We start from the raw sequence: 241,840 nt of genomic DNA on the forward strand, positions 1-241,840 counted from the left end.
GGCGGGCAGATTCCATTCATTTGCCTTTAGCAGAATTTATCAAAATGTTGCTCCCGTTGTGACCTGAATTTTTTCAAGTGAAAATCAAAGCCATAGCCAGGCAGTGTGGCACCTATGGCCAAGTGAAAAAATGCACCGTCAGCATGTACATGACACCACAAACTGGGAAATGTAAAGCTTTTTTTTTTTTTTTTTAAATTTAAAGCGTAACGCTATTATTCATAATCTATAAGTACAGAAAAGTGTGATCCTTACCTCAGCAGAGATGTGATCCTTAATCTTCACCCAACTGATTAGTATTCTCTAGCTTGTTAGGCAGCAAGGCTGAGAGAGGAGTGTGTGCCTTTAAACCATAAAGATGTCATCCACAAACAAACTCTCAACAATTAGAACATAAACGAGCACACCTTAGAAACAGAAACATGCACACAAAAACTGTACTGAAATTTGCATGCAATGCCACACCAAAGAAATAGAACTAGAAATATATTTCTTCCTGTATTGTACAAAATACAAAAATATCATGAGATGCACATTCCCAAAGTTGACATATTCATACCTGGGAACTTTTGATTTTCAGTCACCCTGAGACTGTAGTGGACTGGGGGAGCCCTTCCTCATTCTGATTTTTTTTTTTTTTTTTTACATTTGGTTGTCTTTTTCTAATCAGGGCCAGTGCAAAGGTATTAGGCACCGGAAATGAATCTTACAGCTTTGTGCCCGGCTTTCCTCCCCACCACAGCCCTCTGTACACACAATTTAAAATTATGCATTTTATAATAAAGACTTTACATGAAAAGGACACTCAAAGTACAGTCTTTTAATGTAAAACAAACAATCACAGACAGTACTGGTTAATATCACACAAAAGAAACCTTATGCAAAAACACTTATCGGACATGCAACAGCTAAAAATTAGACTAGGTCACAGAACATTTTGTTAAGCCAGAAATTACATGGTTCGATCATATTTATACTCTTTTAAAACGTTTTGAAAAATTTACTTGTAAAGATTTTACTTTTGATGTTCCTCAGATCTCGCAGTTCAATGTAAAATGTAATATGTGGTTTGTACCTGTAAACCGGGGTGAAGGTCCGATAGCTATACCTCGGTATAGAAAAACGCTTAAATAAACAAACAAACAAACAAACAAATAAATAAATAAATAAAAATATCACAATAGAGTGCTGTGGTGTCAACCAGAAAACCCTGCATAAAAGCTAAAAGGACACTTGGAACACATTAGGTGTGGGCATGTTAGATGTGGGCTTGGTCATCAGAAAGCCATGAGCAAATTAAATTTCAATTACAATATAATGAACCTCCTATTCTGGAAGGTCAACCGGACCCTGTGTCCGCTTGGCCAATGTAATGAAGGCGCCAGGCCACTCAGGGAACTGCAGCCCCCGGGGTCCGTGCCGCAGCGGGGGTGTTGTGTGTGTGTGGAGGAGCCGGGGGAGGTCAGCCGGCGGGCATCCCGGTCCCTTAGAGGAAAAATAAGTAAGTCCGAGGGGGGGGGGCAGGGGAGGAGTGAGCTGGGGCTGGTGAGGTGTGGGCTGTAAAAGCCCACGATTCGCCAGTCTCAGTAATTTAAATCTGTGTTGTCCTCTTCTTATTGGCCCAGAGGGTGACGTCACGGCCCTGGGGAGGGGTTATCTCACTGTTGCGCCGTCAGATCTTGGCAGTGTCTGGTGTCACAGCAACAGTACGGTCGTTTGCTCGTGCGGGTGTGAGAACGTGAGAAGCCTCTCTGGGGGGTGGACAGGCGGAAGAGGAGCCGCCTTGATAGTAGAGGAGCTGTTTCTGTTGATTCGGTGGTGTGCTGCATCGGAGGGCTTGAATGGAGTCGGAGGAGGCGGCCTGCGGGCCTGTGGAGCTGGAGACGAGAGCGGCCGTGTTCGAGGTGCTGGGAGCGGTGCGGTGGAGCGGTCGGCTGTGGCGGTGAGTTTCTGCTGCTGCGTCACTTCAGCTCCACCCTCCTCTTGATTTGGGTTGCTGCCGCAGTAGGGGCTGGTTCAGCGGGGGCTGGGGGACGTTCTTCTTCTGTGGCTGCGGCGCCAGGTCTGACTCTGGAAGCCCATGGGGTGGGGAGAGCTGGGGCAGTACGTGGGGCTTCGATCCATATCGCGTTCTCGTGGGGGAGGGTTAGCCAGGGGAGCTATGCTGGGAGTTGCAGCGATTGGTGGGGTATTCTCACCCTTTACTGAGACGTCTGGAAGCTTGGATGGGAGTTCCAGCGCACAGGTTAGTGGCAGCAGTGCCTACAGAGCCAGTGACTACAATGGGACAAGGTGGCAGGTCCTGCTTCGGGTTGGTTCAGCTCAGACAGCCAGAGCAGACTGATGGAGTCGGGACTTGTATAGCTTTGGAGGCCTGTGGCCTGATTGGATGGGGTCGCCCAGCTGCCCCTGCTATGTGGCGGGATGGGGGGCATCCGGCTCAGTGGGTGACTCTGCTACTGAGTGGGGGGGGCAGCTTGGGGGCGGCCCCCGGGCAATTGGTGTGGGTTTTCTGAGTCTCTAGGCCTCCGTGGCATCCGGTAGGGGACGGCTGAGTTCTCAACACCCAACAGGGAGATCTCCGTCGGTGGGTGCAGGCATCGCGGGGGACCCCCAAGATGGGTGGCCATGGGACTGGAGGGCCATGGCCCTTCTGCGGGCGTCTCTGGCGCAGGGGATGGCAATTGGCGCATAGCAGGGTCCTGGCGTGGGGGTGCACCTGTGGCCACACATGCGGACCTGAAGGAGTTGGGGCTTTGCTGCAGGTTTGGTGCCTCCTTCTGCGGTTGCCTTTGTTCCTTCTCAGGAAGTTCCGGTTGCGGGACCTGAGGATGAGCCCAGCACATCCAGGCACGAAGACTGGCGTAATGGCCCAGCTTCTGTGGAACAGCAATCCCAGGATACCCGAGTTAGCAATACGGGTCCATCTCGGGTGGATCCGTCCCTTATGGGGGAGTTGGTTTGCATTCCCGGTGGTGGCTCCTATGAGGAGCCTAATTTCTAGCGTGTGCTCATTGAGAGGGACGCCACAGCTGGGGGAGGGCCGCCTGACCACGGGGCGGAAGAGGCAGGTAATCAGGATATGGCACCCATTGAGGTCAAGAAAAAGGAAAAAAAATCCAGGCATAAGAAGAGGCGGGCCAGATCAAGTTCTTTGTCCTCATCTTCTTCATCATCTTCGTCTTCTTCCTCATCTGACTCTGAGGTATCGTCGGTGGCCGAGTCCAAGGTCCGGAATCCCAATTGGGTTACCCCTGCATTGGTCGCCTTTTCGGAACTCTGGGAGGAGGTACTGCAGTCTCTTCGTAAGAAGATTTGCCAGAACCAGGGGTCACGATTTGAAGCTCCAGGGAGGAAGACTCAGAACCAATGTCAGGAAGTATTTCTTCACGGAGAGGGTGGTGGATGCCTGGAATGCCCTTCCGGAGGAAGTGGTGAAGACCAGAACTGTGAAAGACTTCAAAGGGGCGTGGGATAAACACTGTGGATCCATAAAGTCTACAGGACGTAAATGAATGTGGGGAAAAAAAAAAAGATTTGCATTCACAAAAAAGCAGGGAGTAGCTTGCTTTTTATGGCAGTTACTACCCCAAATCAAATAAGCCTGATACTTCACTTTCAATGCGTATCCAGCATAGCTCTCTGCTTCAACGGCAGGGGAGAAAGTCTGATACTTTAAGCATATCCAGCATAGCTCTCTGCTTCAACGGCAGGGGAGAAAGTCGGACACTTCAAGCATATCCAGCATAGCTCTCTGCTTCAACGGCAGGGGAGAATGTCTGATACTTCAAGCATATCCAGCATAGCTCTCTGCTTCAACGGCAAGGGAGAATGTCAGACACTTCAAGCATATCCAGCATAGCTCTCTGCTTCAACGGCAGGGGAGAAAGTCTGATACTTCAAGCATAGCTTGCTTTTTATGGCATTTACTACCCCAAATCAAATAAGCCTGATACTTCACTTTCAATGCATATCCAGCATAGCTCTCTGCTTCAACGGCAGGGGAGAAAGTCTGATACTTCAAGCATATCCAGCATAGCTCTCTGCTTCAACGGCAGGGGAGAATGTCTGATACTTCAAGCATATCCAGCATAGCTCTCTGCTTCAACGGCAGGGGAGAAAGTCTGATACTTCAAGCATATCCAGCATAGCTCTCTGCTTCAACGGCAGGGGAGAATGTCTGATACTTCAAGCATATCCAGCATAGCTCTCTGCTTCAACGGCAGGGGAGAATGTCAGACACTTCAAGCATATCCAGCATAGCTCTCTGCTTCAACGGCAGGGGAGAATGTCTGATACTTCAAGCATATCCAGCATAGCTCTCTGCTTCCAACGGCAGGGGAGAATGTCGGACACTTCAAGCATATCCAGCATAGCTCTCTGCTTCAACGGCAGGGGAGAATGTCTGATACTTCAAGCATATCCAGCATAGCTCTCTGCTTCAACGGCAGGGGAGAAAGTCTGATACTTCAAGCATATCCAGCATAGCTCTCTGCTTCAACGGCAGGGGAAAAAGTCTGATACTTCAAGCATATCCAGCATAGCTCTCTGCTTCAACGGCAGGGGAGAAAGTCTTCAAGCATATCCAGCATAGCTCTCTCCTTCAACGGCAGGGGGAATGAAGAAAAGTAGATCTATATACAGACAACCAACAAGGATTGAATTACATAGTCTGGGTAAACAAATAAGCATGGGTGTAGCTTGCTTATTGTGGTGGTTACTACCCCTAACTAATTAAGCTAGATATTTCATTTAGATGCAGCTCCAACACTGCTCTCTACATTAATGGTGGGGGTGGAAGGGTAATAGAACCAAAAGGTTACTAAGAGCCAAGAGAAACAGATAAGTATGAAAAAAAAAAGTTGAAACTTGCTGGGCAGACTGGATGGGCCGTTTGGTCTTCTTCTGCCGTCATTTCTATGTTTCTATGTTTTTGAAACAGGTGAGTTTTTAATGCTTTCTTGAAATCTCGTGTATGATATAAGACGGATAGAATCAGGCAAAGAGTTCCAAAGGAACGGAGCTGCTACAGAAAAGGCTCTTTTTCGAGTTAACTCTAATCTTGCAGTTCGAGCAGATGGTAAATCTAGCACATTTTTTGTAAGGGATCTGAGATGTCTTACCGGTTTGTATATCCTAAGAGTTGTGCATAGCCATGTAGATGCAGGGTTATGTATTAGAGAATGAATAATTGAGAAGATTTCATAAAGTAATCTAAATTTTACAGGAAGCCAATGAAATGAATACAGAATAGGAGAAACATGATCTCTAAGGGATGCACCTGAAAGATCGCGAGCAGCAGAATTTCAGTGGGTGAATAGAGTGCATTGCAATAGTCCAACCCTGAGAAAATCAGGCCTGTAAGACAGTATGAAAATCTTGAGTGAACAGTAATGGACGTAGTCTTTTTAGAAGATGCAGTTTAAAGATATGGCAATAAAGCAAGGAAACTGTTGGCTTCTATGGTCAAAGGTGCTAAACCTAAAAGCTACATTTTGAAAATGTAAAACAAGTTAGGTTTTCATAGATTTTTTTTTCCATATCTTTATTCAATTTTTTAAACAAACAGATGTATAACATTCTCAGGTATAAAGCCAGCAATAACCATATATTCCCCATATCAGAAATTCCTCCCCAAAGAACAGACACATCAAAGTCCCGCTACCCACTCCTGGATACGGGAGTGTCAATACAAGCACAATATACATCCTCCTCCCATTGTCCCCCAGCTCAATACAAACTGACCATTTAATCAGCTTCACAAAATCAGTCTAAATAAAAGGAAACACTTCACTCATATTGAGCATCTTAATGTTTGGGGTTCTCAAACAGGCTCAGGATGACTCAGAGACTGCTTGTCTGCTGCAGATCTTGGAGAATCTGGCTTGCACCTCCCTAGGCATCTGAGTTACGAATGGCCTCCAGATAGATGGAAATCTTTTCTTACATTTACCCCCTAAGCCCAAGCACCATGACTTATATTCCATTAAAAGTAAATCGACCATTTCTGCACGCCAAAAGGTTATTGTGGGTGAATCTCCCTCCACCCATCTGCTTAGTATGCAGCGCTGGGCAACACATAGGTCCCTCACAAGCAAGGCCCTTGCAAGTTTAGTGCCAGAGATATCTTCAGGCAATATCCCCAATATGCATAGAGTTGCCCATGCAGAGAAACCTATTTGTAGCTTGTCCCCATAAAATGTCCTGATCTCTGCCCAGAACTGTTGAATAGCCGGACATTCCCATAGGCCATGACTAAGAGTCGCCCTGGATTCTGGGCATCTATGGCAAATCGGACGGGGTATTAAGTGCATTTGATAGGCCCGATATGGGGAGACTACAGTTCTGTGAATGATATGCATGTGTTGTTCCCAAAGTAAGATAGAGGATACATTACTCTTAATCAAAACCAGACTATCTTGTAAGTTTTCGCCATCTATTGTGCACCCCCAGTCTGTCACCCAGACCGAAGCTAGTGTGGTTAATGTACAATAAGATGTAACAGAGTGGAGAAATGTGTAGAGATTGGCTAATGTCTGTTTCTCTTTTTGATAGAGCACCAGCAGTCTCTGAAGCAGACCGGAGGTAAATGGCCTCCATGCAATCTGAATATGTTTGGAGATAAAGCTATGAAGTTGGAGATATGCTAGAAAATCTTGGGCCTGAAAATGAAAGTTCTCCTGGCAATATTGAAAGGAAAACATGTTACTGGAGTGATCAATGAATTTGAAGAATCAAATTTGGGAGGCGAAATCCCATTGGGATAAGAGTTTCATAGACTCTCCCGCCAGAAACCTTGGATTGCCACAAATTGGGAGCCATGGGGTAGGCTTTCACAGCAATTTCAGCAGTTTCCGCAGTTTGCGCCAACCATATTGCATGTATTGGACCAGAATATTACTGGCGAGACTGCACGGGAATTCCCCCTTGTTCGCATGCACCAAGAAGCTCAGTCCAAACGGATATACCGCCACAGCCTCCTCATCTACATCTGCAAATCTGCTGGTGCTCGCCAGACAGTCTCCTAGAGCCCTCAAGGAGCAGGCTAAGTTATAGTAGCGAAAGTTTGGGAACCCCCAATCCCCTGCCTCCTTTGGCATCATTAGTTTTTTGATTGATACCTGTGCCTTGTGCTCCCTCCAAACAAATTTAGCGCTAATATGTATAGATGTCTTTGATGGAAAAAATTATTGGTAGCATCTGTAGTGGGCATAGTAATTTGGGAAGAAGCATCATCTTAAGTAATGTAATCCTACCCATGAGAGATAGTGGAAAATTCATCCAGCTTTGTGTGTGGGTTTTGAACTCCTGTATAATGCAGGGAATATTAACCTGGTACCACTTACTGGGATCCCTGTGTACATAAACTCCTAGATACTTGAATTGCTCTGCCTCCCAACATGGCGGGGGTATGTCCCAAGAAGTTCGCAAATGCCCCAATATATCAAGTGCTACTATTTTTTCGAGGTTTAATTTAAGCCCAGAAAAGGTCTCATACTCTCTGAAAAGACCCAAAATATCTGGAAGCAGCCTCTTAGCATCCGGTACAAAAAGCAAAACATCATCTGCAAAAAGAAAAGAGGCTAATAAGGGGACTCCCCGATAGGTCACATACTCCTGGAGCATAGTATCTATGGCTCCAGGACTAAAATAAACAAAAAAGGGGATGGGGAAATCCCTGTCTTGTCCCCCAAGTGTTATGCCCGTTGGTCCAGATGGCTGCAACTGCATGTACTTACTTCCTGCACCGCTGTCCTGCCCTCCCCGGGTCTGCTCGCGGCACAGGCCAGTCTCCCCTGCCACGTTTCCCGGGACTCCTCGTGGCGGCCTGGATGCCGCCGCCGCCCACGTCAACTTCGGGCCTTCCTAGGCGCGCGTGTCACCGGCCCTTCTTTGAAGCCTCTTCGGCGGGAACCTCGGGGGCGTCCCTGGTGGATGTTGTCATCAGACCTGTGTATTTAAGCTCCACCTTCACCCCCAGCTAGCCAACTTGGCAACAAGTTCCATATGTCTCGACAACTCCTGCTTTGTGTTCCTGTGGCTACGCTATCGGGCTCTTGGACTTAGACCCTATCTGGTAACTGCTCCTCAGGGGCCAGTGTGCGCTCCTACGGGGACTTGTTCTCCTGGCCTACCCGCTCCTCGGGCTGGCTCTGCGCATCCTGGGACCTATCCTGTAAGGCCTCCCGCTCCTTGGGACTATCCCTGGAACATCTCTGCAACTCGTGAGTTCTACCTTAGAGCTTCCCTGCTCCTCGGGGTTGTGCCTGTGTTCTGTACTAGACTGTCTATGCCTCCCCACTTCTCAGGGCCGTGCCTACGTGTTACTCAAGAGACTGTCAGAGCTTCCCTGCTCCTCGGGGTAGTTCTCTCGTGTTTCACTGTGACTGTCAGCGCCTCCCCGCTCCTCGGGGTCTCGTGTATGTGGTACACTGAGACTGCCGGCACTCCGTCGTTCTCCGGGACTGTGCATACGTCACCAGTAGAGACCTGGCTCGAGCTTCTCTGCTCTGTGGGTTGGCCTATGTCATTATATCAACACCCTCTACACTGTGCAGCTCTGCCCCTCGGGGCTGCCTCTCCAGAATACCTCCTGCACAGCCAGTCTCCCACTCTGCAGTCTGCCTGGCGCCTTCCCCTTCGGGGTCTCAACCCAGGTATTGCCTCCAGCCTGCCTCCCTACTAGGGTACTCTCTTGGCTCCTCGGGACCTCTCCATAGCCTAGCCGCAATACAAGCAGATTGCTGTCAACAACGACGTTCCTTAGGAGAAAGTCTACTCCTACCCATTTGCATGGGTTCCTCCTCCACAGGTTCGGCGGTATGATCACTCTAGGAGAGGACAAACGTCAAGCTCGAGTCAGCATTAGCGCAGACTTCCGGGATGCTCTGGACTCTCGAGAGCGTTCTTGTAGTCGACGGTTGATACACCCAGTAAGGTCAATCAGAGAATCCAAGGAGGAGAGCAATTCGTGAGCCACCAACTCATCCTTAATTCGAGGACTCAACCCTTCGAGGAAATGGAACATAGACAGTCAGAGTCCCAATGCAATTCCAAAGCGAGAGTTCGGAATTCAATGACATAGTCCATTAAAGGGCGAAAGACTTGCTGAAGATGAAGAAGAGATGACCCGGAAATGGCTCGCCGACCAAGTCTTCAAAGATGGACTGAAACAGGGCCAGGAACCCTGGAAGGTCTGCTTGCTCCCAGAGCGGTGAACCCCAGGCCAAGGCCTTGCCTTCCAGAAGGGCCAGGATGTATGTGGTCTTGGTGATCACGTCTGGGAAATAAGCGGGTTGCAAGCAGAAATGCATATTGCATTGATTCAGGAAACCCCGGCACATGAGAGGGTTCCCTGAGAAGCGTGGAGGTGCCGGCAAGGGCACAGTCAGCCGAGGAGCCGGCGTAGAGGTAGAGGTATTGAGCTTGATAGACAAGGTATTGGCAGTCACAGTAGCATCTAGACGAGAGCTCAGGTTGTCTTTGGCAGCGGCCAAAGACTCCCAAGAATTTTTATTGTTCGCTGATCCTTTGTGCCATGCCAGGAATGGCCTGGAGGGCCGAGACCTCTGCTGGGTCCATGGACTTCGCAATCTGTTATGATTTGTGGGTATGTGGACTGTTGGCCCGAGATGTGTTGCCACCTGTGAATCCCACAGGTCCCCACCATCAGGAGGCGAGGTTAGGCACAGCGGGGAACTCTAGGTGAAGCTATGGAGAGGTCCCGAGGAGCCAGGAGAGTACCCTAGTAGGGAGGCAGGCTGGCGGCAATACCTGGGCTGAGACCCCGAAGGGGAAGGCGCCAGGCAGACTGCAGAGCGGGAGACTGGCTGTGCAGGAGGTATTCTGGAGAGGCAGCCCCGAGGGGCAGAGCTGCACAGTGTAGAGGGTGTTGATATAATGACATAGGCCAACCCACGGAGCAGGGAAGCTCGAGCCAGGTCTCTATTGGTGACGTATGCACAGTCCCGGAGAACGGCATGCCATTGCCTCGTGTCCAGTCTGTCCGGGAAACTCCTGGGCCTAGGTTCTGCAGATCGACTTCTCCTAGGCCTGACTTCACCTTCTCCTCCACTGACCATTCCCGTATCAATCAGGATGAACAACCAGGAATTCCACACCTTAGCTTTGGTAGACTCCGGGGCCGGGGGGGGGGGACTTCATTTTGAAGCAACTCACAGAACATCTGCGGATTCCCACCATTCACTCTCTGGTTCCCTTGCTACTCTAATCAATTCATAGGGAACCTCTTCCTGGTGATTTTACCCACACTACAGCTCCCATCCAGCTACGCACCGGAACCTTGCACGTGGAGACCATCTCGTTCCACATCTTAGACAAGGCCATCCATCCGGTAGTATTGGAACTACTCTGGCTTCAGCAGCACACTCCACAGTTCGACTACAGCTCTCTCGTTGAGGCTCTGCTTGTTATAAGAACTGTCTGGAACCCGTCTCGCATTACCTTGCATGACAACCGCGCCCTCTCTTCCCAGCCTTCTGCCGCAATATGCATCCTTCTCTGATGCGTTCTCTAAGAAGGCCGTGGACACCTTACCACCTCATCGCTCTTACGACTGCCCGATAAATTTACTACCTAATACTGAGCCTCCACGAGGTAGGATCTACCCTCTCTCGCAGATGGAGACCAAAGCCATATCAGAATACATCTGTAAAAACCTGGCCAAAGGTTCATCCAGCCCTCCAAGTCTCTGGCAGGAGCAGGGATTTTCTTCATAGGGAAAAAAGATGGCTCCCTGCACCCCTGCATCGACTACCGAGGCCTAAACAAAATTACCCTCAAGGATCATTACCCACTGCCACTCATCTCTGAGCTTTTCAATAGGCTTCAAGGAGCAAAGATTTTTTCAAAATTAGACCTCCACGGAGCCTATAATCTGGTTCGGATCCGCGAGGGCGACAAGTGGAAAACTGCCTTCAACATACGACGGCCACTTTGAATACCTTTTGATACCGTTCGGCTTGAGCAACGCATCCACGATATTTCAAAACCAGATGAACGAAGTTTTCAGAGATATGCTATACCAGTGCGTAGTCGTATATCTTGATGATATTCTAATCTTCTCGCAAGACTTTGAAAGCCATCGCCGGGACATCTCTCAAGTTCTTCAGCGGTTGCGAGATAATCAACTTTTCGCCAAGCTTGAGAAGTGCTCATTTGAACAAGAGACTGTCCCTTTCCTGGGTAATGTGGTATCTAGCCAGGGGTTTAGAATAAACCCTCAGAAATTGAAGAGGGACCATGGATATAAGGATAGATGGAGCCTGCTTAATTTTATCATTTAAAAAGGTGTTTAACTGAGTAGGATCAAAGAAAACATATTTGACCCCACTGTATTTAACAACACATTTACAGGGGAAATATAGCCAAAAAGCAGCTCCCAAACTCACAACATGTTATGACTGTTGCTGCCCGACGTCTCCACTCCGCCCACCTTACCTTTTTTACGACTCCTCCCACGGTTGATGGACATCTGGCTGCCACGGTGTCTGCCTGCCATCCTCTCCGAGGTCTCCGGTCCGTCTTGGGCGCTGCATCCCGCCATGTTGTCTAGGTACTATAGGGCGTGTGCCCCTGAGGTTCTTTGGTGCGAACCTCAGGGGCGTCCCCCTGTGATGACGTCACGCATCCTGGATACAAAAGCCTACACTTTTTGCTAGCTAATCGAGTTAGCAAGGAACTCCTTACGGATGGGATTTGCTCTACGTACCTAGCTACTCTGCTTCTCCAACCTTTGGACTTTATCCTAACGGGGTATCCGGTCCTCGGGATCATCTCTCATTTCTTTCAGGTCGCTATCAGGAACCGGTACTCGCTCCTCGAGGGCCCATGTTCCCTGACTCGCTGTCTGAACCTATCGCTTCTGCTTGGAAGAAACTGCTGCCTACATCATCAGTGAGTTACCAATTTTATTTCCTCAGAGCTGTTCCCTGGAACCAGGTACTCGCTCCTCAAGGGCCTGCATCTATTCCAGCTTCTGTGTCACCTTCCGGGAGAAACCGCTGTGTGAGTAACCGCTGTGTGAGTACCAGAACTCTGTGTATGCTCCACTGTATTCACTATCTCAGTTTTCTCCACTACAACACAGCCATAGAGGGAATCACTGTTCCAGTATACTGAAGAACCCTAAGCCCAGCTGGCCTTCATCTCTACTCACTACTGCCACCTCTGGTGGCTTCTCAACTCTGTCTAATAAAAGATATAATTCTGTGTTGTGTGTCCCAAAGCTGAGCTTGACCTGTGGCCCCTCATGGGACTTCCCCCTGTGGGCGTGGTCAGCTGCCATAGTGTCCAAGGGTCCACTCAAAACCTTACAAACAATAACAGATTGCTAACTCCATGAATCCGGCACAGCTCAATGCCCTGCAGTCCATTCCGGGCCTGGCCCTGCGCATTGCTGAAGAGCAAGACGCATTGGAGAAACTCACTTCAGCGTTCCAACAGCTGCATGCACAGAAGCCCCAAGGCACTACTTCCAGTAATGAAGGTAAGTTACCTGAAGTAAATGTAAAGACTACTGTACCGCTGGCTGCTGCAGTTCATTTCTCAGGAGAGATTCAGAGAACCAGGAGCTTTCTAAACCAGTGCTGCATGCATTTTGCATTATAGCCTTCTCACTTCCCCACAGCTTTTGCCAAGACTACTTACATTCTATCTTATCTTGATAGAAGGGCCTTGTCTTGGGCCTCAACACTGTGGGAACGCCAGGATCCTATTTTGCAGGATATTGACAGATGTTTGGACTTATTTAAATCCGTTTTTGGCGATCCCGCCTGAGTGACCGTTGACGGTTCTGCTCTGGTGGACCTGAAGCAAGGCAACCGACCACTGGCTGATTTTGCGATAGCGTTCAAGACTCTTGCTACAGAACTCTGCTGGGACCATAAGTGCCTGAAGACCCTCTTCTTCAGAGGCCTGGATACTCGCTTGAAAGACGAGCTGGCTGCTCGTGAAACCCCTGACTCGCTAGATGAACTAGTGGCTTTGGCTACTAGAATCGACCACCGGCTTCGTGCTAAGGTTAAAGAACTCCGGCCTAATAAAGGACCAGGTCAGAAGGAGGCTAGTGCTAAACCTGCACCTTGGATGGTTCCAGTAATTCCTGTTGCCAGTGGAGATGAACCGATGTAACTTAGTCGCAGTCATTTGACTTCTAAAGAGAGAAGACTTCGGAAGAGGCATGGTCTGTGTAGGTATTGTGGACAGGCTGGTCACGATGTCCCAACATGCCCAATTCGTCCGGGAAATGGACGGGCCTAAGTCCTGCAGGAGGACTGTTCTTTGACCTTACTACGCCCTCTCCTCCACTCTCTTTCCCAGTCTCCTTGATCTGTGGATCGTCTAAGTTTCAAACTCTTGCCCTGGTGGATTTAGGGGCACGAGGCATCTTTATTCTTCGACGCCTAGTGGAACATTTGAGGATTCCCCTCGTCACTTTGAAGGTTCCACTACTATCTTCCATCCATGGGGAGCCCTTACCGGGTGACGTGACTTGCCAAACCGAACTGGTAACTCTTTGCATCGGAGCTCTCCATACAGAGTCAATTCCCTTCTTTGTGTTAGAGAAGGCCATGCACCCTATCGTCCTGGGGTTACCCTGGTTGCAGTCACACCAACCCCAATTCGACTGGGCTTCCTTGAAACTCTCCCTCTGGGGTCCAGGTTGTCATGGAAAGTGCCTTAAGGAGATTGCTCCTGTCATCTGCATGCCTACAACTCCAGCGATGCCGGGACTGCCGCCTCAATACGCATCTTTTAGTGATGTGTTTTCCAAAGAAGCTGCTGACATTCTTCCTCTGCATAGGTCCTATGACTGTGCCATAAGACTGAAACCCAATACTGAACCTCCTAAAGGACGTGTCTATCCACTCTCAGTGATTGAGAACAACGCTATTGTTGCGACCGTCGCTGCTCGATGTCCTCACTCCGCCTTCTTTACCTCTGTGGCGACTCCCTCTGGGTCTGATGGATGGCTGGCTGCTGCGGCGTCTCCATGCTGCCTCCCTCCGGCGTCCCCGGACCGGTTCGACGCTGCAACTCCGCCATCTTGTCCTGATGCCTAGGGCACACGTGCGCATGCGTCCCGACTCTTGTACCAGCAAGGGCGCGAACCTCAGGGGAGTCCCCCTGAGATGACGTCATCTGCTTCCAATATTTAAAGGTCTTTGAAAATGCTAACAAACTGAGTTAGCAAGGATAAGGATATGGATTCGGATTCGTACTCGCTTCAGCTATCCAAGTTACTCTGCCTCCTCGAACTTACCAGAGATACCCGCTCATCGGGGGCCTTGCTCTTTTCTTTATTTTCAGATTACAGATAGAAACCGGTACTTGCTCCTCAAGGACCCATGTTCCTGGACACTCTGAAGATTCTCTACTGCCTGGAAGCTGTCTGTTGAGAGCAGCCTCGAAAGACCTTGCATTCTGTTGAGAGCGGCCTCAAAAGGCCTTGCATTCTGTTGTGAAGGGGGTGTTTAGTGTGCCCTTGGGCCTCAGCCCGAGCCCAGACCTTCAGGGCCAAGCCGAGGGTTGACGGCATGCTGCAGCATGGCTGAACATGATCTTACCCTCTGCCAGGCCTGCAAGCTCCCAGAGCCAACAACATGAGATGTTGGTAGGGGAACGGTCCTCCGACTGTTCCGAGCCCTTTCGGACCTGCCGCTTGATCGGCATTGGAGCAGCAGGCCTGGCCTGAGGATGAGGGCAGACGGAGGCCTTGACACATAGACAGGACTATGACTGATGCAACAGCATCACTGACGAAGACACTTGGGCTGATGCAGACGGCATCACTGGCATGACGAGGAACTTGACTTCCAAACCGGGCAAGACACAAGGCAGGAGGACAATGGCACTGTCTCTCAGGGCGCCCTACACAGCCCACCTTCACGGGCGGACCCAATGGGCTAGTCGCGGACCACCCTGTCCCACTGCGCGCCCTACACAGCCCTTGGAGGCTGGTCACAGACCACAAGGAGAGTGGGACAAGCGCGGGGTAAGTCCAGGCAAAGAGGAACTCCAATGACGAAGCCGGTGTTATCCAAAGCTTCCCCCATGGCTGGCGGGAACAGAGGCTCAGGAGCACAGGGACCGGAGTCCACTGCCGGCATCTCCAAGACGAAGCCGCGTCACCGGGAGATCCAGGGCCGGCAGTACGAAAGGCTCAAGAGCACCAGACGAAGACACAGGGAAGGACATCCTGGCAGGCGGACACATTGGGATATGGAAGATCATGGCGGAACATCAGGACATGATCAGGGACCTCAGGCAAGACATCAAGACATGAAGACGTAGTACGAAGGCAGACGAGATGAGGAGCTCCATGAAGAACAGAAGACCTTACAAGGCTCTGGCAGGCAGGAGCCTCCAGAGGAAGTCACCATGATGCAAGGCGAAGAACAGACTGACGAAGCAGCCCTTTATAGGGCTAGAGCAGGAAGTCGGTGGGGCCAGCACACTTCCTGTGCTTGGCCCTTTAAATCTGGCAGAGAAGTGCGGGCCAGCGCCTAAGGAGCAGGAAATAGGGGCTGTGCAGGACCATGGCCAGTGGCCTGCACAGCGTCTGTGCGTCAGACGCAGGCAGAGCCTGAGGAGCAGGCCCTGACGTCGGCAGCGACTCCAGCCGCTGCGGGGAGCCCCGGGGGCGGCTCCAGCTGCCTGATGGCACTGGGGCTTGCGGCCTAGCGCCGCGAAGATGGAGGAAGCGTCGGGGGCGGTTCCAGCCCCACAGGAAGGCCATGGCTCCGAGCGCAGAGCAGAGGACACTCCAGGGCGGCCTCTGGGCCGCGAGGCGCAAGCAAGACCGCGGCTTCAGCCGCGCCGAAGGCCCGACAACAGCGTCCTGCCGCGTCGGGTGAAGAAGCAGCGTGGGGAAGTAAGTCTGCTCGCGGGGAAACCCGCGGGCAGCACGGTTCATGACACTGTCACTGCTACAAACAATTGAGTTACCATCGCTCTCTCAGAGCTTTCCCTGGAACCAGGTACTTGCTCCTCGAGGGCCTAATCCTTTCCAGCTCCTGAGCTTACTTGAGACCTTACGTGAGTTTTGTCATCTAGTTCTGTTCATGAACTCTGCCTACTCACTTTCTACAGTTTCTCAACAGCTCAGCCATCCTGGGATCGTTGTTCCAGTACCTGAGGGACTACAGCCCTACCAGGCATATCAGCTCACTACTACCACCTCTGGTGGTTTCTAATAACCTGTTTAATAAAAGAACTAATGTGTGTCTGTCTCCATTCGCTAGCCTAGCTGGTGGTCCCTCTCTGGGTATCTTCCCGGGGGCATAGTCATCTGCCATCGGCCCAGGGAGCCACCCACAACTATATCAGATTCATTACAGATTGCTACTCCTTAGCAAGATGATATTTCTGACTCCTCCCTCTCCAGGAGCCCGCTATGCAGAGCTTTCTCTACAGATTGCTCCTCCTATCTGACTTCTCCTCCCATCAAGCATCAGATTTCCAACAGATTGCTAACACCGCAGTCTAACCCACAACAGATTGCTAACTCCCTAGCAAAACCTCAACAGCTATGTCTGAATACATCGAGGAGAATTTACAGAAGGGGTTTATTAGACCATCGAAGTCTCCAGCCGGCGCAGGCTTCTTCTCCAGCCGGCGTAGGCTTCTTCTTTGTGGGGAAGAAGGATGGTACCTTACGTCCTTGTATCGACTACCAAGGTCTGAACGAGATCACGATTAAAGACCGCTATCCCTGAGCTGTTTGACCGGCTTCAGGGGGCCAAAATATTCTCAAAACTTGACCTGAAGGGGACCTACAACTTAGTTCGCATTCGCAGTGGCGACGAATGGAAAAACAACCTTCAACACTCGAGACAGCCATTTTGAGTATTTAGTAATGCCCTTCAGCCTGTGCAACGCATCCGCTGTATTTCAGAACATGATGAACGACATCTTGTGGGACCTGTTGTACAAGAGTGTTGTGGTATACTTGGACGATATCCTGATATTTTCTCAGGATTTGCCCACTCATCTAGAAGATGTCAAGCAAGTACTTCGCCGACTCCCTGAACACTGGCTCTACTATCCAAGTGCGAATTTCATAAAGACTCCATGCCTTTTCTAGGTCTGAAATTTCATTTTCTAATTATTTAAGAACCCTGGAGTGTATACCATCTTGTCCTGGTGATTTACTACTCTTCAATTTGACAATCTTGCCTATTATATCTTCCAGGTTCACCATGATTTGGGTCAGTTCATCTGAATTATCACCCTTGAAAACAGTCTACAGAATGGGTATCTCCCCAACATCCTCCTCGGTAAACACCGAAGCAAAGAATTAATTTAGTCTTTCCACGATGGCCTTATCTTCCCTAAATGCCCCATTAACCCCTCAATCATCTAATGGTCCAACCATCTCCCTCTTAGGCTTCCTGTTTTGGATATATTTTAAAAAGTTTTATTATGAATTTTTGCCTCTACAGCCAACTTCTTTTCAAATTCTCTCTTAGCCTGTCTTATCAATGTATTACATTTAACTTGCCAATGCTTATGTTTTTTCCTATTTTCTTCAGATGGATCCTTCTTCCAATTTTTGAAAGAAGTTCTTTTGGCTAAATAGCTTCTTTCACCTCGCTTTTTTACTATGCCAGCAATCATTTGGCCTTCCTTCCACCTTTCTTAATGCGTGGAATACATCTGGACTGTGCTTCTAAGATGGTATTTTTAAACAATGTCCACATCTATTGTGCTTTTCTAACTATTTTCCTCATTTTCTCAATGTTTCCCTTTGTAAAGTTTAGTGCAAGAGCTATAGATTTACTTATTGCCCGCCTTCCAAATCTAAAATAGATCTAAAATAGCTCCCTCTCTAGTCGGTTCCTGAACCAATTGCTCCATGAAGCAATCATTTATTCTATCCAGGAACTTTACCTCTCTAGCATGCCTGATGTTACATTGACCCAATATCGGGGTAATTGAAGTTTCCTATTATTATTACTGCATTGCCAAATTGGTTAGCTTCTCTAATTTCCTTAGTATTTCATCATTTTGACCAGATGGATGGTAGCATACTCCTATTGCTAAACTTTTCCCTAACATATATGGGATTTCTACCCATCAAGATTCTACTGTGCACTTGGGGGTAGATTTGAAAACCCCGGCGCGCGTAAATCTCATGGTTTACCTGTGTCACCGGGCCTTAAGTGTGATGGGCCAATTTTCAAACAGGCCCGGCCACGCGCTTAAACCCTGGGACGCTTGTAAGTGCTGGGGCATTATTTATTTATTTATTTACGTTCTTTTAATATACCGATGCTCAAGACTAGGTCTTATCGTACCAGTTTACAATAAACAAGGGGGAAACCAGTTAACATAGGAAGCGAAAAAGTTACATTAAAACAGGGGGATCGAACATGGCTGTTGGAAGAAAGGATAGGTTAACAATTTCTATTCTAAACTTATAGAAGAGTCTATCGGCAAGGAGCGGTAGCTTCGCTGTTAAACTTAAATACATATTTACATAATGGAGATTCTTTTGCAATGTTAGTATACAAGAGCGATTCTAGAATAGCGGATACTTGATGCAGCTGTGAGAGGACATCCACCGGGGGTGGAGGTCCTTGTGGGTACCATGGGTACCGGGGTGGTCCGGGAGGTGGGGCGGGGATAGAGGCTCCCAGTACAGCGGCCATTTGCCGCTGTGCTGGGGATCGCGCGCCGGCACCCTGCTCCTGCTTCTTTGCAGGAGCAAAAGTAAAATATAAAAACTGGAGTAGCTAGGATAGGGATGGGGGGAGGATAGGATAGGGGAAGGGAAGTTAGGGTACGGGGTTGGGAAGTTCCCTCCCAGTCCACTCCTTAATTGGAGCGAACTGGGAGGGAACTGGGAAAGGCCCCAATGCGTCGCTGTGCGTATGTGCAAGATTATACCACCCCCCCCCCCCCTTGCTAGATGTTATCACTGTACATGGATAACATTCATTACTGAATGTGGAGTTGGTTTCTGAAAAATGCTTATCAGTGGAACACTTAGAATTTTTCTCATACTAATTATCTTTCGCTTTAAACAAAGATCAATGAAGGCAAACAGGCAGCAGCACATAGTCACAAGAGACAGATGGGAGATGTTTGAGGGAAGGAAAGAAAGAGAGGGGAGATGTTTTGGTGGGGAAAGGAAGAGAGAGGGGAAATGCTTTAGGGAAGGGGAAAGACAAAGGGGAAATGCTGTGGGAAAGGGGAAGAAAAGGGAGATGCTATGGGGGAAGACAGAGAGGGGAGATGTTGCATGACGGGGGAGAGAGAGGAGAGATGTTATTGGGGGAAGATGAAGGGGGTTGGGGAGAGAGTGAGAAGATGTGGGAGAGAGAGAGAGCGGGGAGATGAGATGGGGGAGGAGAGACTGCAGCCTCTGTTAGTGCAACTCTAGTTGCATGGCCAGCCAGCTAGCTAATGGGAGTTGAGAGAGGCTGGGAGGGGGAGTGCTCAAGAAGAGGATGAGGTTCAGAGTGAGAAAAAGTGAGGAAAAAAGAAAAAGGGCAGAAGACAAGTAGGCGGATGTTAGAGATTATAAGAGGAGGTGGAAGAGTGAGAGATTAAGATCTAAGTTGGGCAAGATGGGGAGAAGTGGTGTGGAACAACAGAAAAATAATGGTAGAAAAGAGCAATTATTTTGTATCAGTGGACTATTACTGCTCTTAAAAAAAAAATAAAATGATTAAGGAGATAAGAATATTGGCAAGAGAGGTGGCTCCCAGTTCGCTCTTTTTGTTTTGTTTTTTAGCTTTACCATGGCAGCAGCAAGAGCGGGCCAAATGTGAGACTTTCCATACAGACCAATGACACAGTGGAGGTGGTGTCAATGGGCCACCATGACCAAAGTGAAGACGATGATAGCAGACCCACACTGGCTGAAGAACAGCAGGCAACAAGCCAATGGCAGAGAGGAAGAGGCAGTGGTGTAATTGTAAACTGGCACTAGTCTGGTGGCCCCGGAGCAGTACTGTGCACTACCTTGCAGAAGACCTAGTTGCATTCCTGGACCAGCATTCTCTATTCCAGGGCTGATCAGGGCGTTCCAGACATTGCACAATGGCCAGACTCAGGGACCATGTTAGTCAAATTCTGAAGGGAGCTAAGGGTTGTCACTGTGATGACTGGTCTGATTGGAGAGGGAATATGTGAGATCTGCTATTATTGCAAACATTTTAGACGTGATCGCAACATTTGATATGATTTCTCATACAATTTTACCACAACAGTTGCATACCATTGGGATATGGGGAACAGTTTACAAATGGTTTTAATCATATCTAAATGATAGAAAACGACAGGATTATTTTCATGACTCCGTGTCTGGTCAAGGTATTATCTCATCTGGAGTTTCAGAGGGATCATTTCTCTCTGTGCGACCTTTGTGTTTTTTACTGGATAAGTTATCTATTAACTTTAGATTTTACACAGATTTTCCATGTTACAATGATTTGTTAGGTGTGCTGTACAATACTGAGGAATGTTTTAAGATTATGAATGAAAGTTTACTAATTATTTGATTTTAAATTTTAACACGATAGAAGTCGTTTATTTTGCTAGGCATGGAAGGATTCCTGATGATTTGCATTCTCATTCTTTATCTGTGATCGGTAATTCTGTTTGTTTTCTAATATGGTTCGTAACCATGGCTTTGTATTTGATTCACAGCTCTCGTTTAGATCCCAGATACAATCAGTACTGAAATCTGGTTACTTTAAATTGATATTATTACAGCACTTAAAGTATATTTTCAACTTTTCTGACTTTAAAACAATTGTCCAGGTATTTATTTTGTCAACAACTGACTATTGCAATTCTTTGTATTGTAGACTTCCTGTATCCCATCTTAGGGACCTGCAGGTTTTTCAAAACTCTGTAGCTCACCTGATTACAGGAGCAAAACTGCAGGAGCATGTAACACTGTTATTTTGTCAATTATATTGGCTGCTGTTAGAGCAGCGAATCAAATTCAAAGTCTTGGTTCTAGTGTTTAAATCTTTAAAAATAAAGGGACCTTCATACCTTGCTGAATGTTTAGTCCAACGGCAATCAAAACACTTATTACAATGATCTGGTACTATATTACTTTAAATCCCTTCAGTTAAGGATGCCCATCTATGCAAAACCAGATGCTATGCTTTTTTTTTATTACTGGACCTAGTTTGATTAATGATCTTGCATCCATTCAAAAACAGTTGAAAACCTTTCTATTTAAAGAAGCTTTTCCAGAATGTACTGTTTAGGGTCCCTTTCACCAATCTATTTTATAACCCCATGGTTGAGCTGCTTGATTTTATTTCTGATATTTTCCTGTATTGTCTTATATTTTATTGTTTGATTTGTTTTATTGTGTGTATTGATTTGTATGTTTTATTATGATGTATTTTATGTTCATTTTATAGTTTGATGAAGGAAGTGGACCCTTGTAGCTGCAGTGTGATTGGCACAACCTAGTGAACAAGCTTGCTAGGCCCACACCGGAGTCTGGTGGAGAAACCGGCTGGAGCTTCACCTATACCATCCACCTCTCCCACAGGTTGAGCCCATGGGATTTGGCAGATAGCAGGATTTAGATGGGTCCCTAGAGCTAGGCAGAACAAGAGTATGATTTGAGCAAAGGTCATGCCAGGCAGCAGACAGCAGAACAGATAGTCAGGGGCCAGGTCAGGGTCAGAATACAGGAATTAGTCCAAGATAAACAAGAGAGACAAGACAGGCAGGACCAACAGCACAAGCAAGGAAGGAATAAGCAAGACTGAGAACAAGAGTGGATGGGAAGGAACATGACACAGAACAGAGCACAGAAGAGTTGAGGACCAGCAAGGGAGTAAGACAAGTGACAAGGAACAGGTACAAGGCACAAGGAATGGGTGGAACAAGGGTAGCAACACACATGGGACACATGGCCACCAGGAGACCTGTTGCTGAAGTGCTGCAGTGGTGTCGTGAGAAGCCTGATACAGCCGGGATCAGTGACATCATCGGGAAGTGCTGCTTAGAGGATTCCCGCTACTGGATGCATAAGTTGCACACCTAAGCGAAAAGCTGGAGTGGCGGCTGGGTTTTGGCAGTGCTCTGCTGTGCTGCTAATGGTAATCATGGTGTTCTTGATAGATAGTACAATAGGTTTGCTATAAGTGGACTAGAAATATTATAAATAAATAATCCCCTGGGTGGATAGTTCTGGATAGGGGCCAAGGAGCATACACCTTAGTTCAGATATTAAATGGTTGGTTCTCATAAAGATGTCAATTCACTCTGAGTGTCCAGAATTCCCTGTGGGAGAAAGATTAACTTGCAGGCCCTTTTTGTTGCATAACCATCAGAACTGCCCTGTTAATCCCTTGTAAACAGTGTGATGATCTCATTAAGGTAGCAGCAATAATCACGCTGGCAGCTAGATGGTTTCCAACTCAAATTTACCGATAGTTAATAAGATGGAATGAAAGGTTCTTTACAGTTCCTTGATGTTAAAGTCCAATTGATTTACAATCAGAATTCTTAATACATTTGTGATCTTCTACTTCCAGCAAACAACTTCAATTTGATCAGCCAATTTCTTTAGCAATTTTATTCCTCCAGTCCAATCAGTAAATGTATCTGTTGCTTCTCCTTATTGTGGAATGGTTAGAATTTAGTCCCAAAATACTTAATAAAATGAAAAGTCCCAGTTCTCCTACTTCTCTGGTAGTCTTCCTCCTTACCGCCTGAATTACGCATTGAGACCTCTACTCCTAAATTTAAAAAAAACCTCAAAACTTGGCTGTTCCTACAAGCGTATCCCCTCTCCACCCCTCCCTTGCAGAACAATCGCCAACAACAAGCGAGCAACAAGTCGAGTTGCTGACCTTGTACCCCCCTTCTGAATAGAATTAAGAATGCTATAAATATTCGGTACTTTGTAGTTATTTATTATTTATTTATTTATAGATTTTTCTATACCGGGGTACGTAAATAACATCACCTCGGTTTACATTCAAACAGTAATTCAGCATTGCGCTTTACAATATAACATGGTAACTAAACGAAAAACAATACAGTATATAACTTTATATTAATAGAATATCAGCAATATATGAGAGATTGTGGCAGTTAGGAAGAGTAGTTGAGGATTCAGATCATTGATAGTAGGCTTTTTTAAATAGCCAGGTTTTAAGGTTTTGTTTAAATTTTTTGTGACAGAGTTCCTGGCGTAATTCAGAGGGCATGGTGTTCCATATTGTTGATCCAGCAATGATGAAAGATCGTTCTTTTGTACTAGAGAGTTTAGTCAGATTGGGTGCTGGGATATTTAGTTTGGCTAAATTCTGGAATCTCGTTGGGCGGGAAGACGTTTTGAATTGTAGTTGATCTGTAAACCAGAGCATTTCTCTGTTTTGAATGGCTTTGTGTATCAGCGACATAGATTTATAAATTATCCTGTAAGCCACAGGTAGCCAGTGCAAAGACTGAAGAGCTGGAGTGATGTGATCATGGCGGCTTGTGTCGGTGATAATGCGGGCAGCTGCATTTTGCAGCATTTGCAAAGGTTGAATGGTGGCTTTGGGTAGACCCAGTAACAGAGCATTGCAGTAATCAATCTTTGATAAAATAGTTGCTTGTAAAACTGTGCGGAAATCATATTGGTATAATAGAGATTTAATCCTTTTAAGCGTAAATAGCTTAAAGAAACCATTTTTTACCGTATCCGCGATGAATTTTTTAAACGTGAGATTGCTGTCAATGATGATACCAAGGCTGCGTACTTGTTGTGAAATAGTGGAGTTGTTTTGAGCAATATCAGAGTTGATCAGTATTGTATTTTTTGGAGGTGAAATTATGATAAGTTCAGTTTTATTGGTATTTATAGCCAATTGGTTGTCTGTGAGGATTGTTTTAATTTCTAATAAAGCTACCTTCCAGGTACTCAGTGCATTTGTGATTGTGCTGGTTATAGGTATGAGTATTTGAACATCATGGGGCGGATTTTAAAAGGAGCGCGAATAGCCTACTTTTGTTTGCGCTCCAGGCGCAAACAAAAGTACGCTGGATTTTAGTAGATACGCGCGGAGCCGCGCGTATCTGCTAAAAACCTGGATCGTTTCCTCCGAGGCCGCTCCGAAATCGGAGCGGCCTCGGAGGGAACTTTCCTTTGCCCTCCCCTCACCTTCCCCTCCCTTCCCCTACCTAACCCACCCGCCCGGCCCTGTCTAAACCCCCCCTTACCTTTGTTGGAGGATTTACGCCTCCCAGAGGGAGGCGTAAATCCCCGCGCGTCAGCGGGCCTCCTGCGCGCCGGGACGCGACCTGGGGGCGGGTCCGGAGGGCGCGGCCACGCCCCCCGGGCCGTAGCCACGCCCCCGGGCCTGCCCCCGGAACGCTCCCGACACGCCCCGAAAACGCCGCGTGGTTCGGGCCCGCCCCCCGACACGCCCCCTCCGAAAACCCAGGGACTTACGCGAGTCCCGGGGCTCTGCGCGCGCCGGTAGGCCTATGTAAAATAGGCTTACCGGCGCGCAGGGCCTTGCTCGCCTAAATCCGCCCGGTTTTGGGCGGATTTAGGCGAGCAGGGCTCTGAAAATCCGCCCCTTTGTATAGCCGGCGCGCGCCGAGCCGCGCAGCCTACCCCCGTTCCCTCCGAGGCCGCTCCGAAATCGGAGCGGCCTCGGAGGGAACTTTCCTTTGCCCTCCCCTCACCTTCCCCTCCCTTCCCCTACCTAACCCACCCGCCCGGCCCTGTCTAAACCCCCCCTTACCTTTGTTGGAGGATTTACGCCTCCCAGAGGGAGGCGTAAATCCCCGCGCGTCAGCGGGCCTCCTGCGCGCCGGGACGCGACCTGGGGGCGGGTCCGGAGGGCGCGGCCACGCCCCCCCGGGCCGTAGCCACGCCCCCGAGCCTGCCCCCGGAACGCTCCCGACACGCCCCGAAAACGCCGCGTGGTTCGGGCCCGCCCCCCCGACACGCCCCCCTCCGAAACCCAGGGACTTACGCGAGTCCCGGGCTCTGCGCGCGCCGGTAGGCCTATGTAAAATAGGCTTACCGGCGCGCAGGGCCTTGCTCGCCTAAATCCGCCCGGTTTTGGGCGGATTTAGGCGAGCAGGGCTCTGAAATCCGCCCCTTTGTATAGCCGGCGCGCGCCGAGCCGCGCAGCCTACCCCCGTTCCCTCCGAGGCCGCTCCGAAATCGGAGCGGCCTCGGAGGGAACTTTCCTTGCCCTCCCCTCACCTTCCCCTCCCTTCCCCTACCTAACCCACCCGCCCGGCCCTGTCTAAACCCCCCCCTTACCTTTGTCGGGGGATTTACGCCTCCCGGAGGGAGGCGTAAATCCCCGCGCGCCAGCGGGCCTCTTGCGCGCCGGGCCGCGACCTGGGGGCGGGTACGGAGGGCGCGGCCACGCCCCCGGACCGCCCCGGGCCGTAGCCACGCCCCGTACCCGCCCCCCAAAACGCTGCCGACACGCCCCTGAAACGCCGCGATGACCGGGCCCGCCCCCCGACACGCCCCCCTCGGAGAACCCCGGGACTTATGCGAGTCCCGGGGCTCTGCGCGCGCCGGTAGGCCTATGTAAAATAGGCTTCCCGGCGCGCAGGGCCCTGCCCGCCTAAATCCGCCCGGTTTTGGGCGGATTTAGGCGAGCAGGGCTCTGAAAATCCGCCCCCATCTGCGTAGATGAAGTGTTGAAGACCCAATTTAGAGAGTAGCCGGCATAGCGGTGTAAGGTAAACATTGAACAATGTGGAGGAGAGAGAAGATCCTTGGGGGACTCCTTGAGAGAGGTTTCTTGGCTTGGATTCACTTCGTCCACATCTAACGCTGTATGTTCTATTGCTCAGGAATGACTGAAACCATAGTAAAGCCGATCCCGAGATACCTATTTCAGATAGACAGGTAATAAGAGTGTTGTGGTTTACCGTGTCGAAAGCAGCTGATATATCAAGAAGGGCGATGAGGTATGATTTGCCAGCATCTAAAGCTTTTAGTAGCACCTCAGAAAGTGATATCAAAAGTGTTTCCGTGCTGTGGTACTTTCTGAACCCATATTGAGATGGAAAGAGTATTTGATGATCATCTAAATAATCAGTTAGTTGTTTGTTGATGACTCTTTCCATAATCTTTGAGAGGAAGGGAAGGTTTGATACTGGACGAAAGTTTGCTGGATCAGATGAATCTAGGTTAGATTTTTTTATCATTGGAGTAATGATAGCATGTTTAAGTATAGAAGGAAACTATGCCTGTGGTGATGGTTTTGTTAAGAATCTTTGCAATAGGTTTGCTATTGTAGAACGTATTGTAAGAAGAGTCTTAGAAGGTAAGATGTCGGTGGGGTGGAAAGCTGGTTTTCATTTTCTTTAGAATTGACTCAACTTCAATACCAGTAGTAATCTCAAGATTAGATAGCTTTGTTTCAAATTTATCTTGAGTGGCTGATGTAGCTTGGTTGGTGTGTAAAGGAGCAGGAAATGAATTAAATCGCGTTAAAATAGAATGTATTTTGTTATAAAAGAATGTAGCTAGTTCCTCACATTTTGAATCATCAATTGTTGTTTAGATTGTTGTGAGTTGGAGCAGTAACAAGGCTTTTGACATATTGGAAAAGTGCTTGAGGGTTGAATTGATATTGATGAATTCTGGAAGCATAAAAATCTTTTTTGTTTTGTCGGTGGCTTAGCGATATTTGTGTAGTAATGATTTGAATTTAATAAAGTCGTGGAATTTTGGTTTCTGCGCCATTCTTTTTCTGACTTACGTAGCTCCATTTTCATAGCTTTAGTTCGGGAGTATACCAAGGTTTTTTTCCTTATTATTTTTTCGGAATTGATTTCCTTGGATTGAATAGGACAGAGTTTCTCTGCTATGTTACTAGTAATTTTAAACCAAGAAGAGGTAGCTGTTTCAGCGTCTGTGAGATCTAAATTTTTGAGATCTTCTGATATCACATTATTAATTTCATCTGTTTGACCTTGTTTTCGGAAGTAGATGATTTTTTTGCTGTGAACATTAGATGGTAATTGTTTTATTGTACAGCAGGTGTCAATCCGAAAGTGGTCCAACCAAGGAATGGGAGTGCAGAGGGGAGGTTTTGTATCAATATGGGAGTTAGTAAACATGACATCAAGGGTATGACCAGCTTTATGAGTCGGGTTAGTCACAGCTTGTTGAAAGCCTAGAGCATTAAGAGAGGTCAGTAAAGTTTCACAGGCTGGGGTTAGAGGGATGCGATCAAAGTGTAGGTTCAAATCCCCCAGAATAATTGTTGGGAGGTGAATATCAAGGTTTTTGATAATAAATTCAGTTAGTAGAGATGGGTTATTCTCAAGTATGCTGGGGGGGAGTAGATCAGGCAAATTTGAAGATCCTTAGATTTGAAAAGGCCAGTCTCCATTTTGGAGGAAGGGGAAGTAGTTTGAACTGTAAGGTTAAAATTTCTTTTTGGCAGCCAGGAGAATACCTCCACCTTTCTTTTTGATCCTTGGAATGGAGAAAACATTGTAAGTGTCAGTGGGAAGTTGATTTATTATGGCTGTGTCAGTGTCTTTTAGCCATGATTCAGTGATCGCACATATGTCTGGCTTTTCATCTGTGAGGATATCGTTTAGTAGGGTGATCTTTTTTGGAAGAGATTGTGTATTTAATAGAAGGATGGAGAAAGTTATTAGACCTAACATTTGAGTGATAGGTGCTACCATAATAGGTGTTAATGTTCTGGTTAATGAGGAGTGTTGGAGAAATCTAGCCGGTTTATAATTCACGTTGAAGTGTTTGATAGTGGGAATGTGGCGAGATAACATTTCTGATTGGTGCATTATTTAATGGTACTGAGTGAATAGGCGAGAAGTAGGGGCAAGCTCTTTTATTGCTGTAGGTCCAGAAATTGAAAGACTTTAGACGAGCAGGAAGTCTTTGATAGCAGCGTGGTCAGATAAGGAAAGCCACTGAAGAAAGGAGGAGAAGAATAAATAGTAGTCCTGAAGTTAGTCAGTAGGTTAGGGATTTGGGTCAAAGTGAAGCTTGCTGGAGTGTGTCTGTGGTTGAGAGAGGTCCGAGAGAAGCTTGCTGGAGTGTGTCTGTGGATGAAAGAGGTCCGAGTGAAGCTTGCTGGAGTGTGTCTGTGGTTGAGAGAGGTCCGAGAGAAGCTTGCTGGAGTGTGTCTGTGGTTGAGAGAGGTCCGAGTGAAGCTTGCTGGAGTGTGTCTGTGGTTGAGAGAGGTCCGAGAGAAGCTTGCTGGAGTGTGTCTGTGGTTGAGAGAGGTCCGAGTGAAGCTTGCTGGAGTGTGTCTGTGGTTGAGAGAGGTCCGAGAGAAGCTTGCTGGAGTGTGTCTGTGGTTGAGAGAGGTCCGAGTGAAGCTTGCTGGAGTGTGTCTGTGGTTGAGAGAGGTCCGAGAGAAGCTTGCTGGAGTGTGTCTGTGGATGAAAGAGGTCCGAGTGAAGCTTGCTGGAGTGTGTCTGTGGTTGAGAGAGGTCCGAGAGAAGCTTGCTGGAGTGTGTCTGTGGTTGAGAGTTATTTTATTATATATTCTGTAAACTGCAGTTATTTTATGATAGCTCTATTTAGTTATATTTTCTCAATTGTTGCTGCTCTCCAGTCTTAACAATAGTTACTGTTAATGTAAATGCATATAATACGCCTATTTTAGTTACTGTGTCTTTAACTATTTATTTTCAACTGTTACTTGTAAGGGCCCTGCCCAAAGTTTTTGTTTGATGTAAACCGATACGATGTGTGAACGGCTATCGGTATAGAAGAGACGTTAAATAAATAAGTAAATAAATAAATAAATAAATTCTCCCATCTTCTCTTTCTCTCGGTTAGTACCAGGTTGGCACTGTGTTGCTCCTCATCTCCCAAGTTTTGCTCACCTGGGTCAGTAGTGAAAATTCTTAAATAACCTTCTCAACTCCTTCTCTCTGATAATGGATATGAATTAATTCGTCCTAGATGACCCAGCTGCTCTTCAGTTCTTTCTAGGCAAAAGACACTGCTTCCTCTAGATGACAAAGAATATAGTCCCTGGCCTTAGGGCATTCAGTGAGCACAAAAAATAAAAAAAAAATCTTACCAATTGGGGAAATCAAACAAGAGGCAGGAAGGGTGGGAACTCTCTCTGAAGAGAGAGCGGTTTTAAGCGGTGTACCGCAGGGATCGGTGTTGGGACCGGTCCTTTTCAATATCTTTGTGAGCGACATTGCAGAAGGGATAGAAGGTAAGGTATGTCTTTTTGCGGATGACACTAAGATCTGCAACAGAGTAGACACGCCAGAAGGAGTGGAGAGAATGAGACGGGATTTAAGGAAGATGGAAGAGTGGTTGAAGATATGGCAGCTGACATTCAATGCCAAGAAGTGCAGAGTCATGCATATGGGGAGTGGAAATCCGAATGAACTGTATTCGATGGGGGGGAGAAAGGCTGATGTGCACGGAGCAGGAGAGAGACCTTGGGGTGATGGTGTCTAATGATCTGAAGTCAGCGAAACAATGTGACAAGGCGATAGCTAAAGCCAGAAGAATGCTGGGCTGCATAGAGAGAGGAATAACCGTATCTCCGAAGAGACAGAGACAAGATGGAGGCGGTCCAGAGAAGGGCGACCAAAAAGGTGGAAGGTCTTCATCAAATGACTTATGAGGAGAGATTGAAGAATCTAAATATGTACACCCTGGAGGAAAGGAGGAGCAGAGGTGATATGATACAGACTTTCAGATACTTGAAAGGTTTTAATGATCCAAAGACAATGACAAACCTTTTCCGTAGGAAAAAAATCAGCAGAACCAGGGGTCACGATTTAAAGCTCCAGGGAGGAAGATTCAGAACCAATGTCAGGAAGTATTTCTTCACGGAGAGGGTGGTGGATGCCTGGAATGCCCTTCCGGAGGAAGTGGTGAAGACCAGAACTGTGAAGGACTTCAAAGGGGCGTGGGATAAACACTGTGGATCCATAAAATCAAGAGGCCGTCAATAAAGAGTGGGTGTCTCGCCAGAATGACGGCTACTGTCTGGAGATAATACCCTTATTCAATAAACATACACATGGTTACTGTGACTCCAACATCGCTCTAAGCTAACAACAGCAAGAGGAAATGTGGAAAAAAGGATTCGCACTCACAAAGCGGGGAGTAGCTGGCTTGTTACGGCGGTTACTACCCCAAACCAAATAAGCCTGATACTTCACTTTCAATGCATATCCAGCATAGCTCTCTGCTTCAACGGCAGGGGAGAAGAAAAACTGATACTTCACGCATATCCAGCATAGCTCTCTGCTTCAACGGCAGGGGAGAAGAAAAACTGATACTTCACGCATATCCAGCATAGCTCCCTGCTTCAACGGCAGGGGAGAATAAAAAACTGATACTTCACGCATATCCAGCATAGCTCTCTGCTTCAACGGCAGGGGAGAAGAAAAACTGATACTTCACGCATATCCAGCATAGCTCTCTGCTTCAACGGCAGGGGAGAAGAAAAACTGATACTTCACGCATATCCAGCATAGCTCCCTGCTTCAACGGCAGGGGAGAAGAAAAACTGATACTTCACGCATATCCAGCATAGCTCTCTGCTTCAACGGCAGGGGAGAAGAAAAAAGGATTCGCACTCACAAAGCGGGGAGTAGCTGGCTTGTTACGGCGGTTACTACCCCAAACCAAATAAGCCTGATACTTCACTTTCAAGGCATTTCCAGCATAGCTCTCTGCTTTAACGGCAGGGGAGAAGAAAAACTGATACTTCACGCATATCCAGCATAGCTCTCTGCTTCAACGGCAGGGGAGAAGAAAAACTGATACTTCACGCATATCCAGCATAGCTCTTTGCTTCAACGGCAGGGGAGAAGAAAAACTGATACTACACGCATATCCAGCATAGCTCCCTGCTTCAACGGCAGGGGAGAAGAAAAACAACCAATAAGGGCTGAATAACATATTCTGGGTAAAACAAATAAGCATGGGTGTAGCTTGCTTATTGCGGCGGTTACTACCCCTATTACCCCTAACTAATCAAGCTAGATATTTCACTTGGATGCAGCTCCATCACTGCGCTCTACATTAATGGTGGGGGTGGAAGGGAAATAGAACCAAAGAGCTAAGAGAAACAGATGTATGAGAAAAAATGTGTGAAGCTTGCTGGGCAGACTGGATGGGCCGTTTGGTCTTCTTCTGCCGTCATTTCTATGTTTCTATAAAACTTCCTTATCAGTCAACAAAAGGTCTCTAAACTTCGACATAAATAAGGCTAAGGCACTCTGACTCTAATTCTTTACCCAGGCCTCTCCACAAGAAATAATCAGAAGTGAGGACAGCACAAACAGGCTGTTCCTGATAGGGGCACCTAAGAAAATCCAATCTAAGGGCCTCATTTATGTCATAGAACACACTACACAGATTTGTAAAAGCAAAAACTTTGTTTACTAAATATGGTAAAATATAGTAGAAAATCAGCAGACAAATAATATCACACAGTATCACTGCAATATTGTATAAAGCAGTAAAAATCAAACAGCGTTACAATAATAAAAGATAAAGATTAAGATATATACGAAAAAGATAAAAATGTATACAAAGAAGATATCTCCCTCAATAGTCTCCCTATTGCAAGTCAACGTATCTGTGAAAACCAGGAGACAAAGCAGTCCTGAGACTTACCCAGAAGAGATGGCTAAGGCACTCTTTCTTTGTGACGGTCTAAAGACACCACAATTGCCATTTCCTTACATTCTCATTTTCTGGCTCTAGTTCAGGTTTTGCAAAGCAAATTGGTCTAATTAGAACTCATACTTTGACAAGATTATGGTTCAGCTATGGCTTGTTAGAAACATCCTGTGCCTGATTCCCAAAAATTTAAGCACTAGTCTTATCAGGTAGAAAAACAGATGTCTCCTTATCTCAGCTTGTTACTACTAGGCAGACTAGAGAAGAAAGAAAAACAATATGCAGCAGTATAGTGTTTAAAAATGTCTTAACAATCCTTATGCTAAGCTGTACACTATATATATCGATCCACATTTATTAGTTTATTGGTGATTGCTTTGTTCTGCTATTAACCCCACCTTTGCTTCACAAAGTCTTATGGAAAACTAAAAAATAACTTGTTAAAATAACTTCCAACACCCATAGACACAGAATGGGAGAAAAGCCTTAGTAAATCAGGTCCTAAGAATCCACACCCTGAGATGGTGGCAAGGGTTTATAAACTGCTAGAGCACCCCATCGGAATCCCACAGCTTCTGCTAACTACATCACTTTGCACCTCTTCAAAAGTATTGACTACAACCTTCTAGTAGTGAAAGCTTTAGCTTCACTATATATAAACTGGAGAGGGGGCACCAAAGCAAAAAGGAGCTGCTCCACCTGGAAGCCATCCGATTTCTGGTTTGTATTTTTTTGTCATTCCTTTATGATATTTTTTTTAGATTTTTGTATTTTCATAAGGCAGTTTATATAAAATATCCCAAAGAACAGCTCAAATAAAACATTAATAAGAAATTATAATATCAGATAGTGAGAATTCCAGGTCAGACAGATTCAGATCATCATAGATTCCAGATCCGGTCCTCCATTGCAGTTTCTGATTTGTTATTCTTAATGAGTTCCCAAAAACAGCAAAATTAGATTTGTAATCCAGTGAGATTAAAGCAGGTCAGCAAACCTCAAGATTTGTAGTAAAGTGGAACTAAAGCTGGTCCCTGACTTGTTTCTCCTATCTTGGATATCCCACAGTTATCTGCTATCTCTACAGATCCACCTTAAGGAGGAAGCATCCCTGCCCCCCCCCCACCCCCCAACAAGGCTTCTGCTGGGAGCTTTATCACTTGTTCTGCTGTTTTCCCAGCAGATCCTTAGCAGCAAGGCCTTTTCCCGGGGTGTTGCTAGAAACCTAAAAAATCTGTGGCACAGGCCCATAAGCTCTCCCCTTCCCTCTCTCCCTTGAGATTTTGATGATTAACTCATCATGATCAACGACTTCCCCCACACCTTCCCCAGAACAATTTTGTAAAAACACATAATTGGACATCACACTTTTAAATATTCTCTTTTAAATTATTGCAATTCTATATCCCCATGCAACTGTCATTAGAGAATCAACCTGTTTGACCTGTGACAAGGAAACTACCCACTTAGATTGATCCTGGCAGAGGTCCCATGGCTCTCTCCTCATCCACCTCTTAGCTCCGTCCATATGGACACACCTGCTCACAAAGCAGGAGGCACCGCTATAATGATTTTGGCACCATCCTCGCAAAGTGTTGGGCATGTATGTCAGTGGCATCTCTAGACAGTAGGACCTTCTATGCAACAAAGAAACCCCTGGACAATTCATCCATCTAGTAAAATACCACTAAAATTATTCAAGAGTATCACTCAACAAATTTCTTCTTTTGGATGCGGGGTCTATTCAGGATGGGGCAGAATCCCACTATAAACCTGCACCTCAGGCTCTACAATACCATGCATTCACAGAAGTTCCCTCAACAAAAAATATAAGAATTGCCAGAACTAGGATACTTCCGTTACCACTCACCACAGAAAAATGCTATTCAAACTCTGGTGTTGCCGTGCTGTAACAGCAAACATTAAAACACCTCTGTAATAATTGCAAAACCCTGCAATAAATATAGCAAACCTTCAGTAGCATGGCTCATTAACTGCCAGACTCAAAAGGGTAACTACCCTACCCATGAGAAGCTGATAGTACAAATACTACACCAGGCCCTAAAACACCAATATTTATTTTATTTATTTAATAATATTTATGAACCGCTTTCCATTTAAAACAAATTGCTCAAAGTGATGGACATGCACATATAATAATATAATATTAACATGATAGAACATGGACGAGCTGCCTGGCGACTTGGCCTCGCCATGCCGACATGACCCCCGGCGGAGGGTAGGCCCGCCGCCGCGAAGTTGTTCCGTAGGGTACCCGAAGGGGAGAGGGAGGAACCGCTTCGCCTGAACAGCGGACAAGCCGGCCAGCGAGGGCCATGAAGTTCTTGATGTCCACCATAGGGGCCGCCGGTGGGAATACCTCCTTTCTTGGGAGGGTTGTGGCCCCGAAGAAAACTTGTGGGAACCAGCTCAAAACATCCTGGATAAAACCCTCCTCCTGCAATTTCACTGGGCCCATCCGGGCAAACCCAGACCTCCAAGGGGGGGGGGGGGGGGGGTACTGTTACGCGTGTCGTCCGTGGCAGACCTGCGGCGCGGCCCCCTCACCTCTCTCCAGTGATTCCAGTGCCTGGTCCCTCGTCTCTGGCGGCGGTAGGCCGCTGGCTCCGTCCTTGGGCCACCCCTGGTGCCTCCGGCTCAGCTACAGACCCTGGTATCTCCAGTCCAGCTACCATTCCTGCTGCTCCACGTCGGGCCTCTCCACGTGGCCCGCGGAGAGACACTGCTACTCAGTGCCGCACCCCTCCCTGAAACTTAAGTAGGGCCCGTGGTGGGAACCGCACTGCGGCCCCGGATGATGACGTCAGCAGAGCACTGGTATATAAGCCCAGGCTCCGCTCCCTAGCTTTGCCTTTGCAACAAGTCTCCTCGCTGGTCGAGTACTCGTTGCCTCCTGAGAGATTCTTCTCGTTCCTGTGTTCCTGATCCTCGCTGACTCCTGTTCCTGGTTTCCTCGTTCCTGTGTTCCTGTTCTCCAACCTACCCTCGGATTGCCTTCTTGGATCTCGACCTTTGCTTTGCCTGACCACACCGTTGACTCTCTCCAAGCCCGGACCTCTGATTTGCCTGACCACGCCGTTGCCTCTCTCCGGACCCAGATCTCTGCATTGTCTGACTACTCTGTTGCCTCTCTCCAGACCCGGACTTCTGCTTCGCCTGACTACTCCGTTGCCTCTCTCCAGACCCAGACCTCTGCATCGCCTGACTACTTCGTTGCCTCTCTCCAGACCCAGACCTCTGCATCGCCTGACTACTTCGTTGCCTCTCTCCAGACCCAGACCTCTGCATCGCCTGACTACTCCGTTGCCTCTCTCCAGATCCAGACCTCTGCATCGCCTAACTACTACGTTGCCTCTCTCCAGACCCAGACCTCTGCTTTGCTGACTACGTTTTACTATCTCCATGCCCAGACCTCAGCCTTGCTTGCCACCACTTTCAGACTGCTGCCAGCCCTGACTCAAGCTTGCTCTACGATGCCTCTTCAGCCTACATCCTGGACTTGGCCTATTCAGGCTTCGGCCTGCTCTTGCTTGGGCGCCCCCTGTCTGACTTTGTTCCTTTGGTGCCCAGGTCTTCGGGACTCTACCTCGTCCAGTACAAGACTGTACCATACCTTTGCTGCTGTCTCTGGGCTGACCTCGATCCCTCCATGGATGATGACATATGGAGGCCCACCTAAGTCCAGCTGGCCCCGGCACCCAAAGGCTCAACCTGCGGGGAACGAGGGCTGGTATTAGTGAAGCACCAGCCGGCCTCCGTCCATCAGCCCACTTTGCCTGCCGACGGTGGGGACCCATAGGACCCTTCCTACGGGTTGCGTCAACCCCACCTCGGCCCAAGGGTCCACCTCTGGCGCAACAACCAACCCCCTTCCATCCAGAATATTGATCTTAAACTCAGTTAATACACCACCTATTAGGAAAACAGAACAAGTCAGGCTGCTATAGATCTCTACACAGAAACTACATACTAGCAAAATATCTCACCTCTGTCACATATAGAACAGACAGACCCTTGCCAAATTGCCAAATACAGAATACTAGAAACATACAGACAAAAAATTAACTGGAAATCACAACAAGCCAGACTCTCTCTGTGTTGTTTTTGTGGCATAATGTGAACTCTTGGTCGAAGTGGTGATGACTCCGCCCATGGGGAGGAGCCCCGTGAGGAACCACAACGATAAGCTAGACTCAATACCAAGCGGACACAGAGGAAAGGAAGCTTTATTATACTGCTGTGATGAAGATGACTTGTCCAAGGAAAGGACGATGCTGTAGTCCAGCGATATCACAGTAATGCTGCAGATAATCTCAGTAGTAATATAGTTGATGATCTCACCCAAATGTAGCGAAGGTCCGGTAGTGTTCCGCAGCGTGGGATAGGCCGTGAACCTGAAGGGTGGAGTGAGGAGAGCTTGGAGCAAAGTAGTACTCACAGAGTAGCAGTGAAGAGAAGAATCCATGGTCTAAGGTGCAGGGTACCCACAGCAGGATAGGCCCTCGAGGAGCGAGGGTATCTCATATAAAGGGTACCTGTAATAAAGCAGATAAGACCCCCGAGGAGCGAGTGTCCTGATGGTTAGATAGAATACCCTGAAGGGCGAGTAGAAGTGAGAGGCCCCCGAGGAGCGGGTACCCAGAGCTTCTGTAGGCAGCGTAATACCCCGGAGGGTAGTGAGAAATCCAAGCAAGCAGCTTTGAAGCGGTCAGAGTAGCAAAACCGAAGTCCTTGCTAACTCATTGAATTGAAGTGGAGCAGAGGTTTAAATACCCGGTGGTACTGATGTCATGCGGTGGGGCCGCCGCCGAGGTTCCCAGCACGATGTGTTTAAGAACGTAGTCAGTATGCGCGCGCGCCCTAGGAGGCCTCAGGAAGAAGCATGGCAGACGGGGATGCCCATGCTGGCTCGGAGACGCCAAGGGGTTCGGCAAACAGCAGCAGAGGTAGCCATTCTTCTGAAGGAGGAGGAGAAAGGTAAAAGAGAGGTGAGGCAGAGGGGTCGCAGCCGTCTGCGACTGATGGATGCAACAGTACCCCCCTTCAAAGGGCCCCCTCCAGGACCTCTTCCTGGTGGTCTTGGTTTTCGAGGGTGTGCAAGATAAAATTGACGTACCATGTCTTTGTCCATGATGTTGGCTAGAGGCTCCCATGAGTTTTCTTCTGGTCTATAACCTTCCCAGGAGATGAGGTATTCCCATGTCTTGCCTCTCTTATGGACATCCAAGATGTCATCCACAGCATACTCAATGTCGTCCTCAGTGTCCAGATTAGTGAGTTCTGGGGTCTTCTTGGAGAACTCCGAGAGCATCAAGGGTTTTAGTAGAGAGACATGGAAGGCGTTATGCATTCTCATTGATGGAGGTAATTTCAAACTGTACATCAGATTTCCCAAGCGCCGAAGGATGGCAAAGAGTCCTACATATCGAGGTGCAAAACGAGCTGATGGCAGTTTAAGGCGGAGGAACTTGGTACTCAGCCACACTTTGTCTCCAGGCTAAAACTGAGGCACTACTCGATGGTGAGCATCGTAGATCTTTTTTGCTTTCAGTCCTGCTTTAAAGGAGCAGATCCTTCGTTTGTTTCCAAATCTGAGATAACTCCGCTGCAGTGGCCTGTGCTGCAGGAGAAGCCACTGATAAGGGAATTGGCAGAGGAGGAAGTGGTTGTCATCCATAGACAAATTGAAAAGGAGAAGACCCCGTAGATGTAGCAGGATGAGAGTTGATAGCAAATTCTGCCCAAGGTAGCGGTTCCGCCCAGTCACTGTGTCTCGAGTTAATGTAGGACCATAGAAATTGTTTAAGCTTTCTGTTCATTCTTTCAGTCTGACCATTAGACTGAGGGTGGTAAGCAGAGGTCAAGTCCAAGGAGATGTCAAACTTTTGGCATAGGGCTCTCCAGAACTTAGCAGTGAATTTTATTTATTTATTTATTTATTTATTAAAGGCTTTTATATACCGACTTTCTTGATACAAATCAAATCAACTCGGTTTACATCGAACAAGCAGTAACTACAACCAACCAATAACAAGAGACAATTTGAAGGAGTATAAAGTTACATTATAACAAGGATGCGTTAACTTGGAGTAGGAAATAAGAAGGGGAACGAAGATAGAGTATAATATACAAGGGAGTATATGAGGGAGGCAAAGGAGGCCGTCCCATCATGATAACTTGTAAGCGTCCTTATGATAACTTAAATACATGATTAGTGCTTTTTTATTTACATGATTGCTGGGACAATTCTAAGTCAGGCTGGTTGGACTAGTGGCGGGGAAGTAACTCCTCGGTCGGAAAGTATATGCTTAGGCATTCATGAAATTGGAAGATATGTTTTGATTAAGAACTCTCGCTAGACCACTCCACGGCAGATGGTAATCCGTGGCTACAAAATGGTTCCATTTTGGAGAGGCCCCGAATCAACGGGGGGTGAACCCAAATGGGAATTGTTTCCCTTATAGAGTGGTAAATCTACCACAAAATCGGTTGCTCTAATGTGGTCAGGGGTCATCTGGCGCAGGTAGGGGGTTGTAACAGCCCCAAGGAATGTCCGGCTGGCTGTTTTTTGCTTGGTGCACGCAGGCGCAGGAACCCACAATAAGCTTGTAACATCCGTCTTCATTCATTGTTGGCCACCAGTATACCACTGTAAACAATGCAAGATACAAACTCTGTCCAGGATGGCTGGCCAGACGGGAATCATACGCCCACTTCAACAGTTTCTTCCTTTGGTTTCTAGCCACAACCGTCTTCCCAGCAGATACAACATGAGTGCTGCAAGAACCACCCTCTCGGGATCAATAATGTGATGAGGTTTGTCAGGCACATCCTGAGATGAGAAGGATCGTGACAGAGCATCAGCCCGGGTGTTCGTCTCTCCCAGAAAGTATTTCAAAAGGAAATCGAATCTGTTAAAGAATAGTGACCATCTTGCTTGATGGTGATTGAGTCGTTGCACATGTCTGAGGTACTCCAAGTTTTTGTGATCAGTGTATACTACTATCTGATATTGTGCACCTTCCAGCCAGGGACGCCACTCCTCAAAGGCCAGCTTAATTGCGAGTAACTCTTCATCTCCAATTCCGTAATTTCTTTTGGCAGGTGAGAACCGCCTCGAAAAAAAGGAGTAGGGATGGAGCACATTGGATTCGCTGTACTGGCTCAAAACCACTCCCATGCTGACATCTGATGCGTCGACCTCGACGATGAACGGGTGATGCAGATCTGGATGGCAAAGGCACACCTTTTTTTGAAAAGGCCGATATTGCTTCAGGCCGATATTGCTTCAAGAGACCAGTTGGCAAGGTTGGTTCCTTTTCTGGTCATTGCAGTGAGAGGGACTGTCAATGATGAATAGTTCTTGATAAAGGAACGGTAGTAGTTCGTGAAGCCCAAGAAGCAGCGTAGTGCCTTCAGGCCTGTAGGTTGGGGCCAGTCTCGGATGCTTTCTAACTTCTTGGGTTCCATCTGAAACCCGTTCTTATAAACAATGCATCCCAGAAAGGGTACAGACTCCTTGTGGAACTTGCACTTCTCTAATTTCACGTACAAGTGGTACTCCCGCAGGCACCTTAAAACCTTCTTGACGTCCTCTTGATGTGTTTGTAGATCTTGGGAGAAGATCAGGATGTAATCAAGGTAAACTACTACACATTAATATAGTAAGTCCCGTAAGATGTCGTTCATCATATTTTGGAAAACTGCAGGTGCATTACTTAATCCGAAGGGCATGACGAGATATTCGAAGCGTCCATCGCGGGTGTTAAAAGCTGTTTCCATTCGTCACCCTCACGAATACACACCAAGTTGTAAGCCCTTTGAGATCCAATTTAGAAAATATCTTGGCTCCCTGGAGCCTGTCGAATAGTTCAGAAATTTAAGGGCAGGGAATACCGGTCGTTGATGGTGATCTCATTCAGACCCCTATAGTCGATGCAGGGACGTAAAGTGCCATTTTTTTTTCCACAAAAAAGAATCCTGCCCCAGCCGGGGATTTTGGAAGGTCTGATAATACTTTTTGAAGATTTTCTTGTATATAGGCGGACACAGTGTTGCGTCCGTCGGTCTTCGACGGCTTTGCCCGCCTACCTCTCTCTACTCTCGGCACCTCCCACTCACCTTGGGACTGATGGCCGCCGCAGCTTCTGCTTGCCGTTCTCTCCGGCGTCCCCAGAGCGGCTTTGGTGCTGCCTCCCGCCATTCTCCTTCAAGTTACCTCTAGGGCGCGTGTGCGCACGCCGCCCTCATCTTTTATCTCTACATTGGCGTGAACCTCAGGGGCATCCCCCTGTTCTGACGTCACGACTTCCAGGTATATCTGCCTACAGTATTTTGCTAATCATTGAGTTAGCAATAGGATTCTTATGGATGGGATTCGCTCTCCGTTCCTAAGCTACACTGCCTCTCCAGCGCTATCTGGAACTCTTACTCTTCAGGGGCCTCTCTGCTTCTTTCAGGTGCTATCAGGAAACCGGTACTCGCTCCTCGAGGGCCATGTTCCCTGTGTCGTTGCCTTGCAACCTCTACCCTTCTACTTGGAAGACCTATCTTACAGTTACCATCAGTGAGTACAGAGACTATCTCTCTCCACAGTACTGCTTCACTGGAATCAGATACTCGCTTCTCGAGGGCCTGCTCTCTGCTCCAGTGCCAGACCTCTCGCCTAGTGGAATCTCTGTTACTGCTAAGTGAGTATAACGCTACCGAGTCTTTCTGCTCTAAGGGAATAGGTTACTCGCTCCTCGAGGGCCTGCTCTCCGTGTCTCGGGAGCTTCTCCTATTTCTACATTGGGACTCTGACTGTTAATCTTATGTGTTCTCATAAACTCTCAGTCTCTTTCCACTACAGCACTGCCTTGCAGAGGATCCGCTGTTCCAGTGTTCTGTGTGAGATGCGCCTAGCCGGGCTCTACAACCACTACTTACTACTGCCACCCTCTGTGGTCACTTAAACTGTCTATAAAAGATTCAAATCTGTGTTCGTCCTATCTGGAGTCTAGCCTGACACCCGTGGTCCCTCATGGGACTGCTCCCCGTGGGCGTGGTCAGCTGCCACAGTGTCCAAGGATCCACCCAAACACCATTAACCATAACACATAGCCTTAGTCTCTACTGCGGAAACAGCATAGACTCTTCCTTTTGGAGGCTCAGAATGGGGTTTCTGTTATGTTTTGTAGGGTTTGGGTGGACCCTTGGACACTGTGGCAGCTGACCATGCCCATGGGGGGAAGTCCATGAGGGGCCACAGGTCAGGCTCAGCTCTGGACACACAAACACAGATTATATCTTTTATTAGACAGTTTATGAAGCCACCAGAGGTGGCAGTAGTGAGTAGAAGATGGAGCCCGGCTGGGCTAGTATTCCTCAGGGCGCTGGAACAGCGGCTTCTCCGGTAGCAGTGCTGTAGGAAGAACTGAGAAAATGAGTACACTGAGAATTACACAGAGTCCCCAGTATGGAGAAGCCCCGAGATAGGGAGAGCTGGCCCTCGAGGAGTGAGTACCAGATCCCTGGGCACAGAGACTCATTGGAAAGTACTCACGCAGCAGTTCTCCATAGAAGGTGGCACTGGTGTTGGAACGGAGGCAGGGCCCTCGAGGAGTGAGTACCTGGTTCCAGAGAAACAACTCTGAGGAGTAGATGGTAGTAGTCCCCACAGATGGTGTCTGTAGCAAATTCTTCCAAGTAGAAGAGAAGATGGACACAGGGCAGCGAGTCAGGGAACATGGGCCCTCGAGGAGCGAGTACCCAGTTCCTGATAGCGACCTGAAAGAAGCAGAGAGGCCCTCGAGGAGCAGGTACCCCCGTAAACTGCAAAGAGTCCAAATAGAAGTTGGAGGCAGAGTAGCTGGGTACGGAGAGCGAATCCCATCCGTAGGAAATCCCTTGATAACTCAGAGTGCTAGCAATAAACAACAGGTTTAAATATCCGGGCAGTGTGACGTCATCACAGGGGGACGCCCCTGAGGTTCACGCCATAGAGGAAATAAGAATGAGGGCCGCGCGGCGAGTGCGCCCTAAGGTACCTGAGGAGCATGACCTGAGGCAGCGCCCAAGCCAGTCCGGGGACGCCGGAGAGGGTGGCAGGCAGACGCCGTGGCAGCCAGTCATCCACAGGGAGCAGGAGGAATCGCAGAAAAAGAAAGGTAGTCGGAGTGAAGCCATAGGGCAAGTGACAATTGAAACAGTACCCCCTTCAAAGGGCGGTCTCCTCTGCAGGTACCATGTTTTGTTTTCCAAGGATACAAGAGATGGAACTGACGGAGCATCTCTTTGTCAAGGATATTTGCCAGAGGCTCCCAAGAAAGAAGGTATTCCCAAGTCACGGAGAGCGAATCCCATCCGTAAGGAGTTCCTTGCTAACTCGATTAGCTAGCAAAACGTGTAGACTTTTGTATCCGGGATGCGTGACGTCATCACAGGGGGATGCCCCTGAGGTTCGCACCAAAGAGAGAATAAGAAGCAGGGCTGCGCGGCGCATGCCAACCCTAAGGTACCTGGACAACATGGGATGCAGCGCCCACAAGCCAGACCGGGGACGCCAGAAGATGCCACAGCAGCCAGACGTCCATCAACCACGGGAGGAGTCGCAAAAAGGTAAGGTGGGCGGAGTGGAGACGTCTGGCAGCAACAGTCGTAACAGTACCCCCCTTCAAAGGGCAGTCTCCTCTGCGGGTACAAGATTTTGGCTTCAAAGGATGCACGAGATGAAATTGATGGAGCATCTCTTTATCAAGGATGTTAGCCTGAGGCTCCCAAGAGTTTTCTTCAGGGCCGAAATCTTACCAAGAAAGAAGGTATTCAAATGTTTTGCCTCGTCTTTGGACATCAAGAATGGCTTCGACCTTGTATTCTAGGTCATCTTCTGCATTGGGAGATGGTTCCTGAGACTTGGAAGAGAACTCACTGAGAATGAGTGGTTTCAGAAGTGAAACTTGAAATGCGTTGTGGATGTTCAATCCAGGTGGTAGCTTCAGACTGTAAGTGATGTTGCCAAGACATCGGAGGATTGGAAATGGTCCAACGTAGCGAGGAGCAAATCGAGTGGAGGGTAACTTCAGTCTAAGGTGTTTAGTGGAAAGCCAGACTTTGTCTCCAGGTTCAAAGATAAGTGCTTTGGAAAGGTGAGCGTCATAACATCTTTTGGCTCGATCACTCGCTTTGAGTAGCATTTCTTTCGTCTGAGTCCATAATTGATGGATATCATCAGCAGTAGATTGAGCTGCTGGGGACGTCACTGAGAGCTTCAGTGGAAGTGGCAGTGGTGGTAAACATCCATATACCACTTCAAAAGTTGTTGATCCAGTGGATGTTGCTGGAAGAGAATTAATGGCGAATTCAGCCCATGGTAACAGTTCGGCCAGGTTATTCCGACGGCAACTCATATAGGCCCGAATGAACTGTTTCAGGGTCCTATTCATCCGTTCAGTTTGGCCATTTGATTGAGAATGATAAGCTGATGTATAGTCTAGAGAGATGTCGAAGAGTTTGCACAAGGCCTTCCAGAATTTTGCCGTGAATTGTGATCCTTGATCAGATACTATGTGCTTCGGTAGGCCGTGAAGGCGAAAGATGTGGGTTATGAAGAGCTTCGCAAGCTCCAAGGCTGAAGGTAAGCCAGGCAGCGTCACGAAATGGGCCATCTTGCTGAAACGGTCGACTGTGACCCGGATGGTATTCATACCTCCAGAGGGGGGAAGATCAACTACAAAGTCAGTAGTGATATGCGTCCAGGACTGCTCTGGAGCTGGAAGCGGTTGCAGCAATCCCCACGGTTGGCCAGAAGTAGGTTTGTGCTTGGCACAGTTGGCACAAGATGCTACGTAGGAGAAAGTATCTTCCTTGATAGTTGGCCACCAAATATACTTCTGGAGCTTCAGCAGGGTACGGCGTAGACCAGGATGGCCAGCCCACTTGGAATTATGAGCCCAATAGAGCACTTTCTTCCTGAGATGTTTAGGCACGATGATTTTATCAGTGGGCACAGAATGGGTAGCACCCAAGATGACTTTCTTCGGATCGATTATGTGCTGAGGTTCTTCTGGCACATCCTCTGAGAGAAAGGAGCATGACAGAGCATGAGCGCTGGTATTCTTGTCTCCGGGGCGATATTTGAGCACAAAGTCAAAACGGTTAAAAAATAAGGACCAGCTGGCTTGTCTATGGTTAAGACGTTGCGCATAGTGGAGTTACTCTAGATTATTATGATCCGTAAATACGGTAATTTGATGTTGAGCGCCTTCGAGCCAAGGCCGCCATTCCTCGAATGCCAACTTAATAGCCAGGAGCTCTTTATCTCCGATCCCATAGTTCTTCTCTGCCGGAGAGAAACGTCGCGAGAAGAAAGAGCAGGGACATATTGGCTCAATACAGCCTCCACACCGACGTCAGAGGATGAATGGCTTGTTGGGGTCTGGATGACACAGGCATGGTTCGGTGGAAAAGGCAATCTTTAAATTCTTGAACGCGGAAATGGCCTCCGCAGACCATTTAGAAGCGTTGGCTTCCTTCCGGGTCATTGCAGTTAAGGGCACAGTTAAAGAAGAGTAATTCTTTATAAAGCTTCTATAATAATTGGTGAACCCCAAAAATCATCTCAGGGCCTTCAGGCTGGTAAGTTGGGACTGATTTTTAATACTCTCGAGTTTTTGGGGAATCCATCTGGAAGCCTTCTTTAGACACAATGTAGCCAAGAAAAGGCTCAGAGTCCTTATGGAATTCGCACTTGGATAGCTTGGCGTATAGCCGATGTTCTTGTAGTCCTCGTAGTACTTGTTTGATGTCCTCTAGATGGGTAGTCAAGTCCTGAGAAAATATCAGGATATCATCTAGGTATACCACGACACTCTTGTACAACAGGTCCCGCAAGATGTCGTTCATCATGTTCTGGAACACGGCAGGTGCGTTGCACAGACCGAAAGGCATTACTAAGTACTCAAAATGACCATCTCGAGTGTTGAAGACTGTTTTCCATTCATCGCCACTGCGAATGCAAACTAAGTTGTAGGCCCCCTTCAAGTCAAGTTTTGAGAATATTTTGGCACCTTGAAGCCGGTCGAACAGCTCTGAGATTAAAGGCAGGGGATATCGGTCTTTGATCATGATCTCATTCAGATCTCGACAGTCGATACAAGGACGCAAGGTACAGTCCTTCTTCCCCACGAAGACGAAACCCGTGCCGGCTGGAGACTTTGATAGTCTAATGAATCCCTTCTGTAAATTCTCCTCGATGTACTCGGGCATAGCCTTGTTTTCTATGGCAGAGAGAGGATTGACACGTCCTTTAGAAGTTTCAGTGTTAGATTTCAGCCTTATGGCACAGTCATTCGATCTGTGTGGAGGAAGGATGTCAGCAACTTCATTGGAGAACACATCACTGAATGATGCGTATTGAGGTGGCAGTTCTGGCATCACTGGAGTCATAGGCATGCAGAAGACAGGAGAAACCTCCTTGAGGCACTTGCCATGACAACCTGGGCCCCAGCGGGAGAGTTCCAAGGAAGCCCAGTTGAATCGGGGTTGGTGTGACTGCAACCAGGGTAACCCCAGAACGATAGGGTGCATAGCCTTCTCCAGCACAAAGAAGGAAATTGATTCCCTATGGAGGGCTCTGGTGCGAAGGGTTACCGGTCCGGTACACCGGGTCACGTCACCTGGCAAAGGCTCTCCATGGATGGAGGATAAGAGCAGTGGAACTTCCAAAGTGATGAGGGGAATCCTCAAGTGTTCCACTAGGCATCGAAGTATAAAGTTGCCTGCTGCCCCTGAATCCACCAGTTTGAACTTCGAACAGTCCGCAGATCAGGGAGACTGGGAGAGAGAGCGGAGGAGAGGTCGTGGTAAGGCCTAAGAACAGTCCTCCCAGGACTTAGGCCTGTCCATTTCCCGGATGAATTAGGCATGTTGGAATTTCGTGACCAGTCTGTCCACAGTACATACACAGGCCATGCCTCTTCCGAAGTCTTCTCTCTTTTGAAGTCAGGTGACTGTGACCAAGTTGCATCGGTTCTTCTCCACTGGTGACAGGTATTGCTGGGACTGTCTAGAGTGCAGGTTTAGCATGAACCTCCTTCTGAACCGGTCTAGTGGCAGCCTTGAGCTCTTTCACCTTATCACGGAGCCGGTGGTCAATTCTAGTAGCCAAAGCCACTAGTTCATCCAGCGAATCAGGTGTCTCACAAGCGGCCAGCTCATCTTTCAAGTGAGTATCCAAACCTCTGAAGAAGAGGGTTTTCAGGCATTTGGAATCCCAGCATAGTTCCATAGCAAGAGTCTTAAACTCTATTGCAAAATCAGCCAGTGGTCGGTTGCCTTGCTTCAGTTCCACCAGGGTAGAACCAGCAACAGTTAATCGAGCAGGATCGTCAAAGACGGACTTAAACAAATCCAGAAATCTATCAATATCCTGCAAAATTGGATCCTTACGTTTCCACAGCAAGGCCCTTCCATCAAGATAAGATAGAATGTACGTAGTCTTGGCGTATGCCGTGGGGAAATGAGAAGGCTGTAATGCAAAATGCATGCAGCACTGATTTAGGAAACCTCTAATTCTTTGAATCTCTCCAGCAAAATGAACTGGAGCAGCCAGAGGTACAATTGTCTTTATAGTTACTTCAGGTAACTGACTTTCAATACTGGAAGTAGCGCCTTGATTCTTCTGTGCGTGTAGCTGATGGAACCCAGAAGTGAGTTTCTCCAATGCGTCTTGTTGTTCAGCAATGCGCAAGGCCAGGCCCAGAATGGCCTGCAGAGCATTGAGCTGTGCCGGATCCATGGAGTTATCAATCTGTTATGTTTTGTAGGATTTGGGTGGACCCTTGGACACTGTGGCAGCTTACCACGCCCACGGGGGAAGTACCGTGAGGGGCCACAGGTCAGGCTCAGCTCTGGACACACAAACACAGATTATATATTTTATTAGGCCGTATTGCGAAGCCACCAGAGGTGAGTAGAAGATGGAGCTCGGCTAGGCTAGTATTCCTCAGGGCACTGGAACAGCGGCTTCTCCGGTAGCAGTGCTGCAGGAAGAAGAACTGAGAAAATCAGTACACTGAGACATACAAAGAGTCCCAGTATGGAATAGCCCCGAGATAGAGAGAACTGGCCCTCGAGGAGCGAGTACCAGATCCCTGGGCGCAGAGACTCGTTGGCAAGTACTCACGCAGCAGTTCTCTGTAGAAGATGGCACTGGTGCTGGAACAGAGGCAGGCCCTCGAGGAGCAAGTACCTGGTTACAGGGAAAGAGCTCTGAGGAGTAGATGGTAGTAGTACTCACAGATGGTGTCTGTAGCGAATTCATCCAAGTAGAAGAGGAGATGGACACAGGCAGCGAGTCAGGGAACATGGGCCCTCGAGGAGCGAGTACCAGTTCCTGATAGCGACCTGAAAGAAGCAGAGAGGCCCTCGAGGAGCAGGTACCCCGTAAACTGCAAAGAGTCCAAATAGAAGTTGGAGGCAGATTAGCTGGGTATGGAGAGCGAATCTCATCCGTAGGAAATCCCTTGCTAACTCAGAGGCTAGCAATAAACAACAGGCTTAAATATCCAGGCAGGGTGACGTCATCACAGGGGGACACCCCTGAGGTTCGCGCCATAGAGGAAATAAGAATGAGAGCCGCGCGGCGAACGCGCCCTAAGGTACCTGAGGAGCATGGCGGGAGGCAGCACCCAAGCCGGTCCGGAGAGGGCGGCAGGCAGACGCCATGGCAGCCAGTCGTCCACAGGGAGCAGGAGGAGTCGCAGAAAAAGAAAGGTAGGCGGACTGAAGCCGTCGGGCAGCAACGGTTGCAACAGTTTCAGGTTTATAGCTCAGTCAAAAACTCTGTGAGGTGGAAGTACATCTGCTGCTTGTTTAGAAAAGACATCCTGGAAGGAGGCGTCTTGTGGAGGTAGGCCTGGTAAAGATGGTGTAGTGGGCATGCATATCTTTGGAGAGACTTCTGCGAGACACCGGCCATGACAGCCAGGTCCCCACCTGGATAATTCCAGCATTGCCCAGTTAAACTGTGGCATATGATCCTGTAGCCAGGGCAGTCCGAGAACCACCGGATGCATGGCCTTTTCCAATACCAGGAAAGAGATGGTTTCAGAGTGCAAAGCTCCAGTGCGCAGGCCAATGGCCTGTTTAGTCAGCAAAACCTCTCCAGGAAGTGGCTCTCCATGGATTGAAGATAATAGCAATGGCGTAGTTATTTGTGTGGTAGGAATCAGTAGATGTTCCACTAAGCTTTTTAAGATGAAATTTCCTCCGGCCCCTGAGTCCACAAGGGCAAGGGTCTGAAACTCAAGCCTTCCGCAGATAAGTGAGACTGGTAGAGACAATGGAGGAACTGGAATGGTGAGGCCTAGGAGGAGTCCTCCTGCGGATCCTAGGCCTGCATGTTTTCCGGACAGATGGGACAAGTTTGGACGGCGTGGCCCAATTGGCCACAGTACATGCATAACCCCATGCGTTTGCGGAAGTGTCTCTCTTTAGAAGTTAAATGACTTTGTCCTAATTGCATAGGCTCGTCTTCTTCTATGGAAGCAGACGGTAGACTCGAGGCAATTGGCATAGGTTTAGGACGGTTGGCTCCAAGGATGGGCTTACAAGGATTCTTAGCCTCTTGAGTTCGGTCTCGAATACGGCGGTCAATTCTCCCAGCCAGTTCCATGAGAGACTCAAGGGTATCAGGCAGATCACGAGCCACCAGTTCATCCTTTAAACGGGAGTTAAGACCCTCCATAAAGATAGCAAGTAAGCATCCTATGTCCCAGTGTAGTTCGGATGCTAAAGTCTTGAATTCAATCACACATCTGTTAGCGGCTTATTACCTTGCTGGAGACGAAGCAGAGCGGATCCAGCGATGGTATGGCGAGCCGGGTCGTCGAAGACAGACTTGAAAAGTTTCAGAAATCCTGATAGGTCATTCTGGATAGGATCTTCACGTTCCCACAACAGTGAAGCCTAAGCCAGGGCTCTTCCTTCAAGTAAAGATAGGATATAGGTGGTCTTGGATGCTTCTGTAGGAAAGAGGGTAGGTTACAGTGAAAAAATGCATACTGCATTGGTTGACAAATCCTCTACACATCCTTGCTTCTCCCGTGAAGCGGGTAGGCGTGGATAACGGTACGGTAGTTTTGATATTCACCACCGGAGACAGTAATTCTTTCACTGGAGTTGCCGAGGTGTTCAGTTGTGCATGTAAGTGATTGAAGGTGGCAGCCAGGCTTTCCAGAGACTTTTGTTGCTCGGTGATCCGCTGGGCTAGGCCAGGAATGACCTGCTAGGCTGCGAGCTGAGCCGAGTCCATGGAGTTAGCAATCGGTTGTGTTTGTGGCATAATGTGGACTCTTGGTCGAAGTGGCGATGACTCCGCCCACAGGGAGGAGCCCCGTGAGGAATCACAATGATAGGCTAGACTCAATACCAAGCAGACACAGAGGAAAGGAAGCTTTATTATACTGCTGTGATGAAGATGACTTGTCCAAGGAAAGGACGATGATGTAGTCCAGCGATATCACAGTAATGCTCCAGATAGTCTCAGTAGTAATGTAGTTATGATCTCACCCAAATGTAGCGAAGGTCCGGTAGTGTTCCACAGTGCAGGATAGGCCGTGAACTGAAGGGTGGCGTGAGGAGAGCTTGGAGCGAAGTAGTACTCACAGGGTAGCAGTGAAGAGAAGAACCCGTGGTCCGAGGTGCAGGGTACCCAGAGCAGTATAGGCCCTTTAGGAGCGAGTACCTAGGAGCACCGAGAGTACCTGGAATAAAGCAGACAAGACCCCCGAGGAGCAGGTGTCCTGATGGTTAGGTAGAATACTCCAAAGGGCGAGTAGAAAGAGAGGCCCCCCGAGGAGCGGGTACCCAGAGCTTCTATAGGCAGCGTAATACCCTGGAGGGTTAGTGAGGAATCCAAGCAAGCATCTTAGAAGCTGTCAGAGTAGCAAAACCGAAGACCTTGCTAACTCGTTGAATTGGAGTGGAGCAGAGGTTTAAATACCCGGAGGTACTGATATCATGCGGTGGGGCAAGCCCCCGAGGTTCCCGCCATGACATGTTTAAGAGGCCTCCTAGGGCATGCGCATGCGTGCCCTAGGAGGCCTCAGGAAGAAGCATGGCAGATGGGGACGCCCATGCTGGCTCGGAAACGCCAAGGGGTTCGGCAAGCAGCAGTGGAGGCAGCCATTCTTCCGAAGGAGGAGGAGAAAGGTAAAAGAGAGGTGAGGCAGAGCGGTCACAGCCGTCTGCAACCGACGGACGCAATACTATGCAGTGCAATAATGGAGAAAAAGAAACATCATTATTTCTAGTTGTACATCAAACGTAATAAAATATACCAATAAAACCTTACCAATAAAAAGAAAATGACAAATCAGCTGATGAATAGAACAACAACCAATAATTAAAAATGCATACAAAAATGTTTTAAAAATTACCAAACACCAATAAAATATTTCAAAACAGCTGACACATCACATTCAATAATTTAAACTAATAAGGATAAACAAAATTCCCCTGCTCTCCCTATCTGGGAACTTTAGATTTCCAGTCATCCTGAGATTGTCGTAGACTTGAGGGAGGCATACAGACTTTAACCTCTCTCTCTCTCATACGCATATTCTTTCACACATATAGGCTCTTTCTCTCAAACTCACACAGGGAGTCTCACACACACAGGAACTCTTCACTCTCTCACACACACAGGGAGTCTCACACACACAGGAAGTCTTCATTCTCTCACACACACATACACAGACACTCTCTCTCTCACACACACACATACACAGGCACTCTCATATACAGATACAGAGGTACTCACCCATTCAGGCACAGGCTCTCTCATTCACCCACTCAGGCACAGGCACTCTCAGTCTCACACACAGGCACTTTCTGGATTTCTCCCTCTTCTTCGGTCACCGGCTTGAGGAAACGCTGGCGGCCCCATAGCGCCTCCTCCTTGACCGCCAACTGCAGCTAAATGCCAGCTGTCCCACGAGTCCTCTTCTGCTCTGCCTGCGGCTAGAGATTTGGGACACCAAAGATGAGACTTGAGTCATGAGCCCCATATGCCCAGTACTAATGACGCCCTTGGCTTTCTCTGTCATGTCCTCTCCTTCACCGTATGCTGGTTTCCAATCTAAATAGCTTTACTTTTCTTTGTTTTCTGTAATTCATGCCAGGTGTATTAGGCACCTGTCACTAGTTAAGTCAGTCCTAATGATTCCAGAAGGAGTCTACGTTTTCTTTTTCTCTTTCAGTTCAGTATCTCAAATTATAGATACTGAAGCAGTATTTGAACATCAACAGGGGCAGGGCCATCTATCGCGGACTCTGCCCCCTACTAGTTTAAATACGCCAATCTGCATGGAGAGCTGCTGAAGTGAGACAGCATAGAGGAAGAAAGGGAGAGAGAGGCAGAAGGGATAAGACAGGAGGGAAGGCATACACATAAGGGGACACAGGATAGGGAGAGAGTATCATAGTAACGATGGCAGAAAAAGACCAGATGGTCCATCCAGACTGCCCAGTAAGTTTCTTATGGTAGTAACTGCCACTCTGTGCAGGAATTATCCCCGAGCCTCATGTTAAGGGTAGTAATATTTACAATCAAAACCAAGCAGCTGTCAAAACCTTAATAAAATTACTGCTAGCAACATTTTTATATGGTGAGCAGCCTTCTTGATAATTCAGACAATGCTACTTGAACGTGCTTTGCTTATGGATTTGGCCATAGAAGCAGTCCTGTGCTTTATCCCTACCTTCTGAGTACCCAGGACTGTAAAAGCTGAGGCTCAGCATTGGCTGTCATCTGAATCCAAATACCCTTTTTCTCCCCGACGAAATGGAGAGCGATGTTACAAGTGTGTCGAAAGCATCAAGGCTAATTGGTTAAGGATAGAAATACCAATGCCTTCTGATAAGGGTAGTAACAGCTTCTCCATGAAGGTTATCCCCACGAACTCTTTTCATCATTTCCAACCTCTAGTCGTAGGGATTATTCCATGCGTTTTTTGAATTTGTTTACCGTTTTCGTTCTCACCACTTCTTCCAGGAAAGCATTCCAGGCATCTACTACCCTCTCTGTGAAGAAATATTTCCTGATGTTCCTGAGTTGTCCTCCCTGGACTTTCATATCATCACCTCTAGTTTTACAATTTCCTTTCCAAAGGAAAAGGTTCTAAGTCTGTGCACAATTAAAAACTTTCAAGTATCTGAAGGTCTGTATCATATCTCCACTGCACCTCCTCTCTACCTGGAAATACATAATCAGATCGTTCAGCCTCTCCTCATAAGTCTTCTGATACAGATCCCAAACCATTTTGGTCGCCCTTCTCTGGCCCACCCCGGTCCTGTCTCTATGCATTTTTAAGATATGGTCTCCAGAACTGAACACAATACTCCAGATGAGGTCTAAGAGAGAAGAGAGACACGAAGGTACATAGGAAGAGGGGAGAGACAGAGGGAGGCATGATGGGAAGGGGAAGTGGGAAAAAGTGGAGAGGGAAAGGGGCTATGATTGCTATCTGTGTGATTATGGTTGAAATATTTTCTTAAATATTAAAAAAAAAAAATGTATGGGGCAGCTGGAGGCAAAGGGGATGTAGTGGGCGGGACGGGGCTCAGCGGGGTAGAGCGTGTGCTGAAAATACACCTCTAGCTCTGATTAAAGGACTGCCAACTAAAATGTATTACAATTTTATAGGGTAAGGGCTACACCATTGGAATGGGGTCCTCCTAGTCTCCCAACCTACAAAGGTTTACTAATTTTTAATAATTTACCTATCGGATCACTGAACTTCATTTATTTATGTACAGTAGTTGCAAAATAATTGAAAAAAACGACAAAAATGTCTGCCGCGGTACATTGCCGCCATGGACAACAGGTCACGTGGTCGGATCAGGTGGTCTGGTGCCTGAAATTCATCTCTCTGCCGCTACACATACACATAGTGCAAAGCGAAGCACAGACACAACGGTCTTAAACGGGTATAGCTGAGACCATATGCCAACTGTTTACTATATATTTTTTAACTTTTAAAATTTTAATCAGGAAGTTTTACACAAAAGCGTTCCTACGAATTGCCCTAATAAAACACAAGCAATAAATAAATACAATATTTGCACGATTTCCAGGAATACCCAGTAGCTTCAGCTCTGGTTTTGCTAGCCTTGCAGATTTGTAATTATTAATAATTTGCTTTAAGGAGAAAAAAACGAAAAGGTCATAGATCCAATAGGGCAACTAAACCAGCAAACTGACATCCTGCAGCTTTCCTGTATATCCAAGGTTCCCCCTTAAGCAGATAGGATCTTCCCAGCATGCACTGGGAGGAGGCAGCATATAGTATCAGTGGGGGAGATTTGGGCGTTTTCTGCAGAAAGGTGATTCTCCTTTCTTGCAGTTTGTAATCTCCAGTTTCAGGTCTGTCCCCTTCCCGTTGCAGAGTGGGGATAGGAGGGACTTTATTTCATACTCGCAATCAGCTTAGCCTCTTTCTGTCTTAATTCAGCTCTCAAAGCATCTGACCAAGATAAAGGAGATCTTTATGCAGAAATCTATCCAGCAGCTGGAGAGGGAAAACAGGGGGTAAATGTCTGCTCTGGTTTCTGATCAGGTAAGAAAATCATCTTTCTCATCTTGTATACAGGACACCACTACTTAAAAGAAAACTTTCCCCTGTGCGGCTCTTCCAACCTTCCCTCTTCACAGCACAGTACAAAGCTCTTTCCATAGTTTGGAACATTTTTCAGTTCTAGTCACCCTGAGATCAGCACAGATTAGTAGAATGGAAAGGGGCATGCAGACTGTCTCTGGCCCAGCAGAGACACACACACACATACACATAAATGTATTTATTGCAGTTTATAACTACTCCAGACTGGTGTGTGAAGTGGGTTACAGTACAATAGCTACAAATAATTATAAAATATAAAACCATATAGTAAACTATTATTATAAAACATAAGAAATGCCATACTGGGTCAGACCAAACATCCATAAAGTCCAGTATTCTGTAACCAGTAATGACCAAGCTAGATTACAAGTACTTGGCAGGCTCCCAAATAATAGATAGATCCCATGCTGCTTATACTCAGGGATAAACAGTGGCTTTTCCCAACCTGGTTAATAACATTTTATGGACTTTTCCTCCTTTAACTTGTCCATTTCTTTTAAACCCACCTACACTAACTACTCACAGTACTGAATGTAATTCACTTAGAAGTGCCTGAAAGGTGGAATATAAATCAAATAAATACCTGATTTTACTGCATCCTTCAGTAAAGAATTCCAGAGCTTAGTTGTGTGAGTGGAAAAATATTTTATCTGATTTGTTTTAAATGTAATACTTAGTAAATTCAGAGAGTGTCCCCTAATCTATTGTCTTTTTTGAATGAGTAAACTGATTTACATTTACCTATTTTCTTCCACTCATGATTTTATAAATCTCTATAATATCTCCCCTCAGCCGTCTCTTGAAGTTGAAGAGTGCTAACCTCTTTAGACTTTTCTCATAGGGGTGCTGCTCCATCGGGGCGGATTGGCCTATCAGGGCTTCGGGTATGCTCCAATGAGCTGGTCCACCAATCACATGGTTCGTGTTTGTCGCAGTGGCCCCATGCCTGAGGAGCTTTTTATTTCAGTTCCCCAAGGATCTCCTCATGTTTCGGTTGCACGCAGCAACGGAAAGGAGATTCCATGGGCCTGCTCTCTTTCTCTCCTCCACCACTGTCTCAGCAGGAGCCTCCCCTTATTTTCAGGCATCACATGACGATGCAGTGGTAAAGTGGGGCTGCATGGGTCTGTTTTCGTTAATTCTCTCCCTCACCACCACTATAGCAACAGAAAGTACTCCTGTTGCCTCCCTCACACCTGCCCTGTTTCAACTGGTCTGGTCTCTCCTCTCTTCTGCCAGCTACGGAACACAGAAACTTCTGAGCGCTACCTCACCCGCAGATTGAGCACCTTCCCACTGCTCTCAGGCGTGACTGCCCTCATGCTGGCCTACTACAAAAAAAACAAACCAATTAATAGCCCCCCTCCTCCCCAGCATCCAGGCCTTCCAACTTGCCCCTACCCATGAGGATCACTACATGCTGGAATAGCTACATGGAGCCTACTCATAGTCTATTCTTTTGGGGCCCAGAGGGGGAGAAGAGTGAGAGAGTGGGAGTGAGTCACTGAGTATGTGTGAGAGCATGAGCATCTGTGAGTGCATGTCTGCCAGTGAACATATGTGAGAGTGCATGTTAGTCAGTATGCATGTGTCAGTGAGCATGTATGTCAGCACATGTGTAAATGCATGTGAGTCAGTGACAGTGTGTCTGTGAGGGGGCATATGAGAATGAACATGTGTGTGTATATAAGAGAGTCTGTATGCATCCCTACACATAAGTGATCCACAACAATTTCAGTGTGGTTGGAATCAAATGTTCCCAGGTATAAAGACCATAGGATTTTTTATCCTTATTAGTTAAAATTATCAGGTGTTATTAGACATGTCTGCTGTTCCAAAATATTTTCTTTGTGTTTGGGGAAATTTTTACACATTTTTTGTTTTTAATTATGGAATGTTCCATTTGTAAACTGTTTTGAAATATTTATTCTTTGTATTAGTATGGTTTTACTATTATGATTGAATTTTTTTATTTTTTTTTTATTTTCATATTCTATGAAAAATTATGCTTATTCTGGTTTTCCATTGTTGCACTGCATACAGAATCTGGCTTGTTGTGGTTTGCTGATGATGATCCATTTCCTCGGTCTGAGGGGAGTGGGACCAATACTGGTGTCCCCTCTTTTTTAGTAGATCCACAAGCCGACTCCTCAGGGGATACTCGCTCTCAGGATGTCGGCACATCCTGACCTTTGGACCCATCCTCCTTTTCCTGGGTGGAATTTTTCCAGGGATTACTGACATTTCTACAGGGGCAGACTTCTGAATCGACTATACCTATTGGTTTAAGTCCATGCACTCAGAGTTCTTCTGTTCCTGCCACCACGGTTTAAGCTACATGGTGCAGCGCAGCCTGACAAGGCTCGAATGCAGGTGGATCAAGATTACACCAATAATTATGGTGGCAGTTCTCCTGTTGAGGAAAGGGAAATTCCCTCAAATTTGGAGCCACATAGAGTTCTTCTCTGTTTCTTTTATAGAGATGAGTTGCTGAACTTGATCTCCCAGACTAGGAAGACCCTTGGAGTGACTGGGAATGATTCCTCGGGGGTACAGAAGAAAAACCCCAATTTGTTTAGCCTATGCAAGGCCTCATGTTTTTCCCCCTCTTGAATGCGATTCAAGAGTTGATTGATCTGGAATGGAGCACGCCAGAGGCATCCTTTAAAGGAGGGCGGCCTTGGTGGTTTTATACCCCTTGGATCCGCAGGCCAGAGAGCAGTTGCTTTTCCTAAGATGGATGCTTTGGTGTGTTCTTTCATGAAATGAACCTCCATCTCAGTAGAGGGAGGTGCAACTCTTAAAGATGCTCTGGATAGGAGAATTGAGGCTATCCTAAAGCAAGCCTTTGAGGCAGTAGCGATGAGCTTACAAATTGCTTCTTGTTGTGCCCAGGTAGCTCGAGCTACATTGCATCTTTCTCAAAACTATGGCAGCGCCACTTCAGATAACGGACCTATGGTAGAACCGGGGGCTGCTTTCTTAGCTGATGTGGGCTGTAACCTGGTTCACCCACCTGCCGGAGGAGTTGCTTCTGTTATAATGGCTAGACGACAACTGTGGCTGCGTGACTAGTCAGCAAATACTATCTCAAAAGTCCAATCTTACCAAGCTGCCCTTCAAGGGTTTTCTTTTGTTTGGCAGTAAGTTGAGAAAATGGCAAATAAATGGGGGGGAAAGGTCCCTCATCTGTCAGAGAACAAGAAGCCTGTTTCCTGGACTTTTTGGTCAAGTGGCCACTCTTGAGACTCCCTATAAGGCCAAAAACGCTGGTAAAATTCTTCCCAGAGATCCCGACCCTTCCGACGATCTCAGTCTTTTTGTCTCTAAAGGCCTGGAAAGGATGCATGCTCTGGAAGTGGATCCCCTAGATCTTCTCAATGAAGATTTGCGGGTTTACCTGTTGGTGCAGGATTAGGTGGGCACCTATCTTACTTTTATCACAAGTGGGCCCAGATTACTTTGGATCAATGGGTCCTTAAAGTGGTTCTGGACTGATATATTCTAGAACAGTGGTTCTCAATTGGTGTGTCGCGACACACCAGTGTGTCGCCAAGCACCAGCAGGTGTGTCGCGGCTCCCGGTGTTCCACTGCCCCGCTTGTGCTTCCCTTCTCCCTAGGGATGGGGATGAAGAATGGAGAGATGCTGCGCGCCACTGCTGGAGGCCAGGCCGGCGGGGCCAAAGAATGAAGAGATGCTGCGCGTTGCTGGTGGCAGCTGAAGAACGGAGAGACCCTGCGCTCCGCCACTAGCGGGGCCGAACAACTAAGAGAAGCTGTGCACCGCTGCCAGCGGCTGAAGAGCAGAGAGACCCTGCGCACCGTGGGAGGCGGCTGCAGAGACGTTGCGTACCGCTGGAGGTCAGGCCAGAGGCATCTGAGAAGCAGAGGCCAGGATTATTGGGCCAAACAATGAGAAGAGGCTCCATGTGAGCTTGTGTGTGTGTGTCTGGTAGAATGGGTGCCTGGGTGCATGAGTGAGAGCTTGTGTGTGTGTGTGTTAGAATGGGTGCATGAGTGAGAGCTTGTGTGTGTTAGAATGGGTGCATGAGTGAGAGCTTGTGTGTGTGTGTGTGTTAGAATGGGTGCATGAGTGAGAGCTTGTGTGTGTATGTGTGGTAGAATGGGTGCATGAGTGAGAGCTTGTGTGTGTATGTGTGGTAGAATGGGTGCATGAGTGAGAGCTTGTGTGTGTATGTGTGGTAGAATGGGTGCATGAGTGAGAGCTTGTGTGTGTATGTGTGGTAGAATGGGTGCATGAGTGAGAGCTTGTGTGTGTATGTGTGGTAGAATGGGTGCATGAGTGAGAGCTTGTGTGTGTATGTGTGGTAGAATGGGTGCATGAGTGAGAGCTTGTGTGTGTATGTGTGGTAGAATGGGTGCATGAGTGAGAGCTTGTGTGTATGTGTGGTAGAATGGGTGCATGAGTGAGAGCTTGTGTGTGTGTGTGTAGTAGAATGGGTGCATGAGTGAGAGCTCGTGTGTGTGTGTAGTAGAATGGGTGCATGAGTGAGAGCTCGTGTGTGTGTGTAGTAGAATGGGTGCATGAGTGAGAGCTCGTGTGTGTGTGTAGTAGAATGGGTGCATGAGTGAGAGCTCGTGTGTGTGTGTGGTAGAATGGGTGCATGAGTGAGAGCTCGTGTGTGTGTGTAGTAGAATGGGTGCATGAGTGAGAGCTCGTGTGTGTGTGTAGTAGAATGGGTGCATGAGTGAGAGCTCGTGTGTGTGTGTAGTAGAATGGGTGCATGAGTGAGAGCTCGTGTGTGGTGTAGTAGAATGGGTGCATGAGTGAGAGCTCGTGTGTGTGTGTAGTAGAATGGGTGCATGAGTGAGAGCTCGTGTGTGTGTGTAGTAGAATGGGTGCATGAGTGAGAGCTCGTGTGTGTGTGTAGTAGAATGGGTGCATGAGTGAGAGCTCGTGTGTGTGTGTAGTAGAATGGGTGCATGAGTGAGAGCTCGTGTGTGTGTGTAGTAGAATGGGTGCATGAGTGAGAGCTCGTGTGTGTGTGTGTAGTAGAATGGGTGCATGAGTGAGAGCTCGTGTGTGTGTGTGTAGTAGAATGGGTGCATGAGTGAGAGCTCGTGTGTGTGTGTGTAGTAGAATGGGTGCATGAGTGAGAGCTCGTGTGTGTGTGTGTAGTAGAATGGGTGCATGAGTGAGAGCTCGTGTGTGTGTGTGTAGTAGAATGGGTGCATGAGTGAGAGCTCGTGTGTGTGTGTGTAGTAGAATGGGTGCATGAGTGAGAGCTCGTGTGTGTGTGTGTGTAGTAGAATGGGTGCATGAGTGAGAGCTCGTGTGTGTGTGTGTAGTAGAATGGGTGCATGAGTGAGAGCTCGTGTGTGTGTGTAGTAGAATGGGTGCATGAGTGAGAGCTCGTGTGTGTGTGTAGTAGAATGGGTGCATGAGTGAGAGCTCGTGTGTGTGTGTAGTAGAATGGGTGCATGAGTGAGAGCTCGTGTGTGTGTGTGGTAGAATGGGTGCATGAGTGAGAGCTCGTGTGTGTGTGTAGTAGAATGGGTGCATGAGTGAGAGCTCGTGTGTGTGTGTAGTAGAATGGGTGCATGAGTGAGAGCTCGTGTGTGTGTGTAGTAGAATGGGTGCATGAGTGAGAGCTCGTGTGTGTGTGGTAGAATGGGTGCATGAGTGAGAGCTCGTGTGTGTGTGGTAGAATGGGTGCATGAGTGAGAGCTCGTGTGTGTGTGTGTGTGTGTGTGTGGTAGAATGGGTGCATGAGTGAGAGCTTGTGTGTGTGTGTGGTAGAATGGGTGCATGAGTGAGAGCTTGTGTGTGTGTGTGGTAGAATGGGTGCATGAGTGAGAGCTTGTGTGTGTGTGTGGTAGAATGGGTGCATGAGTGAGAGCTTGTGTGTGTGTGTGGTAGAATGGGTGCATGAGTGAGAGCTTGTGTGTGTGTGTGTGTGTGGTAGAATGGGTGCATGAGTGAGAGCTTGTGTGTGTGTGTGTAGTAGAATGGGTGCTTGAGTGAGAGCTCGTGTGTGTGTGGTAGATTGGGTGCATGAGTGAGAGCTCGTGTGTGTGTGTGTGTGGTAGAATGGGTGCATGAGTGAGAGCTCGTGTGTGTGTGGTAGAATGGGTGCATGAGTGAGAGCTTATGTGTGTGTGTGTGTGTGTGGTAGAATGGGTGCATGAGTGAGAGCTTGTGTGTGTGTGTGGTAGAATGGGTGCATGAGTGAGAGCTCGTGTGTGTGTGTGTGTGGAAGAATGGGTGCATGAGTGAGAGCTCGTGTGTGTGTGTGTGTGTGGTAGAATGGGTGCATGAGTGAGAGCTTGTGTGTGTGTGTGTGTGTGGTAGAATGGGTGCATGAGTGAGAGCTTGTGTGTGTGTGTGGTAGAATGGGTGCATGAGTGAGAGCTTGTGTGTGTGTGTGGTAGAATGGGTGCATGAGTGAGAGCTTGTGTGTGTGTGTGGTAGAATGGGTGCATGAGTGAGAGCTTGTGTGTGTGTGTGTGTGTGTGTGGTAGAATGGGTGCATGAGTGAGAGCTTGTGTGTGTGTGTGTGGTAGAATGGGTGCATGAGTGAGAGCTTGTGTGTGTGTGTGTAGTAGAATGGGTGCATGAGTGAGAGCTCGTGTGTGTGTGGTAGATTGGGTGCATGAGTGAGAGCTCGTGTGTGTGTGTGTGTGGTAGAATGGGTGCATGAATGAGAGCTCGTGTGTGTGTGTGTGTGGTAGAATGGGTGCATGAATGAGAGCTCGTGTGTGTGTGGTAGAATGGGTGCATGAGTGAGAGCTTGTGTGTGTGTGTGTGTGGTAGAATGGGTGCATGAGTGAGAGCTTGTGTGTGTGTGTGTGTGGTAGAATGGGTGCATGAGTGAGAGCTTGTGTGTGTGTGTGGTAGAATGGGTGCATGAGTGAGAGCTTGTGTGTGTGTGTGGTAGAATGGGTGCATGAGTGAGAGCTTGTGTGTGTGTGTGTGTGTGGTAGAATGGGTGCATGAGTGAGAGCTCGTGTGTGTGTGTGTGTGGTAGAATGGGTGCATGAGTGAGAGCTTGTGTGTGTGTGTGTGTGTGTGTGTGGTAGAATGGGTGCATGAGTGAGAGCTTGTGTGTGTGTGTGTGTGTGTGTGGTAGAATGGGTGCATGAGTGAGAGCTTGTGTGTGTGTGTGTGTGTGGTAGAATGGGTGCATGAGTGAGAGCTTGTGTGTGTGTGTGGGAGCTGGAGAGACGTTGCGCACCCCTGGAGGTCAGGCCAGAGGCATCTGAGAAGCAGAGGCCAGGTTTATTGGGCCAAACAATGAGAAGAGTCTCCTTGTGAGCTTGTGTGCCCGTGGTAGAATGGGTGCCTGGGTGCATGAGTGAGAGCTTGTGTGCCTGAGGTAGAATGGGTGACTGGGTGCATGAGTGAGAGCTTGTGTGCCTGTAGTAGAATGGGTGCCTCGCAGTAGAATCCAAGATGGCGGCATGTTAGGAGCTGGTGCTGAGGTGCTCCTGTTTTTCCTCGTGAAAGAATTGCTTTAAATTTCTAAATATGTCACCTAAGAGGAAAGGTAAAGTCAGGGTTTACCCCTCGACACCCCCACCGCTATCGGTACTTCAACAGGAGATTACCCGGTTCCTTACCTCCACAACCACAGAAGTTCCAGGAGTTGAGGAGCCCTTGGAGCGGGGCTCTCAGAGAGAGGAAACAAGGAACGGGGCTGGTGTTCCAACCCGACGAGCTGAAAGTGGGAACTCCTTCCGGGTTGCAGGCAGAGACACCAGCGCTGACAGCAGCCTTTCAAGCTTTTTCTACTAACTTGGTCGCCCCTGGAGAAGTGAGTATCAGCGCGGAAACTTCTGAGTGCGGGCAGGGAGAAGGGGCTGCGGGGGTAAGTCCTGTGGATATTTTCCTGCCTTTACCGCAAGAAACTGCCCCAATTCTAAAACCCCTGAAAATTCCAGACCGCCCCGAGACTGTGACTATGGTTGCTCTGTGGGACTTGATGGTGGGGGTTGCAGCTGCAGTTAACCAATTGAGCGAAAAAGTGGAGTTGTTGGCATCTCAAGGCTCCCAAAACTCGTTTGAATTGCAGAAAAAACTTGATCAAGTTTCAAAAAAAGTTGTAAAACTGGAGGAAAAGGAGCAAGAAAATCTTAAGTTTAAGGCTGCAGTGATTAAAGACAGTCAACTTATTGCAAGGAGAGTGGAAAAATTAGAAAATGCCTCTAGACATCTAAATATAAGAATATTAAATTTTCCTCAAGTTCTGGGTGAAAACCCATATATTTCTTTAAAGAGATTTATGAAGGAAGTTCTTTGTTTTGAGGAAGAAAATTTACCTGCTATAAATAAATGTTTCTTTTTGCCTAAAGTAATTTCGACAGAAAATAGAGCAAATATTCAAGAGAATTTAACTGAATTTTTAGAAAATTCAGCAACAGAAGTAATTGATAGGGCTATGTTACTAGTTTCATTAATATCATTGTTGGATGTGCAATCAATAATGAAAAATTACTTTAGGAAGTTTCCTACTGTTTTCTATAATGAAAATGTTAAAATATTTCCTGATTTGTTTCCTATCACCCAGGAAAGGCGTAGGGAATTTTTAACCCTTCGCCAACAAGCTATTACTTTAGGGTATACTTTTAAATTTAAAATTTCCCTGCAAATGTTTTTAAAAAAGGGAAGCGAGGTCAATATATTTTTCACTTTTCAGCAATTAAAAAGTTTTTTCTTACAAATAAAACCCCCCTTACATCTACCCCCACTAATATGTAAAGAGAAGTGGTTGTTAACTAAAAAAATGTATTTCTTTTAGTTAACTCTCTATAATATTGGATCTGAGAAACTTGTGTAAAGTTTATGTATATTGATTTACAAATAAGATGGATGGAAGCTTAATATTATTTCTTGTATGCTTTAATCAACCTAATAAATGAAGCTTGACCGACGTGACGCAAATGCGCAGTAGAGAGCAGCTCTACTGCGCATGCGTGAGAGCACGTCGGTCAGAGGGGAGCCCAGCGGACGGCTGTCTTGGAAGCGGCGAGGAGGAGCAGCGGCGGCAGCATAGAAGGTCTCGGGGGGGGGGGGGGGGTGTCTCTCTCTCTCGCGCGCGGGGAGAAGCGGCGGCACAGATATAGAAATGGGAGGTCGCCGGGAGTCTCTCTCTCTCGTGCGCCTCATCACCGAGCCCGGTGGAGCGGCGCGCGCAAGAGAGAGACCCCCCGGAAACCTCCAATGGAGGAGCAGCGGCGGCGGTTAAGTGTCAGGCGGACCAGAGAGAAGAGGGAGTGGAGGAGGGCTGAGAGAGAGGAACAGGGTTGTGGAGGAAGGGGGAGGGGAAGGAAGAGGATGTAAGTGGGGAGGGTAAAGTTGTGGAATACAGAAAAAGGGAGTGGAGGAGGGCTGAGGGAGAGGGAATGGGTTGTGGAGGAGGTGGGAGGGATAGGGAAGATGAGAAGGGATGGAAGGAAGAGGATGTGAGTAAGTGGGAAGGGTAAAGTGGAGTAGAGAAAAAGAGGGAGTGGAGGAGGGCTGAGGGAGAAAGGGAAGGTGAGTGGGGAAGGAAAAGGGAAGCGGATCATCTCAGGAAGGTTGTTTCCCTGGAGATACTGGATTGATTCGTACTCATGATAGATGCTAGCCTTCTGACAGGAGTTGATGGTGCAAGGTTGCTGGAATGCAGAAGAGCGGCAGTGGAACATCAACTAGTTCGAAGCACGGATGGTTCAGTTAGTGTGCTTGTGGTTCGCTGAGTGTCTAGAGGCTTGGGCAGTCGTCAGGGTGGAACCAAGAGTCAACAGGTTTCGAAGGAGAAAATGCGCTCATGGTGTAGGTGGAGAAACATCATCTAGGCATATCCGCTTCTCACATTGCCAGAAAGGACAGTATCAGAGCCAAGTTCCTCAGCAGGAGAAACTTGGACCCAGGAGAATGGGAGCATGGAAGTCGAAGCTTTTCAGCTGCTTGTGAACCACTGGCGCCTACTGGACCTAGACCTGTTGGCGGCCTTCATCAATGCAAAGGTTCCATGCTTTTTCAGTCACAGACGAGACCCGAAAGCGTTGGGCATTGACGCTCTTATTTGGAAGTGGCCACATGGCACCCTGCTGTATGTGTTTCCGCCTTGGTTTCTGATAGGCAGGATTGTCCAGAAGATTTCAAATCAATACAACACAGCCCTTATAGTGGCTCTGGATTGGGCTCGGAGGCAGTGGTGTGCCGATCTCCAGAGATGCTGGTGGGTAGTCCCCTCAGGCTACCATCTCGGAAGGATCTGTTGTAACAGAGGCGCATTCTACATGAGGATCTGGGTCGATTTTTGTCTTATGGTTTGGCCATTGAAAGGGCTCTGTTGTTGAAGCGGGGTTATTCGCCTGCTATGATTTCCCCTTTACTGCAGGCCAGGAAATTTTCTTCGTTTCTAGCCTATATTAGAGTTTGGAAAAGTTTTGAGGCCTAGTGTTCTGAACGAAGTTCTCATCCTCTAAGGGTGGATATTCCCTTTGATTTTGGAATTTTTACAGGATGACTTGTGTAAGGGCTTGGCTCTTAACACCTTGAAAGTTCAAGTTGCAGCTCTTGCTTGTAATAGGGGAAAAATCAATGGAGGGCCTTTTGTCTTCCCATCCTTGAAGGGAGTTAAGCATCTTGGCCTCCCCTTACAGCTTCCAGTACTTCTGTGAGACCTTAATTTGGTCCTGGAATTCTTGGCAGGTCTGACCTTTTGGCCGCTGTGGGCTCTTCCTTGAGACTGCTTACCTTGAAGTAGGTTTTTCTGGTAGCAATCTGTTTGGCACATCGGGTATCTGAATTGCAGACTTTCTTGCCAGGAGCCCTTTCTGCGGATGACTCTGGGAGTGGTACAGATTTGGACTGTGCCTTCTTTTTTGCCAAAAGAGATTTTGAAGTTTCATATGAATCAGTCCATTTCCCTGCCCATCTTGGACAGGGACAGAGATGAAAGTGAGTACCATCTTTTGCATTCCTTGGATGTCAGTGGTTATTTACTGCAGTACTTCTCTATCCCCAGACCTAAAAAAAGAGGGGGTGGAATAATGTTAATCACAAAAAAAGAATTAAGACTAACTCAACAAGCCTTCAAATCTACGACTAAATTAGAAATCGGATTATTCAAATCCTCCCAACTCCAAATCTGCCTTATTTACGCCCCCCCAGGGCTCCTAGAAGCCGACCCCTCTCCACTCATCGAAATTATAGCCAAACATATCGACTCCATCTCACCCGCTATCATTTTAGGAGATTTCAACATCCATGTTGATTCTCCCTCCCCATCTTCCAATTGCGAAGCCCTACTTTCCTCCTTCCAGGCTATGGGATTCAATCAAATCATAAATAATCCCACCCACAAGGCAGGCCACACGCTTGACCTGATATTCACTAATGAAACCATCTCGCCCATCTCCCCACCTTCCTGCTCCCCCATCCCCTGGTCAGACCACTCGTTGATAATTACAAAACTAGCCATTAATCAAAAACAGACCCCTATTGCTTCCAAATCCTCCATCCAATTCAGGAAACCTTGTTCAATGGACACACTCAACAACAGCCTTGCCAAAGACCTTTCCAAACTGGACTTCACAGATGCTGATACCGCAATTAATTCCTGGCAAACAATCACACACGCAGTAGCAAACTCAATTTGCCCATTATCCTCAAAAATTATCAACCCAGCACGCTCGAACAAAAAACCCTGGTTCTCTACGGAATTAAGAAAACTCAAACAAGACCTACAACACAAGGAACTACGCTGGCGGAAAGACCCCACCCCCACATCATTGGCTTCTTACAACACAGCAATGAGCTTCTACAGAACATCGATCACCCGCACCAAACGAGATTTTTATGCCAAAAAAATACACGGTTTCTTATACGACCCGAAAATGCTCTTCTCATATGTGGCAGCCCTCACCACTCCCACTTCCCCTACCTTCTCAGAAGAAGAAGCCCAAAACAAATCTACAGAGTTGGCGATTTTCTTTGACAACAAAGTCAAAAACCTACTTGGCCCACTGGCAACTTCCAACAAATCATCAATAGCCTTACAACCCCCCAGCCAAACTCCTAGCCAAAATCCATCCTCTACTATTCTTAAACAGACGCTAGTATCTCTTGAACCTACATCATCCCTGGAAATAGAATCGATTATCAAGAAAATGAAACCCTCGTCTCACCCTCTGGACCAAATACCAACTAAACTTCTCCTCACCATTCCTAACACCATTGCCAGATCTCTGGCAGACATAAATTGTTCCCTCAATCAAGGATCTGTCCCTGACTCCTTAAAAATTGCTTCCCTGAAACCCTTACTAAAAAAACCCAATCTGGACCCAGCCAACCCAGCAAATTTCCGCCCCATCGCAAACCTACCTTTTATAGCTAAAATAATGGAAAAACTTGTCAACTTCCGTCTCACCGACTACTTGGACTCCCACAATATCTTATACCCTTCTCAATTCGGTTTCAGGAAACGCCTAAACACAGAATCCCTCCTTCTTTCTTTAACGGACACCATCCTGATGGGCCTTGACAAGGGACATTCTTACCTCCTAGCCCTACTCGATATTTCTGCGGCGTTTGACACGGTAAATCACGACATCCTCATCAGCCGTCTAATGGAAATAGGCATCTTGACTTCAGGACTGTACTCCAAGCAATCCTGTTCTCTAAGGTCGATTATTGTAACTCGATCCTGCAAGGTCTACCAGCTGATACATTAAAACCTCTGCAACTACTCCAAAACGCAGCTGCAAGGATTTTGACCAACACTAAGCGCAGAGATCACATCACGCCCATTCTAAAAGACCTACATTGGCTTCCAGTTAATTTTAGAATTGTTCACAAATCCCTCACCATTATTCATAAAAACATCCACCACCAGACTCCACTAGACCTACTACACCCTCTCAAATTACACTCTTCAGCTAGACCTTTGAGAGATGCCTATAAGGGATCCCTTCATGTTCCCTCAATCAAATTGGTACAAAGATTAACAATCAGGGACCGGGCTTTTTTCAACAGCAGGCCCCACCATTTGGAATACACTACCCCCAGACCTCCGACAGGAAACCTGCCTCATAAATTTTAAAGGAAAGGCTCTACCGAAAAGCCAAGACTTGGCTTTTCGGTAGAGCCTTTCCTGTCTCCTAGACTATATTCTACTAAGATATTATTCAATCAGCTGTGCTTCAATAACTAGCAGAATGTCATATAATCACGTTATATTGCTAGAGTTATTCTCCTGAGGTTGGCTTCAAGCCCCTTCTCTCTGTTATATCTCTCTACTTTGATTATCTGTCTCTTCATTTCCAATTCCAAGTCATTCACCCTTGTTATAATGTAACTTTTACCTTCTGCTCCCAATCTGTCTCCTCTTTTGAGGTTTGACTAGTTACTGTTAATGTACTATCGTTCTATGTAAACCGAGTTGATTTGATCTGTATCAAGAAAATCGGTTTATAAAATCCCTAAATAAATAAATAAATAAATAAATCTCTGGCTCCGCACTGCTCTGGTTTAAATCCTTTCTGAACAACAGGCACTACAAAGTTAAAATAAACGACAAAGAATCCCACCCCGTCCCATCAAAACAAGGAGTACCACAGGGCTCTTCTCTGTCCCCTACCCTGTTTAACATATACCTACTTCCTTTATGCCAGCTGCTCAATAACCTCAACCTCACCCATTTTATATACGCAGACGATGTGCAAATCATAATCCCCATCTCGGACCCCATCTCCTCTACTCTAAATTTCTGGAACGACTGCCTACATGCCATCAACCAGCTTCTCTCGAGTCTCAACCTGGTCCTAAATACGTCCAAAACGGAACTCCTGGTTATCTCCCCTAGCGATAACCACCCCTTCACTAATAACACAATAACCCCATTAGTAAGCCATGTCAGAGACCTTGGGGCCACCCTTGACTCCAGAATGAATTTCAAAAAATTCATTAACGCTACAACTAAAGAATGTTTCTTCAAGCTACAGGTCCTGAAGCATCTAAGACCGCTCTTACACTTCCAGGATTTCCGTTCTGTGCTTCAAGCAATACTGTTTTCAAAGATTGACTATTGCAACGCTATTCTACTCGGTCTCCCCGCCTCTTCGACCAAACCTCTACAGATGCTGCAAAACGCAGCGGCCAGGATCCTTACAAACACACGGCGCAAGGACCACATCACACCTATCCTAAAAATTTTACATTGGCTTCCTATTCAACATAGAATACTGTTCAAAGCTCTCACTATCATCCACAAATCGGTCTACCAACAATCCTCTCTCCAACTCACCTTCCCTCTGGAACTACATACATCATCAAGACCAATAAGAACTGCCTACAAAAGTAAGCTCAAGGCCCCTCCCAACAAATCATCAGTTCACAACTCCATCCACAAGCGAGCATTTTCGACAGCAGGTCCGCTACATTGGAATTCGCTTCCTCAAGACTTACGCCAGGAACAATGCCATTTAACCTTCAGAAAAAAACTTAAAACCTGGCTGTTCACACAAGCCTACCGCTGAAGGATTCCATTTTAACCAACTCTCTCTCACGCTCCAACCCACCCTTTTCCCTCACCCCCCCGCCACTCCTCCCATTTGACATACCATGTATATTTCCATGTATATATTCCCATATATATATATATATTTCCATGTATATTTCCGCTGATTATAATCCATGTTTCTGTATTACTAATTATTGTTTTTATGTTAATTTATAGTTTGTAATTTTGTTAACTTATTGTTTGATTACTTAATTCTGTCCTATCTTCCGACATCCATGTTTTTACTCTCCCTGTTTTAATGTAACTTCTCATTTCCACCTATACGTTAATTGGTTTTCCCCTTGTTCTAATGTAAACCGGTACGATAAGACCTGGTCTTGAGTGTCGGTATAGTAAAAGAAGTTAAATAAATAAATAAATAAAAATAAGTACTTGGAGCTGACTAAATCCATTCAGAAGTCTGATCACCTGTTTCTGCTCCATGGTGGTGGTAAACAGGGAGCTCTGGTGATGGGGGCAACGATAGTCCATTGGGTTAAGGAAGTCATTACGGACACCTATGTAGATGCTGAGGTTGCTTTGCCAAAACAAATTAGACCGTATTTCACGAGGGCTCAGGTGGTATCATGGGCAGAACTGCGTTTGTTGTCGCCTACCGAGATTTGCCGAGCAGCAACGTGGTCATCTTTGCACACCTTTTCCAAGCATTACCACTTGGATGTTTGGGCTAGGCGCCGTCTTCGCATGGGTTGTTTTGACTGGACCACTGGCAGCCTCCTGCCCTTTTCAGGATTAATTTTGGTACATAGCATTGGTGGGGATTGACCTGCCAGAATGCAGAGGAAAGAGAAATTACCACTTACCTGATAATTTCCTTTCCTTTAATGAGGACAGGTGAATTCCAGGCATGCCCTAGGCTGCCGATTGTTGAAATTATGGTTAGCCTTTTCAGGGCATTAGATTGGCCACCCTCCAGCAATAATAGATGATTTTAATAATAGGTTACAAATTTCTGGTCCATTTTTCATTTTTTAGTTTTTTCAAAACTCTGGGGTGTATATCATCTGGTCCAGATGATTTGCTATTCTTTAGTTTATTAATTTGCCTATTACATCTTCCTGGGTCACTGATACTCCACATCATCACTATTAAATAATGTTTTCCTAGCGTGTAGACAAATGGACTCAGGACAGTGGGTTATGCTCCCCTGCTAGCAGATGGAGATGGAGCAAACTGACGTCTCCAGTGACCCCCAGCCTGCCAGTATTCTCCATCTCCAGCAGATGGTGGATGGTGGACGTACATCTCCCTTTTGGAATTGCTTCGGGGTTTCTGGAAGGAGAAATTTGACTTAAGAAAAAGAAAGCCCTGCTCTCCTGCTGAGATACCAAAAGGTCCCTCCCTCAGTTGAGAATTCCTGAGATGATTTCTGTGGTCCCTCAAAGGTGTGCCTTGGTCTGGTAGCTGGGTTTCCCAGTGTGGACTTAGCTGCTCATTCAGCTGAAAGACAGCGGGTGCAGGAGGCCGAGTGTGGCGGTGATAGCAGATGCACTCTCCCCCCGCAGCCGGAGAGTATCTCTGTACTCAGCCAGTAAGCGCTGAGCTCAAGTAAGGTTTAAAAAAAAAATACAAAAGGTTTACCTTCAGAGATAGAGGGGTTTTTAGGACTTCCTTCAGTCTCTGTGCTCGACGCGCCGTCCTGACATTCGTTCCCGCTCCGGTTGGGGAACTGGGCAGCCTGGCAGGTTGAGCAGTAGGCCATGGTGGCGTTTTCGCGTGCTCCTATGTGTGCTTTGCTGCCCTCTACAGGCCGTCGGTGTGCATTCGGCTTTGGGCGTGCCTTTTGCGCACACAACATTTGAACTGTTTTAAATATTTAACTTGGCGCACAAGTTGTGCGTGTGCCTTGCTGCGCTAAATTTTTGTGCGCATAAATTTTAGAGCGCGAGCCACTGTGGCACCAGTAATAAACAAGCCTAAGTGTCTTTCTCTTTCTGTCATATTAGGGCTTCTCAGCCTCTCTTCTAACATGGGTCAATACTGTTCCAGCACTCAGGGAGAGTTGTCTTCCTCGGATTTTACTAAGCCTAGCTCCTCCCATTCTGATGATGGGTTGGTTACAGCTTTGGCAGGAGGGATGCCAGACCTTTGTTCTCCCTTGTCTGGCTCTTCCGCAGGAGAGGTCAGTTCTGTGGGCCTGCTCCAGTTCCTTCTGGGCTGGGTCTGGATCCAGCTGCTTTTTCTTGGGTGGACTTTTTTCAAGGTTTACAAGCTTTTCTTCAGGTGCAGTCCTCTGCATCATCCAATCCTGTCAGGTTGGATCCTCAGCAGGTGGCTCCTCCCTCTTTCAGTCCTATGCTAAAGCATAGGAGCTTGCCTTGACTCCCTGTGGGTGTTCCCAACAGGAACCCGGAATGCACTGATAATGATGTTTTTTTCCCACTAATGGATGCCATTGAGGAATTGATTGATTTTGAATGGGACGCCCCAGAGGCAAATTTGAAAAGGGATCGGACCATGGAAGGCCTATATCCACTGGATCCGGCTGTGAGAGAGTGTTTGCATTTTCTCAGAGTGGATGCTCTGGTATGTGCTGTCTCTAAGTGGATGACTATCCCCATGGAGGGAGGAGTGGCCCTGAAGGATATCCGTGATAGGATTATTGAGGCTATCCTTAAGCAAGTCTTTGAGGCAGTGGTGATGACTTTACAGTTCACATCCTGTTGCACCCTAGTGGCATGATCTTGTCTGCTTCTCTCTCAGGATGTTGATTCTGGAGGAAATTCCAGAGCGGTTATGGAGCCTGCTGCAGGCGGTGATTTGGTCCGTACTTCGGCCAGAGAAGTGGCTTCAGTAAGAGCGGCCAGGCGTCAACTCTGGTTGCAAAATTGTTCAGCTGACGCAACCTCCAAAGCTAATCTTACAAAGATGTCCTTTATAGGCTTATTCTTGTTTGGGAGTGAGTTGGAGAAACTGGCCTGTAAATTGGGTGAATCTCCGGTTCCTTGATTGCCAGAGGATAAGAAGCAATTATAGCGCCCTTTTGGCTTGAGAGGTCATCCCCGGGGTTCCAAGCAGTTTCGTCCCTAAAGAGGTTCAGTCTTTCAGAGGACTCGGCCTTTCGGTAGGTCTCAGTCTTTTCGGTCCAGACAGCCCAAGAGAGGAGCAGGCTCAGGTGGCGGACCTTCCTGAGCTTCCCACCCAATGAAGGTTTGCCAACCCACCTTTGGGAACAAGAGAGAGAGCATCACCTCTCTCTTTTATCAGAGGTGGGTCGTGAACACATCGGACCAGTAACGCCTCGGGCAGAGAATTCCAGAGCTTTGGACCCGCTATTGAGAAAACTCTATCTCTTATTTGTGTCAGATGTGTGCATCATATTATGGGATTAGACAATGGTCCTTTATTTTGAGATCTTAGTGTTCGCTGAAGATTGTAAGGTTGTAGAATCACTCCTATTAAGCCTTTGTTATTGGAGTAGATGATGTTGAATATTATTGTTAATACTTTATAGTAGATTCTGGCTTGTACTGGTAATCAGTGTAGTGATTTATTAGCGAGAGAATAATGTGATTATATTTCCTAGATCCTAATATTAGTCTTGCTGCAGCATTTTGTAGTGATTTTAAGTGACTTGCTGGAAGACCTAGTAGTAAGGAGTTACAGTAGTCAAGGTTTGAGAAGATTAGAGTTTGCAATACAGTATGGAAGTCTGCAAAGGTTAATAATGGTTTCAGTCAATGTAGTATATGCAACTTGATGTAACCTGCTTCAGTTAATTTACTGATATGCATTTTCATTGTGAGCTTCTCATCTAGCTGTACCCCTAAATCCCGTACTTGATTTGAGAAATTAATTTGACAATTACCCAGGTCAAGGGCTGGTGGTTTAACTGTTGATGTGTTTCTACTCAGCCAAATGATTTCAGTCTTTTAAGGGTTTAATATCAGTTTAAGTTGCGATAGTTTGTTTTATTGCTTTCATATAAGTACATAAGAAATTGCCATGCTGGGTCAGACCAAGGGTCCATCAAGCCCAGCATCCTGTTTCCAACAGAGGCCAAACCTGGCAAGTACCCAAACACCAAAAAGATCCCATGCTACTGATGCCAGTAATAGCAGAGGCCATTCCCTAAGTCAACTTTATTAATAGCAGTAGAGAGTATTGAAGCTGTGTTATCAAATGATCTGGAGAGTGGGATGTAAAACTGTAAGACGTCAGGATCCAAGAAGAAAGTTATTCCTAGATTCATCAGTAATTTACACAGTGGGAGCATGTAAATATTGAATAGTATTGCTGAGAGGGCTGAGCCATGAGGGACCCCTGTATCATATTGGAAAGTGTCAGATAAATGGTTGCCTAGTTTGACTTGGAATATTCTGTTACATATAAATATAGTGAACCATCTAAGATCCATGCCGTTGATCCTTATGTTTTTCATCTGATGGCATAACAGGTTATGGTCCACAGTGTCAAAGGCAGCTGTTAAGTCAGTCAGCACAAGGCAATAAGATTAATCTGCATCAAGCCCTCGTAAAACTGAGTCCATTAATGAAAGGAGTAATGTCTCAGCTGAGTGATGTTTCCTAAATTCAAATTGATTTAGGTAGAGTATATTTTGATCTGTCAGGTGATTTACCGGTTGGAATAACACTGCTTTCTCAAGAACGTTTGCTAGAAACGGAAAGTTGGATATTGGCTGATAGTTGTCCCAATCGTCAATTCTACCAGTCTTTTGTGTAGGGTGCTCAGCCAGGGGCTAATATGTTGGGGTATAAGTATTTCGGGCTTGCACTTTAGGTGCACACAAATCTTTGTTGGGCTCCTATGTGCATGTGCTTATGGTGCAAGCGCCTTCAGCATCGCCTCTACAGTGAACTGGTTGGTGGGTGGGCGGGCTGCTGATGTGGCGCCAACTTGCTCCGTCGATTCCTGCTCCTTCGTTCCAGCTCATTAGAGAAACAGCAGAACCCAGGCCCCAGAGAAAGCAGAGCAGATTATATTGGAGTTGCTTATCCAAAACAAGAGCAGTTACATGGCCTTAATTTTCATGCAGTTTCCTGGTAAAATTGAAAGGCCATGAGAGAGGATGGGAAGGGGTGAAGAAACAAGAGGCAAATGCCTATCAGCACCACTGCTTCTGCATGTGTTTACTTATATTTATGAGAGAAGATCACACCCAGCCTCAGCCCCATGCCCTTCCACTCTGCTTCCCTTTTTCTAGCCTGCAACCCCATAGTTCCACTTCCTTTTTATCTTCAAATTAATCCCTAGTCTCTGCCTCCAGACGGTAACGGGTGCAGCTTGTCCAACAGGCACGGAGGAAGAGTGGCTTCAGGGTAATAGCCTTCCCTAAGGTCACTTTCCCTAAGTGTACCCAGGGCTGGGTTAGGGAACCCTCCTGGGATGATGGTCCTCCTTAGGGATGATCTTCCCTTCCTCAGGACAATCAGGGGTTCTTGAGTCTCCCTGGTATTTCCGATGAACTAAGAAAGAACTGTCTTCTCCGGGAAAAAAGAAAATAAGAACAGAAGGAGAGCAGTGGGTCAAGAAAGTAGGCCCTAACTGCACACCTGGCCTGAATCACCTCAGGAGGTTCGTTGGAAGGTATGGATATGGGGGAAAGTATTCTAAGTGTGGAACCCGACGTGTGCTAAGTGTTCTAGGCTCAGTGGTGTGGAGAAGGGAACCATGGTTGCGGAGAAACATGGGACCAACATTTCTGAACAGCACAGCTTGACCGCAGCAGAGATTTCAGTGATTTTTTAGCCAGGAGACACAGGGGAGAGGCGTTCAAGGCATTTGTTGGAATCGGTGGCAAGACCCACTAAGATACAGCAATAGCTTCAATCCCTGCAGGAGGAGGAAATGCAATTATCCTCAGAATTTATTTTGACGATACACAAGGCATACTATCAAATGCAGGACAGGCACTCTCAGGGAGTAAGCCAGTAGGTTGGGTCCTAGGAGAAGGGACCCTGCCGGAAAAAGACATAGGGTTCCTTCATCATTGGAGGATTGGATGGCGAAAGGAATAGAGGGGTCCTAAGAGGAGAAGGTAGTGTCCTTCAAATAAATCTCCTTGGAGAAGACGAAGGAGTTCCTAGTGGGGTGTTGGCAGACTTGGCAGTACAATTGTTCAGACTAGAGGAACTAGGGAATCTGATGGCCAAGGTCTCACAGATATTAAGTTTGATTGAAAAATAGCCTAAGGAGCCCATCCTGAAAAGAAACCCCATTCTTAAGGGAATTAAGAAGCCAATCAGAGCCTTCACAATCCGCTCGGCAAATTAGGATATGTTGGTGGCAGAGTGGGAGGTATCAGAATCAAGGCTAACTTGTGTTGGAATTAAACAGAAAGCTCATGGTGGAGCTTCGTAGCTGTAACAGGAAGCGGCAATCCAGACTGGCCAGTCGGCCCTGCAGGATACAGTGCCGACTGGCCTAGCGAGAACAATTTCCAAGATTTTTCCTGGCACTGAAGTCAAGCTCACCGGTCTGTAGTTTCCCAGATCCCCTCTGGAGCCCTTTTTAAATATAGGGGTTATATTGGCCGTCTTCCAATCTTCAGGTACATCGGATGATTTTAATCATAAGTTACAAATGTTTACTAATAGGTCAGAAATTTCATTTTTTAGTTCTTTCAGAACCCTGGGGTATATACCATCTGGTCCAGATGATTTTACTACTCTTCAGTTTGTCAGTCAGGCCTACCACATCTTCAGGTTCACCGTGATTTGGTTCATTTGGGAAGTAAATACTGTATAGTCCTGGGAAATTTAACTGGCTTATAACTGTGTTAATAAAACTTCATCGTGTTTGAAGAGAGAAACTGGAAAGTTTTAAGTGTGGTATGAACAATATCTGGAATAAAGGTGTTTTCACCCAAGTGGCTGGATTTGAGCAGTGTGTCAGAAGAATGTCAGTGGGTTGTGCAGGACCTAGGCAGCACCTGTGACAGGATGTCACATTCATGTAAAGTCATTCAGATTTCTTTTGTGTATTTTATGTTTGTTGGTCAATGATTTGCAAGGGGATTACAGTTAATCTTTTTATTAGGTCAGGGTTACTCCCTTCCTTTTCTAAATCCCTAATTAACTCATGTGACTGTATGCCTGGGGTGGTTGGGAGGGTACAAACACAATCTAGGGCTTTTATTGTAAATGTGCAACACATAGACAATCTAAAGACTAGGGCTTTCAAGTATTCTAATACACAGGAAATCAAATAATTTAACCCACATTCACTCTCCCGACACAATTTTCCAAATAGCAAAACTTAAAAATTTGAGTTCATCCAGCAGCAGAGGCAGCTCCTTCTCTCAGTTGGCCCTCAGGATTGACACACAAACAAACAAAAAATCAACTCAGTCATAATACCCAACCAAGCGCTATAGACTCTTTATCAAAAGCATCTCCATTAAGACTCAACCTGGAACAAAAATATCTAAAAAGGTGAGTACATTAAAATATATAAACTCAAATAATACTCTGAAGTTATAACTCAGGAGTCTACAGCACTGAACAGGTATGTCTTCACTGCTTTATGAAAGTGAAGAAGGTCAGTCCAAATCCTGATATCCCTGGGAAGATCATGCCAGTATTTCGGGCCTGCACAGATAAACTCCCTGTTCCTAGAACTCTGAAGTTTGACTGACTTTACTGAAGGAATCTTTTGTCAGACAATTTCACACACAATCGTGCACATATTCTTTCTCAATCTCAGACATGCACACATACATACACTCTTTCTCACAGACTCCCCAGCACACACTTCCTGATGTCCTGCCAGACCAGTCTGTACTAGTGGGATTATCCTTTGGCCAGCAGATGGAGGCAGAGACAAAACGCTCATCACTGAGCCTCTTCTCTGGTGCTGTCTCAATGGCCCTCCCTAGGGTCACTTTCCCTAGCAGACTCTGGGACAACAGTCCTCCTAAGGGCTGATCTTTCCTTCCCCTGGGTAACTGGTGTTTGGTCTCTTGGGTTTTTCTAAGATGCTTAGAAATAGCCATTCAGTAAAAAAGGACTATACTAAGCCAATCCGCACTTCTCTCCTGTGGGAACCTACTCAATGGAGTTTGAATTCCAGAACCAAGGAGCAAGCACTGGAGGAGAATTTTCTATGGCTTTTACCTTGGTGATTCTGGCAGTAATGGCTGAGGACTAGATTCCCAGGGCAACAGGCCTACAAGGTACTGATTTCCCTGTTGGAGCGGGGCAACAGGCCAAATAAGGCTCTGCTTTCCCTGGTAGGGCAGGAACCGAAGAGGGAAAAAAAAACCACCTCTGGTAAGTCACAAGCCTCTGTTGGCCTGAGTAGCAGAAATAGGGCTTGAGAATCCAACCTGTGTTTCCTACATGGTAGCAAAGCTCCAGCCTACAACCACTGCTATGAAATAGCAGGTGGGCAACACAAGAGCATAGGAAGATCTTCAGCTCCAATCAGTTATCAGGCAACCTGGCTTGAACTTTTAAGTTGCAGTACCTGACCTTACTCCAGACTTCAATCAGTTAAGTCCATACCAAGTTGCCTAAGCTCATGGTAAGAAAGTGAACCTTCACCCAGCTGCAAACCTGGCCATTAGGATTAGGATTGCTGTTCACCTTGTTTGAACTTTCTAATTGGCCTTGCCTATTGTTTCTGATTCTCTCAAGGGAGTTCCCCACAGCTCTGACCAATCAAAGGTTTCAGAACCTGCAAATCTACTTTTTGTTTTCCCCAGCTCTACAACCACAAAAAAGAATTCTGTCTTCTTCTACAAGACTGAGTTGCCTAAGCTCTGGAGTAAGGCCAGGTACTGGAACATAGTTCAAGCCAGGTTGCCTGATAACTGATTGGAGCTGAAGATCTAAGTCGATGCCAAGTTGCCTAAGCTCATGACAAGAAAATGCACCTTCACCCAGCTGCAAACCTGACCATTAGGATTGCTATTCACCTATTGATATAGTAGTAAGTAGTTATTTATATTAATGCAATCAAGCTACATGCTCTACCTCTTACACCTCCCGTAGTCTATTGGGGCTCACCCATCCTCTCAGCTGGGGAGTGATTGAGGGAACATCCTGGTGGAACCTGTGGTCTGCCCCTCTGTTTGACAGGCTTCTAAAGGGACTGATAGAATCATTAGCTGAAGAGGATGGGAGCCCTTTCTTTTAAGCCTCATGGTTTAAAAAAAGAAAACAAAATGGGGGAGGGGACAGGTTACATGATGTACCTTTAGCAAGGTGATTCCATATATCTACTTCTATGGTTTACCTATGGGAAACTTAAGTCAGCGAGTGAACTTTTCTTCAGCTGTGAAGACCATAGCTGGAGGAGGAAGGAAAAGTGTTTAAGGATTCCCAGGTCAAATAGAGGGAAGCTCCACTTAGCTTGTCTTTCCTTCTTATTCTCTCCCCAGGCTAATAGGTATGACTCTGGGTCTCAAGTCCTCCTGGGCTGGGTCCAAAAGCCTCAGAGAGGCCAAGGTGACTTTTGCCCACAGGTAATAGCTGACAGAGAGGGTGAGGTTGTGCAGCCTATTACATAAGAACCCAGATGGATTCAGAGTTGGACTCTCACAGAGGAGAGGTAAATGCTGGGGATTGCCCTTTGTCAGGTGCCCCCATCTTGCTTGGTCAGGGCAAGTTTAAGAGGAACCAGAGGCCCTCTGCGGAGCTCCCATACAGGGGGTTTGGAGGCGTAGCCTGGTGGTTGAAATGGCAGTCTGTGGACTGGCAAGGTCAGGATTCAATTCCAGCGGATGCTACTTGTGACCTTGGGCGGTCACTTTGCCCTCCATTGCCTTAGGTATAAATTTAGGGGGTCATTTACCTCTCCTAGGCAAGAGCCCTACTGTGACTCCATCTGGGTCCTTATGTAAGAGGGTTCACAACTTCACCCTCTCTGTCATTTATTACCTGTTGGCAGAAGTTAAGTTGGCCTCAATGAGGGCTGTGGGAGCCAGCCTAGGAGGACTTGAAACCCAGAGCCATCATATCATACCTATTAGCCTGGGAAGAGAATCTTTAACACACACAATGTTTGCAGCTATCATGCAATAAATCTAAACTCTCTCATGGAAACCTTGCTGCACAGTATTTTCCATTGTACAAGAACCTTTGTATGGACTGATCCTAGTAGAAGAGTGCTTATTGGAAGCTCCTTCTGCACATCATTGCCTCCCCAACCTGAGCCTGTCCTGATTGGGGGACATGTGTTAGTCTCCATTGTCATTATGGGCTCCCAGGTAGTGGTGTGTTCAAGTCACAGAAATGCAGGGTGGTAGAACACCAATAGGGAATTCCATGTCCACCAGGGTAGGCCTATGACGGAATTAGTGCTCAGATGCCTTCTCCTAGAGCCCTAAAGGTCAGCAAGAAGGGTTAGCTAGGACTCCAAATACCTGAGGGATAAAGAGAGGTAAAGCCTCCCTATACCGAGTCCCACCTTTTGACTAGACAATGTAGGGCCATTGGACGGCTCCTGTCACATGGTAGGAGCACTGGATGGCCGGCGCCAAAACGTTTTGGGGGGTTCGGGAAGCTAAGGGGTCAGTTTGAAAGGGTCGGGGTGGGTTTTTTGTTTATTGGCTCGGGCACAGCCGATAAACAAAAACGCAATTGGGCCTCACTAAAAAAAAATTAACGATGTGAATTGGAATCGGAACCCATTCCGGTTCCGATTCACATCTCTACTTTTCAATATATTTATAAACGATCGGTCCAAGTATGGATCCCTGCGGCACTCCACTGTTTACCCTTTTCCACCGAGAAAATTGACCACTTAATCCTACTCTCTGTTTTCTGTCCTTTAATCAGTGTGTAATCCATGAAAGGACATCGCCTCCTATCCCATGACTTTTTAATTTTCTTAGAAGAGTCTCATGAGGGACTTTGTCCAGCGCCTTCTGAAAATCCAAGTACACTACATCTAACGGTTCACGTTTATCCACATGTTTATTAAACCCTTCAAAAAAATGAAGCAGATTTGTGAGGCAAGACTTCCCTTGGGTAAATCCATGTTGACTGTGTTCCATTAAATCATATCTTTCTATATGCTCTGGAATTTTGATCTGTAGAATAGTTTCCACTATTTTTCCCGGCACTGAAGCCAGGCTCACTGGTCTATAGTTTCCTGGATAGCCCCAGGAGCGCTTTTTAAATATTGGGGTTACATTGGCTACCCTTGGCCACCCTTCAGTCTTCAGGTACAATGGTTGATTTTAATGACAGGTTACAAATTTTAACAAATAGATCTGAAATTTCATTTTTTATTTCCTTCAGAACCCTGGGGTGCATAGCATTAGGTCCAGGTGATTTACTTCTCTTTAGTTTGTCAATCTGGCCTACTACATCTTCCAGGTTCACAGTGATTTGGTTCAGTTTATCTGACTCATCACCCTTGAAAACCATCTCCGGAACTGGTATCTTCCCAACACAGTAACACAGAAGCAAAGAATTCATTTTGTCTTTCTGCAGTGACCTTATCTTCCCTAAGAACCCCTTTAACCCCCTCGGTCATCTAACTGTGCAACCGACTCCCTTACAGGTTTCTTGTTTTGGATATATTTTTAAAAGTTTTTATTATGAGTTTTTGCCTGTTCGGCCATCTTCATTTCAAATCTCTCTTCCCCTGTCTTATCAGTGTTTTACACCTAACTTGACAATGCTTATGCTTTTTCCTATTTTCTTCAGATGGATCCTTCTTCCAATTTTTGAAGGATGTTTTTTTGGCTAAAATAGCCTCTTTCACCTCACTTTTTAACCATGTTAGTAATCATTTTGCCTTCCTTCCATCTTTCTGAATGCGTAGAATATATCTGGACTGCGCGTCTATGATTGTATTTTTAAACAATGCCCATGCTGTTTAACACTTTTAACCTTTGCAGCTGCACCTTTTCAGGGTTTTTTTCTAACTATTTTCCTCATTTTATCAGAGTTTCCCTTTTGAAAATGTAGTGTTAGAGCTGTAGATTTACTTATTGTTCCCCTTCCAGTTATTAGTTTAAATTTGATCATGTTATGATCACTATTGCCAAGTGGCCCCACCACCATTACCTCTCTCACCAAATCCTGCATTCCACTAAGAATTAAATCTAAAATAGTTCCCTCTCTCGTTGGTTCCTGAACCAATTGCTCCATGAAGCAGTTGTTTATTACATCCATAAGAACATGCCATACTGGGTCAGACCAAAGGTCCATGAAGCCCAGCATCCTGTTTCCAACAGTGGCCAATCCAGGCCACAAAAACCTGGCAAGTACCCAAAAACTAAGGGGCAGATTTTCAAAGGGTTATGCGCATAACCCCGAAAACCTGTCCCGGGGCTTTGAAAAAGAGGCGGGAAGGGGGCGTGGGCAGGGCGCCAGTCTAGGGGCGGGACTGAGGCCTCTGGCACAGTGGCCGTGCCGGGGGTTCGCGGACCGGCACTTGGCCGGCCTGCGCAAGTTACGCCTGCCCAGAGTCAGGCGTAAATCACAAAATAAATAGGGGGGATTTAGGTAGGGCTGGGGGGGCGGGTTAGATAGGGGAAGGTAGGGGGGGGGGGGACCAAGGAAAGTTCCCTCTGAGGCCGTTCTGATTTCGGAGCGGCCTCGGAGAGAACTGGGAAAGCCATCGGGGCTCCCCTAGGGCTCGGCATGCGCAAGGTGCACAAGTGTGCACCCCCTTGCGCATGCCGACCCCGGATTTTATAACATGCGTGCGGCTACGCGTGCATGTTATAAAATTGGACGTAGATTTGTGTGTGCCGGGTTGCACGCACAAATCTATGCCCGCGCGCATGTTATAAAATCTGGCGCTAAGTCTATTCCATGTTACTGTTGCTAGTAACAGCAGTGGCTATTTTCTAAGTCAACTTAATTAATAGCAGGTAATGGACTTCTCCTCCAAGAACTTATCCAATCCTTTTTAAAACACACTACACTAACTGCACTAACCACATCCTCTGGCAACAAATTCCAGAGTTTAATTGTGCGTTGAGTGAAAAAGAACTTTCTCCGATTAGTTTTAAATGTGCCACATGCTAACTTCATGGAGTGCCCCCTAGTCTTTCTATTATCCGAAAGAGTAAATAACTGATTCACATTAACCCGTTCTAGACTCTCATGATTTTAAACATCTCTATCATATCCCCCCTCAGAACTTTATTTTCTAGCATGTCTTCATGTTACATTGACCCAGTCAGTATTGGGGTATTTGAAATCTAACCAAAGGTATAGCGAAGCAAAACCTTGCACATAAGCAAGTAATCAGGATCAATAGTGCAAGTACAAATCTTAGGTTCCACCAATTTTCAAATAGAATTTTTGTTTATTTCAAAATGTATAACTGGCAACTCCACAGATAACAACAGTGACTTGGGGGACTACAAGTCACTGTTGTTATCTGTGGAGTTGCCAGTTATACATTTTGAAATAAACAAAAATTCTATTTGAAAATTGGTGGAACCTAAGATTTCTACTTGCACTATTGATCCTGGGTATTTGAAATCTCCCATTATTACTGCACTGCCAAATTAGTTAGCTTCCCTGATTTCTCTTAGCATTTCATCAAGTGTCTGACCATTTTGTCAGGTGGACGGTAGTATACTTATATCTGTTGCGGTCCCGGTTGTGGCACTCACGACCGGGGCCTTACCTTTTGGCACCTGGCATCGGGTCCTGCTCGCGATTGGGATTCGCCGGGTTTCGGGCCTGTTCGGCGGCATCCCCGTGGGGGCAACGCCATCGGGACGCCCAAGCCATCCGCCCTCCTCCTAGGCGCGCGCTCGGAGGCCAAAGATATAGGGCTTTTCCTGCCACTCAACGCTCCACCCGCTCCCGGGACGTCAGACGCCGGCGCCTGCCTCTAACAGACGCCTTGCAACGAGGTTACCTTGTGGTTCCTAGTTGCTGTGTGCCTTGGAGGTTACTAACTTCTTGCTTGTAGCCTTGCTTTAGTTCCAGCCTGGTTCCTGCTTCTGCGTTTTGCTTCAGCTCCAGCCTGATTCCTGCTTCTGTGCCTTGCTTCAGTTCCAGCCTGGTTCTTGCTTTTGTGTCTCGCTTCAGTTCCAGCTTCTGTGTTTTGCTTCAGTTCCAGCCTGGTTCCTGCCTCAGTATCCCGCTTCAGTTCCAGCAAGGTTCCTGCCTCAGTATCCCGCTTCAGTTCCAGCCAGGTTCCTGCCTCAGTATCCTGCTTCAGTTACAGCCAAGTTCCTGCTTCAGTATCCTGCTACAGTTCCAGCCTTGTTCTCGCCTCTGTGTCTAGCTTCTGTCTCAGCCAGATTCCGGAGACTTGCTTCAGTCCCAGTCAAGTTACCTGCTTGATCCCAGTTCTTCTTCTCAGCGCCCTCACTCGCCTAAGTCCCAGCGGCTGGGCTCCTCCCTGGGGAGTCTCGGCTTCCAGGGTGAAGAGACCTCTTGTGTTCTCCTAGCCCTAGTAGCTCGACTCCCCTTAGGACCCTCCTGGTGAGTACGAGTCTCCTGGGTGAAGGCCAGCTCCTTCACCTGGCCTGGTGTCCGCCTCCCGGCCTGCTCCCTCTCTCATGGAGACAATAGTCCACCTTACCTAGTCTCCGGCAGGCCGGCCCAAGGGTCCACGTTACGGTTAAATCACAACACTATCACTATACTCTTACCCAACACACATGGGATTTCTACCCATATAGATTCTTCTGAGCATTTAGTCTCTTGTATGATCTTTATCCTGTTGCACGCTATACCCTCCCAGACATAAAGTGCCACACCTCCACCAAGTTGATCCTCCTTATCATTGCGAAATAATTTGTACCCTGATATAGCACTGTCCTGTTGGTTATCCTCCTTCCACCAGGTCTCTAACTCTCCCAACTTACTTCTTAGACTTTTGGCATTGGCATACAGACATTTCAAAGTGTGTGTTTTGTTTGTATTAACAACCTGCTTTTCAGTTAATAGGGGTAATTTGAAAATCTTTAGCCGAGGTGATTTTTTACATATAGGCACATGGACTACGTTTGCTTTTATTGGAACCTCTCTGTTGGGATGCCCTAACTCTCCTGTTTCATTAGTATCCTTCAAGGATACATTTCTCCGAACCATGCACTGCTGAGTGACTGTCGGCTTTCCCCCTTGTTCTAGTTTAAAAGCTGCTCTATCTCCTTTTTAAAAGTTAGTGCCAGCAGCTTGGTTCCACTCTGGTTAAGGTGGAGCACATCCTTCTGGAAAAGTCTCCCTCTTCCCCAAAAGTTTCCCCAGTTCCTTACAGAACTGAATCCCTCTTCCCTGCACCATTGTCTCATCCACGCATTGAAACTCTGGAGCTCTGCCTGCCTCTGGTGACCTGCGTGTGGAACAGGAAGCATTTCAGAGAATGCCACCCTGGAGGTTCTGGATTTCAGCTTCCTACCTAAAATCCTAAATTTGGCTTCCAGAACCTCTCTCCCACATTATCCTATGTCGTTGGGGCCCACATCTACCACAACAGCTGATAGCAATTCATAGGGCCAACATCATTCTACATATGAGGTGCTTGGAGTTGACAAGATGCAGAACTGGAAACGTAAGGTCTGGCAGAAATAGCCTTTGCCCTACTAAGGGTCAGGTAATGCGCTATCATAGGGGTTTTGGGTTAACCTCATTAAGCGGCAGATTTTAAAACATATGCGTACGGTGTACGTTTGTGCGCGCAACCCAGCATGCACAAATGTACGCCCGATTTTATAACATGCATGTATAGCTTGCGCGCATGTTATAAAATCAGGGGTCGGCTTGCGCAAGGGGGTACACAATTGTGCACCTTGCGCGTGCCAAGCCGTACTGCCTTCCTCCGTTCCCTACGCCCCACCCCACCTTCCCTTCCCCTAACTCTTCCGCACCCAGCCCTAAGCTAAACCCCTCCTAAAAAATGTATCTTAACCAGTTACGCCTGCCTTGGGCAGGCGCAAGTTGCTCGCGCCGGCCAATAGCTGGCACGCGATCCCAGGCGCAGCAACAAAAGGCCGCTGTGCCTGGAGGCCCCGCCCCTGGACCCGCTCCTTTTTTCAAGCCCCAGGACGTATAAGTGTCCCAGGGCTTTACGCGCGCCACCAGGCCTTTTGAAAGTAGGCCTGGTGCGCGTAACCCCTCTCTGCATGTACATCCTTGAAAATCTGCCCCTAAGTCTTAGACAAGCAAGGTCAAAAAGGAAAAACAGGAACCTGGGGATTCAAATGTCCTGGGAAGGCCATAAGTGGCATCCAGCCTTCTTAGGATAGAGTAGCCAGAAGCCCATATAATCCCTGATCTTGGTCTAGGAGGTGTACCAAAGGGCGGATTTTTCAACATAGCCAAGTAATTCTTCCCTAGAAGATCTATGACTTTAAGAGAAGCAGACTACATAAGTAGGATAGTCAATAACAGGTGTCATGGCCGCTGGTAGTGCAAAAGGGGACTACTACACAACAAAGCGTACAGTTTGGAGCCTCTGCGAGGTCAGCTTACAAGAGATATATTTCTGGTCAAGGAATCCAGGCTTTCAATGGTGTCTTTCCCCCAAGGGAGATTGGGAGGAAGGTCAGATGCACAAGGATTACAAGGGTAGGCTCAGTCTGGCTTGCCGAAAAAGACATTGGAATGAATGCTACCTCACTCCCTCTCAGATTGCTTTCTGAGGAATCTAGATCAGGCCTCCTCAACTTAGAGGTGGACTTACTTAGGAAGGAATTGGCAATCACTCTCTTTGCAGTTGTTATAGGGTAACATCTGGAAATCGCCTCCCTGGTAACTTAGAAAATTTTAAAGGAAAAGAGGTGCCCATCGTGAACCATTTTATTTCAGGAACAGTGGTTTCTCGTAAATCAAGAGATTTCATTATTGGGCTTTAGAAAAACAGAAGGTCAAAGTCAGAAGCGGGAGTTCAGAGCACTAGAGGTGCATAAGGCTCTTAGGCGATAGTGAGAAGTCACAAAGAGTACAAGAAAGCAAACAGTCTTGGATGTCAGTCACAGGGACCCACAGAGGGCAAGGGGCCTCTACTGAAGCAATTGTGCACTGTATTAAGTAAGCAGTTGTGGGAACAGGTATATTGAAGGTACAGCCAATGTCCTGAGCCAATGTCCCGATACCTGGGCCTCTCTGTGTAGGCCCAGGTATCATCTTGGGGATAGTATAAATTAGTGTACCCAGCAGAAATCTTGCAGGGTGGATACAGGGACATTTCTGCATACATTAAAGAACATTTGAGGCTGAACCTTCAGGAGAAGGGCACAGTATTAACCCTGGAGTCTTGGAAGTAGGTGTAAATTACTCCCATCCAGGATAAGTACAGCTTTGGTACATCCCACTTGTATAGATTAGTTTGGCAGGATGATCAGGAAGGTTCAATTTGGTTCTTACCTGCTAATTAGCTTTCCTGGAGTCCTGACAGACCAGTGTATAGCCGAACCTCAGGATGAAAACATGGGTTTAAAAAAAAAAAAAGAGCTGGGTGCAGGCATATATGTACATATATATGTATGCAAGTATATAGTTTGACATACACATAGAAATGAGCAAATGTATTGTTTATTCTAAAGAAAGTACAGCAGCAATAGGTAACTGGAGACTTTATTAGGGAAAGACAGAAACAAGAGGGACATAGACAGAGACCGGAACAATGCACAAGGAAACAGTTTATTCCGGGGGGGGGGGGGGCGCGACCCGTCCATACAACTGCATAATTACCCAGTCACCCCAAAGTTCCAGTAATGTGCATAACCTTTTATTCCTTTCATACTGACCAATCAGAACATATGTAGAGTGTTGATTCTAGATAAGTGCAGTGCATTTCATTTGAGAATGTATTAGACCAATCAGCTAATGGGTCTGGGGTGTTGGCTGGCTGCATTCCAGCATGTAGTCAGGGTCCTCTGCATTCTGTGTCTAACACAGAAATACAGGAATACAGCACAAAGAAGTGTCAGAAAGACAGGGCATATCTACAGTATGTTGTTTGTGTCTAATATCTTTCTTTGAGTTGGAAGGGATCCTTATCCTCAGAAAGCCAATGGCAAGTACGTTGTTGTCCACATGGAAAGCAGCAATCCTAATCGTGAGCATGGAGTAGGAATTCTTGCTCCTTTGATAGATACCAGGGAATGAATATCGGTGATGGTATCAAGTTTTAGTCATGATGGGGATTTGGAAACCAAAACTAACAATTGTCTTTGGCTGCTTTTTTTTTTTTTTTTTTTTAGCTTTGGCATAGGATACTGAGAAACTGAGTCAGCATTGGACCCTTGTATGGTGAAAGGGGCTAAATGATGAGCTTTTGGTCTCTGCCTCCACTTCTATAGACTTGTCTGTCAGGATTCCGTGAATGCCAATTAGCAGTTAAGAACCATATTGAACCATTCTCATATGCACATATTCACTATCTCCTTAGTATTCATAAGAACATAAGAGGTTGCCATACTGGTCAGAATGAGGCTTCATCAAGCTCAGCATCCTGTTTTCAACAGTGGCCAATCCAGGTTACAAGTACCCTGGCAATTACCCAAACATTAAATAGATCCCATACTACTAATGCCAGTAATAGCAGTGGCTATTCCCTAAGTCAGCTTGATTAATAACAGTTTATGGACCTCTCCTCCAGGAACCTATCCAAAGCTTTTTTAAACCTAAATACACTAACTGCCCTAACCATATCCTTCGGCAACAAATTCCAGAACTTAATTGTGCATTGAGTGAAAATAATTTTCTCTGATTTGTTTTAAATGTACTTCTTGCTAACTTCATGGAGTTTCCCCTTGTCTTTCTGTCATTTGAAAGAGTAAATGACTGATTCAAATGTATCCATTCCAGTCCTCTCATGATTTTATAGACCTCTATCATATCCCCCCTCATCTGACTCTTCTCCAAGTTGAATAGCCCTAACCTCTTCGGCCTTTCTTCATAGGGAAGCCATTCCACCCCCTTTAACATTTTGGTCACCCTTCTCTGTGCCTTCTCCAGTGCTACTTTTATCTTTTTTTTAACATGCGGTGACCAGAATTGCACACAGTACGCTAGGTACAGTCTCACAATCAAGCAATACAGAGGTATTATCACATTTACTATTTTATTTGCCATTCCCTTCTTAATAATTCCTAACATTCTGTTTGCTTTTTTGACTGCCGCAGCACACTGAGCCGACGATTTCAATGTGCTATCCACTATGATGCCTAGATCTTTTCCTGGGTGGCAACTCCTAATATGGAGGTAAGGCTACCTGGCATATAGTTTCCAGCCCTCCTCCCTACTACCACTTTTGTGAAGTGGGACCACAACTGCCACAAGTCCAATCGTGTGGCACTACTCCAGTCTTCAAGGCCCTTCAGCGGACCTTTCAGAACTTCTTGGATCTCCCTAAGTATCCTGGGATGTATCTCATCCAGTCTCATGGACTTGTCCACTTTCAGTTTTGCTAGTTCCACCCAAACATTCTTTTGTGTATATAGGAATGATCTACCCCACTCTTTGTACTCTTGCAAATTTGCAAACTATCAACAGTCCTTCCCCAATGCCTTCCTTAGTGAACATCCCCCCTCATGGGTTCCATAACCATTTGCTTAATATTTCTGCTATTTCTTCATCTTTCTCCACATCTTACTCCTTGAATCCTTTTTAACCTTACAAAGCCACCTCTGTCCTTCCTCCTTTCTCTGATATATCTGAAAAATGCTTTTCACCACACTCTACCACTTTGGTGATCTTTTCTTCCACTTGAATTTTCACTACCCTGATTTCTTTTCTTGTTTCCTTCAGCTTCACCAGGTATTCTTCCCTGTGTTCCACTTTTTGAGCTTCTTTATACTTTTTGAATGCTGATTTATTTTTTGCCTTTATTATATCACCCAGCTCTTTTATTTACTTTGTTTACATAAAGGTTTGTTGCCTTTTTTATGGCTCCTTTTAATTTGGTCCAGTGTTGATCCACTTCACCTATTCCAGCCTTCTAGCTCTGCCTCAAAGTAGGTTGCTATTTTACCAAAGACTTTGATCTTCACATGACTTCCCTCCCTCTTGAATGTTATACAAACCATACTGTCTGATGATCACTGGTTCCCAGATGGGCACCAGTCTGGATATTAGAGATACTATCTCCATTTGTGAGTACCAAGTCCAGTAACACTCCTCCCCTCATGGGTTTCCATAACCATTTGTCTGAGCAAAGACCCTTGAAGGGCATCCACAGTCTCTCTACTTCTTGCAGATTCTGCGGCAGGGCTACTCTAATCCACATCAAGCAGGTTAAAATCTCCAACAAGCAACACTTTTTTTTTTTTTTTCCCTTCCTTCCCACATTTTGGATGTCTTCAGCCAGATCTCCATCCAGTTCTTCTGTCTTCTTTGGAGGCCTGTAGACCACACCAATGTAAATGGAAGTGTCATGACAGCCCACAATGCTTTTTTCTTACCTCATGTGCCCTGCATTTCAGTTGCTCAGATGTTGGGGGTTTTTTTTTTACATAATGAGCTACTCTTCCCCCATTACTATCATCTCTATCCTTTGTGAACAAGTTATAGCCCGTTAAGGCTGTATTCCGTTCATGAGACTCTCTGAACCATGCAATAGCAAAAATAACCAAGAGGCCATATAACACAGATTATTGTACAAACATTACAGTGAAGCTGGAAAGAGAGGTGCTGAATGTATCCTATTTGTTTTTTCAGGCATTGGTCGCTACTTATTTCTTGGAAAAGGAGTGGAACAGTCTGGGAAAATGGTGGAAGGAGCTGTTCAAGAAAGTCATCAAGGAGATTCACGGCATCCTTGTATCAAAAGGTAAATATGACTTATGACTTTTCTGTTATCTATCACTAATTGCAAAACTGGAGTTACCATTTGACCAGGGCTAGAAAGATTCCAGGGGCAGGTCCCATGGACACTAAAAATGTAATTCCTGGCTTTTGATGCCATTCCAAGTCTAAAATGAGCTGTTGTTGATGTCCAGAGCCCAGTGAAAGACATCAGACCTCCAAGAAGATTCAGCTCTGTTCTGTAAGGTTAAAACTTCTGTATGTTAAACTAGATGCTTCAGACAAGGTTAGCTGAAGCCTTTGTCTCTTTTGTCTACAACAAAAGCTGTTAAAGGGAAACAGGAGGGAAAATTTGCTATCTGATTTACCACCTGAGAACTACAGTTTGTGCGAACACTAGGTAACTATATTGTATAACATGGAGCTCCTCTAGGTGATAACTAGTCCCTTTTTATATGCCAGAAAAATCCAGATGCATGGGTTTTGCCTCCCAACCAGCTCCCTAGTGTGCCATCTGCAATCCCTCAGTATTTCTCTGCTCCAACAGGTTGTAGAGGTGCAAAACCTGCAGCCTGGAGATTTAAAAAAAAAAAAAAAAAAAAAGAAATAGGACCATCCCCCAGGTAGAGCAGGGCGAGCAGAGGGGTTGGTGACCCTGTCTTTGTCTAGGCCCGTGGACAATGAGGAGTCTGAAAGCCTGTAGCCTGGTATCCTTGTTTTCCCCCTCTGAGAAAGAAGGTGGTTGTGAAGGAGAATGATGTGGCTAGGGCTGCAAGTAGAAGCTTGAGGCATTGGCTGCTGGAATGGCCAGGGTCTGGTTCTTATTGCCACAAGCCATTTCAGGGGAATTCTGCTCAGTCTGGGTAGTATGGATGCACAAACTGGACGTGGCTAGGATCGTGGGTAGAGACTTGAGCATTGGCTGCGAGGATGTTCGAGGTCCAGTTCTTACTATCACAAGCCGTTTTGGGGAAATCCTACTCAGCCCAGGTAACGTGGATGTACAGGCAGGGGTCAGCGCTTATCTTCACGGGGATGAAGCCCTCTGAGGCTTGATAGCGTGTTTGACTTGGACTGCATAGGCTGGGGCGTGTCCACTTTAGGTGCACAGGCTGAAGTCGGCATTTACCTCTATGGGGGTGAATCTCTCTAAGACCGAGTAGTGTGTCCATCTTAGGTGTACATGTCAGTGACTGCTGAGCATGGGAAATGCTGCCATGCCTGCTCGGACCAAAATGGTGCACTTAAACACAACGGGGTTGTGCAAGAGTTGCGCATATGGAGAGGAAGGCCGTTCATAGTCAACTGGGACGACTGACGTGGGCAGGAAATCCTCCCGTACAGCAGCTTCTGCCTGGCAGCGTGGGAATGGTGGCCATTTTAGAGCCATCTCTCACAGTGCAGGAAATGAAGGGGAAAGGCCCCTTTGTTTCTGCTGCCATTATTCCCTGCTGTGGCGGTCCTCAACAGTACTCCGGAGGATTCGGAGAAAGCTGAGGGGACTCTTCTCTGATGCAGGGGAGGCTTTTTCAGCAAATTTTGTGCTTATAAGGCATACACCTTATTTGCTTGTCCCTACCCTAACAGCCTTCTGCATAGAAATAAGGCACGTAGAGTATCAGAGAGTTTAGTCAGTTTGGGGTTGAGGGAGATGACTTGCAGGAGCCTCCGCAGGAGTGATTCGGCTTTACAGGATGAGGTGATGTCCCCATTGATTCCCCAGGTGTTGAACTAGGTCCGGGAGGAGTTTGGAACATGTGGGAGTTGATCTGGGGTCTGGCAAAAGCCGTTTCCTTCCATTGCACTGTTAAGAAGCTAGTAGTTTGGGAGTGGGATACTCCGGAAGCCAGGCTGAAAATTGGTAGAGTGATGGTACCATTCTGGTGGCTAGTTCGGCAGCGCTGAAGGATGCACAAGACCGGAAGATAGAGATACATTTTAAGAAAAAGATAGAGGTCTCAGTGCTTGTTATATGTGCAGCGGTGTGCAGTGGTTTCATGGTGTGGGCTTGCTTATGTTGTGTTCAACAGATACACGTGAAGGGGTCAGGGACCTTTCTTCTGGCCAAGCAGATGGAGTGACTGGAGGCTAGGGTAGCCTCTGTTGCAAATGCCTTGGATGACTTGCTGCGCATGTCTGCCCAGAATGTGAGGTTGGTGAGATTGACAAGGCGGCTTCTGGGATTGTGCACTTGGTCGAGCAATACCTGCTCCAAGTTGCAGTAGGAAAATCTTCCCTTTAAAGGTGAACTCTTGCTTGGCAAGGACCTGAAACAGTTGGTAAAGTACTTGGGCAAGGCCCAGGGGCACAAATTGCCTGAGGGTACACCCAAAGGGAAAGAAATACATTTTCCAAGAAGGCAAAAGTCAGAAATGCGTCATGTTACCACCCCAGTAGAAGGCCTCATCTCAGAGCCAGGGGTGGATAGGTCGCAATCCTTTCGGACATCGCATACACCCACCGAGGAGAGCACTGGCCAAGGAGTTGGAGAAAGTGAAGGCACACAATGGGATATGGTTGGTCCACTCCTCTCCAGAAGTAAGAGGAGGGCAGTTTGCTCTCTTTTATGAGGAGTGGGTCATCATTATAATGGACCAGTGGATCCTAACAGTCATTAGAGAGGGCTATGCATTAGAATTGGCTCGTCCAGTATGAAAAGCCTGCCTAGACTTCCTATGCACCTTCAGCGCCAAGTGCGAAACAATCCAATCCACTTCAGCTGCGCCTGCAGGAGTCGTCCCAGTCCAGTCTCTCCCAGTGGCTTTCTCAAGCCCATTTGGAGTTGGGTGAGGAGTTATAGATTCTGAATTAGGTGGTAGTGACCACCGATGCCAGTCTGACAGAATGTGGAGCCATCTATCAGGGGCAGACTGTGCAAGGCCGATGGTCAGCAGAGAAAACTTTAGGGTCTGTCACTTAATGGGAGACTCAAGCTTTTGAGAGATTATGGTGTTTGCTTCTTCTATTGCATGAGTGGACAGTGAGAATCCTTTTGGTCAATGCAACAGCAGTGGGCGAAGCAAAACCTGACTGCTCTGGTGGCATCTCAAATTGCCAGGGTGGACAACGTACAGGTAGATTTTCTCAGTCGGCAGGGGTTTTACCCAAAAGAGTGGAAGCTGACAGAGGAAGTGATGGTCCTCATTTGTGCTAGGTGAGGTGTTCTCCAGATGGATTTGATGGCGTTTCAGTTGCAGATGAAATCAACACTCTGGTTCTACTGTGGCAGCCAGGGATCTTTCTATATGTTTTCCTTCCATGGATCCTGGTGGGAAGATTGTTACAATGCATAGGGAGACACCTGAGCAAGGTGGTTCGCATGGCTCTGGAATGCCACGTTGACTGTGATTTACAGATCTGGTAAATTTGGGCAGTGGACAACTGCTATAGTTCTGGATTGCTTCAACAGGCACCAATCTCTTGGATCAGGCAGATTGCTTCTGTCTCTGAGCCTAGCTTTTGAAAGGAATTGTTTGAGATGGAAGCCATATTCCATGGAGGTCATTACCACCTTGCTGCAAGCTTGACGACCTTCCACTTCCTTGGCTTATATTAGGGTGTACAGAGTTTTCGAAAAGTGATGTCTTGAGAAGAGTGTTGAGCTTACTTAAGCTTCAGTTTCACATATTTTGACATTTTTTGCAAAGGGGTCTGGTGAAGGGACTTCCCTCTGAGTGCAGGTGGTGGCCTTAGGCTGTTTTCATGGTAAGGTACATGTGGTGTCCCTGGCTTCACATGTGGACAAGGTTCATTTTTTTCATGAGGTAAAGCATTTGCGTCCCACAGTGAGAAAGGTGTGTCCCTTATGGAACCTTAATCTGGTGCTGTAGGTGTACTGTGGTGCTCTGTTTGAACTTTTGAAGAGGACATTGCTAAAAGATCTCACTTTGAAAGTAGTCTTTCTGGTGGTTATTTGTTCGGCCAGAAGGATTTCAGAACTTCAGGCCTTATTGTGTAGGAACCCTTTTCTTCAGATTTTGGAGGTGGGCATTTCATTGCACATGCTGCCTTCCTTTCTGCCGAAAGTAGCCTCAGTCTTTCACCTCAGCAAAACAGTGAAGCTTCTCACTATTCCAAATTTGGATTCTGCAATGTCACATGTGAATGAGCTTCATCTGTTAGAAGTATGTTGGGAATTGTTGAGGTATCTCAAGGTTACCAACATTTTTCAGAGGTCGGATCTCCTGGTCATTCTATGGGATGGACCAAAGAAAGGGAGTGAGGTTTCCAAGGTTACTATTGCATGGTGGCTGAAGGTGGCAAATGGATCGGCATACGTTTGCAGGGATCAACTGGTTCCTGAGGGATTGTTAGCCCATATTACTAGGACACAAGCAACCTCATGGGCCAGGTGTCAGCTAGTTTTCCCACAAGAGGTCTGTCAGGCAGCTACTTGGGCTTCACTACACACTTTCACCAAACATTACTTGCTGAAGATCTGGGCATTGGAATCCACTGGTTTTGGTGACTCTGTACTGCGAGCAGGTCTGTCACATTTCCACCCAGTTTAGGGGAGCTTGCGTACATCCTATGAGCCTGGACTGATCTGGGATAGGAACAGGAAAGGAAAATTATTTCTTACCTGCTAATTTTTGTTCCTGGAATAATCTAGATCATTCCAGAACTCTGCCAATTCTGGAAAGCCCACTCTTGTTTTCAGTTTATAAATAATTCAGAGTTGGTTGCTGGTTGGAAAGTTCGATCACCCATACCTGTCGAAAGAGCTCCAGTTCAAAGGGCTCCACCTTCCTCCTGCTTGGTTTAAGAGGTGGGCTTGAAGTTAGTGTTCACAGTTAATCTCATCTTGGCTTGGGTACAGGTCATACTGAGGGACTGCAGGTAGCACACTAGGTTAAGTAGCAGTGTCAATAAAGCTTTTCTTCTCTGTCTCCATCTGCTGGTTGGGAGGCTAAACCCATGCATCTGGACTGATCTGCTGGATTCCAGGAACAAAAATTAGCAGGCTAGAACCAATTTTCCCCTCTCTTGGGCCTTTATATATAGTTTATTTATATCCCAGGACCTTAAGAAGACATGATATATTCTTCCTAGGAAGGCACCTAATTGCAGAGATGACACTTGGCAATGCTTCCACTTAGGAGGGTCATGAATAGAAATGACTGTACTAGAAAACTTTCAAGGTTTAATCTTAATCCAGTGACAGGCTGCAAATGTCTCTTCTCGCCATGCTTTGTCAGGCTAATTTACACTCAAAGATATATACACTTCTCTATGTACACGATCATAGTGCTCCATCAGAACAGGAAACAAGTGAAACCCCTGGGGATTCCTTAAATATTCATTTAAAATGAAATTTTTGCTTTTTTTATTGACAGGTTATCCAGTTGTTAATCCTGATGTAATATTCAAGATTAAAAAGGAAGAGAAATATTTCACTCAACACTGTGAGTGGGAGGGAAAAGAAACCATGAATGACCCCTCCATGAGTAAGTAAATATCCTGGGTTTAAAGTACTTTGCACTTTCAGATTACAGGAAATGGGTCATTAATATCAAACATTTGGATATTAAAATCTATTCCTAATATGTTGTTAGCAGGCCCTCAGTGAATCCTTCTAGACATGGTTTGTTTTCTCATCACAGGCCTTCCGATTGTGACATCTGTGTTCTCACTGAACGTTAAACAAGAGGAAGATTTGTCCTTCATGGATCCTCCTGAATCAGAGGCGACTGAACCGATTCACCCTCCTGTAGCAAGCAAGTATAAAAATCCTATTGTAGATATTTTCTAAAGTCATTCAGTACCATTTTGGGGGTTAGTGGGGCACTAGGTAGTCATCCTCTTCCTTAACCCCAGTTGTTTGTTTTCCTGCTTTGTATGGAGTATCTGATAGAGCGGGGTGGGGGGCACACCAGCAAGGCCCTTCATCAGGAAGTTTCATGAGGGCTGGATTCTTTGCATTACTGCCAGGAGGGGGAAGAGGCTGTATGCCTGATGAGGGCAGTATGGCTGATTTAGATATGAAGGCATAAATTAAGTCTACCTAGGTAAGATGTAGTTCCATTTTGGCATTTCTGGTGGGCTTTTGAAAATTACTTTAAACAAAATCATCTGCGGTAATATATTTTTATTATCGAGCCGATCTGCATGATTTTGCTTATGATTTAGCTCATTAATTTTTTTTGCATTAGTCCAAGTTATGTTTGTGTTATAATATTCAATATGAACTAAAATAGAATAACCTGCTAAAATGCATTAATGATAATGCTTTTGTTAAAATGATTGCACTTTAGCACAATGAACCTCTATTGAGAGAGGTTGCAAGAGGAAGGGATTACAAATAATGCCTCAGTGTTGTTATGCAAATTAGTGGAAGGTGATTTCCTCTCAGTGGACCGCTGTCGCAAGTTACGAGGACAGGTTACGGCCCTTCTGAAGATGCAGCCACCGACCGTATGGGACTACCTTCAGTTGATTGGGTCCGTGGCCTCTACGCTGGAATTGGTTCCGTGGGCTTTTGCGCACATGCGTCCCTTGCAGTCGGCGTTACTGTCCCGCTGGCGTCCGGTCTCCGAGCAGTTCCAGCTTCCGTTACCTCTGACGGCCGCGGCACGTTCCAGTCTGAGTTGGTGGTTACAGCCGGACAATCTTCTACAGGGAGTCTCGATTGTGGCCCTGGAATGGACAGTGTCACCACAGACGTGAGCCTCTCCGGCTGGGGGGGCTGTATGCTTACGGCAGTCTGTGCAGGGTCGCTGGTCCCCGACCGAGTCACGCTGGTCGATCAATCGTTTTGGAGACCCAGAGCGGTGTGTCTGGCTTTAAGGGTGTTTCTTACCCCTGGTCTAGGGGAAATCGGTCAGAGTTCTGTCCGACAATGCGACCACCGTGGCCTATATCAATCGGCAGGGGGGGACTCGGAGTCTCCCGGTAGCCTTAGAAGCCCAGCTCCTAATACAGTGGGTGGAGAGGCACCTTCTCCACATCGCTGCGTCTCATATTGCAGGGGTAGACAACATTCACGCGGATTTTCTGAGTCGTCGTCAACTGGACCCAGGAGAGTGGGAACTGGCGGACGACGCCTTTCAGCTCATCTGCAACGGGTGGGGACAGCCGGCCATGGATCTGATGGTGACCTTTCAGAATGCCAAAGCGCCCCGCTTCTTCGCCCGGCGCAGGGAACCAGGAGCGGAGGGGGTGGATGCCCTGGTGCTGCCTTGGCTGACATCAATTCTACTATATGTTTTCCCTCCGTGGCCTCTTTTAGGCAAGGTCCTTCGTCGCATAGAGGGTCATCCCACAGAGGTCATTCTGGTGGCTCCAGAGTGGCCTCTGAGGCTGTGGTTCGCGGATCTCATCAACCTGTCATTGGAAGCGCCACTCCGGCTCTCGGTGTTACCAAATCTTCTTCATCAGGGCCCCGTCTGTTTCAATGAGGGTAGATGCTTTTATCTAACGGCATGGCTTTTGAGAGGCGCTGTCTGAAAGGCAAAGTTTATTCAGATGCGGTGGTGGCCACCCTCTTGCAGTCGCACAAGGTTTCGACTTCGCTATCATATATGCGTGTGTGGAAAGTTTTTGAGTCATGGTGTGTGTCTCGGGCGATCCGGCCTACTCGGGCGACTATTCCCGATATCTTGGCTTTTCTCCAGGAGGGCTTAGCTAAGGGGCTATCTTTGTAGCTCTTTGCGAGTACAGGTGGCGGCCCTTGGGTCCTTGCGTGGTTCGGTGGATGGGGGGCTGTTGGCATCTCACCCTGATCTGGTCCATTTCCTGAAGGGGGCAACACATCTGCGTCCATCGGTTACTGTACCATATCCTTCCTGGAATTTAAATTTGGTTCTCAAGGCATTGTGTTCGCCCCCATTCGAACCCCTGAAGGGAGCCACTCTGAAGGATCTGACTTTGAAAGTCGTATTTTTGATGGCAATCACCTCGGCTAGGAGAGTCTCTGAGCTTCAGGCCCTATCTTGTCGGGAACCCTTTTTGCGGATCTCTGAGTCGGGCGTTAGTCTCCGGACTGTCCCCTCGTTCCTTCCCAAGGTAGTATCCGCTTTTCATCTGAATCAGTCGGAACTTCCAGCGTTCGTACATCTCGAAGGTTCGGATAAACCCTCCAAGGAATTGAAGAAGTTGGATATGCATAGGGTCCTCATACGCTATCTCGAGGTCACTAATGGTTTCCGAGTCTCGGATCACCTTTTTGTACTTTGGAAGGGTCCCAATAAGGGCAATATGGCGTCTAAGACAACCATATCACGCTGGTTGAAGGAATCTATAAATTCTGCGCACCTCCTGACTGGTCGACCCCCTTCCTTTGGAGCTGAAAGCGCATTCCACGCGTTCGCAGGCGGCTTCCTGGGCGGAGTGCCATCAGATCTCCCGGGTAGAGATCTGTAGGGCAGCCACCTGGAAATCGTTGCACACGTTCGCTCGCCATTATCGTCTGCACGTACTGGGCTCCAGGGAGAGTAACTTCGGAGCAGCCATGTTGAGAGCGGGCCTCTCTGTTTCCCACCCCAAGAAGTGAGCTCTGGTACATCCCAGGAGTCTAGACTGATCCGGTACGTACAGGGAAAAGAAAATTAGGTCTTACCTTCGATAATTTTCGTTCCTGTAGTACCAAGGATCAGTCCAGAGTCTCACCCTATACTGCAGTAAGTTTCGGAGAGACAGCTGTCCTGGTGTTTGGGCAACCTCCTTTTTGGTTGCTATTACCACGATTGTTAAATCTGTTCCCTTTCATTTGGCTGGGTCAGGTCCTTGTTGGGCGAAGTGACCCGAGAGTTTCCCGGTTGATCTTCATGTATATAGTTAGTTTATATAGGGGAATTCTCCTGCTTTGACATTTCGTAATACTGACAGGCTGTGGGTGGCACCCCAGTATATATGGCAGAGCCTGTCAAGTTTTGCTCTGTTTCCACCTGCTGGTGCGGAGGCATAACCCAGGAGTCTGGACTGATCCTTTGTACTACAGGAACGAAAATTATCGAAGGTAAGACCTAATTTTCTTATAATGTCCCTGTGCAGGTCATAGGTGAGGCCTCACCTGGAGTACTGTATTTAGTTCTGAAGGCTGTATCTCAAAAAGGATACATTAAGTTAGAAGCAGTCAGGAGAAAGGCCACCACATGTTGTGGGGTCTGAACCATAAGATTTGAGGTGAGACTTGAGGACCTAAATACATATTCCTGGAGGAGAGGTGAGTCGATGCAGTCTTTTTAAATACCTGAAAAGTATTAGTAATGTACAAGAATCAAACCTTTTCTGCTGGAACCAAAACTGTTAGAGCTAGGAACCATGATATGAAGCTCCAGGAAATATTTTTTCGTGGAAAGGGTGGTGGATGCCTGGAATGCCCTCCCCAAAGAAGTGGTGAGGTCAAGAACAGTAAAAGAATTCAAAAAGGCACAGAGGATCCCTAGTGGCTAGAGGAAGGGCATTTCTGCATGGGGGGGTAATCTGCATAGAGCGGCAGTTACAAAGTTAAACAGAAAGCTTCGGGAAAGCAGTTACAATACCAAACGCCTTGCTGGGCAGACTGGACAGACCATTTTGGTCTTTATTTGCCATCATTTACTATATTATTATATTACTTTTGTTAAAGTTCATACAAGACCAGCTGGAGTCTGCCTCTTTTCTCTACCCCAAAGGCTGGCACAGGGGAATAGGAAGAAAGATGTATCTCTCTGATTCCCTCCTGAGAGCCACAACTTCTGTGTATGAGCCTGATATGTTAGCGCTGCACTAGATAACTCTACTGTACAACGAGTAAACCCCTCCAGGCGGTAACCACATATCACAGATCAAATATCTCCTTTCTCCCTCTGACTGACCTCTAGAGTTATTTTATATCTAAGGACTTGATTCTTTTACTTCTTGAATGCTCTTAAAAAGAAGCCAGGACTCTTCCTCTCCAGGAGGCTGCATGCTGGCAGAGAAGTTGGCTCCGCAGTGCCGCCAACTAGGGGGGTCATGAATAGAAAGGACCATGCCAAACATTTTCCAAGGTTTAATCTTATTCAAGTGATGTACTGTAACTGTCTCTTTGCAACAAGAGACACCCAATGCTACACACAGTTAAATGCTTCATCTGAACAGGAAGTGTTCAATCTTCCCATTTTTTTTATTGACAGGTTATTCAATTGTTAATCCTGATGTAGTATTCAAGATTAAAAAGGAAGATGAGAAATATTTCACTCAACAATGTGAATGGGAGGGAAAAGAAAACATGAGCAACCCCTCCATGAGTAAGTAAATATGCTGGATTTAAAGGGCTTTGCATTTTGATATCTCAGGAGATGGATCATTAACATAAAATTTGGAAACTTAAAATCCATTACTTTATATATTATTAGTAATTCTTTTAGCCATGTTTGTTTTCTTATCACAGGCCTTCCGATTGTAACATCTGTGTTCTCGCTGAGCGTTAAACAAGAGGAAGATCTGCCCTTCCTGGATCCTCCTGAATCAGAAACGGCTGAAGATATTCACCCTCCTGTAACAAGCAAGTATCAAATTCCTCCTGGACGTCTTTACTAAGGTCTGCCACCTCCATTTAGGGATTCAGAACTGGGAGGACAAGAGACCATTTTCCTCCCTTTTATCTCCATTATTTAATTCCTTACTTTTTATGGGTTAGGCTGGTAGGGGTGTTGGACTGGGGATCCTGCAGTGGATGCCAGGGTGAACATGTCCAGTGAGAGTAGTACTGCTTGGTTTATCCATGAATGCATGACACAAATTGTGAAATGTAATGCAATTTTTAATAATGAATTTTAATATTAATGAGCTGACTTGCAGTGTTTTGCATGCAACATAGCTCATAGACGGGCCGATACAGTAAAGTGCGCTCAGGCTGAGCGCACTGTTAACCCCCGTTTGGCTGCGCGTTTTCGACGCGCTATTTTTACCCCTTATACAGTAAGGAGTAATAGCGCGTCGAAAACGCGTGGCCAACCCCCCGGAAACTAATAGCACCCGCAACATGTTGATGGGCCTATTAGTTATTCCCGCGCGATACAGAAAGCAAAATGTGCAGCGAAGCCGGCCAGCACAGGGAAAGTGTACAGAAAAGCAGAAAAAACTGCTTTTCTGTACACCCTCCGACGTAATATAGCGATATTAAGTTGGAGGCCCCAAAATTAAAAAAAAAAATTTAAAAATCTGCCCGTGGGTTGGAAGACGGACTCTCAATTTTGCTGGCGTCCGTTTTCCAAACCCGTGGCTGTCAGCAGGTTTAAGAACCGATGCCGGTAAAATTGAGCGTCTGCTGTCAAACCCGCTGACAGCCGCCGCTTCTGTCAAAAAGGAGGCGCTAGGGACCCACTAGAGTCCCTAGCGCCTCCTTTTACCGCGGGCCCTTATTTGCATATTTTTATTTACTGAATCGTGCGCCCAGGAGAATGGCCTGGGCAGGCGTCAGGAGAGCGGGCGCTCGCCGGCTGTAAGTCTTGTTTGTATTCGTCTTTGTTAATTCCACGTTAACACTGAGGACTAACATGGACTAACATGGACTATTGTGCTAAAATCAATTAACAGTAATGTATATTAATATGTTTTATGCACATTATTGTTTGCATTTATGTTAATGCAATTCATTATACATGACGAGGTGTATAAGGAGGCCAAAAGACCAACTGAGAATTATTAGAATATTCCAGGCCATGTTATCTTCCTTTTTAGATCTTATTTATTTATTTAACATTTTTATATACCGGCATTCATGTTGCAAACACATCATGCCGGTTTACATATAACAGGGGTGTACAAAGAACAGTTGAATAACCTATTAGTGTGGAAGGGAGCAGTTACAAATAACAAGATAATAGAACTGGGAGAAGAGAAGAGAAGGTAGAGGATAACATTAGATAGAGGTATTTACATTAGTAATAACATTTTTACATGTGGGAGTGGTAGATCTGGCTGAATAGAAATTAGTCGGTGTCTGGGAAGGCTTTTTTAAACAGCCAGGTCTTAAGTCTCTTCCTGAAGGTTGGTAGGCTGGGCTCCTGTCTAAGGTCCGGTGGGATGGAGTTCCACAGAAGTGGGCCAGCTGTTGAAAGGGCCTGATCTCTCAAGGTAATGTGTCTGGTAGTTTTGGCTGGGGGCACTTGAAGAGATCCTCTGAGTGCGTCTCTTGTTGGTCTGGAAGAGTTATAAATTTGGAATGGGATCTGTAATTCGAGTGGGGAGTGTTCATGGATGGTTTTGTAAATTATGGAAAGAGATTTGTAGAGGATTCTGAAGTGAACAGGTAGCCAGTGGAGGTCTTTTAGGATTGGAGAGATATGGTCCCTCCTCCTGGAATTTGTCAGTAATTTGTCAGTAATTTGTCAGTATTTATCCCTCAGACCTCATTCTATTTGTTACCACTAGACTGGTGTCTATAACATTTTGTGAACAACCTGGTGGAAGGGATAGAAAGCAAAGTTTGTCTGTTTGCCGATGATTCTAAGATCTGCAATAGAGTGGATATGCCTGAAGGACTAGAGAGAACGAAAAGTGATTTAAGAAAGCTGGAAGAGTGGTCGAAGATTTGGGAACTGGGGTTCAATGCCAAGAAGTGCAGTCAAGCATCTGGGGTGTGGTAATCCAAAAGAGCTGTATGTGATGGGAAGTGACAGACTAATGCACACAACTGGGAGAGGGATCTTGGGGTTATAGTGTCTGATGATCTGAAGGCGGCAAAGCAATGTGACAAGGCAATAGCTAAAGCCAGAAAAATGCTGGGCTGCATAGAGAGGAATAACCAGTAAGAGAAAAGAGGTGATAATGCCCTTGTACAGGCACCTGGTAAGTCTTCACCTGGATTACTGCATTCAGTACTGGTGCCTGTATCTCAAAAAGGATAAAGGCAGGATAGAGGCGGTCCAAAGAAGAGCAACCTAAATGGTGAGGTGTCTACATTGGAAGACTTATGAGGAGAGGCTGAAGGATCTGGAAGAGAGGAGGTGTAGGGGAGATACGATACAGACCTTCAGATACCTGAAAGGTTTTAATGATGCACAGTTGTTAAACCTTTTCCATTGGAAAGGAATCAATAGAACTAGGGGTCATCAAATGAAATTCCAGGGAGGATGACTGCGTCCCGTCCGTGGAGCCGACCGAGCACGATCCTGTAGGCGCTGGGAGAAGGGCCGCGGAGCCGGCGCAGGACCCATCGGGGTAAGGCCTTAATTTCTCGCCCTACCTCCGACGGCACCGCACCGGCCACCTGGCTTTTCGACGCGACCAAGCACCCGATTTTTACTTACCTTCAGCAGGCCTCCCCTTGCTTCCCATAGCCGCCACGAGTCAGTCGCACGCCCGATGACGTCCGAGAAGAGCGACTAAGGAAACTGTTCCTCTATAAAACTCAAACTATTTCTAGGCGTCACGCGCCGAGCGTCACGCACCTAAGGAGCGCGTCAAAGGGGCCTGCCCCTTTGAGCGCCCCTTCGAGCAGCCCCTTTCGGCAGCCCCATTAGGCACCCAAGAAGGAATTATAACTGTGTCCATGCGGCACCTAACCGTCTGCAACTACCATCGTTCCTGCCCAGCACCAATTCCCAGACGACCAGCCCAAAATTATTCTGGTGAAGTACCCAAGCCTGCTGTATGTATGAGCCATTAACGATATAGCTACGTAATTTATACCATCTCTCTGCTAAAGCTATACACTACCCTACCCTCCTAACCCCCCCTATCCCCATTCCCCCTCCGATACTCAGCTTAACTTTTGAATTGGCCTCTCCAAGACCATTACCGCTAGTCTTGCTACTCACTACTACTTTAGCCTGCTTTGTCATTTGCATATTCCTACCGCATTGTTGTTTTGCAAACATACTGATACCCTACCTTTTTATATGTACCTGTATTTTTGCTCCTCGTTGTTTTGCCATATTTTTGCCATCACTCCTGTACTCCCCTAACCCTGTTACTAGCTTTACACCACCGTGCAACAATGCCTCCTTTCCTTGGACATTGTACCGTAACATATCAAACAGAAATCCACCCATACAACCACCTTTTATCCACGCAGCAAACCACACACCACAAAACCCCTCAAAAAAACAGAAGACTCATCCCCATACACACTATCACTCGCACTCAAGCCATTAGCCTATCTCTTATGTCCATCATCCTATTTAATGCACAATCTCTTCAAAAGAAAACCCATCTTCTACAAGACATTCTCACAGATTCTAATCCTGAAATATGCGCTATCACTGAAACCTGGTTCAAACAACAGGACACTCCCCTTATCAACCAATTACCCGTAGATATCTATGATATTTTCTCAATCCCAAGGAAGAAGAAGAGAGGAGGCGGCTTACTCCTAGCTGTAAAAAAGGACCTCCAGCTCTTGGCCCATAAATGTGACATACCACATCAATATGAAATTGGCTTCTTCAAGTCAAAATCACTCCAACTATGTCTCATCTATACCCCCCCTGGTCTACTCGAGAAAGATTCATCACCCCTTATCGAATTCTTCGCAAACGCACTATCACCTGACCTTCCCACGATCCTCCTAGGAGATTTCAATTTGCACGTGGATACCTCACCACAGTCACCCGCCTGTGAAGCTTTCCTGTCCTCACTCGAAGCTATGGGCTTCCAACAGATAGTAAACTCCCCCACACACAAAGCTGGCCACACCCTTGACTTGATCTTCATCAACTCCTCCATCAGCGTGAACAGTCCACCATTGTGTACACCAGTACCATGGTCTGATCACTCCCTGATCAAGACCTTTCTTTCACTTCCCCAAAGCTCTTTGTCTGCGCCCCGTCAACCCATATCCTTCAAATTTCGCAAACCCTGTGATGTAGAAACCATCACTCTTGCATGCTCAGACATAGACAAACACATTGACCTTTCATCCCCAGATAATGCATTCTCCTCCTGGGTGAACTGTACGCTCAGCATTGCCAATAATCATTGCCCCCTAGTAACAAAGACTATCAATCCCAATCGCAAAAATAGAAAACCTTGGTACACACCTCTCCTCAGAAATCTCAAAACCCTACTCAGAGCCTCCGAAAGGTCCTGGCGCAAACACCAATCCCCTGCCACCAAAACCCTCTACTATCAACGCATGCATGAATATAGAAATTCCATCCTGCATTCCAAACGGGATTACTACGCCAAAAAAATAAATGGTCTGCAATACAACCCCAAGGCCCTTTGCACCATGGTTGCTGACCTGACCTCTCCCATACACACACAACAACTAGCTAACTCCTCTACAAATCGTTGCAACGAACTAGCTCAATTTTTTAAAAACAAGGTATCTTCCATCACAGCACAGTTTTCGCACAATAACCTCAATATCTGTCTTCCCAATATCAACTCTCCAGTCTCCCTTTCATTGTTTGAGTCCGCTTCCTCCCTAGAAGTGGAGAACATACTAAAGAAAATGAAACCATCAACTCACCCCTCTGAAACCATCCCCTCTAAACTCCTACTATCCATACACAATGTGATCGCCAAACCCCTCTCAAATATTCTCAACTGTTCACTAGAGCATGGCACCGTCCCAGACTTTCTGAAACAAGCAATTGTGAAACCTCTACTTAAAAAATCCAACCTTGACCCCAACACTCTTTCTAATTACAGACCGGTGTCCAATCTACCCCTCCTAGCTAAAGTTCTTGAAAAGCTAGTGAATTCACGTCTATCCGATCACCTTGAACAGAACAACATCCTCCCTTCCACCCAATATGGTTTCAGGAAACATTTAAGCACTGAAGCTCTGCTCCTCTCCCTACACGATACCCTTATCAAAGGAATTGACTCAGGATCCTCCTATCTCATCGCATTACTTGACATCTCAGCTGCGTTTGACACAGTCAATCACGATGTCCTACTCAACATTCTCAGAAATATTGGGATCACAGGCAAGGCCATTGATTGGATTCAATCTTATCTCCAGAATCGCTCTTTCACTGTCTCAATGGACAATAATGAATCTGAGCCCATCAGTCTTCCCCAAGGTGTACCCCAAGGTTCCTCACTTTCATCTACGCTTTTTAATATATACATGCTTCCCCTGACCACGCTTCTCACTAACCTGCATATCAAACATTTTATTTATGCTGACGACGTTCAGCTCATTTTCCCATTCTCTGACTCCATCCAAACTGCTTTACATAGCTGGGAATCCTGTCTTTCCTCAATCAACCAACTCCTAAAGGACATGCACCTTGCTCTCAACTCTAACAAGACTGAGCTTTTAATCATATCGAATAGACAACCACTCCCTGACATCCCTCTTGCTTACTCAGCTACCAACTTCCCTTCGCACACTCGCAACTTAGGAGCTATTATTGATAATCACCTCTCATTCAAACCATTCATCAAATCCATAATAAAGGTTTGCTATTTTAAACTCCAAACAATAAAGAAACTCAGACCCCTACTACACTTCAACGATTTCCGTACAGTCCTCCAGGCTATTATTTTATCGAAGCTCGACTACTGTAATGCACTCTTACTCGGCATTCCTGCATCACACACCAAGCCCCTTCAACTCCTACAAAATGCCTCCGCTCGGATATTGTCAAACACAAAAAAAAGAGACCACATCACCCCCACACTTATTCAACTACACTGGCTCCCTATACAGTCACGAATTCTTTACAAAACACTCTCGATCATTCATAAGAGTCTAGTAAATTCTAACCTGAACTGGATTAACCCCCTCATCTCACCCCGTTCATCCAATAGACCCACCCGCCCAGCACTCCAAGGAATACTCCATGCCCATTCTATCAAATCTTTTAAACTCTCCTCTACTATTAACAGAGCCTTCTCTCTTGACGCACCCACCTTATGGAACTCACTGCCCCATGATATTCGAATAGAGACTTATACCCCCATTTTCAAAAAGAAACTTAAAACCTGGCTCTTTCGGCAAGCCTACTCCATTTCACCCCCTATTACATAAACCCCCATGTGAATTGTTAGATTGATATCCTGGTATGAACGCCTTTATGTCTGCTGATTCTGTACTGTGCACTTTCATGTATATAGTTCTAGTTATAATTATTATAATCAGCATCTACCCATTGATGCTTGTTATATCTAAGGGCTCCTCCCGAAGATTATCTATATGTTACTGAGTTCACCATGTTTATTTGTTATATGTAAGGGCAATGCCCAAAGTTTTATGTTCACTGTGAACCGATACGATGTGCGAACGGATATCGGTATATAAGAAATGTTAAATAAATAAATAAATAATTAATTAATTAATAACCAATGTCAGGAAATATTTCTTCATGGAGAGGGTGATGAATGCTTGGAATGCCCATCTGGAGGAGATGGTGAAGACAAAAACAGTGATGGAATTCAAAGGGGCATGGGATAAACATTGTGGATCCCTAAATGCTAGAGGGGGAAAATAAAGATGAGTGCCTGGAGGTAACTTGCTAGTATGGCAGTTGCTCCCCTTAACAAATAAGCCTGGATACTGTTAATGCAACTCCATCATTGCTCTCTGCTTCTATGGCAGAGGGAAAAGGGGAACTAGATTCAAACAGCAACCAACAAAGGCCCTGACTTTTACGATTTGGGGAACAAATAAACATTGGGGTAACTTGCTGATTTGGCGCTTACTACCCTTATCACTAAGCCTGATATTTTTGCTGCAACTCCAGCATTGCTTTCTGCTTCCAAGGTAATGGTTAAGGGAAATTGAATTCAAACAGCATCCGAGGGCCCTAACTTTTACGGTCTGGGAAACTGAGAAGCTTGCTGGGCAGACTGGGTGGATCATTTGGTCCTTTTCTGCCATCATTTCTATGTTTCTATATAATACAGCTGCCCCATGCTAATTGATATTCAGATTAAAACTCCGTCTGCTCCATTCAGGTATCCACAGCTCTCTTGGAAGTCTGATTCAGTCGTATTGCTGATTTCCCTGTACGTACCTGGATCAGTCCAGACCGTGGGTTATGTCCCCATTCCAGCAGATGGAGTCAGCCCAAAGCTTCGAGGGGGCGTCACCATAAGTACTACTACCCCCTCTGCAGGAGTTCAGTATCTTCTGACTCCAGCAGATGCGAGTAGTGGAATCTGGGCTTGCTCCCGATTTCCTAGAAACTCTTTTGTTTCCCCTTGTTTAGGGCTTTCTTCTCTGTGTTGTTAGCTTTGGTCTTGGATCAAGTTGTACTTTAGTTTAAAAAAAAAAAGGGTTAATTGGTTAATTGGGGAGGCGTGGCTTCTCTGTTGTGCTGGCTCTCTGCCTTCCTTTTTCTTCGCTCTCAGCGCTGGTCTGTGTCTCTCCCGGGGTAAGTCGCTTTCCTGTTATTTTCTTGGCTGTACTTTTTCTTTTCAGCTAGGTTATCGCGACTGCTGGTGAGACCGGCCTCCTTCGCTTGCTCCCGCGGCCATTTTGCCGGCTCCTCGTGGGCAGCAGGGAGCAGGGAGAGCTATTTCGGCGGGCTGTGAGGCCAGGAAGGCCCCCCCGCGGCGCCGCTTGGGTTTCTTGTCTCGGCGGGTAGTGCGGGCCGGCCGGGCCCCCCCGCAGCGGCGCGCCGTTTCGCGGCCCCGCCCCCCCCCCCGAGGCTGCCGGGTGGTTTTTCACCGTCGGGGCTGTCTTTCTGCGCGCCTGCCATGCTGCGGCCGTCGCGTTGCTCGGCCTGCGGCGAGCCAGGATCGCGCATTTCTAGGGAGGGCATCTGTGCTAGGTGCCTCCCAGGGGGGGAAGGCACGTCCGGGCCCCGCACTTATTTTTCAGCGTTCGCAGCCTTGCCCGGGCGGCGTGGGCCGGCCCCTCCCCCATTCCTGGCGGGAACGGCGGCCATTTTGCACGCGCTGCGCCCCGAAGGGGATCAGACGGTGCTGGAGGATGGGGAGACCTCGGAGGGACCTCCCCCGATCTTATTACCGGAGGCAGCTACGGAGGTGGACTCACAGGGACAGGGTTCCCCGGGGCCCCCACCCGCGGAGGTCACCCCGAGTAGGCCGGGCTTTTCTCCAGAGTTTATTCGGCTGATGCATACAGCGTACTTGCAGGAATTGGCGGCTCCCGCGGGGCCTCCACCACCCAAGCTGCCGCGGCCTGTGGCCCTCTCTCCGGTCCCTCCCCCGCCGGTGGGCGTAGGGGCCCCGCAGCTCCCCGCCCACGTCCGGCTCCCCGTGGGTTCGGGGGGGACTGGGTCGGACCCGGTTTCCCCAGGATCGGACCCTGCCGCTACGGGACAAGGGGATTCCACGTCAGAGGGAGAGGATCCACGCACGCTGCGCCTTTTCCAGCGGGATGAGCTGGATGACTTAATCCCGCAGATCATCCAGGGGTTGGACCTCGATCCCCCGCCGGACCCGCCAGCTCCCGTCGCGCCGGCTGTAGTCACGTCTTCGAAGAAGGGAGATCCGGTACTGGCAGCACTTCGTCCGCGGGCGCGGGCATTTCCCATTCACGAGTCGTTTCTGCAACTCCTCACCAGGGAATGGGATTCCCCAGAGGCTGCTCTAAAGGGCAGCCGCGCCATGGAGAGGCTGTACCCGCTGCCGGAAGATTTTCTGGATCTCATCAAGGTACCCAGGGTGGACTCCGCGGTGACGGCGGTCACGAAGAGGACCACCATTCCGGTGACGGGTGGAGCGGCGTTAAGGGACACGCAGGATCGCAAGTTGGAAGTCTTCCTCAAGCGGGGTCTTCGAGGTCTCCGCAGTGGGGCTGCGGGCGGCGATGTGCAGCTCGCTTGCCCAGCGGGCTAGTCTTCTCTGGGTGGCAGCTACTGCTCACTTCTCAGGTGCTGCCACCCGAGGAGGCCGCTCAAGCGGATAGGCTGGAAGCCGTGGTGGCTTACGGGGCTGACGCCTCCTATGACTCTTCAGGGTCCTCGCCCGCTCCATGGCCTCTGTGGTGGCGGCGCGTCGGCTCCTATGGCTACGCAACTGGGCGGCGGACACGTCCTCCAAGTCGAGCCTGGGTTCCCTGCCATTCAGGGGTAAGTTCCTATTTGGGGAGGATCTGGACCAGATCATCAAGTCGCTGGGGGAAAAACGCGGTCCATCGCCTGCCGGAAGACAGATATCGCTCCACCAGGGCTTTCTCGTCCTCCCGGACCAGAGCCAGGGCGCAAAGACGCTACAGGAGTTACAGACCGGCGACAGCCCGACCCCCTCCCTCCAGGTCTCAGCCCTGGTCGCGCTCCTTTCGCGGGCGCCGCCCCGCACGTCCCGCTTCCTCGGCGGGACAGACCGTCTCCCAAGTCCTCGCAATGATGTTCAGCTCGCCCACTCCCGCCGTCCCCAGATTGGGGGGCGGCTAGCGTTCTTCTACGAGGAGTGGGCGCGGATCACCCTCGGATCAGTGGGTCTTGGACACCATAGGACGCGGCTACGAGTGGAGTTTGTCCGCGCTCCCAAGGACGTCATTTTCATCCCCTTGCGGCTCGGCCACCAAGCGAAGGGCGGTCCAGCTGACACTGGACAGACTGTGGGAGATAGGCGCCATTGTGTCCGTGCCCTCCGGAGAGGGTGGGCTTGGGTCACTATTCCATCTACTCTTACTTCGTCGTACCGAAGAAAGACGGTTCCTTCCGCCCCATACTGGACTTGAAGGAAGTCACAAATCTCTCCGAGTGACCAGGTTCCGCATGGAAACTCTGCGTTCAGTGATCGCGGGCGGTGCATCGAAGGGGAGTTCTTGGCCTCCTTGGACCTGACGGAGGCCTATCTGCACATCCCCATCCGGCGGGAGCATCATCGACTTCTACGTTTCAAGATCCTGGACCAGCATTTCCAGTTTGGTGGCGCTTCCGTTCGGATTGGCAAACGGCCCCCGCGCACCTTCACCAAGATAATGGTTGTCGTGGGCGGCTGCCCTTCGGAAGGAGGGTATTCTAGTCCACCCCTATCTGGACGATTGGCTCATCAAGCGAAGTCTTTTCGGCATGGACAGGCTGCTGTGGCCAGGGGTGATAGAGTTTCTGCAGTCCCTGGGATGGGTGGTCAACTTCTCCAAGAGCTCCCTCGTGCCCTCGCAGCGCTTGGACTTCTTGGGGGGCGACCTTCGACACCCGTCTGGGAGCGGTCTTCCTACGCTAGGACAAGGCGCAAGCCCTGCGGGAGCACATACAGCGGTTTTTCTGCATTACCAGCTTCCCACATCCTGGGACTATCTGCAGCTCCTGGGGGTCATGGGTTCCACCATCGACATGGTCCCTTGGGCTTTTGCGCGCCTCCGACCTCTGCAACGAGCGCTCCTCTCCTCCCGTTGGAAACCTCTTTCGCAGGACTACCAGGTGATCCTTCCACTGCCCCAGGTTGCCAGGAGCAGTCTGGCCTGGTGGATGGTCCCGGAGCACTTGGCTCGCGGCGTCTCCCTCGATCTGCCAAATTGGGTAGTGGTAACCACCGACGCCAGTCTCACCGGCTGGGGAGCAGTCTGCGACCGCAGCGCCATACAAGGGACGTGGTCCGCGGAAGAGGCGAAGTGGTCCATCAATCGTCTGGAGACCAGAGCGGTCAGGCTGGCGCTCCTCCACTTCCTCCCACCTTCCTTCGGAATCGGGAAGTCAGAATCTTATCGGACAACGCGACGACGGTGGCCTACATCATCGACAGGGCGGCACTCGAAGCCCCGCAGGTCGCGATCGAGGCCGCAATGCTGATGCAGTGGCGGAAAGGCACCTGGCCCGTCTGGCGGCCTCGCACATCGCGGGCGTGGACAACGTCCAGGCGGATTTTCCTCAGCCGTCAGCTGCTGGACCCCGGAGAGTGGTCCCTCTCCGACGAGGCCATGCAGTTGTTCGTACGGAGGTGGGGACCCCCCCACCTGGATCTCATGGCGACTGCACAAAATGCCAAGGCCCCCCCGTTTCTTCAGCCGCCGGAGAGAGCGGGGGGCGGAGGGCGTCGATTGCGCTCTCGCGCTCCCGTGGCCGGGCCGATCTGCTCCTCTACGCGTTCCCCCCATGGCCGCTGGTTGGGAAGACTACTCTGCCGGATAGAGGCTAATCAGGGGACTGTAATCTTCGTCGCGCCAGAGTGGCCAAGACGTCCTTGGTTCGCGGACCTCCTCCTTCTGGTAATCGACGGTCCCATCCGGCTGGGCCATCTTTCCCCGCCTCCTCCACCAGGGACCGGTATTTTTCGACCAGGCAGACTCTTCTGTCTTGCGGCCTGGCTTTTGAGAGGCGCCGCCTCCGGCGACGGGGCTATCCGGAGGCGGTAGTGTCAACGCTGCTGCGTTCCTCGGAAGGCTTCCACGTCAGTGGCCTATGTGCGGGTCTGGAAGGTGTTCGAGCAGTGGTGTACCGGCCTGAACACAAGACCCACGGAGGTGTCTGTTCCCCAGATCCTCCAGTTCCTACAAGCGGGAGTGGACAAGGGGCTCGCTTACAACTCCCTCCGGGTTCAAGTGGCCGCCCTTGGCTCCCTTCTGCGTGACGGAGGTTCTCTGTTACAACATCCAGACATCGTCCGTTTTCTCAAGGGGGGTCAAACATTTGCGACCTCCATTGCAGGACCCTTGTCCCTCCTGGAGTCTCATCTGGTACTACGTTCCATGTCGGGACCTCCATTTGAACCGCTGAGGAATGCGACGATCAAGGATATCACTCTCAAGACTGTGTTCCTGGTGGCCATCTGCTCGGCGGATTCGGAGCTCCAGGCTCTGTTGTGTAGAGAGCCCTATCTTCGATCTCCGATTCGGGAGTGTCTCTTCGTACTGTACCCTCCTTCCTTCCGAAGGTGGTTGTTCTGCGTTCCATGTGAATCAGACGGTGGAACTGCCATCTTTCCCTTCATCTGAGCCGAGGTCTCTACGTCTACTTGATGTCAAGCGCACTCTGCGCATCTACCTGGAGGCTACGAATGATTTTCGGACTTCGGATCATCTCTTCGTCCTTTGGTCCGGGCCCCGGAAGGGTTCTCAGGCCTCGAAGACGACCATCGCCAGATGGCTGAAGGCCGGTATTGCCGCTTCCTACATTGGGGTGGGGTGGTCCCCGCCGTCTGGCATTGTAGCGCATTCCACCCGGTCGCAGGCAGCCTCCTGGGCGGAGACCCGCTCGGTCTCTTCGCAGGAAATCTGTAGAGCGGCCACCTGGAAATCGTTGCACACGTTCTCAAGACACTATCGCCTACACCTCGCCTCGTCCGTCCATGGACATTTTGGCGAACAGGTTCTACGAGCGGGCCTCGCAGGACCCCACCCGGTCTAGGGAAGCTTGGGTACATCCCACGGTCTGGACTGATCCAGGTACGTACAGGGAAAGAAAATTATTACTTACCTGCTAATTTTCGTTCCTGTAGTACCATGGATCAGTCCAGACGCCCACCGCACTTGGGTCTTCATCCTGCTCGGCTATCTTTGGTGGCTGATTCGCCTCAGCTGTTATATGGTAGTGGTTTTTCTACTGTTTTTCTCTCACGTGTTCCCTGGTTTCACTGTTTTGGTGCTTGTTTTCTTAGGGGTCAACACGCGAGGGGGACCTCCCATCCGTTGGTGGGACGGGGCAGTTTCTCTAGTACATTTCATCACAGCGGCTTTTGTTGCCGTCTTGTTTAAACTTGATCCAATTCAGGGGTTTCTGGTTCCTCGGGCTTTGATATTCTCGATACTGAACTCCTGCAGAGGGGGTAGTAGTACTTATGGTGACGCCCCCTCGAAGCTTTGGGCTGACTCCATCTGCTGGAATGGGGACATAACCCACGGTCTGGACTGATCCATGGTACTACAGGAACGAAAATTAGCAGGTAAGTAATAATTTTCTTTTTAGGGTTGTAATCAAGGCAGGATTTGTTTTCATCATTCCCTTGGCGGCAGAGGTATCTGAGCTTGCAATGGTGAAATCAAACCCCCCCACACACACACACACACACACACACCCTGCCTCCGGGCACTTCCTCTGGTTGGCCCATATGAACTGGATCTTCACTGCAGCCTGCCTCTTGTCAATAAACAAGTAGATTTTCAGAGCCCTACACTCTGCCAAGCCAGGAGATACGCATGTGACTTGGAAGCAAGTGGGCCGTGCGTATTTTAAAAGGCCCACGGCCACGCACGTATCTCCTGGTACGCGCATGACAAAGGTTTTGAGCAAAAGGGGCAGGATGTGGGCAGGTTACGGGCAGGATGGGACAGTGCCACGCTGTCACGCACAAGCGCGCGCCGGGATCCCACAACTGTGTAACTAGCTTCTGCTACGGGCTGCATGTAAGTACAGAAATAAAACTAATTAGGGGGTTTTAGGTCGGTGGGGTTTTAGGGGTCATGGGCTGGTAGGGTAAAAGGAAGGCAGGTTAGGTAGGGGGTTTAGGAAGTCCGCTCCTTTACAGGGGCGAACTGGGAAGGAACAGGGAAATGGGGCCTAATGCGTCACCGCGCAAATCTACTAAAATCCCCCCCCCCCTTACGCATGCACGCATCGATATAAAATCGTACGCGTGGATAGCCAGTTTTATAACATGCACACATAAACATGCGCATGTTATAAAATCGGTGCGCCCATGTGCGCGTGCCTGCAAACGCGTGCACAAGCACGCAGGTATTAAAATTCACCTCTATGCATATATAATAAAGCATGATAGGTTCTGACAATATTCTTCTTGACTAGTGAATGTAGGCCTTGGCTCTGGCTTTCTGGTTTATGGTTAATGTAGACCTCTGGGTCCATTTCTCCCTCCTGTTTATCTGCTAAATTTCATCTATGCTGTTGATCCCCTTCTTCCATTTGGTCAAAGATGCTATGAATGTTTTTTTTCCGGTGTCTCTGGATCGGGTTTGCCATTGTAGGTCATGTTATTACCCCTCCCCCTTCCGATCATGCCTCTCTTGGGTTCTGTGGACTATAAGTTGATGCCATCTTAGGAGATCTATCACATACAATCTCAGTTTTTCTGCATCCTTTATTGAATTTAGGTAAATCCACTTTCCATTATTGTTATGTTGGTTTAAGAACATGTATTTTTCCTGCAGTTTTCAATGGGGAAAATGTGTGCATTTAGTGTTAACTTACAAACTGTCAAGATATGTAATATTGTTAATCAGATCTTTGAAATGCATTTTGAATGAATAAATACAATTATTTTTTTAAAAATAGTTATTTTCACTGGGTCCCATACCACTGCCTGGAAGCCTACATTTGTAAGCTCCAGTTTGCATTTATAGAGATTCTTCCCTTCCTGCATTGTCTCTATGCTGAGATCTGGGGGTATTTTTACTGACTGGTGGTTATATGCAGCTTGTCTTGGCTTCTCTGCTGCCTTATGATATGTTCTGACCCAGTATAGCAATCCTTTCTTTCTTCTGGAATGGAGAAGTTTAACTATGAATGCACTCGGTCTGTGGTTTTTCTTGGGTCCTTTCAATTTTGTTGGCCTCTGTTTCTATAGTAAAGGGAAAGCAATCTATTAGCCAATTTCTTACAAAGGATATTTGTGTTCTAGTTCTCGGCTTCTTTAGAGATCTTGATACTGGGAGTGTCTGTCCCAGTTTTCTCTATCCTCCAATTTGGCCTTTAGAAGTTTTATTTCTTTCTTTAGCTGCTTTACCTCTGTTTGTTCATTTTTCTGCATGTCTTCCAGTTTTCTGATTCTGGACTCGACTCATCAACCCTTTTTTTGGCAGGAGTCTAGCTTTTTGTTTTATTATCTCCAATGCACCGTGTCTTTCTTTCTTTCTTTCTTTCTTTCTTTCTCTCCATAAGGATTATTGCTAAATCAGGGTCAGGCAAAATCGTAGGGTCTCCATGGCTGTACCTTTCTGAGGTGCTGGGGAGGCTGAGGGAGTTTGTGTCTTTGTTCCCGGTGAGTTGGTCTTTGGTTTATCCTCATAATATTTAGTCCTGGGGAAATTCTACACTACTGTGGAGTGGAGAATTTGCGCAGAATTCCCCCTCTGCGCAGAAATTCCAGTTTCTGCACAGAATTGGAGGCGACCCCACTGTGCCATGAGCGTATCCCATCCCGCTCATGGCAAAGAAAGAAAGCCTTGGTGTACCCGCGTCACAGCAAAGAGGAAGGAGACCCCGGCATGCCGTGTCACCAGCGAAGAGGAAGGAGATCCCGACATGCCGCGTCGCAGTGAAGAGGAAGAGACCCCGGCATGCTGTGTCGCAGTGAAGCGTCGCAGTGAAGAGGAAGTGATCCCGGCATGCTGCGTCGCAGTGAAGAGGAAGTGATCCCGGCATGCCGCGTCGCAGCGAAGAGGAAGGAGACCCCCGGCATGCCGCGTCGCAGTGAAGCGTCGCAGTGAAGAGGAAGTGATCCCGGCATGCTGCGTCGCAGTGAAGAGGAAGTGATCCCGGCATGCTGCGTCGCAGTGAAGAGGAAGTGATCCCGGCATGCTGTGTCGCAGTGAAGCGTCGCAGTGAAGAGGAAGTGATCCCGGCATGCTGTGTCGCAGTGAAGAGGAAGGAGACCCCGGCATGCTGTCGCAGTGAAGTGTCGCAGTGAAGAGGAAGTGATCCCGGCATGCTGTGTCGCAGTGAAGAGGAAGGAGATCCCGGCATGTCGTGCCGCAAGCAGAGCAGACCCCGGTGAGTCTGTGTGTAGTGGTTGTTTTTGTGAGAGACTGAGAGGCTGTGTGTAGAGGTAATGTGTTTAAGACTGCATGCTGATGTGTGTGTGTGAGACAGCATGAATAAGTGTGTGTGTGTGTGTGTGCGCGCCTGAGAGAGGGAGTCTTTGTGAGGAAATTGTGAAGGAATGTATATGTGTGAGAGATTGGGAGCTGGTGTACATGAAAAAGGGAGTATGTGAAGGAGTAAGGGAGCTTGTTTGTGAGAGAAGAAGCCTGCGTAAAGGGATATGTGTGTGAGAGAGAGAGATAGGTAGCCTGTGTGAGGGTGTATGCATGAGAGAGAATGGGAGCCTATATGAGGGTGAGTGTGCGAGAGAGAGGGAGCCTATATGTAGGGTGTGTGTGAGAGAGAGGGAGCCAATTTGCAGGAGTGTGTGAAAGAGAGAGAGAGATAAGTAGCCTATGTGAGGGTGTATATATGAGAAAGAAAGGGAACCTGTGTGAGGGGGGGCGTATGGGCAAGAGATAGAGAGGGAAGCCTTTATGAAGGGGTGCATTTGTGCATGAGAGAGAAGGGAGCCTGTGTGTGTGAGAGAGAGAGGGACAGAGGGAGCCTGTGGAGGGGCAGTACTGAGAGAGGGGTCAAATTCTGGAGTGGAGAATAGTGGAAGCGGTTGAGCCTAGTGGGGAAGGGGAGAGGTAGTGGAGGTGAAGGAGTTGGAGGCCTGAGAGGGTAAAGTGAAAGGAGACTGGCCAGGGGAGCAGGGAGAGAGGGAGGAAAGGACAATCTTACAATGTACTTGTAGGGAAATTCTGCTCAAAATATTTAATACTCTGCATCTTTAACTAATACATTTTTTCTGTATTACATTTTAAATGAATTACTTAAGGATTGTCATGTATATTGTGTTATTTTGATGAACTTTGCAGAATTTTCAATTTTTGTGCGCAGAATTCCCCCAGGAGTAATTATTCTGAAATTGCTTTTGATAGTTTGGATCTTGTTGCCTTTTTCATGCCCCTGGTTATCTGCACATTGTTTGAGCCACTGATTTTTTTTCCAATTCTGGGCTGTGCATGGGATTGAGTGAGGAGCTCTTGCAGGGTACAGCTTACTGCATCAGCTCTGTGAAGACCCAGATTTAGACATAGGTAACTATTTTGGGTGCCAAATACTTAGCTGAAGAGGAGCCTGCTCCTCCTTGCTTTTTGGGGCAATGACAAGTACTACTGTGGCCTTCTGGACTCCTCTGCACTCTCCAATCTCCAGGATAACCCCATCCCCAATTCTCCAGTTCTGGCTTTTATCACCAATATCTTAAAACTGGTCCTAGTTCCACGATTGCAAGTCCTCCATCTTCCCAATATAATTGAAAATGTAAAGCCACATGCACTATGGAGGTTGCGCCTGATTATAACTGTAGCCTCTACATGCCATTTACACCAGTTTTCTTAGAAGCCTGATGCAGACACACTGCTTATATTAGGGTTGTAACTATGGCCACGCCTGAAGTTCCATATGACTGAGCAAATACTCCAGTCCCCCCTCTCATTTCTTGTAGCTCATCAGCAGACCTGTTTGTGTCATTTAACGCATAGAGTTGCCCACCTCAATGTTAAATGAATAGAATACTAATAAAGGGGCTTTCTTCTGATGAACGGCACAGCAACAACTTTCTTTTTTTTTTTTTTTTAACTTTGCACTGCCTATGGAAACAGCATAAGTCTGACTTCACTTGCATTGATAATACAGGTGTTGAGATAATCTTTTCCCATAACAGGTTCCCCCGGTGTCAGACCTGACATTTTAATCCAATTTAAGCAAGAAGGACTTGGGATTAAGACCCAGGAATTTGAGGACAGAGGAAACCTGGCCAACACAGGAGCATGTGAAGAACGGCATGAAGCAGGTGATGTAGTTTGGATTAAAGCTAGTGATTGGTTCCTACAAATGTTTCCTAGAAGATTCTCTGGACCTGATTTCCAGCCTTTGTTGTATAGACAAAGAGGGCCATACTCAGTCACTGGCCGGATTGCAAAGGTAGCCAAATAAATGTATCTGGCGGGATATTCAGTGGTGTGCAGCCGCACTATTGAATATAGATGGCTATCTTAAAGAAAGCCAGATAAGTTTATCCAGCTAACTTTAGGACTCTGAATATTAGAGTGTGGTGGATAACTTATCTGATCCAGCTAACCTAACTCCTCCCAGAAATGCTCCCATCATATCCCTACGCTATCCGACTAAATTTTAGCCTGTTAATGACATTTCTGGCTAAAGTATAGCCAGATAGGAGCCCAAAATATTCAAAAGTCGGCATTTAGCCAGATAACTTGTGAATGCCTCTGAACATGGACCTCAAAATTTGTGTTCCCTGTACGTACCCGGATCAGTCCAGACACCTGGGTTGTGACTCCGCACCAGCAGGTGGAGACAGAGTAAAACTTGTTGGGCTCCCTACATATAGTAAGGTGCCACCCACAGCCCCTCAGTCTTTCTCTGTCTCCAGCAGATGGGGCAGGTCCACCCACAGTCTCTGGGATCCCTGGGGTTGTAGTTTAGCTAGTCAGGGATATAAAAAAAAAAAAAAAAGGGAAGAGGATAGCGGTTTCTCTTTTTTATTTTCTTATAACATTAGAAGGTTTAAAAAAAAAAAAAAAGTTTTTTGCTTTTCAGAAAGCTCCCGTTTGTAAGTGCCTCCCAGGGGGGTTGTTAGATCCTGAGGGGATTATCCCCTCCTGGTAGAGGCCGCTGCTGGGGTCGAGGACCCGGCCCCTCTGGCAGCAGCGTCGGGGGTGACACCGGGGAGCCCGGTTCACTCACCCCCGGTGGAGCCCGGAGGCCTTCAGCACCTTGGTCAGCGAGATAAGTAAAAAAAAAAAAAAAAGGTTTTCTTTTGTCTTTTTGCTGCGCCGGCTCTCTCTCTCTCTCTCGTTCTCCCTCGCGGCGGGTCGCTCGTTCGGGGGGGGGCGGTTTTCGGTTTTCTTGAGGCGACGTTCAGTTGTTTTTTTCGGCGCGGCCGAGATGCCCGTCGGGGCCGCCTGTCGCGCGCACGCGGGTCTCGCGGGACGGGATGTGCTCAAACTGCCTCGCCGGAGGCGAGGGACCGTCCGGGGGCGATCGGGGGGGTCGAACCCGGGCGTCCCGTTCGCCGCCGCGCGTTTCTCCCGGTCGAGGTGGGGGGGGCCGGATCCGTTCCCGCTTAGCGCAGGAACGGCGGCCATTTTGTCTTCTGTCCCGCGAGGCAACCAGGAGAGCCATTGAAACATGGCACCCAGCCCCCTCCTCTCTCTCCCCAGCCTCGGGGGGGGGGCGCCTCGGGGTGCCTCAGATTTGGCGGATTGCGGCTCGGAGGAGGGGCCTTCGGACTCGGAGGAGTCCTTTTCGGAAGATCTTGATTTTTTATTAAAAAAACTGGCAAAGTACCGCAAGGACGCGGCGCAGGCACGGGAAGGTGCCAGGTGATGCTGAAGGATGTTCTCGCTCCCGGAAGAGGGCGGCCCGCCCTAGGGACGTCTCGGTACCCCCCGCAGGACAAGAGACCGGCGCAAGGCGTTCCCCAGGACGCGGAACCAGACTCCACTTCCTCGGAGGGGGGAGCGGTCGGTCTCGGGGGCGCCTGGAGGGCCTGAGGGGCCCGATGATCAGGATCCAGCGCAGCCGGGCACAGGCAAGGGCGCGCTGACGGGAGATGGTGATGACCCCAAGATCGTCCGCCTCTTTAAGAGGGAGGAGCTTTCCCCTCTTATTCCAGCGATCCTCGACGAAATCGGGGTGGAGGCCTCGCCTGTGGAAACCCGTCAAGGGCCCAAGATGGATCCGGTGCTTCTGGGGCTCGCGGGCCCTACGGTGGCGTTTCCTTTCCATTTTTCTGCGTCCGACATTCTTTTCCGAGAATGGGACACCCCGGAGCTGGGCCTCAAGGTGAGTAAGGCCATGGACAAGCTATATCCTCTGCCGGAGGATGCTTTGGAGCTACTGCGTCTTCCTCGTGTGGATGCCGCTGTGTCGGCAGTCACCAAGAGGTCGACCATCCCCGTCACGGGCGCTACGGCGCTGCGGGATGTCCAGGATCGGAAGCTGGAGGTACAGCTCAAGAAAATTTTGAGGTATCGGCCCTGGGAGTCAGGGCAGCCATTTGCAGCAATTTTGCCTTAAGGGCTGGTCTCCGCTGGGCCCAGACCTTGCAGGCGAATGCGGGTCTCTCAGAAGGGGAGGCTTCTCAGGCGGATCTTCTGGAGGCGGTAATCGCTTACAGCGCTGACGCCATGCACGATTTGCTGCGGACCTCGGCCAGGGCTATGGTGTCTGCGGTATCGGCACGCCGCCTTCTTTGGCTCCGTAACTGGGCGGCGGACGGTACTTCTAAGGCTCATCTAGGCTCCTTGCCTTTTAAGGGGAAGTTGCTTTTTGGGAAGCAGCTGGATGATATCATGCAGTTCCTGAGTGAAAACAAGGCTTTTAAGCTCCCGGAGGACAGGCCACGGCCTAGGCCCCAATTTCTCTTCACGGAACCGTTTTCGACCTAAACCGTCGCCAGAGGCCACAGAGGTCATCTGGGTCGGGTCAGTCCTTCCGAGGGGGCGCGGTCAGATCCTCCACCTGGTCTCAGTCCTTTCGGGGGAAGAGATTTCAATAGGTCAGGTGGACCCTCGGCGGGCTCAGGGGCCAAGTCGGCCCAATGATACGCAATCGGTTCGTTTCTCGTCGGGGGTTCCAGAGGTCGTTCCACTTGTGGAGCGCGCCTCGAACTTTTCTACGAGGAATGGACCAAAATCACCTCGGACCAGTGGGTGTTAGACGTGATAAGACACGGTTACGCGTTAGAATTTTGCACGTCTACCCTGGCACAAGTTTATCGTGTCTCCCTGCAAGGCCATAGCCAAAAGGGCGGCCGTGTGGGCAACCCTCCAGCGTCTGGAGGCTCTGGGCGCCATTACTCCCGTTCGCCGACGCAACGGGGCATGGGAAGGTACTCCATTTATTCGTGGTCCCAAAAAAGGACGGGGCGTACCGTCCAATCCTCGACCTAAAAGGGGTAAACAGGTGCCTTCGTGTTCCCCGTTTCAAGATGGAGGCGATTCGCTCGGTAGTGGCTGCAGTTCGTCCGGGCGAGTTCCTGGCGTCCCTGGATTTGACGGAGGCGTATCTCCACATAGGGATTCAGCCGGCCTATCACCAGTACTTGAGATTTTGCATCCTGGGCAAGCATTTTCATTTCAGGGCTCTTCCCTTCGGGCTGGCCACGGCGCCACGCACCTTCACCAAGGTTATGGTGGTGGTGGCTGCTCAGCTCAGACAGGAAGGGCTCTTTGTTCACCCTTACCTGGACGATTGGCTCATTCGGGCCAAATCCGAGATCGAGTGTCGGCAGGGCGATTTCCAGGGTCCTGCAGCTCTTGCGGTCGCTAGGGTTGGGTGGTCAATCTAGCCAAGAGTCATCTTCAGCCCACCCAGAGGTTGGAATACCTGGGGGCATTGTTCGACACCGAGAAAGCCACGGTATCCCTGACTCAGGACAGGGTTCTCAAGCTCCAGGGACAGGTGAGACGCTTGTTGGCCCTGCGATGCCCTTTGGCCCGCGATTACCTGATAGTCTTGGGTTCCATGGCGTCGACACTCGCCTTGGTACCCTGGGCTTTCGCTCATCTGCGACCATTACAAATCAGCGTTACTTTCCCGCTGGAAGCCGGTATCGGAGGACTTTCTGCATCCGCTGCCTCTCACAGGACCGTGCCAGGGCTAGCCTGCGGTGGTGGCTCTGCCCCAACCATCTGACGTGCGGGTTTTCTCTGATCTGCCCAACTGGACGGTAGTAACGACGGATGCCAGTCTCTCGGGTTGGGGAGCGGTCTGTGGGGGGCGCTCGGTGCAGGGTCTGTGGTCAGATCAGCAATCGCAGTGGTCCATCAATCGGTTAGAAACCAAAGCGGTGGCGCTGGCATTACAAGCTTTTCTTCCGTGGATACAGGGTCAGGCTGTCCGAGTTCTGTCGGACAACGCGACCACGGTGGCCTATATCAACCGTCAAGGCGGGACAAGGAGTCAGCAAAGTGGCGGAGGAAGCGAGTCAGTTGATGTGCTGGGCGGAACGGCACCTCAGCAGCATTGCGGCGTCACACATCGCCGGCGTCGGACAACGTCCAGGCGGACTTCCTCAGCCGACATCGGTTGGATCCAGGAGAGTGGGAGCTACCGGAGGTAGCGTATCGTCTCATCTGTGCCAGGTGGGGTCAGCCACGTCTGGATCTGATGGCCACCGCGCACAACGCAAAGGCTCCGAGGTTCTTCAGCCGTCGGAGGGAGCGGGGCTCGGAAGGAGTCGATGCGCTCGTCCTTCCTTGGCCCACGGACATGCTGATGTATGTGTTTCCCCCGTGGCCTCTGATAGGCAAGGTGCTACGGCGAATCGAGTTGCATCCGGGGGAGGTCGTATTGGTGGCGCCGGAGTGGCCACGGCGTCCGTGGTTCGCGGATCTCCTGCGGCTAGCGGTGGAACCTCCACTTCGTTTTCGGGGAGACGCGGCCATTCTTCGTCAAGGGCCTGTCTGTTTGGAGGACGCGGATCACTTTTGTCTCGCGGCTTGGCTTTTGAGAGGGTGCGCTTGAGGACTAAAGGGTACTCCGAGGCAGTGATTGCTACGTTGTTGAGAGCTAGAAAACAGTCCACGTCCTTAACCTATATGCGGGTCTGGACGGTTTTTGAGGACTGGTGTAGTTCTCACGAGGTTAACCCCATTCGGCCTGCTGTGCCTGAGGTCCTCGCTTTTCTTCAAGAGGGTCTCTCGAAGGGGCTGTCCTGGAGTACCCTGAAGGTCCAAGTGGCTGCCCTTGGTTGCCTTAGAGGGAAGGTCCAAGGGGTGTCCTTGGCGGGCCATCCAGATGTGACGCGTTTTCTGCGGGGGGCTAAACATCTACGCCCACCGGTCCGGAATCCGTGTCCCTCCTGGAATTTAAACTGCGTGCTTTCAGCTCTTTGTGGGTCGCCGTTTGAACCGGTCAAGCGGGCGACTTTGAAGGATCTCTCCTTGAAAACGGTGTTTCTGGTCGCTATTACGTCCGCTCGTCGTGTTTCGGAACTACAGGCTCTGTCTTGTAGGGAACCATTTTTGCGGTTTACGGAGACGGGTGTCTCCCTGCGGACTGTTCCTTCCTTTTTGCCCAAAGTGGTGTCGTCGTTTCACTTGAATCAATCTGTAGATCTTCCAGGTTTTTCGTCCGTGGATCCCCAGGACAAGGGGTCTACGGAACTACGGAAGCTTGATGTGCGTAGGATTCTAATTCGTTATCTGGAAGTTACGAATCCTTTCCGGGTTTCCGACCACCTCTTTGTTCTCTGTTCCGGGGCGCGCAGGGGGGCTGCGGCTTCCCGGGCCACGATTGCGCGTTGGCTCAAGGAGGCGATTGGTTCGGCGTATCTTCTGCAGGGCAAGTTGGCGCCTAAGGGGCTTCGAGCTCATTCGACTCGGGCGCAAGCCACGTCCTGGGCGGAGGTTTCTCAGGTGTCCACGCAGGAGATCTGTAGAGCAGCGACGTGGAAGTCGTTGCACACTTTTACTAGGCATTACAGGCTTGATGTCCAGGCGGCTGAGTCTCAAGGGTTTGGAGCGTGTGTTCTCCGAGCGGGACTCTCTGCTTCCCACCCTAGGTAATTAGCTCTGGTACATCCCAGGTGTCTGGACTGATCCGGGTACGTACAGGGAAAGGAAAATTAGTTCTTACCTGATAATTTTCGTTCCTGTAGTACCACGGATCAGTCCAGGCTCCCGCCCGTCTGTGTCTTGTAGTTTATGTCAGAAGAGAGAGAGTCTGCTCGGTTGTTTAATTAACCATTGTAGTTTGCAGTTTTGCACTTGGTGTTGATGGTTTTGAAGGTTTCCGGTTCCAGCTCGAGGGGCTGTTGTGAATCGGCCTCATTTTGGTGTTTTTTCTTAGTTAGCTAGTTTTTGGCTTTATCTGGCTTTGACATTACGTGCGACTGAGGGGCTGTGGGTGGCACCTTACTATATGTAGGGAGCCCGACAAGTTTTACTCTGTCTCCACCTGCTGGTGCGGAGTCACAACCCATGTGTCTGGACTGATCCGTGGTACTACAGGAACGAAAATTATCAGGTAAGAACTAATTTTCCATTCTATTTACCTTTTTCTTTCATTTTCAGGTTTCTCTTTTTGTTTTTCTCTTTCCTTCCTTTCTTTCTTCTCCCTTTCTCTCATCCTCCCCACCCTTTCACTACAGCCTGACTCTCTTCCCAATGGCACATTCTCTTCTCCCCTCTCTTTTACTCTCCTTCTATCTGCAGTGTCTCCTCTTTCTCTCTTCTCGACCCATGTCTCTCTCCCACTCTTGTCTCCCGTCCCCCATGAAGTTTTCATCCTTTCTTCCATCCCTTACTTTTCCTGACCCCTCCCTCACTGCTGCCTCACCGTGCTGTTCCTTCTTTCCTCCCTCCCAAAGCTTGTGGTTGGTTTTTTTTTTTTTTTTTTTTGGGAGCCCTGTTGTGCTGGCAGCTGGAAGGAGGAAGGCAGGATGGGCCCTCCTTGGAATCGGACGAAGGAGAGGAAGCAGAACTGACCCATACGGGCTGCAGCAGGAGGCTGAGGGAGGGAGGTAGAATTCTACGGCAAGGGGAATATTCTGCAGCAGTTTTCATAGCCATGGTACTATGGGAAACTGACTCCTGCCATGATTCCTTCTACAGGAGTTCTCTCACACCTTCCACCAAGAAAACTTCAGTTTTCAGACCTCACAGAATTCCATCCTCTAACTTTTGGCCTGATTCATCAAGATATTTTCCCATAAACACAAAATGGGAGAAAAGCCTTAGTGAATCAGGCAGTTCTTGTCAAGTATTGTTTGTCTTAACTCTATATTCCGTACTTATTTAAAAGCTGAAGATATTTTGCCATTTGTTTCTTACAGGCAGCCAAAATTACAATCCTGACCCCATAGCAGAGGTCTTGAAAATGGAAGAGCCTCCTGTCAGCCACCAACTGGAGGGAGGAGAGAAGGAAATTGATACCAAGAGCGGTGAGCAGTCAGTTCCTTTATAATAAATTAATTGCTGTGTGCTTTGAAATATTCCAAACTTTACAGGTAGTCCAGGGCTGGCCAACTTTTCACACACCAAGCGCCATGGAATACAAATGCATAGTACCAAAGAACCTCAGATTTTGGGGGGAGAAGAGGGGTTCCCAATGAGGACTCAACCCCACCAGTCTCTCTCGCTCTTGCTCTTTTCCCTCTTCCCCCCTCTTCCCTCTCCTTCAATCCCCCCCACCCTGTACACACCAGTCTCTCTCTCTCTCTCATTTTGTTCCCACATGTTTCTCAATCCACCACCATCTTCCCATCAATCTCACCCTGTTCCCTCCAGTCTCTGTCTGTCTCCCATTCTGTACCCACCAATCTTTCTCAATCTGTCATCACCAAACTCCTCCTCCTCAGCCCCAGCATAGCACCCCCAACCCCACAATAACCATGACGGGACTCAGCCGCCCCAACATGACACCTCCCGCCCCACCTCTTGTGCTATTCTGCTCCCTCTTTCCTCACCCTCTGCCCAGCACCAGTGTGTCCCTGTCATCCTCTTTTATTCTCTTTTGCTATCCCCTCTCTTTCTCGACCTCTTCTCCTTCCACCACCCCTTCTCTCTCTCTTTCCCCTCCCCTCCAGTTCCCTCTCTGGCTGTCTCTCCTACATCCTTGAAGATCACCCCTTCTGGATCTTACACACACCTCTCCCATCACTCCTCTGTCTCTCTCAAAATCTCCCCCTTCCCAATCACACCTCTGCTTCTGTCTCACTCTTCCATCTCCATCATATCGCTAGCTCTCATTCTCTCATCGCGCGCACCGGCCACTCACCGGTGCGCGCGATGCAGTATTTAAATTAGGTCCTGCAGTAGATCCGGGTAAAAGGAGGCGCTAGGGACACTAGCGTGTCCTTAGCGCCTCCTTTTGGCCCGGAGCGGCGGCTGTCAGCGGGTTTGACAGCCGACGCTCAATTTTGCCGGCGTCGGTTCTTGAGCCCGCTGACAGCCACGGGCTCGGAAACTGGACGCTGGCAAAATTGAGTGTCCGGTTTTCGACCCGACAGCCACGGGCCGACTTCAAATTTTTTTTATTTTTTTTTTTTACTTTTTTTACTCTTCGGGACCTCCGACTTAATATCGCCATGATATTAAGTTGGAGGGTGCACAGAAAAGCAGTTTTTTTTTTTTTTATATTTTATTTTTATTCAACTTTACAAATTATTTGAAGATACACCCAGTCAATATGCATTAACAATATAAACTCATATAGAACAAGAAAAAGACAAACAATCTATATTTCTGCATATTCCTTTGTGTTACTCTAATTCAAAATTAGCAGAAATTACAGAACCTAATCGTTAAGAAACTAAAGGGAGCAAAAATATTTAAAGTCTAAAAGAAAACCCTTAAGATTTGTGTCTAATCCGTTTCTGCACTTTTATTCTCCCAAGAGATAGATATCAAGATTCAAGGTATGAACGCAATTGCTCTGGGTAATTAAACAAATATTTTGTATCTTGGTTTATAATAACGCATTTACATGGAAAACGCAAAAGAAATTTACCACCTCTTTGAATGACTCTATCCTTCATGGCTATAAATTCTTTCCTACGTAATTGAGTATTCAAAGAAACATCTGGAAAAATCCTTAACGGAAAACCGTGAAATTTGGAATTCTGGTTTTTAAAATACAATTTAAGGATATTGTCTCTCTGAGAGACATCTCCAAATTGTATTACCAAAGTAGCACGCTGTCTAATTTCCATGTCAGATGATTTTTCAATAAGTTCAGACAAGTCTGTATCCTCTCTTTGCTCCTCTAAACCTGGTACTAATGGATCATTACTTGGAACTTTCTGAGATAAGTAATACATCCTGGTTATTGTTGGTAAAGTACTTTCTGAGAATTTTAACACTTTCAGGCGGTAGCTCTTAAAGAGCTCTCTAGGTGACAACAGATGTGTCCTAGGAAAATTTAAAATTCGTAAAGTGGACCTTCTAATTTGATTTTCCAATTGTTCAATTTTACTTGATTGCATCCTTTCAGATTTAATCAGGTTCACGTGAACTTTCTCAGTTTCTTCAACTCTCTATTTCATGTTAACTACTACCTCTTCCAATTTTTCTGTCCGAGATTGTAATATTTTACCATTATTCAGACTTTCCTGAACCAAAGTTGACAAATCATTTATAGATTTTTGCATTATATAAACCATTTTGCCTATCCCCTCCAAAGTAAAATTTGAGGGGATTGTAAAGGATATCCCAGACAATGCTTCCCCTTGAACTCCTTCCATCTCTTTTCCTTTAAAGACAGATTTAGAACTAATATCAAATATATTAGTGTCAGTAAATAGAAAATGATCTCCTTCTTTCCCCGTTGGTGGATCTGGGGTTAAGGGAGCACCAGGGCTCAAAGATGTTTCATAAGTCTGCTGCTCGTTTCTTTTACTTGCCTGCCGGTGTCCTGCTTTGTGGGAGTTTTCTCCTTTGGATACTTACTGCTGGACTTTTCTTCTGGAGCGGAAGGCTGCTGGCGATAGTGGTCGGGTGAACCCTCTTCCCGGCTCTGACGTCAGAGGGAGGAGCCCAGGCAGACGCCCATAAGAACGGCGTCTGGACGGCGCGTTCGCCGTCGGCGCGTCGCCAAAGCCGCGCGCCTAAGGGGCGCGGGCTTTGTCAGGCTTCGTCGGAGTTCGTAGGAGTCCGTAGGAGATTCTGGGACTGTAAAATTTCTGTGAAAAAAAATAGGCGAGTTGGGAGAGCAAGCTTACAGCCATTGCGGAACCTGATTGGATCGATTGTGTCTCCAAGGAGTCCAAATCAAAAAAAAAGAGGTACTTTTTCTGATTAATAGCTGGGACCTATTCCTCTTGGGTATGCCCCATACCAAGAGGAAAGGGAAAGTAGCAACTTCAACACCTGTTGTGAATAATAACCAGCCAAAAATACAGGATATCTTTGGTAAATCCGCTATAGTTATACCAGAGGTAGAAGTCGCTGGAACTGAAGCCCAGGAGCAGGGCTTTAATTCCCAGAAAAGCAGTTTTTACGCACTGTACTGTACTGTTTCGTCCTGTTTGACTGGCACACTGAGCATGCCCAGCATGCCACTATCCAAGCGTCCATGCAGGGTCCCTCTCCAGTCTCTTCTTTTCCACAGAGCTGTCGTCTCACAGTTGTGGAGCTTATGTTCTTTTTTTTCTAATCTGAAAACTTTTTCCAGTCATAAGAACATAACATAAGAAATTGCCACACTGCGTCAGACCAAGAATCCATCAAGCCCAGCATCCTGTTTCCAACAGGGCCAATCCAGGCTACAAGTACCTGGCAAGTACTCAAACACTAAGTAGATCCCATGCTACTGATGCCAGTAATAGCAGTGGCTATTCTCTAAGACAACCTGATTAATAGCAGTTAATGGACTTCTCTTCAATGAACTTATCCAAACCTTTTTAAAACCCAGCTACACTAACTGCACTAACCACATCCTCTGGCAACAAATTCCGGAGCTTAATTATGCGTTGAGTGAAAAAGAATTTTCTCCGATTAGTTTTAAACGTGCTACTTTCTAACTTCATGGAGTACCCCCTAGTCCTTCTATTATTCGAAAGAAATAACCAGTTCACATTTACCCATTCTAGACCTCTCATGATTTTAAAGATCTCTATCATATCCTCCCTCAGCCGTCTCTTCTCCAAGCTGAACAGCCCTAACCTCTTTAGTCTTTCCTCATAGGGGAACTGTTCCATCCCCTTTATCATTTTGGTTGCCCTTCTCTGTACCTTCTCCATCACAACTATATCTCAAAAAAGATATAGTTGCACTAGAGAAGGGTGATGGTTGTATTTGGCTGCAGAGGCCTGCAAGAGTGAAGTGACCTCAAAAACAGCAAGGCCCTTCTCCTCCAGATGAGCAAAGGAAGTCCTTGTCTGAGGACTTGACCTTCACAGGGATGTGAGGGTGATGGTGGAGGCTGTCCCATTTCAACTTTTAAAAGAAGAGGATGCCAGGCACAAATTGCTTGAGATCCTCCAGTTCGAGGAGCCTCCTATGGAGATCGTGGCGGTCCTGTACATGAGATCCTTAAGGAATTGCTGTTGAGCATATGGGAACACCCCCTCACAGTGCCTCCCGTTAACAAGAAGGCGGACATGGTCTACCTCATCCAGAAGCTGCCGGATTCAATAAGCGACAGCTGCTTCACCAGTCTGTAGTGGTCGAATCCGCTCTCAAGAGGGCCAAGTGCTCTCGAACCCATTTCTTGGTGCCCCCGGGAAAGAACCACAAAGCTGTTCCAAGGTGCCATGCTTATTGCACACATCACTGCCTACCAGCTCTACATAAGCCAGTACTCGCAGGATATCTGGAAGCAGGTGCAGAAAGTGGCTGAGCAGCTGCCTCAACAGTAGCAAGATTACCCTCATGTTGCTGGTGCAGAAGGGTCTGGAGTGTGGAAAACAGAGGTCTGTGTGACCTACAATATTTTTGAAATGGCATCAAGAGTCTCTGCAGTGGGAATCGGTGCCCACAGAATGGCATGGTTGTGGGGCCTCGAATCTCTGGCCAGAGATACAGGAATGACTCGCTGACTTGCCATTTTCGGAGATAGGATGAGGGATGCTGTGGCCCAACGTTGAGATCTTCCAACAATTCTCTGCCAGTACTTCAGATCCATTGTCCTCATCCAGGAGGTCATCGAGACCAAGGCCAAGGAAATCTTTTTTCGCCAGAAGTGCTGTCCTCTGCCTCCTTGCTCCCATCAACAACATCAGGGCTCCCGCGGCCGTCCCAGGCAGCAAAGATCCCCCAAACTCCAGCCAGCTCATCAGTCAACTCCGAGGATGGGGTTTTGATTGGGACATAGGGAGCATAAGCCAGTTGCCCATACCCAGGGCAATGGACCCTCCGGTCAGGGGCAGGCTGTGGTTCTTTGTGAACCAGTGGCCCAGTGTAACCTCGGACCAGTGGATCTTGTCTGCCAAGAGTACCAATTGAATTTATTAGGTGTCCCATCAAATTGCTTTCTGTGCCCATATTGGGGACCGGTAGCACATCAGGAGGTATTACAGCAGAGCTCTCCTCCCTCTTAACGGCCAGGGTGGTCGAGCCCGTACCACCAGGGGGTTGTATTCTAGGTACTTCCTGATTCCAAAGAGAACAGGAGGACTCTGTTCCATCCTAGACCTAAGGGCATTGAACAAGTTTCTAAGCTGATTTCCCTGGACCCTTGATCTGCCTTTTGCAAAAAGGAGACGGTCTATGCTCCCTTGACCTAAAGGATGCATATATAGAGATCTTCCCCGGTCACAGGAAGTATCTCCGATTTGTGGAGGAAACACAGCACTTCCAGTGCCAGGTGTTGCCGTTCAGACTCGCATCCACCCCACGAGTCTTCACAAAATATCTGACCATCGTGGCAGCGCACCTCCATTGACTGGGAGTACGTCTTCCCGTATCTGGAAAATTGGCTGATCAAGAGCACGTCTCAGGCAGGGGCTTGACCATTTGGGTGTTGGAGTCATTAAGGTTTATTGTCAACTACCCAAAGTCCCATCTCAGCTTGTCACCTCAATTGGACTTCATAGGAGTCCTGCTAGACACAGCTCAGGCCATGGCCTATCTGCCTCACCAGAAAGCCATCGCGGTGGTGACAATTGCGGCAGAGATTCAACAGAGCTAGCATGTGTTAGCCTGGCACATGTTGAGGCTGTTGGGCCATTTGACCGCAACCGTCCATGTTACTCCCTTGGCAGTTTACTCATGTGCAGAGTCCAGTGGACCCTTAGGTCACAGTGGCACCAGGCCACTCAGAGACTCATCCTTGTGGTGAGTACTTTCCAATCTGGAACAGGGGATCTCATTTTGGAGTCTTCCCACTCAAATTGTCCTAACCATGGGACGCATCTATTCTGAGTTTGGGGAACTCCTGTAGATGGGCTCCGTATCCAGGGTCTTTGGTCCTCTCAAGAACCTTCTTGTCAAATCAACTTCCTGGAAATTTGGGCGATCAGGTACGTGCTATGGGCTTTCAGAGATCAGCTGTCCAACAAAGTTGTCCTGATCCAGACCGACAACCAGGTAGCCATATGGTATGTCAACAAGCAGGGAGGCTGGGATCGTACCTCCTGTGTCAGGAAGCGGTCCAGATATGGTCATGGGCCCTATCCCATGGGATGGTGCTCAGGGCCATGTACCTGCGCAGGACAGAGAACGTGGTAGCGGACAGGCTGAGTTGAGCCTTCAGACCCCAGGAATGGTCCCTGGACCAGGAGGTATCGAATCGGATATTCCACCTCTGGGGGAGCCCGGATGTAGATCTATTCGTGTTCCCCTGCAACAAGAAGGTGCCTCAGTTCTGCTCCCCACAGAGGACAGATGGCAAACCAGCATCGGACACACTCGCCCGTCATTGGGGCAAGGGTCTTCCATATGTGTATCCTCCAATTCTCTTAGTGGCGAAGAGTCTCTTGAAGCTTTAAGAGGAAAAAGGGAGTAGGACTCTCATAGCCCCTCATTGGCTGAGACAGGTCTGGTTTCCACTCTTTGGGAGTTGTCCATCCAGAGACCAATCAGTCTCAGGACTTTCCCAGATCTCATCACGCAAGACCAAGGCAGACTGCAGCATCCCAACCTCAAGGCCCTATTGCTCACAGCCTGGATATTGGGAGGTTAATCTTACAGCTGCTTGATCTTTCAAAGAATGTGTCTTGGGTCCTGGTGGCTTCTAGCAAGCCTTCCATTAGAAGGTCTTAAGGACCGAAGTGGAGGAGGTTTTCCATGTGGTGTGAACAGATGGTCCTAGATCCCTACTTCTGCCCCACACAAAAACTGCTTGATTATCTTCTACACCTATCAGAAGCTGGCTTAAAAACCAAGGCCTCCCACTGTGTCTTTCGATCTCAATGTGGTGTTAGCTCAGCTGATGAAAACTCCTTTTGAGCCATTGCGCAAACTTGACCCTGAAGTACCTGACCTGGAAGGTCATATGTTTGGTGTCAGTCACTTCAGTGCACAGGGTCTATGAGCTCCAGGCCTTAGTGCCTTATCCACCTTATACTAAGTTTTATCATGACAGGGTGGTCTTGCATATACATCCTAAGTTTCTGCCTAAGGTAGTGATAGATTTCCATCTTAATCAGTCAGTTATCCTGCCAATATTCTTTCCCAGGCCCCATTCGCACCAAGGTGAATGAGCACTGCACAGTTTGGACTACAAGCGAGCCTTTGCCTTCTATCTAGTGTGCACAGAAGCCCATAGACAGTCCACCCAACTTTTTGTTTCTTTTGCTAAGAATAGATTGGGCATTGCTGTTGCCAAACAGACACTATCTAATTGGCTAGGAGATTGCATCTCCTTCTGTTGTGCACAGGCGGAACTGCATCTTGGGGGTCATGTCAAGGCTCATTCTGTCAGAGCCATGGCAGCATCTGTGGCCCACTTGCGAGTCTGTGACATAGAGTTCTCTCCACACATTCCCATCTCATTATTATCTGGATAGACATGGCCGACGCAACAGTAGGTTCAGCCATTCTGTCCTTCAGAACCTGTTCAAGGTGTAGAACCCAACTCTCTCACTTAGAACCCATTGTTTGAGTTCAGGCTGTCTCCCCCTTTGTTACCAACAGCTTCGATGTTGTTATGCCCATTGGCACCTGGATAGGTGTCTGTTGGTCCCCTTTTTTGATGGGAAGCAGCCTGTAGCTAGGGATTTACCCTTGTGTGAGGTCTACCATCCCGTTTGTCCTCAGAGAAAACAGAGTTGTTTAACTGCAAAAGTGTTCTCAGAGGACAGCAGGATGTTAGTCCTCACGAAACCTGCACGCTACCCCACAGAGTTGGGTTTCTCCTATTTTTTGTTTTAATCGTAATTCTATGTTACGAGACTGAAGAGGGGCCCCCCGTGGATGCGTGGTATAGGGCTTGCTAGGCATGCACAGTGTGCCTAGTCAAAGTTCTAGAAACTTTGACATAAGTTTTCTGCATCGGGGCTCCATTTGATGATGTCATCCTTGTGTGAGGATTAACATCCTGCTGTCCTCGGAGAGCATCTGTTACAGGTAAGCAACTTTGCTTTCAGCGGCATGGCCACACCATTAAATATCCGCAGCTATGTTAAAATTAGCCGGATAAGTATATCGAGCCAACTTTAGGACAGCCCTACAGCACGACAGAGTTAGGTGCATAAGTTAGGTGGTTAACTCCAAATATCAGAGTTAGCTGCATAACTTACACAACTAACAGGCCGATACAGTACAGTGCGCTCCGACGGAGCGCACTGTTAGCCTGCTCTTGGACGCGCGTTATCCCTTACCCCTTATTCAGTAAGGGGCGGAAAACACGTGTCCAACCCGCGGCACCTAATAGCACCCTCAATATGCAAATGCATGTTGATAGCCCTATTAGGTATGCGCGCGGGATACAGTAAGTAAAATGTGCAGCCAAGCCGCACATTTTACTCTAAGAAATTAGCGCCTACCCAAAGGTAGGCGCTAGTTTCTGCCGGCACCGGGAAAGTGCACAGAAAAGCAGTAAAAACTGCTTTTCTGTGCACCCTCCGACTTAATATCATCCCAAAGGGTGTAAAAAGTAAAAAAGAAAAAAAAATTTAAATTGGGCCGGCAGCTGTCGGGCCAAAAACCGGATGCTCAATTTTGCCGGCATCTGGTTTCTGAGCCCGTGGCTGTCAGCGGGCTCGAGAACCGACGCCAGCAAAATTGAACGTCGGCTGTCAAACCCGCTGACAGCCGCCACTCCGGGTCAAAAGGAGGCGCTAGGGACGCGCTATTGTCCCTAGCACCTCCTTTTGCCCGTTTCTACCGCACCACCTCATTTACATACTGCATCGCGCGCACCGGTGAGTGGCCGGTGCGTGTGCCGGGAGAGTGGGCGCTCGTCCGCTCTCCCGCGTTTTTACTGAATGGGCCCGTAACTTTGGTCCACCCCAAAACACCTCCTGCCAGCCCCTGGAACACTTCTGACTTATGCGGCTAAATTCTAGAATTTTGACATATACAGCAATGAATATTGCTGGGTAGCCCATTTAGACAGATAACCTTTCAATTATCCGTCTAAATGGTTTCTGAATATTGGCCTCAAGCAGTCAGTCTGGTTAAAGAATAAAAAGAAAAAGGGCTCAGCATCTAATATGAGAATTCTAGAAGTAGGTCTAAGTAGCTCCCATCTGGAATAGGAACTGCTCTGGTATGTCCCACATGTATGGACTGGTCTTTAGGATGAAAAGGAAGGTTAAATGTATACTTACCCGTTAATCTCCTTTCCTTTAGTTCTAACTGACCCCACCCCAAGAAGAAAATCATGGTCAAAAAACAAAGGGGTGAGTGAACTTATAGATAAGAATATTTATTTGTTTATATACCAACATTCGATCTGAGATATCACATCGGTTTACATTCACATACTGTAGGTATTCCCTATCCCCAGAGAGTTTACAATCTAAGTTTGTACCTGAGGCAATGGAGGGTAAAGTGACTTGCCCAAGGTCACAAGGAACAACAGTGGGACTTGAACCCTGGTCTAACCACTGCTCTAACCACTAGGCTATTCCTAGGTATAAAGCTATAGTCACATAGATGCCTATATATACACTTAGAGAAAAGAGGGCCTGTTGTCCAACAAAGAATCGAGCCCAGGGAGAGGGAAGCAGATGGCATTCTCAATCCCTGACCTTTGCGGTTTAATTACAAAGTTATTCTTGTGTCCTAATATCTTTTTTTCCTTCTTTTCTCGCACTAGTTTTAGGGCAGTCTTAGACTCAGGAGAACCAACAGCAAGTGCGAGGTTGTCCAGGATGAATGCGGCAGTCCTGAGTGCAAACATGGGATTGGTATTCAGGTTCCAGAGATAGTATACAAGAAGATGCTGATGATAGTAGTAGGTTCTTGTTATAATGGTAATTGGGGATCCAGAACTAAACAATGGCTCCTGATAGTTTCCTAGCTTCAGCATCGCATACTGAGGATCTGAAACAGCACTGGATCTTTTATAGAGAGTGAAGACAGCTCTTGAATTTTTGTCTCTGCCTCCATTGTTGGCCAGGGACACATCCTACATGTATGGACTGGTCTGCTAGGCCTAAAGGAAAGGAAATTAATGGGTAAATATACATTTCACCATAAAAGTGCATGAAGCAAGTGGTCTGCTATGGATTAAATATAGTAATTGAACAACTGAAGACACAGGATCTCCTTTCATTGAAAGAAATAATTTCTCATTAGATTGGTTCAATTTATTACAGTTTTTAAGTCTTCTGTCAAGATATTCAGACTCTCAGGTCTCACAGAGTTAGGAGTTCATGTTCCTTCTATCAAAGAGTCACTTGTTTGTATATCCCTTTCCATAGCTGTAAACTTAATGATCATAGTCTCAATTTTATCCAACAGATGATGGATTCAGGAATAATAGTAAGAAACAGAGAATATGCAATGGACAGCAGAGGAAGGAATGGAAACAGAGAGACCCTTCCAGAGACAGCCCAGATCCTTCAGCTGACTGTGAAGAAGGTATCAGAAAAATAATACCAGTTAGGGTGAAAGGTGAAGATCAAAAAGGAATGAGACCACACACATGTCCCGAACAAGAGAGAATTTCCATCTGCTCAAAACTTGTACAAACTCAAAGACTCAGTGAAGGAGATAGACTATTGAAAAGTGCTGTTACTTGGGAAAATTTCACCTCAAACTCACATTCTAATGAGCACCAAGAACAGTCTGAATGTGAGAACAAGTTCACTGAGAGGTCAAGCCACATATCTATCCAACAATATCATAAACAGGAGAAAAAAATTACATGTACTGTAGATGAGAATACCTTTACTAGGATATCAAACCTGAATGCACATAAAAAAATGGATAGACAAGACCAGTCTTTTAAGTGTACTTACTGTAAAAACTGTTTTACTTCTAGAACACAACTTACATTTCATCAGTTATTTCACAAGGGACAGAAACAATTTAGATGTTCAGAATGTAATAAAAGCTTCAGTCACAAATCTGACCTAATAAAGCATCAAATGATCCACACAGGAGAGAAGCCATATAAATGTTCTGCATGTGATAAATGCTTCAGATGGAAAGACAACCTGCGAGTTCATGAAATGAACCACATGCAAGAAAAACCCTTTAAATGTTCTGTATGTTTTAAAGGCTTCATTCTAAAATCTCAACTAAGAAGCCATGAAAATATCCACACAAGGGAGAAATTATTTCAGTGTTCTAAATGTGGTAAATGTTACAGTCAGAAAGGCTACCTACATTATCATGAAAGGACGCACACTGGAGAAAAACCATTTAAATGTTCTGAATGTGATAAATGCTTCAGTAAGAAATCTCTCCTAAAGAGCCATGAAATGATTCACATTGGGATGAAACCATTTAAATGTTCTGGATGTGAAAAAAGCTTCAGTCAAAAATATCAGCTAAAGAAACATGAAATGATCCACACAGGAGAAAAACCATTTAAATGTTCTGAATGTGATACAAGTTTTCGTCAGAAAAGCACTCTGAAACAGCATGAACTGATTCACACTGGACAGAAGCCATTTAAATGTTCTGAATGTGATAAAAACTTCAGACAAAAATCTATTCTAAGAAAACACGAAATGATCCACACTCGAGAGCATCAGTTGTCTAGATAAAAACGTTTAATAGTATCCCACACTCTTGACTAATACATATTCTTTGAAATGTACAGGTTAAACCTTGGATTGAATGAGCACATCAAGTTCACCATGAAAATAAATATGGCAGACTACATGCCATCTGAATTATGAAGATGAACAATTTGTTATTCATAGCATTAAGATCCAATGAGGAATATTTCAAGGAGATTCCCTGTCACCACTCTTGTTTTGGCTGGCACTAAATCCATTGGGTACTCTTATTTATCCTTGGGTTATGGAATTAGCCTTAATCCTAGAACTAGCAATATCCAAACAATAACAACTCATCTACTTGTGTTCAAAAAAACAAAGTAGTAGCAAGCCCTCACTTAGGGCACCTAAATTCAACCCTCCTCCAGCCGCAGGAAGAAAAAACCTTACCACTCAGGTGGGGCTTCTGTCAATGCTAGTTCAGCTCTGAGCTGTACCAATACTTAATTCTTTCACTCCTTCACTGGCTGTTGATTGGTCCCTTCACTGGCAACTGTCAGTAAAAGGACTAATCCTCTGGATGGTAGCTATCAGTGACGGGACCAATCAGCAGCCAGTGAAGGAGTGAATAAATTAAGTGGATGGGAAGGGGTTCAGCCAGTCTGGAAATTTTTCGAACTTGAGTGAGGGAGTGGGAGGGGAAGGGATCAGCCTGCTTGGGCGGGCTGTTTTTTAAACTTGTTTTGGGGGAACCTAGAGGGGGTTCTTCCTAACTAGCCTGGCTATTTTTTTAATCTTAGGTGGGGGTGGGACGGAGGGGTTTTTGTCCACTGGGCCAGGCTTTTTTTTTGAACTTGGGTTAAATTTCCCATGGTAAAAAAAGGTGTACTAGGTAATCTCCCCTTTAGCATATCTCCTTGCATTGTGAGATACTAGCTAATAAGCTATATGGAGACAGGCTACTCCTAGCACTGTTTTTTTTTACTTTTGCTTTAACATGCATTTTTTATGCATAAAAAAACCCTCTTAAATACCAGGGAAAAATGTCTGCTAACACAGGAATGAAAACAAGTCTAGATTTAGTGCTCCTTATTACCTCAGTCCCTGGGAGACAAGATGAGGAAACAGTATTTCAGGAGACTGAAAATGATATTGAAAAGTGCTTTAACAGCATAAAATGAGAGAAACCATCAATCAGTTAGCAATCTCTTTATTCATACCACTTTGGCATTGTAGTCTGGCTCATAAAGATCTTAAAAATTTGGATTCATGACCAAGAAAACTCCTCCTCCCCCACCAGGTTATATATAAGAACCAATGTATGGCAAGATTGTTTGTTTCTCACAGGACAAGCAGGAATTTTCCTCACGGAATTAATTAAAAGTTAATTGCCCCGCAGGGGTCCCTCCGTTAACTTTTTTCAGTCCGCAGTACTCCAGTAAGTTTTTACCAGTTTTCGTCGATTACAGTCTAGTTTGGCTCTTGCGGCCTACTGGCCACAAGAGCCAAACTAGCCGTCGACCGTACCGCAGCTCAATTTTTCTATGGCCATGGCATCGGGGTTCCGTCGGTGCCTGGACTGTACTAGTACCATGTCCATTACAGACCCGCATAAATTCTGTGTAATGTGTCTTGGATGAGAGCACAATGTCTTGACCTGCACCAAATGTGCCCTAATGACACCAAAGGGTCGCAAGGCCAGAATGGAGAAGATGGGACTTCTCTTCCGTGCTCAAACCCCGACTCCGTCCATTACATTGACGTTGTCTGAACTGGCACCGTCGACGTCGCATCAGCGTCGACAACTTCTCGGCCATCAACACCCTCTTCTCCCCCTCAGGCCGAGGGGATCGCAAGGAGAAACCGCCATCGGCACCGAAAGTCTTGGACCATCGAGGCAGTGAAACCATCGACCTCGCCATCGTCTGAGCCACCGCCGAAGAAACCCTGTCCAGAAAAGGCATCGACCTTTTCGCAACCGGGTCACCGAGGCAACCTTCATCCGACAGGGCGTCGGGAGCCGCGACTCCGCCTCCAATGGTGGGCCCTCCGGCTATGCCTCTGCCTCCTTCTTCTGTTCCGGAGCCGGGGCTCCTTTCTCCAGGTCTCCGAGAAGAACTTGGCCGGATGGTTCAGGAGGCCATCGACAAGGCGATGCACCGATAGTGGAACCGAGCACCGACCCGCTTCCAGCAGCATTGGCACCGCTGCTATCGAGGATGGAAGCGCTTATAACCGCTTTTCCACAGGTGGATCCCAGGTCGCCAATGGCACCGGTGCCCTCCCCACTGACTTTATCATCAGGAGGAGAAACAAAGTTCCGCATCCCTCCATCGGGAGTAGTGCCTCAGCCATTGAGATCGATATCGATACCTCTATAGGTGCCATCGAGCCATCCATCGATGCCTGCGCCAGGGCCTTCATTGCTTTCATCAGTGCCTCCGGTTATTCCTCCGATGCACTTGGCACCTAAACCGGTACCTTCAGGTATTCAATTACCCCGTCCCTCTACAGTTCCTAGAGAGACAGGCGCTGATCCTTATGATACCTGGACTGATGATTCTTCACCAGACACTGATGATTTGCCTTCACCACCTTCACCCACTGAAAGTAGAAAGCGTTCTCCTCCAGAGGACCTTTCTTTCATAAATTTTGTGAAGGACATATCTGAATTGGTCCCCTTCCTGTTGCTGACGGAACAGGATGACAGACATCAAATGATGGAGTTGCTTCAATTCCTGGACGCGCCCAAGGAAATCACCTCCATCCCTATCCATCAAGTTCCTCTTGATCTTCTCAAAAAGAACTGGGAACATCCTGGCTCCATTGCACCAGTCCACAGAAAAACTCTCTATTTGGTACAATCAGCTCCAGGCTTTCAGAAGCCTCAGTTGGATCATCAATCTGTGGTGGTTGAATCTGCACAAAAGAGAGCAAAAAGGTCAAATACTTCCTTTCTCCCTGGCAAGGAACAAAAGTTTTTAGATACCATTGGTGGCCGAGTCTTTCAAGGATCAATGTTGATCCTCTGTATCGCTGCTTACCAACTATATATGACCCAATATAACAGGGTCATTTTTAAGCAACTACAAGACTTGACAACCTCCATGCCTCACTCACTCCCAGAAAAATTCCACACCCTACTTAAAGGGTTTGGAGGCAGGCAAACATGTGATTCAATCATGTTACGATATTTTTGATACTGCAACCAGAGTATCTGCAGCCGCTATTTCAGCAAGTCGATGGGCTTGGCTCAAGTCTTCAGACCTTCATCCGGAAGTGCAGGAGCGTTTGTCCGACCTCCCCTGCATAGGAAACAATCTCTTTGGCGAGCAGATTCAGAAGACAGTGGCTGAACTGAAGGACCATCATGAGATTCTCAGACAGCTATCCCTAATTCCTTCAGATTATCCTTCTAAACAGCCTTTCCGGAAGGACTCTAAGAAGTCTTTTTACAGACCAAAGAAGTCCTATCCGCCAGCAGCCAGATGTCGTTCTGCGAGACCATTCCTCAAATCACAGTCTCATCAGACCCGAAAACAAAAGCCACAGACGGCCCCTCAGCCGGGCCCTGCTTCTAGCTTTTGACTTTTGCATAGAGAGCAGCAGCCAGATTCCATTACCAAATGTCCCAGTGGGAGGCCGCTTGTGCCATTTCAACAACATATGGCAATCAATCACCTCGGACTACTGGGTCCTAGCAATAATTGCTCAAGGCTATCATCTCAACTTTCTCTCCATCCCGCCGGATTCCCCGCCTCTAATGGCATGGAAAACATCCGACCATTCATTGCTCCTCGAGCAGGAGGTCTCCCTTCTGCTCCAGTCCAGGGCAATAGAACCAGTACTATTGTCTCTCAGCAAGGCCTCTGGTTCTATTCCTGGTACTTTCTAATACCCAAAAGATCAGGCGGTGTTCATCCAATTTTGGATCTCCGAGGCCTCAACAAGTATCTTCAGAGAGAAAAGTTCAAGATGGTGACCTTGGGCTCGCTTCTTCCTCTTCTACAAAGAGAAGACTAGCTCTGCTCTCTCGACTTCCAGGACACATACACTCATATTGCGATAACTCCATCTCATCGCAAATACCTGAGGTTTCTCGTAGGCCCCAAACACTATCAGTGTCACGTGCTTCCATTCGGCCTAGCATCTGCACCACGAGTCTTTACAAGTGCCTCATCGTGGTTGCCGTCTTCCTCAGGACTCAAGGTGTCCACGTCTACCCCTATCTGGACGATTGGTTAATCAGGGCTCCGACTCAGCAAACCGCTTTGTCATCCCTACATCTCACATTAACCACTCTAATTTCACTCGGATTTCTAGTCAACTACGACAAATCCTGTTTACTCCCATCTCAAACCTTATCGTTCATTGGAGCAGACTTGGACAGCTTGCAAGCAAAGGCTTTCCTGCCTCCACAACAAACTCTTACTCTCATGTCTCTGGCACATCAGCTGCAGTCTCAACACTCGACGACTGCATGCCACTTTCTTATCCTCCTGGGACATATGGCGTCCTCAGTTCAGGTCACCCCAATGGCTCGCCTGGCCATGAGAGTCATGCAGTGGACCCTAAGGTCACTTAGGGTCAAGAGAATGGACCCTAAGGTCACAATGGACTCAATCCCTTCAGCCCCTGTTGACCATTGTCCATGTCACCAACTCACTCTGTCCGTCTCTCGCCTGATGGAGAAATCAGGTCAATCTCCTCCAAGGCTTGCCCTTCCAGGCCCCAGATTCTCAAATAACTCTCACCACCAATGCTTCCAACTTCGGGTGGGGAGCCCATTTGACCGATCTTCAGACACAAGGTTCTTGGTCTCCAGAGGAAGCCAAACACCAGATAAATTTCCTGGAACTATGAGCAATTCGATACGCTCTGAGTATTTCAAGATCATCTGTCCAATCAAGTGATCCTGATCCAGACGGACAATCAGGTGGCCATATGGTACATCAACAAACAGGGAGGAACAGGCTCCTACTTACTGTGTCAGGAAGCTACGCAGATATGGGCGGAGGCCCTCTCCCACTCGATGTACCTCAGGGCCACCTACTTGCCGGGAGTGGACAATGTGTTGGCAGACAAGCTAAGTCGCACTTTTCAACCGCACGAATGGTCTCTCAAGCCCTCAGTAGCGAATTCAGTTTTCCAACAATAGGGTTACCCTCACATAGATCTCTTCGCGACATCTCAAAACCGCAAAGTAGAGAACTTTTGCTCTCTGACTCGCAGCCAAGAGATGCATTCTCCCTCTCGTGGACAACAGCTCTCTTATATGCATTCCCTCCACTTCCACTTCTCTCGAAGATTCTTGTGAAGTTACGTCAGGACAAGGGAACCATGATGCTGATAGTGCCTCACTGGCCCCGCCAGGTGTGGTTTCCAATACTTCAGGATCTTTCCATTGACAGGCACATTCCTCTGGGAACAGACCCACTTCTAATCACTCAAAACAACGGGTGCCTCCGCCACCCCTATCCCTGACGGCATGGATGTTGAAAGGTTAATCCTTCAGCCACTTAACCTTTCTGATCCAGTTTCCCGTGTCTTGATAGCCTCACGGAAACCTTCCACGAGAAAAACTTACTCTTACAAATGGAACAGGTTCACGTCATGGTGCTCTTCTCAGAAACCCTTGATCCCTTTACCTGTCCAATCCCGAAGTTTCTAGACTACCTCTGGCACTTGTCAGAGTCAGGTCTTAAAACTTCCTCCATTAGAATGCATGTCAGTGCGGTAGCCGCCTTCCATAAAGGTGTCGGGGATGTCCCTATCTCAGTACAACCCCTTGTCACACGTTTTCTGAAAAGCTTGCTTCACCTCAAGCCTCCACTGCGTCCTCCGGCCCCTTCTTGGGACCTCAACCTAGTTTTGGGTCGGCTCATGAAACCACCATTTGAGCCTCTCCAATCCTGTGAACTTCGATATCTCACATGGAAAGTGATTTTCCTTCTGGCAATCACTTCAGCTCGCAGAGTTAGTGAGCTACAGGCCCTAGTTACCTATCCGCCTTACACTAAACTTCTGCAGGACCGAGCAGAACTTCGCACTCACCCTAAATTCTTACCTAAGGTAGTTTTGGATTTTCATCTCAATCAATCCATTATACTACCTACCTTCTTTCCCAGGCCCCATTGCAACCCAGGAGAGCAGGCTCTGCATACCCTTGACTGCAAACGGGCTCTAGCATTCTACCTAGACCGTACAGCTGCCCACAGGAAAAGCACTCAATTGTTTGTCTCTTTCCATCCTAACAAATTAAAAAATAAAATAAAATAAAAATAAAAAAAAACAAATTAGGGCAGCCTGTGGGTAGGCAGACTCTCTTCTCCTGGTTAGCGGACTGCATATCCTTTTGCTATCAGCAAGCGGGCATTCCACTTCAAGACCGTGTTAAAAGCACACTCTGTGAGGGCCATGGCGACTTCAGTAGCACACCTATGATCGGTGCCACTTCCTGACATTTGTAGGGCTGCCACCTGGAGTTCTCTCCATACTTTCACAGCCCACTATTGCTTAGACAAAGCCAGAAGACAAGATTCCATCTTCGGCCAGTCTGTCTTGCATAACTTATTTACGACGTGACGTACCAACACCCTTCCGCCTGCCCGGTGGGGTTCAGGATGCCCTCCCCCAAATTCTACCCCAGTTGTTGTGCCTGTTGCACGCCTTTTGGGTACATTTGGTGCATGTCCGGACTTCCTCAGCTCGGTACTCACCCATATATGAGGACTACCATCCTGCTTGTCCTGTGAGAAAACAAATGTTGCTTACCTGTAACAGGTGTTCTCACAGGACAGCAGGATGTTAGTCCCATGAAACCCGCTCGCCACCCCGCGGTGTTGGGTTCGTTTTATTATTTTATTTTTCGGCACTACCTGTAGCTTTGTAACAAGACTGAAGAGGGACCCCTGCAGTCATATCCAACATCCCTGGCTTTTTTTTGGTGTATGCTTGCATAGATTGTAGTGGTCTTGTTGGGATCAGGACGCTAAAAAAAAAAAAAATGCCTGGTTATATACTTAATGGGGTGCATTTGATGATATAATGTTTTCTGTTTATGTTAATGTTGTAGACTATGTTGTTTGACCTTGGGAAGGGTGATGGTATAGATCCTTTACAAAATATTATTATATGCGTAAGATTGATTCCTGTTGTGGTATGTGCAAAACAAACCAGTTTGGATACATTATTCCAACAGAGAAACAATTTCAATGTTCTCTGTGTCATAAAGTTTCATTAAGATTATAAAACATGGAATTACCCACATGAGAGGAATCATTTAAGTTAGAAATTATCTGAATGTTTTGAGTTTGATTGCTTCTGTCAGAAATGTCAGCTGAGTTTATGTGACGCAAAGTACGTAGGAGTAATCATTGGGGGCATTCTCATATCTATAGATAAACTGAATTCCAGAAACTCAGATACAGTGTTAAAGGAGATGAACAATTTTATTACTATTGGAAGCGTCAGTACCAAGAGATTGTTCTATATTACATATGGAGAGACAGGAGATCCTCATGGACCAAAAGATGCATTAGAAATCAAGAGAATGTGAAAGAAAACTATGTCCTTTAAGGAGGTTCAAACAATTTGAGACTCTCAGGGTAGATATGTTTTTTTGTTGAGGAGCAGTTGTTTATTAAGCCTATATCGTTGGGTAGCATTTATACTCCTAATCATCGCTGCAGATGATTCTAAATTCTACTGCAAAGATTTTAACTGGCATGTCAAAATACAATCACATTTCACCACTTTTTAAAATCTTTGCCCTGGCTACCAATTGATACAGTATAAAATTTTAGTATTAATACATAATGCTTTAAGCCACAATTCCCACATCTGTATTAATATTCTTTTAAAGATTCATTATCCTGTAAGGAATTTAAGATCAGAAGGGCAGTGCCTTTTGGATATTCCTAGTCATAAAATAATTTGGTAGAATCCCAAGACAACTTATCTGTAGCTGGAGCTAAGATATGGACCAAACTTCTACTTTCATTATATAAGCAGGCATGTTCTAAAACTTAAAAATAGCTGAAAACACATTTGTTTTAATTGGCTTACTTTTAAAATATTTTTAAATTATTTCCTAGTATGAGGTATTAACATGTTATGAGTAGATGCTGGTTTTAGTTTCTAGTTCTTAGTTGTTTATGAGTTTGGCTTGTTTTATGATGTTCTTAATGATTTTATTTATGTAATTGTGTATGTTATTTTTATAAGCTGCTCAGAATTTTAGTTGATATGGCTTATAAATTTTTTAAATAAATAATATCACAATTGCTTTGCCAAATTAGTGAATATATTGATGTATTCTTGTCATATTATAAAATTACTTGGGAGGGGGTGCAATTTTAATACAATTCTGACACTGAAATAGACAAACAACCTGTTTCAACTTCGTTGAATAAGAGGTGGGGTATCCCTTACTTATGTCAGCATTTAAAGTTACTGGATGTGTCGCAGAGTATGTACCCTTTGGAAAAATATTATACACTATTTTCTAGCGTGCATGACTACAAATCCCAGCTTGATTACTATTTACTTTCAGATAACTGTTTCATTCAAGTAGATAGGTCCAAACTAGATCCACTAGAGATCTCAGATCAGGCACCAATGTGGATTGAGCTAGATGGATTCCTTGCTAGAGGTCAGTCCTAGTGGTGGAAATTTCCTTCATATTTGTTTCAAGATAAGAAATTCAATGTCTTTTGCCTTCTTGTTTGATAGAAATAATGTTCTCAGATTTTTCTTCGTAATCTATGGGCAAAAATTATGGCTTTATCCTGATGTCACCCAATTTCAAAGGAAAAGATTTTTTTCTATGCATTCTGAGATGTTATTTTATTTATTTGTTTAACAGTTTTATATACCGAAGTTCAGGTAACAGAGTTACTAATCATTTCGGTTTACATTACAACAATTGAATTGACAGTATATAGAATAATGTCTTACAATGAACAAGGTAAATTGAACTTGGAAAAAATAAATAATAGTAACTTAAATGAATAAGGAGAGTATAATTTAAATACAATATATTTTGAGGAAAAGTGAACATAATTGCTGGTACTGATTTTGTTGAGACTGAAGTCGGCGGTCATGGACATTCAAAGTTTGGTTATTGGTATTAAGAGAATGCTTGGTTGAACAACCAGGTCTTGAGTCTCTTTTTAAAGATGGGTGTCGATTGTTCAATTCTAAGGTCAGGAGGGAGTGAGTTCCAAAGTTTAGGGCCAGCGGTGGAAAGAGCTCTTCTACTTAGTGATGTTTTGAGCGGATGGGCCCTTAGCATGCCTCTCTGGGCTAATCTCGTCGGACGGGAGGTAATGTGAAGCTGTAAAGGGATGGTGAGGTCAATTGGAGTGGAGTTATTGATGACGTTGTGGATTATTGATGTGGTTTTATAGAGGATTCTATATTTGATAGGGAGCCAGTGAAGGTTCTTTAAGATGGGAGTAATGTGGTCCCTTTTGTTAGATTTAGTTAGAATCCTTGCAGTGGCTTTTTGCAACATTTGTAGAGGTTTCAAAGTGTTTGCGGGTAGACCAAGCAGCAAAGAGTTACAGTAATCTATTTTCGAGAATATGATTGCTTGTAGTACATATCTGAAGTCTTGGAAATATAGGAGGGGTCTTAGTCTCTTTAATACTTGAAGTTTAAAAAAACATTCTTTTATAGTGTTATTGATGAAACTTTTGTAGTTCAGCAGGTTATCCATGGTGACCCCAAGATTTCTGACCTGGGTGGAAAAGATTGGAGGAGATAAGGTGTGTGTGTTGGGTGAAGAGTGGTTGCCATCTGGAGTGATGAGAAGGAACTCTGTCTTGTTGAAATTGAGTATCAAATTAAGATTTGTTAGGAGGTTATTGATAGATAGAAGACAGGAATTCCAGAATTGTAAGGTGTTTTGTAATGAATCTTTAATCGGGATAAGGATTTGGACGTCATCTGCATAAATATAGTGTGTAAGATTAAGTTTGGAAAGGAGCTGACATGGAGAAGATAAATGTTGAATAATGTTGGAGATAAAGAAGAACCTTGCGGGACTCCCATGGTGGATCTGAAAGGTGGTGACTCTTTGCTGTTGTTCTTGACTTTGTAAAACCTATTTTGGAGGAAAGATGAGACCCATTTGAGTGCGGTGTTTTTTATGCCAATTTCTTTTAGCCGATCTAGGAGGATATCGTGGTTCACTGTGTCGAAAGCTGCTGATAAGTCGAGTAGAATGAGGAGGCAGGAATGTTTTTTCTCTAGGTTCGAGAGAATATTGTCTGATAGAGATAAAAGGAGGGATTCGGTACTTCTAGATTTGCGGAATCCAAGTTGAGATGTTGAGAGGAGGTTGTTTTCTAAGTATATCTAAGGAGGGTTAATTTATTTTGCGATATCCTCTTAAGATTCACATTAGATATCTGAATGTGAATTATGTTTTCTTTGAACCATCTCAATTCTGGTTGTTCTTAGACTCGCACGCCTAGTAGCCACTCTTACAAGTTAGGCCATTTAGAGAAATAACTAGTGTTTGTCTTCTCGTTATTCTTTTTTCCTGTTTTCATGGTGCTATACCCACTCTTTTTTTCTTCTTGATTTCCTTCCTTTTTCTTTTTATATATGAGGAATGTTAGAGCTTTTACCTGTTTTCTTTGATATTTGTTACATATTTGGTTGCACACCTCATGTTTCTGTATCAAGGAATTCTTGTAGTTATTTGAAATGCATGAAGAAATAAAATTTACAAAAAAGGTAAGAAATTCCATGAATATTTGATAATAAAGTGGAAAGATTTTGAGGAGTTTATCTTGTTACATAAACAAGATCCTTTACTGCTTTGGCTGTCTCCCAGTATAATAACTAGAGATAAAATAACATATGCCACTAGGAAAAAAAAAAAAGGGCAATGCTGTTGTGACTCCAGTGCTAGTGAAGCATGGTGGACACCACCTCCGGAGTGGCACAGGATGGCATGATGGCTGGAACTTGGGCTTGGGCAGTCTGGTAAGGCTAGAACAAGGCAGGCTGTATAGGCTAGGTTGGAGCACAGGAACGATGTGCAGGCAGAGCTGGGACTCAGGAATGGACTAGAGCTGCGTGGAGGTAAGGGTGACCTGGAACACCTGGGAAAGACTGGAGCTGTATAGAGGTAAAGGTGAGGCTAGAACTCAGGAACACTGGAAAAGAGTATGGGTAAGCCTGGAACTGGAACTCAGACTGGGACTGCAACTGCCTGAGACAGGACAAGACAGGATAAGACAAGAACATGAAACGTAAAGCCTGAAGGAAGTGTAAGCAAGAAGGCCCTGAGGGGGCATGGCAAGGAGTGGCCTAGTAATAGGGAGAGGCCAAGGGAAGTCTCGAGGCTAGACTGGGCCTGGGTAGGCCAGAGGTCAGGGAGACACAGAGAAGCCTAGAGGCATGAAGAGAGACCACAAGGAACCTCAGGGCTAGGCCGGGACAGAGCTAAAGGCAAGGAGGCCACAAGGAAGAGGCAAGGAGGCCACATGGTAGGAGCACAAGATGGCGCCAGCCATCCATTGCTCCTACCATGTGACAGGGGCTGACCAATGTCACGGGTAGCCTCTATGACATAGAAGGTCAAAGGCTATCTGCGCCATTTTGAATACCAGCAGCTGAGGGTGTGAGTGCAGAAAATGGCTCTCGGACCCCCTGCTGGACCACCAGGGAGTTTTGGTAAGTCTTGGGGGGGTCAGGAGAGTGTGGGGTTGTACTTAATTCAATTTTAGCCGGGAAACGAATAAGAATTAACGCATGTACGTATCGGGGGCCCCCTTGCTGAATGCAACGTATCTGCCCCCGACGAATACGAATCCTGAATGCAACGTATGGCATCCCTCTGCATATCCCTACTGGAGAGTACAGTTCAGAACAGGACTCACTGGAGTCCTCTGGTGAAGGGGAGGCTGCACAGCGGCCGTAACCATAACAGATGTCTAAGAAAATATTGTCCCTAAAACTGTTAAAAATTATCAAGGTGCAATGTAAAGATTTCCCTCTTTGACTTATAAATTATTTTTTGCAACACAGGCTGCTTTAAATATGTTACTACAGCAAAAAACAAAGGACTACTTTACTATAAACAAATTTTCTCTGCATGCCAATAAAGTTGTATGGATATTTCCTAATGTAACTAGAAATGGGGATGGCAGAAATATAGTGGCCATAAAAAAAAAACTATAAAGTTCAAATGGTGCATACTAATAAGGAAATAGGGGATATTTTTTTAAAATTATTACAAGGATCTGTATAAGAACATAAGACTTGCCATATTGGGTCAGACCAAGGGTCCATTAAGCCCAGTATCCTGTTTCCAACAGTGGCCAAGTCACAATTACCTGGCAGGATCCCAAGGGTTGGATAGATTCCAAGCTGCTTATCCCAAGAATAAGCAGTGGATTTCTGCAACTCTCCCTTAATAATTGTTAATAGACTTTTCCTCCAGGAACCAGTCCAAACCTTTTTTAAATGCAACTTTAACTTTCAACACATCCTCTAGCAATGAATTCCAGACTTTAAATATTCAGTGAGTAAAAAAATATTTTCTCTTAGTTTTAAATGTATTACCCACAGGTCGATACAGTATCGTTCGGTCGAAGATTGCCCGTCTGTAATGTGCTCGGAGCGCACAATTCGGGCGTGTAAGGCGATGCAGCGATATAGTCTCCAGTTTCACGCGTCCTTAGCGCTTCTTAAAACAGACGCATAACCCTTTCCGCACGCGGCATGTAAATGAACGAATTAGCTGTATAATGCTGTATAATGAAGGAATTAGCTATTCCCCTCCGATACCGTAACGCGCGCTCAGATTATCTCCTTAGTAACCCACTATTTTGCCGCGGCCTTAACGTGCTAGTTTAGCGCCTACCTCTACGTGGTGTTAGTGTGGTGTTAGTGTGGTGTTCGAACAGTTAGGTACCGGACTGCACCATGGACGAGCTGATTTTTTTTGCTCTGACGCTAATTATGATTCGGTGGAGAAGGAGACGAATGTATGCTCGACTGAGAAACCCAGGAAACGCTCGGCAGATTGGAGAGGTGAACGGGGGGCTGCCGCAGCATGGAGAACCCGACCGACCCGAGAACCCGGCTGTAAGACCGGAGGTACGTGATCTGTTGTTTTATGTAAGAACGGCGCCCATGCCTTCTGGTGCCTCTATTGACGCCGGTCGATGGGCGCCGGAGGATGTGCGCCGGTCGATATAGGCGCCGTAAGGCGGACCAGTGTCTGTTTATTTGCAGCTATTGAGCCAATCCGGCTGTAGTTTGTTTATTTATTAATGTATTTAAAGTCTTTTTATACTGCGGCACGTTATAGACATCACCTCAGTTTACAATGAACAATAGAAATGTTAATCGAGCTGTGAAGAAGGTACAGAGAAGGGCGACCAAAATGATAAAGGAGATAGAACAATTTCTTATGTTCTTCAAGATAGACTGATTTCAACCATCGGGAAAACAGACCCGAGTATTACAAAATGGCGCCGGCCCTATGCCCGCAGTCACCCGTAAAAGGCCGTTCACAGGCGCCTATAAAGGGCGCCGGTAAAGGGCAGTCGATATAGGCGACCGTAAGGTGTCAGTAGGGCGGACAAGAGAAAGCAGTCGCCCGTAAAGGGCCGTTCACGGGCGCCGGTAATGGGCGCCTTAAAGACCAGTCGATATAGGCGTCCGTAAGGTGTCCGTAGGGCGCACAAGAGAAAGCCAGTAAACGGCGCCCGTAAACAGCCTTATGGACGCTTGTTCGCTGGGCGCTCATCTACTGGCGTCCGCACAATTGCCAGAGATCGGTGCCCAGAGAGATCGCCTCTACGGTTGTGCATAATTGTCGCTGATCCATGGCCATGCTTTTTTTTTCTGTATTTATTTGCTCTTTTCTGTGACACACTTTTGTCAGCTATTGAGCCAATCCGGCTGTAGTTTGAAAGTTTTTTTTATACCGTATATACATTTTATCATTGACGGTTTTATCATCTGTTGTATCCCCTGCAGGCAGAGCCAGCCCATCAACAGGCCATCCAGCGGCCGCGACGTGTCATCCGCACACGGGCAATGCTCTTTGGCATGTGTGAGAGAGATGTTATCCGAACATACCGGCTGAGCTCACAGGGAATCTTGTCCCTGTATGAAGACCTGCGTGAGGACCTGGACCCCCAGACCAATCGACACTATGCTGTGCCCGGATTGAATAAGCTTCTGTGTGCCTTAAATTTTTTTGGTACCGGAAGTTTTCAAAACCCGGTGAGCATAGTTGCTGGTATGACGCAGGCCTCTGTTTCACGGCATCTGGCACAGGTGTTGAAGGCCATTATGAAGCGGATGAGGGACTACATAGTCTTTCCTACGGATCCAGCGGAACTCCAACAGATCCGCAGCGGCTTCATGGGTATTGCCGGTATGCCTAACGTGTTGGGCGCTATCGACTGTACCCATATTGCGTTAAGACCCAGGTCGGAAGAAGAGAGTGGGTTCCGTAATCACAAGCACTTTCATTCCATGAATGTGCAAGCGGTTTGCAACGCACGCCTTCGCATCCTAAATGTTGTAGCAAACTTTCCAGGGAGCTGCCATGATGCCTACATTCTCACGCATTCCTCTCTGGCTACTCAATTCCTTGAAGGAAAGTATGGCGAAGGCTGGCTACTTGGTAAGTGACAATTGCAACTTCCTGTGATTTGTCTGTCTCTCATGTGTTGTGTTCTGTTCTCCGGATCTAAAAGATGATCGCTATACAGTTATGTATATTATGTTTACGGTGTTTGGGCTGCAAGTTGTTTTCAATGCATCCCATATTTTGCATCCCATAGGTGATGGCGGCTATGGTTGTAAGCCTTGGCTGCTAACACCGCTCCAGTCACCAGGCACAAATGCTGAGAAACGGTACAATGAGGCTCATGCCAGCACCAGAAACGTCATTGAACACACCTTTGGAGTGCTGAAGGGGCGTTTTCGATGTCTGGATCGCTCGGGGGGGGCCCTGCAATACAGTGCCGAAAAGGTAGTCAGCATAATTATTGCCTGCTGCATGCTACACAACATTTGTCTGAGATTCGGTGTGCATGCAGAGGTTGACGAAGACTTGCCACCCGATCCGCCACAGGAGCTGGCAGTTGATGCGGACAGCACTGCACGGGGTAATGAAGTCCGGCGAAGGATCATCGAAAGTTATTTCTCATGTAAGTTTAATGTCATACATTACATTTCATTACTGCTGTCATAGAACCACTCCTGTCTACTGTGGCCCATGACGATATTCTGCTTTAATAGTACTTCATAGCTGTGGTACTTCATAGCTGTGGTATTTTATACATATTAATAGAGATGTGAAGTTGGCTTCGGACGATGGAGAATATCTCTGATATTTTCAAAATCGTCAGAAAGCGAGGGGGGGGGAATCACCCAAGAAGATAGGGAGACCCGATGATAAGGGGGAGGGCGGGAAATGGCACACACAAAAACCATAAATCCACCCCTGTCCTTTGAATTGTAGCCCCTTGGTTCCCCCGACTCTACTGAACCCCCTACCCCCCCCCCCCCCCCCCAAACCTCCGACGGGCCCAGTGCAGGAGATCGCTTCCGGTGGCATTGCTCAGCCCCTGTCGCATTGTAGGAGCACGTATACCCTGTGACATGGTAAGGGCATAAGTCCATCGGCACCATTTGGACTATTGGCAGCCGATGGCCCGGAAGTGGGAGGACGGCCTGGAGCGGGAGATTGCTCCCGGGATCCCTACTGGTCCACCAGATACCTGTGAGGAGGGTGGGGGAAGATAAGGGGTTAATTTTAAAGGGTCCGGTTCAGATTTAGATCTCTAGAGATTGATCATTTCTGTACCTGTATGTCCTATTAACTCTTGCCATTTCTTCTCATTCTGTTCCAGAATTTGAAATTGATCTCTTTGAAGAAATTACCGGAAGATGACCCCACCGTTAAAGCATTTAACAACTCGTATTGATTTAATCATTTCCATATTTTGAATCTGGAAAATATGATCACCCCATTAAAAACTTTACATGTATTCCCTTTTGTGGTCCTCCAGACCGTTTCCAGCCACTTCGTTATGAACATTACCATATGGTTATTTATGCTTGAATAAATATCCCTTGATGTGTTACATGGATATTGCCGGCCCACATCTATTCTATCTACTATGAAATCACTGCTGTTACCTGCAATTAAATCTGTATTTTTTTAACGTTACATTTTTAACGTTACATTTACATTTCCAGAAGTGTAGGTATTACATAAATAATGTCTGGTGACCCATAGCATACTACTTTACCTGTCTTTTATGCTCATTCCGGTGGAGTGACCCCCCTAGGACAACGGTATTAATAAAAACAAAAGTACGCTTACTGAAATTGAAAACAAAATATAAATTTTTTTAAACGTTTTAGGACTGGTTGCCGGAGGGAGGTTTCGGGGCAAGTGCCTGGATTGCGCCAATCGGTGCCGCCATGCATTCTCTAAAGTCAGCTCTGAGCAAACGCAGTTCCTGGAGGATTAGCGCATGATGACCATCCAGGCGCGAGCTTATTCCTGCCAGTAATTGCTCGGTCACGGCCTCTTCTGCAAACACTGGTGCAATTTCCGTGTCCGGTAACACTGGTTCAATTTCCTCGATCACTGTTGCTTCATCACTTTGCTGTGATGGGTTGGGTTCTTGAAATGCCAGGGGGGTGGTCAAATACTGTAGGTGAAGGACAACTTCCTCTGCTCCGTTCACAGGGACATCGTACCGATCCTGTGTATCCATGTCCCCTGATGACATCGCTTGGCTGGGAGGGTCTGCGCTAGGCTGCGGAAACATGGATTCCTGGTGTTCGGATTCTCCGCTGTCACCGTCACCGTTGTCCATTGTTTCTGTGGGCAAAGATAGAGAGGTCAACGTCATTACATAACTGTGGAGAGTTAATCCGAATTTATAACAGTACCGATCTCTATTTTGTCATGAAACAAGAATTCTTATGGCTATCAGACAATATTGCGACAAGTACAGTGACGGTAGGGCAATCAATGGTGCACATTTCTATTACAGTAGTAAATTGTAAAACGAAATGGAGCGATCACACATCGGCTGACCACTGAGCTACCATACAGCTCACATCTGATTTAGCTAAATACATACCTGCACATGGTCCCGTGTTGCCGCCATACTCCGTCTGCACGCCCACCACTACCTCCGCCCTCATGGTTCTGAGAACCATCTCCTCCACTGGTGTCAGCACGATGCTGCACGGTGGCCCTCCACCAGTCCTCTTTGCATGGGCATTGATTTTAGCGGCCTTCTCTTTCACCTCTTTTCTGGTGTCCCGCCACCGGTGCTGCACCTGCTTAAAATCTCTTGGCATCACAGAAAGGGAGCTTACATCCTGGGCAATCTTCTCCCAAATCTTTTTTCTGCTGCACCACGAAAGCTTTGACTTAAAGAGAAGGTGATGTTTTTCGCATACAGCACGGCACAAGAGTTCTTTCTCTTCATCCGTAAAGCGCGCGTTACGGGTTCGCTTTTGGGATGGCTGGGAGGCGCTTGAGTCCTCCTCTGGCTGCTGGTCCACGGCATGGTCCTCTACCTCAGCCATAACTCGCTTTCCAGGCATAGTTTTTTTCATACCACTTCATTTTCCATACCACTACCTACTTCGGTATCTAATCTCTTGCTGCAGGACACTTGAGACTTTCTCACTTATACGTTATAATTTTTATGCTCAATAAGACCTGTCAACTTAATTGTTTAAGTCTTTTTTTTTTTTTTTCTCCTTTATCTTTTGGTCATCAATGTTACAACGTTATTGTTAAATTTTGAACTTATGTACACTGTTCCAAGTTTCATAACCTTGTTCTATGTAATGCCTTTTGGCAATTTTCATGTTCTGTTTCAATGTAAACCGATGTGATCTTTATTTCATATAGGAACACCGGTATATAAAAATCTAAAAATAATAATAAATAAATAGTTCAACCTGGACGGTAACAAAGAGCACGTGATTAATGGACAGCATGGAGGAGATGAAATCTGTAAAATATACTGTAATATATTTAGGCCCCTGTATAGCCTTGTTTAAGAGCACGTGATTAATGGACAGCATGGAGGAGATGAAATCTGTAAAATAAGGCCCCTGTATAGCCTTGTTTAAGAGCCTTTCCAGTAACTGTGTTCTGGTGTTGTGAACATTAGTGATTGACTCCAGGTAGAGAGATAGGGATGGCTGGGAAGTCTATGATGATGTTGACAGTAGAGTAGGGCTGGAGGCAGTGACAAAGTCCAGGCTGGGTCAGGGCAGGTGGCAGGCTACTGTGTCCGAGTCCAGGCTGGGTCAAGGTACCTAGTAGTAAGGCAGAAAGCCTTATAAAGGGAAATCCTTAGAGGCGATATATAATAGGAATTCCCCCGATTTATCGTAACAAATCGTTAATCTTGGGGAGGGCGGTAAAACCCCCACAGGACTAGCCCAAAGTCAAGCGGGGGTCCGGGAACGACCTCCTGCACTCGAATCGTGTTGCCGTACGGGAATACGGCCGGCGATTTACACGGAGGAGGCTTCCGTAGGGCAGACCAGACAACGCGGTCGCCGGAAAATGAGCGCCAATCAAGGGTGGACGAAAATGCCCTTACGGACGCTTATGTTCACGGGCGGCCATCGCAATGGGCGGCCATCTACCGACGCTTGATCACACGATTCACATCTCTATTAGATATAGGGATGGCAAGCGATAAACATCAGAGACAGACTGAATGCAAAGAACAGGGAAACTAGGCTACAGGGCACAACACAACGGATAGCTTACAGCCAAGAGCAAAAATGGAAACATCAGCGCTGTTAGAAATGCAAAAAAGAGGGAAACATAACAGGGCAAATAAGACAAAGAAAAACAGCCTTCCCAGCATGAATTCCGATTCGCACATAAAAGAGTTGCAAAGTCACACGGTTCAACACAAGGGGGGCCCCGTACATGCCAGAACAAAAAGCGTGCTTTACAATGCTTACCTGCTGAAAGCCTTGACGATATCCGACGAAACAGTTGTACACGGTGTGTCCTTGTCCAAACGAAGTGTAAAGGGACTTTTCCATTCAAGGGAAGCGAGCTATATACACGCCCATGGTACGATTATTATGCCGTGCTGGCCAATTGGAAAAGCAAGTTATAAAACCAAAAGGAAACTGCAGTTTGAAAACCAATAGGAAACTCCAGTTTCAAACACCATCAGGAAACTCCAGTTTTCACCAACAGGAAACTCCAGTTATAGGAATGCGGCAACAATGGCTGCAATTCAGGATTGAGCGCCTCTATTTTTTGCCGTAGCAAAATGGCGAACCGAAAACAAAGCTTAAATCTAGGATTGAGCGCCCATATGTTTGCCGTAGCAAAATGGCGAACCGAAAACAAAGCTTAAATCTAGGATTGAGCGCCCATATGTTTCGCCGTAGCAAAATGGCGAACCGAATACAGTTTAAATCTAGGATTGAGCTCCTATCGCTGTGGCAAAATGGCGAACCGAAGGCACGCTGAAATCTAGGCTTGAGCGCCAGTTGTGTTTGACCGTTGGAATTTGGCGGAGGGAAAGGCGCCGGAAGCAGGATGCACAGCGCTCGCACGTGCAATGAAACATCCGGGCGGCCATTTTGTAATCGCTGAGAAAATGCCTCGTGGAAGAGGCCGCAATTTTTCCCCCGCTGATGTGCGGCTGCTGGCTGAGCTTGTGGCAGCAAACGAGAGCCGCCTGTTCTTCCGCCCTGGGCGCCCGCGGAACCAGGAGAGGGCGGACGAGGCCTGGCGGGCGCTCAGGGCGCAATACAACGCCCAAGCGGACTTTCCACGGGAGGTACGTTCATAGGCCTCTAGTTAATTTTGTAACGTGCATGCAAAAGTTCAAGTTTAACATCTTTGATTTGTTTGTTTAGTATAGTTGTTTCTGACGGTGGTAAAGTGACGCTTCACTTGTAAGAGCAATTTTTTTTGGGGGTGTTCGCTTTGTAGAGCTGTGCAGCACAGCAGGAAACAAGGCACTTGACTTAACTTGACTTTTAGAAGTGCTTGGGCACTAGATATCTATTGGGATGTGGATGACAATTGTAAAAATAACACTACTTTTTAGACTGGTAGGGCTAAAATTTCGTTCCACCTCTCTATTTGTAGTTCAACTTCCCTTTCCTTTGGCTATTATATAACCCACAGATAGAGGCACTGAAGAAGCGGGCGCGCAGGATCCGGAAGGAGGAGCCGGAGTACCTGAGGGCCCTGCGGGCCCACCTAGAGGACGGTAGGTGCAGTAAACAGATTTAAAGGCTGAGCTGAAAGTGAAAAAAATATTTACCATTGTACTGTTATCGATATTTGCATGCGCAGCAGCGAAAATTAAAAACTTTCTGTTTCAGAGACCAGCACAGATGAAGGAGAGAGTTCAGAGGAAGAGCAAGAGCTGGGAACCCCCCATGGTGAGCCTTTAGTTGCATTGGCTTACTTTCTGCATTTGTCACGACAAGGGAATTGGCATGTGTACATGTGTGAAATGGAATCCACTATTGTTCCTGTTAAAAAATGTAGCTCTGTTCTGTTTCTTGTTGTGCATGAATTAATGTTGGATGGGATTAAGGCCTTGATTGTTCTCTTTTCAGATACTTCCGATGAAGAGATGCAGCCCCCGCCCATTCCCCCCCCCCCCCCCCCCCCACATGGACCGTCCCACAGTCATCCTTCCCGTCCCAGTTCCCCCCCCCCCCAAATGGCTCCTGCTTCCCCAGCTTCCCCACCCACCCCCATTTTGGAGCGCCTATCCGTGATTTTGCCCGTAATATCCCACCGCACTATACCCCCCCTGATTTTCCGCCCCGCCCCGCCTGCCATGGGAGATGAGGAGGACAGCGACGTGGACGTTGTTGGCCCAGCCTCTCCAGGGCTGGCGATCGGCCAGAGGGCAGCATTGAGGGCCGTTTGGACTCAATGCTGTACCTCCTGGCGCAGATCGCCGACACCTTGCATGCCCTGGAGGGGATGTCAGTGCGTGTGGTGATGCTCCTGCTGGACCAGCATCAGGGCCAGCAGGAGGTGGTTGAGCTCCTGCGAGCAATCGCAGGAGCTCAGTCACTGCTGGTCTTGGCGAGGGCTCCTGCAGGAGCACCACCACATGGGGGCCAACAATGACAGCGCTCCTCCTCCTCTCCCATGGCATGCTTTGCCACTTTTTTTTTTATCCCCCCCCCCCCCCCCCCCGTGTAAATATTGTAAATATTGTAAATAGTTGTTAATTTTTTACAAGCAAATATATTTTTCATGCGAAAAAATGTGTTTCATTTCATTTCTACTATTAGCATGCGACTTATGTGTTAGTGCTGTGGCCATATTCGAATGACAGCCAAGGTAGAGGAGAGCATGCAGAGCATGGGGCTAACTAACCTTAACCAATTAGTCTTGATGATAGTTTGATGATAGACACAACTACAACATTGCTCTCTACTTAGATGGCGGGGGCAAAATAGGAATTGGACACAGTTTATGTTTCTGGCTACTGATTACTGGCTACTGATAGACACTAGGGAAAAAGCCCACAACAAGAAGGCTATGCAACCCATAAAACAGTTGTTAGCGGTGGTTTTGCTATGGGTCCATCAAGCCCAGCATCCTAGCTACAATTTTGGCCTATCCTGGATACAATCCAGGGTATACAAGAACCTGCCAAATACCACAAAACTAAGCACATCCCAATCGCAGGTAATGGACTTCTCGTCCAAGAACTTATCCAATCCCTTTTTAAACCCAGCTACATTTACTGTACTAAAGCCTTGGCAACAAGTTAATTGTGCGTTGAGTGAAAAAGAGCAATCTATGATTAGTTTAAATGTGCTACATGCTACACGCTAACTTCATGGAGTACCCCCTAGTCCTGTCTGTAATTTTTTCTGTTTTGTTGAATATAAAATATATAATATTAAATATTATACAATATAAACACAGAATCTAGTTTTCTCCAGGTTGTGGATACCTGCACTCTCCTCCCTCCATCTCCTGTCTATTCTGTTTGGCTCTCTCTCTGGTGTCTTTCAACCTGCCAGCTCCTGTCAACCAGTCTTTGATCCCAAGATGAGGCTGCTATCACTTAAGAGAAGCTTTTGATACAGAAATTCTATTTAGAAGCAGTGCTTTAATCTCCAGGATTTACTATTTTCCAAGAGCTAGCAGAATTGAAAATACAGAAGATGAAGGACAAGTCCTGATGCCTGGATCTGAGTCTAGGCCGGAGAACAGACTCAGGTCCACTACTGCTACCTGACCCAGAGGCAGGATCTTGATGCTGGAGCCTTAGTCCGGACCCAAGACTGATGCTGCGACCTGACCTGGAAGCTGGGTCCTGACGCCTAGGCCTCAGTCTAGGCCTCAGTCTAGGCCCGAGCCCTGACCCAGGCCCACTGCCACAACCTGACCCAGACGCCAGGGCCTCAGCCCAGACTCAGGCCTGATGCCGCAACCTGGCCCAGAGGGTGGGTGTCGATGTCTGGGCCTATCCTAAAGCCCGGAACCATGCCTGATGTCGTGGCCTCAGTCTAGGCCAGAGCCCAGACCTAGGCCCGATGCCGTGACCCAGCCCAGAGGTCAGGTATTGATGCAGGAGCCTCAGCCCAGACCTAGGCATGACGCCACTACCTGACCTGGAGGCTGGGTCTCAATGCTGAGGCCTTGACCCAGACACCAGGGCTTCAGCCCAGATCCAGGCCTAATGCCACGATCCAGTCTGAAGGTTGGGTCCCAATGCGCCCACCCCATTGCTTGGGGATAAGGTGGAGGGGCCAATAAGATTGCCACCTTGCTTGATTCGCAGCAGGGGATAGCCGTCTATTTTGGCGCTCAATTCAGCGAAAGCTTATGAACGGGCGTGCGTTCGTCAATCTTCGCCGCCGGCAGCAAATGAATGCACGCCTGTCATGACGTCACACCTTGAGCGCCGAAAATCGCGCGGGCATTTATTCACTGCCGGCGTGGGCGCGTGTTCAAACGAGGCCGCGGGCGGGTGGGCGCCTGTTTGATCGGGTGGGCAGCGGCGGGATCCGGGGGGGCGGGTGGGCGCGTGTTCAAACGAGGCCGGGTCGCACAGGCGCGCATTAATTCAGGCGGAGGGAGCTGGCGGCGAAAGCGGCCCCCCTACGCGCCTCCCCGCCCGCGGCCTCGATCGAACACCTGGCGCTGGCCGCCTGGACCCACGCGGCCCTCCGGCTCCCGCCGCTGCCTGGATGACTGCATGAAAGTGACAGGTATTTAAAAAATTTTTTTTTATAACAGTCAGGTTTTTACATATTTTTGGTTTTTTTACACTTCCTGGTGCCTGTCATTTCAAATGTCATTTGAAATGACATTTGAAATGACAGGTACCAGCGCACCCAGGTTACTGTATAGGCGCTGTATTAAGCGCCTATACATAAAATGGGTTGCGCGGGCATAACCCTTCCCTAACGCTTCACAGCCGCGGCATGCATTTGCATGCAATTAGAAGAGAGTATCAGGCGCTAGGTCAAGAGTACTGTGCGTGTGGGGAGGAAGGGTGCGCCCTGGTCTTCCTTCTTTTTGAAAGAGTAAACAACTGATTAATGTTTACTCGCTCCATTCCAATTATTATTTTATAGACCTCTATCATATCTCCCCTCTGCCATCTCTTCTCCAAGCTGAAAAATCCTAACCTCTTTATCCTTTCTTCATAGGGGAATTGTTCCATCTCTTTTATTATTTTGGTTGCCCTTCTCTGAACCTTTCCTAATTCTGTGTTATCTTTCTTGAGATGTGACCAGAACTGAACACAATATTCAAGATGAGATTGCACCATGGAGCGATACAGAGGCATGATATTTTCTGCTTTATTCTCCATTCCTTTCCTAATAATCCCTAGCATTCTATTTGCTTTCTTGGCTGCTGATGCACACTGAGCAGAAGATTGCAGCGTATTTTCAATGATGACACCTAGATCATTTTCCTGAGTGCTGACTCCTAATGTGGAGCCTTATTTATTTATTTTTTCTATACCGACATTCCTGTACAAAAATACAAATCATATCGGTTAACAATGAAACTTCAATTTTGCTCGAGGGCGGTACAAGGAACAATGTTGCCAGTTAAACAGTTGAAAACATGTCAGAACTCGTCTGAACCTAGCCTTGAACATTATGTAGCTATAATTTGGGTTACCCTTCCATAAGTGCATCACTTTGCACTTGTCTACATTAAATTTCATTTGCCATTTGCATGCCCAGTCTCCCAGTTTTGCAATGTCCTCTTGCAATTTCTCACAATCCTCTCCTGGTGGGGAGGGCTCAAATCCTGAGAATACTTTCAACCTCCTTTATGGGGCTGCAGGCACTTCTCTAACACCTTCGCCATGGTAGCAATCAGTGTTTCAGGGAAATAGGCTGGCTGGCCCACCTGGGGCAGAATCCCTGCTACCACCTGCAGAGTTTTTCCTTCACATCTTAATAGGGCATGTAATTTTTCTTGCCAACCTCCCACTAGAGTTAAGGGGAGCAGTCACTTTCCTCCCCATAATGACTAAGGGAACAGATACCTCTTCTCCCAACAAAACTGTAAGGATTGGTTTGTTAGGATCTAAATCCATAGAGCAAGTAAAGAAAACTTTCACATTCCCCTGTGCATCACCATATAATCTCCCCCTAACCGTTACTTGCCCTAATACCTGAAGATCTTCTAGGGCCTGCTCAATGGCAGCTGACTTCATGCCCTCAGGGACACCATTCTCCAATATAGCCCATGAAAAGTTAACCCCTTCACCACTACACCAATTTTTCAACATCAGTACTTCCTTAGCACCCATTTTTCCCAATCTGTCAGTCCTGTTCACAGTATGAAAAATCAAAATTAATCAAATTGAACCCAGCAGTGCCTCCAAACATTTTTGTAACTCCCCCTTGACTGCTTACCTCATGGAGAATTCTTGGGTCCGGGACCAACCTGGCAGAAGCTCCCCTTAGGGCAGACTCCATCGGTCCTCACGTTTTTGGTGCTCGGTGCCTCCATCTGAGGAAGAAGGTGTTAGTGGGTGGTATTTCCCTCCCTTCAACTCAAGAAAACAAATAGGACTGTGAACAAGGCTGGCAGCATATACAAATATATACAGGTTTATTAGACTATATAAGTATATACATTTCTTCATGAATATGTGCATCACTAGTAAGATGTCAGACAGCACACTTATCTACTTTTCAGCATGAAGAAGAGACGGCTGAGGGGGGATATGATAGAGGTGTTTAAAATCATGAGAGGTCTAGAACGGGTAGATGTGAATCGGTTATTTACTCTTTCGGATAGTAGAAAGGCTAGGGGGCACTCCAAAAAGTTAGCATGGGGCACATTTAAAACTAATCGGAGAAAGTTCTTTTTTACTCAGCGCACAATTAAACTCTGGAATTTGTTGTCAGAGGATGTGGTTAGTGCAGTTAGTATAGCTGTGTTTAAAAAAGGATTGGATAAGTTCTTGGAGGAGAAGTCCATTACCTGCTATAAGTTCACCTAGAGAATAGTCACTGCCATTAGCAATGGTAACATGGAATAGACTTAGTTTTTGGGTACTTGCCAGGTTCTTGTGGCCTGGATTGGCCACTGTTGGAAACAGGATGCTGGACTTGATGGACCCTTGGTCTGACCCAGTATGGCATTTTCTTATGTTCTTATGTTCTTATTTGTGGTTAATAGTCTCAGGCCACACAATTATATACATTTCTACAAGGTAGCAAGAACATTTAATATTTGGAAATTTGGGGTTGTTGGCCCCCACAATATACCCCCATATAGAAAAGAAGATATCTCTTAGTGTTTGGGTACTTGCCAGGTTCTTGTGGCCTGGTTTGGCCTTTGTTGGAAATAGAATGCTGGGCTTGATGGACCCTTGGTCTGACCCAGCATGACAATTTCTTATGTTCTTATTTTCTCTTGAGTTCCCATCTAATCAAGTGTTATTATTATCCTCCCTCTTTTTTTCCCAAGGTTCACCCATGTGAGAAGATGCAATTGGGCTGGTGGGAAGTGTTGACCTGGGGGGTCTGTTGTATCTAAACTGCTAAGTATCAAGAAATACACTGGTACTGTAAAACTTATTTAACAGACGCTACGGTTAGTTATGACCCATCATACTAGGCTTCATCTGCATAGTGATTTTGCTAGATGATGTGCCTTATGCATAATCATCGGTCAATCAGAATCAATTTTTTAATATTTTCTTGTTGCTTATTGTGCTTAGTGAACTTAGCTTAGTGAGTCGCTGAAGCCATCGTTATGCCCGACATGGTTCCATGTTTCGAACCGTCCAGGTTCTTTGTCAAGGGCTGAATGTTCAGCGTCTGAAGAATAAAATCATTATGATTACCAAGACAAAATCAAAAGCTTTTTTTATCTGTTTTAGATTATCTAAATTATTAACACATTTCAGTGCTAACCGAGGCTAGTGCTTACTGTATTTGTAGTCCCTTCAAATTCGGGTGATCCTGAATTCAATGATGGCGGATCGGCTTGATTTCCTGTGTGAGCGCCGGAAATCAAGCTAGTTATATACAGAGTTGCTTACCATGATTGTTTGATGATGTAATACCTCTCAAGTTAGTGTGTACCATTCAATGGCTAGATTGAGTCCATTTGGATGTATTGAGTTCAACTTGTAAATCCAATATTGCTCTCTATAATTGAGGAAAGATTTAGTGTCACCTCCTCTGGGATTTATATGTACCGATTCAATTATCCGCCATTTGATATCTTGAAATGTATGATGGTATTGTATACAGTGAGATACTATCGGAGCTTGTAGTTTTAATGTGTTAAGACAGCTACGATGTTCTGTTAATCTGACCTTTATGGCACGTTTAGTTCTGCCCACATATATCAAAGCACATGGGCATTGCAGCATGTAGATAACATTACATGATGTGCAGTCAGTGTATTGATATGCTTGATGAATGTTTCCATGAGGATCAGTCCAGTGAGGCCCAATAAGGGCTTGATTACAAAATGTACAGTTGTTGCATTGCCAATGCCCTTTGATATTGGTATTGAGCTGATCAGGAGTTTCTGACAGAAAGGAGTGTACCAATATGTCCTTCAAATTTTTTCCACGAGTATACGCTATTATAGGTGGATCTTGAAAAATAGAATGCATCTTAAGTATTGGCCAGTGATATGCTATTAGCTGAGAAATTTGTTTCGAAAAAGTAGAATGAGGAAGTATGCATGTCAACGGGGTATCTGCTGTTTGTTTGTTGTCTAATAGTAACCATTCTCTTTCTGCATTGAGAGCCCTTTTGAATGCCAATTTGATATATTTTCTAGGATATCCTCGTTGTAAAAATTTCTGTGTCATAATCTTTGACTGTATAATGAAATCTGTTTTTCGGGTGCATAATCTTCTTAGCCGTAAAAACTGGCCAATCGGTAAATTTTTCTTCAAATGAAATGCATGGTAACTGGAGAAGTGCAAGTAAGTATTTTTGGCACAGGGTTTAACATATATGTTAGAATTGAGATGAGTCTTCTTTGTAAATCAAAATGTCCAAAAATTCAATTTTTTGATAATCATGATGTAATGTAAATTGTAAATGTTGATCCAATGAATTTAACCATCTTAGAAAGTTATTTAGAGCTGGTACATCCGAGTTCCACAGGATAAAAATATCGTCTACATAGCGATACCAATGGGTAAAATTAGCAAATTCTGGTGCTATATATAGAAATTTTTTCTCGAAATTTGCAACATATAAATTTGCTATGCTGGGGGCCATAGTGGCCCCCATAGCTGTGCCTAGAATCTGTTTATAAAATTTTTGTTGAAAAATGAAATAATTTTCCGTTAAGGCTAACTTAGCCAGTTGTGAAATGAATTCTGTAGGTACTCGATGTGGTCTTGGTCTTTGTTCTAAAATATCGAAGATAATCTGTAAAGCTGCTGATTGTGGAATGTTAGTGTACAGTGCTTGGATATCTAGGGTGACTAGAATCGAATTTGCGGTACCGTGAATGGATTGGATGACTTTTAACATATTTTTAGTATCCTTTAGATATGATGGAGTGCAAGGAATGAATGGTTGTAAAAAGACATCTACAAAAATCGATAAAGGTTCTAAAATAGAACCAATTGTACTCACAATAGGACGGCCTGGTGGATCAACTTGATTTTTGTGAATTTTGGTACCATATATATAGTGGGAATGGTAGGTGTATCATTAATCAAAAATCTACATTCACGTGACGTGAGAAAACCCTGTGCCATTGCATCTTCAACCATAGTGGCAATTGTGTCTTGTAACGTGGAAGTAGGATCATGAGTTAAGACATTATAATTCAGTAGGTCATTGAGATGGTCTTCCACCTTTTTGATATAATCCTCTTTGTTCATCAGAACTATCAGCTTGTTTGATTATGATGGATGATTCGTCTCTTAGTGATCGCAATGCTATATTTTCTTCTTTACTCAAATTGTATTCTGGGTACCTTGTTTGTTGTTCAATGGAGGATAGGTCACCTAATATCAGATCCATGAAGGTTTTAATGGCTGGATCAATAATTCCTGGTGGGAGCCACTGTGATTTTGGTTTAACCACAGAGAGATCACATCCTGAGTCATGTTGTGAGAAATATAAAGTAATTTGCAACCTTCTGAAAAACTGATATAAGCAACATCTAATTTTGAATGAATCATAATAGTGAAATGGGACAAATGAAAGCCCTTTTTGTAGAATAGATCGTTGTATAGTAGTGAGATGATATGATGATAGGTTCATTACGATTGATTCCTGTTCTGTGACCGTGTCCATGGACGTTGATTCGAATCTTGCCATGTCAATTGGCGGTTCAGAAAAAAACGTCACCCCTGTTGACGAGTAGATCCTCGGTAATTTCCCCGTCTATAATCATGATACCGGGGGAGGCATATTGCCCGTGGATACTTGTGGTTCTTCTTCAGAGCTGGAAGACGAATCATCTGATGATCCTGCAAAGGCTACCTTCCTAGGTTTGTTGGTGGTGGATTTTCTCTGCCAGGGGTAAATCCCCCCTGTAGCATAATCCTTTTCATCCCTTTTAAATTTTGCAATTTTGCTGGAATGTAACTCATTTTTAAATTTTTCTATGGCTGCTTGGTGCTCCTGAAATTTAGAATCAAATGTTTCTGGTGATTCTTGTTGTTTTAATGATGATATAGCTTGATCGCAAGTCAGTCTAATGTCATCTGCTAGTTTGCTGGTAGTTTCAACTAGAAGTAACATTATATCCAGGGAGCACTTATTTAAAATGGCAAGCCAGCGTTGTATAAATTCTTCGTTGTCAGGGTAAATCGATGGTTCTAAATTTATACGTAGCCCTCTCGGGATCATTTCTGATTTGATGTATTGTAAGAGAGTTGCAGAGTGTAATTCGGATCGTACTAATCTCTGAGCTTCATCGGCGAGGTCTGACCAAGATTTATTGGTGACTTCCACCGTTGGATCATCAAATAGTAATGTACCTTTTAAAGCCTCGGCTATATGTGATTCAGAATAACTGAATGTGTTCGCCCACAGCGTGATATAAAAGGAGGGACAGTAATCTTACAATGTTAATCAATTAGACCTCCAATGTTTGAAGTAAACGATATAAGTACTCAGTGGAAATATCCCTCTGTCAAGTAAGTTATGACCCATCATACTAGGCTTCATCTGCATAGTGATTTTGCTAGATGATGTGCCTTATGCATAATCATCGGTCAATCAGAGTCAATTTTTTAATATTTTCTGTTGCTTATTGTGCTTAGTGAACTTAGCTTAGTGAGTCGCTGAAGCCATCGTTATGCCCGACATGGTTCCATGTTTCGAACTGTCCAGGTTCTTTGTCAAGGGCTGAATGTTCAGCGTCTGAAGAATAAAATCATTATGATTACCAAGACAAAATCAAAAGCTTTTTTTATCTGTTTTAGATTATCTAAATTATTAACACATTTCAGTGCTAACCGAGGCTAGTGCTTACTGTATTTGTAGTCCCTTCAAATTCGGGTGATCCTGAATTCAATGATGGCGAATCGGCTTGATTTCCTGTGTGAGCGCCGGAAATCAAGCTAGTTATATACAGAGTTGCTTACCATGATTGTTTGATGACGTAATACCTCTCAAGTTAGTGTGTACCATTCAATGGCTAGATTGAGTCCATTTGGATGTATTGAGTTCAACTTGTAAATCCAATATTGCTCTCTATAATTGAGGAAAGATTTAGTGTCACCTCCTCTGGGATTTATATGTACTGATTCAATTATCCGCCATTTGATATCTTGAAATGTATGATGGTATTGTATACAGTGAGATACTATCGGAGCTTGTAGTTTTAATGTGTTAAGACAGCTACGATGTTCTGTCAATCTGACCTTTATGGCACGTTTAGTTCTGCCCACATATATCAAAGCACATGGGCATTGCAGCATGTAGATAACATTACATGATGTGCAGTCAGTGTATTGATATGCTTGATGAATGTTTCCATGAGGATCAGTCCAGTGAGACCCAATAAGGGCTTGATTACAAAATGTACGGTTGTTGCATTGCCAATGCCCTTTGATGTTGGTATTGAGCTGATCAGGAGTTTCTGACAGAAAGGTGTGTACCAATATGTCCTTCAAATTTTTTCCACGAGTATACGCTATTATAGGTGGATCTTGAAAAATAGAATGCATCTTAAGTATTGGCCAGTGATATGCTATTAGCTGAGAAATTTGATTTAAAACATTTCACTGCAAGTTAGCAACAATAGTCCAGAGGGCTATGACATGCAAATCTCTTACCTGAGTCTCTGACTCGTCTATTCAATGGTCATTTAAGCACCTTCATATTAAGGGGTCTGGCAACCTTTTCTATCTCATTCTAGGTTTCTTGGACTGGTGGCTCATGTTACATAGCTGCATTTTCCTCTTTTTTTTTTTTTCCTCTGCTGCAATTCACTTAGATGGTAGCATGGTCTTTACCCTTTCTCCCTTGTGAAGGGGGTTTCATATACATACATATATGTGCGTATGTTATAAAATGACTGCAACTCTTGGCACTGGCTGATGAGTGCGTGCACATGTGCGCCCATGTGCTGGTTTTAAAATTCACCTTTCAGTGTTTTTGTTTTCAGGTTATGGTCATAGTTTTCTGTGTGCCCTTTTTATTTCCTTGGTCTTTGTTTTTGTAGTAAAGGGTAAGCAAATGTCTTATAAAGTGTCTCTTGTTCTGTCCCATTTTTCTCTGTTTTCCGCATTGGCCTTTGAAATTCTCTTTCTTTCTTTACATGTTTTATCTCTGCTTTCTCAAGTCTCTGCATGTCTTTTGGCTCTATATTTAGGAACCTGGTGAAATTAAATTTGGGCACCCAGCCCTAGTAAATTTTCCAAATGGCAAATTTAAGAGCCTAAATCTAAAAGTTAGGATACTAAACCCTTTAGAAAACTGACCTCTATTTTTTTTTAATTGTAGTACACTTCAAAATGTCTGAAGATCACTAAGGTCAGGAATGGAAAGAAATGATAATACCACAAGTCCTTGGCCATTGCCATGATTTTGCACAAACATTTGTTTGCATGTGTTCAATGTACCCGCATGGCACAGATACTTCCTTCTGTCTGCAAGAGAGGTGTTTCTATGGAGATCAGAATGCAGCAGATTAGGGGACAGAAGGCAAAGAGGAGGACCTAAGACAAATGGTCACTAGGTAGTCTCTTTCTATCAATGCATGAAAAGAGACTGCTTCGTGACCATCTGACTTAGATTCTCCTGTATGCCTTCTGCTCTTCTATGCCTTCTCCTCTATGCCGCTGCTACCTCCCCCCCCCCCCCCCCCTATAGTCTGGATCTTTCTGACATAGCTGCTCCTACATGGCAAGATTGAAGTCAAAGGTGTTAGAATAGCTTCCATTGCTGTTGGTGCTTGCATGGCTGGACCATATGGTTCTGTTGATGTTTGTATGACCTGAGTTCACTGGTAGACAGTGATGTTCAGTACTGTCATTGCTCTAGAGAGTCTAATGACCACCATGGATACTCAGAGATTTCTGCATTAGTAGCTGTCTGGAAAACAAAGGAAATAGATGCCTTGGTCCTTTTTCAAGTATTTATTACAATAGAGACTTTTTTTTTTTTTTTTTAAACAATGCCTGACTCAGGCCGGGTTTCGCAGCTCAACAGCCACTGCCTCAGGGGCTATAAATAAATCATACAATAAATATAATCAGTAAAATGAAATCTTCCAGCTATCATACAGATAACTTGTGAATCTCGATTGAAATTGTGAAATGGTGACATCTATAATTTGACAGAAGATGTAACATAAAGAGTACTGGTGTATTATACAGACAAAGAATTTTCCTTATCAATATATAATGACCAATGTTATTATCCATCTTTACCTTAGACAATCATGAATCTCGAGTAAATTTGAATGATGTGGAAACATCAAGGAACAAATTTCTATTAGTGAGTGATGCAAAATAACTACAAAGATGCACAAGTCATTAATAATAATATTTAAACCTTACAATGCTAATTAATTTAATATTTACCTTTGTTTTAACTATCTATAAATTGAAAACCTAATTGTATCATCTCCATATGTATATAAGAAAAAATTGAATAAAATATAATCTTAATTAAAATCTACCATTGGAAAAACAAAAGAAGTGAACACCTCTCCTCTGCACGAATCTTGTAATCCATATATAAAAATATGACTACCCTCTAAATCTTGGTTGAAAAAAGAAGCTTCTAACATACTTAAAAACCAGCACAGTGCTTAAAACATCCTTTAAAACAGTTTTTAAAATTGCTGTGTGCTGCATTAATCATACTTTATTAATTTTCATAGTCTATGATATTAAATGCACCCAGTCGAGATGACTCCGATGTATATGATCAAAAAAAGGGGGCAGGGCATCAATGCGAATGTTAAAAACTGTAAAATCGCGAGTGGAAAATTGACAATTAACAAAAAACTGCAATTTAAAGTCATAAATATAGTTGAACTAAAATAAATGTTAACCCTGCATCATGCAATCTAGTGTTCAGTTTCTGCCCTTTAATTATAAAAGATCTAAGCGCTGCCGGTTGTCCAATAATGAAGGGGATATTTTGGCGCCAAACTCCTTAGTTTAAAAGAGCCGCAAATAATTTAGAAAACCACTATGCTGTAAAAAGAATTCAAAACAAAATAAATAAACTTGTCTTCAACTAAAATACATGATCTCTTCAGTCGAGTATATGAATGTGGTTCCAACAGAAGGCATTTAATTTAAATGGACCTCTTAAGGAAGCGCTATTGATTATATGTAATGCTAAAAAAAATCTAGTAAAATAAGATCAAGATATCTTTGTTTGAATAAGCCTAAATCACATTATTAATCTTCTACTCGGACACAAAGTAGTAATTTTAAAAACACGATTAAACTGGAAGGAATATTTACCTTGCAACGCGCAGTCCCGTATACAGTCTCTACTCTTAGGGGGGTCATTTATCAAATGCGGTAAGGCATTTTCGCATGCGTTAAGGGCTTATCACATGCGTTAAGGGCCATTAACGCATGCAATAAGGGCTTAACGCATGCGAAAACGTGTTAATGCATGCGAAAATTGCCGTACCGCACATCGCGATGCAAATTTTCAAAAGGGGAGGAATAGGGGAGGAGTTGGAGGAGGTCCAATGTAAAGTACGTGCTTTTATCGCAGTTTGCGATAGATTTTGTGCATTATCGCAGGCCATTAACGCTGAAAATAACTACACCTTTTTTATTTGTGGTAAGGGCAGATCGCATGCGATGTTGCATTCCGCGATATTTATCGCGGTGTATTCCGCGTGCGATAAAACCTGTAAACAGCTACCCAGCTTATCTGGACCAATAAAAGGCTTGTTTTAGTAGGTGAACCGTCATGAGACCATCTGCTAACTGCCAGGTGTATATATACATGGCTAGCACATGCCTCGCCAGTCCCGTCGCAGACCACAGCATGTGGAAGCAGGCCACATTGAAGAGAGCACAGGGAGTTACCAGCAGTGCAGGCAGAGCCTGCACTCCTGCAGAGTCACAGGCCTGGTCGGGGCAGGCCACATGCCAGGGCCCAGGCAAGGATAAATAGGGACCGTATATTCCCTCCACGTACGTTCTTGGATGGCATGCCTGAGGACACAGTGGTGAGCAGGTATCGTCTCAGCACTCAGGCTATAAATGAGTTATATGAAGACATGCGACTTGATCTGGATCCTGCGACCACAAGGTCCCATGCCATCCCTGGCATGACCAAGCTGCTGGATGCACTCCATTTCACTGCCAGCGGCTCTTTCCAAACCACAGTAGGAGTTGTGGGAGGAATGTCTCAGAGCACATTTTCATGCTGTCTGGATCAGGTCATTGAAGCAGTCATGGCCCGCATACATCGATACATATACTTTCCTCGCAACAGGCAGGGCTTGATGGACTTGAAGAGAGCTTTTTATGCCTTTGCACACTTCCCCAATGTCATTGGAGCTATCGACTGCACCCATGTGGCCATCATTCCACCACGTGAACGGGAGGCAGCTTACCGCAACAGGAAGCTATTCCACTCTCTCAATGTCCAAATGGTCTGTGATGCAGGAATGCATATTCTGGACACGGTGGCCAGGTACCTGGGCGGAACCCATGATTCCTTCATACTAAGGCAATCGGGCCTTTTCGACCGACTTTGAGGCAGGCTTATACGGTGATACTTGGCTTGTAGGTAAAAGACGTCATCTTTTCTCTATTCCATATCTATACCATATTGCTGAAGTGTGTCATATCACCCAAAAGGGAGGCAAACAGTTGTGGCCTTGCCATGGCCATGTTAAGTGTTCCAACCCACTATACATGGTGTGTCAGGGGTCATGAGCAAGTGATAGGCTTAATGTATGCCTTTTGCACATCCTTCTTCACTGTCCTGCTGCCGGTCTGTGGTGAAAGGGATCCGTAATGGTGTGAAATATGAAGCTGTATCTAGGTACCTAGTACGGATCATCTATATGTCCCTTTTCCTATGAGTCCCTGTGGTGGCGTTCCAATGCCTGCACACTGCACACTGATGCCATACTCCCTGTATGTGTGATTATATACCAAGCCATCTTGCCCCTTGGCAGCCACTGTAAATCTGTACACGTGCCCTCCTGTACAGCAAGTATTGTGCCCTGCATGTTACTGGCCCCTGGTATGGCCTCGATAGCCTATTGTGCCACAATCGGCCAGACACCACAGCCTGCACTCCTGCAATGCACAATCACCATAACAATGTAAGCAATGTCCTTTCACTGCAGGTCCCACAGCTGTAATGTTGGTGTTTGCAGTTGTGTGGCAGCTACACCTCTGTACCCAGTCCTGCATTCGAATGGGTAGTTAGGCCACATGCAATGCTGTACTGATGGACATAGTAGCTGCTTAGCATAATAGGTGACAACTCCTAAGTATACTGCAGTCAGGCAACAGGAATGAGCCTTTAAGGCCCAGCTATGTTCCAGGCTATCTTGCACTGTATAACTGGATGTTGTGGGTAGCCTGTCAAATCAGGCTATAACATAGCTTACAGTAATATGTTTCTTATGTCATTGGTGCAGGAGATTTAGCTTATGGTTGCCGGCCATGGCTTCTGACCCCCATACACATGCCTAATACGCCTGCAGAGATGAGATACGACGCTTTATGTGCTACCCGCACAGTCATTGAATGCACCTTTGGCCTTCTTAAAAGCCGTTTTCGCTGTTTGGACAAGACGGGGGGAGCCTTAATGTATGCCCCAGACAAAGCTGGCAGGATTGTCCTACTGTGCTGTGTGTTCCATAATTTGGCAGTACGTCATGGAATACCAATGGATATATGTCCCGACCTCCCACAGGATCCTGCACGTGTGAATGCCCGAGCCCAGGAGACCCTAGCGACTGGCAGACAGATTCGCCAGAACCTTATCGCATCACACTTTTCCTGATGGGTCCGGCCAATGGAATGTGTGTTGGAATGGCATTGATGGGTGTGGCCGACGAATAAGTGCAGCGCTTCCAGTCATAACTAGTACATTGGTATGATGTGCATGCCTAGGTATGTGCCCTATTTCAATTACTTTCTGTATTATGGACCCTTGCACTGGCGTTGGAATAAAAGCTATGCTGCCAAGTTTCCGTTTTATACATGGTGTAGCCACCTTCTGTTCTGCATGCATGACACAGTAAAAGAGGCTGGTCTGTTAACATAGTGTGTGACCTACCTAGAACCATGTGGGGTGGCTAGCAGGGTGGACCTCTCACACTTTTTGATATGTACATGTAACAGCTTTCTAACAGTTGAAATGGCCAACATATGTAAGCACCATGCACAGTGGTTCAACATTTGTTGCGTGTCTGTGTGTATGTACAAGGACATTCCCAGTTAATTGTGAAACCTGGCCATCCTCACATGACCTTTAATCTCTCACATGCATGACGATCTGCATAACACTTCGCTGTGTACATACAGGTACACATCTGATTCCGTACATGTCTACAGGTGTACAAAGTGTGGATGTACTTCACCTTCAGGTGACAGTGCTTCATGTACCTTGGAAGTGTGTACCATGGGTGCCCACAATCCCACACACATCCCCACACCAGAACCCTCTTACCCTTCCTTACAAGCAGGCTGAACGTCTTGCTGATATGATTGTCAAGTGTCACAATGTGCATAGCTTTTGGAAACCAACCTTTGGCCTTTCACAAAGCGAGCTTAACTGTGTACATGGTTGCAAGGTCACCCTATTGGCTGTGGTGGTATCATGCAGATATGACACGGTGTCCCCTCTATGAACATGTGAATATCCACTTGCTGGACTGTGAAGGCACATGACAGTATGACTTACAGTCATACTGCTCTCTCAGGTTGCACTTACATATATAACTATCATGCACGCCAAGGGTTTACCATCCTTTCAGCAGTCTTTCACATGACGGCCATCTATAATATCCATATGGGTGCCTTATCTGAGGCCCGACTCATTACACTGTTTCAGCTCTTATACAGCTTTAACAAGGAGCACTTCAGTTTATTCCTTCATGATAACCATTACAGGACTGGCACACAAACTGAAGTCTACAGGCAATGTGGTATGTGTGATGTCCTGCAAAACACATAGTCTCGCACACAAAGCATATTGTACTGCAACCCACCTAATGCAAAAGCCTTGCAGGCGTACATCAGGTGTACCGTCAGCTTCTCCACATGTGTGTGGAGGTCTGAACAGCGGCAAAGGTGAGCAGTGCTTGTACTGTTACCTGTCACCATTTGTAGGATTTTAGACCTGTCCTTTGGTCATATCCCATCCATGAAGGGTGGCGTCCATGGCTGTTTCAGCAGCCTACCTTTGGTGAACTGAACACGAAAGATTCATCAGGCATTCTCAGATGCACTGTATACTCATTTGGGTGGTGAACTCCAAACACAGATGTTAGGTGTATGTGATGGTAGATTATGTCCTTTACATGTTGGCATTGTGGCAAGCTGCCCTGCACAGTATGTTACAGCAGTCTGTGGCACATAATCGAATGAGCCATGAACGTGAGGTGAATAATAGCTGTTGGTGAGGTGTTTTCAGAATGCAGCTATACCTACTGTTTGTGAAGGCGGGAGGTTAGATGGGTGAGAAGCAGGTACAGTTAGTTTTCTATGAGCCCGTACATCCATAGGTTCAGGCGTGCCATTCACAGAGTACTGTTGTACCAATTGTCTGTGAAGGGACAGCATTCTGTACGGGGTTGGCATAACATACATGTGTGTGATACGTATGTTATGCAGTTCTGAGTGCACCATGCTCACTCGGACACTTGTAGTGTGCGGTCCCTGCTGCTTTACCGTACGTCCGCTGTATGTGTAGTCTACATAAGGTATATAGCAGGTAATTGGGTGGCAGGTTTTTTCTAACCTATAGTTTAGTGTGCTTTTAGATGGTAGATGGTGTGTGTAGGCCAGGGCCCTCAGACACTGTACCACTATGTACTAGGGTCATTATGGTTTCATATATTACCCTTCCATTTCTACAACTTATGACAGCACTCTGTGAATGTGCTGTTCATGCAGGTGCAGAGATGGGGCCGGGACCAGTGTTATTTAATGACTTGTTACTCACCATCCGGTATATGGGCTCAGCTTGCACCAACCACCACAGCAAGGGTTGCTCCGCAACGATTCGTACGTAGTCACATCATTTACGGTTTATGTGCACCTTGCCCACTCCATCATTCACATACTGTTGCTATTCATGCTGCCATTTTCGATAATGAACTGGGTGGCACATGCCTATGTGCATGTGGGGCAGCCTGGAGAGTGTCAATACATAATGATTAGTTTCAGCATTCACTCAAAATAGTTGTAATAGCCATGTTCCCAGCATGCATATAGATAGAAAGGTGCCTGATTCACTTTCTGTGTGTATGAATGGCCATGCAATGACACCCCACACACCGGGATTGGGCTACAGCTGTCGCTCTGCATATGTATGTGTGACGGTATGGCCATAGCATACACCACAGGACCACTCCTAATGCCGCCCTCACATAATCCGCCTACACCAGCTCTGTATGGGGCATATGATATAGGGAACCTTTACAGTGTCATTTATTTATATTTATTTATTTATTTAGAATTTTTATATACCGACATTCTTGAAAAAAAATATCAAATCATATCGGTTTCCATTGTAACAGAACAATCGTGGCTATGGCGTTACATTAAAACAAGTCATCAAATAACAAATATAAGTAGAACAGCAAAACAGTGGTAATAGGTACCAAGTCGTCAAATAACAAATATAAGTAGAACAGCAAAACAGTGGTAATAGGCGTTACATAAAATAAGGTGTCTAAAAGGGTATCACTATAAACCTGAGAAGTAACTAAAGGCGTAAGTGGGGGCCCTAAAGGATAGCGGGTAGCAATGAGGAGAGGGAGGGGTAAGAGGAGCAGGCTGAAGGACGGAGGGAGGGAGGAGGAAGAAGAGGGGAGGGATGGGTGGCACTAAATCGTGCTAAGGGGAACATGCTAAGGTGGTTGAGGACAATCATGGGTCCCCATAATGTCCTGTTATGACCTTTTGACCAGTGTCCGAGTGTTCTTGAGACTCCGGGAAGGCTTGTCTGAAGAGCCATGTTTTGAGGTGTTTCTTAAATGTTTGAAGACAAGGTTCTTGGCGAAGCTCCGGAGGCAGCGAGTTCCAAAGGATGGGCCCGGCTGTAGAAATTGCGCGTTTTCTTAAGACCAGTGGTACGTATAAAGATCCTTTATAGGCGTTTCTGATTGGTCTGTCAGAGGTGTGCGGGCGGAGTTGAGAGCTTAGTTTGAGATGTGCGATGCCGTGAATGTCCTTGTGGATCATCATCAAAGCTTTGAAGGTGATCCTGGATTTTATGGGAAGCCAGTGAAGGCCGTGTAGGATGGGTGTAATGTGAGCTTTTTTATTTGAGTTGGTGAGTATCCTAGCCGCAGCATTTTGGACCATCTGTAGGGGTTTAGTAGTTACAGGTACCCTAGGTAATGTTGATGAGGACGCCTGTATGTCCCTTTTACAAAACCTGTGTATGGTATATCATACCTTATTACCACCATTGTGTTCAAGTTAGCTGTGGTTGGAGTGAGTGGTGTAACACTGTATAAACTGCCTTCCCACACATGGAGAGCAGGCCTACATCAGTACTGTGTGGATCAGCATCTGCTGAGGTGGCAAGTAGCACAGTGGTGTTTGTCTCTGTATCAGGAACACCTGTACAGTCAGACTCCCATGGCCTGTGCTGTCCTCCCTTGTGGGTGTGTTACGTATGTTTTTAATAAGGCTTCCCTTATACCTACTGTACAGACTCCGAAGAAAGGTTGTATGCAGATGGCCAGTACCATGATGCATAATATGGAACTTAATCCAGTATCCGGACAACTGCTATGAATTGTGCTGTGAATGTGCTAAATATCCCGTGAATGGTATTTAAGCGGTGCTAAACGTAAGGTCAACATGAATACGATGGCATGTGACCTTTGTTTCATGTTTAAGGCTAATAGCATAGCAGGTTGTCAGTAAAAAGCTATGTATTGGAAAGAAACAGATACAGGTACTACATGCAGTGTAAGGGCATATTGTACACCCATGTGGATCAGCATAGCCGCCATTTTCTTTGTGTACTGGGTCGTTGACAGACAGTTCATGTGCTGTAACTTCCACTGTCATACGAACATTGAGATGGCACACTCCTATGGGCAAACGGTATGGACGGGAAAATTGGCTTGCTATTAAATATATGTTTTGACTCATTGAACCTGCCATATACTACCACTAGCAAGGTATATATTTGTCTATGCACCCTATTTGTCACACTGTGTCTGGCAATGTACAAATCTCGCAATGCAGTGTCACACACAGCATGCCTTTTTACTAGCACTCACTGTTACCTACAGTACTTTGTTTTACAACAACATTACGTGTATGTTGTAACATACCCTTGTATTTAACATTTACAATCTTACACATTGTATAGAGTACCCTCCTTCACAGTCCTTTATAATTGCCTTGAACACCCAGCAGGTGACTGCCCACTATATGAAAAGTTGGCATGTTACGTACACAGCTGTGTGACACAGGAGCTTGAAGGCCCCATAATCATTACGTTCAGCATGTGCAACCCTTAACAATCATGAACCACAAGCACAGCATAGACACATGCTGAGACATTTGTAAAGCTGTGTGCATTTTATTAACAGATTGTAATATTCATCTGCTGACATACATGGCAATGTCTTTGGTTATCCAAATTGGCAAGGATATGTGATGCCACATCTTACAATAATGCCTGTTCACTGAACAGCACTGTCATTATGAACCTGTACATAATACATATGGAAACAGCAGAATGACATATACAGGCATAGCAGTGTAGACATATAGCAGATTCATGGTTACACACAGGACATGTAGAAACTGGAAGTGGCACCCCTGCTACAGTACTGATGTTAAGAGATAAGTCTATGTTGCTGTACAATGTGATTAAAGCCAAAGGCCCCAGACTGTCCATGTTGAAAGAGTGCACTGAAAGAGGACAGCCAGAGAGCCAGGGCAGCAGAGTTCCAGCAACCAGCCAGCAGGAGAACAAGCACAAGGTCCAGCAGCAGCAGTGATGGAGCAGGTGAAGACACAGCAGCATGGGAGCAGGAGGCCCAGGAGGAGACACAGCAGCATGGGAGCAGGAGGAGACACAGCAGCATGGGAGCAGGAGGCCCAGGAGGAGACACCCCGCAGCAGGCAGCCACATCTTGAAGCAGATGAGAAGAGGTTGGCGCACAATGATTCTTTTCCTTCCATCTCGACGGCACAGGAACTCTGTGAAGGGCCCACACAGAGTAACTGGAGGGAAGGGGTTATTTATTTGACCATGGGATCAAATTTAGGGCCCTTTGCCACGTGGGCCCTTGCTTCTTGGAGGTGGCATTGTTTTGGAGGGACAACCCCTGCGGCCTCATCCACGTCCTGGACTGCTGTGGGGGTTTTACGCCAGTGAGGAGGATTCCGATGCCTGGTAAGGCATGCGCTCCAGGATGTGGCTAAGTACGTTGGTCATGGTGGTGACCGCAGTGGCTATGGTGCTTGCATCCTGGGAACTGGAAGCTATCCCATGCTGCAGGATCCTGTTCTGTCTCTGCATTACCCGACGCAGGTATCTGATTTCTGCTCCCAAGTGCAGGCCCTGTGAGGTTGTCATGGGCCGATCCAGTGCTGCTTCTGGTGGAGCTTCCGGTGGTGCTGTAGGGGGTGCAGCCAGTGGTGCTGTCAGTGGTGCTGCAGGGGGGGGGAATATGTTGGTGTTGGCTGGCTGGATGGGGTCGATAGGCCAGGGGGCCTCAGCACTGGCATCCCCTCACTGCCTGAGGAGTGCATAGGGCTGCTGGTTCGTCCTCTCCAGGCAGCTGTGTCCTGCATGAAGGTGTCGATGTCCAGGGAGACATTCAGGCTGGTGAATGGTGGGGACTCCTGTGAGGGTATCAGCTCCTCCTGCTCCACCTGTGTGTCTGCATCGAGCTGTAAGGGACGCTGCATGAGGGGGATGGGCTGGCTGACAGATGACCCTTGCCAGCTGGGTCCTGGCAATTCCTGGCTGGGACCCGGGCGTTCCTGAAGGCGAGCTGTGGAAACAGAAGAGAAAATAAAAACATCATAAGTATATATGGCGTTACAAGCTGTCAAGCTGTTTGTCATCGGTGGACCACTTTGTGAGATTACAGAGTGATCATCTAATGTCATTTCTGTGTGGCATCCACTACTGTGTTTGGGTCATTCCATGTGAATGGCAAAAACACATAGTCTTTGACACAGTAGGTGTGTTGAGTTGCTGGGTGGGCCTTTATGGACCATGGGAACTTACCAGCCATGACTCGTGAGGTGTCCAGCCATGGCTCCAAACCTTCAAAGACGTCCGGGCCCAGCCGATCCAGCAACCTCTGCTCCATTTCTGTTATTACAGTTGGACAAGGTGCCCCTCCACCTGTCTGCTGCTGGTACCTCCTGCGTGTGGCAATTTTCCCTTTCAGCTGGGCCTTTACATCGCGGTATCTGTGTGATACCTGCTCCCATGTGCGTGGTATGCCACTGTGCCGGGTGATGGTGTCAGCTATAGCTTTCTAGAGCTGGACCTTGGCTGCCTTGCTGGTCTTCGCTGCTCTGTTTCCAAACAAGTAAGCATAGTGCTCCAGCACACCGGCTATCAGCAGCTCGTTCTCCTGGCTGCTGAAGCGAATGGCCCGCAGTCTCTGGCGTGGTGCTGGCTGGCTGCGTGAGGGGGGGTGCCACTTCCAGTCCCAGAGGGGTGTCCTGCCTGCCCTTGCTCTCCGTCCCGCTCTCATCTCCCCTCTCTTCATCCCCCCCCAACTCCATCCTGCCCTGGCCTATCCCTTCCCCTCTCTCCTGTGTCTCTGACTTCTTCCCCTCCTCCCTCCTCTCTTACCTGACTAACCCCTTCCCCCTCCCCCACCCTCCTATCCCTTCCCTCCTGCCTGTCCCTGCTGCTAGCCCAGGCCCTACTTCGACTCCTACTTCTCATTCCCCTTCCACCCCTCTCCTCCTCATCTCGCTCCCTCTCACTCCTCCTCCCTCTACTATCCTCACTCCTCTTCTCACCTCTCTTTCCACTTCTCTTACGCTCCATTCTCTTCCATGCCTCCTCCGCTCTGCTCTCCCACAACTCCTCCACCACTCCTCCTTCAATCCTCCACCACTCCAACACTCCTCCTCCAATCCTCCACCACTCCTCCGCTCTCCCACCACTCCACCACTCCTCCACACAAATAGACATACATAACAAACACCACTTGCACTCCAACAAATATGACAGAAGACTAAAGGTTCAGGGACACAAGGGACAACAAAGAAACAGTACAACTCACTCAGAAATCGATGAAAAGCTCTCCAATACACTGCACTCCTCTCCTACACCTCCAACCACTAACACACCCTCAAAGGGGAAGGTGCAGGAAGTGTGCTTTTATACTAGAAACATTATCACGGAACGCGATGACGTTTTTGTAGAACGCGGTGACGATTCGCGCAAGACGAAGACGTTTTCACTAATTGCGAAGCTACTTCGCTAATGGCGAAGTTACTTCACCATGCGTGAAAATACGTCGCACATTGCGATACATACCGCGAAATGCGAATACTTTCGTTGCGAAGTGGAACTAGCCTTCATTATCATAGACACGTCCATTTTGCTATCGCATGCGTTATTGCTGCGATGCTTTTCGCATTTTGATAAATCCAGGCCCTAGCTTGCAAAACTCTAAGCGCTGTCAGTCAACCATTTTTAAACGGGCTATTTTGGCGTCAAAAACTTAAAATTTAAAAGGTCCAAATATAATTTGAATAAACACTAGTTATTGAATGCTACAATATAAAAAATATAAAAAGACTATAGAACAAATAAAAATCAATTTTCAAGCAAAATTATATGATGTCTATCATCTATCTGGGCATGGTTTCAACATTAAAAAGACAGCCCCCTTACGAAAACACTGTTATTCCTTTATACATTACTAAAAATATTTTGGGGAGGACTGTAAACTAACTAATACAAATATATTGGGATATCTTTGTGTGGATGAACCATAATCGCCTTGTCAATCGTCTGCAAAGGTAAGGTGCAAACAGACATATCAGAGAGGTATCAGACAATGGGTAAGCTGCTTTTAAAATTGTTATGCGCCATACGTAGTAATTGTATCTAAAAAATCACTAAAATTATATCGGCATATAATGACTGTGCAGATAACTAAAGATGAAAATGTAGCTGTCTGGGCATCTATGGCTTCCTTCTGCTCACCATTTCAAACTATTCTATGGATTAGTATCCTCAAGGCTTTCTGTACAGCTCTCATGGATGGTGGCGTGTGCAATTGCTGCCCCAACACCACAGGATGATCATAGAAGGAGGATGCTTGGATGTCTTGCTTTCCAGCCAGAGGTGGCATCAGATTCTTGGTATGAATCACAGGGACCTCCATCTCCTGAGAGGAGTGCTGAGAGGAGAAAGAAGAAGACCAGAGATATCAGCTGGGTGCATCTATTATCTTCTTGACTGACTTCTTCAAGGAGTGAGAAGTAGGAAAGACTGCAGGAGAGGTATGAAAACTGGGGACTTGAGATTTCATTTTAAATAACTGGGATAAAATTTCCACCCATTTCACAACGGGAAAGAAGATGGGATTTTGTTTTTTGTAATTGGCTATGCAGAGAAATATCAACAAGAAGAAACAACACAACTTTATTAATTGGGAAGGATATGGAGTTAAATTATTGAAGGAATTGACTTTACTCATTCAAAGACTTGTGCTGAGGCTGAAGGTCACAAATTTATTAAGAGCTCAGATTATATAGTAATTGGACAAACATCAAGAGCTGTAAAGAATAATTTATTCAATTCTACAAATTATCAGTACAATTTTTGAAAACTGATCAGCTTTCAGTTTGGTTATTGCTGCTGTCTAGCTATGAGATTATCAGTGCTGTTTACAATGGACTTACATGTTGAGCAACGCAATAGAGCCTTGACGTTAATCTTCTTGCCGCAGGGAACTCTGGACAGAGAGTAATTTTTGTCACCTTTCGAGATCTGAGCAATTAATATCTGAATGAAAATGTGGCCTGAGTACCTGACCAGGACTATCTGACCCAGGGATTACATGTAAATCTAGGAGATCCTAGAATCATTGCTGATAAGAGCTGGGATGAGAATAATGCTTTTTCCATACCCTGAGAGTCTGATGCTAGTAGGTCAAGGAACTGATGAAGAAAGGACTTTAGATCAATGTTTCCCAACCTTTTTGAGCCCCACACAAATTAACTGGTGCAAACTTGTGCAAGACGTTTTTCTGAGATAATTTCACTTTGAAAATTAGTATAAAATCTACAAATAAAAAGTGCCAGAAGACTTTGTACCAGTACAGGCAATTTCAAAATTACCCTCTAACTGGATTAGTTAGTATAAAACTCCTACTTCCTTAGGAAATCCAGCTAAGAATGGAAAACTTAAAACATGTTCTTCCCCTCCTAAAAACAACCATGTACAAACTCCCCTGCTGGGTGGGGTCTGCAGCTTACTCCCTGCATGCCCCAGCAACTCTGCTGCCGGTACACCTGCACTCATTGACCCTCCAAACCTAGAACTCTCTAAAGAGAACACTAAAACAAAAAATGGAATGATCCATTCTAGCATCTCCTCTGTTGTTTCATTTTATGTACTGTATAGATCAGTCCAGTAATCTATACTGCAACATTATGTGTCCCAGTCAAGACACCACCTTGGCAAGGATCCAAGCAGGTTTGACCTTGGAAGGGTATGTCAGGGCCCATATTGTCAGAGCCAGGGCTATGTTGGTGGCCCATCTAAAGTCAAGCTCTGTTGAGATATGCAGAGCTGCGACATGAACTTCTGTTCCCACATTTACATCACATTATTATTTAGAAGCAGATTCCTGACGTGACATCAGTTTTGGGCAGTCTATACTCCAGGAGAGCGTCCCTGTTGGACCTCGCCATCGGCAGGCAGTGCAGGCTGAGAAGACCCAAATGGAACTTCACCTTTACCAGCCCTCGTTCCCTGCAGGTTGAGCCCTTGGGTACCGGGGCCAGCAGGACTTAGGTTCGGGTCTCTCGAGGTGTGGAACCAGAGGAAGAGGCTGAAGTGGCATTGGGCAGGCAGAAGTTGAGGCAGGCAGCAGACAGACGGATCAAGGAAAAGGCCAAAGGTCAGGACAGGCAGCAAACAGGTGAATATGGTGAAAAGGCTGGAGGTCAGGGCATGCGGAAGTCAAGCAGAGTCGGATTACCAGGTGAAGGTCAGGCAGGCGGTGATCAGGCAGGTCCAAAACCAAGAGGATCATCCAGAGGGGCAAGGAGCAAGGCAGGAACACCGGATAAGGAATCAGGGCTGGAAAGCAGGATCAGGAGGCAAGGTTGAAACACAGGATCAGGATCAAGAGACAACACAGAACTCGCACTCTGAAGCAGAGCAGGACCCGTTGCTGAGGGAAAAGTGTTGGAGTCAGGGCCGGGTATATATACCTACCCTGACTGACGTCATCTTCACAGGCCGTGGGAACTTTCCTGCCACAGGCCCTTTAAATTGAGCATGACGGTGCATGCGCGCACCTAGCAGGGCAGGTGCAGAGGCTGGGACTGGGTGTTCCGTGCCTTGAGGGCAGGCCGCATTGGCGGCTGTCAGCGTTGGCCGCGGCAAGCGGCAATGGGGAGGAGCCGGGCCTGGAAACCTCCCGGTGGAGGTAAGGGGACCTGGCCACGGGTGGTTGCAGCCGGGGATCCTGACAGTAACCCCTCCTTTATGCCCCCACTTAGAAGAACCAGGCTTACCGGGATGTGTTGAGTGGAACTGCCGGAGAAGCGTCTTGTCAAGTATGTTAGAAGCTGGCTCCCAGGAATTCTCCTCAGGATCAAATCTCCCAATGATTATGATGGCACCTTATGTCCAGGACCTTTTTCATTTGCTTCTTTGACCGCCACATCTTGTGATTCGGGTAGTTCACGTTGAGATCCAGACAAGACTAGCGGTTTCAAGAGGGAGATGTGAAATGTGTTGTGAATTTTCAGTGAGGAAGGTAGTCTTAGACGGTAGGTAACTGGAGAAGGGACTAATGTATCTGGGAGCCAACCTCATTGAGGGTACCCGGAGGCGGATGTGGTGGGTACTCAGCCTCCTATCTTAGGAAGAGGAGCAGGCTGGCGGTGTCTATTGGCCCCCTTCTTAGCTGCTTCGTCTGACCGCAGAAGATTGTCCTGGGTGCTGGTCTAGAGGGACCGTTGTTGTTGCGCAGTAAGTTGAGCCACGGGAGATGGCACCGAGAGAGGAGTGGGAAGTGGCAGGGCCGGTTGCCGGCCATAGACCACCTGGAAGGGTGAAGAGCCAGTTGCAGAGTGGGTATGAGAGTTGTGCAAGAACTCTGCCCAGGGTAGCAGGGAGACTCAGTCGTCTTGTCTGTCATTGACAAAGGAGCAGAGAAAGGTCTTTAGGGTTCGATTGGTATGCTCAGCTTGCCCATTCCCCTGAGATGGTATGCAGAAGTAAAGTCGAGCTGCACCCCGAATGTTTTATATAGTGATCGCCAGTAATTCGCTGTGAACTGGGCTCCTCGGTCAGAGGCTATGTGCTGGGGCAGTCAATGAAGGCAAAAGATGTGCTGTGTAGAGTTGGGCCAGTTCTGGGGCTGAAGGGAGTTTGGGGAAAACGATGAAGTGGGCCATTTTAGAGAATGTGTTGATGACTACCCAGATGACGTGGTTGCCGCTTGACGGGGGTAGCTCCACGACGAAGTCTGTGGAGAGGTGAGTTCATGGTTTCTTGGGCACGGGCAAGGGTGGCAGGAGGCCCCAGGGATGTCCAGGCAGTGGTTTCTGTCGGGCAGGAGTCGACGTAGGCCATCAGTAGTTCCGCCGTAGTAATTCCAGCGTATGTGCTCTTCCGTGGTGCCTGGCGGTGAGGGAGTCATGAACCCACGCCAGGACTTTTTGTTGAAGATGGAGGGGTACCACCGTCTTCCCCAGAGGGACCATCTGGGTGGCAGCCAGGAGGATCTTTGCTGGGTCAATGATGTATTGGGGAGTTGCTGGGGTATCGTCCGTCTCGAAGGCTCTGGATAAGGCATTGACCCTGGCATTCTTGGATGCTGGTCTATAGCAGAGTGTAAAGTCAAAGTGGCTGAAAAATAGCGACCAGCAGGCTTGACGAGGGTTCAACCTCTGGGCTTAGCTGAGATATTCGAGATTCTTGTGATCTGTGAGAACCGTGATGGGATGCTGTGCTCCTTCAAGCCACTGCCACGATTCCTTGATCGCCATTTTGATGGTGAGTAGCTCCTTGTCCCTGATGCTATAGTTTTTTTTGGCCGGGGCAAATTTCCATGAAAAGTATGAGCAGGGAAACAAGGTGCCCTTCTTGGCATGCTGGCTGAGGATGGCTCCTATTGCCGTGTTGGAGGCGTCCACTTCGACCACGAATAGGAGTGAGGGGTCCGGATATCTGAGGCAAGTACCTTGGAGGAAGGCATCCTTCAAACCTTTGAAGGCCACAATTGCCTTGGGTGGCCATTGTTTGCAATCGGCCCCTTTCCTGATAAGAGCGATGAGGAGTGCCACCAGGCAGGAGTACTGGGAAATGAAGTGCCTGTAGAAATTGGCGAAGCCGAGGAAGCATTGTAGTGCACGGAGCACAGAAGGTTGGGGCCAATCCCGGATACTGGCAACTTTCTCCGGGACCATGTGGAAGCCTGTGGTTGAGACAATAAACCCCAAAAAGGGAAGGGACTCCTGTTCAAACAGGCACTTCTCCAATTTAGCGAACAGCTTGTGCTTGTGTAGGCATTGCAGGACCCGCCTGATCTCCAGGCAATGGGATGGTAGGTCCTTGAAGTATATCAGCACATCATCCAAGTGGTCGATGACGCTAGAATGAAGCATGTCTCAAAAAACCTCATTCATGAGGTTTTGTAAAACTGCTGGCGTGTTGCATAGGCCAAAGGGTATCACCAGGTACTCATAGTGACTGTCTCGGGTGTTGAAGGTGGTTTTCCACTTGTCGCCGGGCTTGATATATACGAGGTTGTAGGCCCCTCAGAAGTCCAACTTAGTGAACACTTTAGCCCCCTGCAGGCGGTCTAGCAATTCCAGGATGAGTGGAAGTGGGTACCTGTCCCTGCGGGTGATGGCGTTTAATCCAAGGTAATTGATACAGGATCTCAAGGTACCATCCTTCTTCACCACAAAGAAGCTGGTGCCAGCAGGTGAAGTGGAAGGGCAGATGGAATCCCCTGTCAAGATTTTTCTGGATGTACCGGGACATAGCCTGGGTTTCCGGGAGCGGTAGGGGGTATACTCGTCCCCGTGGAGGCGTGGAGTCTGGCAGGAGGTTTATGACGCATTCAAATGGATGGTGTTTAGGGAGTGTCTCAGCCTTCTCCTTGGAGAACACGTCCGCAAAATCAACATACTGCATGGGCAGAGCCAGCAACGAGGTAGCTAGAAGGAGCCTGGGGCAAGGTACTTCGCGGAGACAGGAACTGTGGCAACAGGGTCCCCAGGAGGCCAACTGCAAGGTCTCCCAGTTGATACGGGGGGAGTGCCTCTGAAGCCAGAGAAGGCCTAGGACCACCAGGTATATAGCCTTCTCTAGGACGAAAAATTAGATCTCCTCCTCATGGAGGATTCCAGTGCTTAGCTTCACCGGGGTGGTCACTTGGGTAATCCAGCCTGGCAGGGGATCTCTTCAAATGGAAGAAATCACCAAGGGTGGTGCCAGGGACACTACGGAGAGACCCAGCTGTCTGACCAGATCCGAAAGGATAAAGTTCCCTCCAGGTCTGGAGTCGATCAGTGCCTGAGTGGAGAAGGTACCCTCAGAATGGGCAATAGTCACAGGAGCGGTGCATTAGGGAGCAGGATTAGTATAGCCTAGGGTCATCTCCACAGTGACACCTAGGCTCTGGAGTTTCCCAGCCTTTCGGGACATTGGGCCAGCATGTGTCCCTTGCCGGTGCAGTAGAGGCATAAGCCTAAGGTCCGCCATCGCAACTTCTCTTCTGGGGTGAGGTGGCTACAGCCAATTTGCATAGGTTCCTCTCCTTGAGACTGGACAGGTTCGGTTGGCGGGGTTGGAGCCAAAGGCCGGGAGAAGGATGGCGCCAGGGGGGACTGGCTTGCGGCCCAGTTTCAGCTCCCGCAGGCATTGTTGGAGGCGGCAATTGATACGTCCAGCAAGGTCAATGAGAGCTTCCATGTCCTCCTGTAACTCCTGAGCAGTTAGTTCATCTTTGATCCTCAGGGACAGGCCCTCCAGGAAAATGCTCTTGAGACTGACCTCATGCCACCCCAGTTCAAAGGTTAGGGTACTGAACTCCACAGCATACTCCGCCAGAAGGCGTGAGCATTGGCGGAGATGGAGAATGTCGGAGGCTGCCATGGACTGTCACCCTGGCTTGTCGAATATCTATTTGAAGGTCCGCATGATGCGGGGGAGATCCTGAAGCATGGGATCTCCATGCTCCCACAAGAGGGAAGCCCAGGCCAGGGCCTTGCCATCTAGGAGCAACAAAATGAAGGTGATCTTAATCTGATCACTGGCAAATTGGGCTGACTGTAAAGAGAAATGCATGAAGCAGTGGTTTAAGAAGCCATGGCACTGTCTCGGGTCTTCTGTGTAGTGAGGAGGTGCCGGAAGGTGGAGGGCCGCTGTGGGAACAGGTGCTGGCGTAGGTGGAGGACCACTGGGCATCGGCATCATATCCAGGTGGTTCGACAAGCGTTCCACCGTAGTGGCTAGCACATCTAGGCACTGTTGTTGCTGCTGGAGCCTCAGGGCCAATCCGGGGATTGCTTGAAGGCTTCTCAGGTCCGCCGGACACATGGCCTCAGCAACCTGTTGCGAATGTGGACCCTTGAACCAAGACAAAGTTGGTGCTGCCACCAGGAGAGGGCCCCTGTTGGTCCTCGTTGTCAGCTGGCGATGCAGGCTGAGATGACCCAACTGGAGCTTTGCATTTACCAGCCCTCGTTCCCCGCAGGTTGAGCCCTTGGGTACCGAGGCCAGCAGGACTTGGGTGCGGGTCTTTCAAGGCATGGAACCAGAGGAAGAGGCTGAAGCGGCGTCAGGCAGGCAGAAGTCGAGGCAGGCGGCAGACAGACAGAACCAGGAACAGGCCAAGGTCAGAACAGGCAAATATGGTAAAATAGGCTAGAGGTCAGGGAAGGCGGAAGTCAAGCAGAGTCAGATTACCAGGTGGAGGTCAGGCAAGCAGAGATCAGGCAGAGTTGAAGTATCAGGCAGGTCCAAAACTAGGAGGTCCATCTGGAGGGACAAGGAGCAGAGGCAATGAGCAATGCAGGATCAGGAATCAGGACTGGAATGCAGGATCAAGAGACAGCACAGAACTTGCACTCTGAAGCAGAGCAGGACCCTTTGCTGAGGCAAAGTGTTGGAGTCAGAGCTGGAAATATATATACCCGCCCTGAATGATGTCATCTTCACGGGCTGCGGGGAACTTTCCCACCGCAGGCCCTTTAAATCGAGCATGATGGTGCACGCATGCACCTAGGAGGGCGGGTGCAGAGGCCAGAACGGCAGCGTTCCATGCCTCGAGGGCAGGCCGCATGGGCTTCTGTTGGTGTTGGCCGCGGTGAGTGGCGACGTGGAAGAGCTGGGCCTGGAAACCTCCAGGCGGAGGTAAGAGGATCCGGCCGCGGGTGGCCGCAGCCGGGGGTCCTTTCAATATCAACTTTAGTCACCTTCATCCTCCAGAGCCCATATTTTCTGTTTCAGTTTTCCTTTTCTATTCAAAAAAAAAAAGTGAGTTTAAGTCCCATCAACCAATTTTTCTCCCCTGTTGATGGTTTATTGTTAATGGACCTTTTTTGTTGATCACAACCCTTAACTAGAAGTTCCATCTGCTTCTGTGCTAGATGAAATGCTTGTCTTCAGAGAAAACCCAAGTTGCTTGCCAGTATAACATGTTCTGTGAAGACAGCAGTTCACCAGACAATGCCCATTCCGGGAGGAGAACTACATTACAATGGGGCAAGAAACTTATTTATAGTTCTTTAAGGCCGGCTCTTCCTTTTGGGTCTTTCCTCGGGTTGTGGATCCTTTTTATGGGGGGAAAGATTTACTTTCAGGGCCCATATGCTAGGGGTGACTGACTCCTTAGTGTTGTCCCTGGGAGAGGGGTAACTTTCTTCACTCTGTTGCTATGTGCCCTAATAAACACACTGGGCTCACTGGGTTAGTGTCCATTACTGATGAGTAATGGCACAATAAATATGATCACTTCTACGGTAACCTTGGAGTTATTTCATTTCATTTATTAAAATTTATTAATCGCCTAACACTTAAAAAGGCCTAGGCGATATACAAAAGTACATACATATTACAACATAAAACCATACATTGCAGACAAGTGTTAGTTTCACAGAAACCAAAACAACAGTACTAGATATTATTAGTACATATAATGTTGTAAACATCTCTACAGTTCTATAACTAAAATCTCAAGCATAACATATCATGTTTATTACAATAGGCAGAATAGTGATGTCAATCCCACTTAATTACCATTAAATGCAAAGTGAAGCAGATGTTCCTTCAAAGCTGTTTTAAACTTTTTAATTTCATCGAGAGATCTAAGATCAAAAGGAAGGAGATTCCATACAGTAGGTGCCACTATAGAAAAAGAGGTCTCCCTAGTATAAAATAACCGAGCCTGGCGAACTGGGGGAATCTCTAACATATTAAGTTGAGACGATCTTAAGGTTCAGACCGGATTGTACGTCCGTAATAAGGCATTAAACCAAAACATAAACTCAGGCAGATGTAATTTATAAACTAACATCCCTATTTTAAACACAATGCATTCCTTCACTGGTAACCAGTTAAGTCTATAGAGAATTGGTGAAATGTGTTCATAATGTGGAACGTTAGAAACCAGCCTCGCAGCAGAATTCAATAAGAGTTGTACTGATTGAATTATATATTTCGGCAGACCAATGTATAACCCATTACAATAGTCAATGTGGGGGAAAATAATGGCACGAACAACCATAAGGAAATCCTTGTCATATAGCAGATGCCGTAATCCACATAATAGGCGAAGTTTATAAAAACCTGATCTGATCAACGATTTTATTTGGGGTTTGAATGATAAAGTGGAATCAATCATGATACCCAAGCTCTTGACAGGCTTAGTCAAGAGGAAAGAAGAATCACCTATTGAAACTGTATCCGATAAAGGTATTATCTGAGGTCGGTGAATTAATAGCATAGTGGTCTTAGCAGTATTTAACAATAACTTGTTTTGTTTCAGCCATGTCTTAATGGCATCTAAACAGACAGTTAATGAATTTACTGTATCCTGCCATGAATTCTGGACTTTGATATAAAACTGAATATCATCTGCGTATATCTTAAAACCGTCCACAATAGTAGCTAACAATTTGGTGATAGGTGCAAGATAAATATTAAACAACATTGCCGACAGGGCCGAACCCTGTGGTACCCCTGCTTTTACCTGCTGAGAGTCAGATAGAAAATTGTTGAAACAGAAGACTTGTGTCCGCTCAAATAGATAGCTTTCAAACCATTTGAGCACAGTTCCTGAAATACCGCATTCCCGGAGACGAAAAAGCAAAATTTTATGGTCGATGGAATCAAAAGCTGAGGTGATGTCGAGTGAAACTAATATAAACTGATGTCCATTATCAAGACCTCGTTTGAGAGAGTCAACCAAAGAAATCAATAATAATTCAGTACTAAGACCACGACGGAAGCCAAATTGATGAGAGCTCAAGATTCCGTTCTCCTCTAAAAAGTCTGTTAATTGTTTAAGAACTACTCCTTCTATTACTTTAGCAACCAAGGGGAGTGACGAGATAGGCCTATAATTTAAAGGGTTGCTAGCATCTAACGTGGCTTTTTTGAGCAGGGGTTTAACCAGTACTGATTTAAGAACACTGGGCATAACTCCACGTCTTAATGAAACATTCACAGTATCAACAATCGATGTTCTCATGAGCTCAAAGATACCCTTAAAAGAAATAGTAGAGACGTTCAAGATGGGACACACAGTGTTATTCATGTTTCCAATGACATTTGATATCTCTGTAGAGGCTACTGAATCAAAATCAGACCATAATTGTACACTACCTTCTACAGGAATAGGAGACCACTGATCTTCGTCCCTGAATGACAATAACAAAGTTTCTAGTTTTGTTGCAAAATAATTGGCAAATGTGTCTGCTGTCAACATTGAAGCATCTGCAGTCTTTTCTGACTTTTGTTTTTCAGTAAATTTATGCACCAATGAAAATAAGACTTTGGAATTATAACCAATTTCATTAATCTTTTTAGCAAAATATTCCTTTTTTGCGAATAAAGTATCCAATTGATATTGTTTTAAAGACAATCGGTACTTAACAACATTCTCACGAGACGGATGTGTAAGCCATTTCCGTTCGTTTCTACGTACCTGCTGACGTGAAGACATCAATACAGGGGAATTCCAAGGACAGAAAGCCTTCTTATTAGATTTAGAATGTACAAAACTCTTTAAAGGGACTACGGTATCAATGGCCGAGTTTAAACAGGAATGCCAATCATTAAAATAACAATTAAAATCTATACTCTCTGTCAATTCAGGAATGTTAGTAAGAGCTTCCTTCAACCTGCTGAAATCAATAGCAGATCTTTTTGCATAATTACTGACAGAATCATAATTTTTAAAATGCACAACTGCATCACATAAAGAAAAGCTAATTAAAAAATGATCGGACCAAGGAACAGGTCTAATTTCTGGAGAACTAGCTAACTGCAAATTAGCGCCTTCATTAATAAAAACTAAATCAAGTAGATTGCCTAAACGATGTGTAGAAGAATCAATTATTTGTTGCCAACCTAAAGAAGACAATATGTCCCTACATAACGAAATCTGGAAATCATCTTCTAATTGATTAAAAGGTAAATTAAAATCTCCTAATAAAATCATGTTGTTTAAGCAGACTGGTGCCAAAGTTGGACCGTTGGTAAACATATGATAACTTTAAAGAAGGTACCAATGTGCCTAGTGTGATTATTTTTTACTCAAGAACCTGTGATGTTATGACCTTCATAATGGGCTTCAATGTATAGTATTCAATTTCACTTTCACCCTCCGCCTTATATATAATCATTGGTCATGAAAAGTACATTTTTTTTTTTAATTTTTTGAATTGCAACGTATCCCCTTATTGTGCAGCTAATAAACTGTGATCCATTGTGAAAGTGAAATTCAATACTATACGATGAAGCCTATTATGAAGGTCATAACATCACAGGTTCTTGAGTAAAAAATAATCACACTGGGCACATTGGTACCTTCTTTAAAGTTACAATAAATATGATTCCAGCACCACAGGCTTTCTCACTTTCTTTACAGTCCTTTTTCATCTATCTGTCCAGGAATAACTTACATCAGGGTCCAAGAACTTCTAGCCTCCAGGATTTGGATAACTAGAGTTCCTAGGTGAGCAGACTATCCCTAGGGTGGGCTGGAGGCCCCTTCCAAACTGGCAAAAATGAAGAAATCCCTGTCTCTGCACTTAAGAGTCCAAATCTCCCTCTCCCCAGGGAGTGAAGACCCCAGATGAGTGTGTTCAATGATCTTTATAGTTCTGTTACTCACAGTTAGCAGATCTTCAGGATCTTTTTTATCCTTTCTCAGCTCAGTCTCTCCTCTAGACCTCTGATGGGAAGGATCCCTGGATGCAGGTGACTTACCCTGCTCCAACACAGAAAGGAAGGGGCAGCCAAACAATCTTCCTCCTGGATATTTTACCTTAAAGTCCTTTGTCCCTTTCAAACAAGATTAACCCCAGAATTCCTCCTTGCAGCAGGTCACTGTCACTTCTGTCCTCGAGGGTTTGGAGAGCAGGTCTTCCCTAACCTGCACAGCCCCAGAAAGAGGGTTCTCCATTCCCTGAGGGCAGGTGATATGCAGGCTTTCAAAAAGCTCCTACCATGACAATTTTTAAAACCCAAAACAACCCAGATGGATGACCCAACTAGTTAGTGAGTAGTCTGGAAGGAAGAACCTGCTCAGGATTCCCAGGCTGGGTTAGCCTGTTTCCTCTGAAAGGGCCCGAAAAATACAAATCAGGTGGAGATCCTTAACTACCTCCTAACTCTCCAAAAATCATAAAGGACTGTACACAGACTCTCAGGAGAGAGCTATTATAAAACCTTTCAGGGGAACTGCCATTCCAGACCCCAGAACTCTTGCACGGAATTTACAGTGAATACACTTAAAATATTGCATGGCAATATCGATATTACAAATAATGACATACAAAATAATACATTTCACTGGGAACATATGCAGCCATGACTGTCTGGCTTGGATCCAGGACCCAGGCAGGCTCTGCACCTGGTATAGGCACTAGTTTACTGGCCTGCAGGATCCATTCTACAACACAAAAGTCAAATTACAAACATACCTAAACATTCCCACCAGAATTTGGATGGAAAATGGTAATAATGGGGATAAATGGCCAACACTGCTACTGTTGGCCTCCAGAAGGTGTTGCCACCACCCTGATATGTAGTGGATGCTCTCACTATCCTGTAGCACCTACTTCAACTGTGCACTGTACCTCTACCTTCAAGGTGAAATCCCTTTTTGGTCCTCCAAGAAGGAGAACAAATGACTTTTAGTTTCAGCTCATACTGAGGCTGATGTAATAAGACCTGTGGCAAAACAGGTGCTAGTTATGAGCGTGGGTTTTGATCACCAGGCCCAGCTAAAGTTGGCGCTTCTTTGGAATGTAAAAAAATAAATTATGCAAATTATTTGTGCGCAGAAATCCGCAGACTCATAAAGAAATGTGTGGACATAAGCGCGGTAAGGCCCTATGTAATAAGCGGGCCCCATCCACGCCAAAAAACCCAATAATCCACACATAAAAGCGAACAAGCAAATGGGTCTCCCTTTTCAGTGAAAGTATGATCCTGGAATGTGTTTTTAATATTTAGAATAACTCTGAGCTGCAGAAAAAATGGCAAATATTTTCATAGATGATAATTCACACCGCATGGCAGCAAGATAGGTACTCAGCTGGGCATGAATCTGGACGCTTGCTTTCCCAGAAAGGCATCCAGCTAATCACGAATCTTGCCTCTTGGGTGCTGAGATAGGCGCTCGCTCAGCTGGGTGTGAATCAGGGTTCTTGGGTGCCCAGAAAGCAGGAATCTGGCCATTCTGGCACTGAAATAGGCACTCAGCTGGGCATGAATCAGACTCTCGGGCATCCAGAAAGGCATTTAGCTAAGCTGGCTGCTCGAGTACCAAGATGGATGCTCAGCTGGGTGTGAATCATACCCTCCCTCTCCCCCACTACTAACCCCCTTCCAACTGTTACCTCCACCCACACCTCTCCCACCTCCCTTTCCCATCCTTCTTCTCCCCTCCCAAAAGTCCATCAACCCCACTACTCTCTCTCCTCGCCCTCCCCTCCTTTCATAAGCATGGGTTTCTCCTAATACTGTATCCACCCCTTCCCCATCTCTAACCCCCTTTCAAGTTTATTGTCCACTCACCCCTCTCCCACCACCCTTTCTCATCTTCCCTCTCTCCTCCAAAAAGTCTATCAACCCCACTACTCTCTGTCCTCCCCCTCTCTTCCCTTCCCCTCACAAGCATGGGTTTCTCCTAACACCATATCCTCCCCTCCCCCACTACTAACCCCCTCTGTTACCTCCACCCATTCCTCTCCCTGAAATTAACATACCCAATGAGATGAGAAATAAACTGCAACATGACTGCTGAGCTTGACAGATATGTGCTTTACATATTTCCTGCCCAGTGGACACTGGACACTAGGCTATCAACCCCCAAAGACCATCCATACCAAGGACAGCATTCAACAGAGATAGAGAACATTTAAAAACTATTAGTTTGAGAAGACAAACATTTATTAACAATAGTAACAAGTATGTATAAGGACAAATAACCGGCTGAAGAAGAGGTACCCATTGAAGCACAGTGCTTATTGTCTGTCTCCAAAAACGTCTTGTATGACATGCCTCTTGACTTCATTTCCCCTGGCTGTGTTCTCTCCAGGATCTTCAGAGCTCACATCCAACTCTCCCTCCAGGTCAGGATTAATGTCCTGTGGAAGACCATGCTGCAGAGTGAGGTTGTGAAGCATGTAGCAGGCCACCACAATGTCTGCTACCTTCTTAAGAGAGTACTATAGTACCCCTCCTAAGTGATCTAAGCAGCAGAAATGACTCTTGAGGAGACCAATGGTTCTCTCTATAATGCTCCATGTCCTCACATGTGCCTCTTGGAACCTGAATTCAGCAGCTGACCTAGGAACCGCAAGTGATGTTAGCAGCCATGATTTGCATGAATAGCCAGCATCACCTGTAGAAAAAAAAATATTTTGCATAAAATGAACTAGATTCCTTTAAGCTAACATCTGTAACATTTTTTAAATTACTAACGAGACTCCTATGTACAATAAAAAAAAAAATACTATTGTACCTTTGGAACTCAGCCCTATTTGCTAACCTCAATCACACTCCTTAGGATATCTAAATCCATCTCCACATGGTCTGAGGTTAACCTTAATATTGCGAACCAAATCTGCCCTATCACATTAAAAACTATTAAACCTGCACAATCACACAAAAAATCATGGTACACACCTGAACTCAAAAACCTCAAAACGCTCCTCAGAACCTCAGAAAGACACTGGCGCAAACATCCCTCCCCAGCAGCAAAAACTTCCTACTACCAACTAATGCACAATTACAGGAAAGCTATTCAACAAACTAAACGAGAATATTATGCAAAAAAAATTCACAATCTCCAATACAACGCCAAGGCTCTATTCACCATGATCACCAACCTTACCGGCTCCACTCTGACCCAACCGCAAGAACCTACATCTAAGAAACTGTGCAATGAATTAGCTTACCACTTCCAAAACAGTCACCACACTCACCGCACAATTCTCCCTCAACCCTGACAATGTGATACTTCCCACCATCACTCAGTCTGCTACACTCTCTTCATTTGAACTCTCCTCCTCCATGGAAATAGAAAATATACTAAAAAAATGAGACCTTCTTCACACCCCTCTGAAACAATTCCCACCAAGCTCCTCCTCTCTATCCCTAAAACCATTTCTAAACCTCTCTCTAACATTCTCAACCGGTCCTTGGAACAAGGCTCAGTCCCCAACATACTAAAACAAGCTGTAGTTAAACCCATTCTTTAAAAACCTAATCTTGATCCCTCTATCCTATCTAATTTCAGACCTATCTCCAATCTCCCATTCCTCTCCAAAATCCTAGAAAAACTAGTCAATTCTCATCTATCCGAATATCTTGACCAACATAATATCCTCTCTTCCACACAATATGGTTTCCGGAAACACCTTAGTACAGAAACCTTGCTTCTGTCCCTAACAGACCTATCATCAAAGGAATGGACAATGGTAACTCCTATCTTCTGGCTATGTTGGACATCTCCGCAGCTTTTGATACTGTCAATCACAATATCCTTATTAACATCCTCACAAGCATTGGTATATCTGGAACTGCTCTTTCATGGATAAAATCCTACCTACAAAATCGACACTACTCAGTTACCATTGACAACTACAAATCCAACCCGATTAGCCTTGACCGAGGCATTCCCCAAGGTTCCTCTCTCTCCTCAACTGTCTTTAACTTATACATGCTCCCCCTTGCCAATCTCCTTACCAGTCTCCATATCAAACACTTCATCTACGCAGATGACGTTCAAATTCTCCTCCCCTTTACAGACTCTCTTCAAACCGCTCTCCAAAACTGGGAATCCTGCCTCACCTCTATTAACCGTCTACCACTGGTATGCACCTGGCTCTCAACCCCCAGAAAACCAAACGTCTCATCATCTCATCAAAATGTCCCTTACCACCCATTCCCCCATCCCACTCTTCCACAACCTTCCCTACTCACACGCGAAGCCTGGGTTTCATGATTGATGACCAGGTCACACTTAAACCCTTTATAAAATCTATTCTCAGCGACTGCTACTTCAAGCTGCAAACGATTAAAAAACTCACTATACTTCACCGACTTTCGCACCGTTCTACAGTCTATTGTCTTTTCCAAAATAGTCTATTGCAATGCCCTTCTCCTAGGCCTCCCTACCACCCATACTCTAAACCCTTACAACTTTTACAGAATGCCGCAGCACGCATCCTCACAAACTCTCTAAAAAGAGAGACCATATCACACCAACACTCAAAGAGCTACCAATTAAATCGAGAATCCTATATAAAACCTTATCCCTCATTCATAAGAGCATCATAAATGAGAACACTCACTGGATCAACCCTCCATTCATTCCACGCACCTCCACAAGGCCTACTCTGTCCACCCATCAAGGAACGCTCCACCCCCCATCGATTAAGTCCACCAAACTCATCTCTACAACTAAAAGAACTTTCTCACTTGCTGGCCCCACCCTTTGGAACTCCATGCCTCCAGACCTATGTACTGAAACCTCCACCCCAAAATTTAAAAAAAACCTAAAAACTTGGCTGTTCCTACAGGCCTTCTTCTCAAATACCCCTCTTTATCCCTCCCCTCCTGACATTGCGAATGAATAAATGCAATATGCTGTATTACTCTATATTGATATTAACTACTTTTGCAGCCACATATTGTAAATATTGACCGCTATATACAGTCTGCTCTGTATATACAATTTTCCTAGCATTTGTTTTCTTGCGTTTCCTTGAACTACTAAACTTAACCCTCCACATCCTGCCTTTTCCTCTTCCCTGTGATATCCCCTCAATTACTCTGTACCCAGTTAATCTGTAATTCAAAAATATTGTACTGAGTTATCCCATCTCCCATATTTAACCTTGTGCTACTGTTTTTTGTTCCTTGTAAAGGCTCTGCCTGTCGTTACGGCGACATTGTTTTTTGTTATATGTAAACCGATACGATATGCAAACGGATGTCAGTATATAAAAATACCAAAATAAATAAATAAATGTGCTACATATTAATAGACAAAGTGACAGCCATGTACAAGATAGCTTGTACCAGCTGTCTACCAGCAAAATGTGTCCCCTTCTTTACTGTTTGCTCTCTAACTCATGAACCTCCATATCCTTTAAAGACCATACTATCCAATAAAAAATCAGTTACATGAACAACATTCCCCCTACAGCTTAATTTATTTTCTGATCATGATCGGTCAATGTGTCCTTATTGTAAGGAATAGTATTTTGTTCTAAGGTTACATCGTTATAGCTTTACTTTTATTTTATTCATTGTACATTGTTTTTTTGTTTTATTGTTTTATTGTATCACCCACCTGAGTTCTTTGTAAACCAGCATGATGTGCTGCACGAATGTCGGTAAATAAAAGTTAATAAATAAATAAATAAATAAATAAATAAATATTAGACTAATTTCCTGGCTGTCTTCCTTACCCACCCTCAAAAACATGATGGTTCCAGTGAGGGCAACCCCTTCAAGTCGAATTTAAAAAAAAAATGTACAAAACTATTATCCTCTCCCCCTCTACTAACCCCATCCACATGGAATAATTGTGAACTGCTGAGTAATCCCCTACTTTCCAAAACACAGCTAACGAAAAACATTGAACGTGTTATACCCCTTTTTACCCCAAACCACAAATCTTTTAAAAAAGGTATTACTAATTTATTCAAAATAGGTGATCACAGATAAGTAAGCACTTTGGCACCAATGTACAAGAAAGCACTTACTGCTGTGCCTTAGATTCCTACCCCATCACACTTACTTTTTAAATTATGTTTGTGCACATGTACTTCACAGCACTGTTTGAAACTTATTCTTAGTACTTGTACCAGCTTTATTTTTCACACTTACCCAGCAACCAACCTTCACCATATTTCCCTTTAGTGAATTGCTGTGCCAGTGTTGACTGTGCCAGGATGAAAGAATCATGGCTGCTACCAAGGAGATTTGCCCCCACACTGAGAATCCTCTGGTCAGTGTTATGCACCACTTGCATATTGAGGGAGTGGTAATGCTTTTGATTCCAATATGCCAGCTCTCTTCCATGAAGAAGGGTGAAAGCCACATGGGTACAGTCGATAGCTTCCAATACATTTGGCATACCAACCATGTTAAAAATACTCTCTTCATTTGTTGCCACTCCCGAAGCTGCTGTTGGGTATCTGATGCACTGCTTGACCCTCTTCAGCATGGCCATCAGTACCTGGGTGAAGTGATGGGAGAATGTAGATTGCTCCATGCCAGCCACCACAGCTGCTGTGTTCTGGAAAGAACCGGTGGCCAGAAAATGAAGGGCTCCGAGCAGCTTCACCAGGCCTGGGATAGCATGTCCACAATCTGTTAGGGGATCAATGTCCTCTCTGAGCTCTCCATCCAGGCTCATCATAGCCCAGGAGCTGAATCTATAGGTCTTCACCACACCCGACTCCGGCATCCCCAGCAGCGTGGTCCTGAGGCAAAATATCCACTCCCTCCGTACCCTTCTGTGGCACATTCCAGCCGAAACAGCCTCCTCTTCACAGTCCCTCCTCTCTGCCTGCCCTCTCCAGATTCTCTTTCTCCTGCCATGACCTCTATTACTTGCCAATCTTTCTGCTGCTGTCGTCCTTTGATGAACCCGCCGGATATACCACAGCATCAGGAATAGCTGGACACAGTCGAAATCTCCATCATAAATCACATCAGAGCTGCACGACACACAACCACACCACACCAATCCAAGCAATGGAATAAAATGGCCTCCGATTCGGCGCTGTCACTTAACTCGAGTCCTGTACGTGGAGGTAAAAAACTCACATTAAAAAACCCACACTGGCATTAGTGCGGCTCCCTGCTTTCTCCATGATTAGATAATCAACTCCTTTGCAAGTCGTTAGCATGCATTCGCAAAGAAAAAAACATGGGTCTGTGAACATGTTTCTATGCGCTTTTTCCCCACGCACAAAACCATTATTATATCCCCATATAGGGCTTTGCATGGGAAAACACACGTACAAATGCGCGCACTAACCCCTCCGCAGCTTCAGCACACCTTATTACATTGGCCCCACTCACTGGCAAGATACGGAAGGTAGCTTTGCCATAACCTGGGGAGAGAATTGATAGTATGTCTTCTGCAGATGGTCATCTTCTTCTAGGGTCTCTGCCTTTAACAAAATGTTATAAGGCACCAGATGGGCAGATGGCACCCAACCTACAAAGTAAACAATTCCTTTAAAGAAGTACAATTGAAAATAAATCCAAGGACACTATTTTCAAACAATTTTGAAATATTTATAGAAAGATTTTTCCTTTTTTCAAAAAAAAACATTTAGCATGATCACACATTTTCTGCATAACATAAATATCTTGAAACATATTTAATACATTCTTTTCAGTTGTCTATCATATAACTCATAATTGATATTTATAAAGTAAATGTAAGACCATCTATTTAATGATAATGAATGACTTGACTAAAAGCAGGGGGTTCATGGATGATGTCTCATACCAACTGCTAAGATGAGCATGAGGAATATAGTTAGCCGAGTCCAAGACGAAGTCTTGGACCCATCTCAGCATAGTAGCTAAATTATACACCAGCAGATTTGAACAGCCTATTCCCCCCTGAGCCAATGGCCTAGTGAGGGTCCAAAGTGATACTCAAGATTTTTTCCTGTTCCAAAGGAAGAGGCTGAATAATTGTCAATTTCTTTATGATCTCTTTTTGTAAGCCAAATCGGGGCCATTTGAAGGATGTATAACCATTTAGGAATGATCATCATCTGGACGAGCTGAACTTTCCACCAGAGCGAAACAAGGAGCAACTTCCATTGGTTAAGCAAAGTGTCTGTGGCTTTTAACAATGGTTTTACATTCACGTCATACAGATGAGATGCATCTACTGATATGCGTACCCCCAAGTACTTCATTTCCCCACTCACCCATTTAAGGGGGGAAAAACTCGGTCATCTAGTCTGCACTCTACCTCCAATTTCCAGGGCCTCCGACTTATCCTGATTGATTTTAAGTCCCACAAATTTTTCAAAGGCTTCCTGAATACGGAGGGGGGGGGGCAGCGATCTGGCAGGGTCTGTAAGAAAGATCAGCACGTCATCCGCAAACACCGCTACTTTAAAAGCAACCGGGTCGTGCAAGAAGCCCATTACTTCAGGCGAGAGAGTTATTTTTCTCAGCAACGGGTCTATAGATAGTATGTATAGCGGGGGGAAAGGAGACATCCCTGCCTCACCCTCCTCTGGATGTTTACTGCCGAGGATTGTGACCAATTAGCCAAGATATAACAGGTTGGATTGTGGTACAATAAGGAAATATACTTTACAATTTCTCCATGAAAACCAAATCAATGTAATATTGAAAATAAATAGGGTCATGAAACTCTATCAAACACCTTCTCCGAGTCGAACCCTATTGCTAGGGCTGATATATGATTAACCTGGCAGATGGTCATCATGAAGAGGAGTTTGATTATATGTGAACTTGCTGATCTATCTTTAACAAAGCCCACTTGGTTTATTGAGATAAGCGATGGGAGGATATCACTAAGTCTATTCACCAACACTTTTGCTAAGATTTTACAATCATAGTTTAAAAGGGAGATCAGTCGGTATGATGCCAGGTTGGTCGGGTCCTTCCCTGGTTTAGGGAGGACAGTAATATGGGCCATGTTTAAATCTTTTGGGAATTTATCTTCCTCCAAGGCACTAGTATAGAATTCCGTTAATAGAGGTGTTATATTAGTTTTAAGGAGTTTGTAAAAATCATACAATAGGCCATCTGGGCCTGGGGATTTTCTGGATTTGGCTTCTGTAATGACCTGGGACACTTCCATCTGTTGGATGGGCTTATTATTATTATTATTATTATTATTATTACCAGAACTTCGGTATATAAAACTGTTAAATAAAATAAATAAATATTCAGATAATTTATCTGGGCTTCTCAGATCTGGGGTAGGGGGAGATCTTTAAAGAAAAGGTCTTCCTCCTGCTGACCCCCTGGAATATCATCTGTGTATAGAGTTTTGTAAAATGTTTTGAAAACAGCACAAATCTCTGCTCTGGATACTACTTCCTTCCCTGATGGGGTTCTCATTTTAGTGATTAGCACCTTACTTCTAGCTGTCCGAACTGCATTGGCAAGGAATTTACCTGCTTTGTTGCCGACTTTATAAAAGTTAAATTCAGAAACCTGCATTGATTGTTGGTCCTGGCAGTAAAGTAAAGAATTAAAGCTTTCTAAGGCCACGAAATAGATGTGCTTATTTCCAGGAGTAGGGGTTCGTATTAGCTCACTTTTAGCGGCTCAGACCTTATCTTCTAACTGTAGGATCACGCTATTAGTATGCTTCCTTCTTTTGCTCATAAAAGCAATTATTTCTCCTCGCATAACCGCTTTTGCATTCCCAAAGTAGTTGCAGTGTGTCCCTTTGTACCAGGTTAATTTAAAAGGTTTTGTATTCCTCAAATTGGACATTGACATGACAGTCTAAGCGGTTTACAACTAAAACATACATAGTTAAAAGTAACAATTAAAAACAGTGCAACAGTTCTCTTAAAAATTACATTTGTTTATGCTAAAACACACAGCAGTTGGATTTGGTAATAGTTGCCTGGGAGATTATTTTTGATATGATAAATGTCTGTCAGGTGATTTTATATGCTACGGTGAAAAGGTATGTTTTTATAGCTTTCTTAAATTCTTTGGTATTAGCCATTAAACGAATTGCCTCAGGAAGCACGTTCCATAGGGTTGGTCCAGCAATAGAAAAAGCACGTTTGCGTGTCAGTTCCAGATGTGCTAATTTTACTGATGGAATTTCCAGCATACCTTTAGCTATTGAACGTAAATGTCTTGCTGGTTTGTAAATTCTTAAGTGTACAAAGCCATACTGAATTGGTGCTATGTAATAAATTATGTATAATTGTGAGGCTTTTATAAGTAATACGATAGAATATTGGCAACCAATGTAATTATTGTAATATGTGGTGATATGATCTCTGCGTGAAATATTGTATAGTACTTGAGCAGTAGCATTTTGAACAAGTTGTAGAGGATGTGTAGTTGAAGTCAGTAAACCTAAATACAGAGCATTGCAATAGTCTAGACTTGTCAAAATCAAAGACTGTGTCACTGAGCGGAAATCAAGGTAATTTATTTATTTATTTATTTATTTAGCTTTTTTATATACCGGCATTCATGAACAAGTCACATCATGCCGGTTCACATAGAACAAGGGGTGCAATGAACAGTATAACTAAACTTGTGCAAGGGGGGAAGCAGTTACAAAAAACAGGGGTAAATAACATGGAATGAGCAGAAAGGGGCAGAGTGGGGTGTAACAGGAACTGTAAGGGAAATATAAATAAATTTAATAATAATAATAATAATGGTTTCAATTTTTTTAGCATATGGAGCTTAAAAAATGATTTTTTTACTAAAGCTGATATATTATTTGTCATAGAGAGTCTGGTGTCTTATGATAGTGCCTAAATTTTTTGTGTGAGATTTTATAGCTATATCTTGTCCTTCAAAATTAAATATGGCAGGAGGTTGAAATATAGAATCAGGTACTACTGAGAGAAATATTAATTCTGTTTTTTTGGTGCTCAATTTTAATCTATTGTGAGAGAGCCATGTTTTTATCGCTGTTAAAAATAACTGAAGTAGTGAGAATGTTTTTTTCCAAGTGTCGGTAAAAAAGACAATGAATTGAATGTCATCTGCATATATTTTGAAAGTTAAGTACAAACCAGTTAAAAGGTAACATAATGGTAAGAGGTAGATGTTGAAAAGTAGTGGTGACAAGGAGGACCCTTGCGGTACTCCAGATTTAGTAGTTATACCAGTTGGATTTTGATTTATCAGCAATGATTCTTTGAGAATGTTCTAAGATGGATGATCTGAACCATTTTTGAGCAGTACTGGTTATTCCTATTTGTTTTAAGTTGAACAATAGAATATCATGATTTATAGTGTCGAACGCCACCGATATGTCGAGGAGTACCAAGATGTAGTCTGTATTTGAGTCAAAATCTCTAATCGTGTCAAATGAAGAAATTAGAAAGGATTCTGTACTGTGTCCTTTTCGGAAGCCATGTTGATTAGCATGAAGAAAATTATTGTCCTCTATGGGCGTCATTTTCTAAAGTATCGCAGGCCTGCGATACTTTAGAAAATTGCGCTAATGGGGGGTGGGGGGTGTCGAAGTGGGGGGGGGCAGTCCTGCGCTAGCCGGCAGCGATCGCACCGCTGCGGTGCGATCGCTGCCGGTTTCGCACCCAATAGTGCCACCATAGAAGGTGTAGTTATTGGGCGCGAAGTTGGATGCGAAAAGGCCCTTACCTTTTCGCCTTCCGCGGCGTCTTTGCGGAGTTGGCCCCTGTGACGCCAGACTCCTCCTCTTCCGGGGCCAACTCCACCCTGATTTAGGTAGCGCAGGCATGCGCTACCTTCGCAAGCTATCGCAGCTTGCACTGTTAGCTCAAGCCTGCGATAGCCTTGGAAAATAAGGCCCTATGTAGTCAGAGAGTTGACGAAATACAACTGATTCAATGATTTTTGATATTGAGGGAAGTGATGCAATAGGTCTGTAGTCAGAAGCATCTAATTGATCTTGATTTTTGTCCTTTTGAATTGGTAAGATAGAGGGTTTTTTTAAGTGATACAGGGAAAGTACCCTGAGATAAAGATGCATTTACAATATTTGCAATAGAAGGAGCAATGTGATCTTTGATATTTTTAAATAAGTATCCCAGACAAGAATTAAAGGGACTATTTGAGGGTTTTGATTTTGTTAGTATGTTGATTATGGTACTGCTGTTTATTGCACTGAATTCTAGAAAAGAACTGGTGGCAATAGGCAGTGTGGTTACTGGTATAGGTAAGGTTGAAAATTCTACTATGTTATATATTTTCTTTTCAAAATGTTTTGCTATGTTATTACATAGCTCGTCTGTTATAACATGTGATGAGTTATGTGTTGTCATAGTTAAGGTTCTTACTATGTTAAATAATGTTTTTGGATTTCCATTAGCAGCTTTAATTTTAGTGGCATAGTATATTTTTTTAGCCTTTATAATTTCTCTCTTGTATTGCTGTAAGTATGTGTAATATGCCTGTTTCCGAGCTAGTAGAGTATTTTTTCGCCATCCGCATTCTAACTTATGAAGTTTACATTTATGTTGTCTTAAAGCATCAGCATACCATAATGATGTGGTTTTTGCAGATTTGTTATAGACCTTTAACGGCGCTATATTATCTAAACTACTCTAGCACTCTCATCCCAGTTTCAACTCCCTTACGTTAAATGTATTTTCTGATTTCTAATTTCCCAAGTTACTGGTTACCCCGGTTCAATATAAACCGATGTGATATTCACTTGAACATCGGTATAGAAAAGTTTTAAATAAATAAACTCTGTGTTATAGTGTTATCCCAATAGGTTAGCATTTCTGAAAATTCGGTATGTGGATTTTGGTTTATGGTAGGAATTATTGCTTCAATGAATGTCTGTGTCAATTTTCTTTCATTTTAATGTGGTTATGTTATTTTGAATTTGATCAATATTGATGTTGCTGAGTTTGTGTCATAAATTCCTCCCACTTGCCTTTTAAAAAGGTTTGGAATTCTAAGTTGTGCTTAGAAAACTGGGGAATCTCCAAAAATAAGTCTGGTGCTGATCTGCAAAAGGGAAAAGCTCAACCCATATGGGGGCATGGTCTGAGATCACTTGTTGTCCAATATCTGCCTTCTTGATTATAAAAAAAAAAAAAGAGGCTTTAGTGATTAATATATAATCTATGCGAGAGAGGGTGGCATGGGCTTTTGAAACATGAGTATACTCACGTTCCTCCAGGTGACGTGTTCTCCAGATATCTAACATGTCCATTTTATGGCATAGGTAATTAGAGCCTTTGTCTTGCAGGAGTTTCCCCTTGCGTTCCCCCGGGCACTTATCTAGGGAGGGATCTGCTACCCAATTGAAATCACCCATTACAAACAGGTGTCCTTGGGCCTGTAGTACCAATAAATTAAAGAACATAAGAAAATGCCATACTGGGTCAGACCAAGGGTCCATCAAGCCCAGCATCCTGTTTCCAACAGTGGCCAATCCAGGCCATAAGAACCTGGCAAGTACCCAAAAGCTAAGTCCATTCCATGTTACCATTGCTAATGGCAGTGGCTATTCTCTAACAGGTCGATACAGTAAAGTGTGCTCCGTCGGAGCGCACTGTCACCCTGCTCTGGACGCGTGTTTTCCCTTACCCCTTATTCAGTAAGGGGAGGAAAACACGCGGCCCACCCGCGGCACCTAATAGCGCCCTCAACATGCAAATGCATGTTGATGGCCCTATTAGGTATGCCCGAGCGAGTGCACAGAAAAGCAGTAAAAACTGCTTTTCTGTGCACCCTCCGACTTAATATCATAGCGATATTAAGTCGGAGGTCCCCAAAAGTAAAAAAAAGTAAAAAAAAAAAAAAAAAATATTTTGAATTCGGCCCGCGGCTGTCGGGCCGAAAACCGGACGCTCAATTTTGCCGGCGTCCGGTTTCCGAGCCCGTGGCTGTCAGCGGGCTCGAGAACCGACGCCGGCAAAATTGAGCGTCGGCTGTCAAACCCGCTGACAGCCGCCGCTCCAGGCCAAAAGGAGGCGCTAGGGACGCACTAGTGTCCCTAGCGCCTCCTTTTCCTCGTTTGCACCGCGTCAGCTCATTTGAATACTGAATCGCTCGCACCGGCCAAGGGCCGGTGCGTGCGCCGGGAGAGCGGGCGTTCGTCCGCTCTCCCACGGACTTTACTGTATCGGGCTGTTAGTGAACCTAATAGCAGGTAATGGACTTCTCCTCCAAGAACTTATCCAATCCTTTTTTAAACACAGCTATACTAACTGCACTAACCACATCCTCTGGCAACAAATTCAAGAGTTTAATTGTGTGTTGAGTAAAAAAGAACTTTCTCCGATTAGTTTTAAATGTGCCCCCTAGTCTTTCTATTATCCGAAAGAGTAAATAACCGATTCACATCCCGTTCTAGACCTCTCATAATTTTAAACATCTCTATCATATCCCCCCTCAGCCGTCTCTTCTCCAAGCTGAAAAGTCCTAACCTCTTTAGTCTTTCCTCATAGGGGAGCTGTTCCATTCCCCTTATCATTTTGGTAGCATGAGAGTATTCATTCAGGGCGTAGATGTTACATATTGAAATTTCCCTGTCTGTAACCTTCCCTTAATAAAGACATTCCAGCCTTCTGGGTCTGTAATTGTGTGGGTCACATTGAAAGCCAGGTTTTTATGGGTGAGTATCGCCACACCTGCTCGTCTACCCTTTGCCGCCGCATAGTAACAAGCACCTGCCCAATCACGGCGCAATTTTGGAGCTCTCTTTGTCTGACAGATGTGTCTCTTGGAGGCAAGCTATTGAGGCTCCCTTTTTTCTCAAATGTTGTAAAAAAAATTTTCTTTTGATTGGGGAATTTAAACCATTAACATTCCAAGAAAATATCTGAGTACCCATTTTCCCCTAAAGGAACATAGCCCAAGTATTCTCCACAATTGTTCTAAATCTGCCAGACAGTGGAGCTCCCAGCCTAGCCCCACCGTATATAAGCTATTCCCCTGTGTCCCATGCCATAATGATGTAAAGTCCCCTAGTAAAATGATTATCCCCCATGCAGTGACAGCCCCCTCTGGCGTGTGTTGTATGATCTTTCCCTGAGTACCAATCTTGAATCCCCATCTCACCTCAGTGAACAACCTCCCTATATACTGTATGCCTATATTAGCTTCCCTACCTCCCCAAACACCTCTCTGCCTAACATAATGCCCCTTATTATCAAGGGGAAACAGAGTCATGTGTAGCATGTGACTGGACACCACACTCTGTTGGCCCTAATAAATCTCAATAATTGAAAGACATTGAACGGGGCCCTCCCCTCAACCAGCATCTGGCCTATGTTACTGGCTCTCTAGAATCTATTGACCCCACAGCCAAACTGAACCATGAACCCGGCATCTAAACCAGGAAAATGAAAAAAGTCCTGGGTGAAACGTGACTCTATGACCTTCAGTAAGGTAATCTACTTCCAAATCACCAGCGTTCAACAGCGAGATTCCACCTTTGGGGCTTAAATTCACCGTAGGCAGATGGACTCCTCATAAGTGCCCCTACAGCTCTTTCCAAACTCAACTCCCTTCACCATGGGAAATTAGTCACCTTCTTGTGTGGCAGTTTAAATGACAAATGGTCCTGGTTCATGGAGTGTGCGAATCTGAGCCGGATTTCCAGCCTTTAATGTTCTCTACTGGCTGCTTCCTGAAGAGTTAACTACAAAAAGCGAAGTTAATTTAGGCTTTAAAATTGTGTCAAACGGGGGGAGCCTTGATATGGCGGATGTCAACTGAGGCAGGAAAGTCATAATCTTAGGGAAAAATGGAAATGCAGTTCCCTAGCCGCTTGTCTATTTGCCTAATGTCATATCAATAAGTCTTGTGCTGCCTTAGGAGTGGCAAATATTCTGACCTGACCTTCGTACCAGATCCGGAGTTTTGCTGGGAGAATTTGATTTGCTTCTGAAATAGGGTCGAGCAAGCCGGCGAAAACGTTTTCCTTAAGGCCGCAGTTTTTGCCGAGTAATTCTGCAGTATTCAAATTCTCGAAGTTTGGTAAGCCAGATCGGGATGCTTCCGGGAGGTCTGTGTTATCATGGCTTTATGCGCAAAGTTTAGTATCTTGGCTTAAACGATCCTTGGCTGGTCTTCCGAGCCTCTTTTCAGGCCTAGGCAATGCGCGCGTTCTGTTTAAAGGGATCCCTTCAGGTCTGGGAGGTTTAATGCTTCTGGGAGCCATGTTTCTAGTATGTCTATTAATTGTAAATCCGCTATCAATTCCAGAAAACCCAGGAAGCGGAGATTCGAGCGCCTTGCTCTGTTTTCTAGATCATCGATTTTTGATGCTTTTTCTCCCAGTAATTTCTCCATTGCATTCAGTATGGTGGCGTAGCTCAGTGAGTCATCCTCGAGTACCGAAATACGCCCCTCGGCCTGGTCCATTCGGGGGCCCAAATCGGCTAATACCGTCTTGACTTCCTCGAGTTGAGTCCAGATACCTGCTAATTTTTCATCCAGGGCAGAATGTACGATGTCTTTAATTTCCGCCAAGAGCTGCTCATTCCTAGCCTGCTCCGAGGTGAAGTCTTTATTTGCAGGTACTCCCATCACCATTTTGTCCTCTGGGACCCAACTCTGTTCCTTTTCCTTCCTCCCGCCTTGAACCGGCTTTGTCAGCAGGGACTTGTTCCTGAAGGTCACTATAGACATTAGCCGTCTGCTGTGGTTGCATCCATGAGCCTAAAAGATGCTTGAAAATAGATAAAAGTTATAAAGAAGGCTGTGTGGCGTCTGGAGCTGTACCGGAAACGTCCTGCTCAGCTCATTCACATCACGTGACTCCTCTGAGCAACATTATTTAATATGTACTAGAGATGTGCATTCGTTTATCACGAATTAGGCAATTTCAACGAATGTCACAGGGGCTACCGGTGCCATTGGTCGGCCCCTGTCACATGGTAGAAGCAATGGACGGCTGGCACCATCTAACCCCCCCAAGATTTGCCAAAAGTCCCTGGTGGTCCAGCGGGGGTCCTGGAGCGATCTCCTGCACTCGGGCCATCGGCTGCCAGTATTCAAAATGGCGCTGATAGCCTTTGCCCTTACTATATCACAGGGGCTACCATTGCCATTGGTCGGCCTCTGTCACATGGTAGGAGTACAAGATGGTGCCAGCTGTCCATTGCTCCTAACATGCGACAGGGGCCGAGCAATGGCACCAGTAGCCCCTGTGACATCGTAAGGGCAAAGAGCCATCGGTGCCATTTTGATTCGTAGCAGGCCCGACGGCTCAGAGGGAGAGATCACTTGCAGGACCCCACTGGTCCACCAGGGCTTTTAGTAAGTCTTGGGGAAGGATCAGGATGGTGGGGGGGGGGGGGTTGTAAGAAAATAAAATTAAAGGGTTGGGGTGGGTTTTTTTTATTCTTTTTTTTTTTTTTTCACGATTCTTTTTTTTTTTTTCGATTCGTTTTTCAACTTGTTTTCCCGATCCGTGCCGACAAAAAACTATCCGCCGAAAAACAAAATTTTCGATGAAGCACCCGAACCAAAATACGTCCCGACATGAAACAGAGCTCATCTCTAATATCTACATGCTACCCCTGTGCAAATTACTAACTGACTATGGAATAAATTTATATCTATACGCGGATGATCTGCAATTCTGTAACCCACTGACAAATTCAAATGAAAAAATAGCATCAATGATCTCCAAATATATGATTATAATAAAAAAAAAAAAACTGGCATAACTGAAACTCTCGATGAACCCCCCAAAAAACAGAAATAATTTGGTTGAGCCAAAACCCACCTAAATCCATACATCCAGGTAAAGATATCAGAAATTGCCAAATAACCCCTGCATCTCAAGTGAAAGATCTAGGAGTCCAAATCAATGAAAATTTAACAATGAAAGACCATATTATTAAACTGATTAAATCAGGCTTCTACAAGCTGCGGATCCTGAGTTGACTGAAACCTTTACTAAGCACAACAGATTTCAGAATAGTATTACAAACTCTAATATTCTCAAACCTCGATTATTATAATTCCTTACTTCTGGGTCTTCCGGCAAGTCACTTAAAATCACTGCAATACTGCAGAATGCTGCAGCTAGACTACTGACAGGAGCAAGGAAATATGACCACATCACCCCTACACTGACATTACACTGGCTACCTATTCAATCAAGAATATATTATAAAGTTCTTATGATAATTTACAATAATATTAACCCTATCAATAATGATCTGATGGGAATATCATTTAAACTACACAATCCCCCACGAAATCTAAGATCCCAAAATAAAGGCCTCCTAGATATCCCCACAATAAGAAATTCTCATCTTACACAAACTAGAGACAGAGTTATATCAGCTGCTGGCCCAAAACTATTAAACTCCATGCCAGAGGAACTACGAACAATGTCAGACAAAAAGAAATTTAAAAGTGACTTGAAAACATGGCTATTCAAAAATGCCAATAATAATATTACAGTCCTTCAGCTTGTCTTCAATTGTATGTTGGACCGTTGGTAAACAATAAACATCATGCACTGAAGTGTACCAATAGTGTCCAAAATTATTTCATTTACCATGAACCTCTAAAATACTTATGTGCTTTAAAATGAATTGACCATCATAATAGGTGTCATCGTATAGCTTTTTTTACGCTTTACTACTCCACCTTCTATTTAATCATAGGTCACTATATTTTCTTTTGTTTTCTTAAGTATATCACCCTGTTGTGCTCATTCCACCTTAATTCGTTAAAAATTTGTTGTTATTTTTTCAATTACTTAGCTGAATAGATGAAGCCGCATTGTCCAATTGCAATGGTCCAGCTGACTATACCATTTTGCTCACTTTGCCCGCTCACTGTGCCCGACACGGGACTGTGTTTCGGATCTTAATAATCCTTTCTCAAGGGCTTATTTTCTAAAATTATAAAAAGGTTCAAAATTGTGATTCATATACATTTCTACAGATTTTGCGATGTGGAAATAAACTTCAGGCATTAGATATAGCACAAAACTTACTGTTACCCACGCTTGTTCTTTTCTTCTAAACTTGATGGCGTACCGGCGTTCATTTCCGGTATCGTTGGAACAGCCGCCATATTTAAAGGGCTAACCTAACATTTAGCATGACGACATGATAGAAAACTGCAGTGTCTTGTTCAAAGTCCAGATTGAAAAGATAACCTTCCTGATAGAGAACTTTAACTAGTCAGTTTCAAGAATTTAAAGCCGCCATTTTTGACTGCCTGCAGCATTGATATATTTCCTTACTCCTTGTAAAAATGTCATTTGAACAAATCAAATCTATTTATATATGTCATGAATTTGCCCACCACCCACCTCTTAATCCTTTACCATTTTGACATCAAATGCAAGAATACCACTCCACCGCGGCATTTAAGCCCTGTGGTTGTGTGGTATTTAAACTGAAGATTCATCGTTGTTCTCTCAAATTCAATAACATCTGCTGGTCTCCTCCTCTGGGGTTTTTTTCTACAACTTCTATGACATGCCACCTTAAGTCTGCAAAATTATGATTTTATTGGATACAGTGTGCCACGATGGGTGCCTGTATTTTAGCAGTCCTTATACAGCTCCGATGTTCAATTAGACGGGTTTTAATAGGCCTTTTTCTACGTCCCACATACTGTAAATTACACGGACATACTATTAAGTATATTACATTACTGGTGGAACAATCAGAAAAATGGTGCGCTGCATGAGTTGTTCCAGTCTGGTTGATCCAACTTGGTCCCTCAATTGCCTGTTGGCATAGTTCACATGTTTGACATGACCAATGGCCGATATTATTCTCCACTGTCCTATCTGCTATAGGAGCTAAATACGAGTGTACCACATGATCTCTAATATTTTTTCCACGACTATAAGCAATTATCAGCTTGTTTTGAAATGGCTGATATAACTGCAAAATATGCCATTATTGCAGGATGATTGACGCTATGGTCTTAGATCTAGCAGAATAGGTTAAGGTACATACAAGTGGAGTTTCCGATTGTGAGGTCTTATCCAAAAGTAACCATTGGCGTTCAGCATGCAGTGCTAGTTTATAAGCCTTTTTAATGGTTGACATTGGGTAACCTCTATCTCTTAATCTGCGATATAGAATATTTGCCTGAATTACAAATTCTGATTTTTCACTGCAAAGTCTTCGTAATCGCAGAAATTGTCCCACTGGTAAGTTGTTACGTAAATGTAGTGAGTGAAAACTGGTGTAGTGTAATAGTGTGTTATGTTCTATGGATTTTCTATAGACAGTTGTCACAAAACCTTGTGTGTTTTTACTGATGATAATGTCCAAGAAGGCTATACTGCTGCTATGATAATCAATGGTAAACTGGAGATGTGGATTCAAAGAATTTAACCACTGCTGAAATGATAATAATTCTTGTTCATCAGAATGCCACAAGAAAAAAACATCGTCTATATATATCGAATCCAATTTGGACACCTGTTGAAATCTCTCTGAATTGGGGGAGCCCCAACCGAGGAGAGACGCACTGTGAGTCTGATCAGCGCGTTAGAAGCCGCACGGCCGAGAGGGACGGAGCGACGGAGGACCGGTGACCTGCTCCCGCCTACCTCTGACATCATCTAGGCGCCGCTTGCACCTATTTAAATCGGAGTGCAGCGGCGCACAGCCACCGGCGCTCGCCCCTGGGAAAGATTTTTGTTATATACAAAAGTCTTATTGAGGAGAGTGAAATCGAATGGGAAAAAAGAGGAAGGCAAGGATGGTGATTTCTACACCAACCAGGAGAGAAGTCACTGGACCAATGGATCAGCATCTCGTCAGGAGGGTGAGTCAGACCTCCAGGGAGGTTATCCTGGACATTTCATTTTCTTCGGGTGCCTCAGTCAGTCCTGCCATAGACCAGGTCCCCGATGTGTCCTCTGGTAATAATGGGGCCAGTAAGAATACTGAACCTGAACCTGAATTAGTGGCACTAACATCGCCTGATTCCAGAGGTCATCTCCTAGTGGCTCAGGATGGGTCTCCTTCCTTTTATGTGAGAGCTAGACTACTGACTGGAGCAAGGAACTAAATGCTGAGGTAGCTCATCCTGATAACATCACCCTGGCTGATGGAGGGTGGTTACTAAAATGGAAAAGATGTTATCTTTGGCCATGGCTCAGTCAACCAATTTGGCTGCGGAAACTAAGAAAAGCTTGGAGGACCACAGTAAACGAATTACGCAATTAGAGACTTTGAGTGAGTCAACTGTTTCTCAGATTTCAACATTACAAAGTTAACCATTGGTGCTGCTTTTATAAAAGACTTGTTAATTGTTTATAAAAATTAGAGGGTCTTGAAAATGTATTGAGGAGAAAAAATCTAAGATTTTTGAATTTCCCATGTATAAGATTGCTGTCGGCTCAGGAATTGTTTAATAAGTATGTAAAAGAAATCCTGGGCATAACCAAGGAGTTAATTATCTCTAAAATGTATTATTTGCCAACTAAGAAAAGAGATGTATTGGCCCCTGAGGGGGGAATTGATATTTTATCTCCGGATAGTACTAACTTAACAGCCTTTTTAGAGACCTCGGTGGATGATATCCAAACTAGAGCCACCTTGTTAGTGGTGTTCAGTTTGGAGAATGAGAAAAACCTTGTTCTTCAGAAATATTTTAGAAATAAGGAATTCACTTTCTGTGGACAGAAAATTCAAGTTTTCCCAGATATTTCCAAAGACACTCAGTTAAGGCGGAAACAGTTCTTAGTTTTGAGACAGAGAGTGTTGACCCTAGGGGCCACTTTTTATCTCAAATTTCCATGTAAATGTTTAATTACCTTCCAAAAAAACAAATTTGTTTTTCTTGAACCTTCTCACCTTGAAGCTTTTCTTGTTGATAAGGGTGGATAGGCATAGTAAACCATCCCCCGAAGAGGGGAATAAACCTGGTATTAAATAAGGCTTTCTCCTAGTAAAGTTCATGTTTGATATGAATTATTTTTCTTTAAATAATTTCCTGGAAGGCTTCCCATTAAAGTGGGCTGGATATTGTATTTGCATAATAATATGTGGTAAAAGTATTTCTTGTTGGAGGATTGATGATGTGAACCAATATTTTCTTATTTCTTTTTTGCATTGTATAAATGTTAAAGAAATGTAATAAACTATAAATTAAAAAAAAAAAAAAAAAAAGATCTCTGAATTGTATAGCACAGTTTCTTCAAAGTTGATGACATACAAATTTGCTATACTCGGTGCCATTGTGGCACCCATGGCGGTACCATAGGTTTGTTTATAATATTTCCCATCAAAGACAAAAATGTTTTCACATAATGCCCAAGTCGCTAATGCCACTAAAAATTCAGATGGTATTCTATGTGGTCTAGGTCTTTGGTCTACAATAGTCGCAATTATTTCCAATGCTGCATCTTGTGGAATGTGCGTATACAATGCTTTAATGTCCATAGTCACTAAAAATCCCACATTAGTCACTGACATAGATTGAAGTTTAACCATCATCTGTTTAGTGTCTTTTATATATGATTTAGCTTGAGACACAAACAGTTGCAAATAACAATCTACAAAAGTAGATAAAGGTTCCAGCAAAGAACCCATCATAGTGACTATGGGTCTTCCCGGAGGATTTACTGGATCTTTATGTAATTTTGGAACCATATATATGGTGGATGTTTTAGGAAATTCGACTATTAGAAATCTAGCCTCTTTGGCTGTCAAAAATCCCAACACTCTTCCTTCATCCACAAGGTTGCTGATAGCCTCTTGTAAAGATGGACCCAGGTCTTGCTGTAAAACCGCATAATTTGTCTGATCTTGAAGATGTTCCAAAACCATATTCTTGTATTTTTCTCTCTCCAATATCATTATGGCTCCACCTTTATCAGCCTGTCTTATTACTATCAATTGATTGGACTTCAAAGATTTTAATGTATCATTTTGTCCTCTGGTCAAATTTATATCGTGGTGGAAATGTTTGCTGTTCCATATGAGTAACTTCTTAATCCAGGGGGAAGCCAATGTGATTTCGGATGAACTATCGAACAATCTACAGAAGTGGTATGTGTAGAAAAGAAAAGTGTCACTTGAAGTTTTCTAAAAAAAAAAAATTTCTCCGTCCTTGATTCCTGTTGAAAGGACGGTAAGTACCTCTTCGTTGATCATATCCTCTATATGCATTGTTTGTGGCAGGTAAAAGTTTTATCTTCATCAGAGCTATTCGAGGAGTCGTCGGACGACCCAGCAAAAGCCACTTTTCTGGGTTTAACATTTTTGCGTTGCCATGCATAAATATACCCTGTAGAATAATCTTTTTCATCTCTTTTTAACTTGGCAATCTTACTCTGCTTCAACTCAATATGAAACTTCTCAATCTGCTGTCTGTGCTCATGTAATTTTTTATCAAAATCCTCAAGAGATTCTTGTGACTGGAGGTACAATGTTATTTCCTCACATGAGCTTTTCACTGTCTCGGATAATTTATTAGTGGTTTCTATAAGTAACAGCATGATGTCCAAAGAACACTTGTTTAATATTGCAATCCACCTTGCCACAAATTCTTCATTTTCTGAATAAATAGATGGCTCCAAATTTATTCGTAAGCCTCTGGGAATTCTTTCATCTTTAATGTGTTGAAGTAAGGTGGCAGAGTGAAGTTCTGACTGAACTAGACGTTTTTGGCAATCTGCTAGCTGTGTCCAAGACTTATTGTCCACTTTATCTGGTGTCTCATCGAGTAATAATGCCCCTTGTAAAGCTTGAGTTACATGTTCTGCCGAATAGCTGAAAACGTTTGCCCACATCTTAATAAATCAAGGTACTGTAAAAATTCTTGAAAACCAATAATAATATTACAGTCCTTCAGCTTGTCTTCAGTTGTATGTTGGACCGTTGGTAAACAATAAACATCTTGCACTGAAGTGTACCAATAGTGTCCAAAATTATTTCCTTTATCATGAACCTCTAAAAAATGCATGACATATATAAATAGATTCGATTTGTTCAAATGACATTTTTACAAGGAGTAAGGAAATATATCAATGCTGCAGGCAGTCAAAAATGGCGGCTTTAAATTCTTGAAACTGACTAGTTAAAGTTCTCTATCAGGAAGGTTATCTTTTCAATCTGGACTTTGAACAAGACACTGCAGTTTTCTATCACGTCATCATGCTAAATGTTAGCTTAGCCCTTTAAATACGGCGGCTGTTCTGACGATACCAGAAATGAACGCCGGTACGCCATCATGTTTAGAAGAAAAGAACAAGCACGAGTAACAGTAAGTTTTGTTCTATATCTAATGCTTGAAGTTTATTTCCACATCGCAAAATCTGTAGAAATCTATGTGAATCACAATTTTGAACCTTTTTATAATTTTAGAAAATAAGCCCTTGAGAAAGCGTTATTAAGATCCGAAACACGGTCCCGTGTTGGGCAAAGCGAGCGGGCAAAGTGAGCAAAATGGTATAGTCAGCTGGACCATTGCAATTGGACAATGCGGCTTCATCTATTCAGCTAAGTAATTGAAAAAATAACAACAAATTTTTAACGAATTAATTAAGGTGGAATGAGCACAACAGGGTGATATACTTAAGAAAACAAAAGAAAATATAGTGACCTATGATTAAATAGAAGGTGGAGTATTAAAGCGTAAAAAAAAGCTATACGATGACACCTATTATGATGGTCAATTCATTTTAAAGCACATAAGTATTTTAGAGCTTCATGGTAATTTTGGACACTATTGGTAAACTTCAGTGCATGATATTCAAAAATGCCTACAGCTTGACATAAACCTCCAGTTTACCATGACCTAATTAACCAAAACATGACCTGAGCAAGACCCTTCCCCTTCACCCCCATATACCCCACTCCTGTTTCATTCTGTATATCTGCCAATGTAATACATCCTATAATTATGAATGTTGCCCAGTTTCCTTTCCTGAATGTCTACCTTTGTAACACATAGCATATTTATGAATGTTTAACCTATAAACCGTTGTGATCTAGTGATTCTCACATGGAATGATGGTATATAAAACATCTAAAAATAAAAATAAAAATCTTTGCGCTATGGACTCCCAGCCTGGATACACTCTGACAGGGGAGGGATTTTGAAAGCAGACTCATTAAAGAGATGTTGCAGGTGGCTGGGGTTAGAAAGTCACACACCTCTCCCTATCATTCCCAGCCTAAAAGGTTTAACAGGACACATCTAAACACGCTGGGGACATTGAAGCTAGCTCAAAAGAGGAACTGAAGCCAGTATATGAGCTATCCGGGCATGCTTACAACTGCACATATAATGATGCAACAGGGTTTTCACACTGTTTTCTGAAGTTTTGGGGTTTCAGTAGATGGGCCATGCTGTTATGATCCCTGGTCGCGGGACGCCACGACCAAGCCCCTACCTCTCCTCCAGCCAGCCCCGAAGCAGCACCTGGCGGTCCGTCGCTCCCTCCGGGCCACAGCCTGGCCTTTCCGCGGCAGCGTCTCCATGAGGGAGACACCGCCGAGCTCCTAAACATCCTGCCCTGACGAGGCTCCGCCCCCTAGATGCGCGCGCACAGAGCCAGCCCATTTAAAGGGACCAGCGCGGGAAAATTCAAGTTGCTCTTCTCCTGACGTCAGACGCTGGCAAGTATTTAAACTGTGCTCATTGTTCCTTCTTTGCCTTGCAATGAGGTTTCCTCTTTGATGTTGGCTAGTTGCTGTCTTCGTCCTTGATCCTGTGTGTTCCTGATTCCTGCTCCTGCCTTTCCTTACTTGCTCCTGCTCCTGACTTTGACTTAGAATCATCTTCCTGGCTCCTGACTTTGGCTTGTCATGGCTTCTGCTGTCTGCCGCCTGCACTGATCCTTGGCCTGATTCTACTTCTTGCATCTCTGCAGCCTGCCTTGATTTGGAGTTTCTCGACCTTCGTCATCTGGAGACCACTCCTAAGTCCAAGCGGCTCGGGTCCTCACGGGCTCCACCCGGGGGGTCGCAGGCTTCCAGTGGTGAAGTTCCTGTTGGTCTCCTGGCTCTGTCTTTTTCCTTGCGCCTAAGTACAAGTACCTCAGGTCCCCAAGGGCTCCTCCCGGGGGGATCTCGAGTCTCCAGTGGTGAAGGCTCTCTTGGATCTCTGCTTCAAGTCCGCCTTCCGGCTACGACTCCACTGTGGGTTTTCCACCAGCGCTGCATCACCATCTTCTAGCCGGCCCCAGGGTCCACGATCGTAACAATTGCCTCAGACCTTTCAAAGCTATTTGAAGAAACTAAAAGAAAGGTTGGGGGCAGCCTACAGGTTGGCTGCTGAATCTGCCTACAAACTGAACCAGAGAAACAAGCACCAATATGACCAGAAGGCGTGGCAGAATGACTTGATGGCAGGAGACAGAGTACTCTTATAGAACTGGGGGCTGACTGGGAGACCAAAATTGCTAATAGGTGGAGGTCTACCCCCTATGTTGTTGAGGAAAAATTGAACAACCTGCCTGCTTATCGGTTTAGACCAGAATGGAGCGAAGAACCAGTAAAAATAGTACACAGAAATCACCTCCTGCCCATTGGCAGTTGCTAATTCTGCCAGAAGAACCCCAAGCTAGAGCTGAATCCCCTCCACCTCAACCAAGAAGAAGGGGAAGAGTAAGAGCTGAGACCCAACCTCATTGGGAGTTTGACAGCAATCCCAATCGGGAAATAGTAGGGACCCCTGCGTATCCACTGGGAGGCAGACAGTGAGAATTCAGAAGGAGAGTTAGGTAGGGGACATATGAGGTTCACCTGGGAGCCACATTGGAGAGACCTTAACCCTAATCAACAGGCACACGATGGGGACTTAGTAAGGCAGTTCCCAGGAATGGAAACCCAGGACAGAGATCTAAGAAGGCTTCCAGAGTAATGATATGCCTGAGGTTGGTACAGATGGTGAGAGAGGGATGGAGAACCTGGAACAAGAATATAAGAACATAGGAACATGCCATACTGGGTCAGACCAAGGGTCCATCAAGACCAGCATCCTGTTTCCAACAGTGGCCAATCCAGGCCATAAGTACCCAAAAATTAAGTCTATTCCATGTTACCATTGCTAGTAATAGCAGTGGCTATTTTCTAAGTCAACTTAATTAATAGCAGGTAATGGACTTCTCCTTCAAGAACTTATCCAATCCTTTTTTAAACACAGCTATACTAACTACACTAACAACATCCTCTGGCAACAAATTCCAGAGTTTAATTGTGCGTTGAGTAAAAAAGAACTTTCTCCGATTAGTTTTAAATGTGCCCCATGCTAACTTCATGGAGTGCCACCTAGTCTATTATCCGAAAGAGTAAATAACCGATTCACATCTATCCGTTCTAGACCTCTCATGATTTTAAACACCTCTATCATATCCCCCCTCAGACGTCTCTTCTCCAAGCTGAAAAGTCCTAACCTCTTTAGTCTTTCCTCATAGGGGAGCTGTTCCATTCCCCTTATCGTTTTGGTAGCCCTTCTCTGTACTTTCTCCATCGCAATTATATCTTTTTTGAGATGCAGCGACCAGAATTGTACACAGTATTCAAGGTGCGGTCTCACCATGGAGCGATACAGAGACATTATGACATTTTCCATTTTATTCACCATTCCCTTTCTAATAATTCCCAACATTCTGTTTGCTTTTTTGACTGCCGCAGCACACTGAACCGATGATTTCAATGTGTTATCCACTATGACGCCTAGATCTCTTTCTTGGGTTGTAGCACCTAATACGGAACTTAACATTATGTAACTATAGCATGGGTTATTTTTCTCTATATGCATCACCTTGCACTTACCACATTAAATTTCATCTGCCATTTGGATGTCCAATTTTCCAGTCTCATAAGTCTTCCTGCAATTTATCACAATCTGCTTGTGATTTAACTACTCTGAACAATTTTGTGTCATCTGCAAATTTGATTATCTCACTCTTTGTATTACTTTCCAGATAATGTATAAATATATTGAAAAGTAAGGGTCCCAATACAGATCCCTGAGGCACTCCACTGCCCACTCCCTTCCACTGAGAAAATTGTCCATTTAATCCTACTCTCTGTTTCCTGTCTTTTAGCCAGTTTGCAATCCACAAAAGGACATAGACACCTATCCCATGACTTTTTTATTTTTCCTAGAAGCCTCTCATGAAGAACTTTGTCAAACGCCTTCTGAAAATCCAAGTATACTGCATCTACCGGTTCACCTTTATCCATGTTTATTAACTCCTTCCAAAAAGTGAAGCAGATTTGTGAGGCAAGACTTGCCTTGGGTAAAGCCATGTTGACTTTGTTCCATTAAGCCATGTCTTTCTATATGTTCTGTGATTTTGATGTTTAGAATACTTTCCACTATTTTTCCTTGGCACTGAAGTCAGGCTAACCGGTTTGTAGTTTCTTGGATCGCCCCTGGAACCCTTTTTAAATATTGGGGTTATATTAGCTATCCTCCAGTCTTCAGGTACAATGGATGATTTTAATGATACATTACAAATTATTACTAATAGGTCTGAAATTTCATTTTTTAGTTCCTTCAGAACTCTGGGGTGTATACCATCCGGTCCAGGTGATTTACTACTCTTCAGTTTGTCAATCAGGTCTACCACATCTTCTAGGTTCACTGTGATTTGATTCAATCCATCTGAATCATTACCCATGAAAACCTTCTCCAGTACGGGTACCTCCCCAACATCCTCTTCAGTAAACACCGAAGCAAAGAAATCATTTAATATTTCTGCGATGGCCTTATCTTCTCTAAGTGCCCCTTTAACCCCTCGATCATCTAACGGTCCAACTGACTCCCTCACAGGCTTTCTGTTTTGGATATATTTTAAAATGTTTTTACTGTGAGTTTTTGCCTCTACGGCCATCTTCTTTTCAAATTCTCTCTTAGCCTGTCTTATCAATGTCTTATATTTAACTTGCCAACATTTATGCATTATTCTATTTTCTTTTGCCTAAAATAGCTTCTTTCACCTCCCCTTTTAACAATGCCGGTAATTTTTTTGCCTTCTTTCCACCTTCCTTAATGTGTGGAATACATCTGGACTGTGCTTCTAGAATGGTATTTTTTAACAATGACCATACCTCGTGCACACTTTTTACTTTTGTAGCTGCTCCTTTCCGTTTTTTTCTAACAATTTTTCTCATTTTCTCAAAGTTTCCCTTTTGAAAGTTTAGCACGAGAGCCATGGATTTGCATACTGTTCCTCTTCCAGTCATTAATTCAAATTTGTTCATATTATGATCACTATTGCCAAGCAGCCCCACCACCATTACCTCTCTCACCAAATCCTGTGCTCCACTGAGAATTAGATCTAAAATTGCTTCCTCTTTCGTCGGTTCCTGAACCAATTGCTCCATAAAGCTATCATTTATTCCATCCAGGAACATTATCTCTCTAGCATGTCCAGATGATACATTTACCCAGTCAATATTGGGGAAATTGAAGTCTCCCATTATTACCGCACTACCAGTTTGGTTAGCTTCCCTAATTTCTCTTAGCATTTCACTGTCCGTCTCACCATTTTGACCAGGTGGATGGTAGTATACTCCTATCACTATAGTCTTCCCTGACACACAAGGGATTTCTACCCATAAAGATTCAATTTTGTATTTAGTCTCATGCAGGATGTTTATCCTGTTGGGCTCTATGCCATCCTGGACATAAAGCGCCACACCGCCTCCCAGGTGCTCCTCTCTGTCATTGCGATATAACTTGTACCCCGATATAGCACTGTCCCATTGGTTGTCCTCCTTCCACCATGATTCTGAGATGCCAATTAAGTCTATGTCATCATTCACTGCTATACATTCTAATTCTCCCATCTTACTTCTTAGTCTTCTGGCATTAGCATACAGACATTTCAAAGTTTGGTTTTTGTTTGTATTTTCATTCTGCTTTTTAATTGATAGGGATACGTTAGAATTTTTTAGCTCAGGTGAGTTTTCAGTTACAGGCACTTGGGACTATTTTTCTTATTATTGGAACCTCACTGTCGGGATGCCCTAATTCTAATGCATCATTAGTATCCTTTGAAGATACCTCTCTCCGAACCATGCGCTGCTGAGCAACTCTCGGCTTTCCCCTTTGTTCTAGTTTAAAAGCTGCTCTATCTCCTTTTTAAAGGTTAGCGCCAGCAGTCTGGTTCCACCCAGGTTAAGGTGGAGCCCATCCCTTTGGAAGAGACTCCCCCTTCCCCAAAAGGTTCCCCAGTTCCTAACAAAACTGAATCCCTCTTCCTTGCGCCATCTTCTCATCCACGCATTGAGACTCCGGAGCTCTGCCTGCCTCTGGTGACCTGTGCGTGGAACAGGGAGCATTTCAGAGAATGCTACCCTGGAGGATCTGGATTTAAGCTTTCTATCTAAGAGCCTAAATTTGGCTTCCAGAACCTCCCTCCCACATTTTCCTATGTCGTTGGTGCCCACATGTACCATGACAGCCGGCTCCTACCCAGCACTGTCTAAAATCCTATCTAGGTGACGCGTGAGGTCCGCCACCTTCGCACCAAGTAGGCATGTTACCAGGCGATCCTCACGCCCACCAGCCACCCAGCTATCTATATTCCTAATAATCGAATCACCAACTATGACGGCCGATCTAACCCTTCCCTCCTGGGCAGTAGGCCTTGTTGAGATATCCTTGATGTGAAAGGACAATGCATCACCTGGAGAGAAGGTCCTTGCTACAGGATCCTTTCCTGCCGCACCAGGTTGATGCCCTCCAATCATGAGACCTTCTTCCTCCAAGCAGCACCAGGGCTGCCAGTCTGAAGTTGGGACTTGACTACTATGTCCCTGAAGGTCTCATCTATATACCTCTCTGTCTGCCTCAGCTCCTCAAGGTCTGCCACTCTAGCCTCCAGAGATCGGACTCGTTCTCTGAGAGCCAGGAGCTCTTTGCATCACCATGCACATGTACAATTCTCACCGGCGGATAAAAATCATACATGTGACACTCGATGCAAAAGACTGGGAAGCCCCCTCGTTGCTACTGGGCTGCTGCCTTCATCTCAATTTTGTTCAGTTCTAGTTAAGTTTAGGTTGCTATGGGAGTAGGAATGTGGTCTAAATTAACGTCCTTTAAATGTATTAGTGAATTCACTATATGTCGGGGTAGTGGCCTACAAGGGACTGATCAAACTCTCAAAGTTTTTGTGTTTTTGTGAAAGAGGCACCTGCCTATAAATTAAAGGATGAGCTAGGGGAGGGTTGGGAAATCCAAACAGTCTAACTTCAGAGAGTGCTAACTTCAAGAGAGCAGTGGAGCCAGAGTGGCTCACTGCTCTCTTGATTAATCAATGTTGGTACCTAATCAAACCAATCTCACTACCCTCAACACTTTTCCAGGGGAGGAACTGAACTGAACGTTTCAGCCCTTTTTACTTAGGTATAACACTGCTCCTAGCTTATTTCTAGCTTCTGGCTACTTTTTTTTTTTTTTTTTTTTTAAATACAAACACTCAGTTCTGCTTACTAGTTGCCTTACAGACTTTTAAAAATAAGCACACTAACTACTGCTTACTAGCTGCCTTACTGACTGACCATTTAAAAATACAGTCTAACTTGTTTATTTGCTGCCTTACTGACTATTAAAAGCACAAACACACTAAACAATATTCCCAAATAGTTAACTTTGCCCCAATACTTTTGAAAAAGACAATGTCCCAAGCAAAAAACTTAATGATTCCTTTCACCACCAGGCAAGGTGATCTCTCCTCTCAGTGCTCCCACGGAACAAGAGAGGGAGAGAGGTGCCACAAATCAGATTTACCACCCAGAGAGAATCAGAAACTACAGAGGGTAAGGAATTTGTTCCACTGCTATCCCATGAGAGCCCAGGAACAGGTAGGACTGTGAAACCCACAATAAGGTTGACTTATGAGTAGCCCTGGAAATCTAGTGAATGCCACTCTGAAAGTAGCACACAAACAGGTCCTGGCTTTGCTCTTGAAGCTTTGGTCTAAAGGGGAGGTACATGCAAGAGAGTGGCGTCTCATGTTGAAGACAAGAAATTTAAGTGGGGGAGAGTGAACCCCCCCACACACATAAGAGATGGAGGCATGGGCTCAACTCAACTTAACTTAACCTTCATATCACTTGATAATATATCACTAACCCACCGTCAGTATTGCTCCCAAGAGCTATTACTTACCCTTCTCTATATTCTGATTTAATTATAACTGTGGTAAAGTATGTCTGTTTTTAACAGTTCTGACATATTTAGACCTTTAACAGGTTTTTATATATATTCATTATAACTTTAACTCTGTTAAAACTGTTCATCTGATTTCAATGTATAGCGTTGTTATAACTGTAAACCGGAGTGAAGGCCCCTGCCAATACTTCGGTATATAAAAGACGTATAAATAAATAAAAAACTCCTGAGAATATTCTGAACCTCTTGTATGGGCTAGTATCATAAATGGCTGTAGGCACTTCTCGAACACCTTCCCCATGGTACCAATCAGTGTGTCAGGGGAATAGGCTGGCTGTCCCACTTGGGGTAGAATCCCTACTAGATCCTGCAGAAATTTTCCTTCACTACTTAATAGGGCCTGTCCCAAATCTCACCCATGTGAACAGACACAACTGGGCTGGTGGGCAGTGTTGGCCTGTGGGGGAGGTCCACTGTATCTAAACCATCTCCTTCTGCTCCCACTGCCACTTGCTCTAGGGGGATTGCTTGATCGCCATATCTGCCGCTGGAGTCCCCTCACTTAAGCAGGGCGGGGGAGGGGGGGGGTACCACTCCATGCCTGCTGCTATCCTTTAGTTCTCCTAACTCAGTAGGAAGTTTTTCCTTGGCTTGGGTTTACAGCTCTACTAGGCTCATGGCTGTTTTAGTATTCAGTGGTTCTGGCCTGCTACAGTCTCAGCTTTCATGATTGTAGTTCTGCTGAGCTCATCACTAGTCATGTGTTGTTATCCAGCCTGGATAATTCAGCTTCTCTTAGCCTAAATTTTGCTTAACTTGGGCAAGCCGTAGCTTCTGGACCTCCCGCCCCTCACTGGCCTTAGTCCCCGACCACAAAGATGCAAAGTAAGGTAAACAATTCTCTTTTGAGTGGAAGAAACGGCCACAGCCAATCGACATTAGCTTAAACATTACCAGCAATACTTTGAACAAGCTTAACATTCGCAAATAAAGCTGGCCTATGCCCCCACCGGTAAAACTACATGCTATTACCCACCCCGCCATTTGTTTGAGGCGGCAGACCTCCAGCCTTCCGCTCCGTGAAGGTGGTACACCAACCACTAGCATCCCGCTCCGTGAATGCCACTGTGGCCACTGCCAATCCATGCAGTGTGCTGCCACCTCATCCCACCCCTGGCCTTGCGGACCACGCTTCTTTATTTATTTATGCCACCCCAGACCGGCCATCATCTCGATCTGCGCCATGCTTTGCATATAGCCATCCCCAAGCTTTCCCCCTATGCAAAATCTTTGGTGCTCAGCTCCTCCCCTTCCCCCTCCCCCGATACCAAAACGTCCCCCTATGCAACGAAACATCCCCCTATGCACCGGTGAGGGCCCTGCCATAGTAGGGAACAGTAACACCGTACTTGTTCCCTACTCCCCACCTAAGCCGCTAGCGCTACTGGTTGCTGCTGTGGCCATTGCAGGGAGAGTATAAAGATAACCTGCCTACGTGTGATAGATGAACCCCATCAGGCCTGTACATGCCCGCAATAGGTGAGATATCTTCATGTGTGATGATGTGACCCCCTACAGCCCTCACCCCAGATCCTACTTCTTTATTTAATTAACGCCTGCTTTTGCTCTACCCGTATGAGTGCCCCCCTAGCCCTTTTGCGACCGCAGGTGAAGAATCTATGACGATAAGATCAGCAAGGTCAGGGGGAGCAGGGTAAGCAAATGATCCACCAGACTATGTATGTCAAAGGAGGCCTGCTTTATGGGCCAGATGTATGACTTGTATTTACTCAAATGTCAGCGCCCTACTGCTTTGATCTGCGCCTCACTTACCCACTGCTGCATGCAAATGATGTTGCGCCAATTCTGAAGGAATGGGTATGATATTCACATGGGTCCTCCCCTTATCCTTACTACTCCCTTGCGCAAGACCCTAATAAACTGTTAACGCGACCAAGCCGATCCCTTGATGTTTTAATATGGTGCCCCTCCCTGGTGTGTGCACCATTAAATATTCCCACGTGGCCCTAACTGGGCATATGGCCTCTCTATGAGCTGGATACAACGTAACCCACTGTCAGCCCTAACTGGTTCTTGCCTCCGCCAGTCCTCTTATAATCAGAAAGGAGCCGCAGATGCAGCTAGCCACAAATCCAGTTATAGCCAAGTGCTGCCCTGTCTGCTCTCTGGAGACATCAGAGTCCTTGAGGTAGATTAAGAACTCTGTTACTGTTATCTTCTTAATTTGCCTGGGATAATGGGTGCCATGTGTGCGACTAAAGTTTTGGAATAAACTCCATCCCCTTGAATAGGCTCTCCATGTATTCTCCGCCAGTGCTGATCTCAGTATGGAGGCAATCCAGGGCACCCCAATTCTCAAATCCATGGTGGAATACGTGATGGTTGCACCTCTGCCTCTGGGGCCAAGAATCTGAAACGAGACCACTGAAAACGGGAAAGTGCATCAGCAATGCTGTTATCCGCCCAAGGTATATGCTTAGCCAAGAAGACCAGCTTAATGCGCGAGCAGAGCAATACCAAGTCCTGCAATAGTCTCGGGACCCTGGGCGAGTGAGCAGTGAGGGAATTTATGGCCTGCACCCCTGCCCTATTGTTGGACCAGAACTTAAATCTCATATTCCAGAAATGGGGCCAATGGGGAACAACTCGAGAAAGGTGATATGTCTTAGAACATCCAAGGCTTCCTAATGCGAAGGCCACTTTCCCGCACACCATTTCCCCGCCAGGTGGGCCCCAAATCCTATGTTGCCTGCCGCATCGGTGTATATAGACTCTCAGGTGTTGTCTCAGCCCTGGGTGATTATAATAAAATGATGGCCCCCTTCGGATAGCCGAAGTAGAGTGGGACACTCCTCAAATGAATGGGCGACCCATGTGCATGATTTTGCAAGCGAAATTAATATGACCGATGATTGACTGCATTTAAAGTGACCATCCTTGACTTGCTTGCGACCAAGATGGAACCATGCCACACTTCTAGATTTTTGTGCGGGAGGCGCGTAACCATTGGAGAAAGGACAATAATTGGGCTGGCCCTACTGTTTTGTGGTGAGCTAGTGGAATACCTAAAACGTCCACCATACTGATGAATGCCTTAAGGGCTTGGGCGCATGCATGTGTGTTCCTGTGGCCTGTGAACAAAAAATCATCCAGGTAATGGATAATTTTTTCTCTACAGATGTCCTGCTCCTCCGCCCATTGTACAAACATGCTCAACTTTTCGAAGTAGGAGCAAGATATGGATCAGCCCATATTCAGGCATTTGTCTACGTAATATTTACCCTGAAATTGTACCCCAACAAATGGAAACAGCTGGGGTGTCGGAGGGGTGACTCTATGTCCACCTTGGCCAACCATGCACTCTGCCCCCAACGCCTCACCATATCTGAAGGCCTGGTCAATTGATGCGTAATATACGGAGCTGGCTTCGGGGTCCAATAATCGTTACTGGTCTACTGGTCCTCCCTCTGGGAAGGACAGATGATGAATCATTCTGAATTCACCTGGCTCTTTTTTTTGTACGACCCCCAGCGGTGAAATCCTAAAGTTAGGTGATGGAGAGGGGTGAAGAGAGAAACGGGCTCTCACGCGGCTCTTTCCCGCAGCGGGGGCTCAGGCCGGTGAGCTCGCGCTCTCGGGCCCCGCCCGCCGAACCCCCTTCATACATGCGAACCGCCGCCTCACAGCTTCAATCTCAATTCAAGTTAAAAAATAATAAGACAAGGATTTAATACACTGCGGACTCCAAGTCTCGACTGTCACGGGAAACATTTTTCTTTAAACTGAGTTCCTTCTTTTATCTAATTCCCAGCTCCGGTAATTCCTTAGATCGAAATTAGTGCAGTCCTTCACAACTATTTAAACTCTCAGCTCTTCCCACTGGTTAGAATTTAGTCCCAATAGTTTATCAGTATAGTGCCAGGTTTAATATTCTTCCTAAATCCTCTTGAATCATGTTAACCCTTTCACCTGTTATGTCCCAAACTTTTTAAGAAGCTAGGCTCTAAATAGGATACTGGGATATAATGGGTTAGGCCTGCAAGCTGGCAGTTAAGGACAAACCCATCATAGCAAAACATTAGCTAATTGGTCGGTGGTTTTTAGAATTATGTCTAGCATTATAGGAGAAAATTTCCCTGTTCAAATACCGTACGACGAGCAGTGTAGGTGAAATATGGCAGTGAACCCTTGATGCTGTATATACCACACATATGGGGGTACAGCTGGGTGGGCATACGATGAGCAGTTGAGGCGAAATATGGCGCCTAGCTTAGATTAGGATAGTAAAGATATTGATTTGTGGCTATTCAAAATCGCCCAATGCTGGAAGTTATTCCTGGCTTACCAGCTTCGTACATGGTTGGCAATTCGACACCATAGTTTTCCAGGGGGGGATAACACAGACACTCATGCATGGTATGGGGAGCAGGCCACCCTCAATTCAAGTGTACGAGGGCCGGTAGCAACGCACAGACAGAGCCGCACTAGCTGTAGCAGAGCTCAGCCTATACAGGTGCAATAATAAAAAAAAATACTGGGGTCATCTGTTCAATACAGATGCATCATCTGAGGTCCAGGGGGCACTGCTTGCTTGTAAATTAAGGGCACTGCTGTTGTTGAAACTGTCTCTGAAGCTGTCTCACACTTAGATAAAAGAAAAGACACATGTATCGCTTTGTAGTCTTAGGGAAAACAATGAAGAGTTATAAAATCAAGGTTGGTTAAGCTTCCCAGGGCTCTGTGGAATTTTAGAAGTAAGCAAATGTTTAAACAAATGTTTCTCGTAACCTTGTGACCCTAAATCAAAGGAGTGTTGTTTTAATTATTGCAGAAAACGCTATTTAAGAATGACCAATTCAATCACAAGTCAAGTCAGTCTTTTACTGACTTCCTTGTGCGCACAAGTAATAAAGGCTATTATTCATAAAAATATACTGTCTATGTTGTCCTCTGTGTCCTTGGTAAACTTTTTTTATTGCAGATGGTGCATTGTGCGGGAATCAAAGACGGGAATGCTGGTCTGGCCTGAGCCGGGGGGGGGGGGGGGGGAGGACACCTAAGGACAGGACACGCACAGCCATTCCCTCTCTTGATTTGAACATAATACAGGACACAGGATCCCTGACGGTATTTTAAATCTTTTTCTCTTTGTTTTTTTGTGCTGTACTATTTGTATTGCACTAACATTGAGACCTTTAAGGGAAATGTGTTTACTCATTATTTTTGCACTATTAAGTGACTTGTGTGTTCCTATGAATAACAAAGCGTTCAGTATTACAAAGGTACCTAATAAAAACCAGTAGCTTAATTGATAGGGCACTGGTTAGTGGCAGCCTGCTGCTTAACGGATAAGGGTGCAGGGCTCCAGCTGGCAACTTAAGGAAAAGAAAAATCCTGCTGCATATGTGACAGGGCGCAGGACAGTAAAACGGGGCGCTAGGCTTCTGGATAAAAATACCGGGCCCGGTGAACTATAGGGAAGTAAAATCCCTAGATTTAAAGCCTAAGGTTAAAGGCTGGGACGGTCTGGGCAATCCACATTCAGGGAGACGAATTCTCTGGGATTGTCTAGGACTGGGATACAGGGTAGTGAATTCCCTGGGTATTTAGCCTTGGAAACAGCTAAGTATGGGAAGTGCACCCCTGCTTATGGAAAAAAAAAACCAACCAAGTGTATAGCAAAAAGAACCTTGATTTCTTGGGAACACTTGTATACATGGAGTATTTGTGATACAAGAGGATTGCGTGCCTTTCTCTTTGAACAGAGCAGATGTTTGCAGAGTTCTGAGATGAGAGAGTGATTTCTTTTTGCTTTCTGAGTTGATATTAGGAAAGTGTTTTACCAATTAAATAGATGAGAAATACTAAAGTTTCTTCTGCAATAAGAAAGTTCTTTCCCATTTGTCTTTGTTTGTTTATTGTTCCTGTTTTCTGCCCTGTACTATGGAATTGTAAGACATTGCTTTTCCTTGTTTCATACTCAAAAAGAATTCCCAGGAGAGTTAATGGTTGGTTGTTTTCTGGAATTATTATAATATGTTTGACTGGACTCTAGCATAGCTACTATACAACAAATTAATTTATAGTGTTAAGTTAAAATACTGATTTGATTACTGAAGAATGCACTTACTGGTGTTGAAGTTTAGAACTTGATGACAGTTAAGGTTAACGGCAGAGATAATTACAGGAGAGAAGAGGGGGTCGAGCCAGAGAGAGGAAAGAAAGAAAGAAAAAAAAAAAAAGTTGAGCCAGCCTGGGTGAATGAAGACAAAGGGAAAGAAAACATTAAGTTTCGTTTGTTTAAATAAAACATTATTGGAAGTTAGTTGACGGTGTGCGTATGTGAATAAAGATAGAGTTGTGGTATGTTAATTAAACGAAAGGAAGATTCCTTGGCATTCAATCACTAGTGGGGGTTGGTCAAAGGTTTAGTACTCACATCAGTACATTTACGCCCTAGGTTTTTTCTTGCAATGTTTTGTTTCACAGAAGTAAAAGTTTTTTTTGTAGCTCAGAGTTTCTGCTGATTAAATTTATTCTCCAAGGTTAAAAACAAAAATTGGTATTATTCCACAATGGCTCCGAAGGCCTGTCCTTGCTAAGACTGTCTGTAATCTGACAAAGGATTGCTACTTGAAAAAGAAAAAAAAAGATAGATTTACCCAGCAAAGAAATACCAGAATCAAGGGTCCCTTACAAATCATTTTTACCGAACACTGTAATAACCTAGAGGTTTTGTTTTTTTTCTATTAGATGGTTTGTTTAATCTCTGCATTAGCTACAACTCCTGCATACAGGGAAACAGTGCCTTATGATGCAGGCTATTTTTATATCTATTAGGAAAAGTGTTATGCAAGTGTTGCTGCCTATTAACCAAACTTCAAAGTCTCTGCTATGGTAGATTGGTTTGAAAGATTTCTTTTTATCTACTTTGGAAACACCCATTGCAGACTATTTTTACTTAAGGAGAACTTATTAAAAGTGATTGTGAAGTATTTATCTGTATATTTGTTAATAAATGTGTACTGAGAAAAAAAAAAGGGAAAATGAAGTTTGCAATCTGGTTTTTTATTTATGTCTGATTTCTGCTGTAATGCATTACAATTATTATGGCAATTCCAGCACTTGAAAGGTCACAGTAAGTACTTTAATTTAGTAGAATTCTTTCAGAAAGATTGGTTTCATCAGCCTTCTCTGGCTGGCTAACCTATAGTTAAAAGTTAATAAGCTATTGAGTTTGTAAACAATAAACTTAAAAAGACCTTACAATAAGCATAGGAGATATTGCATTTTTGTATTGAAAGCACCTAGTTTGGTTCTTGTTGATTTAAGTTATACGATTGATTTATGGGATGGACAGTGGCTACTTCTCAGTGTAACAATTTAACCCCTAAAACATTTCTCTGGTACGTTTGGGATTTCAAATTATGAATTAAGGATTGTGATATATGCAGCAGCTATCTTTTAATTGCAAACACATGTACCAAGGATTTTTAATTGTTTTTAATTGTTTTAACCCCTAATAGGTAGAGATTTTTGATTTATAGATGAATCCTGTGCAAAATCAAACCCAGGATTTTTGTTTCACAGTTTTACAAAGACTCAGGTAAATCACATTGGAACGCATGATAAAGTATGAACTCCTTTTACAATCAAGGAATATCATCTCTGTTCTGCTCTGACCCCTGTTACCTTGTTACCAGAAATAATTGATTTAGATGTTCCAGACCATGATTGTGCAATGTTAATGGAATGTGAATTACAACCCCGGGAAGGCTTAAAAGAAATCCCTCTCTCTAACGCTGACGCAGTTTACTTTTCATGATAGTGCAGGCTCGCTACAGATTGAATGTGCTGTGTGTGTATGTCTGGTGGGGGGGGGGCGGGGGTGCTGTAGGCTGGACCTCTCACCGGGGGAAGGGGATTGTGTCTCACTTGTGGGGGAATGATTGGGAGTGGTCCTTTGTTAAAAGCTTTGCTGGAAGTTATCTTATTGCCTCTCGGGCTGGCAACAGTACAGTAGGAGTTGCAAGATGCCTTTTACTAAGGAAAACAAAGATTTTACTATTAGAAATTTGATACAGTGGCAGGCACAGGATAAAGATGACTGGAAATTGTGGAAAAAAAAAAGAGGGGCCACAATCCACAATCAGGGACAAGATCAAATATGGTTCGGCCCAAATAGCGAAGTAATGGCCCCCCAGCACATACTGCCCCATATCCTACTCTCCCTTCACCAGGCATCTCATGCAGCTCCTACCGCACTAATAGTCATGTTCTTTCACCACTGGTGGGGGTTAGTTTCAGCATTTAAGGTTCTGGCTAATACAATATGTTCTCAGTGTATGCAATATAATTTGTACAAGGTCTCCAAGGGCTTGATTGTCACTCCTGCACACCTAAAAGCGCCCCCTGGGTCCTCTCTTACAGATCCAGGTTGACTTTATTGAATTACCCCAATGCCAAACTTACAAGTATGTACTAACAATGTTTTGCAGCGTCTCAGGATAAAGAGGAAGCTTTTCCAGTAATAAAGGCAGATGCAATCTCTGTAGCTAAGATTTTACTGAAAGAGTTTATTCCAAGATATGGAATCCCAGAATCTATTGATAGTGTTCAGGGGAAACACTTTGTGAATGACATCGTTGTATCATTAAGTAATGCATTAGGAATCTCTCTCAGGTTTCACACACCTTACAGACCTCAAGCCTCTGCCCTTATAGAAAACTTCAATGACAGGCTAAAAACTAAGCTGGGCATTATCATGGCTGCAGCGCACTTAACCTGGCTACAAGCTCTCCCTTTAGCTCTAATAGCTTTGTGGGCATCACCCCATTCCAAGACAGGACTTACCCCATTTGAGATAGTCACTGGACGACCAATGGCTATTGGTCTAATGCTAAAACCCTCCACTGCTCTTATATTTTCACAAGAGGTGAAGTTTTGACTTCACACTGGCAGAAAGTGCGAGTATCTTTTCCTCCAGTGAACTCTGAGAGTGAGTATACACTGAGAGTGTGAAAACCAGGGGACTTTGGGGTTTTTTTTAAGATTTTTCGGCAAAAGAACTCCTTGTCTCCCAGGTGGAGAGGACTTTATCAGGTATTTTTACCCTCACATTCTGCAGTAAAATTGGAAGGACACCCTACTTGGGTACATCTTTCTCATTGTAAAAGAGCCAACAGTACTACAACAGCAGGAAGCTCCGGGACCTAGAACTCTCTCACGAGGCTACTGGAATGGACAGGACCCTGCTTTTGCTTCTCTGGGCAAACGGCACCGATATGATGGCCGTCTCCTACAAAAGGTTTACTATTGTGTGGTGAAATATCGTCTGTCTGTCTGCACGATGGAACTTTGTGCATGAATGTTTTGACCATGAACTAAACATGACTGCTCACCTATATAAGGTTTACAACAAGATGGCGGTTCTCCTCGGGGCGCATCCTTCATACTGCATGGACTATAAGCATCCTCCATGCTTTAACAGGACTCTACCTCATTGTGACCACAGCAAGAGCAGCCAGTCAGTCTATGCAATACGCCAGTTGTGCCCTATGGAAGCTGAGAAAAAGATTCAAGGAACTTGTCCTGGTTATGGATGCAACTTCAGGTGTACTGGAAACTATATTCATGATGAGTACACCCCTTTATCCATGCTTCTGTTTGCCAAGGCTTATATTGAAGAGCAAGGCTGCTCTGTGCTGGGCCTTCCTGTTGTAACTGGAAGGAACATATCACAAATCTACTTCACCACCTCTGAGGTAAAAGTGAATGACAGCAGACTATCAGTTTATAGTACTTCAGGACTATGGTTCTTTGCACCGTGGGGAGCAGTAAAGACTATTTCCTTCAATACTACTGCTCAGTTTTCCTTTGGATACATTATACCAGTGTCTTCTTTCAACAGAACTGATTTGCCCCTAAGAAAAGGCGCAGGTCACCTACTCGATTTTCAGATGGACTGTGATACTTTCATCGTATTTTGAGGACTATTTTTCCTGGTTTAGGTGTTTTTGAACTTGAAAGTACATTAAAGAATCTTTCTGCCACTGTGGAAGTCACTATGAATGAGACAATGAAAATTATGGGACTAATGCAACAAGAAATTAAATCTCTTAAAGAAGTAGTTTTAGATAATCGGATGGCTTTAGATATGTTACTAGCTGATAAGGGAGGTGTTTGCCAATTTATCAATTCTTCTTGTTGTTCTTATATTAATAATGATGGTAGTATTAGGAATCACATGCAAGCTATAGATAATCTGTTGACCCACCTTTCTCACTATACTGATACAGATAACCCCTCCTGGGATGTTTTTGGCTTGGGCAGCATGTTAGGACTTTGGGGTAAAAGAATATTGATGCTTTTTATAACTGTTATAGCGTTCCTTCTTATATTAAGTGTATCTGTTCAATGCATTGTTATGTTATGTAAGAAAAGTGTTCCTAAAATACTTGTCTCTACAACAGTTGCAGTACCACAGAAAGCATCTCCGGATGAAGAGTTTAGCAGATTATGCACTATGAGTGAAAGTATAACTAATTTGTAAGGCAAGCAGCGTGCCCCTGGACAAAAAAGGAGCGACTGCAATAATAAAAAAAATATTGGGGCCATCTGTTCAATACAGATGCATCATCTGAGGTCCAGGGGGCACTGCTTGATTGTAAATTAAGGGCACTGCTGTTGTTGAAACTGTCTCTGAAGCTGTCTCACACTTAGATAAAAGAAAAGACACATGTATCGCTTTTTGTCTTAGGGAAAACAATGAAGAGTTATAAAATCAAGGTTGGTTAAGCTTCCCAGGGCTCTGTGGAATTTTAGAAGTAAGCAAATGTTTTAAACAAATGTTTCTCGTAACCTTGTGACCCTAAATCAAAGGAGTGTTGTTTTAATTATTGCAGAAAACGCTATTTACGAATGACCAATCACAAGTCAAGTCAGTCTTTTACTGACTTCCTTGTGCGCACAAGTAATAAAGGCTATTATTCATAAAAATATACTGTCTATGTTGTCCTCTGTGTCCTTGGTAAACTTTTTTTATTGCACAGGTTACAGGGCATCTTAAAGGATGATCAGCGTGAGGTGGCTCTACGCCGGATTCGCAGAGGGTTTACACATCACCCTCTCGCCACTGTCACTCCTTGATGCGGCCCATCATTCGCCCACCCAGGGTGCCATACCTGGGAGTGGTTTCCCTCCTCCTGTGCCGCCTTTTCTCCTCCTTCCCAGGGTCTGTCCATCTCCCACTGAAGCGGGACAATGGGGTCTGTGAGGCAGACGCATCCACCCCAGTCAACTCTCTTCTCCCCTCTAGCCAGCAGAGCGGGGAGGCACACCTGGTGCCGCTCCTCCTTGATCACTCGATATAGCATTGAGGGAAGGCATAATAATGAAACCTTGCATTTCTCCTGAGAGCGGATGACAGTTGGTCGGAGAAAATACATAATTGAGAGTGAATGTGAAGTGTTATAGTGGGTTTAAATACCAATAATCGTCGAGGTAAGATAAAGATAGGATGTATTAGAGTCAAGCGATTGCTGCAGCACGGGCTTTTAAGAAGCGTTAGCAAGAAAAGACTGAAAGGAGAGATAGCTTGTCTGAGTTGAACCCTACATACAGTGAGCACAAAAGTGAAGGGACCAGGTAACTGTAGTAATTGCCTGCAGCCTGACTTCCTAACTCTTCCCTGCTCAAGGAGGGGGTACAGGAGGGACTATTCTAACAGAATAGGCTAACATTTAGATGAAGAGAAGGGGAGGGGAGCGAGTGCCGCGACCGAGGCGCACTGGCTCCCCCCCGGCTCCATGGAAGTGTAGTTTTCCCAAATTACAAGGATTTTGAATTTCCCAGAGGTTTAGATCTGAATAAGGAGCCTGTCAAATTTAATGGAATGCATCAATAGAGTGCTGCAGCTAAGCTATTTTAGTATACTTATCCAAGCTGAGGTGAAATAGCAGCATTCCCTATCTAAGGGAAGTAAAATGTTTTAGATAGTCTAAGTACTGTTCCACAAACAGAATACCATTGAAGAGGACAGATTGTAATTAAGCAACAATGAATTAAAGTAAATTATGCAACTGATCCTTACTAAAGATAATGGTACAATTCAGGCTTTGCGTGCTGAAACTGGATTGCAGAACACCATGTTATTATGCTGCATTTCTCTGAATAGCCTTAATGAGAATCTTTGGTAAATGCCAATATCACACTGCCATATGCTGTCTCACTGAAAACTTCAATTATAATTATTTTGGCAATAGTATGCACGCTGCATGAATGTACCAGTCTGTTTTTATAAAGTGGTTTTACTATTAAAGAGTTTGTTTTGTTTCTATTATTTGATCTTTAAATCTTGATTTTAGTATAGTCTTATGCTAAGAACTTTGTGTTCTCAACTTGCATGTTTGAAATATTTAGGAATTGTACTGTTGATTTTATGCTGTTGTAATTCACCTTGGGCATTTCATAGAAAAGACATACTGAAATCGAAGTAAGTAAATGAACAAGATGATCGAACAACTCATCTCTAACCATCATGACCGCTCACAAGTTTTCAGCGCCTACTCCCGCATCGCCTTATAATTTTCCTGCGCCTGCAGCCGCCAGAATGGATTGGGTCACGGCGCCTGGGTCAGGCGGGAAGGAAGGGGAGGAGCAAGATGGTCGCCGAGGCATGCGGGCTGGGTCAGGTGGAGCCGGGGGGGGGGGGGACAGCGCCCTACCTCTGCACCGCAATCAACATTTTTTGCTGCGCCCACCAATGCCAGAATGGAGTGGGCGACATGGCACAGGTCGCGCGGGAAGTAGGGGGCGGGGCGAGATGACCTTGGATGGAAGGGGAAAAAGATGGTCGGCGGAGAGTGCTGGAGGGATGGGGGGGCAGGGGGTGATCGGCAGGGGCCTGGGGGTCCAGGCCCGGGGCTGCAACATACCTCCGCACTGCCCGAAATTTGCCCGCGCCCGCTGCCGCCGGAAAGGAGCAGACAACCAGGCTCAGGTCACGCGGAAGTGGGGGGCGGGGCAAGGAGTTCCTGGGGGGTGGAAAAAGGATGGCAGACAGAGTGCGCTGGGGGGGGGGGGGCCCGGGGGTCCGGGCCTAGAGGAACCGGGCTGCTGAACGCGCACCATGTCTATCACAGACCCTCACAGAGTCTGCGTATTATGTTTGGGAAGTGAGCATGATGTCCTGACTTGCACCAAATGTGCCCTTATGACACCAAAAGGTCGCAAAGCCAGAATGGAGAAGATGGGACTCCTTTTCCATGCTCACACTCTGACGCCGTCCATCGCATTGACGTCCTCTGAACCGGCACCGTCAAAGTGAAGGGGGCAGAGCAAGATGGCCGATGAAGCCGGCCGGTGGGAAGTACGGCGTAAGAGGGCCAGTGAGTGAAACGGGGTGGGAGGGAGAGGGCAGATTTTACAGTGGGGCTGCTTGGCGGGCAAGGAGGCAGGCGGGGCAATGGTGTGGCTGCTGTGCGTACGGGGGAAGGCATGGGCATGCAGGTGGCCGCCGGGGAAGGCGAGGGGAGTGCTGGTAGTCCTCGGGGGCCAGGAAGGGGGGGGTGCAAAGGTCCAGGGGATAGTCGGGGGGGGGGGGGGGGGCGGGGGAGGCGCATGGCAGGGCCTGGGGGGGGGGGGGGGGGGGTGTAATAGAAGTCATGCTGATGGCTCCGTAAGTAGAACCTTTGCTTGTGGTGGCACAAAGGTCCACAGGTCTGCTACTCCCCCGGCATACTGGGAGCTGAGCCAGGCGGGCAGCCTGCTTCTTCTCAACTGGAAGCCACACATGGGGGTCGACTGGCTTCTACTTCGCTGGAAGCGCTTGCTTCTACCTCAGGTTGCTCCTGCTTCGCTGGAGGCACTTGCTTCTATTTCAGCTGGCTTCTGCTTCGAGGAAGCAGCACGTGTGGGTCCGCTTCTTCTTCGCTGGAGCTTGAGGTCAGTTGCTCTCCAGTCCTTCTGTCAGCTAATGTGCCACCACTCCCTATCCCACCCCGCTAATGTACCTGAGCTCAGAGACACCTTCCTGTCTCACTGGCTCCTGGCAAGGGTTTAAATCGGCCAAGGTACCCCATTGGCTGCCTTGAGAGACTGGGCCTCCGTTATCTGACCTTGTATGGGTCACCTCTCAACCAAAAGGCCAAGACCCAGTAAGGACCACAAAGAGAGACCATGTGCACACCCCTCTATCCTGCCTGATTAATTCCCTTTGTCTGGGATCTCAGTACCCACATGTCTGAATACCCTTATTATTCAGGGTGAAAATCTGTTTCTCACAGGACAAGCAAGATGGTTGTCCTCACAAATGGGTGACATCGAGGATGGAGCCCAACCACGGAAAAATTTCTGTCAAAGTTTCTGGAACTTTGACTGGCCCCTACTGGGCATGCCCAGCACGGCACCAACCCTGCAGCCAGCAGGGGTCCCCCTTCAGTCTTCTTTTTTCCGCGCAGCAGCTGCCACGCGGTGAAGGAGCTCTTACCACATTCCTGACAGGAAATTCTTCTCCAACTTCTTAGAAGTTAAATACACCCCACAGGGGTCCCCCCTCTATCTACATTTAGTCCGCGGTGTTTCGGTAAGTTTTTCGCCGGCTGCCGTCAAGTTTTGCCTTCGCGGCCTGCTGGCCGTCGATCGTCCCGCGGCTAAATTTTTGGTCAATGGCCATGGCGTCGGGGTTGCGTCGGTGCCCGGATTGTACGCGCACCATGTCTATCACAGACCCTCACAGAGTCTGCGTATTATGTTTGGGAAGTGAACATGATGTCCTGACTTGCACCAAATGTGCCCTTATGACACCAAAAGGTCGCAAAGCCAGAATGGAGAAGATGGGACTCCTTTTCCATGCTCACACTCTGACGCCGTCCATCGCATTGACGTCCTCTGAACCGGCACCGTCAAAGTCCTTCCATCGTCAGCTACCTCCCGGTGACCGTCTGCCATCGACGTCTCCACGGCCATCGACCCCCGTCCCTTCCCCCGAGGATCGTGGGGATCGGAGGGAGAAGCATGGTCATCGACATCGCAAGTCTTGGACCATCGAGGAATCGAAGTCTTCGACCTCGCTACCGTCCGAGCCACCACCGAAGAAGTCTTGATCAGAATCGGCACCGTCCACTTCTGTTTCTGAGACATTGAGGCAACCCTCACCCCATCGGGGTTTGGGAGCCGTGATTCCACCGGTGACAGTGGTCCCTCCGGCTCAGCCTCAGCCTCCCTCTTCCGCGGAGCCGGATATTGTTACCCCAGGTCTCCGGGAAGAACTGGACTGGCTGGTCCAGGAGGCCATCGATAAAGCGATGCAAAGGTTCCAGACTCCTTCGGCACTGACTCCGCCACCGAGAGTGGAACCAGTCATAGACCCGATTCCAGCAGCGCTGGCACGGATAGAAGCGCTTGTGACTGCCCTTCCACTGGTAATACCCGGGTCACAGACAGCACCGGTGCGTTCCCCGATGCCAAATTCATCGGGTACGGAAACACCATATCGAATTCCTCCTTCGGGAGTAGTTCCATCGGTGCCATGTCGTCCCTCGCCACCGATACATTCCTCCGGGGTGATACCTACATCAGCGCCATCGATGCCGGCACCAATGCCTCCAAGGACATTTTCGATGCCCCCAGTGATTTCTTCGGGTTTCTTGGAGCCTCAACGGGTCCTTCAGGTATCCAACCCCATCGGGGTCCTACAGGTCAACAACCTGATCCTTATGACACCTGGGGTGACAATTCTTCCTCTGATACCGATGATTTACCTTCACCACCCTCTCCTGCTGAAAGCAGAAAGCGTTCTCCTCCCGAGGACCTCTCTTTCACAAATTTTGTGAAGGAAATGTCAGAATTGGTCCCTTTTCAGCTTCAATCGGAGCAAGATGACAGGCACCAAATGATGGAATTACTCCAATTTTTGGATGCCCCAAAAGTCATCACTTCCATTCCAAATCATCAGGTTTTTCTGGACCTTCTAAAAAAGAATTGGGAAACTCCTGGATCTGTTGCTCCAGTAAATAAAAAAGCTGACTCTACTTACCTGGTACAGTCAACACCTGGCTTTCAAAAACCACAGTTAGACCACCATTCTGTTGTGGTGGAGTCAGCACAAAAGAAAGCTAAAAGAATGAAGCCCTACTCATCCATACCTCCCACTAAGGAGAGTAAGTTCCTAGATAGTATAGGCAGAAAAGTTTACCAAGGGGCCATGCTTATTTCTAAAATAGCTTCTTATCAGCTATACATGACCCAATATAACAGGGTCATTTTCAAGCAGATACAAGAATTTTCAGATACCTTACCAGAACAATTCCAACAACAACTTCAAACCCTAGTGCTTAAAGGGTTTGAAGCCGGAAAGCATGAAATACGAACATCTTATGACATATTCGATGCTTCCACTAGACTGTCTGCTACAGCCATCTCGGCAAGGCGCTGGGCTTGGCTTAAATCTTCTGACCTTCACCCCGAGGTTCAGGACGGGCTCTCCGACCTGCCCTGTTTAGGGGATAATTTGTTTGGTGAGCAAATTCAACAAATAGTTGCTGAATTAAAGGATCATCATGAGACCCTTAAGCAGCTCTCATCGATTTCTTCTGCCTTCCCTTCTAAACAACCGTTTAAGAACGAACCTAAAAAGTCATTCTTCCGTCCATGGAAGTATTATCCCCCACACACCAAGTCCAGGTCAACGAGGCCGTATCAAAAACCTCAGCCTCGCCAACCTCGAAAGCAAAAACCCACACCAGCTCCGCAACCAGGTCCTGCGTCGGGGTTTTGACTTTCAATTAGAGAGCAGATGCCTAATCCCTCTTCCAAACATCAGTAGGAGGTCGACTAAGCCACTTTACACAAAAATGGCATCATATCACTACAGATCACTGGGTGCTAGCGATCATTGCACAGGGTTACCATCTAAACTTACTAACTCTTCCTGCGGACTCTCCGCCTCTACAAGCGTGGACACTTACCGACCACTCTGTTCTTCTAGAGCAGGAGGTATCTCTTCTCCTCCAGTCCAACGCTATAGAACCTGTTCCTCTTTCCCAACAAGGACTGGGGTTCTATTCCAGGTACTTTCTGATCCCAAAAAAGTCAGGAGGTCTTGACCAATCCTGGACTTGCAGGCCCTCAACAAGTACCTTCACAGAGAAAAGTTCAAGATGGTAACCCTGGGCTCGCTTCTACCTCTGCTACAAAGAGAGGACTGGCTCTGCTCTCTAGACCTCAAGGACGCTTATACCCACATTGCGATAACTCAGTCTCATCGCAAATACCTCCGATTTCTAGTAGGCCAAAACCACTATCAATACAGAGTGCTCCCATTTGGTCTAGCATCCGCACCGCGAGTTTTCACCAAATGTCTCTTAGTGGTTGCAGCGTTCCTCAGGAAGGAAGGCGTCCATGTATACCCCTACTTGGCTGACTGGTTGATCAGGGCCCCAACCCAGCAAATCGCTCGGTCCTCCCTGACAATTCAAACTCTAATTTCTCAAGGGTTTCTAGTCAACTACGAGAAATCCTACTTAGTCCCATCTCAAACCTTATCCTTCATTGGAGCAGACTTGGACACCTTACAGGAAAAAGCCTTCCTTCCTCATCGTGTCCAAACCCTTGTGGCCCTAGCTTGCCAATTGCAGTCTCAACCCACAGCAACAGCTCGCCAATTTCTCATTCTGTTGGGATACATGGCCTCTTCAGTTTATGTGACTCCAATGGCCCGTCTAGCCATGAGAGTCATGCAGTGGACTCTGAAATCACAATGGATACAAGCTTCACAGCCTCTGTCGACCGTTGTTCGCATCACCCATGCACTCCGTCTGTCTCTTGCCTGGTGGACAAATTGATCCAACCTCCTCCAAGGCTTGCCCTTTCATCCACCAGATCCTCAAATAATTCTCACCACCGACGCCTCCAACGTCGGCTGGGGAGCCCATGTAAACAATTTACAAACTCAAGGATTCTGGTCTCTAAAGGAAACCAAACACCAGATAAATTTCCTGGAGCTTCGGGCAATCCGATACGCTCTCCGGGCTTTTCAAGATTGCCTATCAAATCACGTAATCTTGATTCAGACGGACAATCAGGTGGCCATGTGGTACATCAACAAGCAGGGAGGCACAGGCTCCTTCCTTCTCTGTCAGGAAACTGCACAGATTTGGGCAGAAGCCCTCTCCCGTTCGATGTACCTCAGGGCCACCTACTTGCCGGGGGCAGAAAATGTCTTGGCAGACCGGCTAAGCCGTGTCTTCCAACCACACGAATGGTCACTCAATCCCTTGGTAGCGACCTCTCTTTTCCGGCAATGGGGTTATCCACACATAGACCTCTTTGCGTCCCCTCAGAACCACAAAGTGGCCAATTACTGCTCT

General features: G+C 46.0%; 1 protein-coding gene across 4 annotated transcripts; it reads left to right on the forward strand.

The window, feature by feature from the left end:
• Window positions 1–52,999: 52,999 nt before the first annotated feature.
• LOC115087338 (zinc finger protein 182-like) lies at window positions 53,000–171,652 on the forward strand. 4 transcript variants are annotated; one of them, XM_029594432.1, is made up of 11 exons: window positions 53,001–53,247; window positions 88,392–88,503; window positions 93,815–93,925; window positions 94,082–94,195; window positions 98,576–98,689; window positions 98,833–98,946; window positions 116,688–116,816; window positions 123,828–123,935; window positions 133,228–133,277; window positions 134,344–134,463; window positions 171,435–171,652. In XM_029594432.1, the coding sequence occupies exons 1-11, from the start codon at window positions 53,224–53,226 to the stop codon at window positions 171,522–171,524; spliced, it is 1,086 nt and encodes a 361-aa protein (XP_029450292.1). In that variant the 5' UTR covers window positions 53,001–53,223; the 3' UTR covers window positions 171,525–171,652. The 4 variants fall into 4 exon arrangements, with proteins under 4 accessions (XP_029450290.1, XP_029450292.1, XP_029450291.1 ...); XM_029594430.1 differs by lacking the exons at window positions 133,228–133,277; window positions 171,435–171,652 and having other exon boundaries at window positions 53,000–53,054; window positions 53,143–53,247; window positions 134,344–135,725; XM_029594431.1 differs by lacking the exon at window positions 133,228–133,277 and having other exon boundaries at window positions 171,435–171,649.
• The last annotated feature ends 70,188 nt before the right edge of the window (window positions 171,653–241,840 follow it).

The sequence above is a fragment of the Rhinatrema bivittatum genome, chromosome 3 (genome assembly GCF_901001135.1).
Source record: "Rhinatrema bivittatum chromosome 3, aRhiBiv1.1, whole genome shotgun sequence".
Classification (NCBI taxonomy): Eukaryota; Metazoa; Chordata; class Amphibia; order Gymnophiona; family Rhinatrematidae; genus Rhinatrema; species Rhinatrema bivittatum.

What these genes read in the sequence shown, in the direction of transcription:
- LOC115087338 (XM_029594430.1), top strand. Translation starts at nt 53,224, where the DNA reads ATGTCTGCTCTGGTTTCTGATCAG. An exon ending in CTGCTCTGGTTTCTGATCAG is followed by an intron (nt 53,248 to 88,391) that starts GTAAGAAAATCA and finishes TTGTTTTTTCAG; the next exon opens with GCATTGGTCGCTACTTATTT. An exon ending in CATGAGCAACCCCTCCATGA is followed by an intron (nt 98,690 to 98,832) that starts GTAAGTAAATAT and finishes TTCTTATCACAG; the next exon opens with GCCTTCCGATTGTAACATCT.